This window comes from Dermochelys coriacea, chromosome 4 (genome assembly GCF_009764565.3).
Source record: "Dermochelys coriacea isolate rDerCor1 chromosome 4, rDerCor1.pri.v4, whole genome shotgun sequence".
Lineage (NCBI taxonomy): Eukaryota > Metazoa > Chordata > Testudines > Dermochelyidae > Dermochelys > Dermochelys coriacea.
The window spans coordinates 99,881,042-100,100,745 of record NC_050071.1 but is presented as its reverse complement, the minus strand read 5'-3'; the positions used below and the strand labels follow the sequence as shown (position 1 = coordinate 100,100,745).

The following is a 219,704-nucleotide window of genomic DNA, read 5'->3' as shown; positions in this document are numbered from 1 at the left end:
AAAGACCTAGAATACTGCAGGGAGTAATCCTGCATTATTTATCTAATGTGTTCATACTTTAAAAATACTTGCAGAACACAGACAGTACATTTTTAACTCCTATCCGTGCAATACTAAACACAGTTGCTATAGTCTTTCTGTACTGCTTTCTAAGGTTTTATTCATTGATCATATTTCTTAGATTTTCTTGCAGTAGTGTAAGTCATTTTCAGAGATGCCAAAGGAAACAAGACTTTTTTTTGTTGTTTTTCCTTGATATTTATTTATTTTTAACAATTAAAAAGCTGCTACTGCTCAACCGGTTTGTTAGGTAATAGCTAGAAACAGTAGAAAACTATGGCAATTTTGCCATTTGTGTTAAAATCTCAAGTTACTGTCTTTTTCTGTTATGTATAGTTTGATAAGAACATTTTGATCATTTCATTTACCCTGGTGGTAATTGTAAATGGCTGACTACTACTTTCCCTTGTTCTTCGCTGCTATTTATCAAAGGAAGGAACTTGGAAATCATTGGGGGACATAAAACTTAATTATAGCCTCTGGACCTGTCATTTTGATAACAGGATTAGTCTCTTAGAGAGGACTGTGAGCACATATCAAATGATAACCAGAGCAAAGTTTTCCAAGCATATAAGGGTAGGGGATGGGATGGAGAGAGAAGAAAAGAGTGGGGGATTGCTTTACTTCATCACTGTCACCACTGAAACAATTCCCCATCATGGATTTTCTCCTGCTATTTCCTTCACCTAGTACCTCATTTTCTTTGTGATATTGCAGTCTGTCCTCCCAATACAGTTCTGTTCAGATGCCAGTGTGTCCTTTCCTTCCACTCTTCCCCTCCCATGGACTTAGTAACTAAGGTACTTGACTCAGTGCCAGCTCGGATGCTGCAGCGAGGAAATGTCTTGAGCTGGATGGGGAAGGGGAAGTGACCCAATATTAAGCAGACATTCATAACTTGAGGTCCCTATGAATTTGAATCCTTTGTAAGGAACATTTTTCTATTCTTGGGTAACTAGCAGAGTTGAATATAAGGTTATGTTGTACCAGATTAGTGTAACTGCAGCCAGGGCTGAACCCTAGGAATCTCTTACTGTTTGGGTGTTTTAACATAGTGACTTTGTAAAAACTAAATTGTAGTTCTGTTTTTTTATGACTGAACATCTCTATATTCAGGGCCCTGTGCATTCATGACTGTGGAATTGCTATACAATCTACTCCTGCTGCAGATTTGTGCAGCACATTTACACTTGCAGTTTAAAAACATGTAGGCAATATGGCTACAAATAGTTTCCAAATGTAAATTGACGCCTTGTCATTTACTTCAGTCTGCAAGCAGACAGTTTAAAACAATAACTGTGAAGTCTGAACAGTCCCATTTATCTCAATAGCTGTTAATGCTGTAACTTAGTGACTACCTAAATGTCAGCTAAATTTCACTGCTGAACATTTTAGCAGCAACATCTAGTTAATGTGGTTTATCAGTTGCTTTTGGATATTGTTGTTGGTGAACAAGAAATTCCAGTCTTTTCTTGCCCTCACAAATTTTGAAGTAGCTTCTGACCTTATTCAGAGGCAAAGTTGCCTTTCCTATTGCCAATAGCTTCAACTCCCTCACGGGTGCCAAAAGGTCCACTTATACCCCATCTAGTTGCCAAAAACCCAAACTTCTATGTTCTCAATATGAGAAACTCATATATTGGGAAATTAAAACTTACGGACAATATTAAAAGGACACTACTGATATTATGCCACATTTAAGTAAAAGGCTCCATTTTCTGATTTACCTGAATTTGCCACAAGTTTCCAGTCCCAGAGTACTGCCTAAACTAGGGGCCTTATAGCAGAATATAGGTCCAGCTTGCCACAGAGTACATGGGGCCTTGACTATAATCAGTCAGGCAGTATTTATTTACGGGATTAGGTACTACAAATTTTGTTGAACGTAAGTTTGTTCTTGATTTTCATTGTATTTAGCTTTTTTCTTTCAAGTAAATTAGGATTGGGAACACTGATGTTTGCATTTGGTGTCTGAAAGGAGAAATTAATTAGCCAAAAAGACTTATCTTGAAATGGCAGATCTACATTCTGTGATGTGGATAATGGAAACACAAACTATGCAAAATTAACCTTCATAAAACAGCTGGAAGTCAGACCTGACAGGTGAGAGAGTACAGATCAAACAAAACATGATTTCAAGTAAGAGCTCTTGTTTACTGTGGTGGCTGTATACCATTAATATGAAGAGGTCAGCTTTCAGAGCCAGGGGCGGCTTAACTGTGTGCATGCCCATTGCTTGCTTCCTATGGAAGCAACAGAGCCTGGCTTATTGTTAGAGACAAGCCCAGGAAGGGCCAATGTTAACTAAAACTTACTTTCATTGCTAAAATATTTTAAACACGTGTTCAAGGGGGACAAATAGGACCAGGAGTACTCTTTTGAATAGCTAGGTAATTGTGATGTTGGAGTGGAAGTTAGAGAGGAAGGGCTTCTCTACACAGACATTTAGTTCTCAGCAAGCTGGAGTATAAACCTATTCCGTACTAACAGTTCCTTACTGTGCTTTGAGCTACTCCAGTTTCATAGTTCCAAGTACTGTAAGGAACTGTTAGTACAGGATAGCTTTATACCCCAGCTTGCTGAGAACTAAATGTTTGTGTAGAGAAACCCAAACACTCTTAGTGGATGTGATCATGGATGTGACAGCAATTGGCTAAGCAGAGGACAGCTAAAAATGTTCACTTTCCCATGCTTTTTACTACATCACAATAGTAAACATGAAGTAAAGCATGTAGATATTTGCACTGTTAATAGCCTAATTTTCCAAATGTTGCTTTGGTGACAGAAAAAGGTTTATCATTTGTCTGTCTTCAATTAGACTGCTGATCCATATTAAATATATTTCAGTAAAAACATATACTATGACCTTCCCACTTTTACTGTTACAGCTTCATTAGCTGATACATCATTAGACATGCAAGGTATGTGTTGCTTCTCATTTGGTTATTTCAACTATAATGCTCTGTAGGCAACCTCAGCAACTTTATTTTTCAGATTTGTTACCCATGGACCAATTGTTGCAAATAATTTGCACTGTACCGTGATGTTCCCTCTCCTTACTGTTACCTGCTTATGAGCAGTATAAAAAATAGCTAGCCAATTGCTTATGAGGCTGAACTATTCACTGAAAACATAAGTTGAAATACCTAACTCTCAGATGAGGAAATGTACTATGAAAGTGCTGTATTATCCGTTTTACAATTTGCAACAACTGCTCGTGCTGAAGGATGCTGCTATCATAGGAATGCTGATTTCAACTGTTGAAGAATCCCATTTGTGAGATACCTTTTCCATCTCAAATTTTGATTTTTTTTAAAAGTTAACAATAAAGAATACTGGAGGAGGTTTGTTACTGAGTATTTAATTTCCTGTAAAGGCTGAGTGGGAGTGGGCTGGAATGAAGCATCAGTGTTTTTGTCTTGAGAATAAAAACTACACAACACTTTTGTACACAAATGATTTTTTAAATAAATACACATTTTAAAAGATGTTGATTTTCACTGGGAATGCTTAACAATAAATGCATGTTTCCCTGAAAACAGTTTTCATCTGATTTCTGGTAACACTTCTTCCTCAATCTGAGATGGACTGGGAGGCAGTGCACCATGTAAAAAGGGGGAATGAAGTTCAAGGTAACTTTGATGTTGGACAAGAAATGCATAAGCCTTTTTTTAAGAAAGAAAAGTCAGTGTAATGAGGTGAAACCAAGATCAGAAAAAAGCATGTACGCTGCAGCTAGGACCTGATGAAGCCTAGAATACTATAGCTATAGTAACTAAGTTTTTGACTTTCCTGCAACCATTCCATTAAAAACAGTGATAGCTATATTGTTCCTCCAGAAAGATGTGCCAACTTGTCAAAAAAAAACTTTTCTAGGCTTCTTTCAATAGACTACAACTAATCCATGCTCTAGTTGCACATCATCTTATAGGTGGGTTGTTCAGTTTGGGTAAGCTGTATTCATTTCTTTATATGGAAAAATGTGACAGGCCATCCTCTACCTGTGACTGTTAGAGATGAATGGCTGGCTGCTTCATCTTTCAGCTGTATGAAAGATCTGATAGAGGTCGTGATATTCCTCTAACTTTCCAATAAAACTATTACCAGTTACATAAAACAGCCAGCCAGTCACCTTAAAATAAAATAGAGCTCTTCTCCTCCCACTAAGTCAGTTCTTCATCACTGGTATACAAAGGCTAACCTAGTACTTATGAACTCATGTATCTTGATTGTTCACATAGGTCCCCTCTACCTGTCAGCTGGCTGATCCTTTGTTTTTGTTAGCACCAACTCTGTCATAAAGGTTATGCTATAAGATAAACATGCAGAGATGGAATGGGTTTGGTCTTGTAAATTATTTCAAGATTCTGCAACAAGGGCTTGAGTTCCTGTAGTGCTGGATTGTTAAATAATATTCTAGGAGTCTAATTCAGGTATTTTGTGCAAACAAGGTGGCTATACTGTCATATTTGGGTGTCTGAACAGGGTAGTAAAGCTGGCATGAGAGGGTAGGGAAGAGTTTTGTTCCCTTTTGTGTGAAGTGTTTAATGTTCATGTGTTACATGAGTTTAGCCATGGCTTTTGCCGAATGTGCTCTGAAGCACACTTCCAGGGTCACTGCTAATGCAAGGATCTGAATTAAGTCACCTTTCATCTACTGGTTGTGACTATAGAGGATGATGGTACTGGAATGGTATAAGTCATGCAGAGAGAAGGATAAAGGGACACCATGACAGCTATTCAGCTCCTTCCCCCTTGAAGGAGCAAACAGAACCCAGCCCAGCCATGTTGGAGGAAGAACAAGTGTAACATCTTTAAAAGCACTTCAGAAATACATTTTCAAAAACAACATAGGCACTTAGTAGTCAGAAAGGCAATGGGACCTGGGAACTTGCAAAAGCATCTCGTTCTCATACAGCAACATCTCTCTCCCATCACTTCCAGGTAGACCAATTTCCATTTAGGACATCATTTCCAAGTCAATACTGGTCTAGGCATTATGTAAGGAAGCCCTTAGAAGTCTGAGTGAGTGCTTAGACCCAAAGTTTGCTGGAGATAGGAGAAGGAGATTCTTTCTGCCTGTCTTTTATTGTGCAGCATACTGGAAATTGGCTCTGTCAGAGCACATGGATGCTATAGTACATAAGAGCGGCCATACTGGGTCAGACCAAAGGTCCATCTAGCCCAGTATCCTGTCTTCTGACAGTGGCCAATGCCAGATGCCCAAGAGGGGATGAACAGGTAATCATCAAATAATCCATCCCCTCTCGCTCATGCCCAGCTTCTGGCAACGGAGGCTAGGGACACCATCCATGTCCATATACATATTCTGGTTGTTCCACACATGGAACATGGTCAACAACCTGCTATTGTCCTTTGTCTCTGCTGCTGATCTGCTCCACAGTAGCTGCTCTTTGGTCCTCAAGAAGGTTATATCCATCCCCAATGAGAATTGCAAGAATAAAGCTGTATTTAATTTACTGAAGTAGGCCACAGCTACACCCTCATTGTCCTAGCTAGAAAGGTTCTCAATACACTGCTGCTGCGTGAACATCAGTATGTTCAAATAAACTGGGTATGGAGGTTTATAGATGAGATCGTACACTAATATTATCCCCATAAGTTATACTTACTGCTTTTGAATGTAAACTGGAAAAGGTAGAAATGTTGAACTTTGTACCTATATAATAGTCATGGCAAAATGATGGCTCATTATAAAGTAGAAATGCAGAAAAAAAAAATCAAACACCTACTGGAGATGTTGATTAACTACAGAATATATCAAACAATAGAAAGGATAATGCCAAATATCATATAGAAACAAATGTCAAATTTTGAAAAGGATCGCATCCTATTATAAAAATTAGTGTGTCTAGTCTATCAAAGCACTACCAAAGATTACTAAGGGAAAATTACTCACCAATAATTTTATTTGCCAGAGTCCTCTCTTCTTCCAGCAGTATGGCTTCACCGACCAGAAGCAAAGAAGCAAATAAACGTTTACCAAGGCTAACATATAAACACTGATCTGTCCATTCAAATACAAAATAATAGATAAGAGAACAAATGTCAAGCCACAAGCCTGAAGTGGAGGATGAATGAGGACAGTGAGGCAATCATTACCAGTGAGTAATCTTCCATTATGATACATCCCTCTTCATCCATCCTTCCCAACAGCAGTAATTTCAGGTAGTGAATGGGGCATAAGCCAAACAAGATGGGCTTACCTTACATTGGCACTGGGAACACTTATTAGCCAAATAACATCAACAGATCAGGATGGATCCAACTGGTAATGCCATATTGAAAGTGTGAAAAGATAATGGGGGGGCTATCAAGTAAGTTTCTGTCTTCTGTGCCCAGAAGTTGGCCTGCCCCACAGAAAATGGCATCTAGCCATTTTGGAGGTAGTTGTTTGGCCTGATGTAGGCTAATGGGGCACCAATCTAAACTTCTGTGGTCATGGTGGTCTTTGTTGCACACTTTGAAGCAAACAAACTTAACTTTTTGAAAACTCCCAAATCTGCGAGAGAAAATTTCAGAACTCAACTGAATTCCTGTGCTGTAATTGAGAGTGAAAGAAACAGGTTTAAATAAATATGAAACTCCAATTGCATCACTAGAATAATACTCAAGGAGGCATCAACTAATCAACTTTGTCTTGAAAAAAATGAAAACCAAAACTCCCAGAGGTAAGGGGGATTAGCAGTTCCTGTACTCTACAAGCTATTGTACCTGCTTTTGGAAAAATTCTATCTTAAGATAAATTACTGTCTCATGCTAAGTGAGGCACCTAGAGGTGGGTAGGGTGGTTCCCAGATTCTAGACTACATTCTTGGGACAACGCCTTTGTCCCTGACTAAACCCAACCCCCTCCCCCTGCTTGGTGGAGAGGCAGAAGTTAACCCCTGGAATGGACACTGCCATCAAAAACAAAGCAACACCTTTATCAGAGTAGAGGCAAGACCTGAGTCAGTATGAGGGCTGATTCCAGGACAGCCCCAATGGCAGTTATACATACCATAGTACAGTGTACCTAGTGTCCAATATCTAAATATACAGATGAATGCTCCATGACCTGGGAGTTCAAACAATCCAACCTCTAGTGTCTCAGTCCTGGACAAAGGTACTTTCCATCTCCTTTGCCATAGTCTCCGATGAGAGTGATGATTCCTTGTTTAGATTGGCTCTGGTCTCCTTGGTGCCGGGTTAGTCTCAGCTTCCCAACTGTATGCTGTGGCTCCCATCCACACTGTTTGCTGTTTGCTTTTTCTATTCACGAAGTGATACTCCACACAGCCCCAACAGCTTTTTCCAGCTATCATCCCTCTGCCAACTGCCTGGCCAAAAGCCAAGCAAGTGGTCACGGTCCAAGTCTTTGTTTTGGAATGACATCCCTCCCCTCCAGCCTGCCATGAGTTGCTTGTCTTTGTTCTAGAGTGACAGTCCTTATCGCCACTTCAGAACATGGGGGAGGGGAGCTGGTGCTAGGAACCTAGGGGGAACATGCCCTCCCCACCTCTAGACAATCAGGGTTTTTCAGGAAAGCTCTAAACAGATCCTATCTAAGGTAGTTTGTCATTGCAGAAGCTCGAAGGAGGTTCTACTTGCTCTTGGAAACGAAGTATAGTTCCAACTTGAAGCATCTTTGCTTGGTGTTCAGGTCTCTGCAAAAGAAGGGAACAAAGAATTACTTGGACATTGGTTTCCAGTCCTATTTCTCTACTTTTGATTCATAACAATGTAGGGCTGGAAGGGACCTCTACCACTGCACTGAGGCAGGACAAAGTAAACCTAGACCATCCCAGACAGATGTTTGTCTAATCTGTTCTTAAAAACCTCCAATGATAGGAATGCTACAACCTCCCTTGGAAGCCTATTCTAGAAGTTAACTACCCTTATAGTTAGAAAGTTTTTCTAGTATCTAACCTAAATCTCCCTTGCTGCAGATTAAGCCCATTACTTCTTGTCAGACCTTCAGTGGACATGGAGAACAACTGATCACAGTCCTCTTTATAACAGCCCTTAACATATTTGAAGACTTATCAGGTCCTACCTAAGTCTTATTTTCTCAAGACTAAACATGCCCAGTTTGTTTTAACCTTTCCTCATAAGTCAGGTTTTCTAACCCTTTTATCATTTTTATTGCTTTCTTCTGGACTCCCCAATTTATTCACATCTTTCTTCACGTGTGGTGCACAAAATTAGACACAATATTCCAGAATTGCCAAGGCCCAATAAAGCAGGACAATTACCTCCCATATCTTACATGTGACACTCCTGCTAATACACCCCAGAATTGTACTAGCCTTTTTTGCAGCTGCATCACTCTGTTGATTCACGTTCAATTTGTGATCTGTTATAACTCCCATATCCTTTTAGCAGTACTACCACCTAGCCAGTTATTCCTGATTTTGTTGTTGGGCATTTGATTTTTCCTTCCTCCATGCAAAGTACTACACTTATGATAACTGAATATCATCTCGTCCCTTTCAGACCAATTCTCTAATTTAAGGTCATTTTGAATTCTAAACTTGTCCCCTCCAAAGTGCTTGCAACCTCTTGACTCCATTATTCAAGACATTAATGAAAATATTGAATAGTAGTGGACCCAGGCCCACTACATGTATCCACACCAGTTTGACAGCAAACCATTGATTACTCTTTGAATATGTTCTTTCAAGCAATTTGCATCCATTTTATAATAATTTAACTATAAAATCTAGACCGCATTTTCCATTTGCTTGTGGGACTGTGTCAAAAGCTTTACTAAAAATCAAGATATATTACGGTTACTGCTTCCTCCCATCCACTTGGCCAGTAATCCTGTCAAAGAAATAAATTAAGTTGGTTTGGCATGATTTGTTCTTGCAAGTCCATGCTGGCTATTACTTATTACCTTGTTAACCCTGTAGATTCTTACAAATAGATTGTTTAATAATTTGTTCCAGTATTTTTCCAGGTATTGAAGGTAGCCTGACTGGTCTATAATTCCCCAGTCCTCTTTCCCTTTCCCTTCCCCTCCCTGCCTGCTTTTAAAGATAGATACTATGTTTGCCCATCTCCAGTCCTCCATGAGTTCCTGAAGGTAACTATCAGTTCCAAGACTGCTTCAGCTAGTCCCATAAGTATCCTAAGATAAATTTCATCAGGCCCTGCCAACTTGATAAAACCAGTTTATCTGAATACTTTTAACCTCTTCTTTCCCTATTTTGGCTTGCATTCCTTCCCCCTTGTTGTTAACATTAGGGCTGTCAATAAATCACAGTTAACTCAAAAATTAATCGTGATTAATTGCATTGTTAAACAATAGAATACCAATTGAAATATGAAATTTTATTTTCTACATTTTCAAATATCTATTTCAATTACAACAATACAAAATGTACAGTGCTCACTTTAAATTATTTTTTAAAAATATTTGCACTGTAAAAATGATAAACAAAATTGTATTTTTCAATTCACCTCATACAAGTACTGTAGTGCAATCTGTTTATCATGAAAGTGCAACTTACAAATGTAGAATTATGTACAAAAAACCCCTGCATTCAAAAATGAAACAATGTAAAATTTTTGAGCCTACAAGTCCAATCAGTCCTATTTCTTGTTCAGTCAGTCGCTCAGATAAACAAGTTGGTTTACATTTGCAGAAGATAATGCTGCCTACTTCTTGTTTACAATGTCACCTGAAAGTGAGAACAGGCACTCGCATGGCACTGTTGTAGCCAGCGTCGCAAGATATTACATGCCAGGTGTGCTAAGGATTCAGATATCCCTTGATGCTTCAACCACCATTTCAGAGGACATGCATTCATGCTGATGACTGGTTCTGCTCGATAACTGTTGAGAGCAGTGTGGACCAAAACATGTTCATTTTCATCATCTGAGTCAGATGCCACCAGCAGAAGATTGATTTTCTTTTTTGGTGGTTTGGATTCTGTAGTTTCCGCATCAGAGTGTACTCTTTTAAGTCTTCTGAAAGCATGCTCCACACCTCATCCCTCTCAGATTTTGGAAGGCACTTCAGATTCTTAAATCTTAGGGCGAGTGTTGTAGCCATCTTTAGACATTTCACAATGGTATCTTCTTTGTATTTTATCAAATTTGCAGTGAAAGTGTTCTTAAAATGAACGTGTGCTGGGTCATCATCTGAGACTGCTGTAACATGAAATATATAACAGAATGCGGGTAAAACCAAGCAGGAGACGTACAATTCTCCCCCAAGGAGTTCAGTCACAAATTTAATTAATGAATTATTTTTTTTAACAAGCATCATCAGCATGGAAACATGTCCTTTGGAATGAAGGCTGAAACGTGAAGAGATATGAATCTTTAGCCCATATGGTACGTAAATATTCGTATGCTGTGTTGTAATTTAAATCAATATATTTGAAAATGTAGAAAACATCCAAAAATTTAAATAAATGGTATTCAATTATTATTTAATAGCATGATTAATCACAATTTTTAATCACTTGACAGCCCTAGTTAACATTAATTGTGTTGACTATCTGGTCACCATTAACCTTTTTAGTGATGGCTGAAGCAAAATAGGCATTGAATACCTCAGCCTTCTTGATGTCATCCATTTATTAGCTCTCTTCCCCGTTAAGTAGTGAACCTACACTTTCCTTTATCTTTCTCTTGCTCCCAATGTATTTAAAGGACCTCTAGTTATTGCCTTTTATGGCCCTTGATAGCTGTAACTCATTTTGTGCCTTAGCCTTTCTGACTTTGTCCCTATATGCTTGGCTAATCTTGTGTATTCCTCTTTAGCAATTCATCCAAGTTTCCACTTTTTGTAGGATTCTTTTTTGATTTTCAGGTTATTAAAGAGCTCCTGATTGAGACATATCAGCGTCTTATTTTTCTTCCTGGATCTCCTTCTCACTGGGCTTGTTTGCAGTTGTGCCTTTGTCTCCTTGAGAAATAGCAGAGCTGAAACACAGACTTGATGATAATTGACTGAGATACCTTTCTTGAATCAGACAAGAAGAAAAATAAGAACGAGCCTGAAGAAGCAAGAATGCACATGGGCCCTCTTTGAAATGGCAACGGAAAAAGTATCTCAGGTATGGGAATAGCAAAAAAAACCTGGCTGCATCCTGCTGTGACAGTCAGCAATCATCTTGGAGAAAACTCTGGTTATGTACTTGCCATTACAATGCTCAGTTTCCTCTGAGAGGCTGAAAGAAATTATTGCAGGACTTTGGCCTTCCTGGGGATACATCAGGCTACCATCTTCATCTTAAGGCAAAGCCAATTCACTGAAATGATAAAATAATTTGTAAGACTGTAGCAAATTTTAGAAGAGTGTCTTTGGCCTTGCAAACTGGCTTGCCATTGGGTCATCTTACAAATTATCAATTTCCTTGAAGTACTTAAAAACTCTGCTGTTCATGCTTGTATAGAATAAAGTTCTTAGGCAGTCTTCAACCAGGCTGTGGGACTGTAATCCTAACGAATAGACTAGACAACTCTGACATAATGCATGGATGGGCAAAATCCAAATCTACGCTGTTGGGCCCTGTGACTGAGATGGAGGACTCCCTTTCCATGGAAGACTTGAAGTAAGGAATAGGTTCCAGAAGCTACAAAGTCCAGACTGACTTGAATGAGGAGGCAGAAATAGGAATGAGAATAACATGTCTCACCATGAAGTGTCCTTGTGAGAAGTCCAAAATTGAAATCCATTAGAAATGCAGGGTACAGCTACAGCAAAGGGCAGACTCCCTCCTCAAGCAGAAGGGAGGGGGTAAAATGAGGTCCAAGGTTGGAATCCTCCCCTTCCTCCATCTTACTCAAGAGGCCAAACTAAAGCTGAGGAAAAAGACAAAGGAGAAAGCAGCTATCCCCAAGAAGTTAACTCCCCATGACCAAGAGACTGAGCACTGCTCATCCGTGTGTGTAACTGTTTGTGACAGGGAGTAAAGTGTTTTGTTTTATTAAGCATTTTGGTAACAAGTGGATAGGAAACATGGGGGACACCAGGACATAAAATGCAAATTAGAATAGTTTAAAATTTGCAGAAGAGCCAGAAAGACACACACACACGGCTTCTAAATGTATAGCAGGAAACTACGCAGGAGAAGCTGTGGAAAACAGTAGTCAGAAGCTGTGCAGTGAAGCAGAGACAAAGTACCTTCAGTGATAATACTGGTTTCCTTATTCAAATCAAATTCCTCGTTCATTGTTTTGAGGATAGGGACTCCATTCCCCAGATAGAATCCTTGCAATTAGAATCATGGCACAGCAGCACCAGAGATAACGTGCACCTGCAGAATTAGGTCATACAGAGTGCGAGAGGGGGTGGAGAGAGGAATTGTTCTAGAACCAGAGGGATGGTGGTGTAGCTCCCTGCAGAGCCTGTCTGAGAGCCCCTCACCTCAATAGATCCTTCTGGAATCTGATTTGAGTGTCACAGTATCAGGCTACACAACCACAAAGGAAAACCAAGCCCTGCTCTATGTACTTCACATCTTTTATTTTTTGGAAGCTCCGTGCTTCCCCAGCGTGGGTTTCTGTATAGTGAGCAGAATCTCTGTCCCTGCCTTGCAAGGGGTGTGTATTTCTCACCATCATGAAGGCTGCTGCCCTACCTCTCTCCCACTCCCTTAGCACACTCCTTCTGGTGCTGCATGATGTTGCTATGAACTGAATATGCTCTTGACCTACTGCAAACCAAAGACAAATTGGACATGGCAGCATGATCTTCAGAGAAAAAAGATAATTTGGAACAACCTCCTGTATTACTAGAGTAACTTCATCAGCCCACTAGCTGACTATAAAATCTTCCCACCAGGTAAAAAAGCTACTCGACCACCACATTTTCAAATGAGTTAGTGTTGCCAGTTGAAAATTTAAATTGATCTGTTTGTGCCGCATGACTGAGGATAACTTTTAAGGCTCCAGATGATTGAAAAGGAACAAACGAGGGAATGTTTCCTAGCCACCCACAAACCCTAAAGAATCAGCCAATTAGCAGATATCACACACTTGGGGTTTAGCCAGTTTCCTAAGACTTAATACATTAGCCAAATGTAAACACTTAGTTGACTTACCTTAGGATTCCTGAAAACCACCACTACCATACAAAGGGAAATTACTACTTGTGACTTTAACCACAGACACTGGCTCAAAACAACTTAACAATTTGCATTCTTAAGTTTGTTTGTTCAAACATTCAGTAGAGGGCATAGAGGGGAACATGCACATGACAAATTCAATGTTTAGAAAAACAAAACTTAAATCTATAAAGGGCTAAAATCCATACTGACACTGCCAAAAGAAATAAGACCTTTCAAACGTTCAGGAATCTGCACATGTACAAACAAAACAAAACAAAAAAACCAAATAAACCCCAAATCAGCTTTGCATTGTAACATCTGCTTTAGCCTTTGGTCAAGAAAGAGGAAAATTTATTTTCAAAAAGATTACGTGTGTGCGGGGGGGGGGGAATAAAATAGGGTTTATGATGGGCTTTGTCTTTCAATCTTCACTGTAGGTGTCACTACAGTGGTTTTCATCCAACTCAAGATACACAAAATATTTCAAACATCACAAGAACTGCAGCTGCACTGAGTAAAATATAGCAGCTACTTAGTGCACATCAACACTGTCCAGTCATCTAATGAGGTGAATTAGCAACAATCTGGCATAAAGTGAAAGTGGTTTTTGATGCCTGTGGCAAAAGGTGTGAGATGGAAGTGTACACATAGATACATTACATGGTTTCCTTTGGGACAGTGATACTCAGACCTCAGTGGTTCAGGAGCCAAATTAGCAATCAACATTACTCAAAAGAGCCATGGTACTGTGAATTCATTGTTTCATTCACACACACATTATTCTCACAGCAAAATGACTGACCAAATATTTTATCAACTACAATTGGTTAATAATATAGTAAAAGCATCTTATTGGTTAATAACAGACTAGTTAATTAAATCACACAGTGTTTTAATATCATGTGCTGCAAAGAGCCACAGGAGACACATTAAAGAGCCACTTGTGGTTCTCAAGAATCACTTGTTTAGAAGATGCAGCATATATTTGGGAATCTAATCTGGGAAATATTAGAGGTTTTATTGACTAAGAATAAGATAATAAAATAGATCTTTCATAGGCAAAAGCCAAGTCTACAGGTATATACAGACTTAAGCCTATGAATTCCCACAGAATTAGAGCCCTAAAGTCCCTCACCCCACACCGGCAAGGCTTTTGAAAGGTCAGTTTTAATTGCAGAAGATCTTGAGGGAAGCAGTGGAATGACATTAAAAAGCCTTCTGTACCCCATGGTCTCAACCATCCCCTTGGATGGAAAGAGCTATAGCTTTGTACAAAAAGTTACAAAATCAGTTATCAGGTATGCCTATCAAATTGCCCCTTCTATTCTGTTCAGTAGTATCAAGAGGATCTTGTGCTGAATATCCATTCCACACTGGGGAACCCTCTCCCCCCCCCCCGCACTGAGTCCATTCCATCAGTGAAAGAGTAGGAAGGGATGTTATTCCATGTATTTCTGACACCAAAGAAAGAAGGAGATTTAAGACCCTGTCTTGGTTTCAGAGATTTTCAGTCAGTACTTAGCCAACAAAAAAGGTCAAAGTGGGAGCAATTCTGCTTCTTTGGAAGGGAGGTGACTGGCTGTTTTTCTTCTGCATTCTGTAAAGTCTTGATTTCTGATTGGGTAACAGCATTATTTTTTGCTGTGTCCCTTTTTGTCCGTCATCTGCAGTTTAAAAAACCATTTATGATATCAACAGAGAATGTGAGTGAACTTGTTCTTCTATTTGGATAGTTGGCAGAGGAAAGAGTACAACTTGGAAAGGAGTGAAGGTTTTGCATAGCTACCAAGTTTCATGAAGCTCCATGTGACACTTTATGCAAGTTATTTAAATGAGCTAGTTTGCATATTTTCCATATTGCCAAATACCAATAAACTATCTTTTTAAAAATTGTGTGGATTAATGGTGTTGAAAGGTGTTGGTCTGAGAGCTGCAATGAATGAAGCCCTCTGTTTATCCACAGGACAGCAGCAGGGTAAAGAATGATTACTTACCCAAGAGTAACTGTGATTCTTAAATTTTTGTTGTCTACATGAATTCCAATCCAGGTGTGCATGGCCAGCAGTGTCTGCTGGGGCAATACCTGCATCCTAGATGTCTCCCCAAACCTCCATCTGAGGTCATAAATGTGGAACAGGCCCAACTGTCCCTCAGTTCCTTCGCAATACAGAGTCCCATTGGAGTAGGACTTGTAGCAGGGAAGAAGGCGGGGTCATGGAACCCATGTGGACAATACATCTTGAAGAACTAGTTATTGTAAGGTAACCATTCTTTCTTCTGTGAGTAACTGTCCACATGGATTCTGCTCTTTGTGACTAACAAGCAGTTGTCTGTCTGCTTGAAGGTGGCTACTAGGAGTCCTACTTAAACATGATTGCAGGACAGCTGTATTTCAGGAATAGGGACATTCTTCAAACAGGCAGCAGAGGCTGCTTGAGCTCTAGTGGCATGAACGCTAAAGTGACTACACAGAATTAACCTGGCAAACTTCTCCTTACACAGCTGTCAATCTCTCTGAGGACATTGTCTGACCTTTAACCCTTTCAGCAAAGGCCACAAACAGTATAAGTGCGTTCCTCCATTTTTGTACTGCTAAGGCAATTTAATAATGCTCTGACACACACTGAGTGTGTTTAAAATTTAGTTTCCCTCTGGGGTGAGTGAGGCTTGGGAAAAAAATGGTAGTTGAATGAATTGGTTCATATGGAACTCTGAAACAATTCTGGGTATTGGGATAAGACTTGTGCATAAGTGTCCTTATGAAACACTGTTTAAGGGGAACTTGCCATGAGGGATGTAACAGTTACTACAAAGGCAGTTTTCATTGATACGTGGTATAGGGAACAGGTTACATTGGGGCCTTCTTCCTCTCTCATTCAGGAGGTATTTACTCCTCGATCCTCCTGGCTTGTTCACATATAATTCTGATGTGACAGTTCAATGTTAACAGATTTTACCTCTGAACAGTGGATTAAATGTAGCATTGCTAGAACAATTGCCCTGAGCTCCAATCTGTTGCTGCTGTAGGGGAATTTTTGTGATGACCACAGGCCCCGTAAAGATGTACTAAAATCTCTTCATGATGATGTTACAAATAGGAGCTTATCAGGGATGACTCCCAGTTCCACCATGCCAGATTTTTTCCAACTTTTCTTGTTAGACAGCAGTAATGTCTCTAGATTCCTCTGTGGCAGTTCCCATTAACACATCAGGAATTTTTGTATAGGCTTGCGGGGGTATTTGCACAGCAATCAACTCCTGAGGGGCACCCATATAATGAATGAATAAACCATCAAGTCCTGACTCTGGTGAACTCTCTTGGGAGAGGAAGCCTGCCTTTGTAGATTATTTTTACTGCTCCCAGGTGTTATGGGGACTAAACAGGTATGAAACTGCTTGTTTTGTGACTTACTATGAAGCTGTGATTTGATAGTGCGCAGGCTAGTTCCTCATTGAACTTGCCTTCTCAGGATGTCATTCGGTATTAGAAACAGCCAAGTCTCCCTTGTCTTGTGGCATGCCATCAGTATCTTGGGTGGATTCTTGTGATGGTTGTGCTTGAGAAGCAGGCGAGACCAGGAGGGATACCTCTCACTTCTGCCATAAAAATGCTTTGGACCTTTATTGGTCATATCTTTGGGAGAAAATTTCCTCTCCTCAGCTATGAAAGTGTTTTTAATACAGGTTGCTGTGGTAGCATCATCCTTCAACATCAAGACAGACAGCTTTGTTCCTTTGAAAGGTATAAAACTTAACATATCACCTGTTGTGGTGACTGCTTTACAAAGCACTTAAAATCTCAGGACTGTCACCCAAAGACACATGGCAGAGGAAAACAACAGGGTCAAAAATCAAGACCTGATTATGGATGCCACAGGCCAATCACCTGGATTTACCATGCCATGTAAGCTACGGATCACAGCGAACTGCATTAGAACCTCACAGGTGTTGCAATTACTACATAAAAGGAAAATGAAGGGCAGCTAGATATGTGAATGTGGAGAAGACATCGAAACCATGGAACACGTAGTGAACTGCTGCCCTCTAAGATCCTTCTCCAGAAGGACAGCCTTGATTCATTTTATATCACTGGAAGCCACAGAGTGGACATCAACCTTTAATATTGCCTTTCAAGTTGCCATATGAAAAAAGAGGACAAATCCCACAAAAGGGTGTACCCTTCAATTCCTTGGTGGAAGTTGTGGTCAATAAGTACCACTTACGGAGTTTGACCTCCTCACTTCCTATAGGAATTCTAAAGAACTGATTCTACATGCGTTCGTGGGAAAAAACATTGAGTCTGCTGAGTGGGAAGTCAGACACAGGAATTTTCCAATCCCCTTAGAAAATGTGTGATATACACACTGGTGAACTACCACTCCCCTCCACCCGCCCCTTCCCCTAAAAAAGGTGAGTGAGAAGGAATGAGAAGTAATTTTCCTTTTGTACTTAAGCTTTTCAAAGATATCTGAATTTCCCTTTGTGGGAGGGAGAGGTCCCTTCGTCATCTATTTTTGAAACTTTTGACTTGGATATCCGCTCCCAATTTTCCAAGATTAGCCTCCTGTTGTCCAGGTTTGCATCATCCATACTGGATGGGGAGGGAGGCTGACAAATGCACTCCTTGAACTGGAGCTGAGGTATGACCTACTGTTGGTCAGCGAGACTAGAAAGAAAAAGACAGGATTCTAGCTTTCTCCTCTAAGGCAGTCATGAACCATTTGAACACAGAAGCAAGAGAAAGTAAGCTTTTTATTCTTTAGAGATATGGGGGTAAGTCAAAACTCCCCCAATTATGCTTTCATGTCATCGTTGTACTTTGAAGTAAAGAGCTGCCCTCTGTTTCTAGCTGTCTCTCTGTCAGTACCAGTGGTTGGAGCCCGAATAGAAAACAAATTGTTTTTGGGGCTCACTTTGCACAGAAGACAATCATCCTTCACCAGCGTGGGAAACAATACTAGGTTTGAAAGAGGAAGCTGTTGGAGCTTCAATGATTCTGCTATGAAAGTATTCCTAGCTGCAGCAAAGAAGTGGAAGACCAAGTCCCATCACATTTGGTCCCAGAGAATATAACATGGGATTTTTTACGTTTTAAAATAATTTTCTAAAGGCTTTTCAGGAAAAAAAATTGCTCATGTATCCCAAGGAAAACACACATAACAATGAAGCTACCCTCAATAAATCCTAGGCTATAACAGTTATCTTCAATAAATACTTGACAAAAGTTCAAGATTAGAGTAAATCAGGAACAAAACTGCAATTGCTTGATCAACAATCAAGTAAAACTTAGCTTACTGTCAGGTTTCAGAGTAGCAGCCGTGTTAGTCTGTATCCGCAAAAAGAACAGGAGTACTTGTGGCACCTTAGAGACTAACAAATTTATTAGAGCATAAGCTTTCGTGGGCTACAGCCCACTTCATCGGATGCATAGAATGGAACATATAGTAAGAAGATGTATATACACATACAGAGAAGTTGGAAGTTTCCATACAAACTGTAAGAGGCATCTAGTATCCTCACACCTTCTTGTCAACTGTCTAAATGGGCCATCTTGATTATCACTACAAAAGTTTTTTTCTCCTGCTGATAATAGCTCATCTTAACTAATTAGCCTCTTACAGTTTGTATGGAAACTTCCAACTTCTCTGTACGTGTATATATATCTTCTTACTATATGTTCCATTCTATGCATCCGATGAAGTGGGCTGTAGCCCACAAAAGCTTATGCTCTAATAAATTTGTTAGTCTCTAAGGTGCCACAAGTACTCCTGTTCTTTTAGCTTATTGTGTACAACAGTAAACTCAAAGTTAATTTAAAAAATGTTTTTGTAAACCTTTGACGTATTATTCCAGCACACTGAGTTTGCGAGTGGCTGTATACATTTACACTGAGCAAAAGAATAATCATCCAATTTCTAAAATCTCTAAACTTTTCAGACTAATCATTTTGAATTACACATTTATAAAAGTACATAAAGTTCTGATGACAAATAACTGTAAAAGGGACACTATCCGAGACTGTAGTTTATAACCAAAATATAGATTTTGTAATTTAAAAAAAAAGTGTCCAAAACCTACTAGTTATAGAAATATTTTAAATTGTAAACAAATGTCAGCCTAAAGAGTTTATTTGAACTTTAGAATGAGAACCAGGGTAAAATTGATTAATGTGTCAAAAGTAAACAGTATATATGCTGAAGGGTAGAACAGATTTCTAAAATTCTTTCAGTTTTAGAAATCTAAAGTCTGTTGATACAGGATAAATAAATGTTTAACTATTATATGACTTAACTTGACAATGTCCCTTTAATATAATATGTGTATAAAAATCCTTTAATGCCAGAGGTTTTCATATTGCTCTAGAAACCCTAAGATGTAGCTATTGCTCTGTGTGAACACAAACACAAAATTTTATCCATCAGTGAAGCACGGCCACTCTGGGACTAGAAAAAGATAATAGTTTAACAACATACAGCAACACTTTACCAATTTAGGACAGAAAGCATTCCTCAACCAGTGCATCAATAGCAAAGAATGTATTGTATACCTAGCTCTTAAACAGTGTTTTTTCATCAGTCAATCTCAAAACACTTTACAAAAGTAGTAACACTGTCCTCATTTTACAAATGGGGAAACAGAGGCACAGAGGTGTGAGGCGACTTGCTCAAGGTGACCCAGCAGGCCAAGGGCAGAACCAGGAATAGAGCCCAGTTCTCCTGAGTTGCAGTCCAGTGCTTATTGTCTAGGTAGGAAAAATGAATTTACAAAAAACAGATCAGTCTTTTCATATGCAAATTTTCCGCTTTGACTACATACTTGTCAGCACATAGTCTATTTGTTCAAATGCAATGTTCCTGTGTACAGATACACAATAATTAGATTTAGGGGGAATGAAAAAAGGACCACCATATGACACCTAGAAGCGTTTATTTTATGCAACAAACTTAAATATGATCATGTGTACATAAAAGTGTACACTGTATCTATGCTGAACGATGCCAGGAAACATAATATTGATGCAACAGTCTTCTAAAATAAACATTAAAAATGAGCCTGGACAGGAAGACAAAATGCAAAAACACACTTACTTCCAATCAGCACAATGCTTAAAATTGAGAGCAATCCTAAACATTTCCAACTTTCCTTACAAAGCTGCCAAAGTCCAACTATTTTTAAAAATTGACTTTTTTACATCAATAATAAAAATCTGGTGACAAACATTATAAAATCAAATGCTGGACTGTCTTTACTCCTTTAAAATTTTGAATATTCCAACAGAACTGCTGGAGTAAAAACACTTAAAAGTGATATATGTTTTTATAAAACAAACATCAATATGTACATTTATTGCAAATTATATTAAACTAAAATGGAGGAAAAATTTAAAAAATGAAATGTCTACTTGTAAATCAATAATAATTTTAAGTGATTATTTTCCCACTCTGATAAAAATCAAAAAGCAACATTTATAAAATTGCCACCACATGACTTTTCATAACAGGGAACTGAAATCTGTACATCTTATTTTTGCAGAAAAGTAGGCAGGCGGAAAGAATTATACATAAAACAGTCTCCAAAAGTAAAGCAAAGAAATATTTCTTGTGATTTTCCTCTACTCTTGTTTCCATTCAGTAGACTTCTACTTTTTCTTGTGAAACATGGGAATAACCTGGCTCTAGGATCACAAATTTTCAAGTTCAGTAAAAGAACCTCCTTTGACTTTCTTAAAAAAAAAAAAAAAAAAATGCAGCATGAAAATTAATGGAGTAAAATACTTTTAAACTCCAGATATGCAGAAACTGGAACCAAGTGTTAAGCAATTTGCTTAATTATTGACTTTTCATAAAAAAAAAGTCTCTGGGGAAATAAGTACAGATGCTTTTAGCCTCTTTCTCAAGAGTTTCTGCTTTACGTTTCCATTGAGAAGGATTAATTTCATGTAAAAGGGAAGCACAGTTTTCCTTCTGTTTTCAGAGCTGAAAGCTGTGTGTTTTGAAGTAATTTCCGTTCCTGTATAAGAAATTTCAGAATCTTAGTTTTTGCAGAAGCTTGGAGCTTGCCTTTATTTGGCCTTCATTTCCTCCCTTTTCGAGTAAGCTTTCTTTTTACCTTATGGGGAGAAAAGAAAATAAGAGTTAAATATTTGGGTAAAGAAAATGCAATTACTTCTGAACCATTAAAGCCAGCCTCACCAATGTGTACATTTAAGTTCCTACAATATGCTTGACTCTTCATTTGTGCTTTTAATCTTCCAGCGTTATATTGTATCTTTTTCTGAACTAGCTCAGCACTGGTTCAATAAGTCCGCATTTCCCTACTGTGTATTTTCATGTTTTAACCAAAAGTTGTGATACAGAAACCTGAATGAAGATAGATATATGCTTTAATTTCCATAACCGACTTGCATTTTCTCTTGTTGAATCAGACTGAATTAATACAGTAGAATGGGGAGAGTAACTTAAAACAACTGCTCTAAGAATTCAAGCTTACAAAAGACTATCACCGAACTCTTATCTAAAAGCAAGTAACCCAGCAAATACTTTCTGATATCCACAAATAATAGTTTAAAAAGCTAAGATTTTGTGATATGTCTCACTCTCAAAGGTGATTTTTATAGAAGGAAAATGGGATTCCTTGCTTCCCTACTGCACAAACTACAAGAAAATTATAAAATAGCCCTGTATGTCCCTGCTGCACCTTTAGGAAGCCTCCCTCTGCTAGCTCTGTATCCTCATTGTCTTCCTGGCTGCTCTCACAGGCTTTAAAATGATCCATATCATTTGATGAATATCCTGGACTTGAGTCTATCTCCAGCAGTGAATCTCCATCACTTCCCAGCACCTGGCTTCTGAAAAATGTTAACACTGTTTTGACATTCCTTTAGGAATCATTGAATTAATACATTGCATGGCTTGTTTAAGTATGTAAAAAATTAAATACCACAGAATTTCAAGGAAAAATGTAAAATACAGATTCTTTTTGACTGTATGCTAATATGACCCTTTGTGGTTTTGTGGCCATTATCTGTCACTTCAAGCAGGTGTCTCAGCCCTGGTCTATACTATGAGTTTAGGTTGAATTTAGTAGCAGTAGATTGATTTAACCCTGCACCTGTTCACATGAAGCTATTTTTGTTGACTTAAAGGGCTCTTAAAATTGATTTCTGTACTCCTCCACGACAAGGGGATTAGTGCTGAAATCGACATCGCTGGGTTGAATTTGGGGTAGTGTGGATGCAATTCAACAGTACTGGCCTCCAGGAGCCATCCCAGAGTGCTCCATTGTGACCACTCTGGACAGCACTTTCAACTCAGATGCACTAGCCAGGTACAGGAAAAGCACTAGGAACTTCTGAATTTCATTTCCTGTTTGGCCAGCACGGTGAGGTCATCAGCAGAGGTGACCATGCAGAGCTCATCAGCACAGGTGACCATGATGTCCCAGAATCGCAAAAGAGCTCCAGCATGGACAGAACGGGAGGTACTGGATCTGATTGCTGTATGGGGAGAGGAATCCGTGCTATCAGAACTCCATTCCAAAAGATGAAATGCCAAAATATTTGAAAAAAACTCCAAGGGCATGAAGGACAGAGGCTATAACAGGGACCTGCAGCAGCGCTGCGTGAAACTTAAGGAGCTCAGGCAAGCCTATCAAAAAAACCAAAGAAGCTAACAGCCGCTCTCGGTCAGACCCCCAGACATGCCGCTTCTATGATGAGCTACATGCTATTCTAGGTGGTGCCCCTTCCACTACTACCTGCAAGGGGGGAGTCTCACGCAACAGGGATGAGGATTTTGGGGACGAGGAAGACGAGGAGGATGAAACCATTCTCCCTGACAGCCAGGAACTGTTTATCACCCTGGAGCCAATACCCTCCCAATGCAAGCTCCTGGACCTTGAAGGCAGAGAAGGCACCTCTGGTGAGTGTACCTTTGTAAATCTAATACATGGTTTAAAAGCAAGCGTGTTTAATGATTAATTTGCCCTGAAGACTTGAGATACATTCGCGGCCAGTACAGCTACTGGAAAAGTCTGTTAACATGTCTGGAGAAATCTTCCAGGCACATCTCAATGAAGCTCTCCTGGAGGTACTCCCAAAGCCTTTGCAAAAGGTTTCTGTGGAGGGCAGCCTTATTCTGTTCTCCATGGTAGGACATTTTACCACGCCAGGCCAGTAGCGTGTAGTCTGGAATCACTGCCTAACAAAGCACGGCAGTGTATGGTCCGTGTTTGCTGGCATTCAAGCAACATCCGTTCTTTATCTCTCTGTGTTATCCTCAGGAGAGTGATATCATTCATGGTCACCTGGTTGAAATAGGGGAATTTTATTAAGGGGACATTCAGAGGTGGCTGTTCCTGCTGGGCTGTTTGCCTGAGGCTGAAAAGAAATCATCCCTGCTGTTAACCACATGGTGGGGGGAGGGGAGAAGCGATCATTCCAGAGAATTGGGGGAGGAGGGGGGCGACCTTGTACCGAAAGCACATGTGCTATGTAATGTTAACAGCTTGGTTCACTGTGAAAGAGTTTACCCATTGTTCTCTCAAATGTGTCTTTTTAAATACTACTCTCCCTTTTTTCCTCCCACAGCTGCAAATGTTTCAACGTTCCCCCTCTCATCTCTGTCCCAGAGGCTAGTGCAGATAAGAAGGCAAAAAAACCACACACTAGTGATGAAATGTTCTCTGAGCTCATGCAGTCCTCCTGCACTGAAAGAGCTCAGCAGAATGTGTTGAGGCAAGCAATGTCAGAGTCCAGGAAAGCACAAAATGAACATGAGGACAGGAGGGATGCGCAAGAGGAGAGGTGTCAGGATCAAGAGCAGAGGTGGTGGCAGCGTGATGAGAGGAGGCAGGATGCAATGCTGAGGCTACTGGAGGATCAAACTAATATGCTCCAGCATATGGTTGAGCTGCAGGAAAGGCAGCAGGAGCACAGACTGCCGCTGCAATCCCTGTGTAACCAACCGCCCTCCTCCGCAAGTTCCATAGCCTCCTCACCCAGATACCCAAGAACGTGGAGGGAGGGGGAGGAGGGGGCCCCTCTAGGCACCCAACAACTCCACCCCAGAGGACGGCCCAAGTAACAGAAGGCTGGCATTCAATAAGTTTTGAAGTGCAGTATGGCCTTGTCTTTCCCTCCTCTCCTGGCAGTTATTCCCCTATTTGTGTGACAAATTAATAAAGAATGCATGAATTTGAAACAACAATGACTTTATTGCCTCTGCAAGAAGTGATTGAAGGGGAGAGGTCAGTTGGCTTACAGGGAAGTAGAGTGAACCATGGGGGCGGGTTTTCATCAAGGAGAAACAAACAGAACCGTCACACTATAGCCTGGCTAGTCATGAAAGTGGTTTTCAAAGCTTCTCTGATGCACAGCATGCCCTGCTGTGCTCTTCTAACCGCCCTGGTGTCTGGCTGTGCATAATCAGCGGCCAGACGATTTGCCTCAACCTCCCATCCCGCCATAAATGTCTCCCCCTAACTCTCACAGATATTGTGGAGCACACAGCAAGCGGTAATAACAATGGGAATATTGGTTTCGCTGAGGTCTAACTGAGTCAGTAAACTGCGCCAGCGCGCTTTTAAACATCCAAATGCACACTCTACCACCATTCTGCACTTGCTCAGCCTATAGTTGAACAGCTCCTGACTACTGTCCAGAGTGTACAGGGTAAATTTGCCCACTCCAAATTGATTCCCGACTGACCGGTAGCTGTCTGGCGCTGCAAGCTTCCAGAGGGCTATCGCCACTTGCTTGTGAACCGTGAGGGCTGCTCTCATCTTGGTATTCCTGCGCTTCAGGGCAGGGGAAAGCAAGTCACAAAGTTCCATGAAAGTGCCCTTACGTATGCAAAAGTTTCGCAGCCACAGGGAATCATCCCAGACCTGCAACATGAGGTCCCACCATTCTGTGCTTGTTTCCTGGGCCCAGAATCGGCATTCCATGGCACGAGCCTGCCCTATTGCCACCAGGATGTCCAAATTGCTGGGGCCTGTACTTTGTACCACGTCCTCATCATTCTCGTCACTGCGCTGCCGTCCCCTCCTCGCCTGCTTTTGCAAGTTCTGTTTCCGAACATACTGCAGGATAATGCACTAGGTGTTTACAATGCTCATGATTGCTGCGGTGATCTGAGCGGGCTCCATGCTTGCCATGGTATGGCGTCTGCAGGAGAGCAGAGTTGCAACAGAAGCGGTGGCTGACGATGGATACTAGGAGAGTAGATATTTATAGAGAACAACGAGAGGACCTGCGAGGTGGATTCATGAGAGCAGAGTTGCAACGCAAGCGGGAGCCCATGACAGCCAACATGGAGAAATTCGCTATCGAGACAAGAGCAGGAGAGCAGAGTTGCAGCAAAAGCGGTGGTTCGATGACGACGGTTAGCAGTCCTACTACACCATCTGCTGAAAGCAGTATGGCGTCTGCATGGAAAAAAGGCGCAAAACGATTGTCTGCCGTTGCTTTCACGGAGGGAAGGGTGACTGATGACATGTACCCAAAACCACCCGCCACAATGTTTTTGCCCCATCAGGCATTGGGAGCTTAACCCAGAATTCCAGTGGGCGGTGGAGACTGCAGAAAAGCTACCCACAGTGCAGTGTTCCAAAAGTTGATGCTAGCCACAGTACTGTGAACTCACTCCACCGACTTAATGCGCTTAGTGGGGACATACACAATCGACTGTATGAAAGTGCTTCCTAAAATAAATCAACTTCTATAAATTCGACCTAATTTCGTAGTGTAGACATACCCTCTGTCTTGATGCGAGATGGGAAGGCTGGGGAAGATCTCATTCTGTCCCATACAGACTGAATTTAGTTGAAAATTAGAAACAACAGTCTCTGTGGGCAATCCCCTCACTTCCTAGGTTGATGCTGTCACAGACATGATTTTCTCTATTCTGATATGACATCTCATATCAATAATGATTACAATCATGCCCATGTGATTTTTGGACTGCTTTCAAGATGCAGCCTCTTCCTTATTAAAAATTAATTTCTTGCTGTATTTTTTCCACTTTTAAATTATTTTTAATCTATGATCTCTGCAAGCTCTTTAAAAAGAACTTGCTGTGTAAATTACTAACAGACCTACTCAAATACTTATTTCAGGTTAAGTTGAGGGTTTTTTGAGCACATAACTTACTTAGCAGGTTCTTACATTTAAAACATGTTTGGAAAACCATAGGCATCCAAGGTTGTGCTAAGCCAATTCTTCAAATTTTTTGAATGTTTAGTTCTGGTGTATGAAGTTGTGTTTCAAATGTAAAGACCATTCAGTGAATGAATAAATCAAAGCATGTGTACAGAGAATGAAAAAGGGCTGTACCAAAGTCAAATAGCTGCTTGGTGAATGCACAATTTCAATTTCTGTTATCCATTTGCTTTTTTATATTTTTAGACAAGTGATTGTTTCAAGAAAGGACATGGATTAAACAAGCAGCAAAACCCAAATGTTTTTAAAAAAACTGTTTCATTCATCAAAGATATAGTGCTTTTAACTTTGTTAGTCGATTGACCAGACCAGGGGTCCTGAGTTAGAGCACATGTATATTTGCATTAGTAAATGGAGTGAAAAATCCCAACTCCAACAAACTTAGCTCTTTGACATAGTGATGCAGATGATGCCAATGGAAGCACCACATTCAAGAAATAATACTGTACAAAAAGAGGATATGGTTTCTGGACTTATACTATATTCAGTGCTCTGAACCTTGTTCTCATAGCATATACATAGGTTTAATCTTGAGATACCCCAGGAAAAAAAATATTTCACAATGCAATGTGCTGAGCCATGATGCTGGGTATTAATAAATGTTTTGGTTAGAGTGCTTGACCATTTGTTGAATACATTACTTCTAAAGCTCAGGATATATCTTGGAGGTAGGAAAGATGCTATTTTTACCTTTGTAGATCAATTTGTCTCTGTGCTGGTGCTGCTTTTTTTGCTATGTCTTGCTGTTTTGGTGCTTTGGCATTACCTGCCTCTAAACTCCCTGAACTCTCTTGACTAACTGCTGCCCTTTTCCTTCCCCTGCCAGATGGTTTATTTGTTTCATCATTTTTTACTGTGGTGCCCTGAGATTCAGACTTTGGTGGACGCCCTCTCCTAGGTTTGGGAGGGGCTGGTGGTCCTGATTCATCTGCTTTCTTTTCTTCTGTTTTTTGATGAATATTTTCTGATCCAGCTGCTGCTGCTGTTCTTTTTTTTCCACGTTCAGTGCTAATGTTTCCTTGTGTAGCCTGATCAGAATGAATTTCCTAGAAAAGAAAAGAAAAATTCCTATTTAGCAAAAACAAGATCCCTAAAGGCCAAGCTGTAACTGTTATCTACTTCAGACAAAAGCATGAATTTCTGAAGCAGATATGCAACAAATCATACAAACACCCACCCAACATGTAAGGTTTGGTTCTAGTGAAAACACATACCAAAATGGAACTTTTTGGCATAGTTTGCTTGCAGTAAATTTAATACATGAAACTTATAATGTATGATACAGTGCACTTTCTTTGAGTCTCACAGTAATTTCTTTGTATTTTGAAAGTAACTAAGATCATGGCAGGACTATAACACACTCACTTCCCACCATGGTCCTACGAGGCATGCTCCTTCACAGTCTCTTTGCCCATCACTGGGAGATCTACTAGAGGGGCAGTAAGCAATGTCTCTGGTGAAAGAAAACTTTAGTGCAGCAAAAAGGGGGTTTACTTTAATAGATGGATTTCTGAGACCAACCTCCAGTAAAGCTGTGCTAGTAGTAGTAGTAATAAAATGAAACCCCTTCCCGAACACACTCCATGACCAAAAAAAAAAAAGGTTTTGGGGAAGTGAGGAGGATGGAAACTGGGGTATGGGGGGAATCTCCCATCCACACATTTTGCCACATTCATTAGGTACAGGGAGCAATGAGTGTGTGTATGTGGGGATAGAGGGTGTTTTTCCTCTTACATAGGGCAGGGCTGCACAATGGAACCAAGGGCAAAGGGGAGAGGTGGTGAGTGGCCATCTAATCAGTGGCCCCTGGAACAGTTGCCAGCACTTCTCCAGCAAATCTCACATGGAGGAGGAGAGAGGGGTATTCAAGGAGCATACCTAAGATGATGACTGTTAACATCATGGCTCTTCCTTGGCAACAGACCCAGTGAAATTATTTACATTATTTCCTGTGTACCTTGAAAACCTGTAATTATTCATATGGGTAAAAATACAAGTAGAGCTGAACCCGGTAGGTGGGGCCATTTTTTCATATGGCTTATGAATAGAACACACAAGTCTGAACTTCAGATTAGCAAAAATATTGTGATGGTTTTGCATCTCCTTATTTATGCAGTACAAGTACAATTACAGTACAATTCATTACTCAATACCAGAGACAAAAAGAAAAATTGCTCTGATGCCACCAGAATTTAAAATGGCACCTATAACATAAAATAACTTCACCGCCAAGTTCATAATTCTGCCACCATCTCTTTATTTTCCACTAAGTAATACAGAACATTATATAATGTTTTGGTGAATCTGTAACATATTAATATAGCATTTTGAGTTTGCCAAGGATTGTATACACTATTTAATCTACAAAAGTTGTAAACATGCTAGGTTAAAAAAAAGGTTCCTCATCAGGAATGTACCTTAGGTGCTTGTAAAATAACCATTATTAAAAGGCTGAACTATTGCTGTCTTAGGAAACAGACTTGGTCTATGGTTCAGCCAATCAGAAATCAGCCATTTAATTATTTTTAAATCAGACCAACCATCTGGCTGTTTGCTTGGCTGACATTGCTTCCATTTGATATTCATTTGGCATCATGAAATATCTGTTAGTCTTTACTTTGCTATAGAGCAGTGTTTTTTGACCTTTTTTCATTTGCAGATCCCTAAAAAATTTTGAACAGAGGTGCAGATCCCTTTGCAAATCTTAGTCTGCAGACCCCAGGTTGAAAACCAATGCTATAGAGTAATAAAACTCAAACTCAAATATTTCCAAGGGTTTTTCAGACACATTAAAACAGTGCTAATTCCCCTGCCTCTTTTTTAAAGGATGAAAAATTTAAAGGTTTTTGTTTAGCTATTTGATAAATGCCATATATAATTTTTTTAATGTGGCACCTGATCATCTCATGTAATTTAAAACACATCCATTAAAACCATTCACCATAAATTAGATGTGGTGTCTGAAACTAGGATTACTCTCGTTAGAAGTTACATTGTTATTTTAAAATGGCTAAACAAACTTCCTGGTAATTTTTTTTTCTATTTTTTCCTGTTTGTTTTTTTTTAAATAGTCTCATATGAGGCATTTTGTTAGTGCCTGGGAAGAATTTTAAATTTTCTATATTTTGGTCATAATCGTTATACATAAGTTGTTCTTGAAAGCTCCCTAAAAATTTCTAAGTAACTATAATTATATACAATTTATATCATATAGGGAAATAATTCAGCATGATTACAAATGATTCAAAATGTAGTATCAGAAAGAAAGGGTAGAGATTAAACAGATTCTATAAAATACATGTATGGAAAAAACATATACATCTCGGGAACTATTTTTCCCCTTAGGCAATATTTTATTCATAGTGACCATCAAAATAGTCACTATTTGTATAATTGTGTGTAATCCTAGTTAGTTTTCCTTAGCAGTCAAGAGCAACTTAACGAACAATGGGAGCACTGGGAATGGAATTCAGGTACTCTTGGCTATAAACCTACTCTTCCCTCCTCACACTTGTGTGTGGATACAGGCTTCCTAGTATATGTTTCTGTAAAATACATTTCTTACAGGTTAGGAAGCTAACTTTCAATTGGTGTAGATCACCTCAATTAAAAAAATAGACATGTGGACACAGGATCACAAGCGTCTTTAATAACTAAATTATCTTGAAGAAATAAGTTCTCATCAGGGCCAACAGCTTAGAATAAATTTGCTGTTCCCTTGAGCAAGACATCTTGGAATCACTATGAAGCAAATGAATAAGGGTTGAGATTTCCAAATCCAACTAGGTAATTTAGCTACACAACATCCTGTGATATCAATGGGAGCGGTGTACCTAAATACCCTATAGCTTTGAAAATCTCAACCAAAATCTCAAAAATTGGGAACATTTACTTTTTTGAACTGTCATATCTCCCATATGCCTTGTCCAATGTGTCACAAACTTTACAGAAAAATTCCACCCTGGCAAAAACTCACGATTGTGAAATTTCAGAAAGATTGTTTTCAGTTTGGAGAAGGTGCAGGTAGGATGTAATAAATCAAGGGTGGCCAACCTGTGGCTCTGGAGCCACATGCGGCTCTTCAGAAGTTAATATGTGGCTCCTTGTATAGGCACCGACACCGGAGCTGGAGCTACAGGCGCCAACTTTCCAGTGTGCCGGGGGGTGCTCAATGCTCAACACCTGGCTCTGCTACAGGCCCTGCCCCCTCCCCTGAACCTGCCATGTCCTCGCTCCTCCTCCTCCCCCCAGAGCCTCCTGCACACCATGAAACAGCTGATTGGGAGGTGTGGGAAGAGAGGGGGAGGCGCTGATTGGCGGGGCTGCTGGTGAGCAGGAGACAGAGAGCTAATGAGGGACTGCTGATGTATTATTGTGGCTCTTTACATTGGTAAATTCTGACTCCTTAGGCTCAGGTTGGCCACACCTGTCATAAATGATCTTACATGACAGCATCTTCAACCTTGTCTACATAACAATTAGCCTCTTTCCACAAAATGCACTTGAAATGCCTGCTTACAACTTTACCTAAATATTTACTTGAGACTGGATGAATATATATATTAAATCATAAAATTAGCACTATCCATTCCCTTCTCCATAATTACAAAAATGTAGTACTGACCTTAGATATTTTTTAAAAATTGTATTCTATGAGAGAGGTTTTTTCTTCTTTAAAAAAGCTCAAGGAAATAAAATATTAAAAAAATCAAAAGTTTAAATACTATTTTGATTGTGGCACAATCCAGTGGATACAAAGAAATGTAATGCTGGGAGGAATACTCTTTACTTAACTCTTGTGCTGTTGTGCATATTCCTCTCTCCCCTCAACAATCGTTAATTGGGTGTTATAGACTAAGCATCTTTTCAACACCCATGACACATCATTTCTAGTGATTTTATTAAACTGAGTGCAATCTCTGACCACATATTTAACAGACCAGGCAGGTCTATCAAATGTAAATAATCAAACTGGATATAACCTTAACTTAAAACAACATTAAAACTGAACAAACTGAAAAAAAGATGGGAAACGTGAAGGTTCCATTGTACTCCCTTTTACTCCCCCATTGGTATTTCATAAAATAGGATTAACTCTCTTAAGTAGTCCATACTGTTTGACAATACATGCCATCTATCCATTTGTCTGAAAAAATGGTGAGTTGTTCTGAAAATGAGCTGTCTTTTTATGGGCTGACAAAAGAAATGAGAATTATATTGAATGAGATGAGGCATCAATTCTTTCAGAGACCATCTAGGAAATTCTGGTATGTACTAAATGAATTTCTATGCCAGATTAGCTATAAAAATAGTGTTCACTTTTAAAAATATGAAATCTACCTTGTTTTTCACAGGTTCTGTCTTTGCTGGCGTGACTGAAATAATCCTCACTGGATTTTCATCATTTTCGCTGACCCCAGTTTCTGATATATCTGAACTCTGTTCCCTGTTAGAGGAATTAAAAACATGTATGCAACTATTTTTTTCTTCTTAAACAACGCAGACAGACAGAAGCGCAGACTAAAGTAGAAAAAAAATCACCTGCCTTCACTTTTATATTCCCCTTATCAGAATGTTTCCCATACAGGCAAGTATTAACTTTCATTCAACTGTGATATCACCAGTTTGGAAGATAACAAATCTATTAATCAGGACCAGGAACTTGCACACAGCTGTTCCAGGAGGGGAGATTTTTCACAAAACATACCATATTAAGACTATTCAGAGCCATTATTGTGTGTACCCCAGCACCATCCAAGCTTTGCCCCAGTTGAGGAACATATTCCAAACGGATATAGAAATGGTACTACCCTTCAATTTTATGAAACAACTGAACCTTTGGTTGTACTCAACTTTCTTTCTTTCAAGTTCATCAACTATGAGCAAGCTAAACTCAGCCTTAAAATTTCAAAGTGCAAGCTCTTTCTCTCTCTCTCTGCAGTAGATTTTTAAAAATCAATGGGAGTTAGGCACTTCAATACCTTTCAAAATTTGGCCCTAGGTACTTTAGAAAATAAAGCATTTTCCTGTCACATATTATAAGCAACATTTATTCCTATATTTTCATTTTAGCCTTCTATTAAACTACATATCAACTTAAATGTGCTTAATTAGCAAAACTCTGTTTTAACTGGGACACTACAGTCATTAAAAAGTGAAGAGAAATTATATTTATTGTTTATTAAGCAACATGACTAATCTTAATTCTTTCATATTAGAAACGTGGGCTGTAGAATCTAATTACACAATAATATTCTTGTTAGTGGTTTATTAATATATTTTCAGATGGAAAATATTAAAAACAAGTAGCTAGAGTGTTCAATCACATGGCATCAGAATACATTTGCAATCCATCTGGATCTAAACTGTCTTTATTATAGCTAATGCACACAGTGTACACAAGAAAGAAAATTCTCTTAATTTAGTGGGGTTGATAAGTGTTGTCTCGAGGTGCTCAGATTCCATGGTGATGTACATGGTACAAGATCAATTATATAGAGATGCACCTGTGGCTTAGTTGATTGAAAATAGGGCAGGGAGTTAGGAGAGTTAGATTCTATTCCTGTCTACGCCACTGACTTGCTGTATGATCCTGCACAGTTCACAACCTCTCAATGTGTCAATTATCCTGACTATTTTAAAAAAAAGGCTCACAAAGGTACCTATAAAGAACCCTGGGCTATAGGAATAAAAAAAATGCAAAGTATCATTTCCTGATTGTTCAAATTCAGCAAAGTACAATGGCATACAAACAAAACATTTATTTCCAAAAACACAAGAGTGTAGTGTTAAATGAATTAAATAGCTGCAAACAAACAAACACCATGTACCTTGATCTGTTTCCTGCAGGAGAGCTCAGCTCTGAGTTTACACTAATATTGCTTCCAGTCTCTGATCCTGTGCTTCTAATATAAGGTCTCCTTCCAGTTGCAGATAATGGTTTGTTTACTGCACCTAATACACCAGTTGGTTTTGGCTAAAATGCACAGAGATTTATTCAAGCTTTTATTAAAGGTATAGAAACAGGAATTTTAAAAAACACACTAAGATTTTTTTTTAAATATTGTTTATGGTACAGTGAGGATTAACTGCACAACTATTATACTAAATAACCCCTTCCACTCGCAGCAATAATTCCCATCTTAACTAGCAACATGAGATAAAGGGCATTTGTGGGAGGTCTTTCCTAACACAATGGCTGCTGTCAATTGCTATGTTCCATTCTGCTTGATTTTATAAAAAAATTATTATTCAGAGAACTTTGCATATCAGGCATGCAAATGGCCAATGACTGTTAATATCATACTGGGGGGCCCCAAAAAACTTATGAAGGTGGCAGCATTCTGCAACAACTACTCAAACAAAGCAGAAGAAACTTGCAATCTGTAGAAGACAAGTTGTGGGCAAATAAATACAAACTTTCCCAACAGAAGGGTAGGATTAGGTTCGCTGTCCAAGAAAATGTGAAATTTGAACACTCCTAATTCAGCATAAGGAAAGCTGATGTAAAATGCCAACTGCTCTACATCACGTCTTTTAGGGACTTCTGGTGCATGGTTGGTATTTTTGGTTTCGATGGACCGGATGGTAATCTATTTGTTCGGGGTGCCTAGACAGGAAAAGGAGGTGGTATTTTTCTCTGCACCATACACTCTGTGGGAAGCTAGGGCATTTTCTTTATAGCATGGTTGGTATAAAGCTGCTTCTCCAGTGGGTTTTCAGGTTTCCTTCTAGACCATGTTAAATAAAAATATTCTCTCCATACCGCTCTGGAGTTGGGGGTTAATTTAACAGGAAGCCAAGCAGGAAAATCATGTCACAGATGCTGAGCAGCCATCTGGCCAGCAGAACTGTGGCCTCTAGTAGCAGGGAGACAACTAAACTATTAGGAGGCAATCAGGGAAAAGTCAAAAGACAGGATGTTTATTTTTATATTGAGTGCATACATGGCCGGTGGCTGAGACAGGAGATAGGATATAATGCAGGGGTGGGCAAACTTTTCGGCCAGAGGGCCACATCGGGGTGCGAAACTGTATGGAGGGCCAGGTAGGGAAGGCTGTGCCTCCCCAAACAGCCTGGCCCCTGCCCCCTCCCACTTCCCACCCCCTGACTGCCCCCCTCAGAATCTCCCACCCATCCAGCCCCCCCCAGCTCCTTGTCCCCAGCCACCCCCTCCCGGGACCCCTGCCCCTAACCGCCCCCCAGGACTCCACCCTTTATCTAACCCCACCCCCCTCCGCATTCCGACTGCCCCCCACAGAACCTCTGCCCTATCCAACCGCCCCCTGTTCCCCGTCCCCTGACCACCCCTCCCTACCCCCCCCCCCCAGAACCTCCACCTCATCCAACCGCCCCCTGTCTACCCCCCGGGACCCCCTGCCTCTTATCCACCCCCCCGACCCCCTTACCATGCTGCTCAGAGCAGCATGTCTGGGAGCTGTGCCGCCCAGCCGGAACCAGACACACTGCCGCGCTGCATGAGTGCGCAGCCCCGCTGCCTAGGCAGGGGAGGAGGAGGAATAGCAGGGGAGGGGCCAGGGGCTAGCCTCCCAGGCCAGGAGCTCAGGGGCCGGGCAGGACAGTCCCGCGGGCCAGATGTGGCCCGCGGGCTGTAGTTTGCCGACCTCTGGTATAATGGCATGATAACATGCTAATATCCTGCATAAAAATAGCCTGTTACTGAGCACATGGACTGGGGGTAGTTACACTGCCCTGGAACAAGTAGCGCACTAAGTTTACTTGAAAGTTAGAGTTATGTGTTTTATCATAAAAATAATATACCATTTATGTACTGTCTGAAATTTGAACTGAAAGAAAGTGAAATAAATGTTTACTTAAACTTTAAAATGTTAGGGCACTGAATAAATGTTTATTTTTTCAGATGTCTGGTACAATAGTAATAGTTAAATAACTTAAGCAACAGAAAATAAACCAGGCCTGCTATTGTGTTTAGAGCTGCATTAGTGAGCAAAATATGTCCCCTATTTAGTAAGAGTTGCTAGCTACAACTGATTTTTCCAGAAGATTCAATTAGATGAATGACTACTATCAAAGAATCGAAGGGCTTAGTTTATACAGTGAAAATGTGTTTCAAATATTAACATTTCAGTAATCAAATTTGAAAACTATTTAAGCTATAAATGTAGGCAGTATTTCGTAACTCCATCATATACACAAATACTATAAAGCTACTGCTTCTGACTCTAAGCAAAATTTACAGTAAATTATATAGTACCATATAGTTACATGGAAGAGAGTATGTAAAGGAGCAAATGCAAATGAAGTGTCAAATGAGAAATGTGTGAACTATGCTGTTCTTAAGATCTTTACATTTTACAAGGTGACAAAATCAAAGCCTCCAAAACTAGTAAATGCCAGAATTAAGCATTTTCAACCTTGCTTCTGCACCCTTGTGTGTACAAATTATGAAGTATCCTGTAATTATATGATAAATTACTATTTTTCCCCCCCACAGATTTTTGTCAGTGCACAGGATGGACAATGCAAGGACAGCAAGCCCTGTCCCCTGCTCCCCTCTGAAAATAATGTCAAATTAAAGGCATTTGTTGAGCCTTCTAGTAAAAGCAATTTACAATTCTTGCACCTATGTTTAACTATTAATAATTAAAATAGCAAACAAACTTGGTAATACACTTTTTGAACTGCTGTACTGAGTCTTATAGTGATTTCTCTGAAAATGAAAAATTAGAATGCCTATTAATCGCTATATATCATGTGCAATCAAAGTCATTACAATTAATTAACATACAGTACCTTTCCTGTTAAAAGAAGAACCCTTGTCTCTTCTGTAATATAATTCCTGTCATTACAGAAGTCCTGCGTAAAAAAGGAAAGTAATTAGATCTGCATTTGTCTTCTCTATTTTAATGTTTTATTTTTATGTCAGTGTGAATGATTTATTTTGTCACGTAAGCTGTTATCATCAAACCGTCTTGAGGCCTTTCCAATTTTCAGAAACTATACTTAAGAGTTTATATAGCTTCCTAGTGACAAATTTAATCTAATAAAGCACAACAAAATTGAATTCAGAACTGCACAGTTTGTATTCAGCAGTCACGCACTTCAATTCCAGATTCACAATTTTTTCTATTAACTTGAAGGTAAGCAAAAGTGATTTATTTCCCTGTTGTGTATGTTGTGTCTAGCTCTATTATTTGTTTTGGAAGACCAAGGAGAAGTGGTTTTTATAAACTGAAAGTTGTAATCTTATTTCATTTTGATTTTTTAATATATAGGTATCAACCTAGTCAATCATAATGCAAATCAATCTGTCTACATGCTCACTTGGCCTGCATCACTGCAGTATTTGTTACTGCATAATGATGCAAATAAACTACCAAGTTACATCATTTAACCTTTGAAATATCAGCCTCTGGAAGGGTTCTCCGTTTATGATACTGGAAATTTTGAGATGTATTCTCTTGCACAACCAGAAATTAAAATCTATCCTGTAGAATTCATTTGGCTCTACTTTAGCAATTTATGTCCTGATTATGGTAGCGTGATACAGGGTTCTACTGGTGACAATCAGGTTGCCCAAGGAAATCTTAAATCCCAAGAGGCTAAAGATTCTATTAAAAGGATTTTTTTTTAAAAAAAGTAAATGCACTACGCCAAACAATTATCAGAATTAAATATATGTAGGATGTTTTAAAATTTAATCATCTATCTATCTGTTTTCTCTATACTTTTTTGCCAGCTTTGCATTCCACTTCTTTCTCTTTGTGTTTTGGCTTTTTCATTTCTCCCTCCCAGCAGGTGCACAACTCCTTAATGCAATGTCCTGTCAATATCAGTTAAAGCATCAGTATTTTAAATAACTATCACCTGGTAACAAACAACTTTAGCTGCATCTGCTCAAGATGGACAGATGGCTTAGCATACAATTTGTGCTATATAAGTGGATACTTCTTATAATAAATACAAGTTTTCTCCCAGCTCTGTATTTTAAATTACGATATAGCCTTGAAAGTTAAGTCACAAAGTTTTTGTATTACTCCTCCCAGAAAATGAACTAACAAAATTACCTTTTCAGGTTGTGTAAAAAATTTGGTGGGCAATACAGGGTCCTTTGGTGAATCTGCATTACATAAAGCACTCTTGCTGTTGATTACACACAGTGCTACATCACATACTGTATAGAGTTTCTGAGGGGAAAAAAAGGGAAACAGTGCTTTAGATATTATTTATAATTTTCATAAGAGTAGCAAGAATGTACTCTTAAAATGTATAATCAATGAGCAAAAATAATTCTGTATCAACTATTAAGAACATATTTTACACTTAAAGAATAACGGCATACTTCGCTCCTCATCACACCTTGCCCCCTCTGTAGTTCCCAGTTTATTTTCTATACAGTACTCCTGAATGAATAATGAAAAATACCTTAGACGTATAAAGCACATCTGATGGCTGTTGCTCACTCGAACACACCAACCAGTTTCTTACTCCAACAGTAGACATTCATAGTAGTTAAACATATTACATTATTTTCCCAAAGAGAAGAAACTGTCTAACATCTACATGCAACTAAAAGTTCAGGGCTGCAGTGAAAATTAACACTGAATAGAAGACAATATTTAACAAATGCAATTTATTCAACTTAGCTGCTAAAATCAACAGTTTTTTTTTAAAGCTGGAGATAAGTAACAAGTGTACATTGCTTACAACTAACGTTCTCTCTAGAGGACAACAAACATTTCTGGTTTTGTGCTTTCTAACATCTTATGTGTCTTGTTGTACATCTGATTGCAAAACCCTTCTGTTCTCAACCACCACTTTTCAAGTGAATCATATTTCTTACTTCATTGGCCTTAGGCTCATCAGGAGACTGAGCATCCCGGGTAAGCTTGATGTTTTCTGCCATCTTTTTCATGAAGGCATGGCTGTTGTTCTCATTCTTTGTCATTAAAACTTCAAGCATGAACCACAGGCACCTAATGAAACACAAGTAACTAAATACCATGTTTGATACTGTGATCTCCATGTGTGGAGCAGGAATAGCAACATCTTTAAAAACATTATTCTATTAGCTCTATCAGCTATAACAGCAGTCTTAAGAGACTGTGGTCAAATCTTGTCAAATATGTCAAATCTTGTATGTGTGTGTAGCACAGCGGTATATCAGTATAGTTTCAAGTAAACCTGACATTTTAAAATCTGTAAATTGCATGTATGTTTTAAATTGTGTGTGTGGTTCATGCTTGAATTTACAGGTCTTTTAACACCACCAATCCAGTTTAGAATATATATATATATATATATATGCATGCAATTTACAGGTCTTAATATGTCAAGTTAACTTGAAACTACACTGAAATATCTGTGCCACACAACTAACTAACTATTCTGGATTGATTTTAATGGGCTTAGGATCAAGCCCTGAACTCTATATTAAACAAGAATGAAAATTTAATTTTATGGTAATTGTTTGGGTGGAAAAGACTCAATCAAGGTCTGTATACAAATTACAACTCATTCACTTTCTCCTCTCTTAGTTCACTTCCATGAGCTAACCTCACAAAATAAAAAAATATCAGAGGAAATGAAGGGAAGAAAGAAGATAGAACACTGACACTTTCTCCTTGTTGTATATATCTTTTTATCATCATCATGAAAAAGAAAGGATATTTAACAGAGAAGTGATGTAACAAGCAAACCAGGGGTACTGGAACTAGCAGTGCTGGAGGTCTGGCAGCATCTTGGCTTGAAGTAGTAATAGCAAACAAATATATGGTTTCCATCATATTCAGGGTTTACAGTTCTATTCAATGTTTTTCAGCACTCTGACTCTAAAAATTGTTCCACCACTCCTAAAGAAGCTTCCCATAATGGAGACCGACACCAAGTCAGATGTCTCACATTTTGGTTGAATCCATCTGCCTGTTCCATTGTACCACAAACATAGGCAATATTCCACAGATGTGAGAGAGACACTCCCCCACAAAGTACCCTAGGGCAAAGTGCACTGATCTGATAGCCAAGAAGCCTTTCACAAGCCTTATTATTGAACAATACTTCTTACTCTTACACTAGAACGCAGGCAAGTATCAATGCCTCCCTCAGCAATTTAAAAATAAGTTAACTGAGGGGATGCACAAGGTAACATCTGGAAAGGATGAAAATAGAACCTAGGTTTATAATACGGTAGACCAAAGTCTCAGCCACACTGCCTTTCAGAATAAACAAGTCAAATTAGAGTGCTTGCCTATCTAGCTGGTAACCTCTGCATTAGCCACTATCCAACACTCCTCTCCCACAGCCATGACTAGAACCCAGTATTCCTGATCCCAGCGTTCTGTTGCTGTCTACCAAATAGTTGTGCAATCACTGACTAAATGTGTGTGGCATCCCCCTTTAGCACTTCGTCCACAAAAAAAAAATCAGGATTACTTCTGTAGCTCAAGTAGTAGAAGTCTGAAGGTCCATGGTTCAAATCTTGGTCATGACTCAGACAGGAGGGGAGAGAGTGCCATGCAAAGGCACTGGGATCCCACGGGTCCTGCAGGACCCGCTGACACAACAGCGGGAGTGGATTAAATGTACTTTGTTGCAGGAGAGCTTGGTGGGCAAAAAAAACCAGACTGCAAAAATCTGCAGGAAAACATAATCTTTAAAGGTTTTAATATTTAAATTTAAGTGAGGGATATAAAGAGATTTGATGTCTATTATAACAGGAATTAAAGTATATTTTACATGGTTTAGCAAGATTTGTTTTATTCTTTTAGTGGTAAAAATTTTGTCTGAATTCCATTTATAATATATTAATCAATTTTTTTGTAGCATGGGAGAATGTGTGTCTCTTGTGGGTTCTAAGGTTTTTGCAGGTGGGAGCAGCATAAAAATGCAAGAAAGGAGCAGGTGGGAGTGGAAGTGGGTATTGCAGGGCAGGACAGGAGCAGGATTAAAAAAATAGTCCCGTGCAGGGCTCTCTTATGGTTGCACATGATGGAATTTATTTTTTCTGTTTTCTTTTTTAAAAACTGATTTATTTATTTAATTCACACAGTGAGAAAACATCCTTAAAACCAGGTTTTATAGTCAACACACATAATTTGTCAATTATGGCACAAAAGGGCAACAAAACATAGGAGCTCGATGCTGTCATTTGTCACACACTGGTAGCTCTGAAAGTTGAGAGATCTGACCAAGAAAACTGGATGTAGTTGTAATAAGGCTCAATATTACTTCTCTGGGAAAGAAATATGAGGGAGACCAAGAAGGGCAACATTTGCTAGCTGCTGCTTTAATCCCATAAAACTGGGAAAGGAGGATTACTCTTGTAGAAAAACTAACACCGCGACTAGACAAACAGTCTGCCTGAATGTCAGATTTCCAAATTCTTAGGAACCCTGATCTTCCTGGTTGAGGATATAAATATTGAAAGCTGCAAAGTGCCAAACATGAAGAATGCTTCCTTCAGAAGTTCAAAGGAAGAGAAGTGAGTATCCCATAAGAACATTTAAATAATAAACTGCCACTCAATTGAGATAAAATATCTGTTATGTTTGGCAGATTCAACTAAATAGACATGCTAGCCTCTCTCTCTCATCCTTCTATTATTCACAAAGACTAAAATGGATGAATTGAAGGGTATGTGCTCTTTAGGAAAGACAGAAACAAAGGTAAAGGGGATGGAGTAGCATTGTATATCAATGATGAGGTAGAACGTAAAGAAATAAGAAGCGATGCAATGGATAAGACAGAGTCTGTCTGGGCAAAAATTACATTGGGGAAGAAAACTAGTAAAGCCTCTCCTACGATAGTGCTTGGGGTGTGCTATAGACCTCCGCGATCTAATTTGGATATGGATACAGCCCTTTTTAATGTCTTTAATAAAGTAAATACTAATGGAAACTGCGTGATCATGGGAGACTTTAACTTCCCAGATATAGACTGGAGGACCAGTGCTAGTAATAATAATAGGGCTCAGATTTTCCTAGATGCGATAGCTGATGGATTCCTTCATCAAGTAGTTGCTGAACCGACTAGAGGGGATGCCATTTTAGATTTAATTTTGGTGAGTAGCGAGGACCTCATAGAAGAAATGGTTGTAGGGGACAATCTTGGCTCAAGTGATCATGAGCTAATTCAGTTCAAACTAAATGGAAGGATTAACAAAAATAAATCTGCAACTAGGGTTTTTGATTTCAAAAGGGCTGACTTTCAAAAATTAAGGAAATTAGTTAGGGAAGTGGATTGGACTGAAGAACTTATGGATCTAAAGGTAGAGGAGGCCTGGGATTACTTTAAATCAAAACTGCAGAAGCTATCGGAAGCCTGTATCCCAAGAAAGGGGAAAAAATTCATAGGAAGGAGTTGTAGACCAAGCTGGATGAGCAAGCATCTTAGAGAGGTGATTAAGAAGAAGCAGAAAGCATACAGGGAGTGGAAGATGGGAGGCTACCTAATTGAGGTCAGAACATGTAGGGATCAAGTGAGACAGGCTAAAAGTCGAGTAGAGTTGGACCTTGCAAAGGGAATTAAAACCAATAGTAAAAGGTTCTATAGCCATATAAATAAGAAGAAAACTAAAAAGGAAGAAGTAGGGCCGCTTAACACTGAGGATGGAGTGGAGGTTAAAGATAATCTAGGCATGGCCCAATATCTAAACAAATACTTTGCCTCAGTCTTTAATAAGGCTAAAGAGGATCTTGGGGATAATGGTAGCATGACAAATGGGAAGGAGGATATAGAGGTAGATATTACCATATCAGAGGTAGAAGCGAAACTGAAACAGCTTAATGGGACTAAATCAGGGGGCCCAGATAATCTTCATCCAAGAATATTAAAGGAATTGGCACCTGAAATTGCAAGCCCATTAGCAAGAATTTTTAATGTATCTGTAAACTCAGGAATAGTACCGAATGATTGGAGAATTGCTAATATAGTTCCTATTTTAAGAAAGGAAAAAAAAGTGATCCGGGTAACTACAGGCCAGTTAGTTTGACATCTGTAGTATGCAAGGTCCTGGAAAAAATTTTGAAGGAGAAATTAGTTAAGGACATTGAAGTCAATGGTAAATGGGACAAAATACAACATGGTTTTACAAAAGGTAGATCGTGCCAAACCAACCTAATCTCCTTTTTTGAAAAAGTAACAGATTTTTTAGATAAAGGAAATGCAGTGGATCTAATTTACCTAGATTTCAGTAAGGCATTTGATACCGTGCCACATGGGGAATTATTAGTTAAATTGGAGAAGATGGGGATCAATATGAACATCAAAAGGTGGATAAGGAATTGGTTAAAGGGGAGACTGCAACGGGTCCTACTGAAAGGCGAACTGTCAGGTTGGAGGGAGGTTACCAGTGGAGTTCCTCAGGGATCGGTTTTGGGACCAATCTTATTTAATCTTTTTATTACTGACCTTGGCACAAAAAGTGGGAGTGTGCTAATAAAGTTTGCAGATGATACAAAGCTGGGAGGTATTGCCAATTCGGAGAAGGATCGGGATATTATACAGGAGGATCTGGATGACCTTGTAAACTGCAGTAATAGTAATAGGATGAAATTTAATAGTGAGAAGTGTAAGGTTATGCATTTAGGGATTAATAACAAGAATTTTAGCTATATAGTTGGGGATGCATCAATTAGAAGTAACGGAAGAGGAGAAGGACCTTGGAGTATTGGTTGATCATAGGATGACTATGAGCTGCCAATGTGATATGGCTGTGAAAAAAGCTAATGCGGTTTTGGGATGCATCAGGAGAGGCATTTCCAGTAGGGATAACGAGGTTTTAGTACCATTATACAAGGCACTGGTAAGACCTCACCTAGAATACTGTGTGCAGTTCTGGTCTCCCATGTTTAAAAAGGATGAATTCAAACTGGAGCAGGTACAGAGAAGGGCTACTAGGATGATCCGAGGAATGGAAAACTTGTCTTATGAAAGGAGACTTAAAGAGCTTGGCTTGTTTAGCCGAACTAAAAGAAGGTTGAGGGGAGATATGATTGCTCTCTATAAATATATCAGAGGGATAAATACAGGAGAGGGAGAGGAATTATTTAAGCTCAGCACCAATGTGGACACAAGAACAAATGGGTATAAACTGGCCACCAGGAAGTTTAGACTTGAAATCAGACGAAGGTTTTTAACCATCTTTGGAATAGCCTTCCAAGGGAAGCAGTGGGGGCAAAAGATCTATCTGGCTTTAAGATTCTACTCGATAAGTTTATGGAGGAGATGGTATGATGGGATAATGGGATTTTGGTAAGTAATTGATCTTTAAATATTCAGGGTAAATAGGCCAAATCCCCTGAGACGGGATATTAGATGGATGGGATCTGAGTTACTATAGAAAATTCTTTCCTGGGTATCTGGCTGGTGAATCTTGCCCATATGCTCAGGGTTTAGCTGATTGCCATATTTGGGGTCGGGAAGGAATTTTCCTCCAGGGCAGATTGGAGAGGCCCTGGAGGCTTTTCGCCTTCCTCTGTAGCATGGGGCATGGTTGACTTGAGGGAGGCTTCTCTGCTCCTTGAAGTCTTTGAACCATGATTTAAGGACTTCAATAGCTCAGACATGGGTGAGGTTTTTCATAGGAGTGGGTGGGTGAGATTCTGTGGCTGCGCTGTGCAGGAGGTCGGACTAGATGATCAGAATGGTCCCTTCTGACCTTAGTATCTATGAATCTATGAAGGCTGGATCCTTAAACTGGTCTTATCAAGTACCTCTGAAACCCAGTATTGTCAGTTAAAGATTCTCAAAAGAGTGCACAGCTATTAAGAACACACTTGATTTTGATTGCTCCCTGTATCATCAACTTCCGGTGTATGCAGGCCCTTGTCTACAACTTTGTAAATAGGTGATCATGCACAAGTAGTCAAACTTCAAACTAAGTCAAATATATAAAAACAAAATGTGATCTTCCTTGAAAAAACAGATTTTTAGCAGAATCTCAGGTCTGAAAATTATGGATATGTGGGTCAGAGTGGAATGAATGTGGTTTATCCCTGTGCTACCTTAATGCCTACAGATTCCTTGGAAAATGTGTGTTCAAAGGGAAAAGACATCTGTCTCAGATGTTGGAGTACCATATTACCTCACCCATCTTGCGTCTCTAATATCCTGCGACCAACATGGCTACACCATCATTGAATATCTTGGAGGAGCATCTTAGAGTCTGGTCTATCAGAATGTATGTCAACTCAATATAGTTGAATCTCTAGCTAATCACAGATTTTCTTTACACTGTTGTATTTAGGGCATTTGCAACCAGGTCAGAATCAATCAATTTGAAAAGAATGCCAGCCTGCTTCTGCAAGTTAGCAGGAATCTATGGGAATACCTTAGGATGGACTCTAAGCAGAGTTTCGTAGGAGTATTGTTGATTTTTATTTTTAGAGAAAAGGGGTTTTGGATTTATTTCAGGAGACTTTTCAGCAATATATTCCTGTCAGATGCCTGAATGGAACATTCCTTGCTCCATACAAGGAGAGGTTACTTACTATGTAAAGTAACTGGAGTTCTTAAACATGTTTGTCCCTATGGGTGCTCCACTTCAGGTGAGTGAGTGTCCCAGGGGCCTTTGATTGGAGACTTTTGATAGAAGTCTCTGTTCGGTCTATATATGCACCCAAGGGCATATAGGGCTGTGACAAGCGAATTGCCCTCATTTCCTTCTCTACCACAAAGAAGTGGGAAAGGAGAGCATGTAGCGATGGACCCAAAGGGACAAAAATATTGAAGAACTCCAGTTACTGTACCAGATGAGTAACCTCTCCTCCTCCTTTTAGTAATGTCCTTATGAATGCTCCACTTCAGGTGAGTTGTCAGCAGTTCTTTTAAAAAGAAATGGATGTTTTGGAACATGGTCTAAGACCAGTGGTAGTCAACAGGTGGATCGCAGGCCAAATCCAAACCATCAGATGCTTTTCAGTGGACCGCATGGGCTGAAGCTAAGTTGGGCTGGAGCCCTGCCTGTTCCACAGCACAGGGCCCCCCAGCAGTGGGCTGGCTGTGGGATGCAGTCGTGTCCCCAGGTGGCTGCTCATGCAGTTGCAACCGCATTGGGAGCAGTGCAGGGATGGAGAGGGGGCAAGAAGCGATGTCGGGGGGGGCATCTCCCCCCACCCGCAGGCAGCCTAATGTGTCTCCACTACGCCCTGGCTCTCCAATCAGGCAGCAATGAGGTATCACATGCTCATGCTGCAGCCCAATCAGAGGGCAGTGCTGTCTGGGCTCTAATTCAAATTCTTCTCTGCTTTCCTGGAGACAGAGGGGCTGGCTGGGTCATGGAGCTGCAACTTGTGGGCCCCGGGCCCTATTGGGGAACCTGGCTGGTAAGAGCCTGACAAGGTTCTGCAGAATCTGCTTGTGCCAGAGCAACAAGCACAGCATGCCCTGCCCCCTCCCCCAGGCCTCGTGCCCCCCAACCCAAGCGGTCCCCAGAGCCTCTCCCCTGGCCTTGTGTCCTCCCCACCCCTTTGGTCCTTTGGGGCCAATCCCCAGAGCCCTTTCCAGCTGCCCCCCAAACCAGCCTATTCCTCCCTCCCCACTCCGCCTCCAGCCACCCACTTCATAGAATATCACGGTTGGAAGGGTCCTCATGAGGTCATCTAGTCCAACCCCCTTCTCAAAGCAGGACCAATCCACAACTAAATCATCCCAGCCAGGGCTTTATCAAGCCTGACCTTAAAAACTTCAAAGGAAGGAGATTCCACCACCTCCCTAGGTAACGCATTCCAGTGCTTCACCACCCTCCTAGTGACTTCTAACACATCCCGGCTAATATTTCCTCTAATTTTTTCCATCCATGTGTGGAATAAATTTTGTTATGTGCACTGAGGTATGTACCTATGTGCACCACCAGTAGAAACAAAAAGCTTAGATTTAATATATATTTTTAAAAAGTTATCACAGGAATAATTACTCCAGCCAGGACAGGTTTGGTATTTTAGAACTCACTACTCAAAGAATTAAATTTAAGTGTAAGAGAAATAAACATTATGAAATGTATAGACCAGTCAAAACATTAAAACAACACTTTGAAAGAATAAAATTATAGAGAATATATGTGTATTGCAGGAAGTACCAACAACAATAATACAAGTATGTGTTGGGAGGTGAGTGTGAAAGAGAGTGTGTGTGTGAGTGAGAGACACTCTCAGAGTCTGTGTGTGTGTGTGTGTGTGTGTGTGTGTGTGTGTGTGTGTGTGTGTGTGTGTGTGTGTGTGTGTGTGTGTGTGACAGAGTATGTGTGTCAAGAGTGCTGGCTGCTGGGGAAAGCTGTGTGCAGTCTCTTTAAGACATTCATTAAAAGCTCTCCTGCTCTGTCCTGAGCCCTGTTGTCTCCCCTCTCCTGTTCTGTGGAGACAGGGTACATGGGCAGAGAAAGAGAGAGACTGACTGTGTGAGCTAGCTGCTGGGGAAAATCTCATAAACAGTGCACTATCTCTTTAAGAAAGGCACTCACACACTCACCATTCAGACCTCAGAAGCTCCAAGTCCTCCTGAGCCAGCCTGTCCCCTCTGCCCTGCTCTGCGGAGATCAGGGTATGGGAGCAGGGGGACACCCTGACATCTACTCCCTCCCCCGCCAGTGCCCACTACCCCCCTGCTCTGCACAGCCAGCAGGAGGGTCCTGGGAGCAGCTGCAGGAAAGGAGCAACATGGAGGGAGGGACACCTGACCACATGCTGCTGGCTATACTCACGGGCACTTAAATCTCTCCTGCCCAGCTGCCCAAGCACGCGAGGGAATATAGATCCCTGCCTTCTCCCATCTGCCCAGGGCTGCTAACTAGAGTATCCTTGGCCCCTCCCCCTACCTGGAGCCTTCTTCCTGCCACTCTGCTATCCCAGCCCCCAAAGGGGCATTGCACCGGTAGGTGGATCATAGTTCAATAGCTTCACTTCCTGGCTCCAAGCTCAAAAGTACTCTCACACACTCACACTGTGCTTTGGTGCCCAGCTCCTAGCCCATACCCACTCCTCTTCCCCCCCACCCCATCTCTGCTACCTGGATCAATTAGGGGCACAGAGAAATGTTTGGGAGTGGAGAGTAAGTGGTAACACCAGTTGGCTCAGGCCAGCTCTGCATGTCCTGTTTTCAATTTAGGGAAATAAGTTCACTCTACTCTCCAGGTAGGGAATTGGCGGGCAATTGGGGAGCTTGGGGGACAATCGAGGGGTTAGGGTCTGGACCTTGATTATACCTTGACCAAGAAATGTGGACCTTGACAAAAAATAATTACTACCCCGGTCTAAGACCATCAGCAGGACAGCAGTCCCAAAGGCAGCATCTGCCTGAGATGCCTGCACTAAGGCACAGTGCTTTGAGTAAGCATGGATGGAAGCACATGTGGCAACTTTGCAGACTTCTGCAACAGGTACATCTTTCAGTAGGGCCACAGAGGTCGACTGAGATCTGGTGGAACAGGATATACCTCTGAGACAATGCTGAACATCAGCAGCTTTGTAGCAGGAGAGAATACAACCTGAAATCCATTTGGAGAGTCTTTGGGTGGACATCAGAACCCCTTTATCTCTGTCTGCGAAAGAAACAGAATCTGGGCGAGGCCCTAAAATTCTGACCAACCCAAACGTCTCCTAACAATCTCCTAACATCCAAGATATGAAGAGCAGCTTCCTACCTAGACATGTAGGACTGGCAGTTGAAGTATCTGATTGATAGGAAAATCTGAGGTCAACTTTGGTAAAAATTGGGGATGTGGTCGGAGAGATACCTTTATCTTTAAAAAAAAACTGTGTAGGATCAGCCTTCAAAGCCCCTACCTCAAAGGTTCTTTAAGTGGAGATGAGAACCATCGTCAGGCATAATTGTAAAACCGTGCACCTGACCAACAGCTCAAAGGGAGGTGTCCTCAGAGAGTTGAGGCCAAGTTCAAATCCCATGCTGGGGTGGGTTCCCTGACAGGCAGAAAAAGGTTAGATAATCCTTTGATGAACCTAGAAGTTGTAGGATAAGCTAAGACCAAGAACCCTCCCACAGGGGGAATGGAACACCATGACAGCTGTAACCCTAACCATACCTGTCTTGGCCAAGTTGGTGTAATTAAAATGACTTTGGCTTTGTCCTGCTTGATATTGTTTAAGACTCTGTGGATGAGATGTGTCGGAGGATAGGTATACAACAGGAAGTGACAACCTAGATAACCTCTCAAACAACTTTTATGCTTCCTGTTGGCGGCGGTGGCAAGATGATTTACTTCTGGTAAGTCCCAGGTGAGAAATATCTGTTCAAGTATAGTTGTTGAGTTCCCTCTCATGATCCCGACAGAAGTGTCTGCTCAGATCAGGTGCTGTGGTGGTCTGGAGGCTGGGCAGGTATATAGCAGCGATGAGGATGCAGTAGACTACACACCACTGCCATAGCTTCATTGCTCCTGCACAAAGGGAAGAGGAAGTTGCTCCCCCATTCAATTTATTTAGTACATACTGGCCCTGTTTCTGTCATTATCCTGAAGGATTGTCCCCCGTTAATCACAGGAAGTAATGGCAGGCATATCTGATTGCTCTGAGCTCCAGGAAGTTGACATGGAGTATAGATTCCTGGGAAGTCCACCTATGCTGAATGGTATGTTCCATCCTAGAAGGGCTACAAGCCAAAACTATAATGATGATGGGGGGGTAGTTAGGGGTGTGTGTGAAAGGGATCCTAGCAGACTCTCTTCGTCAAGTCCTGAAACTGTCTGAAATCATCCACATGTGACAGGGTTGTGCAGGGGCATGAAATGCCCCATCAGGGGAGGATGAAAATATATTGGGAATGAGGATATGGAGGTACATATTACCAAATCCGAGGTAGAAGCGAAACTCAAACAGCTTAATGGGACTAAATCGGGGGGGCCCAGATAATCTTCATCCAAGAATATTAAAGGAATTGGCACCTGAAATTGCAAGCCCGTTAGCAAGAATTTTTAATGAATCTGTAAACTCAGGAGTTGTACTGTATGATTGGAGAATTGCTAATATAGTTCCTATTTTTAAGAAAGGAAAAAAAAGCAATCCGGGTAACTACAGGCCTGTTAGTTTGACATCTATAGTATGCAAGGTCCTGGAAAAAATTTTGAAGGAGAAAATAGTTAAGGACATTGAAGTCAATGGTAAATGGGACAAAATACAACATGGTTTTACAAAAGGTAGATCGTGCCAAACCAACCTAATCTCCTTTTTTGAAAAAGTAACAGATTTTTTTAGACAAAGGAAACACAGTGAATCTAATTTACCTAGATTTCAGTAAGGCATTTGATACCGTGCCACAGGGGGAATTATTAGTTAAATTGGAAAAGATGGGGATCAATATGAACATTGAAAGGTGGATAAGGAATTGGTTATAGGGGAGACTACAACAGGTCCTACTGAAAGGCGAACTGTCAGGTTGGAGGGAGGTTACCAGTGGAGTTCTTCAGGGATCAGTTTTGGGACCAATCTTATTTAATCTTTTTATTACTGACCTCGGCACAAAAAGTGGGAGTGTGCTAATAAAGTTTGCAGATGATACGAAGCTGGGAGGTATTGCCAATTCAGCGAAGGATCAGGATATTATACAGGAGGATCTGGATGACCTTGTAAACTGGAGTAATAGGGTGAAATTTAATAGTGAGAAGTGTAAGGTTATGCATTTAGGGTTTAATAACAAGAATTTCAGTTATAAGCTGGGGACGCATCAATTAGAAGTAATGAAAGAGGACGACGACCTTGGAGTATTGGTTGATCATAGGATGACTATGAGCTGCCAATGTGATATGGCTGTGAAAAAAGCTAATGCGGTTTTGGGATGCATCAGGAGAGGTATTTCCAGTAGGGATAAGGAGGTTTTAGTACAGTTATACAAGGCACTAGTGAGACCTCACCTGGAATACTGGTCTCCCATGTTGAAAAAGGATGAATTCAAACTGGAGCAGGTACAGAGAAGGGCTACTAGGATGATCTGAGGAATGGAAAACTTGTCTTATGAAAGGAGACTTAAGGAGCTTGGCTAGTTTAGCCGAACTAAAAGAAGGTTGAGGGGAGATATGATTGCTCTCTATAAATATATCAGAGGGATAAATACCGGAGAGGGAAAGGAATTATTTAAGCTCAGCACCAATGTGGACACAAGAACAAATAGGTATAAACTGGCCACCAGGAAGTTTAGACTTGAAATTAGACTAAGGTTTCTAACCATTAGAGGAGTAAAGTTTTGGAATAGCCTTCCAAGGGAAGCAGTGGGGGCAAAAGATCTATCCGGCTTTAAGATTCTACTTGGTAAGTTTATGGAGGAGATGGTATGATGGGTTAATGGGATTTTGGTAATTAATTGACCTTTAAATATTCAGGGTAGAAAGGCCTAATCCTCTGAGATGGGATATTAGATGGGTGGGATCTGAGTTACCCAGGAAAGACTTTTCTGTAGTATCTGGCTGGTGAATCTTGCCCATATGCTCAGGGTTTAGCTGATCGCCATATTTGGGGTCAGGAAGGAATTTTCCTCCAGGGCAGATTGGAAGAGGCACTTGAGGTTTTTCGCCTTTCTCTGTAGCATGGGGCACGGGTCACGGGTCACTTGAGGGAGGCTTCTCTGCTCCTTGAAGTCTTTAAACCATGATTTGAGGACTTCAATAGCTCAGACATAGATGAGGTTTTTCGTCGGAGTGGATGGGTGAGATTCTGTGGCCTGTGTTGTGCAGGAGATCGGACTAGATGATCAAAATGGTCCCTTCTGACTTTAGTATCTATGAATCTATATTTGAGAGAGAGCCTCCTCAGCTCTTTTCTTTTGTTCTTCAAATGATTCCTCCAGTGCTGTGGACTGATGTGGAGGGATGTAAGGGAACAAAGTGCTGTCTCTGGCCACTCAATCCACGAGCTAGGTGCCCTGGAAAACTGATGATAAGCAGCCCAAGGATCCCAATATGGCCACTGAGGGGGGCCATAAGGGAAGGGGGAAAGTATCAAAGCTCGGTCAGACCTGGATGGATATGGAGTGACTTGAGGCTGTCTGTGCATTGGGGTATCCCTTGAAGAAAAGCCTCCAGAGGAGTCAGGTCTGGGTTAATAATGACATGGACTTGGACTTGGACTGAATTTTCAGAGTCAGAGGAGCTATCATCTTCATGGTCGTAGGGAGTGCAAACACTGGTGGAGAGGAAGCAGGTTATCTGTCTATTCCAATAATTACCAGGAAGCCAGTTAGTACCAATGAGTGGTGTAGTACCAGGGATACATAAAACAGCAGTACCACGAGTCTTCCCACACTCAACAAGGAAGACTTGGGTTAATTGGAGAGGAACAAGTCCCTGGAGCATCTGAATCCCTGCAGTACTGAGGATGGTATAGGGTGCATCAGTACTAGCCAACTGGTCTATTTTGGTACCATATACAGTGAGGAGGAAGTAGAGGTAGTTGGTAGTGTCTTCCTTGCTGCAGAGTCCCTAGCACAGTGGTTCTCAGCCTATTTACCATTGTGAGCCATATATGTAGCTCTCTGTGTGTTATGTGGGCCACATCCACACAAAATATATATATACTACCTGTATGGGCCTGAGGATATCTCATGGGCCACAGCTCTGTGCTGATTGAGCCACAAGTGGCCCACGGGCCATAGGTTGAGAACCAATGCCCCAGCCCTTTGATCATGCTTAGGGGCTTTGGTACCAACCAATAGGTACCGTAAAACTAAGAAGTACTCAAGGATTTGGATGTGGGGAGACCCTCAATACTGAGAACACCTGAAACCTCAGCAGTACCCTTCTTGGGACGGGAGGTCTCTGTCGGAGGTCTTTACGGGTTATCTTTTTGAGGCGATTTGGAGCTCCTCTAAGTGGAAGATCTTGCATTCTCTCCCCAGGTCTCCTTCATGTAGGTCTGGCGGGTAACTGAGCTGTAGAGTTTGACAGGGCACTGTGGTCACTGGAAGACTGATGTACAGGGAGGGCATCCAGACCTAGATCTGACTTAGGTGGAAGGGAGAGCTCCATCATGAAGAGATGAAACTTTATCTCCCTATTCTTCCTAGACCTACTCTTGAACATTGAGCAGATCGTGCATATAGATGGAATGTGAGTATTCTCTAAGCAACGATACATTGAGAGTGGCTGTCACTTACTGGGAACGACTCCAATCAAGTGAGGCAACATTTACACCCTCAAGATTTAAGCAGGTCCCAAGGAAGAAAATGTACCTTTAGAGGGAAGGAGACAGCCTGGGTGGTGATGAGGAGGAGAAAAGAAGAGATTAGGAATTTCTGAAGGGAAAAACAAGACAACTAAAAAAATAAAACAAAACCTAGTTCGCTAACCTAATTAATTAACTAAAACTAAGAAAGAGTAAGCTAGCTAAAGAACCAGGCAATGCTAGACACGCTATTTCAGGCTGAAGTGGTTGAGAAGGAACTGAGGGTGATTTGTCTGTCACAGTCCTATATACACTCTGTACAGGTATATAGCTAGGATGCATGTGCAAACTGAATGGGCACTGGTACCAAAAGTGTCCAATCAAAGGCAAGTGGGGCACATTCCCACCTTATGTGGAGTACCCATAGGTACTCAAAGAAGAACAGAGTTTTTCTTTTTTTGGAATGGTCACTTTTTTGTTCAGACACTCTGTATGGGAAGAGAATTCACATAAGAGTGCTCCAAGAGGGAGTCCTAGAAAAGCTTTGTGCACTAAAAGTACTCCTCCAAGGGAGTATTAATTTAACAGCCAATAATTAAAACCTTCACTATTATTCAGGATCTGTGGCGAGAAAGTACATTCCAGAAAGTGGGAGTGCTTTCAGATGCTGCCAGAGACAGGTGAGTCTTGGGTAAAAAGCAGAGCTCATGGTAGGACAAACAGTCTTCAGCTGCCTCCGTTTTCTGCACAGAGGGGAGTCAGGCAACTCAGAAGTCAGGGTTAGACTGAGGCACCCTACAAATGTCTAGGTGAAAGATGCAAAAAAGACTGAAGAGGAAATGGGTGGATTGGACTATTTATACCAGACATTTATTGCTTTTTATTATTTCTATAGCACCACATAGTTATACCATGCTTTACAGTAGAAGGTCAGTGCCAAAAAGATAACAGGTGTTTGTCCTAAAGGTCTTAAAGTCTCAAGGCATAAATGAAAACACAAGGGAAAAGCAAAACATACCCACAGGGGAGTGGGGGTGGAGGGAGCAGCCATTACAGCTGGAATGCTTAATGGGATGAGTGTGTTTTGAAAAGTTCCTTGAAGAGAGACAGAGGAAGCATGGTGTATTTCAAGGATACAGGATATATTTCAAAAGAGGTAGAAAGGCTATTTCAGATATATGGGATGATGCAGAAGGTACAGAGTAGGAACCAGTGAAGATGATAAATGGGGTAATGATGTATAACAAATTATGCTAACAATACTAAGATGCAGTCAGCCTGCCTTACTTAAGTACAGCAAGAATCTCAGGGCAATGGGTGATCCTACCATAACATGCTAGTAAGTTACACATAGACACACACAACTGTGTAAGTTAAGGATGAAGCAGCATCATGATTCCAGAATCATCATTTTTCTCAAGTATCAGACACTTAGTAAAAATAATAATAATTTTGTATGTATAATTTAAAAAATTGGTATTTCAAAAATTATAAATGTTTTCATGCACATTACATAATAACTCTAATGGTGTCAACTTTTGGGGGAATACTACAAATACTTCCGGGAAACAGAACAAAAACTGAACTGAGAATCAGAACAAACAATGTCCTATTACAAAACATTCAGTTTCTACAAACCAGAGTTCTTAAGCAGCATAAAAAGTTATCTACAGTTTGTAACACTGTGCACTTAAGATGGCTGTCCTTGTATCATTTTCCACGGATTAGATGTGCCTGAGTGAGTGGATCTAAAATGATAAATTTGGGTTTTTTAAATTAAAACATTTATTAAATTATTATACTTGTGAAGAAACGTCTTTTGCCATTTCAGCTTTCAGAACACAGTGCAGAAAGATAGCTGTTGCTTTCATTCCAAGATCAGTTATTCACTTCTAAGAAAATAAATCTTAATGATAGTTCTTCATAATAAGAGTGATGGCTTCAGCTTCAAATTTTCAACACAGAAAAATTATTCTAGTCTCAACTATTCTGGACTGACTTGATACTTACTCTTTGATATCACGAAGTTGATCAACGTCCTGAGGTTTTGTGAAATCTGGATCGTGTGCCAGTAAATGAATCATATACGGTACCACATATTCAGGCAGCAGAGATAACAGTTTTTCTGTAATAATAAAATAAACACATAAGCAACTTAAATATACATGCAGAAAGAATAAGAACCCCAGAATATCAGTCAACTTATTTTTATATGAATATGCAATGCTAAGTTTTATACATCCACATATTAGCTTGCATGTTTTAATGCATCAAGAATACTATAAAGCTGTTTCATCTTATTACAAAAAGAAAACCCAAACAAGTCAGAACTTGATGGTTTTATTTTTGTAGAAGAAAAAAAACTGATTTGAACAGATAGCTTAATAACTAAAAAGGTAACAATTTGTATTCTAAAATATAATTATTGGTAGAGTACAGAAAAATACTTAATAAAGAGGAAAAGGGAACTGCTAGATAAAATAAGTTAATTACATTTGTTGCACTAACTCCGTAAGAACCAGAAAAAAAATCACTATGAAAACATACTTCTGTGCAAAATGCTAGACAAGATCATTTACTTAATTTTTTAAAAGCTTCTCATAAAGTTTAGTCTTCAAAGTTTACACTTTGAATACATTTTACCAAAGTACTCACCATTAGCCATAGGGTTCTGCTTAATATACTCTCTTCGTATACTGATATTTTTGAGCAAACACTGTCTGGCATGTGCTCTTCTCTCTTTCACAGGGTCTTTGGCACACAAGGCAAAGATTGCCATGTATTCCAATGGGAGCAATAACTTCACAAGCGCCTTGTGAAGCTTCTGAGCAAATATCTGCCTCACTTGATAACATTCATCCTGAAGTAGCAAAAACACAAAACAGTGCCACTATAAAAATCTTAGTCCCTTAAACATTACAGAAAGCTATCAAACTGGGTAGTAAGAGGACATACTTTAAAAAGATGAATAGACATAATGTGATATTTGAAGCGTTCAGAACTTTTTTTTTTTTTTTTTTAAAAGCTGCACTGCAGAAAGGGTACCATCAACAAGAGCTCTGTGGTGAGGACTGCAATATAGTCTTGTTAACAGTCACGTCATAATTCAAGAGCAGTTACTTACATTAATGACAAGTGCACAGAGCTGGAACTGCTCTGGGGTAATTATTTCATGGTAACAAGGTTCCTGTGCAAGCTTCATTATGGCACTACCAGCAGCCAGTCGGAGACGAGACATATCTGATTTACTATAAAACATAAAAGAAAAATCATATACTCAAATTTTTTGTGTATAATTTTTTCCTTCTTTTACAAGACCACTCAATTAAAAAATTGTGAATAAGAACCTTTGTAAACCAGCTGTCAGCAATATGGTTTTAGGTTCTTAATCTAAACTAACCTTGCTAGGAAGAAATCATATGAAGATGACTTTTCTCCTTAAATTATTATTTCAACTTGATAAGAAGTTCAAAGAATCAATTAGTTTAAGTTTCTTTAGTTTTCATGGCATCATCTGCTATACTGACTCCAAAAGGCTGATACTACAAGTTTCATTTTTAAATTATTTTTTCCACTGTGTAATATCTAGTATTTCAAGTTTATTGTTGATATTTTCCAGGGTTTATTTCTTTAGTTACTTGTTTCTGTAACTTGCCAGAAGGTTATATACTCATAAGTAAAATATTCCTTTTTTCATCCTAAAACAATATTAGTCGATTAAAGAGTTTAACAGTTCTTGCTCACACCTGCTGGCAACTTTCACTTCAATTTTTTTCTTCCCTTGAATAAGAGGAAGAAGCTCTCAACAGAAAGTGGAGACTTGTACTACCATAAAAGGAAAGGAGTTCCCAATAAAATTATCTGGTTAGTGGCAGACTGATTGATGGGCTCAGTAAAAAACAAAGAGGTTAGTCTGGACTGGTGGCTCAGAATCCCAGAACCAAATTATCAAATAAAAGTTTTCTATAACATACAACTTTTTCTCATCTAACATTAAATTCTACATTAAAAAGTTATATATGTCTAAGCATACAGTATTCCAAATGCTCAAATTGTATGTCTTTGGTTTGCACTTCAGTTCTGTAAAAGACTGGGGACTGCAATGATCCAGGGCAAACCTATGACTCTACAAGCTCCTGACAATGACTTAGGTCCTGATCTTGCAACAAAAAAAAAAAAAAGAAAAAGAAAAATCATGAAGGTGGATTCCAATCTACTGAAGTCAATGGGGATCTGTTAATGTGGATCTCCTGGCAAGATGGGACCTTCTGTAACAGAAACCTCTAGCAACAGTAAAAAGTACACATATGGCTATCCTCAAGGCTGGAGGAAAGGTACCACATTTGTAGTTTGTTACTTAGATTTCCAAATTTATGAATTTAAATGGTTTTATACAATCTAGACTTTTATATAGGATACATAATTATGATATCAGAGAGCCCCTCAAAATGACCATGTACACAGAAATGTGTATTTGGGCTTTGAAGTTAACTGAGGGGGTGGAACTAGCATTTTGTTGTTATCTGTCTGAATATATATTTCTGCAAGGCTGGCTTAATGGAGAAGTAATACATCATAATTAAGATAGAACCCATGCACCAACACCATTTCCTATCTCTGCTAATGACTAGCTGAGTAAACAAGGCACCAGACAACACATTTATAAAATGGGAATCCTTTCTCACAAGGATGTTATTAGGATTAATTAATATTTGCAAAGGTCTTTGAGATCTTTGGAAGAAAGGCTTTATAGAAGCGCAGAGTATTCTTCAATCAGTGTTTCTTCACAATCAAAAGGGCTAATTTTTTTAAAAACAAAATGAGAGCTTAGTTATTACAAAAACACAAAATTATAAAAAATATTCTGGAAGAATGGAATCTAATATTTTTGTTCCAGTAATTTCCTTCCCTTTCCTCCGTTTCCCCATTTATGGTCTATTTGTTTGGAGGTATGAAGTGATCCCATCCTTGGGAGCTTCAACAGAAGCTGCCAGGATCTTAAACATATTAAATCTGATCAATCTATCCTAAAAATGGAAAGATGTTCCCAGAGGTCTTTTACTCCTTTTTCTAAACAAGCATCAAGATGTCTACAGGATTTGGATTAGATTGCTATTAAATTTAGATTGGGGGTAGCAACACACATACTTTTTATATATATGCCATTCAGCAACTATAATTATACTCCCTGACCAGCTGTTTTACATTGCCTCATTATCCTGTTCTCTGCATGTGTTGTAAAATCCTGCAAAAAATCCTCCTTCAGCTATTGAAAAACCCTAAATTCATAATATTCACTGAAATTCTACAACAAAATAGATGAAAGAGTCTGAAAAAGAAAAGAACATAATTTGACCTGATTCTCTTCTGTTCTGTTAAGTCTCCTTCACTGACCAACATAGCTGATAATAACCGGAGTGTTGAATTTGCAGATTTAGACTGGTTGTTTTTCATACCCAAGAGCCAGCGTACCAAAAGTTTAATTGCTTGCACCTATTAAAGATGAACACACAAAAACAAATAGATCACTTTAATAGCAACTAAGGTAAGTAAAACACCAAAATCTATTGTAATCAATATAATCTGTGTAGGCTACTGCTCAATAAAATGCAGACTTTAAAATGTAAAAGAATTAAGTAGTAAACTTTTTATTCATCTGGAAAAGTGGATGCCCTGAGTCCCGGCACCCCCTGCGAGGCTGAAACCAGAGCAGTGGGGCTGAAGCCCAGAGCACCGGTGCTCCCTGTGGAGCTAAAGCCTGGAGCCCCGAGCCATGGGGCTCCCTGAGGGGTTGAAACCAGGAGTAGAGTCACGGTGAATCCCAAGCCCCAGCACTATCCCCAGGGCTAAAGCTTTGAGCCCTGGTGCATGTACCCTGAAGGGCTGAAGCCTGGAGCACCAAGCCCCCCCCTCACCCCTCCCAGCGGCTGAAGCCCCAAGCCCCACCTGATGGCTAAAGTTCAGATCCCCAAGGACCCCCCCATGGCTAAAGACCTGCACCCCATAGGGCTAAAGTCTTGAGGCCCCGGCACCTGGTGACTGAAGCCAGGAGCCCAGAATGTCTCTTCCCCCCCCTGCCCTGGGGCCTGGAGTTTTTATACTGTGTTGGGGGGGCTCAAAGAAAAAGGTTGAAAACTCCTGTTTTAAGGGACTATTCAAGGTGAAGTGGCTCATTGACACCACTGCAGTCACAGGACAAAAACGGGGGTTAGTGAGTTACAGATTCTTGTAATAATAAAGACACTTAAGATCATGATTTTTAGTGTCTAGCAAAGTCATGAATCTTAAATGAGCTTAAATTCATAACTCTGCTAGATATTAAAAATCATGGTTTTAATAAAGACACTGGATTTACGGCTTATTACAACCACCTATAACCCACTAACCCCCCTTAATGCCTTATGACTACAGAGGTGTTAATGGGCCACTTCACTTTGAATGGTCCCTTAGAACAGGGGTAGTCTATTTTTTTTTTGTCAAGGTCCCCAAAATTCTTGGTCAACGTATAATCAAGGCCAGAGCTCACCACCCCCAGCTTCCCTCCCCTATCCCCCCAGTTATCTTTCCTAGCTCCTGCCCACCCTGTGCTGAGAGTTAGGTGACCTTATTTCCTTAAACTGAAACCGGGATGCACGGAGCCACTTGGCATTGCTATTTGCCCCCTCCAAACGCTTGTCTTTGTCCCCATTTGAGCCAACTAGCAGAGATGGGACAGGGGGAAGAGGAATCAGATCTGGGCAGCAGTGTGTGCGTGTGTGTGCGTGTGCGCGTGCGCGCACTTTTGAGCTCAGAGCCAGGAGGTGAAGCTCTTGGGACTATGATCCAGCTAGTGGTGCGATGACCCTTTGGGGGCTGGGATAGCAGCATGGCAGGAAGGAGGCTCCAGGTAGCAGGAGGGACCAAGGAGACTCCAAATAACAGCCCTGGGGAGATGGGGGGAGGCTGGGATGTGGCAGCAATGGGTGACTGGAGGCGGACTGGGTAGGGAAAGAGGCCGGTTAGAGCGGGGAAGTGGGTGGATCGAGGGGCTGGAGAAGGCTCCGAGGACCACTAGGCCAGGGTGGGAGGTTCCAGGGACTGTGAGGAAGCAGCATTCCCCCTGGCAGCAGCACTCTCAATGTGTCCCTGCAGTGTAGGGAGGGAAGAAGCAGCAGGGCTGTCTAAGCTCTTCCTCCTCCTCCCAACATGAGGTTGTTTTGCCTTCCCTGCTGCTGAAGAGCACTGCTGCCAGGGGCAGGTGCTGCCTCCTCACTTCTGGGCATACCCTCCAGAGGCATCTGGAGAAATGGGGGGGAGGGGACGTGAGCACGCATCGCCTCTGCTCCCCCGGTCCAACGAAAAAAGTCTGGCAGTCTGGATTTGGACCACAGTCTACCTATTGACTATCCTTGCCTTAGAATATGTGCTAACTACTTATGCTAAACTATCTGTTTGACCTTGTATTTAGCTGTGACAATCACGGTACCTTTCCCAAACTTGAAGAAGAGCTCTGTGGAGCTTGAAAGCTTGCCTCTCTCTGACCAGCAAAAGTTGGTCCAATAAAAGATATGACCTCCCCCACCTTGTCTCTCTCAAATTTTAGTTTAGCAGAAATTAAGCTATTTCATAAGTTTTTAGGTTATTCTAAAAGACAAATGTAACCAAAATTAATTGGCAATATTTCTTTTAATATTCTCTATTGGTAGTGTTTAGAGATGTCAGTGATATGCTAACAAGTAACTAAAGTCTTATTTCAAATATTGTGCACATCTTGATACAAAAAAAAAAATTCACCTTTGCTAGAACTTCTGGGGAAACCTCTTCATCTGGGGACCACAATTTCCCATTTTTCTCACCTGTTGACTACAGATATTATACAAGTTTAAAGATGGATTCACAAACAAAAACGTAAAAAATTAAAACAAAGATTTTAAAGATTAGATTAACTCCCATATGTAAAAGATTATACCAACATATTAAACATTTAGGGTATACTGAAAAGAAAAACTCAGAGCACCAAGTGTAAGAGCCCAAGTCCACTGACTCGGGCTCCTGGGGCTTGAACTGCAGGGCTGAAAAAAGCAGTGTAGACGTTCCTGCTCAGGCTGGAGCCCAGACTCCAAGATCCTCCTCCCTTGCTTGGTTTCAGAGTCCGGGCTCCAGCCTGAGTGGAAATGTCTACATTACTATTTTTAGACCCACAGCCTGGACCCCATGACTCCGAGACTTGGTGTTGCATGTTGTTATTATTATTAATTTTTTTTGCAGTGTAGACATATTCTTAGTGAACACTAAGGGTTCACTGGCCTAATCACACAAACTTAACAGCTGTATAGCTTACAGAGATTCAAACATAAGCAAAGAAAAGGAAGGACTTAAATCTTACCCTATCATTCATGAGGAGATCTTTCACGATGAAATTTGCAACCACAGATTTCATTGGAGAAGCAAACTGGTCTGGAGCTAACATAGAAATATGGCCCAAAGAGACTAATGGAGTTATAAGTTGCTCTGGAACATCAGCATTCAAACTTCTACTAAGAGGCTGGGGGAAGAAAAATTTCCATTTAATTATATAAACTGTTGAGTGTGCATGCCTGAACAGCCTAATGAACTAACTTATTTCATTACTGGACTGCTGATTAACTGCATTTGCCTCCCAAATTACATCATTTCATGAAACCAAGAAAACTTTTTGTCTATGAAACATTTCACGCTGCAATATACAGGATGGTGAAAATAGCTATATTAATTACAGAATTATAGTGTGTGAAATTATACCAGTGATAAAAGATTAGCCTTTTTATTTTATTTTATTTTTTTTCTAACTAGGGACCTGAGGGCTTGTACACACAGGGGCACTCAGGAAAATTAATCTGAATCAACTCTAGATGTGAACTGAATGTGCAGTAGTTAAACTACTGTAAACCAATGTGGACACTCTCATTCAGAATTAAAATGTCCTTATTTCAATTTATCTTTGGTGAGTTAAATTAACCAAATTTCAATTCTGATTGAGTGTCCACATGGGTTTAACGCAGTTTAAATAGCCATTAGCTAATTCAGGTTAACTTTGCCAAGTGTCCCTGTATAGATAAGACCTGATTCTGCATTTCTTGCAACCCGATGGAAGTTCTGTGCATTACTAGGAATGTCAAATCAGTCACAGAATTTTTCATAGCATCCCAAGTGAAATGTCTCAGTATCATTCTTTTAGGCCCAAATTTTCAAATATTGGTACCAGAAGTTGTGTCTCTAATTAAGTAGCTTCATTTTCTAGAGGAGCTAAGATTTCAAAGTAATAAATAGGAGCTCAGCACTTCTGTAAATTAGTCCACTTGTTTAGATGTTAAAGTTCATATAGAATACACCTTGTTAGCATGCTGGACTACAGAAGACCTAAAATGGTTCCATTCTGTTCTAACCTATTCAGTAGAAGAATTTCTCAGACATTGAACATATTAGCTATTTTTAGGATGGGTGGCCTTGTGCAGTGGCTAAAGACCAAAAAATCAGATAACACAGCTACATGGAAATTTAATATTTTAAAATGAACCCAGTTACACTGTGAACAGAAGTAACTACCCTAACCACAATTAGGTGGAGAGCACTAGAAGGCAAAGCTAGAAAACAACTGTGAACAGAGCCTTCTATCAAAGCATAAGTGATGTGTATTTCCCTTTCATCATAATAGTTGCCAGAACACTGAGAAGGGATATTTTCTCTGTGTATGCTAGAAGTGTTACTCAGTGTCCAGACAGTGTCACTGGGGGTAGGAGAAGAGCATGTATTTGCACTCTTTCCTAAGTTTTACTGGAAACATAGCTTAAGCACAGAGTTCAAGCACTAAGGGTTCAATTCAGTCTCCCAGCTCCTGAATTATGCATGGATTCTACGGTAATCAAGATTAAGTTAGTTTTCTTAATTGCAACTTTAAAAGTGAAAGAGATCCAAATTATTTGAACAAAATTCAATAAACACATTATACCAAATTTGGCAAACATACCTCAAAGATCTGTGCAAGTTGCACTTCTTTATTTGAGAATATGGCATGTATACAGTGGACAGCCTGTTTTGCTTGGTGAGGAGTACCTCTCTTTGCTTTCTGATGCAAAATAGGAATTAATGTCCTGCAAAAATTAAACATATTTCCAAATAACATTTATAATGAACAAAAAAATAATTCCAGTAATATTTGTTGGTTGAACTCTTCACCAATGAAGGTCCCTGATCACAGAAAAAAAATCTTCAGCTTCAAGCTCTCTTTGAAAGCTGTTCAGGAAGGATAACAATGAGACAAATAGAAAAGGAGTACTTGTGGCACCTTAGAGACTAACAAATTTATTAGATCCGATGAAGTGAGCTGTAGCTCACGAAAGCTTATGCTCTAATAAATTTGTTAGTCTCAAGGTGCCACAAGTACTCCTTTTCTTTTTGTGAATACAGACTAACACGGCTGCTACTCTGAAATGAGACAAATGTAACTAAGCAAGTGACCCTCATCAAGAAATTGAATCATATGTTAAAAAAAGAAAGTCTATTGTAAAGCACAATATACTTCACCAATAAATAGATTATTCGCCATTTCCGTTTACAGAAGCAGAGGTAGCAAGAACAGATTGAAGCAGTGTTCACAAAGTTGGAACAATGAAGTCTCAGATTTGTTTTTTTCCCTTAAAGTAGAAAAACTGGAAAAATGCTAACGTATGTTAACAATGTGAGCAGAGTATTCCAAGCTGGTGATTTACAGATGTCTGCCTGAATAACTCCCTCTTAACTAGCTAAGTCTTCCATGGTAGGTTTAATTAAGTGAATAAGGAAACAAGATAGTGTGGGATTCAAAATAATTGTGAGCTTGCCAATATAAATGGGGATTACATGAGATTTCCAAGAAGGATGTATCAAATGGCCGTACTCTCTTGAAATTATCAGTGGTCTTACAAAAATCATGTTATTTAAATATTGATATAGCGACATAACTTCGTATTGTGCTTTACAGAAAATAGAGACCCTATCTCTGCCACAAAAAATTTACAATAGAAATCATATAATCTTTGGAAACAACAGTGAATAGATGAAAAAAGGGACAGACTAGTATTGCAACAAATGAAGTTTTGAAATACATGTTGATTAGAGGGTGATTGTGTACAGCTATATAAAAATAGTGGGCTCTGAGTAAAGATTTTAAGGCTGAGACTGAGGACAACATGCACTGTAAAAGGGAGGTCATTCCACATAAAAAGCAGCATGAAACAGGGCACAAAAATGAGTGGGAGAAGGAAACAAAGAACATCAAGGAGGGAAGAGTGGGCAGAGCATAAAGTACAATACAAGTAGTAAGGTTGAATCCAGAAAAGGGTCATGCAGTGCCTTGAAAATGACTCTTGCTATTGTGCCCCAAACCAATCTTCACAAGCAGGAGCTCTAGGAGAAACCCTAGGGACCCTGCCCAGCTCAGAAAAGACTCTGGGGTCAGAGCGCATGCTGTTTGCTGATGAGGTGGATTGAAAATGTGTGTGTATTGTGTGCGTCTGGCATGTGGCAAGGGTGACAGTGCTGTGGAGGAGAGTAAAGAGTCCTTTGCCTTTTTCTGTAGCCACATGAGAAATAGGATTCTACCCTCTCTGATGAGAGTGAGGGACTTGGCAGGGGGTAAATTAGCTCCACCTTATATGCGAGTCCAGAGATACAATTAAGTTGGAACTGACCCTTGTGTATCAATCACTCCATTGTACAATGAAGTCCTTTTGGGATCTGCTGAGGTTCCTCTCTATGGTGGCACTGGAGTGGTCAAGGCCAATAGTGCTTGGTAACTTTAACATCCACACAGACAATGAGTCATCTGAAAAACCCAGGATTTCATGGTCACCAAGGAGCTATCCCAAATGGTTATGGGCACAAATCGTAGTTAGGCACATACTTAGTTTGGTGTTTGGGATTCCAGTGGAGGTAGAGATTCTCAACGTTATCCCCATGTCACAGACTGACCACTGGCTCATTTGATTTCGAGTTGGGGCTCACCTCCCTTGTCTGGGCTAGGGACCTGTTTTGATAGTCTTCTCTCAGAAACTAGAGGGACCTGAGGAGTTCCAAAAGGGTCTGAGGGAGAACTCCTTTCCTCAGACAGACTACTACTGATGGACTGGTGAACTATTGTAATACTCCGTTCCTCAATCATCAATGAAGTGCCCTCTGGGACTCTTTTCCACAGTTTCTGCCTCCCAGCTCACCTTGAATTATAGAGGGCCTGCAACAACCAAAGCAAAAGAGGAGATAGCCACAATGTCGGTGGTGCAAATCTAGACTCAAATCTGACAAATTGCAACTCCTATCTCGTAATTGAGAGAGAGGCAAAGAAATGGTTCTTTGCTTCTACCATCATATCTGCAAAATCTTGTTTAGTTTGCTTGGTTAATCTGAGGAAATTTTTGCTCAGTTCATTAATCAAGTATCTCCAGTTGAGGGAATTTCTTCATGTCTGATAAAATTGCTCAAATTCAAGTCATAGCTATCTGTCTCAATGGGAGCACAACATGTTCTGGAGGTGTCAAACCCTAAGGCCAGGTCTATACTAGGAGCACTTTGTCAGTATAGCTATACTGGTATACTATACAGGCAAAACACTCCTCGCGTGGATGCAGCTTACACTGGCAAAACTGCTGGCGTACCTTATTTCAGCCCCGCCCCACTCTCTCCACTGCAGAATTTGGTGGCTAGATTGTGAGACTGTTTCCTTCCATAAGCACATGAAACCTATGCATTATGATCTCCACTGGCTGCCTACCGATTTCCCGATTGATTTAAGGTGTTGGTTTTGACTTACAGAGTCCTAAGCAGCTTGAAAACTGCTGAAGAAATTGCCTCTCTTTCCCCTCATGTCTCAAGGCAGTTATAGTTAGCAGAAGCACCTGAGACAGAACCCACGACTGACAGGTAGCAGGTGTTCTTTGTTGAAGAAATGTTTTTTTTTTTACCCACGAAAGCTTATGCTCAAATAAATTTGTTAGTCTTTAAGGTGCCACCGGGCTCCTCATTGTTTTTGTTAGAGCCCCATATCTTTGAAAGTGGTTTCCAACGTGGTCCATAATAGCCAGTTTTTAACCTTTGGGGGTAACTTTTCTCCATTTCTCAAAAAAATGAAGGAAAGCATGGGGTAGAAATAATGTTGGGGGATTAAATTAAATCTTTATGATATCTTTGTTGTTATTGGTATTTTAAAATGGGAGGTAGACTAGATCCTGCTTTTTAAGTGTATATTTTAAGGAGATTTTTTAATAATGTATTTATACTAAACCTACAACAAATACATAAAAATAAAGTGAGGACAAGGAGTTTAAATGTGAAAAGAGACAGGGAACCAGTGAAGGGATCAAGGTGGTGGGGTAAAAGGCATACACGTTCACAGCAACAGGAAAGGAAGATTATTTTAGTAGCAACATGGTGAATAGGTTAAAGGAGGGGACAGACTTTTAAGTGTTAAAGGCACTACCAGTATGTGAAGAAATACACTCACGATCTTATCTGCGGCAGGTCTGTTTCTATTTTGTGGCCTGTGTTTCTGAAAATCTGAATAGCTGCCTCAGCTACCTTATCATCTTCCATCCTGAGGCACTGCAGGAGAGACTCATATGTCTCTGCAGAGTGGAACGAGGTAGGATGTGTGAAAGACAAAACCTGTAGATACATAGCAAAACCAAAAAATGTTTTTTGCACATGCATAATGGATTACCAACAAACAAAATGATTTCCACTTTTGTTTCTTTATGAGAAATAACAATAGCATGTTTATGCCATTTCATATAAGGTGCTTCTTGTAACACATCTTAAGATGCATCTTAAAATACATTCACTAACATTTTGTTTTTCAGGGCTCCCCATCCATTACTTTTTCTAAAAAATTGGATTTTTAAATATTTGAACATATTTATTCAAAACATTATCGTATTCAGAACTTGTTTTATAGCTCAACCTACGTAAACAACACTTTCTCTCATTCTGAGAAATCTCAAAAGCTTAATTTCTCCAGAATCTTAGATAACTGGGTAGAAAAAGAATGACCAGGTTTGAGATATATGTATATAAAAATAAAATGTACAACTAAAAGACTTATGGTGCCCTGATGGCTGACCTACTTTACTTTTACAGTGTTCTGTCATGACAAAACATACCCTCATTTTCTAACTAAAACTTCTGGCCCTGTATGAGAGACTGGGTCTCAGAGTGAAACAGGACAAGTCCACCCTGGTATTTACACAAACTACAGAATTTATTGAAGAAAGGCTGGATGTGGTGTCACCTACAAGACAACAGTTTCTTAGCCATCAACAGGCTTTACAGCAGCCCTCCTATGTCCATGTGGCCTTGCCTGGCCCTGTTGGGTCATATGCCCCCAAGTAATCATGGGACCCCATTTACAAGGCTCCACCTCAGATACCTGCAAGTGTGGCTACAGTCTGTTTACGCTCTGGGTGGACACAGCCTCCACTGTCTAGTTTCAATTCCTCAAAGGCACAAATGAAGGCGGGAAGTTTACCATAGGTTCAAACAGGGGTTTCCTCAGAGCACTAAGTTCAGATCTCATGGTGGAGTAGGTTCCTTGACAGGAGGAAAAAGGTTGAATAGACCTTTAATAAACCTTGCAGTGGTCGAGTGAGTCAAGTTTGAAAACCTCTTGATGGAGGGATGAATGGCTGTTAGGGCAGCTAGATGAATCTTGATTGAGCTCATTGATAATCCTGCAGTTTTTAAATGTAGTGAGCAATCAAGAATGTGTGCGACAGGCAGGACTTGAGAGGAGGCATAGATCAATGGCTATGCCAAGCCTGGAAGTGTTTCCATCTCTGTTCTTAAGATTTGCTTGTCAAGGATTTCCTACTATTAAGCTGTCCTGTTCGTACCTCTGTGGAGCAATCTTTTTCTACACCAGAGAGCCAACTAGTAGCTAGGCCTTGAGGTGAAGTCCCCGGAGGCTAGGATGGGTGATGGATTCCAACTCCTGGGTAAGGATATCCACTGTCAGGGCAAGGCAAAAAGTAGGTTATCAAGACATGGGCCCCAGCTCTGGGAACAATGCCCATCTCAACCACTACAGTGTTATGAGGATGGCTACCTATATCTCCCGTTTCAATTTGTTTAGGACTTTAGGCAGTGAAGACATCCAGGATAATAAGCATGTAGCAATACATGAGGCCAAGGGAAGACTAGGGCCTCACCAGTTGAGTTGCAACCGTACTCTTCCCCTTGAAAAGAATTGTTTGCACTTTGTATTGTATGATGTTGCAACAAAATCTATCTCCAGATTACCCAAAGACAGACATATCCTTCAGAATTCCTCATTGTTCAGCTCCTGTAGGTGGAAATGTCTGCTGAGCGAGTCTGCCATTGTGTTCCGAAGTCCTTGAAATAAACCGCTCAGACCTGTATGGGGCATGGTATGTACCAGTTCTATAGTGTTGAAGATAAGAACTAGGATCTTGCTTCTCCTTGTTGATTGATATAATATATTGCTGCTCTGCTGTCCAGCATTATTCTGATTGGGTGGCCCCTGATGTGGGGTAGAAAGTGCTGATAAGCAGTGTAGCGAGGCGGTGTGGTTCCCTGCCGCCCCGGAGAGGGGTGAGCCCCTCCGGACGCCAAAGTGGGCAGAGCCAACGGAGCCTGCGCCTGCCCCCCAAGTTCAAGGCGCAGGATGGGAAATACAAAAGCCCACCCCAAAGCTCACTAGAGCCCCAGCCTCTGGAGAAGCCAGATGCCTGTGGCCTAGCTCCCAGTTGGAAGACTCCTGCAACTAGCGACCGACCCAAGGACTGGCCAGACCAGCTGAGGCCTGATGCCGACCAGACCCTGGAGAAGCTGTTAAGCCTGCCCATGGCAAGTTACTCAGAGGAGCTGCCAAGCCTACCGCTTGCTGGGTACCCTGAGGAGCCTATGGTGCTTGCTTCCTTGGAGGACACCATCCTGATGCAGGTACCTCTAGAGGGGGAGGTAGGAAGTAGCCCAGGGGCAGCCGACCATAGTCTAGCTGCAGCACACCCAGAGCCTATGTCAGTGTGTTGCGGCCAGGATCCCCACTGACAAAGTAGCAGGCCTTCTGCCGCTGCTAGAGCCTCAGGCTGGGACACAGTGGAGTGGGTGGGCCCCTTGCCACCCAACGTGGCCCTTTGGAGCCAGGACTGGGGCTTATTGAACTTAACTGTTTGCTCAGCTCCTGTCTGAGGGCCTGAGCCATTGCCTCTGTATGGCCCCGCCCTGACCCAGGGCCTGGGCCTTTCGAACTTACTTGTTTGCTTGGCCCCTGCCTGAAGACCTGAGCCATGGACTCTTTGCCACCCGCCCTAGCTCATGGCCTCAGCTTATTGCTTAATGGTTTGCTCCGTCCCAGGCCAGGGACCGGAGTGTGGGGCTCACTACTGCCCCCCAACTGGGTGTGCGTAGCCCTTGTTTTGCCTCTACCGCTGCCATGGTGCGAGACCCAGTGGCCAGATTAGTTCCCCGACAGAACCAGAAGGATGTAGCGAGGCGATGTGGCTCCCTGCCACCCCAGAATGGAACGAGCTCTGGCCGAACCCTTCTACAAGCAGAAAGAACCACTCTCAGCTCTAGTATGTTGATATGGAGGATCACCTCCTGAGGGGTCCATTTGCCTTGAGCTGTTGGTGACTTGGAAGTCACTGTAGAGTGGTCCTTTCTTAGCATACTTGAGCTTCTTTTGGGGAAGTTCAGCCAATCAGGTGGGCTGGTAGAGGACTGGGTGAGACCATTGCACTGACTGTGATCTACTGTATTTTCCTTTTGATGTAGGTGCATAGATGCAAAGACTGTAGTGTCGCCCAGGAGTCCTAAAGTGAATGAAGCTATCAGTCTGTAGCAACATTGAACAATTTGGGTCCCTCAAAAGGGAGGTCCCAAACAGTTTTATGCCTCCTCCTGGAGGCCAGAAGACTGCAGCCAAAAAGCTTGGCACATTACCACTGCCACAGCCATGAAACATGCAGCTGTACAGGCTGCATCAACTGAGGCCTGGAGAGATGCTTTGGCAATTGTCCAGCCATCTGTTATGAGAGCTTGAAATTGTTCCCTCTGGTCCTGTAGCAGATGAGAAAAAAAATGAGAACTTCAAATTGTTTGTAAAATAATATTTTGCCATCACAGCAATTGGTTACTATAAGTTACAAGGATGCCGAGTAGCACCTCTTACAGCTCAGGTGGTCTAGCTATTTCAGCTCCATGTCTGATGGCACTGAATGGGACCAATGTTGCCTGTTTTCCTCATTGACAGCTTTAACCACTGGGATTTAGGTGTTGGGTAGCAGAAAAAATACTCCAAGCAGAATAAAGTATTTTTTCCGTCAGTCCATTTACACATAGGTAGTATAGTGATTGAGGACTGATACAGGCTGATACCATATAGGCTGGGGCCAGTAATGCATCATTGACAAGCAAGGGCAATTTTGTCCTGAGGTGATATATGGAGGATGTCCAAAAAGGCATGTTGAGGTTCTGTATCAACTCTAACAGAATTTGCAAGGTCCTCTGCTATCTTTTTTGTAAGGTCTTGAAATTGTCAGTGTATGATGGTGGAGGAAGTATAACATCTGCATCTGGCAAGGAGGAGGATTTGCGGTAAGATGGTGTTTCTTCTTCCTCTGCTTGCTATTATTCCTCTGTAAGTTACCCCTGTGGAGCTGGGTCGATTGTGGCTATTGCTTTTGACACGTCCTCTTAAGATATGGAATCCTGTACAGCAGGTCGCCACAAGGGGCCCATGGGCTCCACGAAACTGAGATGGAAAGAGGAAAGGGGCAGTACCACAGGGTTGTCCTTACTAGATTTGCTGGGTGTATGTCCCGCAGGGGCTTCCTCAGGGTGCATTGCAAGGAGGCTGGAATAGTAAAGTAAGGGAACCTTGTATGGACATCTCAATCAGATGAGGTGTCATTCCCATATCCATCCAAGGGGTAAGCTGCGCAGTAACAGTGGTTGAGTGGGTACCGAAGGTCAAGTCTTGGTTAGATGGTATCAGAGGATATGTGGGAAGTTCCTCTTGGTACCCTCAATGGATTTGTGAGGAACCAGTGACAGTGTTGGTACCAGACAGTATATCAATTCTGGAAGGTAAGTCTGTACTGGTGAGAAGTATCTCTCAGTAACCCAGAGAAATGCGATTCAGGTTTTTCAAGGATCTGAAGATCCTTATAGCAAAGACGACTAGATGGTACCAGGGATTCCGAACACTGACCCTCAGGAATTAGTATGTTGGGTGGTACTGGAGACAGTGCTGGAAGTGCGATATATGTGCCCATCTCTGTTGGCAGAGGAAGGTGGTACCAATAATTATTTCAGTTTAACCTTAAAGTGCTTGTGCTTCGGAGGTATTGGGTCTGGTGCCGGCTTTGGTGCCTCCGTAGGTTAACAGACAGCTTCTTGGTACGGAGTATAGTTTCCCTAGCCGGTACCAGGGTCTCTGTACTGAGAGATGGGGACCTTCGCAATAACCTGTGTAGGGCAGTGATGTCTCCTGAGATCCAGACCAAAAGGGTGACTTTCCCCTTCTCTTATCCTGTTCCAGGGAATGGGATCTCTTCTTTATTGATGGTCTGGGAAGTTCTAAGGGGTCAGCAGCAGTGACAGTCCCCAAGGGCTCTATGAGTAACCAAATCCAATGCAGGGGCAAGGGAGGAGGGAGTAACTCAGACCCCAGAAATCTCAGAGAATGTTCCACATCAACAGGAGTTTTAGCCTGTCCTCCCTCAGATTTTTAGATCTACTTTTAAACCCTGTTTAAACATTTGGATCTTACATTTGGAGGGGATAGGAAGCTTGGGATCTTGGGTTTAACCTATAACTCGAGGCCCGAGAAAAATCAAAGGCCCAAATCAGCCAAATGGAAGAAGGGAATAAAGAAGAGGAAATTCAGATACCTACTGCAAAGCAATAAAAAAATATTGAGCAAGAGAGGTAGCTAGCTAACAGATGTTGTGACGTAACATCTTAAGCCACAGTTGACTGAGAAGGAACTGGAGTGGCAGTGAGTCTGCCACCCTCTTTCCCCACCCCACTCATACCAGAGCACAGGAATATCCAGGGTACAAGCACATATCTGTGGACATGGGTGACAAAAATCTCTGATCAAGAGTACATTGGGTGCACGTACATAGAAACAGAGAAGTGTAGCATTGGAAGGAACTTCAATAGTCATCTAGTCCAGTCCTCTGCACTGAAGTAATAACTAGACCATTCCTGACACGTGCTTGTCTAAATCTGTTTAAATACCTCCAATGACAGAGATTTCACAACCTCCCATGGCAATATGTTCCAGTGCTTAACTCTACTGAGAGTTAGGAAGTTTTTCCTGATGTCCAACCTAAACCTCCCTGGCTGCAATACAAGCCCTTCTTGTCCTGCGGTGGAGCAGCCAAAGGGACACTACTCGAAAAGAAACTCTCTGTTCTTGCCTTACACACCTTGGCACCAGCTTACTTCTCTAGTCTTACTTCAGCTATACACCATGTACCCCTCTCTCCACATAAGCTGCATGACTAATTTCCCCATTAGTGTCCATCTCCCTGGGATTCCTTCCAGATAGCTCCCATATGTGTTTGTCTGCCATACTACCACACTCTTCTTCAAGTCCTTCCTCAAAATTTTTTTCTTCCGAAAGACCTTTACCTCCTTAGTCCCCTTCTCAGAGGAATATTAACACCCGACAACTAAAAACCTTTATGTTATTAAGAAATAAACCAAAAGCATAACTGTACAGGTGCATGCTAAAATTCTCTGTTCAGTCACAGTGCTATTGTCACCTACCATTCCCCATCTTGTGTTAGACAATGTTAACAGACATTGTACAATCTAAATAGTAGTAATTATATAACAATATATGGTCAATATACAGCATGTTGGTTAATATTGTTAATTCTGTATTAAGAAATGTACCTACATGTGTAAAGACAACGTAATTGTAAAGTCTTATTGTAATGACCCAAAATATGAATAAATAAAATATTGGTTCCCCAAACCAGATGAATACAGTAAACTTTTCAGTGAAGGGTATGAGACAGGTTCTTACCTGCCTTACAAAGTGCCTACAACTCTGCTATATAAATAACTAATGTGTTATTACAAAATATTGTATGCCATAATGTTTTATAATAGTTGAAGTTGGAAAAAGTTGGTAAATATTGCTATCTTACTAAACACAATGCAAAATCCTTCCTCTCAAAATCACTTTTCAGGTCTAAAACTCTGAAATTCAAAAGACTCCTTCAAAAATGAAATGTTTGAGTTTAATGAGGAACAAAATTCTACATTACATCATCATAACTCATGAATGCTAAATATAGAGCCAATTTGTATAACTTACAGATCTTCTAACACACCATCAGAAAATTCAGCAGCAACCTTTTGAGTGTAGAATTGGGTTTGTGCTTATAAAGTAGTATTGATATTCAAAATTCCTTTTTCTTAAGCCTTTCCCTCCCCCCTTTAAAGGCATTTTTTGGAGGTTTAAGATCTTTTGGGGTGCTTGGCTCCCTAATGTAAGGGGGAAACCAGAATGTGCCTCTCTACTCAGTTCCTCTCTTCTGCTTTACTCCCCTCTGGCCATGCTTAGAGGGGAAATTTTGTTTTTTCTGCTCTCTGGATAATTTCTTCCCAGTGAGATCTTCCATCTGGCAAGCAGTCCCAGCAGCACAAAGGCTCCAGGAGAGACCAAGGAAACTGTAGTTCCAGCAAGAGGCTCCAGAAAGGCCCAGCTGCTGTTCCCAAGATTGTTTCCTCCAGCAGGATTTTCCATCGTTCTACTTAGGCACTGGTATCCTGTTCATCACCATTGTATAGGTATGCCGCCACTAGTTCCAGCAGCCCCTCCTGCCTAAGCTTCTATATGGAACTATGACGCCTGAGATCCTGGGGGAAGTCAGGTCTTACACAGGGGTCAAGAGGATGTACTGGGCCCATGTAGGTAACAAGAGGAATGGTAACCAGGAAGGATGCAGAAAGACTTGTCTGACTTGAGCTACTGTAGATATAGAGTCTGTTTGCATCAACTTGATCCATAGGGGCTCCTGGTCACAGCCATCAGCTGCAGCTCCTCTGCAGGTGGAAAATCTGAGGCCCCACTACAAGTGACGGGTACACTATTTACTACCTTAATGTGGGGTGCAATTGGAAGACTGTTCAGTGTCCCATAGACATTAGGGGATGGTCTCATGGATTAGACTAGAAAGTGCTGATGACAACACAGTGACTAATTCATTTAGCATCTCTAGAAGTCACTGGAGGGACGCAACTCTTTTTACTGACATGGGAAAATTCAGAGAGCAATCACATATAATCTTGATATTTAACAAATTTTGCTGCAATATTTAGCATTTGCATTATGAAGACTGAAAACAGCTTTTGGGGAGAAAAGTGTGGAAGGGGAAAAGTATGTAACAGAGGGGCAGGATTTTCTTGCTGCCTCTCCCTTTTAGCAGGCTGTTGCCAGTTGCTAACATACCAGATGTAGCTTATTAGATTCTGCTCTAAATATGAAGTAAATGTGAGCTTCCCTCTGTGGTGAGGAAGCTAAGGTCTGAAACAGACAGACCACATCTAGAAAAGAGATTATGTAATGGTGTTTTTGTATTACTCTTTTTCTTAATAAAACCAAATTCCAGGATGTGGTGACTTTTTGACAGTTTACAAAGTGGGTAATTTGTTGAAGCTCTTTGAGGCCTCCATTACCATACAGTGAAAGAAAACTAAACTACATTGCTGTAGAATACCTTGAGAAGTTCAGTCCTGCACGAATAGCAGTATCAGGACTTACACCCTCCTCTTCATCATCAGCTGTTCCCCTCTATTGATTTATTCATCAGCTTTACTAGTGCGCTAAAATAATAAATGTAAAATAAAGATATATTATTAAACTTGATTATTTGCATTAACAGTGACACCATAGATTATTATAAAAAGAATGTTCACATTAGCTTCATTTAGTTTTGGCAATGAACTACATTAGTCAGTTTTAAAATACTTTCACTTTCTGGTTCTCATGGACTAGTAAAAAGATGTTATGCTTATAGATTCCTGACATTGCTGGGGAATATTTAATTTAAAAGCCATTTCAGTTAAATCATAATAATATTAAAACACATATATAGTAGTTTGGTAAATGATCCCACCTCCCCTCAACACACCTTTTCCCCAAAGCCTTTATTTTGGTGACAAACTGAGCTGGCAGTATAAGGTAAGTCACAAAAGGAATCCCAAAATTCTCCTCCTCAAACCCACAAAGATAAAGTAGTTGATTCAATTATTAGATAGCATTCTGTGTCCAGTGTTAGCTATATGGAAGCTATATATGCCTGTTATCTTCAAATAAGGCCTCCAAATAGTCAAGTTACCAATTCCATCTTAAATATTCATGTTTCTACAATTTGCACCACTAAGCCTTGAAAAAAATAGCAGCAATTAAGTCAAGTTTTCTAGACTGATGGAAATGAAGACAACTACATAAACAATATTTTAAAAATGCAGATAGATACTTCTGTACCAGAGGTAAATTAATATGAAAGATAATCTTGGCATTAACATCCACTTTAAAGTCTGTAATGGGTCAATATGATCTCCCAGCCTACCTAATGGCTTCTGAGTCAATGTGCACTGGGGCAATTCTTTCCAAAAGAAATTTGACCATCTCCAGGAAAGGATTTGTTGGCTGCTTTGGATTTGCAAGCTTCCGGGCTATCTCCCGCTACAAAAAGAAAAAAAAGTGTTATATTACAAGCAAAATCATTACACTAATTTTAATTATTTCTTATGTGTTATACATTTTGCATTTGTAGAAATAATGCTGAACAAAAGTCAATTCTTCACAAACTAGCTTCAGAGTCCATATAATCATTGAAAAGGATGGGCTGTGGCTACCATGGACTTTTAATGGGAGTGATGAGAGTTAGGCATCTATGCACTTTCATAACGCCACGTAGGTTCCTACCTGCATCCATAGATGTCTAAATACCTTTATAAATCTGACCCAGCATCTTTTATGCAAATAACCAATGGCTTAAGCACTTCATCCAACTACCTAAGAAAAAACAGTTACTTACTGTGGCATTCTGTACCTCAAAGAAACACCCTGGAACCCCATATTCACCCGTCATATAATTATGATATATTTCATACAAAGCGTGCCAGATAAAATATCATACGAAAAGTCACAATCTTCTGAAACCCATCGTTGTGTCAAAATATGTATATCCTTTGTGTATATGAAATTAGGAGATTTTGTTTTATGATTGTTACTGAAATATATTGTAAGTTTGAGAGTCTTCCAGTGCTAGTTCTCCAGCGACAACAAAGGAGGTGATACATTCCCAGGAGGGCATTAAACAACCCTTAATCAGCAGGGGAGTTGTAAGCAAGGGATTTACAATGCTGTAAGAGAACTTCACAAGCCTTACACAATAGGAGATTGCTCAACTCCGTGTAGGGTGACCAGATATATGGATTTTATTGGGGCAGTCCAAAATTCAGGGCTTTTTATTATATAGGTGCCTATTACCTCCCACCCCCATCCCGATTTTTCACACTTCCTATCTGGACACCGTAACTCCCTAAAGCCCACCAGGACATGTTGGGGCTTATGTTTCCAGGCACATGAACTGAGGATATAAAATAGGGGACAGTGGCATCACGCTTTTGCCCTTCCCCTCCTCTACATAAGATGGGATGCTGGGAAGACAAAGACTTGGACTAAGAAGACTGGTCCCAACCTCAAAGGGGAAGTCTGTGTACTGAGAACTGTAACCTACCTGCAATATCCAGTGGGATGAGGAAAACTGCTTGATCCAAATATTGCCTAATCTAATAAGGTTTAAGATTTAGAGAGTGTGCTTACCTTTTATTGTCCTTGGTAACTATCTCTGACCTTTTGTGCCTACTACTTATAATCACTTAAAATTTATCTTTCTGTAGTTAATAACTCTGTTTTATAGTTTACCGAAAACAGTGTGTTTTGCTTGAAGTACTTCGGAAATCTCAGCTCAGTTTACAAAGGCTAGTGTGCATCGTTTCCACATCGAGGGGGGGCAGACTGGGCAACGAACTTACACTGGTCAGGCTTCTGACCAGTGTAATATACCAGGCAAGATGGTATATTCCAGAGGTGCAAGGCTGGGGGCTTGGGAGATTCGCTGGTGCCTTTCTCTGTGAAATTCACGAGTGGCTCAGGGAGCATTTACGTAATTTAGTTGGGTGTGGGGCTCCACGTGTTGTTGTGCTAAGTGATAACAGTGCCTGGAGGGGTTTCCTGCTTGTCACAAGCAAAACATTGTGAGAGACAGCCCAGGCTGGAGAGTTAAGGGAGCACAGACAAATGGAAGTGCAAGAAAACAGTGCATATATCCACACTGCAATTTAACACCAGAAGCTGTCCCATATTAGCTGACTTGGGCTCATGGAGCTCAGGCTGCATGGCTGTAAAATTGCAGTATAGATGTTTGGACTCAGGGACCCTCCTCCATCATTGTATCCCAGAGCTCAGGCTTCAGCCTGAGCCCAATAGTCGACATTGCAATTTTACAGCCCCAAGACCCAAACAAGCTGATCTAAGCCAGCTGCAGCTGTTTAACTGCAGTGTAGACATACCCAATAAGACAGTATTGCTCAGTATGACAAGCAGTGGTCTCAGCATACCTGTAGCCTAACTGCTGTAAACTTTTTTGTAAGCATCACAGCAAAGAAGAATTTTAAGGAGGAATTTGAAGGAAGATAATGAGTTAGTTTTGCAGATGCTAATGGAGAATTCCTCCTGTAAAGTGTAAGGGGCAGCATGGGAGAAAAAACAAAGGTGCTTGTTTGAACAGTTAATTAGTGGGACATGTAGACTGGCATTTTGGGCCAACTGGAAGAAGAAGTTGACATCTTGACAACGAATGAGAAGATAGGTAGGGCGAGCACAGGCCATGAAAGGCACTAAAAGTTAAGACGAACAACTTACATTTGATGTGATAGAGACGAGAAGCCAGTAGAGGGACGCAAGGAACCCACTTTGGAGGGGGTTCTTTAATTGGTGGGGTAAGTACTGAGTAACCTCTTTAAAAATCTGGATATAGTGGGGTCAGAGAAAACTTAACAGGATTGCATGGGGGGAGGAGAGTGGCATGCTGAAATTGATGCAAGATGGATTTCAATGGAACCGAACAAAATATAATCAAGGATTTTAGGCATAGGGGCCTCCAATGGGTCAAGATTGTGAATTTAAGAATTCTATCAAACTCTCTCTCCAACACTCTGGCACCAGCATCAACTTTATGCACATCAAAATCAGCTTTAACAATGGAACCTTACAGACAACTATAGACAAGAAGCTCATGGATCACCACACTTTCCTTCGCAGATCCAGTAACCACCCCAAATACACCAAGAAATCTGTTATCTACAGCCACACACTCATATACTACATAATATGCTCTTAGGAGAAAGTCTGGGATACAGATCTTAGCATACTCAAAACTGCCTTCTCCAAACAAGGACACTCCATTAGAGAAATAAATGGCATCATGGAACAAGCCATACAAATACCCCGAGACAACCTGCTTCAATAGAGGAAAAAATGAACTCTCCAGCCACATATCCCTGTAGTAAGAAGAGAGCTTAAGACAAAAGCCCTTGTATCAGAAGCTTGGTATGAGGCCTGAGACTTGAAGAAAAGTGATCAAAACTTTGCTGATATAAAAGCACAGTCATGTCGTGAGCAAGAGGCAGGCCCTGCTCACCGAATTTGGCAAGCACAGGGCTGATAATGCAAAAACACATATTCCTAAGAGATGTGAGGCACAAAGCACTCATGCAAGCTTTCAAGGTTCCTTCCCCACTCTGAACTGTAGGGTACAGATGTGGGAACATGCATGAAAACCCCCTAAGCTTATTTTTACCAGCTTACGTTAAAAATTCCCCAAGGTACAAACTATTTTACCTTTTGCCCTTGGACTTTATTGCTGCCACCACCAAGCGTCTAACAGGGAAAGAGCCCGCTTGGAAACGTCTTTCCCCCCAAAATCCTCCCAAACCCTACACCCCCTTTGTTGGGAAAGGCTTGATAAAAATCCTCACCAATTTGCATCAGTGAACACAGACCCAAACCCTTGGATCTTAAGAACAATGAAAAAACAATCAGGTTCTTAAAAGAAATTTAATTGAAGAAAAAGAATCACCTCTGTAAAACCAGGATGATAAATACCTTACAGAGTAATCATATTCAAACACAGAAAATCCTCTAGGCAAAACCTTAAGTTACAAAAAGACACAAAAACAGGAATCTACATTCCATTCAGCACAGCTTATTTTATCAGCCATTTAAACAAAACAGAATCTAACGCATATCTAGCTAGATTACTTACTAAGTTCAAAGACTCCATTCCTTTTCTGTTTCCGGCAAAAGCATCACACAGACAGAGAGAAACTTTGTTTCTCCCCCCCTTCAGCTTTGAAAGTATCTTGTCTCCTCATTGGTCATTTTGGTTAGTGCCAGCGAGGTTATCCTACCTTCTTAACCCTTTACAGGTGAAAGGGTTTTTCCTCTGGCCAGGAGGGATTTAAAGGTGTTTACCCTTCCTTTTATATTTATGACACAAGCACATTCCAGAAGGGTGGTACCATAGCACCTTGATAGCAGAACATTCCCAAAGATAACAGAAACATGCTGACCCTCTTAAGGATAAGGTCAGGATGACAACATGATGAAGGGAGATGTTTTGATCGAAACTACAAGTACAAGCCAATGGGTGGCACCCTAATACATCAGAGGGTGGCACCTTATACGTCAAGGGTGATATGTCACTTGTTTGTATTGGTGTATAAAGATGTCTCTCAGAGAGAGAGTCTTTGTCCAGCCAAGGGAGCAGTGGAAAGTCCCGCCACTGACTCAGCTGTGTCCATTGTCACGGGCATACACGGCTAGTGTAACTGTAGACATTGATCTGGGGAGCTGTGACTGTGCTTTGCTGATAATAAACCTGACCAAGTGCCTTCGCACCTTAAGAGGTTTTGTGGTCATTGGGCAGTTCACTTGAGATCTGCTGTGCCAGCTATCTGCACAGAGCTGGGACAGCATACAGGGAAAACACACACGCAGCCAAACATCTGACAACACTGCCTAGTTGTCATCTAGCACCCTTTCCTGGAACCCGGATGGGGTATAGTTAAACAATTACAACCCATACTCGATAGGGACCATGTCCTGAAAGAAATCTTTCCCAACCCCCCAAACTTGCCACGCTCATCATCAAAAGCAAACTCCCCACAGCCAGGATACACCAACTCAAAGTGGCAACAGACCCTGCCAGAACAACAGATGTAAAACCTGTAGACATATCTCCACTGCTATGATGATCAACACCCCACACAACACCCCCTTCAAGATCCAAGGGTCTTACATATACCTATCACAATGTTATTTCCCTTATTCAGTGCACTAAATACCCAAACAACAACTACATGGGAAAAACAACACTCCATATGCTCTCAAATGAACTCACACAGAAAAACAATACAAGACAAAAGCACACCACCACCTGTGGGTTAACACTTTTCACAAAACGATCACTCCATATCTGACCTCAGTCCTCCTCCTCCAAGATAATCTGCACAATATCTTCAAAAGACAAACCTGGGAGCTTAAATTGAGAACTATACTAGACACTAAAAATCATGGTTTTAATAAAGACCAATCTGTAACCCACTAAAACCCAGCCTATTTTGTCCTGTGGCTGCAGAGATTCTAATGGGCCACATTACCTTGAATGAATTCTTGGAATATGTATAAACTACTTATGATGAACATCTGTTTCACCTTGTATTTAGCTATGACACTCTGTATACTTTTCCCAGACCTGAAGAAGAGCTCTGTGTTGCTCGACAGCTTGGTCTCCATCACCAACAGAACACTGTCCAATGAAAGATACTGCCACACCCACCTTGTCTCTCTAATATCCTGGGACCAACACGGCTATAGCAACACTGCAGACAAATTTTAAAAGGGCAAATAGGATGACCTGGGTGATTATAGACCTGTCAGCCTAACTTTGATCCGAGGCAAAATAAAAAGAACATATGTTACAGAACTCTATTAATGAAGAATTAAAGGTGAGTAATATAATTCATGCCAATCAAAATGAGTTTAGTCAAATTATTTTTATTTTTTTATGACACGATTACGATTTGGTTGACAAACATAACAATACTAATTACTTAGACTTCTGTATGGCATTTGACTGCATGATATTTTGATTAGAAACCAGAACTATACAAAAATCAACATGACAAACATTAAATGACTTATTAAAAAATGATGTAGCTAAATTATAGGGCTCAAAATGTAACTAAACTAAACATCATCATCATCATCAAGCGCATATGCTTCAGTGGGGTCCCACAGGGATTGGTTCTTGGCCCTATCTATGCTAGTCAACATTTTAATCAATGACTTGGAAGAAAACAAAATACTGATAAATTTTGAAGATGGCACAAAGACTGGAGGAGTGGTAAATAATTAGGATGAGAAGTCACTGATACAGAGTGATCTGGATCGCTTGGTATGCTGGGTGCAAGCAAATAATATCCATTTTAATATGGCTAAATATATATGCATACAGCTAAGGAGGAGGATAAAGGCCATGCTTACAGGATGGGGGGAGGAGGGTTGCTCTCCATCCTGAAAAGCAGTGAATCTGAAAAAGGCTTGATCATGGTGGTAATCAGCTGAACATGTGCTCCCAGTGTGACATTTGTGGTCAGAAAGGCTACTCTGATCTTTGGATGTATAAAAAGGGAAATATCTAGTAGGAAGAGAGGTTACATTACCTCTGTATTTGGCACTGGTACAACCACTACTGTAATACAGCATCCAGTTCCAGTGTCTACAATTCAAGAAGGAAGCTGATAAATTGTAGAGGGTTCAGAGAACAGCTGTGAGAATGATTAAATAATTAGACAACATGCCTTATAATGAGACATTCAAGGAGCTCACTCTATTTAGCTTATCAAAGAAAGTACCTAATCGGATAACAATTTTATAATGAAGGTCTCCTCTTTACTCTGGCAGATAAAGGTATAACAAGGTCCAGTGGCTGGAAGTTGAAGCCTAGGAAGTCTGCTCAATTGCTGATGGCTCCTGGGAGAGCTGTTGGGGTTATCGCATGGTGTCAACTTGTCCATAACTTGATTGCCTCCTGGCATAGGTGTAATGAGCAGGCATCTCCTGGCTTGTTTACATAGTGCATCGCAGATGTGTCATCCATGAGAATATGCATGTGGGATTCTTTAAAATAGGAAGGAACGTTATGCAAGCTAATCTGATCACTCATAATTCTAGATCATTTATATGTAGTGTCATGTCCTTTTGAGACCACATTCCTTGTATCTGGAGGTGGTCTAGTTGTGCACCCCAATCCCTGTTCCTGATGCATTTGTGGTTAGTGTCTTTTGTAGGAAGAAATGTAGAGAAGGGCTTATGAACATTCTTGGGATCTGACCACTAGCTCAGAATGTGAGCTGGAACCACGATATGCACGTTCATTTGATGTCTCCTGTGATGATACATCAACCTTAGCCAGCTTGTAAAGGACGCAGGTGAAGCCTGGCAAGTGGTATCATGTATGTGCACACTGATAAGTGGCTTAGAAGTCTGAAGCGAGTTCTTACTGTGTGTGTAATGGGGTACTTGGACTCTTAGATGAAACAGGAGCCAGTTCTGCTGTTCCAGTCCAGGTGCACCCTAGTTTGGTGTAACGAATTTGGTGTAACCCTGGGAGTTATAAATGCAAGACAGATCAAAGGCAAGGGACAATTTAGAACCCAAGGCTGAGAGAGAGTTCAGAAGAAGAGCAGAGCTGGGTTAAGAGCTTCAAGAAGGGATGATCGAAGTTCTGAAGTGAATATTCCTGATTTGAAGAGAGAAACCCCTCTCCTGATCTGTGTAAATGGAGGGGAGAAGGGGTGTCCCGAGCAGGGGAAAGATGAGGAGAATCCTTCAATGGTGATGCTGGATCTTTGAGGTGGCACTAGTAATGTGAGGTCTGGGATGTGTACCAGTGCTCAGTGTAGTGCCATCAGGGCCAAGAATGGTGCCAGAGACATAGCAACCTCCTCCACCATCATGTTGGCTGGCACCATTAATGTTTTATTGATGGGACCAATGCTAATACCAATGCCAATCCTGGTGCTTGTCAGTAGCTAACAGTGTTAGATGTAGCCACTCAGTTTCTTTGTTACTAAGCTGGAAGCTGTGCCAGTGTCATTTGCCCCATCATAGGAGTGGGCTCAGTGCTCTGTTCCTGGGATGAAAGTGAAGGTTTAAGCTCCTTACGGAAAGAGATACAAGTATCAAGAACAATGTTTATCTTGGTGTTCTGATATCCCTTGTCTTGGTGAGGAGCAGCATCAGTTTTCAGTGCTGGTGTTGTAGGCAGTACCAAAATAGTTTTTGCTGGTCTCAAATCCTTGCCAAACAGTGCCACAGTTCCTTTGCTGGTACTGCCCTTAGGTGTTGCATGCTGGCTAACAGGGTTACCGGCTGATTGGAACTTAGAAGTGACTAGCTCCATTTTGGAGACTGACGCCCATTCTCTAGGGTCCGAAGTTCCTTTCACTGATTGCTCAAGAAGGTAAAACTTCTGCTAAGGGTCCCTGGATTTACTTGTTCTTGTAGCAAAAGTACAGGAAACCAAGCAGCAGTCCAGCACGTGAAGTTTTTATGATAGTCTGTCAGAGAAATGAGTTTGTTAGATGATGGACAGAGTTTGAAGCCTAAGGGTTTCAAATACACCATGTTAGATTGAGAGTGGCACAGAATGCTAGAGACAATTTAAGAAATTAAGTTTTTTTAAAATGTTATTAAAAATTAAAGGAAAGGGGAAATTTGTTAGGAAATTAACCTTAACTGCCTAATTAGAGGACGAAAATGCAAAAAGAAAAATTTCACTGATGGCTGTAAGAAGGAACTGAGGGTTGGTTATAGCCATTCTGCTTTTTATGCTCTCAGGTAGGGGAAGGGCACAAGGACATGCCTGGTGCATGGGAGGCCCAACAAACAATGCTATTCAAAGAGTCTGATTTTGCACACAAGCTGAATGACCACCTGGACTGAGATCCACATAGACATATACTCTCCTGATGGAATACTACCACAGCTGAGTCCAGTGGAGACACTTAAGTTTAATTCTCTTCTTGCAACAAGAGATAGGGGACAAAGAATAAGATGTTCTTTTGAGGGCCCTACGCTCTGGAACTTGATCCCCACCTTGTCTGAATTTGTTGATCTTCATATTTCACTGTAAAGTCCGAGGCTTTATGGGGGGGGGGGGGGGAGATGGTGTTTTTATGAGGGAATTGGTTTTTTTTGGTTGAGTAGGATTTTTTTTTTGCTGCAGTGGTATGGTGCTACTGGATGGTGTATTAACTTTTTGGGGCTGCTAGGTGATATTTCTGTGACTAAATTTAAATTACTGTTAGGATTGTAAGTTTAATTATTGTCAGGGAGCTTAGAACTTGTGAGCATATAGGCATTATCTTATACTTTAAATCAAAATAAATGAAATGTACACTTGAAACAGAAATGGCCAAAGTGTGGTCTACAGTTCACAATGTGGTTTAAAAGTTCCCCCATCTTTAATATATATGTATGGTGTACAGATACTACAGGTCTCAACATGTGACTGTTCTGAGCAATAGCGTTTCTATATTGAAAACAAACAGCTGTAGTTTGCTGCATTTTTTTTAAAAAAAATCAGCATAGGCCATCTGGCTCTAGACAAGTTGCCAACTTGGCTCTCAGGTGGACAAAATTTGGTGAGTTAAAATTTAAATATGGAAAACTTCCACCTGATCTACTTCTTGGTCATATGTACCTCGCTCCTTAAAATTATAAAAGGACTGTATCCAAGCTTCCTAAAAGTGTAAAAAAATTGCTGTTTCAGAGATGTCAAAGGAACCAGAGGGACTGAGGAAGCTTTCCTCTCTTGATACTCTGTCGTCCTTTATAACAACTAAGTCTTCAGACTGTCTGCAAGTATGTTGGGACTGAAGCGCATCCTGAAAGTTTTTTCTGTGAATGTTGGTATTGCCACTGACAACAAAAAAAAGAAGCCTTCCTTTTAAATAACAGTTGAGAGAAACTGTTTATATAGGGCATCACCTGTCTTTCTACTGAACAAATTAGGACCGCTGAGTGACAAATCCAACACTGCAAACCTCTCACAAGAGGTCCAGGCACATGTTCTTGACGACAAATGCTTGTGGTAAAAAATAATGGTCAAACCAGCAGACCCAAGAAATAGCTTCTGACATCTAATTTATACTCTGACAATTATTTTACATGAAATGACGACAAAGAGTAGACACATTTACAAAAACACAATTGAAGAATACACATACAATCTTCAAAGGAATGTTCTTGGAAGCAAAAAATATCTATAAGGTAGGTAACGTTTTATGTTATTCATAAAACGCTTCAGTAGAGTTGGAAGACAAAGTACAGGTGCTCTATATTCAATAAGACTTAAAAAAATTTCACAAAATGACTATTACAGAGATCATGTTTGACTGCCATCACCCAAAAAAGAAACAACATTAAGTGAATAAATGTATTCTTAGTAACTGAGTTAATTCTAAACCGAGAGCTCTCTATGCAGATTAGCTAAAAAGACATTTTATGCAATATGAAACTAAAGTGGTCACATAAAACTACATTAAGTTACTTTGAGAGGCCATCACCTCTGAATGGCTAGTTAAGACCAAATATGTTACATATAAAAGTTTATTTGTTCCATATCCTTACCACACAGACATCTGCCTGTTTACATGAACATGTAGGGCTGATTAACAACTCGAGCTGAGATCGAAGTTTCTCATCATCCCCAAGAACCTGATTGAATTTCTTCACAAAATCTTGTGCTTTTCCGGGATCTGGAAGGTTTTCTATATTAAATAAAATTGAAACATAAGATAAACCTACAACTTGTAACTCAGCACAATTTAGCTATTTCAATATCAATCATGCAATCTTCAGATACACTGTAATAACTATTTACAGAACAAATTAACACACTCACTTGCTATGGTCATCAGCTTTCCAAACATGGCACTACTATTTGCTTCCGACTGGGGGGGGGGAGGAAAAAAAGCATCAGTGATATTCCCTAATATGCTATATTACATACTTCATTTGATCTGTTACTACTTTTGTTGCAGCCCTATCCATTTTAATTTTTTGGAACAACAGACAAAAGAAAATACAATGGTATTAACAAGTGTTACACTAAAAAAAACCTGCAAAACTAATACATAGCATACATTCCGCCTTTTGTAATAAGACAGAACTGCAACAAACCACTGAAACATGATAAACCAAACATGAATTTTCATCTACAGTTTCAGGATACAGCCTATACGGAGAATTCAAGCTACTAAAATACCATTTGAACTCTGCTTTAACACGAACAAATCATCATTATTTTGATGTTACAGCATTTTTCATTTAAGAATCTTAAAACACTACAGTGAATTAAGCGAAAGTGAGAAACTAACAATAAAATGTTACAGTCTCTTTTTGACTCCTTTAGAAGTTGTTAGTTGGAAACAGAAACTCATGATAAATCCTGTAACTGTGAAACAGTTACTTACAGAAAGTGATTTTTAAAATATCTGTTTATTTCTACTTAATGAAATAAGTGAATGTGAATGTAAACCAAAACAGCAAAATAATCACATTAAGCAAAAAAATTAGCTTTATATAAATTAGCTCTAATGATAAAGCAATATGTTTTTAAAAACCGTACAGTGGGCTGCTTATGCAAGTCCAGTAATTCCCGTACATGACTCCTAAGCATATTCTGGCACTTCCACATCTCATTCAGTGCTCTGTAAAGGGGAGGGAAAAAGAGTGACAATCACATTCATTCAAATGCGGTAAGAACATGCTAGTTTTATTGAGCTAGTAAAGCATATGCTATTATTATTAGCTGAGCTTATATTTTTCACATGTACAACATTTGTAAGACACTAGAAAGGTGTTCTATCAAATGTTACACTAACTGGGGTTACAAGTTTCAAGCATAGTGGACTAGATTTTGTCTCATATATAACAATGTAATCCAGAACATCTCCACTGATTTCAGTGGAGCTGCTCAAGATTTATACTGGTGAAATTGAAACCAGAACCTGGTCCATTATCTTTGTCAGAGCTTTCAACTTCCATGAAGCCTTAAAAAAAAAGCCACCACACACCACGGAAACTTCTCAACCCCAAAAACAAACATAAACCCCCCCATCAAAAACTAAAATAGAATGAAGATTGAAAAAAATTTCTCATAAGAATCAAAGAGACTATTTTAGTTAAAAAATATTAAGATCTCTAACGTAGAAAATTTGAAGCTAAGGTTCCGAAGCCCAACCCTAGCTCTGTCCCTCTACCTGAATTAATCCTTTAACCAATGTCCTCCCAAACATTCTTCCCTTCTAGGACAAATCAGTCACTCTATACTACAAAACTTGTCTACAAAAGACAAACTCACATGAGACTCAATCCTCCACTATGCCACCCTCATACTAATATACCAATATCATACCATTTTGTATCAGTTACGACATACAAGCCAGAGACAACACCATCCCCCTACTGTTCATCCACCTATATCCAACCTGCTATGGACAAGATATTACAGAATGCTCCATTCTGTCACACACAAAAAAATGGAAATAATATTCTCACGGGCCACAAATTCATTTGCATTCTGTTCAATTTACACATTGAACAGACAGAAGTCTCATAATACTAACTACCAATACCGAAAACCTTATAACTCTTTTAAAAGCCATACGGCAGCCCTAAAATTGTTACTAAATTGACATTTTGAATTTTGTTCAACTATATCTTTCTTGCACATTACTTTCAATCTTGCAACCAGGTAACCAATCTTATTCAAAATAACTGAAGTCAGGGTTTGTTCTTCTTGATGTAAAAATCATTGAAAACATTAAAATTGGATCAAAATACCCACTAACATCAAGGCACCCTGTTTTATTGTAGTTATCCATCTGGAATCAGCATTTAAAAATATGTGTACTTGAAATACCTTGAAACTATAATTGCAAACAATATTGAGAATTCATTAGTTATTATTGTTTTGTTCATCTTTTGATAGCACAGTGGGGGATCTGGATGATAGATGCTGTACAAACACTATGGAGGACCTGCACAGAGAAGTGATACTGCACAGAGAAGTTTCCAATCTAAGAAACAATTACATAAATAAAAATCAGTTTAGTTAATTTCACCAGCTATTAATGTCTAAATCCAGAGGATTTAGAGTTCTCAAATTACTTGACTAACAAGATCAAGTCTTGTCATTACCAGTACTTTGACAATGAGCTAGCAAAAAAGACTGATCATTTTCTATCAAAAGGCATATGCTGGAAAATACTCAAAAGAAAGATATATTTTAAAAGCATCTAAGCAGCCTACTTTTCTACCTCTACTCACTTGACAGCATTTGGATCCAAGCTAGCATATAAATAGTACAAGCATTTCATTCTCTCTTCTGTTTCCAAATTGTGTGGGACAAGATACTGAGCAAAGATTTTCTCTACCAGTAACCTGCAGAAAAGAGAAAAAGTTTAAATAATTCTTTAATACCGTACATTTCCAAAGTCATCCATAATGTCAGATTAATTGTAAAACAGAGATCCTGACCTCTTGAGGTCACTTGTAGCCCTACATTTCTATGATTTTATGCTATACCGGCACTGGAACCTTCTCCTAATGGGTAGAAGAAGGTAATAACTATCTGCTTTCCACAGGTTTCCTTCCTGCTGCTATTGGAAAGGTGTGAAAGAAATGCCCAGATGAACTCTCCCCCATTCCTTCAGATGCCAAGAAAAATGGACCTTAATCACCCATGATATTCTCCTCTCTCCCTCTAGATTCTTCGAATAACTAGTCTCAGGATCTCTCCTTGTCGCTATTCTCATTTAAAGGGGAACAGAAAGAGTGTGCACACCCTTGAGTAAAAAACACAAAAGCAGAATACAATAAGAAGCTGAAGAAAAGGTAGAATTAGCAAAATGTCTCAAAAGGTAAGGATAGTATTAGAGAAACAGAAACAATGTATTTAAAACTGCTGATATTTATAATAAAAAAAACTGAGGACAAACACCACTGAAAAAGATGGAGGTAAACATACAGCAAGATATACTTAAGAAAAAAGAGTGAAGGGAAAACAAAGTGGGCAAAGTTAAATTTCTCAACTTCTTTTATAGAAACTTTGATTAAAGAACTTCACAATAAAGTAGTTGCAGTTTATATGATTATATGTAAATAAAATATAAAAACAGACTGCACAACAGATAAGCTTTAATCCCACAGTGATATAATTGCAGACCAAAAAACACATTAAAAGAACATTTTTAGGGTTGCAAAGTCAAGCTCAAAAACGTTAGGCAGTGACAAAATTAAGGCTGTCTGTGTAACCATTCTGCATGTGTGTGATGATACAAACATGATCACATACTATTTCCCAGCACCCTCTCCAGTTTTATTTAGTGCACAGGATGGATAGTGCTCAAGGACTGAGACGGCTGTTCAATAACTCTTTTTATCCCCATCATTCAGTGTGGCCCTGAGGGTTTTCACAGAAGAGGAACAAAGTCACAGAGAAAATGACCAAAATTTGCAGAAGACTACACTAATGAGACACATAGGGCCTGATTTTCAGAGGACATAGCATTTTAATAGTGCTCTGTAAGCTCAAAGCACTGTACACACATTAAGTTAACCCCTGCAACACTACGTTTGAGGGTCGTGGGTAAGTATTCTTACATTCATTTACAGATGGGGAAACTGAAACAAGACAGACAAAATCATTTACCATACCACAGAGCAAGTCAGCTAGGATTGGAACTCAGTGCTTTTGAACCCCAACAGTGGTTCATCCCACCAAATCACACTGTCATAATATTGGAGAGAATGAGCATTCACAGCTCTCATTGACTTCAGCTGTAGTTGTAAGCATCAAGCACCTCTACAAATCAAGCCCCAATTTTTTTCAAGTTGGGCACCCAGAAAATAAGTAGCATACAACTAGTGGGCACCTGGGAAAATGCTGGTCTAAATGATTTGCCCAGAATTACAAAAGGAATCTATGGCAGAAACAGAAACCTAATCTCCTCAGTGGCATTCAACTGCCTTAACTATGACAAAATTCTGTGACAGACTGATAATATCCTATATTATCCTGAATAAACCTTATGGAATTAAGATAAACTTTACTGAATGAAGTTTAAACTTACTGAATTAGAGTTAACGCTTTTGGAGCTCATTGTATTGCAAATGCAAATGTTTATGTACTATTGTGAGAGTTTACGGAATTAAGCAGAAAAACAAGATTAATGAAATCAGTGGAAAGATTTAGGAAGTTCAAAAGTCTTTTTGGAACAATACATATAAAGTGGATTTCTTTCAGAAACACACTGAGGTGAGGGGAATGCAAATTCTCTCCCTCCAAAGCCAACCTTCTGAAGATATACAAAGGGTCTCTCTCCCCAGGGTGTACTACCTACCTGCTTCTGGAAACTCCAGTTCAAAAACTCCTGGGCTGTATAAAAAGGGAACTGAATATGTTATGAGGGTGCTTGTTCTGAGATGAAGCCACAAGGATGGCCCTAGGATGAGGTATTAAAATACTGCGCTTGCCAGAGCCCATGTGAGAGTTAGGATGAACTCTGGTAAGCTTATTAGCACAGGTTCTTTTATGGTTTTTAATATGTTTTCTCCGTTATTCTTTACCTTAAGAATAAAGTAGACTTGCTTAGAAAGAACTGTGTAGTAACTTATATCTGTAGCAATTACACCGTTATCTGTCTCTGAAGAGAAGACAACAAGATATCTTTGGGCAACCTGTCTGCACTGGGAAGAACAAGTGAAGGTACAGGAACTGTCCAACCTGAGAATACCCTGATCAACAGGCAGAGAGATGCATTTCTCCACCCAAGAGAGGCAACTGCTGTGGAACTGAAAGCCAAGAGTGGGTACCCTTGCTGAATCAATGACAGGAAAATACAGGTGCAGTTGCCATAACATGACACACACTTTCTCTTCTTTCAGTCCTCTGCCTCATTCATTCCACAATTCTAATTTTTGCAACAAGTGAGGCAAGGGTTCTACAGACAACCACCTCATTCACTAGGCTAACACTGATTTATTCCCTGCACACTATCCATCTTGTGCACTGAAGGAGGCATGGGTCCTATTAAAAAAAAAAGTACCTCATGTAATTAAAGACTGTATTATTATGCATACCTATGAAAGCAGAATTAAGGTTGCACAGGGAATGATGGATTTTAGCACTCAGCCTTAGCAACCTTTACTGACAAAAAAACCCTCCACAACAAACAAAAACTGAGTACAGGAGAAGCAAAAGTAGAGTCTTTTTCTAATCAGCAGTCAGTCAGTTTAAGAAAGAAAAAGCTAGCCATCGTCTCAGATCTAGATCCAAGTCTATAATTTAGGGCTAGATACAAAAAAAACCTGAACATCCTAAACAGCTTAGTGCAAATAACACCATGTCTTTAATAGGGGGTGGGGTGGGAGTGTTGAATTAATTCCGAATCTATTTGAAACACTTACAGCACTAATGTTTAAAATGTGCCATGAGGACATCATTAGTATCTTCTAACAAATTCCTCAGGATAAGTCTACACTTTTGTTCTTCAAAATATTTCTTATAGCTTTATAATTAAATTTATGAAGGCTTAAATTGACTCACTTGTCATCAATGCTATTCTGATAATATATGTGCAAAAGTTTATCCTTTATCCAGCTCACTTTCTCTGCAGCATCTTTGCCAGCCTCAGCATGAAGACAATATTTCTTGTATAGCTGGGCAAGTCCCATCATAGCTTCTTTTCTTACTCGCCACTTAAGAGAAAAATACGTTTATTAAATATCTATCACAAACACACACAACATATGCTAAATGCAATGAAGTGAGAAAGACAAAGTTAACAGACAGATGCAGTAAACACTCTTAACTTTAATTCATGGAAGCAACCAGAACAGAACAGAACAATGTTTCATTTAGTTGGGTATTACTGTCTCCTACATAATGATCTACATTGGAAGCTTCAGAAGATCCAACTTTTCCTCTCTCTCCACCCCAAAGAAGTTCATGAAGCTGCAACTGTGAAATTTGTACTTTTGGAGAGAATTTCTTCCACATCTCAGCTAGTCCTGAAGTATGAGAATTCATAGTGCTTGTGACAGACTCACAATGTCCTGAATTTATTTTATTGAATTACATTAAACCTTACTGAACTAAGGTTCATACTTTGGTGGTATATTATATTCGAAATGCAAATGTTTATGTACTATTGTGAGATTGTATAGAAATTCTTTAACAGAAAGAAAAGATTAATGCAATCTCTGGAAGGTATCATGAAGTTCAAAGGTCTTTTTGGAAAAATAGGTGTGATGAGGATTTCCTAGTAAATACCTTGGGTTGAGAGGGATGCAAATTCTCCCCTCAGAAGACAACCTTTGAATATATGCCCAACGAGAGAGAGATTCATTGTGTACTAATTACCTGCATCTGGAAACTCCAGATCAAAGACCCTGAAAGGGCAAACTGAACAGGTTATGAGTATGATTGTCTTAGCTTAAGCTATGATAAACTGATAACCCCAAGGACTCCCCAGGGTCGGGGTTAAAGGACTTATCTTTTCAGAATCCATGTTAGGGCTGGAGTTAATTCTAGTAAGCCTATTACCATACATTTATACTGTTTTGTTGTTTTTAATGTTTTTTTCTTTAATACTTTTTACCTTAAGGATAAAGTAGGTCTGCTTAGAAAGAACTGTGCAGTAGTTATAACTGTTGATAATCACTCTCTGGAGAGAAAGAAAGCAGGTGTCCTTCAGGCAACATGACTATGCTGGGAAATACAGAGTACTGTGGAGTCTGGGAATACCCCAGTCAGAAGGGAGAGACACAGAGGTCTTCACGCAGGAAAGGCAATAGCCGAGGGGACATATTGGTGCAGTTCCCCTGAACTGTGATAGTGCTCATAATTTTTTAATCCTATCTAGTGTAATTGCATTCATGTAGTGTGTCTAATCTCATTCCAATTTTACTAAACTATTTGCCTCCATACTGTCCACTCTTTTTATAAAGCTCTTATGCCTCCCTCTCAGTATTTTTCATTAGTGGCAATGCTCAAAGGCCCCAATTATGATAGTGGTCCTACCCCAAAGAGGTTACGTAAAAAATGAATTCTGATTTCAATCCATCGTTGTATGGAAGTGTCTCAAATCCTATTTTGCTCTAACCACTTTCTATTTCTACCAATTCCTTTTTCAGACGGAATAACCAAAATTAACCCATTATTTATCCCAAGGACCTTGTTGAGTTGATGAGAGAACTTTCATCTTGCCAAATCATTGCAAACTAAAGTCCCCCATTCTAAAATTGACAGTGCATGGACAATTTGCTATATCCACATAGAACCCCACTGAAGTTAATGGGGCTTTCTACATGAACAGAGAAGTCTGCTCATACACCATCAATTGAAGAGTCAGGGGCTATACCATATAAAGAGGGAACAATCAGATCCATGTTTTGCCATATATTTCTTAAATCACAAAACAATTCACAATCAGTAACATTGGATGTAGGTAAAAGGCAAGACACTATGAATTTGCCACTAGGTGGCATGACATATCATGCAGATTTTAGAACAAAAAACTTTCAAGTACACATAAAATCAATATATAAGTTATAAAATATTTACATCTTTGTGGGTATTTGCCTACTTACCTAGCAACTAAAACAAACTAAGAAGAAAAAGTATTACAAAAATACTTATCTTTCAAAAAGTAGTAAAATGCTGTTTTCCACATTTAGATGTAGATGTTCCCATCTTGAGCTACGTGTTCATTAGATATCATACAGGAGACAGGAAAGACTGAGTTGTCATTGGGAAGAAAGAAGGAAGGTGAAGGAGAAGGATTAGGAGGAAAGGTTTTAGAAAAATTCAGCTTTGGACAGGTTATGCTTAAGATGGCAGTAGAACGTCCATCAAAAGGAGATATCAGAAGCAGCTTGAAATGTGAAATCGGTAGGCTTGGGAATCACTGGCACAAAGGTAGTAGTTGAAATCATGGGAACAAAGGGGGGCATTAACAGAGAGAACAAGGGAGGGTAGAATCCTGAGAGAATGCCATCAGATGAAGGAGAAATTCAGATATCACAGTGATGGGTGTGGAAAAGAATCTATAGCAAAAAGGGAAGATAAGGAGCTATTATATGAAAAACTGAAAGATCAGTCAGTAGGGTACTGATCACAGTCAAAGAAGCCGAGAGAGAAGAGAAACAAAAGTTGGAGAACGAGATCATCAGCATCAAAGGCAGCAGAATGATAAAGAAGGATAAGGATAGAAAAGCGCTCTTTTGATTTAGCTCAAAAGAGGTTTAAATACCTTGGTCAAAACCTTCCTGGGATACCTGGTACAATTAATCTCTTCTGTACCTGGGTGTGACAACAGTTTCATAACGTTCCGAAGAACCCTTTATTTGTCAGAAAGGCCCTTCTTCAGTTTTCTATTAAATCCAGGATAGAAAAATCACCGGCTTCCCCTTTTTCTCAATTCAAGGGGTCTCAAAAACAGAAGCCAGGAAGGTTGTCAGCTCCCAAAATGCTTTTGAATCCTCCTTCAGTGGTGAAGGAAAAGTTAAAACGGGAGATACTCAGGGAAGTGGTTAAAGAGAGAAGGGAGCTTGGAGTCTGTTCCTTTGGTTTCTCATCCCAAAGCTACTCATTAAAGTAGACTGACACAAGAGTCTCTTCCTGAGGAAGGGAAAAGTCCCTAGCTGGTCTAGGATGTTTGGGCAAATGGGAACTTGAGCCAACTTTCAAAGGCTGTCCCAAAACTTTCCTTCAATAAGCGCCTTCCTAGAGAATTGAGATGAGACGGCACCATTCAACTTGGAGTCCTAAGACAAAATGACATGTTTCAACAGAAGAGGAAAGCGTTTGAATCATTTCTGCAATGTCCTTTCTACAAGCAGGCTGGATCTTTAGAAAAAGAGCTCTCTTGGAGGACTCTCGTGGATCAGACATTTTCAGTTCCCCTCTCCTGGAAGCACTAAGACAACTTACACCAATGAACAGAACTAAGTCAGTAGTCTACAAAATCTTTGAATAGCTGAATAAAAAGAGTAGCCCAAAAAGAATCAGATGGAAACAAATGAATGGACGTGTGTCAAGAACAAGGGCTTGTCCAAGGGGAATATGAACTGTGGAAAGCAAGTATTGTCTTCACAAGAACTAGCAGGTACTTATGCAGAAGAATAATTAAATGAGGTTTAAAGCCTATATCCAGGACTCAAAAGATTACTAGATTCATAATGAGGAGGTAGTCACAAGCAGATATAGAAGAATAAGGCAAAAGCTTAAAAAAAAATTGAAGAATGCTGAGAGCTCACAAAAGTTATACAAGTCTCCCTACTCACTTTGAAAGACAACTAAAATACACAGGAGTGAAAGCCTTTTAAAAACACCATGTTATACTACTTTTTACCTCAAATAGTTGTGTGTGCTTTGTAGCCATTTCCAGTCAGCTGTCAATTTTTATTTTTCCCAGAATTTAAGTCCATTAAGCTCTTTTCAGAGATGAATCCCATAAAGAAACCCCATCTACAGCTGAAGTTAGTCTTCACTGAAAAGTTTCTGGGAGGGTGCCTGATTCCTTTAGGCCAATCACACTGTCAGACCTCTGGCTAGTGAGGAGCTGATGGTGAAATCCACAATATTCCTGGCAGAATAATGATCTCATTTCCCTGATATATAGCCCCTGCTCAGACACACCGCCTGCATTTGAACAGTCTGCCTTCTAGCGAGAATTAATTTAGCCACTGCATTCTAATTTAGTGGTCTCTAAAGTGGGGTGCGCAAGATGATCGACTGGGGGGGCGCAGCAGGAGGAGTGCTGCCGGAGCAAAAGGGCAGCGTGGCAGGAGGAGCACCGCTGGAGGGGAAAAAAAGGGGTGGGGGAGCAGGGGCAGCTGCGCAGTCAGTGGCCGGAAAGAAGCAGCACTTTCCCCTTCAAAGCCAGCCGGAGAGAAGCAGCACTTTGAAGGGGAAAGCGCCATTTCTCTCCAGCCGCTGGCTACGCGGCTGCCTCTGCTCCTCCCGAGTCCTCCAGCCCGTGCTCTCAGGGCCATATTCCGAAAGAGCCACAGGCCAGGGCCCTGGGGACCCCTTAGCCCCTACATTCCAGGTGGCCCTGTCTGCCCCCGGGGTGGGGGGGGAGCTCCCAGAATCGTGGCCATGGGGTGATGCTGTGCTGCGCAGAGCCACCTGCACACACACTGCACCAAACAGGAGCTGTCGCAGGTAAGCGCTCTGCACCTCCTGCCTGCCCCAGCCCTGAGCCTCCTCCCGCACCCCAACCCTGAGCGCCCTCCCACTCTCTAACTCCCTCCCACACCCCCCACCCTGAGCACCCCGCCACACCTAACTCCCTCCCAGACCCCGCACTCCAACCTGAGCGCCTGCTGTATCACAAAGTGTTAAACCAAGATTTTCAATTTCTTTTTTTAATTTCGTTTTTTAATTTCTACTTTTTGTGTATGTTTTATAATTTACACAATATATTAGTACAGTAGTACATGTATATAATTTATACATAAATAAATATATATATATTAGGGGTGCGTGCTCAAAATTTTTTTTTACTGATAAGGGTGCGCGATCAAAAAAGTTTGGAAGTCACTGTTTTAATTAACTGCACAAAACTGTAACCTATACCCTCAATGCATAGAAGATTCAGGTTGGACAGGAATCTACAGCGTGCCCTTGTTGCCAAGAAGGCTAACGACATTGTGGGCTCTATAAGTAGGGGCATTGCCTGCAGATCGAGGGAGGTGATTGTTCCCCTCTCTTTGACATTGGTGAGGCCTCATCTGGAGTAGTGTGTCCAATTTTGGGCCCCACACTACAAGAAGGATGTGGAAAAATTGGAAAGAGTCCAGTGGAGAGCAACAAAAATGATTAGGGGGCTGGAGCACATGACTTATGAGGAAAGGCTGAGGGAACTGGGATTGTTTAATCTGCAGAAGAGAAGAATGAGGGGGAATTTGATAGCTGCTTTCAACTACCTGAAAGGGGGTTCCAAAGAGGATGGATCTAGACTGTTCTGAGTGGTACCAGATGACAGAACAAGGAGTAATGGTCTCAAGTTGCAGTGGGGGAGGTTTAGGTTGGATATTAGGAAAAACTTTTTCACTAAGAGGGTGGTGAAGCACTGGGATGGGTTACCTAGGGAGGTGGTGGAATCTCCTTCCTTTGAAGTTTTTAAGGTCAGGCTGGGATGATTTAGTTGGGGATTGGTCCTGCTTTGAGCAGGGGGTTGGACTAGATGACCTCCTGAGGTCCCTTCCAACTCTGATATTCTATGGTTCTATGATTTAAAGGTGGAAATTATGGCAAATAAAATATTATACTTTACCCGTTTATCTAGTGTTCTTTCCCTTACAAAGCCAAGTAGCTGGTCATTGACTAAAGAAAGATCTCTCTTCCCAGCAGTTATAATTGTAACAATGACATCATGTCGAATCGCTTCTTCTGGGTCATGTGATCTAACCTTCAAGTACTCTGTTACAATTTTAAAAAAAATAAAACAAAATCAATTACAATGAAAAGTATACTCAAGTGCTTTTGTTGCAGATGCACAACAAATGACAGTTTATTAGAGAAATTAAAACAACTACACAAGCCTCAGTCAAAATGTACAACTATATCATCTACTGCACATGAAATTGTATATAATAATTCTCAGCCCAAGGTGTTTACAATATAAGTAATACACTAAAAATGTTGTAAATCAATAAAGATTTGTTTGAGTCAGAAGTGACAAAATTCCGAGTTAAGGCTGAAACTCGGATCACTGTTCCTCAATATTTTAGATTATGATGTTTGTAACACACTGTTCTATAATGCCCTGAGGGAGCATTATTTCACAGAAGCATGATCCATCACAACAGACTAAATTAAGGATTTTATTTTAGTCATAGTGCAATCTTGTCAATTTAAATAGCATCATTAATATCTAAATATAGAAATCATCATCAAAATCCTATCTTTGCCTTAATGCGTTAATTTAAAAAAATCTTGTAGAAAAATCCTTTACAGTGTAATTTGGGGGGGAGGTGGGGGGAGAGGATTTGCAACAACATTCTGCAACAGCTCCCTGAGAGTTACCAGTTCTTCAAAATACATATCAGAATCTTTAAAACGGTCTCTTTAAACAGACTATATTGATTTTATGACTTTATAGTTAGATACCTTTTAATAAGAATTTTTTTTGCCGTGTTCATTGTAATGATTACTTGAAAATTGTTACAGGGTCATTGTGTCATCTAGTATTTATGGACTACTTGAGTACATCAAATATAGACTCAACAGGCCACAACACAGCTCAAATTACGTAGTGTATGCGTGGAACTGGCCAATATCCAATAGAAACCCTAATGAGATCAAACTCATTTACAGTTACAACTTAAACCATATCTGAACCAGAGCGCTTCCAAGGGTGAAAAGTTAGTATTCTCTAAACTACTAGCCAACCTACTAATCCCTTTTTTAAAAATTCTAGAGAAACAGTGAATAGAAATTAAAAGATTTATTTCCTGCTTTAGCTGCAAATCACAATGCAAACTTAACCACGGAGTCACAACCGACATCTCTCTAATCAGACCACATATAAACTTGAACAATTTTATCTTAAGACCCCCACTTATATTCCTTTACCTAAAATACTTAGAATATATCTTTCCAAAGAATATTACTGAGGTCTGGTCTACACTTAAATCTTAGATCGACAGTGCTCAAGGCTATAGAAAATCCACATCTAAGTACCACAGTTATGCCGATCTAGTCCCTGGTGTAAATGAAGCTAAAGCAACAGAAGCATTCCTCCATCCAACCTAGCTACCATTGTTCAGGGAGGTGGAGTTCCTACAATGATGAAGTGCCTTGCATAACAACAGGTTTCAGAGTAGCAGCCGTGTTAGTCTGTATTCGCAAAAAAGAAAAGAAGTACTTGTGGCATCTTAGAGACTAATGAATTTTTTAGTCTTTAAGGTGCCACAAGTACTTCTTTTCTTTTTTATAATGATGAAAATACCCCTTTCACTGATGTAGTCTTTGTCTACACCACAGGATTATAGTGGTGCAGCTATGGCACTGTAGCTATGCTACTATAGTTCCCATAACAGATATAGCTAAGAAGAGACCTGCCGAAGAATGCAGATGTCTGAACAGCGAAACATAAGCCATGTCTACACTACCGGCTAAATCGGCACTGCTGTGATTGAAGCAGTAGAATTGATTTAGCAGGCCTGGTGAAGACATGCTAAGTCAATGGGCGAACACTCTCCCATCAACATATGTACTCCACCTCCCCAACTGGTAGAAGCTATGTCAATGGAAGAACGTCTCCCATTGACGTAGTGTGGTGTAGATACCACTGGAAGTCGTTCTAAATTATGTCGACTTCAGTTACATAACTTGCATAAATGAACTAGTGTTACTCAAATCGATTTACAGCGTTAGTGTAGACTAAGCCATAGTCTGGTGCATCAATACTAGCAAGTGAAGACAAGCAAAACTAATATTTTCCAGAGATTCCACAATACTGTGGGCACAAATTGAGTCTTAGCAATAATGCTTTATTCCACAATTCCAAAATACGTGAACCATTTTAAAAAAAGGAAAATACAGACTTATTTGCCTACTTTATAAAAATCTGCTCATTCACCTTCAGCAATTACTCAAACATCTGGTTTAAGGGGAAAAAAATCTACTGGTAAGTGTCCTGACTTTCAGTGTGCCAAGCATTCAGTTCCTACTGAAGTCAGTGGGATTTATTGGTGCTCATCACCACTGAAAATGAGACCAAGCATGCTGAGCACATACCATGTGATTATGGTATTAAAAAAAAAAAAAAGTGTGGGGCAAAGGGGACTGAAAAATGAAAATACGCCAAAGGATGTAATTGGTCTTTGTGTTATGTTCTTCCATCCCTGCTTTCCAATTTTCACAATTTAAAACTGGCTATAATTTTGGTCTGCAGGAGGAATTTAATCTTTAGATCATGGGTGGGATTTTATAGATCAATAGAAGCAGAGTTAGGAAAATGCTGAGTACTTCTGAAAATCCCATTCCATATGCTCAATGGTTAACCTGCTCTGTCAAGGGCCAAGATTTCATCAAAATTTGATATGATGAGGTTAAAACTAATTCTACATAGGATAATTTCAATTGGACCATCTTTGTTCTATGAGGCTGGCTTCAAAACATACCCAATGCAAAATGCCTACTTTTAAAAAACTCTCTCTCGCCTTCTACAGGAAAATCTAACTTAAACGAATGCGTTAGTACTCCCCATCCAGCACAGGCAAGTCCGGTCTTAACATATTTCAGAACCATATTGCTATGTACTTGAAACAATTGCCTCCCTCAGACAAAAATTATTTCAAACTTTGAATTATGCATCTTACCGGTGAGGTCTTTTGCTAAATCCGGATGGTTCATTAAACAATGACTGGCAAATTTCACACTTTCTAATCTCACAGGGACATGGATATCATTAAATCTAGAGGATGGAAAATGATGCATGTTAATTTTTGGATTATCTTTAAAAATTAATGTTACTCTTTACATGTCACTGTTACGTCAACTGCATAAAAATAATTTTAGAGTACAAAATACATAAAATAGAATTTGCCTTACTCTCCATTAGGTTTTCAAAAATGTAAAGCTCAAAATGCTTCTTGTGAAAAAAAAAAAAAAAGAGGGCAAAAAGTATCAGGATAGCAATAATACACTTAAATAGAGCCAAGATTACACCCTTGGAGTGTTGAAAATAAGAATCCTCTAATATAATGTTGCATTTGGATATTAGGAAATACTATTTCACTAGGAGGGTGGTGAGGCACTGGAATAGGTTACCTAGGGAGGTGGTAGAATCTCCATCCTTAGAAGTTTTTAAGGCCCGGCTTGACAAAGCCTTGGCTAGGATGATTTAGTTGGTGTTGGTCCTGCTTTGAGCAGGGGGTTGGACTAGATGACCTCCTGAGGTCTCTTCCAACCCTAATATTCTATGATTTTAAATTGATATTTACTTTTTTTTTTTTAAAGTATGTGGACATGCACGAACACAAAAAAAACCACCAACAAAAACATACACAAATGTCCAGGGAGAGTGAAGTATTGTATCGGAGGTATTTAATAAATACATTGAAAAGATGCTTTTAGGTATAACTTTATGCACCATCATAAACAAGGCTCTTATATTTTGGATCTTTGAACACACAATTCCTGGTCTTAAGGCAATCTCTTTGCAAATTAACTTTCAATTATTTCTGTTTTAAAACACTTAACATGGATCAAAGATTCCCTATTTTAAAACTCTATTTAATGGAAATCATAAAAACGTAAGAATGACCATACTGGGTCAGACCAATGGTCCATCTACCCCAATATCCTGTCTTCTAAAAGTATCCAGTGCCAGATGTTTCAAAGGGAATGAACAGAATAGGTGATCCATCCCCATTGTCCAGTCCTGGCATCTGGCAGTCAGAGGCTTAGGGACATTCAGAGCATGTGGCTGACCATCTTGGCTAATAGTCAATGATGGACCTATCCTCCAGGAACTGCTCTAATTCTTTTTTAAATCGAGGTATAGTTTTGGCCTTCACAACATCCCCGGCAATGAGTTCCACAGGTTTACTGAGCGTTGTGTGAAGAATTACTTCCTTTTGTTTGTTTTAAACTGCTGCCTATTAATTTCATTGGGTGACCCCTGTTTCTTGTGTTGTCACTTTCTCCACACCATTCATGATTTTATGTAGACCTCTATCATACTCCTTTTGTCATCTCTTTTCTAAGTCTTTTTAATCTCTCCTCATATGGAAGCTGTTTCATACCCCTTATTTTTGTTGCCCTTCACTGTACCTTTTCCAATTCTAATATATCTTTTCTGAGATGGGGCAACCAGAAGTGCATGGTGTATTCAAGGTGTGGATGGATTTACATAGTGTCATTATGATATTTACGGTCTTATCTAACCCTTTCCTAATGGTTTCTAATATTGTTAGCTTTTTTTGGCTGCCGTTGCACATTGAAAAAATGGTTACCCACCTTTTTGTAACTGTTATTCTTCAAGATATGTTGCTCATGTCCATTCTATTCTAGGTGTGCGTGCAGCCACATGCACAATCAGACTTTTGCTTTAGCGGTATCTGTAGGGACAGCTGTGGCGCCCACTAGAGTGCCATGCTCATGTGGCGATATATCAGGCGTTGCTAACCCTATGCCCTCTCAGTTCCTTCTTGCTGGCAACTCTGACAGAGGGGTAGTAGGGCAGGTAATGGAATGGACATGAACACCACATCTCAAAGAACAACAGTTACGAAAAGGTGGGTAACTGTTTTTTCTTCAAGTACTTCTTCACGTCAATTCCACTCTAGGTGACTAACGAGTAGTATCCCTGCAGGTGGGCTCAGAGTTCACGGTTGTGCGGCTTGCAGCACTGCTCTTCCGAAGCCAGCATAGTCTCAAGTTTGTTAGGTAAGGGCATAGTGAAACGTGAACATGTGAATGGACGGCCAGGTAGCAGCCTTGCAGATATCCTGAAAGGGCACTTGGACCAGGAAGGCCGACGAAGAGGCTTGAGCTCTAGCTGAGTGAGTGGTGACAATTGACAGCGGAATCATAGCAGAAATGGATGCAGGAGGTGATCCAAGACGAAATTCTCTGGATAGACACTGAACAACCCTTCATCCTATCTGCCACAGCGACGAACAACTGAGTCAATTTACAAAATTGACTGGTCCTCTTCATGTAGAAGGCCAGCAGTCTCCTGATGTCCAGGGTATGCAATCTATGCTCCTCCTCAGACTTATAAAGTTTTAGACAGGAGACTGGCAAGAATATGTCCTGGCTCTTGTGAAACCACCTTGGGGCAGGAAAGCAGGGCGTGGCCACAGCTGGACCATGTCCTTGAAGAACATGGTATACAGTGGTTCTGAGGTGAGTGCCCTAATCTCGGAAACCCCCCATGCAGAAGTTATTGCCACTTGGAACATCATCTTCCAGGAGAGCAGAAGAAGAGAACAGGATGCCAAGAGCTCAAAGGGGGCTTGCATGAGCTGCATGACCACCAGGTTAAGGTCCCATGGAAGGAAAGGATCCCAGGCTCGAGGGTAGTCGCTCCAGAATCTTCAGGAACCAGACCGTCATGCCATGCACGAAGACCTACCTTCCCTGGAACAGAGGGTAAAAGGCCGTTACAGCAGCCAAGTGGACCTTAACAGATGAAAGTGACAACCCTGAAATTTAAGATGCACAAGGCAGTCCAGGATCAGCTGCAGTGAGGCCTGTGCAAGCCTAATCCCCCGGGTCAAAGCCCAGCATATAAAACATTTCAATTTGGCCATATAAGTAGCCCTAGTGGAGGGCTTTCAGCTTCCCATACGGACCTGCTTGACTCAGGTTGTGCACTCCTGCTCCTCAGAACTCAGCCAGGGAGCAACCAAGCTGTCAGGTGCAGCAACACCAGGTTTGGGTGCAAGAGCCTGCTGTGATTCTGCAACAGGAGTTCCGGCCAGTGGAGCAGTGGCATCAGGGCCAATACCGACAGGTCCAGAAACATACTGAACTAGTGCTGGCAAGGCCAAGCTGGGGCGATGAGTACAACCTTGGCCCTGTCCTGCTTGACCTTCATAAGGACCCTGTGGGGCAACGGCACCAGCGGAAAAGCATACATCAGAGCCCCCGACTATGGAAGCAGAAAGGCATCTGACCAGGAGTACCTGTCAAGCCCCCAGAATGAGCAGAACTGGTGGCACTTTGTGTTCTGGCAAGTCACAAACAGATCCACCCGGGGAGACCCCCACTTTCGAAAAAACTTGTTGACCACCTCACGGTGGAGAGACCACTTGTAGTGAGACGAGAAGGTCCTGCTGAGGTGATCCACCAGAACATACCTGGCTCCAGGGAGGTGCACTGCCAAAAGATGAATGGCATGCTGCACACAGAAGTCCCAGAGTTGGAGGCTACTTGGCAAAGGGCTGAGGGCCTGGATCTGCCTTACTTGTTGACATAAAACATCGCAGTGGTGTTGTCTGTCAGGAAATGAACCACCTTGCCCTGCAACTGGGATCGAAAAGCCTGGCAGGCCTGGCAAATCACCCTGAGCTCCTTGACAATTAAATGGAGGGAGCAGTCGACCCCTGACCAGCAGCCTTGAGTACTGAGCTCTCCCAGGTGGGCTCCCCATCCAAGGTCTGAGGCATCAGACACCGGAGTCAGCGACAGGGACAGGGCCGTGAAGGGAATTCCCTGCAGGATCGGTACAGGATCCAGCCACCATGCCAGGGATACTCGGACAGAGTCAGGCACCTTGACTACCAGGTCCAGGTCATGTCTGTTGGGGATGCAGACCAATGCCAACCATCCCAGCAATGTGCGGAGGTGAAGCTGGGCGTGGCAGACCACATATGTGCAGGCCTCCACATGACCTAACAACTTTAGGCAGATACAGGCAGTGGTGAGCAGATGATCCCTCACACGGGAGATAACTTCCGACATGGCTCGGAAACGGGACTCCGGGAAGAACGCCCTTGCCCACATGGAGTCAAGAACCACCCCAATTAATTTTATCTGTTGCACAGATACAAGGGTTGACTTCTCCTTTACTAACAGGCTTAGATTGAGGCTGCTCTGCACATGATCCCACGATCTGCCCTTGATGAGCCAATCATCAAGATAAGGATAGACCTGGACTGCCTGGCATCTCAAGTAAGTGGCTATAGGGGCCAGGCATTTTGTAAAGACACTGGGGGCTGAGGACAGGCCAAAGGGGAGCACCATAAACTGGAAATGGTGCTGGCCCACCATGAAGCACAGGAACGCTTGTGTCCTGGGAAGACAGAGGTATGGAAACAAGCATCTTTTGGCATACCAGTCGCCAAGATCTAGGGAGGGAATGATGGAGGCCAGGGATACCTTGAGAAACTTTGACTTCTTGAGGTATTTGTTGAGTCATTGCAGGTCCAGAATGAGATGTAGGCCCTCTTTCATCTTCTGGATTAGGAAATAGCAAGAGTAGACCCCTTTTCCCCTCATTTCCTGAGGAAGCTTACGTCCTCAGCCAGTCACAACTGCAGTAGGTTGTCCACTTCCTGAATGAGAAGTTGCTCATGAGAATGGTCCCCAAAGAGGACAGGGAAGAGGTGGGGTGGGAGGGAAGGGTGGCCGTAAACTGGAGGATGTAGCCTGATGACACTACATCTAATACCCAATGGTATGAGGTGACCCTTGATCAGGCTTAACGGAAGAGGTAGAGGTGGTCCAGGAAAAAGCAGGACAGACCCAGGGAGGTGACAGATGCACCATTCCCAAGCGCGCACACAAAATGAGTGCTTCTGGTCCCCAGGGTGTTTTGTCGGGACAGGCTATGCCAGCGAGTGGGTGGATGAAGGGAGTCGGCAGTTAAACCCTGCATCCCTTCTCCTCGCAGACCCCTACCGAGGCTGCCAGTGCCTTGGTGGCGGGGGAGGCCGGAACAGCTGCTGTGCAGGCTGAGGAGTATGCATCCCCAATGAACGGAGTGTAGCTCAGATGTCCTTTAGCCATCCAATCTTGGGTCCATTTGGTCGGAAAACAGCCCAACTGTCAAATGGGAGGTCCTGAATGGAGGTCTGCACCTTCTGGGACAGGCCGGCAGTCTGGAGCCTCCAACTGCGCCACACGACCACTGCTGAGGCGACCCAGGCCATCTGGAGGGAGCACCGAGCTGCCGGGGTACCTTCTTCCACCAGAGACCCAAATTCCTAGGCCGCCTCCTGGGACGCAGTGTCCTTAAACTTAAGGAGAGACTTCCACAAGTTACAATAACAACACCCCAAGAGGGCCTGATGGTTCGCTACCCAAAACTGGAGACTGGCCGTGGAATAAATCTTGCATCCAAACAAGTCCAGTCTTTTGGCCTCTTTATTCTTGGGGATGGAACTGGCAGATCCTTGTTGATCCTTTTAAATGGCTGCCGATAAGATCGATGACCATGGGGGAGAGTGGGTGTGTAAGTATTCAAATCTCTTAGCCAGGACAAAATACTTCTTTTCCGCCCTCTTGGAAGTGTGCGGGAGGGAGATGGGGCAATATTCAGGACCCCTTTGTGCACCGGGAGTGTGACCCATGCTGGGGTGGACGTGGAGAGCACACTGAACAACGTGTTCACCAACTCTGCCATTTCCTCCGCTTTGATCCCTAAGTTAGTGGCCACCTGACAGAGCAGTGATACTCCTTGAAGTCATCCAGTGGACTAGCCTTGGAGGGCCCCGCCACTGCCTTGTCCAGAGAGGAGGAGGATGACTGGACCACTGGGGGAGGGCCTAGGGCATCATCACCTGCTGGGGAGGAAGGTCTCAGGGTGGGCACCGGTTCCTCCACCGTGTCCACCGGCACGTCCTGTATCAAGCCCGGTGCCACCAGTAGCAACCTTGCTTTGTTCAATGTGGCGATCGAGGACTGGCAGGATTGGGGCAACAGCATGACAGGCACACCCCAGGCGTTCCAATAGGGCCATCATGCTGGCCACTGGCCCTGCTGCCAGGTAGGCATCGCCACCGCGGATATACCCTCCGGAGCCCAGTCATGCTGCTGCCTAGGCGGGTGGGGGAGGGGGAGGCTAAACTCTCTCTCTGTGCTGGAGAAGTCCTCCTCCTCTGGTGACCAGGGTGGGGTCATCGAGAGCTGGGTCTGGAGGCTAACTGTTGTAGCAGGTGACTAGTGCTGGGAACGGTCCGACCAGTTTCAGGAGCAAAGACAACGATGCTGAGCTGGGGAGCATCCCTGAGGTCTTGGTGACATTGACCACTGGCACAGAAACGACTGGTGCTGACTGTGGGACAAGCAGTGTCTCTCTCTGGGTGAGTCCCGGTGCAAGGGTGGAGACCAGGAGCACAGTGTCTACGACCTGTAAAGGCAAACTGGTGACCTGGGCTAATACAGAGACCAAGGGCACGGAAACATAGGGCTCTGCTTTGGTTCCGGAGACCGATGGCGCTCACTTGTCTTGTGCAAGACCCTCATGGCAGGCTTACCCTCACAGAGAGCCTTAGCAGGTCCAGCACGCAGCACCAGTTGCGGCGGGAGCGCTTCCTGCTCTCCGGCCGCCGGGAATTGAGAGAGCGTCACCTGTGCCATCAGCCTGGGTCCACTACCACTCCCCAGAGTCGGTGGCGGGTCCCTGAGGGGGGGGTGGTACTCCCTGGGGCAGATCCCCCTTGCAGCTCTTGTGTGGGTGGGCAGCCCGAGCAGGGTGCTTTGCCCAATGCCCCTTGATCCGGCTTGCTCGGCGTCGGGTCCCTCTTTTTAGCCTTCTTCTTAGGTACCAGCGAAGGAGACCAGTGGCAGGACAAGCCCAGTGCTGGGGTGTACTGAACACCGAGGCTGAAGTATTGGGTGTTGTATCTGGCTGGGCTGGTTGCGAGGCCGGACATAGAGCAGTCTCCATGAGGAGGGCCCTCAAGTGAGTTTTGCGTTCTTTCTGTGTCCTGGGACGAAAGTTCTTACAGATGCAACACTTCTCTTATGTCAGATTCTCCCAGGCTCTTCAAAACAGCAAAAGTCTCCGACAACTGTGCACGCGGGCGTGCACATAACTAGAAGGAATCAACATGAGCAAGCACTCGAAGAAGAACAGATGTTTTCAGAGAACTATCCACAATACCACTCAAGAAAGACCTTGGAGTTAACAGCTAATTTAGACCCCATCATTTTATATGTATAGTTGGGATTATGTTTTCCAATATGCATTACTTTGCATTGATCAACACTGAATTTCATCTGCCATTTTGTTATCCAGTCACCCAGTTTTGTGAAATCCCTTTGTAACTTTTCACAATCTGCTTTGAACTTAACGATCTTCAGTCATTTTGTAATGTCTGCAAAATTTGCCACCTCATTATTTACCCCTCTTTCCAGATCATCTATGACTATATGTTGAACAGCACTGGTCCCAGTACTGCTCCCTGGAGGACAAGGCTATTTAGTCTCTCCATTCCGAAAACTGACCATTTATTCCTATCCTTTGTTTCCTGTCTTTTAACCAGTGACTGCTCCAAGAGACAACCCTCCCTGTTATCCCATGACAGTTTGGTATGTTTAAGAGCCTTTAGTTAGGTACTTTGTCAAAGGCTTTCTGAAAGTTCAAATACAATGCATATCAAATCTTCCTGCCCAAATAAAAAACAAATTAACTATAGATTTTGAAAACACAGGAAATGCTGGAAAAAAGTGTTTCTTAATAACAGCACTATTAGGAATACTTAGCAATTGTAAAAAATAAAAATTCTGAAGTTGGTCTGTATGTTTTCTCACCGTCCAAGAAAGCACTGCCAAAGAGGACGATTTTGTGTTGCGAGATCAGAATCTTTAGAGCCAAATAGTTTAGCTAGAAGTCGAACAACAGCCAAACGCTCTTCTCCATCATTACTCTAAAACCAAAAAGAAACAGATAAACCATTAAATCGTTAACTGTCCAAATACAGCTATAAAGGAAATTATGACTTCTCATATTTGTACTGGTTACAATGCAGAATTCCTCTCTACCCCCTCACCCCTCCATCCCCCAACAATGAGTTACTATGTTAAAATATTTATTTTAATTTAATTAAATAAAATTTCTCCAATTCTTAAATTTCATTTAACACAGTTAAAATTGGACACTAATCTGTTTTTCATTGTTAATATAACTTGGTTATTTTGTACTTTATGAAGGTTTTAATGATATAGATTATAGAAATGAATTACTGGTATAGGTTTATCGTATAGTGGAATCTAGACATCTCTGAATATGTCCTACCAAAGACTATTTATATAAGTGTGAGTAATATACTCAGAAAGATCACACTTCTGTAAGGTACTTCAGCATATGCCTAACTTTAAGAATGAGTAGTCCTAATTACTTCAAATGTACTGCCTTACATGGATAAAATTAGGTATGTGCTTAAGTACCTTCCTGAATCAGGGACAAAAAAACGGTAAACAGACTAACTGATAGAGAACTTTAAAAAAAATTCAACAAATCTGTAATTTTTTTTCCTAACAGTAGTGTATTACATTTTTAAGCATTTTTTTTAAACTGCACATTTAGACCTCTATTGCTCAATAGCAAAATTTAACAGATTACACAGCTCCACTAACACTCTAGAGAGTCTCATCCAGTCAGCTTCAGCCATACGGATGATAGCTATAAAGCAAGAAAGGTGGTTTTCAATTATATGAAATTGAAATTTGTTTTTCAAGCAAAAAATAAGATTGTATCTTTGTTCCATAATGATACTCAGATTTTCTTTAACTCTAGTCATGTAACATTAGGACCATCAGACAAAAATGACAGCAAACACTCTGTTACCTACTAAACCAACATACAAAATTCACTGAATGGATAGCTGTCCACTTCCAAACAAGTAATCTTTCATTTAGAAAGAAAAATACACATGCAGTAGTTTATGTACTACATAACTCCAGTAATTTTAAACGTCCTTTTTATAGTCAATGATGTAGTTTATTTTTATTTTAAAATGTATTTTAACAAATATAATGTGGAAAAGTTTGAGACATTTATTAAATTAAATGTTGACGTGAAAAAGATGATTATCATCAAAGCAGGAGATATTTAGGCTGCAATTTTCAAAGGGAAGTTAGGTACCAAAATCCTATTGAAAATCATTAGCAGCTCGGTGCTTATTCTCTGACAATCACAATTTAATATTTATTTCCAGTTGTATCCACAATGGGGGAAGGTGCTTTCCAAACACATAAAAGAAGGCACACCACCTGCCCTAAGGTGCTCATAATTTCAACACAGACAGATTTTATGTTGACAATTAAAAAACAGGATGAATAAGCTATTCCCCAGCTGCTACTCAGGATTTTCATGATAAGTCAGGTAACTTTCTAACTGGTTATAAGACTGATAAGTAACTTAGAAATACTTATCGTGCTACAAAAATTTTGTTAACATACCATATACTTTGTTTCAGTTTTCCCTACCCTTTGTCTACTTATCAGCCCACTTTCTCCACACTCTTTTCCTCCACATAGTAAAGTTAAATTGCAACCTCTTACTGACTACACTAAATGAAAAGTCCTTGCTCACAAAGAGCAAACTCTCTACCTATCCAGTTCCATGGAAAATTTTGCATACAGCTCTTGAAAAAGTCATCGTATGCTCAGTTAGATAAAACAAAAATAAATTAGTATTAACTAGCTAGACTATTACAGTTGAAAAGCAAGGTTACTTACCTTACAGTAATGATTTGTTTAAGATGTGCAGTCCCTAGCTGTATTCCATTCTGGGTACATATGAGTTCTATGTCCCTAAGGCAGGAAGATTCTTACTAGCAGTATCCTTTGGTCAGCACCCATGCTCTTCCTCTCCTCGTGCTCCGATCCAAAGGCAGAAGGGGTGGTGTGGATCAACCACCTCTCCAGTTCCTTCTCTAATGTGAATCAAGTCTATGATCCGAAGCAGAGGGGAAGAAGAGCAAGTAGTGGAATACAGATAGGAAACATGCATCTCTAACAACTCCAGTTACTACAAGGTAAGTAACTTTTCTTTCTTCTTCTAGTACTGGTCCCTATATGTATTCCACTCGGTGATTGACAAGCAATACTCAAGATGGAGGATGGATGACTGCAGGACCCAAAGAATGCGTCAACTGCAGAGTCTTGCACCAGGGCACTGTCTCGTGAAAGTCTGAATAGAACTCCGCATGGCTGCTTTACATATGTCAAGGAGAGGCACCTCCTGAAGCAAAGCTACCAAAGTGGCTTTTGCTGTGGCAGAGTGGCTTGCTCCTCCACTGTACAGAGTGTATCAAATAACCGGTAACAGAGCAAGATGCAGCCCAAAATCCACTCGGATACCTCTTGTCCTTTCATACATTCTGCCAGAACCACAAATAGCCTAGTGATCTCCTTAAGGGTTTTGTTTTCTGAAGACAGAAAGCCAACGCCCAATGCATGTCCAGAGAATGGAATATCTGCTTCTCATTGGTGGTCTGCGGCTCAGGAAAAAACACAAGCAAGCATACAGTCTAATTCATATAGAAGTCCAAGATAACACTGGTGATGAACTTACGGTGCAGTCTCCATGAAATGTTATCCATATGGAAAATGGTACTTTGTGCATAGGCCACAAGGGCCACAGGTTCGCCTAGCCTTCTAGCCGAAGTGATGGCCATCAAGAAGATAAATGAGAAAGTAAGCATGTTGCTAATGCTTCAAATGGTAGCTTAGCTAGAGCTGAAAGGAACAAGTTGAAATCCCATGTCAGAGCAGGTCTAGTTATTGGAGGGAAGGTTCTGAGCAAGCCTTTCAGGGAGCTAAGGGAAAGAACAGAGGTTTTCTAGGTGAATAGTCAGTTTAAAATAGTGGGAATGTCCATCTCCTCTGAAGATATTTGGTGACACTGAGCCCAAATAGAGAATCTTTACCACTCAGCTAAGTAATACCTTCTGGTGGATTCCTTCCTGCTGTTGTTAAGCACGACTTTAACAGCTATTGGATATTTCTGTTCTAAGTTTGACACCTATCGACTAAGCCATGAGATGAGTAGCTTCAGATTTGGATGCCTGATCTTGCCCTTGTCCTGTGTGAGGTGGTCTGAGAAAGAGTGGTGGACAGGATGAAAGACAGAGGAGGAGGGGGAACTAGAACTGTCTTGGCCACCTGAGAGTGATGAGGCTAATCACTATTTTGTCCTGCTAGGTTTTTCTGAGAATTTGAGGTCAGAATGAGAGTGGGAGAATGGCTTACATCAAATATCTCATCCCCTGGAGTCTGATTGTGTGCTCCCCTGGAGCAGTACATTGTGCATTTCTTGTTCTGTAATGCAAGCAGATTCAAAGATGGAGATATCTCCATTACAGGAATATGTCTTTCACTACTGAGTTGTAGATCTCCTGTTCATGTTCCATTGAGAATTATCCTATGATACTGTTCGCTAGGGTATTCTGTATTTCCAGAAGATGAACTGCTAATAAGGTAATCTGATGACAAATACACCAGTTCCACAGGTCACTATGCCAAGGGGCGTAGATCTTGCTCCCCCTTGCTTGTTTACATAAAATATATTTGACATATTGTCTGACAGCACCGGAATACATGGGTATGAATGAATAATATTGTATTGCTTGCAGGCCTTTCAGACTGCTCTCAGTTCCAGAAGATTTATGCATCCTGGACTTGCATGTTCCCCGAGCTGTGTGTTCATCCAGACGAGCACCCCAGCCTACAAGGGAAATATCCATAATTCACGTCTTCTCAGGAGGTGGTGGAGCAAAAGGAACTACACATACCTGTTCCCTGTCCTGCCACTAAGCCAGACAGTCTCATACTCTGGGAGGAAGCATAAATAATTTGTCCATACTGTGCCTGCTTGGCACATACAGCATTTTCTTGTGGACCGTGAAGTCAGAGCCTTCTCAAATGGTGTCATATAGACGCAAGAAGTTATGTGAACCTGGAGGATAAGGCATGACCGAACCCTTTTTTGGGGGCTCTTTCTGAACCAGTTGATCAGAATGTTCACAGATTGAAACCTGCCCACAGGGAGGTAAGTTTTGCCCATGATCACATCTACAGTATCTTTAATGAAGTCTAATAGTCTGTAGGTTCACGTACCTCCTAATGAGACTTTCCTATCAGAAGTCAATAATCTAGGTATGGACAGACAATAGAACTGTCATGTCAGAAGTGTGCTGCGATTACTGAAAGCACTTTTGTAAACATTCTAAGTGCTGCTGCCAGACCAAAGGGAAGCACTCTGCACGGATAGTGGCTTGCACCTATCATGGTGTAGGATCATACAAAGAGTTAAATTAGTCTGGCTAAAGAAAATATATGCTTTGCAGTTTATGTAAAATGTGTTTAGCAGTCACTGAAAGGCCTTGAAATATGGCACACTATACTGAAAACACTGGATTTGGAATGTGGCTTAATTGAAAAACTGGACCTGCAAGATAACTGATAAGATAAGAGAAAAAATCTTTGAGACGAGGCCCCAATTATATGGGTGGTTATAAATGGTTTTAGCAAAGAAAGGAATTCACAAAGTAGTGACTATAGCCATGTAGGGTCCAATAGATAAGATATAAAAGAGCAAGTTCTTAGATGGTTCACTGCTAGCGTCTGCTTATCCAAGCTGGAGCCAGCCAACGTGGATTTGAGCTCATAGGTCTAGTCCTGTTGTAAGTGTCTGATACTACTTATGACTGCACATTACTATAATAGGTATAATGATTGCTTAGGCATTCAAGGCAAGTTTGGAGCAGCTGTATAAATACCATTCAGCCTTTGAATTTAATAGAGGAATTTATGGTTAAATTGATGTTGTGGTGATACCCTGTATTAATAAGAATAAGAATAATTCCAACATATGAACCTCCAGTGGGAGAAGGTTATGACAGTCCTCCTTTCATATCAGAATTGCCTGATGAACAAAATGTGGGCTCCATCTCCAAAGGTGGTGCCGTTGGAATCATCGATGAGAAAATAGCTAGACTGGTAGAGGGAGTAGGAGACCAGCTTCTTTCATAACCTTTGTGGACTGACAGTGTCTGGATTTCCCCTGTAAAGACTGGTTCTGATAAGATGGGAGATTCCAGATCTGGCAGGATGGTGATGTCCTCCACAGTGCTACCATGTGGCGCCCTCTCTCTCTCGTTGATGCTGATGGTGTATGGGTCGGTCATCCGTCCTTCGCCAGTAATGGAGGTCGTATTGGTCTAGGCTCATGACTCTCTTTGCTCATTACCAATGGGCCTGCTTCTGCCAATTGTGCCGAAGTGGAAATGATCTCAGTCTTTGAAGCCTGTGGTGACCTCAATGGGCTTTCGAGCTTTCCAGCACTGGGTGCTGAGAGTCATCTGATCTCAAGGGTGGAGGGCAGTGGTTTTCAAATGAGGGGGTCCACCAACCCCAGGGGGTCTGCAGACTATGTCTAAGGGGTCCGCATTCTCCAGGTGGTGTTTCCTAACTCTAAACTCCCATGGTTGATAGGTTCAGGGCAGGAAGGAGCAACAGATACTGCATTTAGAGGACATACGAGCTATTTCAAGGCACTAGAGGTACCTTTCGTGGACATCACTAACCAGGGGCAGGAGACAATTCTTGAAGCCCAGAATCCTGGGCATAACTGGAGTCCCATACCCCATAGCAAAGTTTTTCATGCCACAATCCCCTTTGGGCTCACCTCTGTTAACGGAACCACCCAGGCTCAGAGGTGGCAGATTTGAAAATTAACAACACAAATAACCATTTTTATATCATCCCACTACTCCACACAAGACAATAACATGATCCTCAATTTATATTAAAAGTTATAAACAGCCACCTCCAAGGCACAGAAAAACTGGCCACTGGTCATGCTCTGCTACCCCCACCTGACCCTCCTCTTCCCTTCTCAGGTGCCTCCCACCCACCAACTGCATGCCCCCCAACCCATGAGCCCCTACACCCACTTCCTCCCAGGGGCCTTCTTGAAGGAGAGATAGCTCACTTGAAGTCACCTAGACACAGAAGTGCCTGTCCTCTGCCTGCCCCCTCCCCACCATGAGCCTCTATACCCATGACTCTCCAACTCCCAGGAGCCTCAGAGCTGGAGGAAGTTTCCTCAAGGTCTGTCCCACCCCTTATACTCTCTAATCAAAGCATGAGCACAGGTGTGGACCAACAGACAACATCAGCAAGAATCTTCTGGTCTGAGGTGCAATGAGCGTACGCATATCCACAGTGAAAGACACACAGGACCAAGACTCAAAAAAGAATCCCAAACACAAGTACTTATAACATTCACATCAATATCAAGTGAGTTCATCATTATTGTTATTACAGAAGAAAATAACGTGTGGGGTTTTTTTTTGGGGGTGGGGAGTGCGTTAAGACAGACCTTCAGGTTTTCCATTTTAACAAGTCTGTTCATAATTCTATCTATTCCCTTTATTTAATCAAATTAAAATAACAGCAAAGTGTAAAAGTGCTGGTGTTCAAGTTATCAACTGAAATAATGAAATAGTTCTTAAGTCTGTGGCTCCCAACTTCATACTCCTCATTTACTTGTATTAAATTCAAGAACTTCACTGTATCCTACCTTCAGTTTGAACTCAAGCTGTGGCATGACGGACAGCAATAAGTGAGGATCTATGGCAAAAAGCTCTTGTATCAGATCAAATACATGTTCTGACAAGTCACTTACTGAAGACTTTCCCAGTACCAGAACCTGGTTAAAAAACTAACAACACACACAACCACAAAACAAACAAACAAAAATTCTGTTATTCTTTGAAGACTTTTCTTGTTCATGCAAGTATTGAAGTTTTATGGTTTTTAAAAGTATTCTACTGATCATGTACCACACACACTAATTCTAACACAATGGGACCAATAACACACCCATTATTAAATCAATAGGAGTTTGCCTGCAGTGGTATGGTTTTGGGCCCAGAAAGTCCAAAAGTCAGTATTTTTATTATAATTCAATTTATCTGACTTTCATAATTAATTCATTCATGTGAATCTGGTACATTAAAAAGCAAATACCTATGATAAAACAAGCATAACATTCCATAATCTAATAAAACTAAATATCAATATGCAGCAAAATAATTGTTAACTTAAAATTCATGATCATCCCTCAAAATTTCATTTAAAAAGGTTAAGGAAACATCTGGTGTACTCAATTTTTTTTCTTCCTAATTTTCATTGCCAAGCATGCAAGGACTTTATCAACCTCTACTCATTCTTAAAGAATTGCATGGTGTTATAGTGTTGTCAACACTCATGATTTTATCATGGGTCTTGTGATATTTGGTGTTTTTCTTAAACCCCATCTCCTGGAGTCAGGTTATATAGGAATATTGTTTTTAAATTTCCAGCCCTCATGATTGCTTGGGGAGGGGAAAGAAACTTGAACCCTAAGTGCTCAAAAACTGAGAGGCAAATAAAAAGAACCCAAATTTTATTATTTTTTAAAAATATATTTTTTAAAATGTTTGGGGTTGGCAATACTGATTACATAACCTTATGATATATATATTAAATAGAATTAACTATTTTAGATTAAACTATAACTAATCAGAAAAAAAAAGATCTAAATGATTTCATTTCTCTGCCACAGGTTCTACTGTTCATCTGTAAAATGGGGCTAATGCTTACATACCTCACAGCGCTGCTACAGGATTAGTCAATATTTGTAAAAAACACCCAGAAGGGGGGAAACTAGGGTTGCCAGGCATCTGGTTTTCGACCAGAACACCCAGTCAAAAAGAGATCCTGGCAGCTCCAGTCAGCACTGTTGACCGGGCAGTTAAAAGTCCAGTCAGTGGCGTAGCGGGGCTAAGGAGGCTCCCCTGCCTACCCTGGTTCCACGTGGTTTCTGGAAGCAGCCGGCACGTCCCTGCAGCCCCTAGGTACAGGGAGCCCAGAGAGGCTCCACATGCTGTCCCCGCCCCAAGCACCAACTCCACAATTCCTGGCCAATGGGAGCTGCAGAGCCAGTGCTCGGGACAGGGGTAGTACGCAGAGCCTCCCTGGCAGCCCCCGCACCTAGGGATCACAGGGACATGCTGGCCACTTCAGGAGCTGCCCGAGGTAAATGCTGCCCAGAGCCCATGCCCCAACCTCCTGCCCCAGCCCTGAGCCCCCTCCTGCATCCCAACCCCATGCCCCAGCCCTGAGCCCCCTCCTGTACTCAAACTCCCTCCCAGAGCCTGTATCCCACACCCCATCCTGCACTCTGAACCCCTTGGCCCCAGCCTGGAGCCCGCTCCTGCACCCTAAGCCCCTCAGCCCCACCCCAGAGCCTGCAGTCCCAGACAGAGCCCTCACCCCCCCCCCACACTCCAACCCCATGCCCCAGCCCTGAGCCCCCTACCCCTCATCCCCAGCCCCAGAGCCCACACCCCCAGCTATAGCCCTCACTTCCTCCTGCCCCCCAATCCCCTGTCCCAGCCCAGTGAAAATGAGCGAGTGAGCCAAGGTGGGGGACAGCGAGTGACAGAGGGAGGGAGGGAATGGAGGGAGCAGGGGAGGGGCCTTGGGAAATGGGCGGGGCAAGGGTGTTCAGTTTTCTGCAAATCAGAAAGTCGGCAATCCTAGGGGAAATGCTGCAAGTGCTAATAGAGTATTACTACTAAGAATAAAAAAAAAAAGACTGCCTAAACTGTGTTACATTTTTTTCTAGACTTTTTTGAAGCATCAGTATCTTAACCACGTACAGCATATTACAATAAGTAAAGAAGTCACATAGTTTTATACATTTAAGCCTAAAACTAGGCAATAAATTAAAAAAAATTCAGATTTTCAAAAGGTATGGAGCATTCACAACTCCCTTGATTTAAACAGAAGTCTTGGGTGCTTGGTACATTTGAAAGTCAGGCCACTTATTTTTTACAATGTGGAGTTAGATGCTTAACTTTAGACCTACCTGGATAAAGTTAAGTGATTTCTTCACTTATTAGGCTTCTAAAAGCTTCAAACTCCTGACCTATTTCTTTAACATGGAAATTAATAGATACCAAATTTTTTTTTTAAACATTTACCTTAATTTGAAAATAAGGATAATATTTTGTGATTGTGTTACAAAACGTACTTCTTATAGTATTGACTACTTCAAACAAACAATTATTAGGTAACTGGACTTATATAGAGAGTATATTAACGCATATTAATGTTACATACATTGGCGATACATGGTTCAATAGTCTGGACAGTCCTTTTCAACAAGACTTTTGCAAGATCAAATGCTTGTTTATTAAGGTTCTGGAATAAAAAAAAGGAGAAAAATCAAATTTAAAAGGGATACAGTTTACTTTAAAAGGCATCTTAATTTTTTTTTCTTTTAAACAAAACCATGAACATGTTTTTAGAAAGGGATCTTATAAAACCAATGGTTTCAGAGTAGCAGCCGTGTTAGTCTGTATTCGCAAAAAGAAAAGGAGTACTTGTGGCACCTTAGAGACTAACAAATTTATTAGAGCATAAGCTTTCGTGAGCTACAGCTCACTTCATCGGATGCATTTGGTGGAAAAAACAGAGGAGAGATTTATATACACACACACAGAGAACATGAAACAATGGGTTTATCATACACACTGTAAGGAGAGCGATCACTTAAGATAAGCCATCACCAACAGCAGGGGGCGGAAGGAGGAAAACCTTTCATGGTGACAAGCAGGTAGGCTAATTCCAGCAGTTAACAAGAATATCAGAAAGAAAAGGAGTACTTGTGGCACCTTAGAGACTAACAAATTTATTAGAGCATAAGCTTTCGTGAGCTACAGCTCACTTCATCGGATGCATTTACAAGCTTATGCTCTAATAAATTTGTTAGTCTCTAAGGTGACACAAGTACTCCTTTTCTTTTTGAGAATACAGACTAACACGGCTGCTACTCTGAAACCTAAGAATATCAGAGGAACAGTGGGGGGTAGGGTGGGAGGGAGAAATACCATGGGGAAATAGTTTTACTCTGTGTAATGACTCATCCATTCCCAGTCTCTATTCAAGCCTAAGTTAATTGTATCCAGTTTGCAAATTAATTCCAATTCAGCAATCTCTCGTTGGAGTCTGTTTTTGAAGCTTTTTTGTTGAAGGATAGCCACTCTTAGGTCTGGTTTCAGAGTAGCAGCCGTGTTAGTCTGTATTCGCAAAAAGAAAAGGAGTACTTGTGGCACCTTAGAGACTAACAATTTATTAGAGCATAAGCTTTCGTGAGCTACAGCTCACTTCATCGGATGCATTTGGTGGAAAAAACAGAGGAGAGATTTATATACACACACACAGAGAACATGAAACAATGGGTTTATCATACACACTGTAAGGAGAGTGATCACTTAAGATAAGCCATCACCCACAGCAGGGGGGGGAAAGGAGGAAAACCTTCCATGGTGACAAGCAGGTAGGCTAATTCCAGCAGTTAACAAGAATATCAGAGGAACAGTGGGGGGTGGGGTGGGGGGGAGAAATACCATGGGGAAATAGTTTTACTTTGTGTAATGACTCGAATAAAGTAAAACTATTTCCCCATGGTATTTCTGTAGCCATCCAGATCATACCACTCGATCCATTGTCTACAGCCAAGCGCTACGATATAACCGCATTTGCTCCAACCCCTCAGACAGAGACAAACACCTACAAGATCTCTATCATGCATTCCTACAACTACAATACCACCTGCTGAAGTGAAGAAACAGATTGACAGAGCCAGAAGAGTACCCAGAAGTCACCTACTACAGGACAGGCCCAACAAAGAAAACAACAGAACGCCACTAGCCATCACCTTCAGCCCCCAACTAAAACCTCTCCAACGCATCATCAAGGATCTACAACCTATCCTGATGGACGAGCCATCGCTCTCTCAGATCTTGGGAGACAGACCAGTCCTTGCTTACAGACAGCCCCCCAATCTGAAGCAAATACTCACCAGCAACCACACACCACACAACAGAACCACTAACCCAGGAACCTATCCTTGCAACAAAGCCCGTTGCCAACTCTGTCCACATATCTATTCAGGGGATACCATCATAGGGCCTAATCACATCAGCCACACTATCAGAGGCTCGTTCACCTGCGCATCTACCAATGTGATATATGCCATCATGTGCCAGCAATGCCCCTCTGCCATGTACATTGGCCAAACTGGACAGTCTCTACGTAAAAGAATGAATGGACACAAATCAGACGTCAAGAATTATAACATTCAAAAATCAGTTGGAGAACACTTCAATCTCTCTGGTCACTCGATCACAGACCTAAGAGTGGCTATACTTCAACGAAAAAGCTTCAAAAACAGACTCCAACGAGAGATTGCTGAATTGGAATTAATTTGCAAACTGGATACAATTAACTTAGGCTGAATAGAGACTGGGAATGGATGAGTCATTACACAAAGTAAAACTATTTCCCCATGGTATTTCTCCCTCCCACCCTACCCCCCACTGTTCCTCTGATATTCTTGTTAACTGCTGGAATTAGCCTACCTGCTTGTCACCATGAAAGGTTTTCCTCCTTTCCCCCCCCTGCTGTTGGTGATGGCTTATCTTAAGTGATCACTCTCCTTACAGTGTGTATGATAAACCCATTGTTTCATGTTCTCTGTGTTTGTGTATATAAATCTCTCCTCTGTTTTTTCCACCAAATGCATCCGATGAAGTGAGCTGTAGCTCACGAAAGCTTATGCTCTAATAAATTTGTTAGTCTCTAAGGTGCCACAAGTACTCCTTTTCTTTTTATAAAACCAATCTTACTTATTCTCAAAACGACTGAAGGTCTATAATGTTAATTTAATTACACAGCTCCAGATTTAGAATATGCTAAAAACATTTCAGACACTTCAAAATAGAACTTAACCAGAAGCTAAACATCCCTCATTCCTCCACTAAGAACTCAACATACTTGTAATTGAGTGTAGTTGCCATGCTTAAAATTAATTTTTTTTTTCCATTTCATGTTCTTCCCACTTTGGTAACTAACAAACACCAAATTAGCCATATGGTGGAAAACTGTTCTAGCATAAAATCTTAAGGCTGTGTTTTGAGCACTTAATTTTCAAGTGCACACTTGTGGTAAAAGTGTGCCTCTTCACCCTTGTGAAGAGGATCAGCCTTGTGCAAGTTTTCCGCAGAGGGATAATTTTCAACCTTGTAAACCTGAAAGGATTTTTCTATGGGGCATTTTCCAAATTATTATAATTCTATACTCAAAATATTTTCAAACCTAGCAAAGGCACTATACCGCTCAGTTTCCATGATAAGATGGAATTTTCAAAGTTCACCTTTGAGCTGAGTTTAGGCATGAAAAATTTCAGGCCCAAAGGAGACTACCTTGCAAAATTTTAAAAAGCGAATAAAAGCTTTTAACCCACCTAGACCCCATACAAAGAGTTTTGTTAACTTAGATGTTAAAGGGATATTGTCTCTATAAGAATCATTAGTCTGAAAATTGTGACCTGTTACAAAAAACACATGTAACTGAAAGACTTAGCAAAACACTATTTTACCCCTATTCTTTTACATTTGTTTACTGAACATTTGACAGCACTTGTGTCTATTCAGTTTTACTGTTCCCCAATGAAGTCAGTCCCTCCCTAACTCAAGAAACCCTATAAAATCAACAGGAGAGATGAAACAACCTGTAAAATCTCTTCTTCACAGTGCTCCTTTACACCTCATGACTGCACAAGGGGCTACCATGTTGGCATCCCTTCAACTCTAAGAAAGGGGGGGAGGGGGGAGGAGACGCACTCCAATGCAAACCTTGCAATGTCTCATTATTTCATAGTTTAGTGATAATCTTAGCATCCCTAGAGATTATACACTAGAGAGAGGAAAAACAATATAAAATTTATTACTCAAAAAAAAAAAACTTACTTTATCAAAAAACAAATTTCTACTATATTGTTACATTACAAACTTAAAAATATATTGATCTGCTACACATTATACAGTTAAAACCATAGTGTGCTTTCTCCTATTTTCAGAGCAACTGAATGTATGTGGGCCTGGAGTACACCACCTTGATAGTCAGTGAATTAACATTAATGAGCAGCTTGATACGAGACCTCAAAAAAAAAAAAAAAAACCAAACTACTACTACTAACTACTTTGCACTCTTGACATGATTTATCACATTTATATTTATTAAGCCTACTTAACAGATTAAGGAAGAAAAAAGCTGGACGCAATGTAGGAATAACACTATATTTCATGCTCAGGTATAAATATATTTTTATCCCATTTTTCCTGCAGTAACTGTCCCATTTAAGTTATTTGCTTTGTAAGTATGTGAATACTAAAGTTTTGAAACAAAGAACTGATCTGCAAGTAGAATCTTATACCATGTGAACGAGCCTGTAACATATACCACAATGGGACATAACACAAAGAAATACAAAATTTCTGCTCTCCACCCATGAGCAGAACTTCCATTAAAATAATAATAAGCAGGCCCTATTCAGTACCCTTACTCTGCAGTAACAGAATTATTATTGTTCAGTTGCTTTGCATATATTTTGAAATATTATAAAATGTTCTGTGCAAGAGAACAAACTACACTTTTGCTAGTTTGCCTCTAATTTACATACCTATGGTCAGACAATTAATATAATCATGCGCAGAATTAGGGAATTCTCTGAAGGCAGAACATAATTACTGCAGTGAAGATCTAGATCAGACAGAAGAATTTTGCAGTATATTTTTAAACTACTGGATAAGCATCCCTTATCTTCACAAGGCCTTTGATAATGTTTCCTGTGAGGAAAGTTGCACTACTGCCTAAAATATGCAAACTTTCTGACACACAGAATGTATCTTGTAGCAACATTTATACAAGGTTTAGAAAATCTGCCATGTGACTCAGGAGTATCAAAAGCTAAAAGTATTGTAGAATTTTTTTTCACAGAATAAATCATGGACAAAAATAAAGTTGGTTTCCTTGCATTGCTCAATAGGTAGATCTATTGCCCATAGACAATTTTATAAATAAAAAGAAAACATTCAAATATCTTCTACAGAATATTAAATTAATGTGTGGCATGGATTCCAATTCTATTTTCCAATTTGTCTTAATGCCTTAAGCTTCCATTTCTTTTGACAACATGCAATAAGTATGCAGTTATGATTAATGCATAACCGTGTTTGTAGTCCCAGATTAGATTGAAATTACTTTTAAAATCATTAGGGGGAGAAAAATAAAAAATCTGATTTCACTACAGGACAGAGTTATAGTTGTTTAGGTGCCCTAACTGTACATTTCTATGTCTAAACATATTTTAATTTAAAATTTAAAATTAATTCTAAGTTTCCTGGATTAGTAATGCTTAATTTGGGAATAATTAAAACATTTCAGTAATTAATTTTATCCTACATTACTCACACTACTCTTAGCTTTAACTCCATACTAAGGTAATTTTTACCTGGGAATTTCCTGGCTTTCTAAAAATCAATAATTTCATACATGAACAGTAAACAAGAAACCCAACGGACTGCTATCATGTATTACTACTAATGATCTGAAGGTATATACTATCAACTTGAAATAAAATATTTTATCTTTTACGATCAGATTCACCAGTATACTCTGTCTAGCTTCTCAAGTAAGGTTTTGTACTGCTCTCTTGATGCAAACCAGCAGTGATCAGGCAAAGTGTACACTCCAATTTCCCCCTATCTCCTGCTTTCCATATCCTGTTCCCCACATCCCCCTGCACCCTTCTCCCAGTTCTCCTTCATGAGTCAATCTGGCACAAGGTGCTTTTTAAAAGTTATATATTTAGGATTGCCATTTTTGCTGTTATTTTTCATAACAAAGTTAATCCGTCAAGAGAGGATGGAAAACAAAGTCTTCTTCAGACAAACTTATAAAAGCATGCCCACTTTCAAAATAGCTAACTCTTATTGTTCTAAATAAGTCTGAGGCCACAAGCCATCATCTCATCATTCTCCACAAGGATGAGCCCACATGATGAGCACTTCTCATTATGCCTGCAGGAGTGAAGCCAAACTGCCCTCACAGAACATGGTAGCCCCTTGTGCAGTCATGAGGTGTAAAGGAGCACTGTGAAGAACAGATGAATGGCAGTGGCCATCTTTGGTAAGTTTACTCTAGAGCCACAGTCCCATTGAGAACAACAGATGGCAGCCATTTTAGAATAAGGTAATTTTTTCCGGATTTCTTTGAAGAGAATTTTTCTTCAATTTGTTGCTGAAGAACACACAAGCACTTATGAAGAACAGCAGCAAAAAATTACCAAATCTTAAAAAAGCCTTATCTAAGACACCTGTAGGAAAGTAGGCTAAGAGGGAAAGAACCCTCAGCCGGGAAAGGCTTATATAAAAGATTCTGAAGCATCAGAGGGAGGGCTACATGGACATTGAAAGACTGAAAAACTACTGAGCCCAGAGCAGGCTGGAAAGAACTACTGAACCCATGGAAGAAGGTTGGAAGTCCTGCTGTGAGTTAAATGTTCTGTTAATAAACCAATCTCCAGAAGGGAAGAGTTAATGGAAAATCATTCGCTGAGGAGAGTTTGATTGACAATGTAAACTAGGGCAAACAGCAGGTCCTGATGAGGTAAGCCCTGCTACCATCATTCATTTGCATAACAATCAAAATATGCCACATCTTTTCAATAAAATATTAAAACGTAAGTTTTAAAATGATAGTTCAGCAGCATACTAAACTAGCCTGCAAGAGACTTGTCTTAGTCTTGCTCTTCCAGTGAGCAACTCTTGGGGTAGCATGTAGACTAAGCCCTGGTCTACACTGGGGAGGGTGGGGAAATGGATCTAAGTTATGCCAACATCCTTAGATCGACTTACCGTGGTGTCTTCACCGCGGGGAGTCGACTGCTGCCACTTCCCCGTCGACTTCACCTCTCGTGGCGCTAGAGTACAGGAGTCGACGGGAGAGCGCTCGGGGGTTGACTTATCACGTCTAGACTAGACACGATAAATTGATCCCCGCTGGATTGATCGCTGCCCACCGATCCGGTGGGTAGTGAAGACATACCCTAAGTCAGTCAGTGGTGAAAACTTTACATATAGTTTAGCAATGACATTAACGGGTTCCCAAAAGGGAGTTTTCAATCGATTGCTGCAAGGCTGGAAAAATGACGGCTGTGATGGATGGTACAGAATGTCCAAAGACAGGGAAATGTAACATGACAAAGGAAAAAAACAAATACCATGGTTGTGCTGAAACACATTTTTATATATTGTCACTGTATTTTACTTTGCAGACCTTGTGTGCAGGAATGAGGTTAATGAGAATGGAGTCCAGAAGCTCTTGAGTTACTCCATCACCCTCCATGATGATAGAACTCATCAAATCCAGCATGTGCATTTGTACCTTCTGGTTGTGGCTATTGCTAAAAAGATAAAAAAGGTGATTTAAATTAAACTTCCAGACACCCAAGTGGTCAAGAAAATTCACGTCCTAGCAGTATTTTAAGGAATAAATGGATGAACAAGTAAGACTGTTCACCTTTCACTGACCCATATTTTCCACATTTACGACCTCTGAATATATTACTTCAATTGGTCTGCCTCAGTTATATAAATCTCAGGACACATACAAAATAAAAATAATCTGAATCTGAGCAGGGTATTATTATTTCTAGTGTCATCAAGCAATTTTTAGACAGAGCATACGTATAATGAAATATTATAGATACTGTTTTGCTATTTGCTGTCCACAAAATGTCCTTTTTGAAAACTAGTTCTATTATAATCTATGAGTATTTACATACTGAAAGAACAACTCAGTCTACACAGACAAAAGTTCAAAAACCAAGGATATTTTGATAATATATATTAAAATAATTCAACTTACTTGATGACTGAAAAGAGAGTCCTAAAAAGCTGAATAAAAATTTCATTGCAATCTTCCAACTCAAAGCAGATGTTGTAAGATTTAACCCATGCTAAATTCTATAAAAAAAAACAAACAAAATAATAAAACTCACAATAACAGAATTACAACCTTTAACTAAGTCACATAAGTCTAAATTTTGCTAGCTAAAATATAAAAGAAAAGTCACACTATACAACTTAAGACTGCAAGCTCTTTGGGACAGGGACTTTATGTTTGTATTAGTGCCTAGCACAATGGGACCCTATAATGCAAATAAAAACAACAAATCATGATGAAAACTAATTAAGGGACTCACCTGATTTCAGATATGCAAAAGCAGATTGATACAACTTGTAAATTCAGCTAGTATAGCCATGCTTGTGGGCTATCCATCTATGCTATCTTCTCTCTCATGGTATGAAGCAATTTTTAATTTAAACTTTACAAGATGGTTTCTACACAGAGTCATGGCCTGATGGTATGTACAAGGCATAACCATTTTAAAGTCATTTTTGTCTTGCAAATAGATTTTTAAATCAGCTTAGCCAAAATTTATATTCATTTCCTAATGACCAGCATAATCATATTTGCAGTTTAACCTATGTTTGAAAAAATTTCCTAACATGGGAAAAACTGTAGTACGAATGAAGCCTCGCAAATACCACACCTGAAAGAATGAGACCCTTGGTAATTTTTTATATAAAATCCTACGGACATGGCTAATCATGATCAAAAGTCAAAATTTTAAACAAAGTAATATTATCTTGTTCCTCAAACTATGGGCAACACTGTGCTCAGCACATAGTTAATAAGTCAAACTGAGCCATAACATAAGAGAAGCAATAATCAAACTTTTACCTGATTCATGATATCATAATTTCTACAGCATGTCAAAGAATTCCTAAACAGGCTGCCACATACAGGGAAAGTCTGATTACACTTCATAGGATTATGGGGAAGATATGGTCTATTAAAAGTTCCAATAATTATATTACCTCTAATAAGTAAAAGTATCGGTTAAATTGGGGGCTCTTAGTGTCCTCCAAGCCTTTTAACTGTCTTGTAATAAACAAGAATATGTCCTGTAAAACAAAAAGGGTAAAATAAAATGTAAAAACTTACATAATAATCCTCTGACATTGCTATTATGAGTTCATTCAAATTAATTTCATTGTATGTACTTAATTAATGTCTCTTTAATAAACCTAAATGTCAGTATATTCAAAAACTTGATAATATAATAAAGTGTGTGTTGGATCCTTTGATTGTATGTTCAACTGCAAGAGAATTAGATGGGGAAAAGGGCTTCTTTTAAAAGGATATTTTACCTTAAGTTTATCATGGGATGTATATGGCGCTTCTGGAGCATAGATTCGGAATATATCAGCCAAGCAACATGCTACAAGGAGACGCACATCTTTGTTGGGATTCCTGAGGAAGAATTCAGATGCAAGATGCAAAGCTAAAGGGAGATACTGCTGTTTCTCATCTTCTGAGTCCTGGTCCATGTCCATGAAGGTTTTTACTACCATCTAAGAATTAAAGAAAAGGAAAAAAAAAAAAGACTTAATCCACTTTCTACTTTCATTCATAATTACTAAATAATGCTTTCTAAAAGGATGCAATATCATCCACTGTTATTTCACTGCCTAATTATTAGCATTAACATAACTTCCTGGTTAGGACATGCTGCAGAATAGACGTATGACTTTTAAAGGTATGTTGAACTTGATACTGTTAAGTCAACTCTTAAATTAAAAGTCCTCACAAATATGGGCAAAAGCACAGAATAAATCTTAGGCTCAGAAAAAAATGTGTGGCCTAGGCAGAGGAGAGGCGTGGCTATGGTAGCTCTAAGCCACTTTTTCACTCTCCCAATCCTGCTCCAGTATAATTGAGGCAGCATTATTTTAAGTCATGCCAGTTGCCTGGGGTTGCCCTATAGGTTGAAGTGCTGTGGCTCCACTTCTGCCCCCATGCAAGGGTTAATAAAGAAGGCCCAAGAGGGCAACCTTACGTTTGACTTCTGCAACACCCATAGCAGAATCCTTCCCCAAGCAGATACAAGTCTTTGAGGGTTCCTTTATGCCACTCTGGTCTTTTTACTTAGTGTAAATAGGCCAGAGAGGGGGTGAGGGTCTCAGCTTTGTACCCAAGACTACTTACTCAACAGATCTGTAACTTGTGTGTATTCAGACTCGTATCTGTTTACGTAAGTGACAAAAATCAATGTGCATTGCTTTTTATTCCTGTTAGCACAACTAGCAGAAACTGAGCTAGACACCATTCACTCTTGTGCATTGTCAACAAAATTGTTTACTACATTCCAATTAATTATGCCTGTGCAATCCTACTGAATTCAATTGGGTTGTACAGTTTTAAATAAAGGCACAGTTTGGAGACAAAGATGTTGCAAAAGGCGTAACCTTTGAGGAAGGATGATCCAGTGGCTACGACGTTAGTCTAAAACACAGGTTCATTGCCACTCTGCCACAGATGTCCAGTGTGACCGTGGGCAAGTTACAGTTACTCTGTGCCTTAATTCACGATCTGTAAAATGGGGATAACAGTTTTTTCCCACTTCACAGTGGTATTGTGAGGATAAGCATATTAGAGTGTGAAGCACTCAGATACCATGGTAATAAAGGGCACATAAATATAACAGAGAAATAAAGATAGAAAGACAGAACCATAGATCTTGAGGATCTAATTTAGACTACGGGAACTTTATTACTAGTAATGCACAAGAAGGAAAGAACCCCACTTGACTTTCAAAGCCCAGACTGAGTTTACAGAGCTGACAATTAGAAATACATTTTTGTATTTAACTAAATGTAATTCTTTTGTCACTATGCCATTTTGAATGATAATGAAGTGGCTCCTCAGTTATTAAAATGTGCCATTGCTTTAAAAAGGTGATATGAAAATATTGCTGTTTCTTTTTCCTGGAATTGTGGAACCCAGCTTTAAGTGTAGCAGATAAAACAAATTAAAAAAAAAAAAATCAGTTTGGCTACCAAACCTCCCGGTATTATAATGATTAAGCCTCCTCTAATCTTCACAGAACTACCAGCTAACTTCCCCATCACCCAGCTCCCTACTGAAGGGCCTTTTGCAAGTTATCAAATCTAAAAGGGAACCTAAAATTAGTCAAAAAGAGCTTTATGGTTGGCTTCCATGAAAGCCCAAATTCTATTCATCACCTCCAGCTGATGAAAGCTTACGTCTCTTTGCCTGTTTCCATAAACATATCCGTAACTACCTTCAGAACCATCATTGAGAAGACAAGCAAAACTCCCAACAAAAAAACCCTCCTCACGTCCTATATTGACAGTATTTCCAGATCATTTATGAATATGTTAAATAGGACTGGTCCCAGTACAGACCCCTGGGGGACACCACTATTTACCTCTCTCCATTCTAAAAACTGACCATTTATTCCTACTCTTTGTTTCCTATCTTTTAACCAGTTATCACTCCATGAGAGGACCTTCCTTCTTATCCCATGACAACTTACTTTGCTTAAGAGCCTTTGGTGAGGGATTTTGTCAAAGGCTTTCTGAAAATCTAAGTACACTATATCCACTCGATATCCCTTGTCCACGTTTGACCCCCTTAAAGGATTTTAGTAGATTCCCTTTACAAAAACCATGTTGGACTTTTCCCTCAACAGATTATGTTTATCTATGTCTCTGACAATTTTGTTCTTTATGATAGTTTCAACCAGTTTGCCTAGTACTGAAGTCAGGCTTACCGGCCTGTCATTGCCGGAATCACCTCTGTAGCCCTTTTAAAAAATTGGCGTCACATTAGCTATTGTCCAGTGCCTGGATAGACAGATAGAAAACAGGTTGAACATTCTTAGTAAATGAACGCAATGTAGCAAAGAATCCTAAGAGACCAGATCCTCCAGCTGTCGGATGAAGATACATGGTAGGCTGAGAGGAGTGGAGAAGCAAACTTTTGCCTCTCTGTAACCATTAACTGCATTCTCCTCTTCAAGGAAGGCAGGGGATACACAAACACCCTTTTTTATTCTCAAACCCCTCCTAGCTCCCCCACCCAAAAAAAAAAAATCTACCCCATGCAGTGTTTTGACCCTAAAAAGGCAAAACACATCATGAAGTCCACTAGGGACTTCGCTATTGCTACTGATTTTACATGGAAGTTTCTCAGATACTATGGTTATAGCTTGCAGTATAAAACCTTCAGACAGATGGGGAAACAGTCAGACCCCCAAAATGTTGGAAGGGAATTTAGTCCATCAAGATGCCCTCTAAACTTCAGAAGCAGGAGAAAACCTATAGTTGGAATGCCAAGCTTGGACGTGAGAAGTTCACAATGTGTTCATTTGTCTCTGTCCAATACTCCTGGGGAAATTCTGCATACAACCCCCCCCCCCACAAAACAAAAAAAAACCCAAAAACAAAAAACCCCACCATTACTTACCTTCTCATACCTGTTCTTCGAGATGTGTTGTTCCTGTCCATTCCAATCAGGTGGATGCACACGCACATGCACGGTAGCCAGAAAATTTTCCCATAGCAGCATCCGTCGGGTCAGTCTGGGCCCTGGAGTCACGCCTTTATGACGCTCAACATAGACCCCTGCCAAACCGCTATTCCCTTAGTTCCTTCTTGCCGGCTACTCTGACAGAGGGGTAGAAGGTTGGGTACTGGAATAGACAATCATATCTCGAAGAACAGTTACTAGAAGGTAAGTAACTGTTTTTTCTTCGAGTGCTTGTTCATGTCTATTCCAATTAGGTGACTCTCAAGCCCAAGCTCAGGAGGTGGGGTCGGAGGCGTCCACTGATTTGAACACCGCTCTTCCAAAGGCCGCATTGTCTCTGGCCTGCTGGCTGATTGCATAGTGCAAGGTGCAAGTGTGAATGGAGGACCACGTTGCCGTTCTGCAGAATTCCTGGGTGGGAACCAGAACACCACCAAAGAGGCCTGAGCCCTGGTGGAGTGAGCAGTGATCAAAGAAGCAGGCACCTCTGGTTGTAGCACTGTCGGATGCAGTATGTGATCCACGATGAAATCTGTTGAGAATAGGAAAAGGATGACCTTTCATTCTGTCCGCCTCTGCCACAAATAACTGCACCAAGTTTCGGAAAGTTTTCGTTCTCTTGATGTAGAAGGCTAGTGCTCTGTGGACATCCAATGAATGAAGTCTTTGCTCCCTGCCGCTCAAGTGCAGTTTAGGATAGAATACCAGGAGAAAGATGTCCTGGTTGAGGCAAAACTGGGAGACAACCGACGGGAGGAAAGCTGGGTGAGGACTGAGCTGGACCTTGTTCTTATGGAACACAGTGTAAGGGGGCTCTGAAGTCAGGGCCTTGAGCTCAGACACCCTCCTGGCTGCGGTTATCACTACCAGAAATGCTACCTCGTATCAGAGATGGAGCAGGGAGCATGTTGCCAAAGGTTCAAAGGGCCGTCCCATGAGTCTGGAAAGGATCAGATTGAGGTCCCATGTCAGGACAGGCTGCCGGACGTGTGGGTATAGCCTGTCAAGTCCTTTAAGGAAATGGCTGACCATAGGGTTGGCAAAGACTGAGCAGCCCACTGCACCTGGATGAAAGGCAGAGATGGCATCCAAGTGAACCCTTATTGACAACATGAACAGCCCCTGCTGCTTGAGGTGGAGGAGATAATCTAATATAAGTGGCACAGAGGCGAGTGTCAGGGATGGATGATGTGCGCCAACCAGATTGAAAATCTCTTCCACTTAACAAGGTAGGTAGCCATGGTGGAGGGCTTTCTACTGCCCAGAGGACTTCTCTAATCGAGTCTGAGCAGGAGAGCTCCGCTGGGTTCAGCCATGGAGCTTCCATGCCGTGAGGTGCAGCGACTCTAGGTTCGGCTGTTGGAGACGGCCATGATCCTGAGTTAGTAAGTCCGGGAAGAGCGGCAAGGTGACTGAAGCTTCCACAGACGTTTGCAGGACCAGGCTGGTGCTATCAGAATCATCGAATCTTCTTCCCTCCGTATCTTAAGGAGCACCTTGTGAACAAGAGGGATGGGCAGGAACACATATAGGAGATGGCTTTCCCATAGGAGGAGGAAGAATGCAGCGAAGCCCGGGCTGTGATTCAGGAAGGAGCAGAACTGCTGACACTTCCTGTGTCATCATGTGGTGAACAGGTCTATCTGGGGAAAACCCCACTGATGGAAGATTGAGTTCACGACATTTGGGCAAAGGAACCACTCGTGGCTGTGGAACAACCTGTTGAGATTGTCTGCCAACTCGTTCTGTACTCCAGGGAGTTAAGATGCTTGCAGGTGTATCAAGTATTCTACACAGAAGTTCCACAGCATGAGGGCTTCCTGGCACAGGGGAGATGAGCATAAATCTCCCGTTTGTTGATATAAAACATCGCCATGGTGTTGTCTGTCATGACTGATACACATCTGCCTGCTAGGTGTGCTCGGAAAGTCTGGCATGCCAGGCGTACCTCTCAGCTCTCCGACATTGATGTGGAGAGCGAGAGCCACCTGAGACCAGAGGCCTTGTGTTCTGAGGTCTCCCAAATGTGCTCCCCCAGCCCAAGTCTGACGCGTCCATCGCTAGCGAGAGGGATGGCTGACAGCTGGTGAAAGGGACCCCTGCACATACTACCTGTGGGTTGAGCCACCACAGATGGGAGTTGAATACAGGGCGAGGCAGGGTTACAATCCTGTCCAAAGTGTCCGGGTCTGGCTGATACACTGATGCCAGCCATGACTGAAGAGGTCGAAGTCCGAGTCTGGCACACTGTACTACGTAGATACAAGCTGCCACGTGTCCTAGAAGTTTCAGGCAGTTCCATGGTGTGGTGGTGGGGAATTGTCTGAGACCTCGAATAATGTTGCCCAGGGCTCGAAATCTCGCTTCTGGAAGAATGCCCTGCCATGTGTCGAATCCAGTAATGACCCTATAAATTCTATTCTCTGAACTGGGGACAGCGTTGATTTCTCCTCGTTCAGTAGCAGGCCCGGTTCGGTCAGAAGAAGCTCTTATGAAGGCAACCTGCGTCTCTACTTGTGTCCTGGATCGGCCCTTGATCAGCCTGTTGTCGAGTTACGGGAACATTTGTACCTGTCGCCTGTGGAGGAACACGGCCACGACTGCCATGCACTTGTGGAATACACGAGGTGCCACTGACAGGCTGAAAGGAGCACTGGTAATGAACTGGTAGTGGGTGTTGTTCACCACAAACCTGAGGTATTTTCTATGGGACTGAATTATTGTTACGTGAAAGTACGCATCCTTCAAGTTGAGGGCGGCATACCAGTCTCCTGGATCCAATGAAGGGATGATGGAGGCCAAAGAGACCATGCGGAACTTGAGCTTCTTCATGAATTTGTTGAGTTCTCGCAGGTCTAGCGGCCTGACCCCTTGTCTTTCAGTATTAGGAAATACCGAGAATAGAAACCCCTTCCCTTCTGTTCTTGAAGAACCTCTTCCACTGCTCCCAGCGAAAGGAGTGCACCTCTTTTATAAGAAGTTGCTCATGAGGGACACGAAAGTGGGGTGGAAGGGCAGGACAGCACAGAATTGGATGGAGTATCCCCTCTATACCATGTGGAACACCCAGCAGTCCAAAGTGATATGGGACCATGCACGGTAGGAAGGGGACAGTCGGGAGGAAAAGGTAAGGCAGGGTAGATACAGTTTTTGTTCTGGTGTGCCATCCTCAACCGCACCTTCAAAAGGCTGGTTTGGTATGGGAAGGTGGTTTGGGTTGGCCAGAGCCCTTGCCTGAGGATGGGTGCGGATTTTTCCTGCCATTCCTGTCCCTCCTCTGTGAACTGTCCGATGATTCTGCTACTACAAGCGCAAAGGAGGTTGCAGTCTAAAATGCTTCTGCTGGTTAGCAGAAGTATGGAGGCCCAATGATTTAAGAGTGGCTCTCAAGTCTTTTGGCTACGCAGCCTTTGGTCTGTTTTCTTAGAAAAGAGAGCCGAACCCTTGAATGGGAGGTCCTGAATAGTCTGTTGGACCTCATATGGCAGGCCTGAGACCTGGAGCCCCTTCTCATGGCTATGCCGGTAGCCATCACACGGGTAGCCGCATCTGCTCAGTCCAGTGCGGCTCATAGCGAAGCTCACAAAATGAGCTTCTCCTCCTTCAACAGAGCCGAAAACTCAGTGCAGGAGTCCTGTGGCATCAGCTCTGCAAACTTCACCACTGCTCTGCATATGTTGTAGCAGTACCTGCTGACAATGGCCTGCTGACTAGAGATGTGGAGCTGTAATTAGCCTGTGGAATGGGCCTTTCTCCCATAAAGTCAAGTCGTTTTGCCTCCCAATTCTTTAGGGAGGGTTCCTAGAAGTCCTGGCGTTCAAGTTGGTTGGCAGCATGAACCATGAGAGAATTAGGTGGGGGATGGGCATACAAGCGCCTTTCGTTGCGCTTAGCCGTAGGGCAGTCTATGAGGCTAGGACAGTGGTTCTCAAAGCCAGTCCGCTTCTTGTTCAGGGAAAGCCCCTGGTAGGCCGGGCCGGTTTATTTACCTGCCACTTCCGCAGGTTTGGCCAATCGCGGCTCCCACTGGCCGCAGTTCGGCTTTCCAGGCCAATGAGGGCTGCGGGAAGGGTGGCCAGCACGTTCCTCGGCCCGCGCTGCTTTCTGCAGCACCCATTGGCCTGGAGCGGCGAACCGCGGCCAGTGGGAGCTGCGATTGGCCGAATCTGCAGATGCGGCAGGTAAACAAACCGGTCTGGCCCACTAGGGGCTTTCACTGAACAAGTGGCAGACTGGCTTTGAGAACCATGAGCTAGGGTCTGTCTCAAAGTTTTTGTGGTGTCAGAGATGGTCTTTGTAAGAGGCAGGGCAATATGTGCAGGTCCAGAGGGGGCAAGGATGTCTACCATTGGATCTACGCTGGAAATGCATACACCGACGCCAGTGCTGCAAGTGTCATCGGTGCAAAGGCCATCATTGACGCCGGAGCCATCATCGGTGTTGGAGATACCAGAGCTCAAACAACTGGGGTCAGTGCAGGCTATGCCAGTGCTGGAGGCGTCAGGATGGCGGCACCGGGTGGCAATGAGGCTACCCTCAATCCTGCCGATGCCAATGATGTTGGAGGGGGTACGAATGTGGCTGAAGCCACTGACGTCGCCCTGGAATGTGACCCTTGGCTCCGAACGTGGCTTTGATGAAAAGCCCAGGGAGTCCAAAAGGGCTATTGTGCAAAGGGCTGCCACTGCGTGGGCCATGGTGACAGGTAAGGGTTCCAATCCCATGTTGACGCAAACTGTCTGCTCCTACTCCTACAGGACCAATAGAAGTCCGATTCCGACTCTGAAGTGTCGGAAAAAGAGGACCACAGAGGAGTGGTATTTCTAGACGCCAACCGAGGGCTTCGGGACAGGCATGGTTGCAAGGTCTGTTCCAGTGGCGCACCAGGGTTGGAGATCAGCAGGACATCACGGCGGGCTTTCCCCTTGAAGGTGCATGGGGAGTGACCGGTGCGGGTGACCTGCCCTGTCTAGGAGGGATGGTGCCATGAGGTGGAGCAGTTCTTGGGCTTCCTTGAATGCCTCCAGAGTCGAAGGGAGGTGCTGCTCCCGGCTCAGTCTCAGCAAACAAGGAGGGTCCGAACTCAATCGCCCTTCCTCGCGGGCAGGAGTCAAAGTGACCGTCACCGACGGTGAAGTGGAAATAATGTAACTCAACTCGGGTCTTATAGTGGCTGGCTCCTTAGGCCTAGCAGTGGGAGAATGACCCCTCTCCGGCCTCTTCTTCTTCTGCAGCACCGGTGATTGAGAACGATCCTGCGTGTGGCATGAGAGTCACGAGTGGAGCTCGGAAGGTGCTGAGAGACCTTGTCATTACTCAGCACCAGAACTCGTGCCGATGGTGCCAGAGCGCTCTGTACTGAGAAAGAGGTACTTGGCACAGGGTCTGTCAACCCAGGGTCAGACTTGGGGTGGAGTACAACCTCCATTAACAGGACCTTCAGGCGCTGATCTCTGTCCCTTAATGTCCTGGGCCGAAAGGTCTTGCAGATGGCACAACGATCCTTCTGATGGCTCTCTCCCAAACACTTCAAACATGAAGTGTGAGGATCGCTTTGAGGCATATACTTGCCGCAGACTTTGAAGCCTGGAGACCCCAGCATCGAGAGAGCGTAGGAGGGAAAACATGCCGCACCCCCCTCCATCCAGGAAACTTAATCTAACACTAAGGGCTACTAACTATTTAATTAACACTTTACAAAGCTAATGAAAACTATGTATATAGACTACTAAATGCGCTTGCTGAGACAAGACCACAGGGAAGTTCCAGCTAACCCTCACTGGCGGTAAGAAGGAATTGAGAGGGTGGCGGGTTGGCAGGGCTCTATATTGAGCGCCATAAAGGTGTGACTCCAGGGGATACCCAGACCGTCCTGATGGATTCTGCTATGGGAAAATCTTCCGGCTACTGTGCACGTGCACACACCTGATTGGAATGGACATAAACAAGCACTCGAATAAAAATTCTGTAAAATCCCATATTTTATTTGTCAATAAATAAATGTGGAGGCTCCAGCGAGGCAGTGGGGAGCACAGGCCACTGGCTGCACAGAGGTGGGAGATCACCTATAAGCCCCCCACCCCCTTCCGAGACATAGACTTGGCTGTGAGGCTACACCAAACCCTGACACAGTCCAATGGCTGAGCCTGCCCCAAAAACACCCTGGGGCCCTGCCTTCCACACCAGGCATTGCAAGATAGCAAGCAAGAGCGACAGTCTCGCATGCATGCCCAGCCCTGTGCACCAATCTGGATGCTATCACGAAAGTATGGGTCCAGGTGCGAGGTGGATCTGGATGCACAGGGTATCAGGGGGGTTCCAGGCGCAGGGGGAAAGGGACTCTGCAGGGGGCTCCAGGTGCAGCTGGTTGGGGCTCAGTAGGGTGGAGGCCGAGGTGGTCCAGGTGCAGAAGTGGGTCCAGATTCGGGGGGGAGGGGCTCCGTGGAGCATTCAAGTGCAGAGGGGTGAGGCTCAGCGGGGGCGTCTGGATTCATGGGGGCGCGGTCAATGGGGAGCAACTCCCTGTACAGTGACCCCTTTTCCCACGTCTAAGGAGCAATGGGGACAGGAAGCAGGGGGGAAGGGTATGTGCGGGGGAGGGGGGGAAGAGAGGTTTCTGGGGGGCAGGTCTGACCCAGATCCTCCTAGCAGGGGATAAGGAAGTCCTATTATCCCCTGCCCCCAGCCCAGCCACGACCACCAGCTGGGGCATCCCCAGTTCCTCCCCCACTCCTCTGCAGTGATTTAGCTCTTCACCAGCTGCTCTGGGCGCCTAAAACAACGCACCCATGCTGCTGGGGAGGCCTGTGTGACCGCTCTGGCAGCTTGCCTTTGCTTCCCCCTCAGAAGTCATTCTTCTGCAAGGAAGTAAAGAAATTTGCTGGGGATATGAATTCCCCCAGGAGCAGTCCAAGCATCCTCCTCATAGCAATTAGACCTCTGACCTTAATAACATATACAAAATTCCTCAAAGATGTCTTCTTTATTAGGACACTCTTTATTACTAGAGCCCTGCAAATCTGCAGATATCCGCAGACCATGTTTGGGAATTGCGGATCAGATGAAGATAACAAAATTTTAATCCGCACTGAGCTCTATTTATTACCACCGGATTAAATGTACTTTTAAAACATTTTGCTTTAGGCCTGCATCCCAATCAGGTGTAACTGCTCAGAACAGGTTTCTTTGGGAAAGAAGCTCCGACTATCTATGTTTGACCTTGGTAATGCAAGGATAGTTTAGACTAGAGGTTCTCAACCCGCAGCCCAATCAGCACACATCTGCAGCCTATGTGACATCCTCAGGGCCATACAGATAGTATTGGATGTGGCCCACAATCGTAAATAGGTTGAGAACCATTGCGATAAATGTAAATCCCAGTATAATTTTACAGTATGTCAAGGTATTAAAAGTCCCCATCCCCAAAAATTTATAGTCTAAGGGATAGCTGCTATAGAGAAACTATATCAAAGGTATTTTTGCTTTTGTAGAAGAAATAACCCTGGAGTGCAGAGTTGCTGCAGAATCCCACTCTCCCAACCCACTATCGGCAACCAGACACACAAAGTGTATCTCAAGAAAACTAATGTGGACATCACAAGCTGAGAGGAGCAAGCCACTATCGACCACAATGGCACCACATCCTCCATCAGGCAGGGGCCTGCTTCGAGGAGAATTGCCTTGCCCTTGAAGCTGAAGACAGAGAAAGCTCCCAGCAGGCAGCTGGCCCGCTAGGAAATGCCTGTACCTACTGCGGGCAGATCTGAGGTTCCAGGATTGGACTGCTAAGTCATCTCAGGACCCATAGGTAAATCCATGGTAGAGATCATCCTCGAATCGAGGGATCGCCGATAAGTCTTCTGTAGACCACTGGCCCTACCAAATTCATTGTCCATTTTGGTTAATTTCAGGGTCAAGATTTTTAAAAAAAAACGATCAGTTTCACAGTTTCAGATGTTTATATCTGAAATTTCACTGTATTGCAACCGTGGGGGTCCTGACCCAAAAGGGGATTGGGGAGAGGGGTTGCAAGGCTATTGTAAGGGGGTTGTAGGATTGCTACCCTTATTTCTATGCTGCTGATGGTAGCGATGCTGCCTTCAGAGCTGGGCAGCCAGAGAGAAGTTACTGCTGGCTGGGTGCCCAGTTCTAAAACCAATGCCACTGTCAGCAGCAGCACAGAAGTTCTTGTCGAATGGAGTTCAGCATCAGTGGGCCAGCTGCAGAAAAGATTCTGACTCTTGCTCTCAACTCTCACTCTTGTCAAATGAAAGTTTCTTCTTTCTTGAGAATCACAGCAGTTGCAGACAGACAGTCTTGATCATGGTGAGTGAGGTAGCTTTAGAGAGAGGCTAGACTCAAGTCCACTGAAAACTATAACTATCAGAACCAAGATTTATATTTAAGTTTGAATTCAATGAGAGCCATTTCTGCGATGGGAGCATCCAGTTGTGCCCTCATTTTCCTGCCAGCCTAAATTTAAGTCTGTATCTCACCGTAGCGTAAGAAAGTCAGATGTTGACCACTCTCACTCTAGCAGGAGATGGCACAGAACCGGATCAGACCTGAAGTCCCTCTGACAGTGGCCAGCATGAGATTTAGAGCAAGTGCAAGAACTCTGCAATAAGCAGCTGTGGAATAAGAACATAAGAATAGCCATTTCAAGTCCGACCAATGCTCCATTATGCTGTCCTCTCTAACAGTGGCCAGTGCCAGATGCTTCAGAGGGAAAGAACAGTAAGATGGCAATTTTGAATGATCCAACCCATTGCCCAGTCCCAGTTTCTAGCAGTTGGAAGTTCACCGACACCCAGAACCGATCTCTTCCACCCCAATTAGGTCTCATCCTGCTCTCTAATAATTAGACGTTGGCATAGTTCCAAAGCGTAAGGTTTAATATACACTCCAAAATGTTTGTCGCCATTAGGTCAACTCCAGATATTCCTGATACGCATATGAATATTCAATCACCTTTTCAATTTTAAGTTCCCGGCTCCAATAATTTCCTATGGTGGCGAGTTCCACAATTTAATTACTCGTGTGAAAACTTATCTTCATCTGCTTTGACCTTTCCACCTTTTAATTTCATTAACTTCCCCTTGTTCCTGTGTTATGATACAATAAGAACAGAAGTTCCTGATCCACCTTCTCTATACCATCACTATTTTATACACTGTCAGTATGTCCCCCCCTTATTCATATCCTTTCTAAGCTAACCAATCCCTATCTTTTCAATCTCTCTCCACATGAGTTTTTCCCATATCCTTGTCTCTGAACCATCTCTACTTCTGTAATATCCTTTTTAAATGGGCCCCCAAGTATTATTACATAATATTCAGATGGGGTCACACCATTGATTTATATATAGGCAGCAAAATATACACTATATTATTTACCATATCATTCCTTATGCAACCTAACATTGTGTTTGTTTTATTGACTGTAGCTGCACTGAGCAGAGTTTCTCACTGAATTGCCTACAGTGGTGCGCGGGTCCCTTCCTTGAGTTGATACAGTTAATTTAGAACCTTGTAAAGTGTACAGGTTGTTTAAATTTTTTCCTCCACCATGTGTTAGTTTGCATTTATTGAAACTGACTTTAATTTGCCATTGTGTTGCCCAGTCATCCTAGCTTATTTAGCTCTCTCTAGAGTTCCTCACAGTCTTCTCTGGCCCTGACTAAACTAAATAACGCTGTCATCTGCAAGTTTTGCTGCCTCACAATTCACCATCCTTTCCAGATGATTAACAAATATATTAAACACCACAGTGACCTCCATGAATTCAGCCCTGTAAGCTGGGAGCTTGGCGGCCCCCCCCGCAGCCCCTGGCCGACGGGGGACCTGGGAGCTCTGAGACACCGAGGGCAGCGGGGCCCCTGGAGCTCCCAGCCCCCCCCAGGCGGTGGGGGTCCCCAGAGCTCGGAGTGGCCCCCACAGCTGCTCAACCCCGCAGTTGGGCTCCCCATTTTGTCAGGGATATTTTTAGTAAAAAAGTCAGGGACAGGTCACGGGCTTCCCTGAATTTTTCCTTATTGCCTGTGACCCATCTGTGACTTTTACTAAAAATATCTGTGACAAAAATCTTAGTCTTCACCATATATTGTTGAAATAATTTACGTTGTATATATTATATTTGTGTCAAACTAAGGAATTTCAGTCATCACTTAACATCCTAAAAGATGGTAGTTTTCTATGGTTTAGACCGGGACGGGAAAACCTTTTGGCCTGAGGGCCACATCAGGTTTCCGAAATTGTATGGAGGGCCTGTTAGGGGAAGCTGTGCCTCCCCAAAACAGCCAGGCGTGGCCCAGCCCCCCCCATCAGACCCCGCCTGCTTCTCGCCCCCCCGAGACCCCTGCCCCATCCCTCCCTCCCTGTGCCCTGCCCACCCCCCGGGACGCCTGCCCCATCCCTCCTCCCTCTCTGCCCACCCCCCCCCCCGAGACCCCTGCCCCATCCCTCCCTCCCTGTCCCCGACCACTCCCCCGAGACCCCTGCCCCATCCCTCCCTCCCTGTCCCCTGACCACTCCCCCGAGACCCCTGCCCCATCCCTCCCTCCCTGTCCCCTGACCGCCCCCCCCAAACCCCTTGCCCCATCCAACCCTCTCATTCCTGACCGCCCTCCTTTCTCTCTGACCGCCCCCGCAACTCCTGCCCGACTGCCTGCCGCTACCCTATCCAACCCCCCCTCCTTCCTGACTGCCCACCCATGACCCCTGCCCCCAATTCAACCCCCGTTCCCCACCCTCTGACTGCCCTGACCCCTATCCACACACCCGCCCCCGCCACGAGCACTACCCCAACTCCCCTGCCCTCTATCCAACCCCATCTTGCTCCCTGCCCCCTTATCGCGGTGCCTGGAGCACCGATGGCTGGTGGTGCTACAGCCGTGCCACTTGGAGCACGAGGACAGGCAGCTGTGCTGCCCGGCTGGAGCCAGCCACACCACCGCGCAGCACAGAGCACCGGTCAGGCCACAACTCTGCAGCTGCGCTACCCTGCAAGAGCTCACAGCCCTGTTGCCCAGAGCATTGCACCAGCGACACAGTGAACTGAGGCTGCAGGGGAGGGGGAACAGCAGGGGAGGGGCCAGCGTCTAGTTTAGGTTTAAACATACAGGTATTCATGAGTATGCAAATACTCATTATGTACATGCAACCACAGGAAAAACTGTATTAACAGTAAATGTACATACATACTTTTGACAAATCTGGCTCACATGTCAAATGTATGGAGAAAGATCTTGCAATAAAATGTTTATGTAGAAAAGTGCTTAATGAAAACAAAGGATTTCATTTAAAAGTCTTTTAAAGAAAATCTTAATCTTGCTCTGAAATAGTAGCATCACTACTTAATGATTTACATCTACAACCAGCTCAGTTTAGATCTGGTCACTCACTGCAGGCTGTTGTCAGATACTACATAGTACTGATGACAATATAGTGCATTGGATTCCTTGATCATGATCAAAAAGCATGCTAGAAAGAGATGGGGGAGGGGTCCATCTGATTAAGAGGAGGAAGCATCTCTGGATACCAACTCGCCAACCTAGTGAGAGGGCTTTAAACTAGGTTCAAAGGGACCAGTAATAAAGGCCTACAGACAGGTATAAAAGTAGGTGACCTTAACAGAGGGTTAAATGTTTGGGGAAGGGAGGAGGAATGGAAACTTGCAATAGGGTCTAGAAGCATCAACAGGAAAACATTGAGGAATCTGTTCTCCACATCTTAGATGTTTATTCCACATACTTCTTGCATTTGCATATAAATAAAAGAACTGGAATATTAATTATCATGACTGGAATACTGGTATATGTGGGTATAGACTGTTCAGAAGGAACGGAAGGGAAAAAAATGGAAGAGGTGTTGAATTATACATCAGAATATATACACATCTGTTCTGAGTGGGTGGTGGGTGAGATTCTGTGGCCTGCGTTGTGCAGGAGTCAGACTAGATGATCATAATGGTCCCTTCTGACCTTAGTATCTATGTATCTATGAGAGACACACCAGTTGAAGTCTCTGGATGAAGATAAAGGGAGAAAAACAGGGACAATGTCACTGTAGGCGTCTAATATAGACCACCAAATCAGGAGGAGGACATGGATAGGCATTTTTAGAACAAATAATAGATATATCCAAAACAAAAAACCTGGTAGTAATGGGAAACTTTAACTACCCAGATATCTGATAGAAAAGTACTGGCAAAATAAATGTCTAAATTCTTGGAATGTATTGGGGACAACTTCTTGTTTCAGAAGGTGGAGAAGTAACAGGAGACCAGCCATTTCAGACTTAGTTCTTACTAATAGGGTAGAACTGGTTGAGAATCTGAAGATGGAAGTCAATTTGGCTGAAAGTGATCATGAAATGTAGATTTCATGATTCTAGGAGTGAAAGCAGCAGAATAAAGACAACGGACTTCAAAAAAACAGAATGCACATACTCAGAGAACTGGAGGGAAGGTGCCATGGGAAGAAATTTAAGGGATAAATAAGTTCAGGAGAGCTGGCAGTTTTCTCAGAGAGACAATATCAAAGCACAACAGAAAACTATCCCAAGACAAAGAAAAGATAGAAAAAATAGAGTCCAATACAATCCCCCCAGGAGTTCTTTATGACATCCCTCCCCCCACCCTACCCTCCCCAAACAATCAAAAAAGAATCCTACAGAAAGTGCAAACATGGACAAATCCTAAGAATGAATTCAAAATAATCACAAGAATTTAGGAACAAAATCAGAAAGGTTAAGCATAAAATGAGTTCACCTAGAAAGGGACATAAAAGGCAATAAGAAGAGTCCTTTAAATGCATTAAAGAGAAAGATGAAGGAAAGAGTAGATTGTCTTCTTAGCATGGGAGGAGAGGTAACTGATGATATCAAAAAGGCCGAGGTGTTTAATACCTATTTTAATTCAGTCTTCACTAAAAAGGTTAATGGTGACCAGATACTCAGCACAATTAATGTTAACAAAGGGGAAGGAATGCAAAATAGTAGGGAAAGAACAGGCTAAATAATATTTAGATAGGTTAGATGTATTAAGTCAGCAAAGCTTGATGAAATCCACCCTAGGACACTTAAGGAACTAACTGAAGCAATCATGGAACTGTTAATTGTCGTCAAGAACTCATGGAGGATGGATGAGGTCTCAGACAACTGGAGAAGCATAATACCCATCTTTTAAAGGGGAACAAAGAGGACCAGGGGAATTATATGCTAGACAGCTTAACTTCATTACCTGGAAAGACACTGGAACAAATTATTAAGTGATCAATTTGTAAGCACCTAGAGGATATTAGTGTTGTAAGTAAAGCCAACATAGATTTGTCAAGAACAATCATGCCAAACCAACCTAATTTCCTTCTGTGATCGGACTACCGGCCTAGTGAATAGAAGGAAGCTACGGATGCAATATATCTTGAGTTTAGTAAGGCTTTGACACTGTCCCATATGACATTCTCATAAGCCAACCAGGGAAACGTGGTCTAGAATCTGAAACTACAATAAGGTAGGTGAATACACAACTGGTTGACTGTACTCAAAAGCAGTTATCATAGTTTGCTGTTAATTGGAGGACATATCTAGTGGGGTCCCACAGGAGACTGTCCTGGATCAAGTGCTATTCAATATATTCATTAATGATTTGGATAATGGAGTGGAGGCTTATAAAACATATGGATGCCCCCCAACTGGGACAGACTGCTAGCACCCTGAAAGACAGGATTTGAATTCTAAATGACCTTGACAAATTGGAGAACTGATCTGAATTCAACAGGATGAATTCAATAAAAGACAAATGTCAAGTACTACACTTAGGAAGGAAAAATCAGATGGACAAATAAAAATGGGGTAACTGCCTAGGTAGTAGTACTGCTGAAAAGGATCTGGGATTTATAATGGATCACAAATTGAATATGAAATCAACAATGTAATGCAGGTGCAAAAATGGCTATCATCATTCAGGAATGTATTAATAGGAGTGCTATATATCAGACACAGGAGGTAACTATCCTGCTCTACTTGGCACTGGTGAGGACTCAGCTGGAATACTGTGTCCAATTCTGGCCAGCATACTAAGAAATATATGGACAATTGGAGACAGTCCAGAAGAGCAACAAAAACAGCAAGAGGTTTAGAAAACCTGACCTATGAGGAAAGGTTTAAAAACTGGGCATGTTTAGTCTTGAAGAAAGAAGTCTGAGGGGGGCAGCTGACAACAGCCTTCAAATGTTAAGGGCAGTTATAAAGAGGATAGTGATCAATCATTCTTCCATGTTCACTGAAGGTAGAACAAGAATTAATAAGCTTCATCTGCAACAAGTCAGATGTAGGTTAGCTATTAGGAAACAACTTTCTAACGATAAAGATATTTAAATTGGAATAGGCTTCCAAGGGAGATTGTGGAATTCCTGTCATGGGAGGTTTTTAAAAACAGAATAGACAAACACTAGTCACGGATGGGCTAGATGTACTTGAGTCTGCATCAGCGCAAGGGTCTGGACTTTATGACTCTCGTTCCCTTCCTGCCCTACATTTCTATGACAACTCTAGTCCAGTCCCCATCCCCTTTTTATTGTATAGGTTGAACCTCTCTAGTCTGGCACCCTCAGGACCTGACCGGTGCTGAACCAGAGAATTTGGTGAACCACGGAAGGTCAATATTGTAGCGAGCAGGTCTCTTTTTATTTTTACCTCACCGAGGTGAATAACTGAGTAACGCTTGCAATGCCCCTAGCTAAGGCTTACTGGTGTTAGTGTTATCACAATTTTACTGTATTGGCACAAGGAAATAAGTATAAAAGCATAAAAACAAAATAAATCATGCCGGACCACGGATGTTGCTGGACCAGAGAGTGCTGGACTAAAGAGGTTCAACCTGTAGTACTATCTGTGCTGTGACAGACAGGTGGAATTAACTTATATTCAAGTACTTTAATATGGGAAAAAAACATAGCAATACACAGGTGTCTCTCCATATTTTGAGAATGGAAAAATCTTAAGGTCATTCTGCTTATACTGTCTTCAGGGCCCCCAATCATTGGAAGAATTTACTTTGGTCACAAAGTCTTCCCTAAGCAGCTTCCAATGGCATGAAGATCTCTGTCTACCGGGCAGGACAGGTGGAATGCACTAATCTTGCTCTGCTGGTTGTTTCACTGCAAAGGAAACATTCCTGGAATTTCTGCTTAACTGAGCAAGAACCATCACACTTGCATAACTGCTATGTCTTACAGAGGAAAAAGCCAAACAGACAGCTTTCTGAGGTGAGAGTTTTTAAAAAAAAAAAAAAAATCCCCTGATCTTCCTAGGTAAGTAAGAAGAAACAGCCGATATGTTGGATAGAAATATGGAGAGAGAGCGAAAAAAAGAGAGAGCGCGAGCGAGCGTGCAGTTATCTGTTCTTACCTGAAATTTTCTTTCTATTAACAGTATTCACATATCCTTTACTATGAGATGTCAATGTTTGCAACTTAGGGACAAACTAATTGGTTAGAGGCAGGAGGCATATGTGACAATGCACCCCATAATTCTTTATGGAAATACGCTTATGAATGTATATATGACATAACTGGAATATGTTTTACGCTACATATGCCATGTAACATATCTCTATAAAGCAGTGGCTCAAATTTTTTTTTACTGGTGACTCCTTTCACATAGCAAATCTCTGAGTCCGACCCCCCCTTATAAATGAAAAACACTTTTTTAATATATTTAAACACCATTAGAGACTAACAAATTTTTAGAGCATAAGCTTTCGTGAGCTACAGCTCACTTCATCGGATGCATTTGGTGGAAAAAACAGAGGAGAGATTTATATACACACACCAGAGAACATGAAACAATGGGTTTATCATAGACACTGTAGGAGAGTGATCACTTAAGATAAGCCATCACCAGCAGCGGGGGGGGGGGGGGGGGGGGGGGGGGGGGGGGGTGGGGGGGTGGGGGGGGGGGGGGGGGGGGGGGGGGGGGGGTGGGGGGGGGGGGGGGGGGGGGGGGGGTGGGGGGGGGGGGGGGGGGGGGGGGGGGGGTGGGGGGGGGGGGGGGGGGGGGGGGGGGGGGGGGGGGGGGGGGAAGGAGGAAAACCTTTCATGGTGACAAGCAGGTAGGCTAATTCCAGCAGTTAACAAGAATATCAGAGGAACAGTGGGGGTGGGTGGGAGGAGAAATACCATGGGGAAATAGTTTTACTTTGTGTAATGACTCATCCATTCCCAGTCTCTATTCAAGCCTAAGTTAATTGTATCCAGTTTGCAAATTAATTCCAATTCATCAGTCTCTCGTTGGAGTCTGTTTTTGATGCTTTTTTGTTGAAGTATAGCCACTCTTAGGTCTGTGATCGAGTGACCAGAGATTGAAGTGTTCTCCAACTGGTTTTTGAATGTTATAATTCTTGACGTCTGATTTGTGTCCATTCATTCTTTACGTAGAGACTGTCCAGTTTGGCCAATGTACATGCAGAGGGGCATTGCTGGCACTGATGGCATATTCACATTGGTAGATGCACAGGTGAACGCCCTCTGATGGTGTGGCTGATGTGATTAGGCCCTATGATGGTATCCCCTGAATAGATATGTGGACAGTTGGCAACGGGCTTTGTTGCAAGGATAGGTTCCTGGGTTAGTGGTTCTGTTGTGTGGTGTGTGGTTGCTGGTGAGTATTTGCTTCAGATTGGGGGCTGTCTGTAAGCAATTAACTTAGGCTTGAATAGAGACTGGGAATGGATGAGTCATTACACAAAGTAAAACTATTTCCCATGGTATTTCTCCCTCCCACCCCACCCCCCCTGTTCCTCTGATATTCTTGTTAACTGCTGGAATTAGCCTACCTGCTTGTCACCATGAAAGGTTTTCCTCCTTCCCCCCCCTGCTGCTGGTGATGGCTTATCTTAAGTGATCACTCTCCTTACAGTGTCTATGATAAACCCATTGTTTCATGTTCTCTGTGTGTGTGTATATAAATCTCTCCTCTGTTTTTTTCCACCAATGCATCCGATGAGTGAGCTGTAGCTCACGAAAGCTTATGCTCTAATAAATTTGTTAGTCTCTAAGGTGCCACAAGTACTCCTTTTCTTTTTGCGAATACAGACTAACACGGCTGCTACTCTGAAACCTTAAACACCATATAATGCTGGAGGCAAAGCGGGATTTAGGATGGAGGTTGACGGCTCGCGACGACCCCATTAATAACCTCGGACCCCCCTGAGGGGTCCCGACCCCTAGTTTGAGAACCCCTGCTGTAAAGGTTATGATCTACTGATATATTCATCCTATTTGTATGCATGTGTCGTTTTTCTACTCGAAGTTATGAATACCGGCTGTGTACTTGTTTGATTTTAGGTTTCAGAGTAGCAGCCGTGTTAGTCTGTATTCGCAAAAGAAAGAGTACTTGTGGCACCTTAGAACTAAACACATTTATTTGAGCATAGCTTTCGTGAACTACAGCTCGCTTCATCGGATGTATTTGGTGGAAAATATACAGTGGGGAGATTTACACACACACACACACACACACACACACACCCACACACACACACACATGGAACAATGGGTTTTATCATACACTGTAAGGAGAGTGATCACTTAAGATGAGCCATCACCAGCAGCGGGGGTGGGGGGGCTTTCATGGTGACAGCAAGGTAGGCTATTTCCGGCAGTTAACAAGAATATCTGAGGAACATTGGGCGGTGGGGTGGGGGGGAGAAACAACATGGGGAAATAGTTTTACTTTGTGTAATCACTCATCCATTCCCAGTCTCTATCAAGCCTAAGTTAATTGTATCCAGTTTGCAATTAATTCCAATTCAGCAGTCTCTCCTTGGAGTCTGTTTTTGAAGTTTTTTTTTGTTGAAGGAGCCACTCAGGTCGTAATCGAATGATCGGAGATATTGAAGTGTTTCTCCTATGTTATAATTCTTGACGTCTGATTTGTGTCCATTTATTCTTTTACGTAGAGACTGTCCAGTTTGGCCAATGTACATGGCAGAGGGGCATTGCTGGCACATGATGGCATATATCACATTGGTAGATGCGCAGGTGAACGAGCCTCTGATAGTGTGGCTGATGTGATTAGGCCCTATGATGGTGTCCCCTGAATAGATATGTGGACAGAGTTGGCAACGGGCTTTGTTGCAAGGATAGGTTCCTGGTTAGTGTGTTGTGTGGTGTGTGGTGTGCTGGTGAGTATTTGCTTCAGTTGGGGGCTGTCTGTAAGCAAGGACTGGCCTGTCTCCCAAATCTGTGAGAGTGATGGGTCGTCCTTCAGGATAGTTGTAGATCCTTGATGATGTGTTGGAGAGGTTTTAGTTGGGGGCTGAAGGTGATGGCTAGTGGCTTTCTGTTATTTTCTTTGTTGGGCCTGTCCTGTAGTAGGTGACTTCTGGGTACTCTTCTGGCTCTGTCAATCTGTTTCTTCACTTCAGCAGGTGTATTGTAGTTGTAGGAATGCATGATAGAGATCTTGTAGGTGTTTGTCTCTGTCTGAGGGGTTGGAGCAATGCGGTTATATCGTAGAGCTTGGCTGTAGACAATGGATCGTGTGGTGTGATCTGGATGATGCTTACAGACACCTTCCAACCTGAAGCAGATATCACCAGCAACCACACACACACACAACAGAACCACTAACCCAGGAACCTATCCTTGCAACAAAGCCCGTTGCCAACTCTGTCCACATATCTATTCAGGGGATACCATCATAGGGCCTAATCACATCAGCCACACTATCAGAGGCTCGTTCACATTGCACATCTACCAATGTGATATATGCCATCATGTGCCAGCAATGCCCCCTGCCATGTACATTGGCCAAACTGGACAGTCTCTACGTAAAAGAATGAATGGACACAAATCAGACGTCAAGAATTATAACATTCAAAAACCAGTTGGAGAACACTTCAATCTCTCGATCACTCGTTACAGACCTGAGAGTGGCTATCCTTCAACAAAAAAACTTCAGAAACAGACTCCAATGAGAGACTGCTGAATTGGAATTAATTTGCAAACTGGATACAATTAACTTAGGCTTGAATAGAGACTGGGAGTGGATGAGTCATTACATAAAGTAAAACTATTTCCCCATGTTATTTCTCCCCCCCCCCCCCCCCCACTGTTCCTCAGACATTCTTATTAACTGCTGGAAATGGCCCACCTGATTATCACTACAAAAGGTTTTCCTCCTCCTTTCCCCCCCCTGCTGCTGGTGATGGCTTATCTTAAGTGATTGCTCTCCTTACAGTGTGTATGATAAACCCATTGTTTCATGTTCTCTGTGTGTATATAATCTCCCCACTGTATTTTCCACTGAATGCATCCGATGAAGTGAGCTGTAGCTCACGAAAGCTTATGCTCAAATAAATGTGTTAGTCTCTAAGGTGCCACAAGTCCTCCTTTTCTTTTTGCGAATACAGACTAACACGGCTGCTACTCTGAAACCTGTGACTTCTTTGTCGGCTGGTTCCTTGAATCATTTGCCTCTTGACTAGATGGACGCTGCCAGAAACTGCATCACAAACTATTGATTCTGCTGGGGCACAGAGGGTACCATATGAAACATCTGGTATGAATATTGCTGTGGAACTGTTTCCTTAAAGATGCTCTGAAATAATACGACTTCCTGACCTTTACAGAATGAATTCTGACAAGCCATCTGCCTATGCTAAAAGAGGTGAAACATGTGGAGACTGTTCAAGTTCTGAACACTGCTAAGTAACCTTGTAATTTCTTTTCATTGAGGACTACAGCCTTGGTAAGCCGTCTCCTTCCACGGTGGCACTGTCTTCCACTAGGGATAAAAGGGTTACATATAACAGTGGCAGACCCACTGCATTATTCTTGCTCTAACAGAGCTAAGAAACATTTCTTGTCTCCATCCCAATTAAAATCTGGTTAATAAAGTAAAATAAATAATAGTACTTCCAGCTAATTTGGACTTTGCAGGAGCTTCCTATTCAACCCTCTAGGCCTGCTTCCCATCTTCTGCTTATCCAATCAAGCTGGTGCTCCATGAGAGTTACAATTATTGCTGTACCTCAGCAACACAGAGAGAGGAGTTTCCACAGAAATGTAGGTATCACAGAAGCCTGGCCATACAAAAAAATTAGGACTCAAATTAGCCAAACTGTCCTCTAAATTGCAAAGAAGTCAAAGACCCAATGTAAGTGATTTGTGGAATTTCTCGGGCAGAAGAAACATTTTTTATTTTAAAAGACAGACCTTAGAATGCTCATTTCAGAATAAATATTTTTCTACTAGAAGGGGTTATATAAAGCAGGATAAATTTAATTTAGGATAAAAAATATATATTACATTTACTGAACAACATTGAAGCACCTGCCAACACCAGTTGGATTTTCTTCATGAAAAACAGACAACACAGGGGCTTGAATGGTCTGATATGTTTAAAACACTATAGGCAACAGTTTTATATTTTGAGAAGTGCTCCATATAACAAGCATATTGGATTACAGAGTTAACTAGGCATCATTATACTACAACTGCTTATCCTTCCTATCTCCTGTAATTTTCTTTTTAATTGAGTCATTCAATTTTATTTTTCATTCCATTGTAAGTATTCCAGGAATTCAGCAACTTTGGAATGAGACTAAGTGTGGGAATTTTCAGTCCAAGAAGAACTGGACAACATTTCAACAGATCTTGTTTTGGGATTACATAACTGTGAATATTTTGCCTTAAGTTTCTTCTAAAGTCCATTTACACTTATTTTTTTTCCTGTTTCCTTTAAGTGCGTTGGACAGCTTGCTTTGAAGTTCAAACGTGATTATTAATATTTGTATAGTTGCCCAATAGTGTGCTACTAGCCTCACAGTACAGGTAAAATATCCATATGCCAAAAGGTTTTCAATATATTTTCTAACAAACAATGATGAATAAAGTGGGCAGTAATACAGTAATAATTAGAATGGGGGAAGAACAAAAATTACAAGCAGTAAATTATGCTGTTCCTCATTGAAATCATATTCATAGCATCCTGGAGAAGATTTTTTTTTTTTAAAAGCTTATAATAAATGTCTTAGCTGGCCTCATTTCTTGTGGATGTCACAATGGAAATGGCTATTAAGAGGTCTGAACTCAGGAAGAAGCTCAGAATGCATGTTTCATGCATGGGGGCTACTTGGGAAGTAGAGCGCAACAACGAGCATCACATCCGATGTCATGAGCAGAACATATGGGGACTGATAGAAACCACCAGAGAAGCTGTGGTAGGTAAGCAGGCAGAGGATGACACATGTAGAGTCTTAAAGACAGGATAAGACATTTAAACCTGATGCAGTGGAAAAGAGAGAGAGCCAGTAGAGAGATTAAGGAAAAGGGGGTAAAATGGTCAGTGCAATTGGCCAGAAGCGGATTTTAGTGATTCCATTTTCTATGCACTAGAGATTGGAGCTAAAATGGTGTTAAGAGGTAGTCAAAGTATTTAGCGCAGGGAAGGAGGAGGCCTGGACAAAATTTTTTGTTGTGGGGAGAGCAAAGACTGGATCATAGAATGTTGAAGCAGCAGCAAGAAAATCTGGACATACCTTAGTTGTGTGAGGCAAAGGAAAACACAGGAAGGAAGGATTAATCCCAGGTTGTGAAGTACTGGGGAACAGAGTGACGTTATACAGTTACATCTTGGGTCAAATGTGCAAAACACATCCGAGGCTACTTGGTTGGAAATGAGAAAGTTTGACTTCCTTAACCTATTTAGGAATGTCAACTTCAAAAATGTTCAGTTTTGAATCTCCTATTTTAAGTAGCCAAAGAGATTTGATAGACAGGTTGGGAAAGGTAATATCTTTTATTGGACCAACTTCAACTGGTGAGAGAGACAAGTTTTCAAGCCACACAGAGTTCTTCTTTGTAGACTCCCTCCTCAGGCCCCATGCTACCAGCACTCCCAGCTATCTTCACGACACCACTGACTTCCTGAGGAAACTATAACCCATCGGTGATCTTTCTAAAAACACCATCCTAGCCACTATGGATGTAGAAGCCCTCTACACCAACATTCCACAAAGACGGACAAGCCATCAGGAACAGTATCCCCTATAATGTTACAGCTAACCTGGTGGCTAAATTTTGTGACTTTGTCCTCACCCATAACTATTTCACATTTGGGGACAATGTATATCTTCAAATCAGCGGCACTGCGATGGGTACGCTCGCATGGCCCCACAGTATGCCAACATTTTTATGGCTGACTTAGAACAACGCTTCCTCAGCTCTCGTCCCCTAATGCCCCTACTATACTTGCGCTACATTGATGGCATCTTCATCATCTTGTCGCATGGAAAAGAAGCCCTTGAGGAATTCCACCAGGATTTCAACAATTCCCATCCCACCATCAACCTCAGCCTGGACCAGTCCACACAAGAGATCCACTTTCTGGACACTACGGTGCTAATAAGCGATGGTCACATAAACACCACCTATATCGGAAACCTACTGACCGCTATTCCTACCTACATGCCTCTAGCTTTCATCCAGATCACACCACACGATCCATTGTCTACAGCCAAGCTCTACGATATAACCGCATTTGCTCCAACCCCTGTAGTCACCTGCTACAGGACAGGCCCAACAAAGAAATAACAGAACGCCACTAGCCATCACCTTCAGCCCCCAACTAAAACCTCTACAACGCATCATCAAGGATCTACAACCTATCCTGAAGGATGACCTATCACTCTCACAGACCTTGGGAGACAGGCCAGTCCTTGCTTACAGACAGCCCCCCAATCTGAAGCAAATACTCACCAGCAACCATACACACCACACAACAGAACCACTAACCCAGGAACCTATCCTTGCCACAAAGCCCGTTGCCAACTCTGTCCACATATCTATTCAGGGGACACCATCGTAGGGCCTAATCACATCAGCCACACACATCAGCAGGCTCGTTCACCTGCGCATCTACCAATGTGATATATGCTATCATGTGCCAGCAATGCCTCTCTGCCATGTACATTGGTCAAACTGGACAGTCTCTATGTAAAAGAATAAATGGACACAAATCAGACGTCAAGAATTATAACATTCAAAAACCAGTTGGAGAACACTTCAATCTCTCCGGTCACACGATTACAGACCTGAGAGTGGCTATCCTTCAACAAAAAAGCTTCAAATCAGACTCCAACGAGAGACTGCTGAATTGGAATTAAATTGCAAACTGGATACAATTAACTTAGGCTTGAATAGAGACTGTGTGGATGGGTCATTACACAAAGTAAAAAACTATTTCCCCGTGTTATTTCTCCCCATCACCCCCCACTGTTCCTCAGACGTTCTTGTGAACTGCTGGAATTGGCCCACCTTGATTATCACCATAAAAGGTTTTCCTCCTCCCTCCCTCCCCCCCCCCCCCTTCCTGCTGGTAATAGCTCATCTTACGTGATCACTCTCCTTACAGTGTGTATGATAAAACCCACTGTTTCATGTTGTGTGTGTATATAAATCTCCCCACTATATTTTCCACTGAATGCATCTGATGAAGTGAGCTGTAGCTCACAAAAGCTTATGCTCTAATAAATGTGTTAGTCTCTCAGGTGCCACAAGTACTGCTTTTCTTTTTGCGAATACAGACTAACACGGCAGCTACTCTGAAACCTTCTTCAGGTCTGGAAAGGTATTCTCAGAGTGACAGAAGTTGGTCCAATAGAAGATATTAGCTAAGCCACCTTGTTTCTTTAATATCCTGGGACTGATACAGATACAACTACACTGCACACAAAGAAAAGATTTAGTCAGTCACTGATACTAGAAGACTGGCAGTCTTCAAAACCTGCACAAATTAAGTTTAGTTCTTAAACAGGGGTGTAAAATAGACAGCCATTGGGTCATTCTGTCCTCCAGAACACGCTCCGCTACCCCACAGCTGCCTACGCTTCAGCTCAAAGGGCCAGGAGCTCAAGTGAATACAGCCAGAGAGACAGCTTGTGCCTGACTGGGCACAAACTACTGAGTCTCTTCCCCATCCCCCTTTCCTCTCCTTAGCAGTGCCATTTTTACAGGTAATAGCACCACACAACCACTCAGTTTGGGGGGCTTCTTCATAGCCTCTCCCCTTCTTCCTTATTATTGTTGCCCTGAGCCTTGCAACATCCAGCTAAGGGGGAAGGCTACTTTCCAGCCTCTCCCTGCTGTCGCCAATACTCAGCTCTACAGGCTCAAGGAAAGGTTGCTTCTCTCTCCCTTCTATTTTACAACAGCTCCCAGAGAGAATCTTCACCCCAGCCTCCACGTTGGGGAAGAGGTGGTCCTAGAGGGGTAGTGGGTAAGTGCTTAAGGGGGAAAAAAATAACAGGAATACATTAATGTGCACTAGAGAACTTTTAGAGCACACCAGCAGGGTCTAAACAGGCCAGTTAGTTCACAATATGCTAGTGTGGACTAAAATTTACACCCTTCTGGTGCAAACCAAGCACCGTGCAGACAAGCCCCAATCATTTCCCTGTAGTCATACCACCATGAACAGTGATCCTGTCAGACCTCTAACCAATAAAGAAAACTGAACCTGGTCAGTAGCTGGAAAAGGAAAAAATAAGTCTGTGGAAAACACCCATGTTGTATAACAACAAGGATATGTACGACCACTTGTGTTTGGTGAATTCTCTAGTTAAGAGTGAGCGGATGTTTTCACTCTAATCTCCATTGTCAGTTGTTCTTAAACTTCCTGAAAGGACATCTTTTCAGCCTGAAATCAAGCATAGAAAACTGAATCCCAAAAGTGAACTGCATTGAAAAGTTTAGTTCAAACAGGTGCAGCAGATGAGTTTTACAAGGATATAAAAATATCTTTCTGATGTCAGAAAAGAGAAAAGAATTATACCATTTGATGTTTCAGAGTAGCAGCCGTGTTAGTCTGCATTCGCAAAAAGAAAAGGAGTACTTGTGGCACCTTAGAGACTAACAAATTTATTAGAGCATAAGCTTTCGTGAGCTACAGCTCACTGCATCCGATGTAGTGAGCTGTAGCTCACGAAAGCTTATGCTCTAATAAATTTGTTAGTCTCTAAGGTGCCACAAGTACTCCTTTTCTTTTCCATTTGATGTTGTATTAAATGATGAGAAACTTAATATTTGCAGCTATAAGAATGTCATTCTTCAATGCAATAAATCCAAGAATCTATTAAGATGAAGATATGAGCCTTACAGATCGATGCTAAGACCTCAATAGATATCTGATCAAAGGAGAAACAAAGCTCAAGAGACTGCATTTATTCAGCTGCACTGATCTCAGAACAGCAGTCAACGTGCAGACTAATCAATTTAAAATAAAGAAAAAACAAAAACAAATAAGAAAAAGGTTGAGAATTGAAAAGAGCGACAGGACAGAGAAATCATGAGAAGATGGCCATGAAAAAATGATCCACAGACATTTTAAAAAAGAGTATATCTGTCTATCTATCAAGGAAAGAACAACAAAGGCAGAGTTAATTGGACAGCTCAGGCATGAAAATATATTTGTGCAACCACCCTAATCTTTCACTGGCAAACATGGGGGCCTAAATCAATTTCCACAGAATTCCAGCTTTCATTTTTAAAGTTTATTAGCTCTCATGGCTACAAACATAACTTCCAAGCAGTGAACCAACTGTAAATCAGTGCAGTACTATCCTGAGCTTGCAAACAGCTAGCTCCAGTGACTTAACTACTGTTCATAGGTTACAGCTTTGTCAAGCTACAGCAGAAGGAAACTATTTGGAATTTCACTGCTATTCTATGTAGGTTCTTATACCATGCTCATTACTGTAATATCTGAGCACCTTCCAGTAGTCCATTAAGTGACCAACAGCTGTATGTCACAGCCCAGTTGTGGGTGGCCAAACCTAATAGAGCCAGAGTCTGCAGTCACAAGACAGGAGTCAGCCAGGTCAAGACACTAGAAGGTCAGTCAGGAGACAACTGGAGATCAGAACCATGAGTCAAAAGCCGGAGTTAGGCCAGGTCAAGATATCAAGAAGTCCGAGTCAGGAGACAAACTGGAAGTCAGAACCACAAATCACACCGGATCAGGATTCCATGAAATCAAGCCTGGGAAGCAGGAGTAAGAAGCACATGATCCAGAACAGGGTGAAGCCCAGTCGTTCGGGCAGCTTCCTGTTCCTGTTGCTGGCTTAAGTAAGGCTAGCATGTCAATCAGCTGCTCTGGAACTCTGTTAATAGGACTGCAGGGGTGGAGCCTCAAGTGTGCTATTCTTCTTGGGTCCCAGGTAAGCAAGTATGAGAAGGCTGACAGATGGAGGAGGGCTGAAGCATGGGTGCTCCCAGGTTTGAGACCTGTGAGTCATGACAGTCATCTGTTTGTTCACATCCTTTCCCCAGGCAGAGAAGTGTGAAGAGTAGTGTGTATGATTTTGGTAGAATTTATTTATTTTAATATATACATGTTATGTATGTATGTTACAGAAGGCAAGGTCAAAGAAATGAGCCTTGCACTGGGTTTGGAAGGCAGTAAGGTTTCTGATGGCCTTTAGTTCCTGCGGGAGTATAGTCTTAAACTGGTCCCAAGACCGTTCTCTCTCCTGTACAGACTAGCTTTACCCTCATGGTAGAAAGTTCCATCATGCAAGTGAAGCAAAATTGTAGAATGTCCTTGTCCCAGATCTTTAGGCAATCTTTTAGATATTCTGGCCACGCCATCAGTACCTTGAAGCTAAGGACTATGACCACAAATTTGACTCAATAGTCTACAGGAAGCCAGTACAGAAGATAGGTTTCACATGTCTCTAGTAGCTGGTGTTTGTGGAGACACATTGCAAGGTTCTGTACTAGTTGGAGTGTCCTAAGCAGTGATGGCTTCATGCTCAAGTATACTGCATTGCTGTTGTCCAGGCAAGAGGTGAAGGAGTGAATAACTTAGGCCAAGTCATCATCCACTAGGAAGGAGTCTCCTACCGAGAGAGAGAGAGAGAGAGAGAGAGAGAAAGAGAGAGAGAGAAGAAAGCACTATTTGCAGATGCTGCTATGCAAAAGTTTAGTGTCTGTGAGGAATCCAAAAGCACTCCTAAAACTATGCACTGAACTAACCAATTGTGGTTGTCTACCTTGAACTAAAGGACATTGCTCCACAAATGCAAATTCTTCAAATGCTTTCCTCTACCCACCATCATAACTTCTCTCTTGCTTGGGTTCAGGGTTAAGCTTTAACCAGCTATTCTTCATCCATGAGCTGATCTCATCTAACCACTGGGCCATCTTGGTGGTAGTGATATGGTCACACATGGTGAAGAATAGGTATAGCTGTGTGTCATCTGCATATTGCTGTCACTTGAATCCACACTATCTGACCAGTTCACCTAATAATAATATCAAGCTCTTATATAGTGCTTTCCTCAGTACATCTCCAAGTGCCTTACAAAGGAGGTCAGTATCATTAGATACAGCCATCTGTAAAATGGAGACTCTACCTAGCATCTGCACCAATATCTTAAATAGGACTAGAATGAGAACTGATCCTTGTGTGACTCTATAAGTTGGAGATCCAGCAGTAGATGTGGTTTTCCATCATTACTCACTGGGTGTATCCCTCCAGGAAGGGCTCACACCATTTTAGCACATTACCCTGGATTCTTGCCCCCCTCTCAGATGAGCCAACAGTATCTCATGGTGATAGTGTTGGATGCTACAGAGGTGCCCAGGAGGAGGAGAATGGATGCCTGCCTTTTATCCATTGACAGCTGATGATCATCCATCAGTGCCACTAAAGTGGTTTCTGTTCCATGTCCTGGCCTGAATCCAGATTGTGCCAGGTCTAGGATATTAATTTCAATTAGGCTAATTTCAAGTTCAAGTTCATCTTCCTCCAGCTTCTCTAGGAGATTGCTCAGGAATGGGAGGATTTACACTGGGTGGTACTTGGCTAGAACCAATGTATCCAGGATGGATTTCTTCAGTGTTGGTCAGACTATTCAGTGTTTGAAGGAAGCAGCTGGATATTTCAGTCATGAGTGGCACCAGTTGCTCATGACTCTCTTTCACAAGCTAGGAAGGACATGAGTCGGATTCACAGATATTGGGTCAAGGCTCCTTTAGGTTGTACAGAACTTCTTAATTAATGACTGAACTAAACACCAGGAATGCAGGCAGGTTGTTGGTGGGTACAGGCGAAGCTGATCCAAGCTGTTTGAAAACCCTTCTCCCAAAATGGTGGTGCGTGACCTTTTCAGCAAAGTATGATAATAGTTCTCTGCAGTACTTGGTACTCTGTTCTGATACAGGCTATAGACACTCAGGATTGAGGAAACTGTTTCCCACCCTGAACAGCAATTTGTGCCAGGATTTAGCAGATTCAGTGGAGGTTGAGAGGAAGGCTCTCTTGGCCTGTAATACACGCTCTGCACAGACTTGGAGAATTTGTTAAATTTCATCCTGTCTCAGCTTCTTTCCCCCATACTATCAGCACTCAAGTTTGCTCCCCACCCTTCATTTGGCACCTGGTGTCAGAAAACCAGGCAATCTGCATGGGTAATGGAGAGGAAGGGCCACTTGAAGGCCAGCATGTCAAGGATCAAGGCTAGCATAATGATGATTCACCAGATCCTCATTCCTCAACTTGTGACGTGCTTTGGAGCTTGATGAAATCCATGAATCTTCATGGTCAAATCAGGATCATGTTTTTTTCTTGCTGCTACCAATCAGAATCCTGTGGGCAGTGAAACTATCAAAGTTATGTTGATATCTCATTGCAACCTTCAAAAGTTATGAGCAGCAGCAAGAATTTCAATAATTAACCAGAGTGAATGACCAAAAAAAGGTAATGGAGGCTTAGAAAAGTGGTAGAACAGTGGAGACTGCTTCCGACTCCCGCCTCAAAAGAGCCTTGTGGTTGTCAGCCTTGTGGTTGTCAGGGAAAGAGAGAAAGACAGAAATCTTCCTTTCCCTTCCAACAGTTGGTGTGGTGTGAAGATTCAAACTTACCGGAAATCTACTAGCCCAAATCCGATATAGTAAAGGAGTCCCCAAACAGGTCCCAAGTCAGGAAACTGAGAAATCACAGTACCCCTTCCCAGAAGTTAGGGATGGTACTGGGTTGGTTTCTCACCAAATCATCACACCTGGACCTCAGAGATGGTCTTCTCACCCTTCCTATATACTTCTAGCTTGTAAGTATCTAGTAAATTTTAGTTTCTGCATAGTAATCTTCTGCCCCATTCCTCAAGTATTGTTAGTTTCACTTAATCTATTATTCTGAATTAAAAAAAAATTTTTTTTTTTTTGAGTGGAGCTAACATACTTTCTTGGGGGAATTTTAGGTTGCTCAGAAACTAATACCACCAAAAAAGAGCATAGACCAACCAATAAAACCAGACATAAAAACAAATGAAAGCATTTTAGAGCTAGGCTTTCTACATATCAAATAACCAACACATCTTCACTTAGTGATTGCTGAACAACATCCCTACCTCACCCCATTTTTTTAACATTTTACATATGGTCACATTGTTAAAAGGAAGAACAAACAAAATTCAAGTTCTACAGAAGCGGCTCATGAAATCTGAATACATAATCATAAAAGAGGCCTCTGGTTGGGTAAGGGCATCACTGCAAAGAATACATGAAATACATTTGAACATTTTCCATGGCAACCTGTTCTTATTATCCAGGACACTTAAAAATATGTACTTTACATATGCTCAGGTTTTTATGTGGCCATACAAAATAAATTATATATGCAATATTCTCATTTCAAAAATATTCATGGAGTAAGTAATTTTTCTTTTCATAGAGTAATTATGGAACATAACATGCAACATAACATGCAACAGTAAACTCAATTGTTTCTATCCCTACTACCAACCATGTGAAGTGTTACTAATATGGTTTTAAGATGACGCAAAGGAACTGTGCCTCTTGTATATTAATTTTATCAGCTCATGGCTGGAAAAAGCTATCAACGAAGCTCATCTATGGGGTAGTAAAGTTCTTCTGAATGTGTAATTATCTAGAAATATTATGGAGAGAGAGAAAGAGAGAGTGTATATGAATGAGTGTTTATGTATATCTATCTTAGGGCAGGTCTTCACTACCCGCTCTCCCCGTCGACACCGGATCTCCAGCTAGCGAGAGGCAGAAGCAGAGTCGATGGGGGGATGATAGCGGTTGACTCGCCGCTGTCCTCACGGCCAGGTAAGTTGACCTAAGATAAATAACTTCGGCTACTCTATTCACGTAGCTGAAGTTGCGCATCTTAGGTTGACACCCCCCACAGTGTAGACCAGGGCTTAGTGAGTCTTCATAAGACTTTGCTAATGGTAAAGAAATAAATGCACCTAGTTTGTCTGAGGAAAAAAAACAGGAATCAGAGCAGACACAGGGATAAATCTATTCATAGGGCACTCGTTTCTAGTTTAGATCATATGTAGCACAAGAGTGATTTGGACTGGAAAACAGGAAAAGATCTGTCTAGACATCAAAGGCTGCATCTCTCAAACTTCTAAACTATTCTCAGATATTAACAAGGAAGACACAAGGCCCTAATCTTTTGGCCTGTAGACAACAACTCCCTAAACCAACTTTTGTAGAAATTGGGAATGGAGGGAAAATAGTCTTCCTAGAGCCAAATCATGCATAAAATGTACGTAAAGTAAAAATGCACAAGCCAATTCTGTGTTCCAACTTAAATCAAACTAATTTTAACAACTGCTATATTTTTGACATATGCAGTATTTTTGTCGATTCCAGGATATTGTATGTCTAATACTGTTAATAGTAATTTATGGCTGCTTGTCAGTTAAGCCATTGGAAATGTCATTGTGGGTTGTATATATTCATTCTACTTCACCATTTTTCCAGCATCAACAGGACCCCTATACTTTAACTTGCACACAAATATAACTAATTCAAATTTATCTGACCAGAGAACACTTGTCTCTCTACCACTATATTCTCTTTCAAAGAAGAAAGGACAATTCATTGTTATACTATACTTAGATTCTCAGCTCTTTGGGGCTGAAACCATCATTTTGTAATGTATGTGTAAGCTGCTTAGTTTAAAGGGACCCCATCACAGCACCTATACACTACCACAACACAACAAACAAAAATAGAGTCGAGCAGCAGAGCATGCATCAGGATTTGACTCAGGATACTTTTTTAGCTAGTAGCTTAGTTAGTGATATCCCTTTCTCTTCCATTGCACCATTCCCCCCAAACATTTGTTTTCCATACTTCCTCTTTTCCATACTTCCCAATTTCTGTTTCTTTCAACTTCTCCTTCCAGACAGCTTCCAACTCCAGAAAGTAAATGCCTGTCAGTGGAACAGTGAATACTGTCTAAATAGTGATGTTTTCATAACAACATGCACAGCAGTAGCAAAGGTTGAGGCTTTGTCTATGGTTAGAATAAATATCAATATAGCCATGTCAGTCAGGAGTGTGAAAAAATAATCACACCACTGACCAATACTGCTATGCTGAAAAAATCCAATGGCAGATGTAGCTATGTTTCCAGAAGAGTACATCTGTTAACATAGCTAATGGCATTTGGGAGATGGTGTTCCTACACCTGCAAAAAACAACAAACCTCTGTCGGCACAGGCCGCACCTACACTAGGGACCTATGCTGGCATAGCTATGCCAACATAGGCTTTGTAGTGTACACATAGTCTTTGCACTCAGAGATTATTATAACTATACATTTTCCAGGTTTTGGTTTATTAAAGCACATTTCAACAACCACACACAAAAGGTATAATTCCCACAAGCCTTTCCTCCATTCAAAACCCTGGGGATGGAGCTCCAGGCATGAAGGCCTTATGATACTACCAATCTACTTCTGTTCAACATTCCCCTGCTTATACAGCCAAGGATCAAAGTAGCTCTCAGCCACCAGATTAACTAGGAGCTTGTGTTCAGTTTTTTTATCACCATAACTCCCAAGTCCCTTTTAATGGCACAACTTTCCAAAATACAGTCCACCATCCTGCAAACGTGAACTACATTCTCTTTGTTCCAAGATATATGACCTTGCATTTGGCTGTATTTAAACACATTATTCAAGTGATTCAGATCTCTGTAGAACTGACCTGTATATTTTACTACTCCACTAATTTTTTTGCACATTTTACCATCAGTTATTTATATTTTTTCCCCATTGATAAAAATGTTGAACAGCTCCAAGCCAAAAAATAGATTCCTGCAGGACCTCCCCTACAACCGCCCCTATTGGTTGATGGGGCTACGCCTGACTGGCAATTTGACCAGGTGTGCTAGGTCGTATCCCCCAGAGCGGCAGACACAGGTGCCACCACTGCTTAGTGAAGGCAAGGCAATCTCCCTCTCAAATCCCAGGCTCAGCAGTTTCAGTCCATGCGCTTCCCTGTTCCCTCTGTACTACCCCACTGCTGAAGGTCCCCTAGTTCTGGACTCTCCACTGGAGGGGCAAGAACATGCTGGGACCTCTCCTCCCCTCCCGCCTACCAGAGGGGCCGGGATCTCTCTCCCCTCCCAGAGGCAGCAGAACCAGGGTGGGAGGGGAGCACACTAGTGACCCAGCAGTGGAAACGTTGGGGAAGGCTGATGTACATTTCCATCCCACCCCATCTCTCAGAAATGAGTGTGGGACTCAACTGTTTCCACTCTCATGCACAAGTGCCAGGAGTAGGAGGGAGGGGGTAAGAACAGGACCTGGAAGAAGGGATAGAGAGGCCACCACAGCGCCTGAGATTGGGCCGGCTGTCAGGCAGCAGGTACGAAATACCCAGCACAAAACACTCAGCCCAAGGGAGGGGCATGACTTGGAGCATGTGCGCTGATGGGTGGGGGACAAGGCACCAGCTTCCAAGTGTGTGTGTGGGGGGAGAACACAGGGTATGCACACTCCTCCCCTATCCCCCACATCTTCTTAGTGCCCTGGACCTACCTGGGCCCTTGAGCTCACACTGGTTACTGGAGGAGTGCAAGTTACAGAATTTTCTAAAGTACTATGCTCTAACGCTCTGCATCTTTAGACTCTGCTGATGTCAACTAAAAAGTACCTAGTTTGCCAGCGTGGTCTACATAAGACAGTTAGAGCACAACACTTTAGAGTGTTCTACAGTCAGTCACCACAGCCTGTGGTTTGGGTGGTGAATTCAGTGCTCCAAACCCCACAAAAAACTAATTGCTTCCATTGCTTCTCTTCCGCTGAGACCCTGACAGTGCAGCCCACACATGAGCCACAGGTCAGTAAAAATATATGTAAAAATGTGTGCATCTACCTATTTTGGTAGGGCAGTACCAAAGTCCTCTATACATGAGCCACCACTGGCGGAAGGTGATGCTGCAGATGGTCACTGCCCCTTGGCTGAGCGAGGAGGAGGAGGAGGAAGAGGAGGGCCTATTGCCTCCCCTTACACATGTGCAAATCTAGACCCTGGGCGGGTTGCAAAAAACGTAGGAAACATACTGTTGGTGGATCATCTTACCAAAGCATTTCAGAACCACTGGAATAAAGTAAAGTGAACTTGACTACAAGAAAAACAGGTTTTTAATAACTCCAGGAACTATGTAACAAATTCATTTATGTTATATAATTCAGGCAACTATTAAAAACACATTACATAATTTATATTTCAGATGCCTTACAATGTTGCTAAGAAAGCACGTTGCTACACTGAAAAACATTGTGAAAAACTCTCTCTTTTTTGTTTTTTAAATGAGGGCATATATTCCTCTTTTAACAATTCAGATTGGGTCCTTTGAGCATTACTGCACCAGAAACAACAAAATGAGCGCTAGGGAATATGTGACCTCTCCAAACCAAACATTTTGAGGGGAAAAGGGTACCCTCCTGCAACAGCAACACTTAAGCTCTGTTTTAAACTATCAGGAGTAAGGAAATTACTAATTCATTTCATTACAATCCATTCCTAATTCATTTCATTTTGTCTAATTACTGCATCTTTTCAGGTATAATACATTTATCCTTTCCTAAAATTCATCAGTGCTGTATGACAGGCAAAGCAGGGGCTAGATTGTTGAACAACTTCTATTCAACTGTCTCATTTAAATGGATTCCAAAGGGTTTTAAAAAAAAATTATCCTTGCAACTGACTTATTAGAATTGACTCTTTCAGATCACAACACAGTATGAATGGCAAATTTATAATAATTCTATTCATCAAAATTTATTTTTGCTTTGTATATTTATTGTCAACAATTTAAATAGTTCCTCAAGAACCATTACTAGACTTTGATTAACTTTCAGTAGCAAGGCAAATTTGTGAACTATTGTCAAAGTGCTACTATATTTTGGACATTTAAATTCAGTCTGTGTGTATGCTCTCAATGCAAAGAATAAAACATATCAAGTCAAATGGAAATGGACACACTTACCCATAACTGGAGGTTCTTCGAAATGTGTGGTCCCTATCTGTATTCCACATGGGATATGCATGCGCACCATGTGCCTGAGTTAGGAATTTCTTGCAACTAGTGTCTGTTGGCCCTCTTATGCACCGTAACTCCCCTTGTGCTCCCAACCAAAGGCACAAAGGATAGTGCAGCCAGCAACTCTCCCATTTCCCATTCTTACTGCAATGTAACCAATCCACAGCAGAGGGCACAGATTGTGGGTAATGGAATACAAATCGAAACCTCTCATCTCAAAAGAGCCTCCAGTTACAGGTAAGTAACGCCCATTTCTTCTTCAAGTGATGATCCCCATGAGTATCTCACACTGTGGGAGATTAACAAGCAGTAGTCAAACAGATGGGTGCAAGGATGCAGAAGAGATAGCTGACTATAGTACTGCTGCCTCCACAGTTGTATCCACAGTTGACAACTGTGCTAGAGCATTATGTCTCGTGAATGTATGCAAAGAGCTCCAACTAATTACCCTACATATCAATAGTATGGGTACGTCTCCAAGATGCAGCTGAAGTTGCTTGTCCCCTGGTGCAATGAGCCTTTATCCCTTCCGGGGGGCAGAGGGTAATCCAGCTAGTTAGAAACAAAGGGTAATACAACCCAGATCCATTTTGATAGTCTCTGGCCCGATATAGAATGACCTCTTGAGCGCTCTGCTATGGAAACAAATAGTTCAGGTGTCTTTCTAACATCTTTTGTTCATTGCAGATAAAAGGCCAAAGCCCTCTGGATGTCCAGAGAATGCAGTCTTCTCTTCCAAGGCACACAATTTGGAAAAAACACAGGTAAGCGGATGACCTGATGCTCATGAAATTCAGAAAATACTTTGGATTTGAATCGGGGGGGGGGGGGGGCATAGCAAGGCCTTTTCTTTACAGAAGTTTGCATATGGCAAGCCCACAATAAGCGCTCCCAGTTCACTGCCTCTTCTGGCTGAAATATGGCTTCTAGCTATCAGACAGGACCACTTTAACGGAAAGATGGGTCATCAACACGTGGCCAGCAGCTAAGAGGCAGTTTTAATGAGAGGAAGATAGAACAAAAATTGAGTTCCCACTGAGGTATGAATTTCACCACTGTTGGAATCATAGAATATCAGGGTTGGAAGGGACCTCAGGAGGTCATCTAATCCTGCTCAAAGCAGGACCAATCCCCAACTAAATCATCCCAGCCAGGGCTTTGTCAAAATGACCTTAAAAATTCTAAGGAAGGAGATTCCACCACCTCCCTAGGTAACGCATTCCAGAGTTTCACTGCCCTCCTAGTGAAAAAGTTTTTCCTAATATCCTAAACCTCCCCCGCTGCAACTTGAGACCATTACTCCTTGTTCTGTCATCTGCTACTACTGAGAACAGTCTAGATCCATCCTCTTTCAGGTAGTTGAAAGCAGCTATCAAGTCCCCCCGCATTCTTCTCTTCCACAGACTAAAACACTCCCAGTTCCCTCAGCCTCTCCTCGTAAGTCATGTGTTCCAGTCCCCTAATCAATTTTGTTGCCCTCTGCTGGACGTTTTCCAATTTTTCCACATCCTTCTTTTAGTGTGGGGCCCAAAACTGGACACAGTACTCCAGATGAGGCCTCACCAATGTCGAATAGAGGGGAACGATTACGTCCCTCGATCTGTTGGCAATGCTTCTACTTATTCATCCCAAAATGCCATTGGCCTTCTTGGCAACAAGGGCACACTGTTGACTCATATCCAGCTTCTCGTCCACTGTAACCCCTAGGTCCTTTTCTGCGGAACTGCTGCCTAGCCATTCAGTCCCTAGTCTGTAGTGGTGCATGGGATTCTTCCGTCCTAAATGCAGGACTCTGCACTTGTCCTTGTTGAATCTCATCAGATTTCTTTTGGCCCAATCCTCTAATTTGTCTAGGTCCCTCTGTATCCTATCCCTACCCTCCAGTGTATCTACCTCTCCTCCCAGTTTAGTGTCATCTGCAAACTTGCTGAGGGTGCAATCCACACCATCCTCAGGATCTTTTATGAAGATATTGAACCGGGCCAGAGGACCAACCCTTGGGGGACTCCACTTGATACTGGCTGCCAACTAGACATGGAGCCATTGATCACTACCCATTGAGCCCGACAATCTAGCCAACTTTCTATCCACCTTATAGTCCATTCATCCAGCCCATACTACTTTAACTTACTGGCAAGAATACTGTGGAAGACCATGTCAAAAGCTTTGCTAAGTCAAGGAACAACATGTCCACTGCTTTCCCCTCATCCACAGAGCCAGTTATCTCATCATAGAAGGCAATTAGATTAGTCAGGCATGACTTCCCCTTGGTGAATCCATGCTGACTGTTCCTGATCACTTTCCTCCCTCTAAGTGCTTCAGAATTGATTCCTTGAGGACCTGCTCCATGATTTTTCCAGGGACTGAAGTGAGGCTGACTGGCCTGTAGTTCTCAGGATCCTCCTTCTTCCCTTTTTTAAAGATGGGCACTACATTTGCCTTTTTCCAGTCGTCTGGGACTTCCCCCGATCACCGTGAGTTTTCAAAGAAAATGGCTCTGCAATCACATCCGCCAACTCCTTTAGCACTCTCGGATGCAACGCATCCGGCCCCATGGACTTGTGCTCGTCCAGCTTTTCTAAATAGTCCCGAACCACTTCTTTCTCCACAGAGGGCTGGTCACCTCCTCCCCATGCTGCGCTGCCCAGTGCACTAGTCTGGGAGCTGACCTTGTTTGTGAAGACAGAGGCAAAAAAGCATTGAGTACATTAGCTTTTTCCACATCCTCCGTCACTAGGTTGCCTCCCTCATTCAGTAAAGGGCCCACATTTTCCTTGACTTTCTTCTTGTTGCTAACATACCTGAAGAAACTTTTCTTGTTACTCTTAATATCTCTTGCTAGCTGCAACTCCAGGTGTGATTTGGCCTTTCTGATTTCACTCCTGCATGCCTGAGCAATATTTTTATACTCTTCCCTGGTCATTTGTCCAATGTTCCACTTCTTGTAAGCTTCTTTTTTGTGTTTAAGATCAGCAAGGATTTCACTGTGAAGCCAAGCTGGTCGCCTGCCATATTTACTATTCTTTCTACACATCGGGATGGTTTGTTCCTGTAACCTCAATAAGGATTCTTTAAAATACAGCCAGCTCTCCTGGACTCCTTTCCCGCTCATGGCCAGGGGATCCTGCCCATCAGTTCCCGGAGGGAGTCAAAGTCTGCTTTTCTGAAATCCAGGATCCGTATTCTGCTGCTCTCCTTTCCTCCCTGTGTCAGGATCCTGACCTCGACCATCTCATAGTTACTGCCGCCCAGGTTCCCATCCACTTTTGCTTCCCCTACTAGTTTTTCCCGGTTTGTGAGCAGCAGGTCAAGAAGAGCTCTGCCCCTAGTAGGTTCCTCCAGCACTTGCACCAGAAAATTGTTCCCTACACTTTCCAAAAACTTCCTGGATTGTCTGTGCACTACTGTATTGTTCTCCCAGCAGATTATCAGGGTGATTTAAGTCTCCCATGAGAACCAGGGCCTGCGATCTAGTAACTTCTGTGAGTTGCCAGAAGAAAGCCTCGTCCACCTCATCCCCGCTGGTCTATAGCAGACTCCCATCACGACATCACCCTTGTTGCTCACACTTCTAAACTTAATCCAGAGACTCAGATTTTTCTGCAGTTTCATACTTGAGCTCTGAGCAGTCATACTGCTCCCTTACATACAATGCAACTCCCCCACCTTTTCTGCCCTGCCTGTCCTTCCTGAACAGTTTATCAGAGTAGCAGCCGTGTTAGTCTGTATTCGCAAAAAGAAAAGGAGTACCCATGGCACCTTAGAGACTAACAAATTTATTAGAGCATAAGCTTTCGTGAGCTACAGCTCACTTCATCGGATGCCGATGAAGTGAGCTGTAGCTCACGAAAGCTTATGCTCTAATAAATTTGTTAGTCTCTAAGGTGCCACGGGTACTCCTTTTCTTTTTGTGAACAGTTTATATCCATCTATGACAGTACTCCAGTCATGTGAGTTATCCCACCAAGTCTCTGTTATTCCAATCGCATCATAATTCCTTGACTGTGCCAGGATTTCCAGTTCTCCCTGCTTGTTTCCCAAGCTTCTTGCATTTGTGTATAGGCACTTGAGATAACTCACTGATCGTCCCTCTTTCTCAGTCTGAGGCAGTAGCCCTCCCCTCACGCACACTCCTGCTTCCTCCCGGTATCCCCTTCAATCTGACAATCCCCTTCAAAAATCTAGTTGTGACAGGATACATGAAGATCATAAGATTATCCACTGGAGGATGGAAAGCACAGATTGCTACTAAATGAACCCGCAGGGAACTGAATGCAAGACTCTTGAGGTTACTCACCTTGTGCAGTAACTGAGGTTTTTCGATATGGTTGTCCCTGTGGGTGCACCACTTTAGGTGACTTGGCGCCCTGTGCTTGTAATTGGAGATTTGTGGTATCAGTGACTGGCTAGGCCGCGCATGCGCCGTAAGCCATCTCATGCCACTCCAAGCGGTTACATAGCAGTGTGCAGCGAACCATGCCCCAGTTCCTCCTCTACCTCAGACAATCAGTGTGCAACTCCAAAGTAGAGGGGAGGAGAGAGGGTAGTGGAGCACCCACAGGGATAACCATCTCAAAGAACCTCAGTTACTACACAAGGTGAGTAACCGTCTCTTCTTCTTCTTCTTCAAGGAGTGTCCCTGTGGATGCTCCACTTTAGGTGATTATTGAATGGTGCCCCTCACTTGAGAGGAGGGGCTTTGGAGTTGATCTGTTGACGGTGGATAACAATTCAAGTCCAAACTGAGCATCTGCTGCTGATTATTGTTCTAAAGCATAGTGTTTAGTGAAAGTATGGGCTGATGCTCAGGTAAGCTGCTTTGCAAATGTCAGCGATAGGCCACAGATGTTGCTAACACTCTCGTGGTGTGTGTGTGAGAACACCTGGTGAGGGTTGCAGATTGTTGTTTTGGTAGCACAAACGGATACATCCAGATATCCATTTGGATAGTCTCTGTTTTGAGATGGTTTCGCCCCTCGAACATTCCGTTATGGAAACTAACAGTCTAGGTGATTTTCTGAATGTTTTTGTTCTTTCTGTGCAGAGAGCTAATGCTCTGCAAATGTCTAGCGTGTGAAATGAGGCCTCCCTCCTGTCAGCATGTGATTTCGGGGAAAAATACAGGTAAGTAAATGGGTTGATTTAAATGAAAAGAGAAAACGACCTTGGGTATGAACTTAGGGTGCAGTTGTAAGATTACTTTACCCTTAAAGAATATTGCATAAAGTGGGTGTGCCATTAAGGAACCTAATTCTCCCACACGTCTTGCGGACATGATGGCAAAGAGGAAAGCCACCTTCACTGATAAGTGCAACAAGGAGGAAGTTGCAAACGGTTCAAACAGTTTTCCCATGAGACCGCACAAAACAAAGCTGAGGTCCCACATAGGTGTAGGATTTCTTAGTGTGGGATAAGTGTTTTTTATGCCTTTAAGGAAGTGTTAAATCATCAGGTGAGCAAATATAGTGATTCTGTCCACCTTGTCATGGAAGGACGTGTTGGCAGCAAAATGTACTCTGATGGAGCTTGTGGATAGCTCCAATTTTTTAAGCCCCAGCATATAGTCGAGGATTCTTGGCTGACTGTGGAAAGATCGGTTTGTCCTAGCAGCAACTGCAGAATCATTTCCACTTATGGATATGTGTTTTTCTTGTGCTTAGTCTCTGACTGTTCAGTAGTATACATCTTTCACTTCCTCAGAACAGTCCTTCTCGACTCCCGTCAGCCATGGAGTAACCAGGCCTTGAGGTGGAGTACTGCGAAGTTGGGGTGACGAATGTGTCACACATTCTGTGATAGGTGAGGCACTAAGGGAAGGGTTTGAGGAAGTTTCACTGCCATCTGGCGCAGGTATGGGAACCACTTTTGTCTGGGCCATGTGGGTGCAATGCAAATGACCCTGGATTTGTCCTGCCTGATCTTGTGAATGACTCGGTTTAGGAGTGGAGTCGGGGGAAATGCATACATCAGTGGTGCCTCCCATTTTAGAGGAGAGAGTAGCCTAGGGAGTGGTATCCCAATCCTGTCTGGGAGCAATATTGTGGGCACTTGGCATTCTGAGCTGCTGCAAATAGATCTTTGGTAGGGAACTCCCACAATTTGAATATGGCTTTGAGAATTCCATCCTCCACCCTCTATTCTTCTTCTGGATCAAGAAGTAAGGAGAGCAGAATCCCTTCCCATGGTGCTGAGGTAGAACTTTTTCTATGGTTCCCTTTAGGAGCAGGGAGTTCACCTTCTGTTGTAAAATCTCCTTGTGAGAGTGGTCCCTAAAGAGGAACCGGGAAGTGGAAAAGTTGTCAGAAACTTAATTAGATACAGGTTATCCATGGAGGATAATACCCATTTGTCTGTAGTTAGGGCCCTCCAGTCTCTGACAAATTGGGGAATGTGGTCTCCAAACATCTGAATAGGGAAATGAGGCATGAATAAAGGGACATGGGTCTTGACAGTCCTGTCAAAAGAAATTCTTCGTCAAGGTTATAGTACGAAGTAGCAATAGATGTTACAAAGACTGGGTTCCTCAGTCTACACACCGTCTGTCTCTTCTGTGGTGGCTCCTGAGGACATTGATGATAAAAGGGCTGAGAAAGTGTCTTACCCTGTATCCCTGTCTATCTCTGGGGCAAGTATATAAATATATTCCTGGACTTCAGGAAAGCAGACTTTGACTCCCTCAGGGAACAGATGGCCAGGATCCCCTGGGGGACTAACATGAAAGGGAAGGGAGTCCAGGAGAGCTGGCTGTATTTCAAGGAATCCCTGTTGAGGTTACAGGGACAAACCATCCCGATGAGTCGAAAGAATAGTAAATATGGCAGGCGACCAGCTTGGCTTAATGGTGAAATCCTAGCGGATCTTAAACATAAAAAAGAAGCTTACAAGAAGTGGAAGGTTGGACATATGACCAGGGAAGAGTATAAAAATATTGCTCGGGCATGTAGGAAAGATATCAGGAGGGCCAAATCGCACCTGGAGCTGCAGCTAGCAAGAGATGTCAAGAGTAACAAGAAGGGTTTCTTCAGGTATGTTGGCAACAAGAAGAAAGCCAAGGAAAGTGTGGGCCCCTTACTGAATGAGGGAGGCAAGCTAGTGACAGAGGATGTGGAAAAAGCTAATGTACTCAATGCTTTTTTTGCCTCTGTTTTCACTAACAAGGTCAGCTCCCAGACTGCTGTGCTGGGCAACACAAAACGGGGAAGAGATGGCCAGCCCTCTGTAGAGATAGAGGTGGTTAGGGACTATTTAGAAAAGCTGGACGTGCACAAGTCCATGGGGCCGGACGAATTGCATCCGAGAGTGCTGAAGGAATTGGCGGCTGTGATTGCAGAGCCCTTGGCCATTATCTTTGAAAACTCGTGGCGAACGGGGGAAGTCCCGGATGACTGGAAAAAGGCTAATGTAGTGCCCATCTTTAAAAAAGGGAAGAAGGAGGATCCTGGGAACTACAGGCCGGTCAGCCTCACCTCAGTCCCTGGAAAAATCATGGAGCAGGTCCTCAAAGAATCAATCCTGAAGCACTTAGAGGAGAGGAAAGTGATCAGGAACAGTCAGCATGGATTCACCAAGGGAAGGTCATGCCTGACTAATCTAATCGCCTTTTATGATGAGATTACTGGTTCTGTGGATGAAGGGAAAGCAGTGGATGTATTGTTTCTTGACTTTAGCAAAGCTTTTGACACGGTCTCCCACAGCATTCTTGTCAGCAAGTTAAGGAAGTATGGGCTGGATGAATGCACTATAAGGTGGGTAGAAAGCTGGCTAGATTGTCGGGCTCAACGGGTAGTGATCAATGGCTCCATGTCTAGTTGGCAGCCGGTGTCAAGTGGAGTGCCCCAGGGGTCGGTCCTGGGGCCCGTTTTGTTCAATATCTTCATAAATGATCTGGAGGATGGTGTGGATTGCACTCTCAGCAAATTTGCGGATGATACTAAACTGGGAGGAGTGGTAGATACGCTGGAGGGGAGGGATAGGATACAGAAGGACCTAGACAAATTGGAGGATTGGACCAAAAGAAATCTAATGAGGTTCAATAAGGATAAATGCAGGGTCCTGCACTTAGGATGGAAGAATCCAATGCACCGCTACAGACTAGGGACCGAATGGCTCGGCAGCAGTTCTGCGGAAAAGGACCTAGGGGTGACAGTGGACGAGAAGCTGGATATGAGTCAGCAGTGTGCCCTTGTTGCCAAGAAGGCCAATGGCATTTTGGGATGTATAAGTAGGGCATAGCGAGCAGATCGAGGGACGTGATCGTTCCCCTCTATTCGACACTGGTGAGGCCTCATCTGGAGTACTGTGTCCAGTTTTGGGCCCCACACTACAGGAAGGATGTGGATAAATTGGAAAGAGTACAGCGAAGGGCAACAAAAATGATTAGGGGTCTAGAGCACATGACTTATGAGGAGAGGCTGAGGGAGCTGGGATTGTTTAGTCTGCAGAAGAGAAGAATGAGGGGGGATTTGATAGCTGCTTTCAACTACCTGAAAGGGGGTTTCAAAGAGGATGGCTCTAGACTGTTCTCAATGGTAGCAGATGACAGAACGAGGAGTAATGGTCTCAAGTTGCAATGGGGGAGGTTTAGATTGGATATTAGGAAAAACTTTTTCACTAAGAGGGTGGTGAAACACTGGAATGCGTTACCTAGGGAGGTGGTAGAATCTCCTTCCTTAGAGGTTTTTAAGGTCAGGCTTGACAAAGCCCTGGCTGGGATGATTTAACTGGGACTTGGTCCTGCTTTGAGCAGGGGGTTGGACTAGATGACCTTCTGGGGTCCCTTCCAACCCTGATATTCTATGATTCTATGAAATGCCAAGCAAGCAAAGGCGCTGTTCTCAAGGTCTTTGAGGGAGTGGAGAAACTCATCCATTTTCTCATGGTACAGGTTAATAGTATCAAAAGGCAGATTTTGGATGGTACTCTGCACTGCTCTAGGGAAATCTGGTGGTTGCAACCATAAGTCTCTCTCATGATAGCCTGTTAGAGGTAGTTGCTTTGGCAGTTATCTGCTGCAACCCGGAGTGAAATTTTCGCCAGCAATTTGCTCTCATCCACTAAGACCTGAGAGCAGTTCTATCCTCCCCAAACAGCTTGTCCTTAAACTCTAGAAATCTAGTATAATGATAAAGTCATATTTCACCAAAAGGGCCTGATAATTAGAGATCTTGAAGTGGAAGAGAAAATCTTTCTTCACAGATGGCCAAGTCTCATGTCCCTTATCAGAGGGAGCAGCTTTTGGGTGCTGTAGCTTGGACCACTCTGTAGCTGCCTGCAACACAGGAAGTTTGAGAGAAGGTGAGAGAACAATCCTCCCCCCCCACTTCTTGGCCCTCTTTAGGGGTGGGAGGACAAGAAGCAAGGGTGTGACAAACTGGCTTTGCTGGGTCTACAATGGTCTTCGTGATGGGGAGGGGCCCTCTACTAGGACCAGAGGACTGCGGAATGTCTAGTAAGCTGTGCTGAGGCTGCCGAATTTCCTCCAGCTGGGCCTGTAGCTCTGCCACTACCCTGTGCATGAGCTCCTGATACTGTTTAAAAAGACATCTGGAAGAGACAGAAAAGATGGAGTGACATACTCATCTGATGACAACGACATAATTGCTCCCAGAACCATTGAATTTGGCTCATCTTCCTCTTCCAAATACTCTGATGGGTCCGGTTGAATATGGCCAGTTGATGGCAAGTAGTACTCGTGCACCAATCCCAGGTGTCTGCAGTAGGGCTCTCATGGTCTCCAATACGGTCAATAAGATGGATCCACCGGTGGAGGGGGAACAATAGGGCAAGGGTACCACCTGTCCCAAATTGTGTCTGGTTGGAGACAAACCCTAACCTTCTACGGTTATAACTATATACAACGATGCAGTAAAAAGGAGCTGAGGACACCAAAGATTCCGACTCAAACCATGTGGCGATAAGAAGGAACTGGAGACGCATCAGTCCACACCACCCATCATGTCCTTGATTAAGATCATGAGGACAGCTACGGCACATGTGCAAGCCAATGAACACTGCCTGCAAGAAATTCCAGACTCCAGCGCATGGCACACATGCAAATCCCATGTGTGGAATACAAATAGGGCATGTCACTCAAAGAAGAGCTAATACAATCATAAGACAAAGTGCTATTAAAGCAATGGGGCTTTGCCCCATTGTGACATCTCCATAATAAATCTGATTGGTATGGGAGGGAGAGTCATGCTTTTGGGTGGGGTGGGGTGGGAAGGGGGCACACATTTAGAAACTTCTTTTCCTAGTCAAAAACAGAGAGGACAAATAGATACTTAGTTACCAATTATTCAATACTCAGACAAAGCACGTCTACCGAGGGGGGTGGAGAGGGTGAGCACACTGTCCATTTTTTAAAAAAATGTTAACTTCTGATATAGCTGGTCTGATAAATGTGTAACAAGAGATTTCACTCAATTTAATAAAATCTCTAGAAATGACATAATAGGTTTTGTACTGATACTCATATTTTATATGTTAAATAGAGAATTCTGATAAAGATATTCCTGTATAAATGTCTCTAAGTAAAAGAAAAGGAGTACTTGTGGCACCTTCGAGACTAACAAGTCATTTGTTAGTCTCTAAGGTGCCACAAGTACTCCTTTTCTTTTTGCAAATACAGACTAACACTGCTGCTACTCTGAAACCTCTAAGTAAAAGCTGACTGACTGTTGTAATCATTATTTTTTTCCTGATATTTACATGGCAAGGATTTGGAAACCTGTTAATACTTCCTAAATAAACAAAGAGTTAAAAAATTTAACATACAAAGACTTGAAAACAATCAGTTCATTAGCATTCTTTAAGTAATCTATTTTCCCAAAAGCCTCCCACTCATATAAGGAACAGAAGAAAGCCCAAACATAAAGCCTAGTCTGCATCCCCTCACTCATGTTGACAGAGTACTACTCAATACAAGTAAAGGTCGCAGAATCACATCCAAAATTAGCAAGCATTGCAAGGTAATTTTTGGATGGGTAATCTGCAAACAAATGAAAGTACAAACAGAGAGTGACCTCCATGTAACTGTACACTTCCTGCACTCACCAAGCCATCCTAGCATGCTCTGGACAGAATACTTTCTCCACATGAGCAAGTGGCAAGTCCAATTTTATACAATGCTGAGTGGCTCCCAGAAATACAACTTTAGTTTACTTTACCCCACAGATAAAATCTGCTCTACTGTTAACAGTAGCATCATGATCCTGAATCCTATACAAAAAAAGAATAAAACAACCACCAACTCCTCTGGGGAGCAACAGAAACAAAGAAAAGATTAAACATTTAACTGAAATGCTCAGTAATCACGTTTTGAGACATTTTAACTACTTGTAAGAGATTTTTAGTTAAACAGGAAGTTTATCTTATAGTTACACAAGGTAAAATTTAAAAATGCAAATATTTTCTCTCATCTTTCAGTTTAGTAATCTTAAGAGTTTACTTAGAACAGAAAGCAACAATATTTTAAAAATTGAGACGTTAAAGTAGTTCTTGTAATTATTAACATAATGTTGTGTGTAATAATTAGTAAACCAACCAATATCATATTGTTGTGAGTTTTTTTGGTTTGGCAGGTTTAAATAGATATCATTTTTATATAAAAATTTAAGCCACCTAGGTTTTAAAAATTCTTTCCAGAAGAACAGGGTTTATTTGATTAATGCCAACTGCAATTAAGTCCTAACACCCAACCCAAACTAAAAAAAAAAAGGAAAGTGGCCATTTTCATGTGCTATTACCAGCTTTAAAAAAAAAAAAAAATAGCCTCAATATTGTTCATCCAAATCCTTGTTTATAATATTCTCATAGATATTTCTCTCTATTTTTATTCTCTTTTCAAACCTCTTGACTATCAACTGATGCTGAAATTATTTACTAATTGGTTTACAAAAAGTATCAAATACTATTTCAAAACACCTTCATACATATTGAAAACGAATTTACAAACTTTCCCCCCTGCTTGAACAGCTTCATGAGTCATATTTTAAAAAGCCATATGCACACACGAGTCCCACGGGACAGACATCATACACATCTTACCCCCACATGCTACAGTATAACCCAAACACAATATAATAGGAGACTCCACTTAAAATAGCTGAAATCAGCGGTAATAGATACAGTTGGGAAAAACACGTCACGGACCATGAAGTTAGTCCTTCCCCATAAAATCTGATCTCCCCCTTGCTACTGGGTATGTGGATAATTAAGCATGTCCCCCATCACGTTGTGGAGGGACAGGACTTGTCCTTCCCATGCAGGGGGAGGGGGGAGGCAGGAGATAAGACCCACCTCCCAGTGCCTCTCCCTGCTGCAGGAAGCTCCAGTGCTGGGCAGCAGCCCTAGAGGTTCCTACAGCAGGAGGAGGCTTGTGGAAGTGGGTCTGATCTCTCCCTGCTTCTGGGAGTGGCCCAGCAGGGGAGCTCCTAGCTGCAAGCTCCCGCCAGGCTGGGGATATACAGGACAATTACTTCTCCTGCAGGGCTGCTGGGGGTGAGGGGGCAAATCAGACCCACATCCGGATACCTTTTGCGTTGGGATCCTCACAGTTACACCACTATGACATTTCAGATGTAAAAAACTGAAAACGTGAAAATGACCAATTTAAAAACCCTCTGGGTGTGAAATTGATCAAAATGGACCCTGAATTTGGTAGGGCCCTAGTAACAGAACACTAAACTATATTATACTGATTGGCCACTACGTGGCGCTGTGTGAGAATGCCTTATTTACATTAATCTTAGCCATACCTGGCCGAGCATTAAAGATCTTACTATGTACAAGATTACATGGTGTCGGAAGTACACTAGTGCCAGATGTGAACAAACAAATGGAACAAAGCAACAAAGGTTATAGGATTATCAACATGTCACACTCCTCAATGTCCCACAAAACTTCAGTTTTGACAAACCTTTACAATGGATGACTAGAACCAGTATTTTGCAAGATTCTGAATAGCAAAAAAGCTCCACCGAGAAACCAGAGATATTCAGTATCTTCTTTAATTTATGCTATGGGGAAGCAGGCAGAGCATATCTTTAAATCCTTTGACTGTACTGAAGACAGTCACAAATGACTATGAAAGGATTCTGGCTATGTTTGATACATACTTTACACCTCAGAGAAATGTGGTTTATGAAAGGCCATGTTTTTAATCAGAGAATTCAAGAACCAGGGGAAAATGTTTTATAAAAGCTCTGCATGAACTGCCTGAAAACTATGATTTTGGAACTGCCAAACATAAAAATGAGACAAGCTGGTGATTGGATTAACAGAAAAATCTTTCAACAGCAGCTACAATTAAAGTCGGACTTAAACCTGGACAGAGCTATACAAATATACAAAGCAGTTTGAACTAGTCAAACAGAAGAAAAGTCTGGAGCAACTTGACAAGCCTGAAACTAGCTTAGAATTTGTAAACAGACACTTGAGTGCTAAAGTCAGAGTCCTAAAACCCCTGAGACAATAAGAGATAACTCCCAGGCTAAGTTTCAGAGTAGCAGCCGTGTTAAGAGGGACAAATTCCAACCCACATGCACAAAATGTGGAAAAGTCGTATCCCAAGAGATGACTAATGTCCAGCCAGAGATACAGTACATGAACAAAATATGGACATTTTGCAGACATTTGGTTTGCTGCACCAAAACAGTCAGGGAGTTGACTCATATGAAGGACAAAGGCAATTGTTTCTGGGATCTACCACTTGTGATGACAAAAACCTGTCTGGAGTGTGAAACTGAATATTCATGGAAGACTATTTATTGACTTTCAAATTGACTCAGGAGCTGGATTGTCACTGTCATCTCAAAAGGTGAAGGTGACTTACAATCACCTTCAACTCCTCCTAGAGCTAAGGTCACCTGACACAGCTCTGACTAGCCCCCAAAGGTATTCTGAACTCCATGGGCCAGCTCATCACAGAAACAACTTGTAAAGACAAAAGCTAGGCATTCAGAGTGTATGTGATCAAAGGACCACAGACCAACAACCTTCTATCTGCAGTGTGACAATCATGATAGGCCTAGTGAGAAAGATGGAAGAACTCGATGGAATATTTGGTGATATTGGACATTTGAAAGGAGGTCCAGTATAAATAACTAAGACAATGCTGAGCCATACAGCATACATATACCTTGCAGGATTCCTATACCATTACTTCTTAGGGTATGGCTACACTTGCAGATGTAGAGCACTTTGAGTTAAACCAGCCTTCGTAGAGCGCAGTAGGGAAAGCACTGCAAACTGTCCACACTGACAGCTTCAAGTGCACTGGCATGGCCACATTTGCGGCACTTGCAGAGGCATTGGGAGTGATGCATTATGGGCAGTTATCCCAGCATGCAAGTGGCTGCAATGTGCTTTTCAAACGGGGGGGGGGGGAGAACTATGACAGGGAGTGTGTTGTGTGTATGTTGGGGGAAAGAGTGGGTTTTTGGGGGGCTGAGAGCATGTCCACATGCTGTCTTGTAAGTTCAGACAGCAGTAGACCCCCCCCATCCCCTCTCTCACACACACAGCATTCCACACTAATGGCTGCTTTGTCTCGGAGCAGATAAGCAGCCGGTTGTCAGAAATGGAGGTTTCAAAGGACATTTCCACATTCCTACAGCCGATTCCTAACAATGACAAGAGTGGCCACTTGACTTAAAAGGGATTATGGGATGTTTCCAGAGGCTAATCAGAGCGCAGTAAAGCAACACCTCATTCACACTGGCACCGCAGCACTCCAGCGAGGGTGCAGCAAACATTATTCCACTCGCCGAGGTGGAGTACCAGCAGCACTGTAGCTGCAGAGTCAGAGCGCTTTACTTGCCTTGCCAGTGTGGATGGGTAGTGAGCTAGTGAGCCTGGGGCTCCTTTATTGCACTGTAACTCACAAGTGTAGCCAAGCCCTTAAAGTGGAAACTGAGTTAAGAGAATGGAGTGGATTGGAATAATTAAAAAAAAAATCACTGAGCCAACAGCACAGCGTGCCCCAATCATGCCAGTTACAAATCAAAATATGCATCTGTATGGATCTTAAAAGACTTAATGAAACAACTGTAAGAGAAAAATATGGCCTCCCAACACTGGATGACTTCCTCCCCAAAGTGAAAGGAGCTACAATATTCTCCAAGCTGGATGCCTCAAGGGCGTATTGCAAATTCCTTTAACCAAAGAAAGTGCTAAACTGACCATATTTATCATATTCTTTCAAAGATTTTGCTTTTGAAAATTACTTTTTGGGTACCTGAAATTTTCAAAAAAGACAGAAGAACTGTTAATGAACACAAACGGAGTTGCAGTTTTTATAGATGTTTTGATACATGGGTCTTTGATGGAAGAACACAACAAAATCTTCAATGAAGTTCTAAGCCTAATCATTGATTCTGGACTAATCAGTCCTAGCCCTGAGAAAGTAAAACAAAATTAAAAAAATTGAATGCAGCAAATAATGTATCAGAACTGAGATATGGACTAGGCATAGTAAACTATCTTGGACAATACATACATGGCCTTTCTACAGTGACAAAACCACTGAATGAACTATTAAAATCCAACACATTTTGTATATAAGGATCAAATCAAGAAATTGCCTTAAAAAGGTTAAAAAAAATCCCAACAGCTCTAGTTCTCAAATACTCTGGTATGAACAAACTCTCATGGTCAGTGTGGACTCAAGCACCTATGGCCTACATGGTATACTGTTGTAACAACATGGCTCTGAGTCAGAGGTGAGTAAACTTTTTGGCCTTAGGGTCACATCTGGGTATAGAAATTGTATGGTGGGCCATGAATGCTCAAGAAATTGGGGGTTGGGGTCAGAAATGAGGAATTCAGAGTGAGAGGCGGCGGCTCTGGACTGGGGCAGGGGGAAGGTCCGGCTGAGGGTGTGGGCTCTGGGGAGTAGGAGGGTCTTCCAGGCTGGGACTGAAGGGTTTGGAAAGTGGAAGGGGAATCAGGGCTGGAGCGGTGGGTTGGGGGGGGGGGTTTGAGGGCTCCGACGGGGGGGTGCAGGCGATGAGAGGTTTGGAGTGCAGGTGAGTGCTCCAGGCTGCTACCAAGGGGTTCAGAGGGAGGGTCAGGACTAGGGCTGGGGCGCAGGCTCAAGGTGGCACTTATCGGAAGCAGCGGCATGTCCCCCCCTCCAGCTCTTACGTAGAGGTGCGGCCAGGCAGCTCTGCACACTGCCCCGTCTGCAGGCACTGCCCCCGCAGCTCCCACTGGCCACTGTTCTCGGCCAATGGAAGCTGTGGGGGTGGCGGCGCTTAGGTTGGGGGTGCGTGAGGAAGCCCCTAGCCCTGGCTGCCTCTACGCATAGGAACCGGAGGAGGGATGTACCTCTACTTCCGGGAGCTGCACAGAAAGCCCTGGACCCTGCTCGCGGGCTGGAGCGCAGAGCAGGGCAAGCCCCCGACCCCACTGCCCAGCAGGAGCTCAAGTTCCGGATTAAAAGGTCCGATGGCCCAGACATGGCCCGCAGGACATAGTTTGCCCACCCCTGCACTGAGTAGAGGCCCGCTGCATTTTGCTTTCGCACACTCACAGAAGCGAAAAATATGCACCAACTGGCAAGGAGTACCTGGCAAGCATATGGGCATTTGAAAAATTTTTAAGGTATCTGTATGGATTGGATTTGGTTACACAGATAGCAGGCCATAAAGCTCTTGTAACCCTTATCAACGGAAAAAAAACCTGAATCAGACACTGCTGGAATGCCAATGTCTATTGCTACGATTAATGCAATTTAACCCGATTGCTAAATATGTTCCTCAAAAAAATCTAGCCATAGCAGACACTGTCACAGAGTCCAGCACTCAACTACCTGTGAGCTCGAAGATGACAAAGGCATATGTGGATACATAAAGACTAGTGTCAGAAGAGAGACTACATCAGCTACAAAAGCAACCTCAACAGACACGCAACTTCAAGTAGTTTTAAGTTACTTGGGCCAGACAGCACTAATGTATCTAAAGGACAATAAGGAAGTAACAAGAGACTACTTTGTGGTATGTGGAAAATTAAGCAAGTCAAAACCAGTCATGATTAAAAAGGCAACTGCATTTAGAATCCAAACAAAATGAGAGGAGAAATCCTAAACCACATCCATGAAGGACACCAAGAATTAACTAAATGCCATGAACTGTCAGTCAGAATGGTGGCTGAGCATCAGCATGGACATAAACAATAACACTTCAGAACTAATAGACCAACACCCTCCCTACCAGACAGACCTTGGAAGAGACTATCTGCAGATTTATGTGATTCAGAGGACATCATTACCTCGTCATAATGGACTAATTTTTCCAGGCATACAGAAATAATGTACTCGAAAGACAGAATATGTTGCAATCAAGAAACTGAAGTGTATCTTTGCTAATTTTGGTATTCCAAACCACTACTCATAGACAATGGACCACAATTCACTGCAGCAGAATTTAAGTCATTCCAAACAAAATATGATTTTGATCATATTACTAGCATCCCACAGGCGAATGGAGAGGCTGAGAGAGCTGTACAGACAGCCAAGAAAATCCTACAGCACGAACATCCAGTCCCTGCTCTTTGGAGTTACAGATCAACAGCAGTTACTGGATATAGTCCAGCAAACTCCTAATGGGAGGACAACTCAGAACTACTGTTCCAACTCTGGAAAATACTTTATTTCCAAAATGGCCAGACATGAAGAGTAGCCCAGTCGTATAAAAAGGTAAAAAGATCCTATGAATACTTTTACCACAGACATCACTCAGAGAACTGCTGGGTCTAGAATGTGGTGATTGTGTCAAACTGGATGGAAAAAAAACTATGGATACCTCCAGTTTGTAAAGAAAAGGAATTCGGCACCAAGATCATGTGATTGAGAACAACAGAAAAGGAGTACTTGTGGCACCTTAGAGACTAACAAATTTATTAGAGCATAAGCTTTTGTGAGCTACAGCTCACTTCATCGGATGCATTTGGTGGAAAAACCAAATTTCCACCAAATGCATCCGATGAAGTGAGCTGTAGCTCACAAAAGCTTATGCTCTAATAAATTTGTTAGTCTCTAAGGTGCCACAAGTACTCCTTTTCTTTTTGCGAATACAGACTAACACGGCTGCTACTCTGAAACCTGAGAACAATAGGGAGAGTTTAAGAGAAAGCGTTGACATCTACAGTTTTTTCCACAAAGAACAATCAACCAAGCAAACTCTAGAGATGATGGGTACTTAACAAGGTGACTCAGATTCTAAACCGACCACAACCACTCATTGCAACTAATGGACAGCCAGATGACCAAGTTGTTACATGTTTGGGTTGTGTAATTAGAAAGCTAGTACAATCAAGTCACACTTAACAGACAGGTCTAAATTGAACTTCAAAGATAGTGTGATAGTGTATTTTGTAAATGGCAGGAATGTACAACTTAAAGGGGGAGATATATGGAATGCTAAACTGTATTATACTGTTCAGTCACTAAGTGGCACTGTGTGTAAAATACCTTATTTAAACTAACCTTTGCCATACCTGGAAGAGCATTAAAGGATCTTCAAGTGAACACATCTGGAGTGTATCTCTGAGAAGTAAGCTCTGCAGTCAGGCTATATCTAATACAGAAGCCTGACCTGCTAATAGCAGTCCTGCAACATACATGACATACAAGCAGTACATGACAACACTGAGCAGTTACTCAGTTTGAGTAAAAGGTCAATCTGAAAAATTTATAGAAGCAGACAGAATACAGTTAAAGTTAGGTGATGTGACAAAACACTATATAACTGACAATTGGTCCCTAGAGAATGACCATCAAGACAAAGATTGTTTAAAATATAACAAATGTCATGCTAAATTTTAATTGGTGTAACTTAAATTTGGCAATATAGCCACAAAAGTCAGCCCAACATTGCAGTTCTAAGAACTGTATTAGGTAAGCACACTCATGTCATCTGCCCCACGCAAATAAAACATGTATTTAAAACTTAGTGACACATTTAAGGACACAGAATTTTCAATCTTTTTGGCTACACAGCCACACATTTTGGACCAACACTATCTTTGTTTACTTGCAGCAGTAAATAAACATTAGACTTCTTTGCAACAGCCAATGACTAACATCAGCATAGCCTTAGGAATAATGTTCATTAGTTAACTGCAGCTGCAGAGCCAGCAATCATACATTGTTTTGAGTGACACTAACAATAAGCATGTGTTTTAAATTCTTAGGTAACAATGGTAATTAAGATAGTTACAGTCTGGAAGACTTTCAGATACTAAGAATGTTTACATAGGTTAGAGTCTGGACCAAAGTTTGATTTCTTTAAATACCAAGAAGGCTTCAGTACACATTGTGAACTAATGGTCTGTTAACTATTTTGTACCTACCGCTCATTTAAAAACTAGATTTTGCTTTCTGGCGGAAGAAGCGTACGTGGCATTAGGGGGATAAAACTACATGGAATGATTCAAGCTGGTGTTCTGAGGGAGGTTGTTAATGTTGTGGAGTTTCTGGAGGAAATCTGTTGGGTCATGGAGGAAGCTGGCCCTTTGCGTGGTAAGTGATTTGAGGATAGTTTCCATAAGCCCTGATAATTCCTATAGCAAGAGTGCCAGGGCCAAATATAATGGGTCTGTCTGGGTTCCCTAATTTGTGTATCTTCGGAAACATGTAGAAATTCCCTAGGTTAGGTTCATGTAGGATAAGGTTGTAAAGTTTCCCCCAAATACCCAGAGAGAACTTGCTAAACTATCTGTTCCACCTTGTATTTAGCTATGACACTCTGAGTACTTTTTTCAGACCTGAAGAAGAGCCCTGTGTAAACTCGAAAGATTGTCTCTTTCACCAAACAGAAGTTGGCCCAGTAAAAGATATTACCTCACCCACCTTCTCTCTCTAATATCCTGGGACCAATATGCTACACCACCACTGCATATCACAGGACTGTTGTGAGGATTAATGTTTATATAGCACTTTGAACATGTGAAGTTTTAAGTATATTATGTTTTCCAGATCTTTAATCCACCATGTGTTCTAACACTTGGAATTAAGTGTTTACATCATGGACTTGGGCCCAAATTTTTATTTTACAATACTTTGAATCTAACAGGATAAAGTCTTCCAGATTTGAAGGAGATTGGTCCTGTGATTAAGACTCAAGAGATCTGGGTTCAATACCTGCTCTGCCACAGATTTCCTATGTGATCCTTAACTTCTCCTAAATGTTGTTTTAGGCAGATTGCAGAGATTTCTGAAAGCAAACTGCACTTGCTTGCAGCTTAAAACTCCAAATATTCCTTTCACAGGCTAGACAACCCTCTAGCCTGGGTTCAGGCCTTCTCCTCTACATCAGTCTTTTTTCAGAGTAGCAGCCATGTTAGTGTGTATTCGCAAAAAGAAAAGGAGTACTTGTGGCACGTTAGAGCCTAACAAATTTATTAGAGCATAAGCTTTCGTGAGCTACAGCACACTTCAACGGATGCATTTGGTGGAAAAAACAAAGGGGAGATTGATATACACCAATCTCCCCTCTGTTTTTTCCACCAAATGCATCCGATGAAGTGAGCTGTAGCTCACGAAAGCTTATGCTCTAATACATTTGTTAGTCTCTAAGGTGCCACAAGTACTCCTTTTCTTTTATCAGTCTTTTTGTTTTTCAGGTGTTTCCAGCAGTCTTCTCTCTTTGACAGGGAGTCAGTGAAGAATTAATCATGATAAGGTCACTCCCCTGCCTTAAATAGTTTTTGCATATAGCAGGAATCCTTTGTCTCCCAGTTTGATTCCCACGCCCGGTCAGTGGAAACCACTAGTATTATCATGGAGTCCAGTACCAGGAGACTTGGTCACATGGCCCTGCAGGTAGTGGTCTCCAATCTTTTTACACCCAAGATCACTTTTTGAATTTAAGGGCAACCCAGGATCTACCCCGCCCCTACCATGAGGCCCCGCCCCACTCAAATCATCCCCCACCTCCATCGCTCACTCTCACCCACCCTCACTCACTTTCACCAGGCTGGGATAGGCAGTTGGGGTTCAGGAGGGGGTGCGGGCTCAGGCCAAGGGGTTCACAGTGTGGGAAGCTGAGCCTGGGGTAGGGGTGCAAGCTCTGGGAGGGAGTTTGGCTGCAGGAGGGGGCTCTGGGCTGGGGCAGTGTTGCGGTGCAAGCCTGGGTACAAGATGCTGGCTCTGGGAGGGGGGTTAGGGCTGGGGTGCGGCCTCCCACTGGGCAGCATTTACCTCTGGTAGCTCCCGATCAGCAGCATAGCATGGCTGCCGGTAAGATATGCTCCCTGCCTACACTGGCCCAACACTGCTCCTAGAAGGGGCCAACAAGCCCCTGCAGCCCTGGGAGGGGGGGAGGGCATTGGGCATGTGGTGCCGTGCACTCCCCCTCTCTGCAAGCACCACCCCCACAGCTGCCATTTGCCACAGCTCCCCATTCCTGACGAATGGGAGCTGCAGGGGCGGTGCTTGCAGAAAGGAGGAGCTCACAGCAGGAGACCCCCGCCCCCCAATCCCCAAGGCCACGCTGGCCTCTTCCAGGAACGGCATGGGGCCAGGGCAAACAGGGAACCTGCCTTAGCAGCAGCCCCGCTACACCACTGGAGATTGCGATCGACTGGGAGATCCTCTAGGACCACTGCTGTAGGGCTACTGCAGCCATGAGTCAGAAGCTGTTTGCAAAGTCCCCAGGAAGACTCCCCAGTGGGAGATTAGTAACTTGTAAAACCTATTGTTCTCCCTAATGACCCTTCCCATCTAAACTGGTCGCATTCCGTCTAGTGGGCGTTCCCCACTTGTAAACACAATTGTAATAGATGCATAGAAAATATTCCTAACTTTGGATACAAAAATTATATATGTATACAAGTAGGATAACCCTATTCAGTAAATCATAACCTTTCCAATGACAGGTTTCAGAGTAGCAGCCGTGTTAGTCTGTATTCGCAAAAAGAAAAGGAGTACGTGGCACCTTAGAGACTAACACATTTATTTGAGCATAAGCTTTCGTGAGCTACAGTCACTTCATCGGATGCATTTGGTGGAAAAAACAGAGGAGAGATTTATATACACACACAGAGAACATGAAACAATGGGTTTATCATACACACTGTAAGGAGAGTGATCACTTAAGATAAGCCATCACCCACAGCAGGGGGGGGAAAGGAGGAAAACCTTCCATGGTGACAAGCAGGTAGGCTAATTCCAGCAGTTAACAAGAATATCAGAGGAACAGTGGGGGGTGGGGTGGGGGGAGAAATACCATGGGGAAATAGTTTTACTTTGTGTAATGACTCATCCATTCCCAGTCTCTATTCAAGCCTAAGTTAATTGTATCCAGTTTGCAAATTAATTCCAATTCAGCAGTCTCTCGTTGGAGTCTGTTTTTGAAGCTTTTTTGTTGAAGTATAGCCACTCTTAGGTCTGTGATCGAGTGACCAGAGAGATTGAAGTGTTCTCCAACTGGTTTTTGAATGTTATAATTCTTGACGTCTGATTTGTGTCCATTCATTCTTTTACGTAGAGACTGTCCAGTTTGGCCAATGTACATGGCAGAGGGGCATTGCTGGCACATGATGGCATATATCACATTGGTAGATGCGCAGGTGAACGAGCCTCTGATAGTGTGGCTGATGTGATTAGGCCCTATGATGGTATCCCCTGAATAGATATGTGGACAGAGTTGGCAACGGGCTTTGTTGCAAGGATAGGTTCCTGGGTTAGTGGTTCTGTTGTGTGGTGTGGTTGCTGGTGAGTATTTGCTTCAGATTGGGGGGCTGTCTGTAAGCAAGGACTGGTCTGTCTCCCAAGATCTGAGAGAGCGATGGCTCGTCCTTCAGGATAGGTTGTAGATCCTTGATGATGTTGGAGAGGTTTTAGTTGGGGGCTGAAGGTGATGGCTAGTGGCGTTCTGTTGTTTTCTTTGTTGGGCCTGTCCTGTAGTAGGTGACTTCTGGGTACTCTTCTGGCTCTGTCAATCTGTTTCTTCACTTCAGCAGGTGGGTATTGTAGTTGTAGGAATGCATGATAGAGATCTTGTAGGTGTTTGTCTCTGTCTGAGGGGTTGGAGCAAATGCGGTTATATCGTAGCGCTTGGCTGTAGACAATGGATCGAGTGGTATGATCTGGATGAAAGCTAGAGGCATGTAGGTAGAATAGCGGTCATAGGTTTCCCGATATAGGGTGGTGTTTATGTCACATCGCTTATTAGCACCGTAGTGTCCAGGAAGTGGATCTCTTGTGTGGACTGGTCCAGGCTGAGGTTGATGGTGGGATGGAAATTGTTGAAATCATGGTGGAATTCCTCAAGAGCTTCTTTTCCATGGGTCCAGATGATGAAGATGTCATCAATGTAGCGCAAGTAGAGTAGGGGCATTAGGGACGAGAGCTGAGGAAGCGTTGTTCTAAGTCAGCCATAAAAATGTTGGCATACTGTGGGGCCAATGATAACCTTTCCAATGATATCTTACATGCCTTATCTTGTACAAAATACATCATGATTATGTCATACTCATATAAAAATATTACTATGAAGAATACAGGGCGTAATGCCACACTTAGATTCATAGATACTAAGGTCAGAAGGGACCATTCTGATCATCTAGTCCGACCTCCTGCACAACACAGGCCACAGAATCTCACCCACCCACTCCGACGAAAAATCTCACCTATGTCTGAGCCATTGAAGTCCTCAAATCGTGGTTTAAAGACTTCAAGGAGCAGAGAAGCCTCCCTCAAGTGACCCGTGCTCCATGCTACAGAGGAAGGCGAAAACCTCCAGGGCCTCTCCAATCTGCCCTGGAGGAAAATTCCTTCCTGACCCCAAATATGGCAATCAGCTAAACCCTAAGCATATGGGCAAGATTCACCAGCCAGATACTACAGAAAATTCTTTCCTGGGTAACTCAGATCCCATCCATCTAATATTCCATCTCAGGCGATTAGGCCTATTTACCCTGAATATTTGAAGATCAATTACCAAAATCACATTATCCCATCATATCATCTCCTCCATAAACTTATCGAGTAGAATCTTAAAGCCGGATAGATCTTTTGCCCCCAGTGCTTCCCTTGGAAGGCTATTCCAAAACTTCACTCCTCTGATGGTTAGAAACCTTCGTCTAATTTCAAGTCTAAACTTCCTGGTGGCCAGTTTATACCCATTTGTTCTTGTGTCCACATTGGTGCTGAGCTGAAATAATTCCTCTCCCTCTCTGGTATATTTATAGAGAGCAATCATATCTCCCCTTAACCTTCTTTTAGTTAGGCTAAACTAGCCAAGCTCCTTAAGTCTCCTTTCATAAGACAAGTTTTCCATTCCTCGGATCATCCTAGTAGCCCTTCTCTGTACCTGCTCCAGTTTGAATTCATCCTTTTTAAACATGGGAGAGCAGAACTGCACACAGTATTCTAGGTGAGGTCTCACCATGCCTTGTATAATGGTACTAAAACCTCCTTATCCCTACAGGAAATGCCTCTCCTGATGCATCCCAAAACCGCATTAGCTTTTTTCACAGTCATATCACATTGGCAGCTCAGTCATCCTATGATCAACCAATACTCCAAGGTCCTTCTCCTCTTCCGTTACTTCTAATTGATGCATCCCCAACTTATAACTAAAATTCTTGTTATTAATCCTTAAATGCATAACCTTACACTTCTCACTATTAAATTTCATCTTATTACTATTACTCCAGTTTACAAGGTCATCCAGATCCTCCTGTATAATATCCCGATCCTTCTCTGAATTGGCAATACCTCCCAGCTTCGTATCATCTGCAAACTTTATTAGCACACTCCCACTTTTGTGCCGAGGTCAGTAATAAAAAGATTGGTCCCAAAACTGATCCCTGAGGAACTCCAGCCTGACAGTTCACTTTTCAGTAGGACCTGTTGTAGTCTCCCCTTTAACCAATTCCTTATCCACCTTTTGATGTTCATATTGATCCCATCTTCTCTAATTTAACTAATAATTCCCCATGTGGCACGGTATCAAACGCCTTACTGAAATCTAGGTAAATTAGATCCACTGCATTTCCTTTATCTAATAAATCTGTTACTTTTTCAAAGAAGGAGATTAGGTTGGTTTGGCATGATCTACCTTTTGTAAAACCATGTTGTATTTTGTCCCATTTACCATTGACTTCAATGTCCTTAACTAATTTCTCCTTCAAAATTTTTTCCAGGACCTTGCATATTACAGATGTCAAACTAACTGGCCTGTAGTTACCTGGATCACTTTTTTTTTCCTTTCTTAAAAATAGGAACTATATTAGGTACATTCGGTACAACTCCTGAGTTTACAGATTCATTAAAAATTCTTGCTAATGGGCTTGCAATTTCAGGTGCCAATTCCTTTAATATTCTTGGATGAAGATTATCTGGGCCCCCCGATTTAGTCCCATTAAGATGTTTCAGTTTCGCTTCTACCTCAGATATGGTAATATCTACCTCCATATCCTCATTCCTATTTGTCATGCTACCATTATCCCTAAAATCCTCTTTAGCCTTATTAAAGACTGAGGCAAAGTATTTGCTTAGATGTTGGGCCTTGCCTAGGTTATCTTTAACCTCCACTCCATCCTCAGTGTTTAGCAGCCCCACTTCTTTCTTAGTTTTTTCTTATTAATATGGCTATAGAACATTTTACTATTGGTTTTAATTCCCTTGGCAAGGTCCAACTCTACTCGAATTTTAGCCTGTCTCACTTTATCCCTACATGTTCTGACCTCAATAAGGTAGCTTTCCTTGCTGATCCCTCCCATCTTCCACTCCCTGTATGCTTTCTGCTTCTTCTTAATCACCTAAGATGCTTGCTCATCCAGCTTGGTCTACAACTCCTGCCTATGAATTTTTTCCCCTTTCTTGGGATACAGGCTTCCGATAGTTCTGCAGCTTTGATTTAAAGTAATCCTAGGCCTCCTCTACCTTTAGATCCATAAATTCTTCAGTCCAATCCACTTCCCTAACTAATTTCCTTAATTTTTGAAAGTCAGCCCTTTTGAAATCAAAAACTCTAGTTGCAGATTTAATTTTGTTAATCCTTCCGTTCAGTTTGAACTGAATTAGCTCATGATCACTTGAACCAAGATTATCCCCTACAACCATTTCTTCTATGAGGTCCTCGCTACTCACCAAAATTAAATCTAAAATGGCATCCCCTCTAGTCGGTTCAGCAACTACTTGATGAAGGAATCCATCAGCTATCGCATCTAGGAAAATCTGAGCCCTATTATTATTACTAGCACTGGTCCTCCAGTCTATATCTGGGAAGTTAAAGTCTCCCATGATCATGCAGTTTCCATTAGTATTTACTTTATTAAAAACATTAAAAAGGGCTCTATCCATATCCAAGTTAGATCCCGAGCTCTATAACACACCCCAAGCACTATCGTAGGAGAGGCTCTACTAGTTATCTTCCCCAATGTAATTTTTGCCCAGATGGACTCTGTCTTATCCATTGCATCGCTTCTTATTTCTTTACATTCTACCTCATCATTGATATACAATGCTACTCCACCACTTTTACCTTGATTTCTGTCTTTCCTAAACAGCACATACCCTTCAATACCTGTAGTCCCGTCTTGACTACTATTCCACCATGTTTCTGTTATCCCTATAATATCTGGTTTCACTTCCTGCACCAGTAGTTCTAGTTCCTCCATTTTGTTACCTAGGCTCCTCGCATTGGTGTACAAACATCTTAATTTTTGCTGTTTGGCCTCGCTCACATTTTGTACCCTATTAGGCACAGTCATTCTACAGCCAGTATAACCTATTAGACTAGTATGCACACTGCCCTCGCTCCTTATATACATTCTCCTACCCATGGCTGTATCCTTTCTTACTTCATCGTCTTTCCTCTCAATGCTAAAATCTGGCTGGAGATTACCTGGACATCTCCCAACCATCTCCCCCAAATTCCTAGTTTAAAGCTCTCTTAATCAGTTGTGCCAGCCTCCATCCTAGAAGTCTATTTCCTTCCCTACTCAGATGAAGTCCATTCCGAGAGAACTGTCCTCTGTCCATGAATGCCTCCCAGTGGCCATACATCCCAAAGCCCTCCTTATAGCACCACTGCCTAAGCCATCTGTTGACAGTCATAATCTTGTCACACCTTTGTTGCCCTTCTCTAGGAACAGGCAGGATCCCACTAAAGATCACCTGAGCCTCGATTTCCTTAAGCGTCTTCCCCAGCCTAGCCTAGTCTCCCTTATTACTTTCCAGCGAGAATCTAGCCATATCATTTGTTCCCACATGAAGGATAATTAGGGGATCTTTCCCACTCCCTTTAGGATCCTTTTCAACCTCAGGTCTACATCCCGTATCTTAGCACCCGGAAGACAGCACACCCTTCTATTCTCTGGATCAGCTCTAGTTACAGGCCTGTCTATTCTTCTCAATAAAGAGTCCCCTATCACATAGACCTGACTTTTCCTGGTGACAGTGCTATTCTCCAGTCTCTCCCTTCCCTCTGGCTGCAAGTTCTTTCCATTCCTATTTTCCCTTATAATCCTCTTCAACCCATCCTGTATCCTCCTGGGGCTCATATTTGGTGTAGTCTCCCTTGACTCTTCTGCTTTTCCTATAGGACTAGCCTCTCTTCTCCTTGCCCTTCCACCTTCAGCGACCACCTGCTGAGCCCCTTCTTCGTTTTCCAACTCTGCAAACCTGTTCCTAGGCTCTATTTCTCCTTCACTAGCCCGTCTTTTCCTGTCTGGTTCTTTTAGTCACATGCTTCCACTGACCACTTTCCTCACCCAGTCTCCCCTCAAAATTCCCCAGCCCTGCTTCCATCTGTAAGTCTGAGCTTTTCCCTTCAGATACCTCATGTCTTTGCTCCATTATCTGCTCAAACCCCTTCCTAAACTCAACCAGACTTTCCACCTGCATCTCCAAACCTCGGATCTTTTCCTCCATCAGCGCTATCAGACTGCATTTCATGCAGAAAAAAAACTCTTACCAACTCCCCCCGGCCAGGATCATGTACATACCACAGCTTCCACATCCAGTCATCCTCATTGTGTCTTCCACTACAGGAGTCACTCCCACAGCTGCCTCCGTATCTGTCATCGCCTTCCCACCTAAATCCTGTTAATCTGGGAAACACAAGCCACACCAAAAAGACCACCCCCGCCACAGCAAAAGCAAACCCCAAACAAGCACCACAATACAAACTTCCACTCAAACTCCCCTGTTTACAGCTCTGTTTGCTAGCTCCTGTGCCGCTGCGCAGCTGTCTGTGCCGCTGCCTGACTGGCTGGCTACCTTTATAGGACCCCTAGTCAGAAAAGCCCCACCCCTAACCAGGGCTCAGCTTCTCTCCCAGCACAAAGCCCCTACAAGCCTCTACACACACAAAATACTAAAAATACAAAACTAAGTACAAATTATGGTTATGTCATACTCATATCATAAAAATATTACTATGAAGAATACAGGGCATAATGCCACACTTCTCTTCTCCCACCATTCATCTGTCTTGTCTTTTTAGATTGTAAACTCTTCTGGGCGGGGATTGTTTCTACCCTCTTATACAATGTGGATCTGATCTCAGCTGAAGCCTGTAAGCTAGTGGTCACCAACCGGTCGATCACGATCAACTGGTCTATCCAGAGGATCTCCCAGTCAATTGCAATTTCCGGTGGTGGACCGTGGCTGCCGCTAAGGCAAATTCCCTGCTTACCCCGGCCCCACACTTCTCCCGGAAATGGCCAGTGCAGTCCCGGGAGGAGAGGAGACAAGCGTGTCCCTCCACATTCTGCTCCTGCCTGCAAGCACCGTTCCTCTTTTCTGCAAGCACCACCCCCGCAGCTCCCAATTGGTCGGGAAAGCTGAGGGAGCGGTGCTTGCCGAGAGGGGCAGCACGCAGAGCCACGTGCCCCCACACTCTCCCAGAGGCCACAGAGGCGCCTTGGCCCTTTCCCAGGAAGCCTGCCTTAGCCTCGCTGCACCTGCCGCCAACCAGGCGCCACTGGAGGTAACTGCCCAGGGAGCCTCACCCCAACCCCCAGCTCCCTCCCAGAGCCAGCACCCCAAACTCCCCAGCACCCCAACTGCTTCCTAGACCCAGCACCCTGTACCTCTTCCTGCACCCGAACTCCCTCCCAGAGCCCACACCCTGCAGCCCAAACACTCTGCCCCAGCCCAGAGGCCCCCCCCCCCAAACTCCCTCCAAAACTTGCACCCTCATCCCCCTCAACCCCCTGCCCCAAGTTCAGCCCAGAGCCCCTCCAACACTGTGAACCTCTTGACCCCATCCCAGAGCCCACATCCCCTCCCAAACCCCTACTCTACCCCAGTGAAAATGAGTGAGGGTGGGTGGAGAGCAAGCGACGGGGGGGGGGGGGGGGAGATAATGGAGTGAGAGGGTAGGGCTTTGGGAAGGGGTGGGGTAGATCTTGGGTTGCCCTTAGATTCAAAAAGTGATCTTGGGCGTAAAAAGGTTGGAGACCACTGCTCTAGGCATTATCCCAATACAAAAAAAAATAATAAATGTTTAATTTTATACAAAGTAAAATACAAATTGGTATGTGCTAGTATAAAGGTTTCCTATGCACAGGTTTGGAACAAATGCATTAGGAACATAAGAACTGCAATTCTAGGCCATACCCTAGGTCCATCTAGTCCAAATGAATCATACAAAAGTTCAAGAACCCAAAAGTAGGCAGATGTGGGATATCTTCACCCCTAGATGCGCACATACACCACATTAGCTCAAATCCTAATCTCAAATAATTGGTGGTTGGCTTAAGCCCTGAAGCACAAGGTTTAATATCCCTTCCACAAAACTTGTTATAATTATGAAAACTATTGATATTCCATATAAAAGTCCTGTCCCTTTTAGAATCTTGTTAAGACCGTGGCCTTAATGATTTCCTGTGGCAGGAAGCGCCACAGTTCACACATTGTATGAAAAAATATCAGTTTTGAATTTCCTAAGTTTTAATTTTATCAAATATTCCCCTGTTCTTATGTTATGAGACAGACAACAGAAGTTTCCAATCTACCTTCCCTATACCATTCAACCAAGGGGGAAGAACCACTGAGCCCAAGCCACAAGTGATTTCTTGGGACAACGCATGAGAAAAAAGGAATAGGAGTGATGGTCAAAGATTAAAAATCAGAAGGGGACACTGAGCAGAGGACCTTCAAAAGTGCCCACTGCTCCTCTAAAGGTTTCTAAGAATTTAACCCAGGTTTCCCAAGCACCCTAATCATTGGACCATCTTTCCTCTCCCTTTGAAGGTGTGCAGTGAATAAGACAGGAAGAGAAACAATGGTCTCATGGTTAAGGCAGTTGAATGCTGTCCTGGAGAACTAGATTCTATCCCTGTGACACAATTCCTATGTAATGTTAGTCAAGTCACTTAAACTAAAAACTTTTCACAGATGGTCATTAATTGTGTGTTCCTTATTTTCTAGGTGCCCAACTTGAGACCCTGGGGACTGATTTCAGAAGTGCTGAGCACTCACAGCTGTAACTGAAGTCAATGGGAGCTGTACTTTGAACATATTAAATGATATACACAATGCTTAGTACTTTAAAAAAAAAAAAAAACAAAAAAACAGGTCCTAGGCATCTCAAATTGGGCACCCAAAATTAATTAGCACTTTTGACCTTAATCTCTCCGTGCTTCAGTTCCCCATCTGTAAACAGGGACAGTACATCTCCTCATTTCAGAAGGGGGATGTTATGAAGATTAATTCCTGTATGTTTGTGAAGCATTCCGATTCCATACCGAGGAGCACCATAGGAAAGTCCATGAGAAAATTAATAATTCTTTATTCAGAGTAGGCCTTGAATAGTGTCCATTAAATAATGCCTAAGGCAAAGTACTATAAGGGGTTATTGACTAGACTGACCGTAAACCTAAGCAAACTACACCAGGGCTGATGCACACATTCGATCATTGGGGACCCGCTTGTTTTAATAAACTTACCCTCTTATTACCAGGAAACTATCACAGTAATGCTGGAGATGTGAGTTTGCTATTAGTAGCTGCTGCACTTAGAATAAGAAAATTACTGTGGCCAAAAATGAAGTACTTTATTCCTTTATTTTCTAATGGACCAATAATATTTAGGTTAGTTGGAAGCCTACATAAGGAGAATGCTTTAGGATTAGTAAAGTCAGAGAGCTTGCAAAACAAACATACTTGCATTCTGTTTTGCTCTTGTTGTTTTAATAAAAAGAAAGCCAGACCATGATTTCTTATACACGACTAGTGGTCTCTGTCCTAGTTAATGAGAAAATTGATTGTTACAACCATAAAACTAACTGAAAGAATTAGACCGAATAAAATAAAAAATAGGAATTTGGCCCTAGGCTTGTGTACCCAACAACAGCTCAGGAACATCTGCAAACTCAGTTTGCCCTTGCAACTTTACTGCAACTATAAGTACAATTAGCAGAAGTTTCAGAAGTGCTAGCATAATTATCTATGGATCTCTGTAATAACGAGGCTACTCTTTTCCTGTAAGCCTCAAATCCTGCAAACACTTAAACAGTGCTTAATAATTTTATTAAGATGATGTTAAAATAAAAGAAATGGTACAGAGTTTAAGCACAGATGTTTCTGGTTATCAGGGAATAAGGTACAGATTATCAAGGGGTGCAAAGTTTGGTTTAGGAACAGGTGGCATAAAGAATACATAATCTGCAATATCCTCGATTGGGAGCAAAAGGTTAACAGGTCAAAGTACAGACATGGAGATATGGGGGTATGTTGTTCATATAATGGCTATGTTCAGGTGTAGGAAGTTATCCGATGAAGTGAGCTGTAGCTCACGGAAGCTTATGCTCAAATAAATGTTAGTCTCTAAGGTGCCACAAGTACTCCTTTTCTTTTGCGAATACAGACTAACACGGCTGCTACTCTGAAAAGTATAATGAATGAATACGATGAGGAGATGGATTTACCCTCATTTGAGGAGATTTAATGTTCAGTGAGTTTATGGTTCTAGTTCATATGGTCCAATGGAAAGTCTCTCGGTCCCTTCCTCATAGTTGATGCACGATGCCGTTCCGGCTCACACGTCCTGGAACTGTCAGTGGCCGGTGATATGTTCGATGTAGATATCCCTGGACCATCAGATGGTGTCCGAGACCATGAGACGCCACATGAGCCTTGCGTAGCGTCGACCGATCCCACAGGTCCACAGCACACTCTAAGTACCCATTCCATAAATTAACACACATCATATAAAATATATTATTATTAAAAGTAATTATTTCCAATAGCAGATTCCAAAAAGAGAAAACGGAACAAAGGTCCTGCTCCAAGGAGCTCACAATATAAAACTAGACAAGACAGGCAAACAGGTAAGGGGAAAGAAACTGCTCATCCTACATTGACACAAATATCTATCAGCTAATATGTGGATAAATAAAGTCTATCCAAACTCCTCCAGCCCTCAGCCCATGCCCTAACCAAACTCCTGGAGAAAAGCAACTTCCAAACATGCTGCAAATGCTAACTAATCCAGGTACTAATGGACCAGATCCTAGAGAAGGCAAGAGAAGAGAGCGATTTCCAAATCAAGGACCCATCACAGTAAACACTCTGCTAGCACCTGTCTCCCTTAAGTGAAGAAAAGTAGTATGTCTAATCAATTGATCACAAGGGAGAGGAAAAAAACCTCAAAATTCTAATCTCATCTCTGTCACACAGTTACATGGACCTGTTAGACATTTGGTACATTTCACCTACTTATATACACACAGTGCTGTTTACACTAATCACTGTATATAAAAACAAACACTGTAAAGTGCTATAAGTGCTTTCCCCCCAAGTCTTGTCACAAACGTAAACTTCCCAAACTTCATAATGAATGGTGCAAAACTGTCTCAGCTGGTCACATTTCATGCTCTCTTTTTACTAAAAAAATTCAACAGGTAAAAATGGTAAGGAGTGGTACAGAAGATGCATACAGCATGACAACCTCCGATAGTTTTGCACTGCTTATTATGTAAACATGTTATAATTTTGACTTAATAATGGCATTTTAAGTAAGTCTGTCATTAAGTTACAGTGAATAATATGATGGTAATTACATCAATTTATATGCAACTATATTAAAGTTTTTCCATATGACTGATGAATTTATATCAGAGATTTTTGTTTACATTGCCAAGAATAACCAAGTATGGACTTTGAAAAGACATTTAGCAATATTGGTCCTAAGTGGAGCACAGATCTGGTCCAAGAAGTAATACAGCTGAACTGCTTGGTAACAGCAACCATAACATAATTACATTCAACAACCTTGTAGGGGGAGAAATACCATAATAGCACTTAACTTCAAAAAGGGGAACTACAAAAAATGAAGAAGTTCGTTAAAAAGAAATTAAAAGGAACAGTTACAAAGGTAAAATGCCTGCAAGCTGCATGGAAACTATTTAAAAACATCATAATATAGACTCCAACTAAATGTATATCCAAAATAAAAAACAAATAGGAAGACCACCACAAAAATGCCACTATGGCTAAACAGCCAAGTAAAGAGGTGGTTAGAGGCAAAGAGGCATCCTTTAAAACTGGAAGTCAAATCCAACCAAAGAAAATAAAAACATGCATAAACTCTGGCAAGTCAAATGTAAAAGCATAATTAGGCAGCCAAAAAGATCTGAAGAGCAATGAGCAAGACATACAAACTAACAGCAAAGAATTTTTTTAAGCAAAACAGAAGCAGAAAGCCTGATGAACAATCAGTGGGATGCCACTGAATAATCACGGTGCTAAAGGAGCACTCAAGGAAGACAAAGCTGTTCCATAGAAGCTAAATGAATTTTTTGCACCGGTCTTCACTGCAAAGGATGTGAGAGAGATCCCCACACCTTAGCCATTCTTTTTATGTGACAAATCTGAGAAACTGTTCCAGATTGAGGTGTCAATAGAGAAGGTTTTGGAACAAAAGTGATAAATTAAGCAGTAATAAAGCATCCAAAAGTTCTGAAGGAACTCAAATATGAAATTACAGAACCACCAACTCTGGTATGCAACTTATTGCTTAAATCAGCCTCTGTATCAGACGACTGGCAAATAACTAATGTGATGCCAACTTTTTAAAAAAGCTCCAGACACGATCCTGGCAATTACACCCTGCTAAGCCTAACTTTAGTACCAGGCAAACTGTTTGAAATGATAGAACAGAACAGAATTATCAGACACTTCGATGAACATGATATGTTGGGGAAGAGTGAACATGGCTTTTATAAAGGGAAATCATGCCTCAGCAATCTATTAGAATTCTTTAAGGGTATCAACAAAAGAGTGAACAAGCTGATCTAACACACTTGGACTTTCAGACAGCCTTTGACAAGATCCGACACCAAAGGCCCTTAAGCAAAGTAAGCAGTCATGACATAAGAGGGAAGGTCTTCTCATAACTGGTTAAAAGATGAGAAACAAAAAGTAGGAATAAATAGAGAGAGATAAATAGTTGTGTCCCCCAGCCAGCTTTACTATAGGGTAACCAGATGGCCTGATTTTATAGGGACAGTCCCGATAGTTGGGGCTTTTTCTTATAAACAGGCACCTATTTTCCTCCACTCCAGGTCCCGATTTTTCACACTTGCTATCTGCTTACCCTACTTTACTGGGACAGGTTCTGTTCAACAAATTCATAAATTATCTGGAAAAGGGGGTGAACAGGGAGGTAGAAAAGTATGCAGATGATACAAAATCATTTAATATAGTTAAGTCCAAAGCTGACTGCGAGGAGTTACAAAGGAATCTCACAAAACTGAGTGACTAGACAACAAAATGGCAGATAAGTGCAAAGTAATGCATACTGGAAAAAATAATCGTAAATCTAAAAGTACAATATGATGGGATCTAAATTAGCTGTTACCGCTCAAGAAAAATCTTGGAGCCATAGTGGATACTTCTCTGAACATATCTGCTCAATGAGCAACAGCAGTCAAAGAGCCAACAGAATGGTAGGTACCATTAAAAGGGATAGATGATAAAACAGTAAATATCATAATGCTACTATATAAATCCATGGTATGCCCACACCTTGAATACTGCATGCAGTTCTGATCACCCCATCCCAAAACAGATGCATTAGAATTGGAAAAGAACAGAGACAGGCAACAAAAAGTACTAGGGATATGCAGCAGCTTCCATATTAGAAGAAATTAAAAAGACTGGGACTGACTGTTCAATTTAGAAAAATGACGACTAAGGAGAGATATGATAGAGGGCTACAATTGTGAAAGGTATGGAGAAAGTGAATAAGGAAGTGTCATATACCCCTTCACATAACACAAGAACCAGGGTTCACCCAATGAAATTAACAGGCAGCAGGTTTAAAACAAGCACACGTAAGTGCTTCTTCCTACAATGCCCAGTCAACCTATGAATTTATTACCAGGGGATGTTGTGAAAGCCAAAACTATAACTGGGCTCAAAAAAATTAGATAAATTCATGAAGGACAATCCATCAATGGCTATCAGCCAAGATAGTCAGGGATGCAACCCTATGCTCCAGGTGTCTCTAAACCGCTACCTGTGAGAAGCTGGGACTGGACAGAAGGGGATCACTTGATAATTGCACTGTTCTATTCATTCCCTCTGAACAATCTGGCACTGACCACTGCCAAAAGACAGGATGCTGGACTAGACGGACCACTGATCTGACCCAGTATGACCATTCTTATGTTCTTATTTAACTATGGACAATTTAAAAAGCTATTTTAATAAGTTAATCTACAACAGAGCCAAATGTGAATTTATAAAACTGCCGCCATGCTTAAGTTATCCCAAAGCACTTTACAAAGTAAAGAATTAAATATTGATCATGTAATGATAGTGTAGATAAACTGACATTTTTTTTGGGATAATTCACTTAACTTTGGAACCTGTTTTTAGAACAGAACGGGATGAAGATGGCAATCATATGACAACTTTTTAGTGTCTTTAACCAGTTAGAGGCATATCTGGTTTAAAACAGTTTGCATCCACATAGTACATGGCTAACATATGAATCTTAACTGTCCACCACCTGCTAGCTATCTAGTGTGGCACACTTTTTAGTTTAACCAATTAGGCACACAGTTCTGCAGTATGGACACACCTCCAACCATGACACTAGTCATTAAAACTAGTTCTCCAATAACCATGAAGTTAAGACATCCAAAATGAACTTTATCCATGTCACAAGGGTACGAATTTATGGGTCTACTCCAATACACATTGGAGTCAATGGAATTCATTAAGAGCCTGATTCTATTCCATATGCCTATGCTATCCATGAGGGCCTTCCTCGTTTCATCATCCAGAAGCTGCAAGCCATTTTAGAATTCTCATCGCTTGTTTTCAGGATATAGTGCTCACAACATTGTCCAGATTCAGAACACTGTAAGCAGCAGATCAGCCTCATTCACCACCCATAAAAAAAAAAAAAAAAAAAAAAAAAAAAAAAAAAAAAACACAAAGAGAATAAGCATGGAAAAAGAGGAGTGGGGGAAGAAAACTTAAAATAAAAAAACCAACAAACCAAAAAACAAATCCTTGCTCAGACTGCTGCTAATGACGCACAATGGGACAGGTTTCCAGAATGCCCCAAGCTGCAATAACACACATTATTACAAGTACTAAGTCTGGATGACAAAATACCGTTTTGATGGCAGAAAGCTGTGCAGACAGAAATCAAATTATGGATTTGTAACCAGTTAAGTTGACCTTGCCTTTCACCGGGTAGAGAATCAAAACTGTGTGGACAGGCCTAAAGATGGCCAAAACACAAAGTCATACTCTAATTTTTCCAAAGAGAGTCATGGCATCTTTAGTTTACACACAGGCAGCCACCAGAGACTGACAGAGACTTCAGCTTCAAGGTATACTGTCAGGTTAATTTATGCCTAAATTGTAAAGGTTCCTTTTTCAAAACCTACAAACAAACTTGTTTTTAATGGAGTTTTAAAAAGTTAATGTTTGTTTTTAAAAGAGCATGCTTTCTTACAGAGAAGGGAGAAAGACACTCTCTTCCATCCAAGGCCAGACAATTATGTCATATCAGACATAGACTTGGCCAGTGTTCTATACATTCATGACTTCCAGACTTAATACTGCAATTATTTAGAAATGGCACTTTACCTATAAATACTTTACCCATGTTCTCCACTCGCTTCACTAGCTCCCCATTCTCTATAGACTCCAGTTCAAGATCTCTGTCCTAACATTCAAAGCCCTTTGGAGATAGTTAGCCAGAACCAATCCGTAGACATTTCCTCTACAATCATGACCCCCATAATTATGTTGCACTGGAACAATGAAAAAGTTAACTTTTGGTAAGGTTCATGAGTGCAAGAGATAGAGCTTTCCCAAGAGATGGAACTCACTTATGCAAGAGAGGTTTCAGAGTAGCAGCCGTGTTAGTCTGTATTCGCAAAAAGAAAAGGAGTACTTGTGGCACCTTAGAGACTAACAAATTTATTTGAGCATAAGCTTTCGTGAGCTACAGCTCACTTCAAATGCATCCGATGAAGTGAGCTGTAGCTCACGAAAGCTTATGCTCAAATAAATGTTTAGTCTCTAAGGTGCCACAAGTACTCCTTTTCTTTATGCAAGAGATAATCACAGGCCTTGCCACTTCCAGAATTAAATGCAAAACTTATTTTTTAAATACACAGGAACATTTTTTCACATCAACTATAAAACTAATCAAGTTACTTCTTTTACAGGATTAAAGAATAATTTGTTAGTTCTATTTTTCAGTACTTGTGAGACACCCAGCTACCACAGTGATGGGAGCCATATAATCAGATTAGACAGCCAGAAACCTCCTAGTACTACATAGTATACCATCCTAAGCATGGACCCAAATCCTGGTTTAAGACTTGAATCTTCAACTTTCTGGCCCAAAGACTACAATACTATCAATTGAGTGACCCTGATATTTAATCAATACCTGACTTTATCCTCTATTTTCAGCATATATTTAATAATAGCCATGGCATGAAAGTTAACAAGGCAAATTAGTATGTTCTGCACTGGAAAAAAAATTGATTTAAAGCCATCTGTAAACCTCAGAGTCAACAAAACAAAAACAAAGCAAAAAAAGGAGAAAAATATACTTGTGACAATCCCTCTTACTTATGAAAGTGTAACAACTGTGTGACTTTATTTACACTATGGTCTTATCTACACATGAAATTATTCCAGAACAGCTATTTCACTCTAAATCCACATGCTACCTTAATCTGAATTAATCCTCAAGTGTAGACAAGCCCTGAATAGCCTGAACACAAAATGTTATAATCTTTATATAATTTAGCAGCAGTCTGTGCACAAAGAAGTCTAGTCATGAAACTCTAGAAATGCAGCATCTATGTTTGTATCATGTGCTATAAATTAATGACAAGTAACTTTATAATCAATAATAGCCAGCTTTCTAAACTACAATTACTTGTGTATAATATAATCAACTCCCATCATGCTGTGCTTGGACTATGACATATCTTTCAAACCCCTGGAACTCTCAATAATCGTCATACTTAAAAACAATTTTAGCTTCCTGTAATTAATATTTGCAATTTCACTTCTGACCCCTGGTGGGTAGTTTAATTTATTTCATGCCAATTTAAAATATTAAATTTACAAAACACACAAATTAGAACACTGATGATTCAACCCCTCATCACTTTAGGTGAATATATAAAAGCAGACATGGCAATAGGTACCAAACTGACAAAAGTAATCACAGGCCTTTGAAAAAGAAATACAAATTTTGCCAGGAGGATCTCGAAGTAAGTGGTATGCATCTCAACTACATCAAAAAATTCTGAAACTCCCAAAGCAGAGATGAAAATGTTTGTTTAGTTTGGGTAGTGCTTAAAGGGGCAAATGCTGAGAGGTGAGGAGAAGAGACACTTACCTTCAGCCGTTTGACCACCTCATCGTTAGTAATTTTGTCTGTGATCTCCTTTACTCCAGGAGGATAGTAGATGATCTTGCCATCGGCAGGAGGTTTTGGTTGGGTAGCAGGAAAGTCCATCCTGGTGCCACTGGTTATAAACTTTCCTTCTCCACAGTCCTCTACCGGCCTCTATCGGTCAGAAAACAAAAGTTCAGCGGAACGGAGACGACTTTCAGCCCTTTTTCCATTTCTAAACCTCAATTCACAGAAGGCCCCACTTAATATCAGGAGGGCAAAAATCCTGCACCCCCGGCCCTTGGGGAGGGCTTCACTGACGCCCCTCACAAAGCCATCTCTCCCCCCCAAACTCCTGCCTTTCCAGCCTCTTCCAGTGCCTCCTTTCAGTACGGGGCTTCTCCAGCCCAACATTATTAGTTTGCAGCCTCATATTTTACAATGAAATTTTAACCCAGATCAAAGGATGACCCAAGCTTAAAGCCCATTATAGCCCAAGGGGGATCGGGGTGGGCCAAATCCTGGCCCCAACGGGTCTCTAGGGCCGTCACAGAAGCCTCAGAGCTGGGATACGAGGCCTAAGCAGTTAGGCCTCAAAACTATCAGGAGGCAAAGAGACCAAGGGGGGGGGGGGAAGGAAGGAGGTGGCTGGGATCCCAAACAAAACCCCGCTGCCGGCCAGCCAGCCCCGCGCAGCTAAGTGCTGAGCCCCACACCTGGCCCCTAACTCCCCCCGGACAGGGGGGGCAGCCCCCCCCCCGGGAGAGGACCAGGCCACTCTCCACTTTACATTTGTTCCTTCAACTTCAGGTGCCCTCAGCCCCAGCCCCCCTCCCCGCCCCAGAGCCCCTCACCCAACTACCTCCGCGAAGCCTACAAAGAGCCCCCTCCCCCAGCGCTGCCGCGGGGCTGGGAGGAGGGAAGCGGGACCCGGAGCCGCCTTTACCTCATGCAGCTCCGGAAGGTGCAGCATTGAGTAGCCTCCGTGCCGGGTGGGTGCTGCTGCTGCTCCGCCACCGCCGGCTGGCTGGCGCCCGGGCTGCTCCCGCTGCCTCCTCGCTTCGCGGTGCGGCGGCGGCGGCGGCGGCTCCTGCCCGGGGAGAGGTGGGGGGAGGAGGCTGCTCGGCGGCGGCAGGAGCGGGGGTGAGAGGGGGCGGCTCAGGCGGAGCGTGCGCCGCGCCGCGGGGACACAGTGCCGCTCTCAGTCCGGCCGGGGAAGAACAGCCCGGGAGGAGGCTCCGCGCTACTCTTCTCCCCCGCCCCCCGGGGCCTGGCCCAGCAGCGCCGCCCAGCCGGGATCCCCCCGCCCCAGCCTGGCAGTAGAGCCCGCGCCCCGGCTCGTCTCCCTCGCGCCTTGTGCCCAGCTCGGCAGGGCGGCGGCGGGGCAGGCAGTACCGGGCACTGCCGCAGCAGCGCCGCCTCCCTTGGCGCCAAAACCAGCGGCGGTCCCGAGCCGGCTGGCGGCAGGGCTGGCCTATCCCGCCGGGTAAGGGGGTAGCCAGGGGCTGCTCACCACCGTGTCCCCGGCATAGCAGCTTGAGCACCGTCGTGGTGTCAGGGCCACAGGCACCAGCCCGCCTTCCCCTCGAGCCCTGGGACGAGGCCACACGCCGGGTGTGGCGGGGTCCTCTCCGCGTCTCCCTCGCGCCCGCTGGCTGGGCCGCTCTTAGGCGAGTGTGACAGGCGGGAGGGAGCCCCTTGCTCGGCCACTGCCCGCTCCGGCCGGCCGGAGCTGCCCCCCGAGGCTTACGAGGTAACCGCGCGGCGGGTCAGCCTGGCGAGCTGGGAACAGAAGAGGAAACCCGGGGGCATCCTGCCTAGGCGGAGCGCCCCCTCCGCGCGAGTCAGGAAAATCCCCTTGCCTTCTAGCTCGGCTCTGAGCTCCGAGGCTGGGCCGGGCCACTCGCTGCCAGCTTCGCCCGTGCGCAGGGGCTGCCTGGCTTCCTAAAGTGGGCCTAGCGCCTTCCCGCTGTCTCGTTCCCAAGATTCTAGCCGCTGCTCTGGTTATCAGCTTCCCTGGTGTGTTAACCCTTTGCGTGTCCCAGTTTGTCCTGTTCTCCTCGCAAGCTGCCCCAAAAAGAAGTGCACTCCAGTTAATTTTGCTGAGCTGCATTTTTCCTTTTGGTCTCAACTAGCTTGGAACATTCTTGTTTGCTTTTGACTGGAACTTCTGTAAGTTCTGATCAGTGCAATGATTTTTCCCCTGTTTTATTTATTTCCAGTGACGCCCCTTGCTTTCTAAGCAGAGAAGAAGCCAAACCCTGTCCAAGCAACTCCCAATCTAAGGATAGACAGGGAAGTAACAGAGATTGGATAGGAGAAGGGGAGCAACATCTACACCTGTATAAATAAAATGCATGTTTGTAGCTACATATTTGTCAAACATGATATTGTTCAGCCAGCAAGTTTCTCAGCTAACACCACAAATGAAGGGTTTCAGGAAGATCTTGAATATAGAGAGAGAATGAGAGCTTGTGAATGCGCTAGGAAGGCCCTTACATGCAAAATCATAGCTGTTTAATAGTCTTTCATCTATTGTTTCCTAGAAATTGAACACATTTGGTTAGGTCTATGACAGAATGGGATACGTCTTTGTCAAATTATAAAGTCATTCGGTACTAGGTACGGAACATGTCTAAACGATCCCAGTTCTCAGACTGCTGTCCTCCAGGCAAAGGGTTCTTGACATTTGTTGAAGGCCCATCATTAAGAAGCAGTCAACCCTCGCAATCCCCATGCAATAAAGGACTTTTTTATTCAGTGTCTCACATGTGGAGTGGGACAGGCAAGCAAAACTGGAGTGGGCTGGAGAGTCCCCGTGGAGTACAGGGCAGAGAAACAGAGGTCTACTAAGAACAGGCTGCTCTGTGCAGGCAGGGGTTAAACGGGAACAACCCTCACGCCATAGAAGGGCTATCAGAAACCCTCTGTCTAATCTGAATTGTCTGACAAATTTCTGAATTGGAAAAAGCAGTGAGATCAGACTACCTAAGGGGACAACCTAGACTTGTTTTCAAAGAGTAAAGTTATGTGATTAAGATATTTCTTTGCTAAGCCTCTGGGTCTTGCTTACCTGCCATGTTGGCTCTGAAGGGATTTAAACTAGAAGTCACAGGTGCCTGTGGTTAGAAGTTTTTTCCACAGTAACTGACCCAATCTTTACCAAGAACACTGATTTGACAGATCACGAGATAGTGAGAAGGGGTCAAAGTTAGGCAGAGTGTCCACAGCTTTTTTTGTTTTGTCATAAATTAAGAGGTGAACAAAAGGCAGTTATACAAGACAAACGCTAGCTGCCCTTCTCTTCTGCTGAAGAACAAGATGGAGCATTGCATGCTGGTACCTATGTAGTCTCTGAAGCTAAAAGATACAATAAAAGGTTGCATATCTGTATGAAGGAAAACAGTCAACTACTCTCTGCTTCATTTTATCAAAGTTTGGTTTAGCTTGACAAGTAGTTCAGCCCTCAGGTTGGGCACCCTTGACCTTAATGTAAGGCTCCCCAAATCCTACAGTAGGCTTTAGATGTGTAGTGAAATGAGAGCAGCAATTGGTAACCCAAGAATCATCAGATAGGGAGTAATATTGGAGAGAGAGATTTCTCTCAGGCTTTCAAGTTTGAGTGAAACACTGAAGGTACCAGATCTAGTACAGAAAAAGATAAGTAGAAAGTGGACTATCCGGCATACTGTCTGATAATGGTTATTGTTAACCATTAGGGGGGTTCAAAGTCTTTAACCACAGGACAGTTGAACATCTTCGAACCTCTCCTCAAAACGATAGGATGAGGCATACTTCTACATTATCTAAAATTCTGATGGGACTAGAACAGAGTGATTGAGGTTCTGATATCAGATTCAGTTAAAGGAGATGCTAACAACATCAGAGTATAAGCTACACACACGTATGTCTGCCATCCAATTGAGAGACAAACAAAGAACTTATTTTTTTATTTAAAAACCTGTTTCTGATACATAAAATTAAAATAGCTGAAAAATACATTTAGCATTAATTGGAGGAATATACCCATGGAATTTCAAATTGAAAACACAAAGTCTTCAGATGACTGATTTTGTGGGTGCCTCTGGATGTGAGAAGTCAGACCCTGTTGGAAGGTTTAATTGCAGTCACTGGTGTCTGGTTGTTGTGTTAGCCTACTTTCCCGCCAACCCTTCTATTTCAGCATATAGTGGAATCTGACGTAAACACAGCTTCTTTTACAGCAGCAATGAGGTGATATTACTTCTCAGCTTTTAATGGATTCCTCTCCCTTACTGTTAGGCCAATCCAGAGATCCTTACTCAGATTTTACCAGTCTTTACTTACAGAACTCCCATTAAAGTCCATAAAAGTTTTGCCAAAATATCTCAGGATTTTGGTTTAGTTTTATTCCTTTTTTAATTGGAAGAGTACTTTGTCCTTTATAAACAGAGTGAGACAAATTCCCTCTTCTTAAGATTTTATAAACTTAGGGTCTGATCCTTCAAGATGCTGAGCACCTTCTGCGAGGCCTCAAGTCCCATTTTCTCTTCAGTGGATCACGTCCACAGAGTGTAAACAAAGATGAGACAACAGTGCAGGTAAAGGGAGCAAGAAGATATTATTGGTGTGGGAAATACATTACAGAAGGATGGATTTCTGGAACGAGTTGGTTTTAAATTGGAATTAAGGAGAGAGTCAAGGTGATGAACATTAATTCGGGAATGTTTATAAGCAGGGAAGGCAGAATGAAACCAAGTTTTGGGCCCAGATCAAGAGACAACAGTCTGATGAGGCAGGGTTTGAACAGGAGTCCTGCTTCTCAGGAGAGCACCATAACCACTGAGATTTAGAATACTGGGCGTGGGGGGGTCTCAATCTCTCCAGCTGAAGTCCACTTTGTATGAATACTAAAATAGTTATTGGATCAGAAAAAGAGTGAATATCTTTAGAGACTTCTGGTTAGAACATTCACCTGGAGGAGGGAGACCCCAGTCCAATCCCCGGGTTCCAATGACTAGGGTTACATATTTGAATATTCAAAAAAAAAAAAAAAAAAAAGGGACACTCCACAGTTCGGGGGGGTATTTGCTCACATCCCCCCCTGGCCCTGCCCCAACTCCATCCCTTCCCTGCTCCCATTCCAACCCCTTCCCCAGAGTTCCTGCCCAACTCTGCCCCCTCCCTGTCCCATTGGACCCCTTCGCCACATCCCGTCCTCGCCTTCCTCCCCTGAGCATGGCCGCTTACCCCCTCCTCCTGCCTCCCCTCCTAGCCAGGTGAAACAACTGGTTTCATGGTGCAAGCGCTGTGAGCTAGGGGGAAAAGCGGGCACGTCTTTCGAGTGATCAACATTCACTTTCTTTCTCGAATGATCAGCTCTTCTTTAGGAAAAATATAATAAGAATAGGCAAATAATAGCAAAATCCTGGACTTTTTAAATATCTAAGAATTCCTCCTGGATGGCGATTTAAGAACCAAAAAGCTGGACAGTCCGGGAAAATACCAATGACTATTTACCAAAGTGGACAGCTTCAACAGGAGAGAGAGAAATCCCATCAGAATCTCATACCCAGTACTTGGGGGACTCTCCTGAGAGATAGAAGACTACTGTGCAATTTCGTTCCCTCCCCCATCAGACAGAAAGTGGAAATGAAATCAGTCTTCCACATCCTGAGAGTACTCTGACCTCTGGCTAAAAGTTAGGGAGGTAGTGGTACCACCACCTCCACCTCTTCAAACATTTCTTGCAAGAATGGCTTACGCACCTAACTCCAGGAGAAGAATTCCTGGATGTGGATCCCAAGCAGAGATAGGCACCTCCCTGCAGTATGGACTGAAGGCCTGCCCCTCTCACAGAGTTAGGCACAGAGGACACAACGCCCTTGACGCCTTCTCCCATTGGCTAACCCAGGCATTCCCTACCTAGGGTCCCGGCTTTCATCACGGATCCCATCCTAAGCCACCTCTCTCCCCATGTATAGGGAGCCTAGCACCTAACCCAAACCTAACATTTGTAGATGCCAGTGATTTTCAAAGTACTTAAAGAGTTAGATGTTGCAATACCCTAGTCTGTTTTGTGGATTCAGGCCTTGGACAGAATACTGATTTTGTGCCATATAATAAATACCTAGATTAGGGTGTTACTCATTTGGTGGAAGATGGCTGGACTCCATTTTTAATTAGGGGATGTGAGCTGGGTTATAATTCAGGACTACATGCTCTATCCACAGGAATTCACTTGGTTTTCAATTGGAGGTTGTGAACAAGATCAAGGGGTATAATATGGCCTTTCTGTAGTAAATAAAAACTTTGATGCTAAATGAATCAATATTAATTAGTGGAGAAAACATGCTTCCCTTTAGGACCACTGCTATTCTCTGCCCTTTATTTCTCTTCCTTTTCCATCCACTTGTCCTCAACTTCTTCTCCGTCTTGTGTGTCTGCTCTTCTCTTTGCCTTTCTTCCCCCATGGGCTTCATTTGTACTCTCTTATGCATACTGTTTGCTAAAATGATGAGAGAATGTAGAGCAGGACTTAGAAGTCAGTGACCCAAGGTCCTTTACTCTAATGTAAACCAGGAGTAACTCCATTGACATCTATAGAGATACAGCAGTGTAAAACCCGCATGAGATCTGAATCAGGGTCCCTGGCTACAAGTCTTTCCTCTGAGGGCCTCATCCAACCTGCATTTATTCACTGTGAGGGTGCATCTCACCCGTGCATGTCTAGAGAAAGGGGCGGTGGGGGGGGGTGAGAAATTAGGGACTGTAAGATGTTAGGGAAAGAATTTTTAGTAGGACTGTCAATCAGTTAACATGCAATTAACTCAAAAAAATTAATGCAATTAATCACACTGTTAAACATAGAATACCAATTGAATTTATTAAATATTTTCAGATGTTTTTTCTATATTTTCAAATATATGGATGTCTATTGCAACAGAATAATATAAGGTACAGTGCGCACTTTATTTTATTACAAATATTTGCGCTGTACTAATGATAAAAGAAATTGAAAAATACTATTTACCTCATTCAGTACTGTAGTGCAATCTCTTTATCGTGACAGTGTAACTTACAAAATAGATTTTTTTTTTGTTACATAACTGCACTCAAAACAAAACAACCTATATCTTAGAGCCTACAAGGGCCACTAAGTTCTACTTCTTGTTCAACCAATTGCTAAGACAAACACATTTGTTTACATTTATGGAGGGACTGCTGATGCTTCTTATTATGTCACCTGAAAGTGAGACCAGGCATTTGCATGGCACTTTGTAGCTGGTGTTGCAAGGTATTTATGTGCTAGATATGCTAACATTTGTATGCCCCTTCATGCTTTGGCCATCATTCCATAGAGCGTGCTTCTACGCTGATGATGCTCGTTTAATTAAATTTGTGACTAAACTCCTTAGGGGAGAATTGTATGTCTCTGTTCTCTCTTACCTGCATTCTGCCATATATTTCATGTTATAGCAGTCTGATGATGACCCAGCACGTTGTTTTAAGAACATGTCAGATTTGACAAAACGTAAGGAAAGTACAGTGTGAGATTTCTAAAAATAGCTACAGCACTCAACCCAAGGTTTAAGAATCTGAAGTGCCATCAAAATCTGAGCGGGACGAGGTGTGGAGCATGCTTTCAGAAGTCTTAAAAGACCAACACTCAGTTGCGGAAACCTACAGAACCCAAATCACCAAAAGAAATCAACCATCTGCTGGTGGCATCTGACTCAGATAATGAAATAACATAGAATATCAGGGTTGGAAGGGACCTCAGGAGATCATCTAGTCCAACCCCCTGCTCAAAGCAGGACCAATCCCCATTTTTGTCCCAAATCCCTAAATGGCCCCCCTCAAGGATTGAACTCACAACCCTGGATTAGCAAGTTAAATGCTCAAACCACTGAGCTATCCCTCCCCCCAAATGTGTTGGTCCACTCTGCCTTGGATCATTATTGAGAAGAACTTGTCATCAGCACGGGTGCATGTCCTCTGGATTGGTGGTTGAAGCATGAAGGGACATATGAATCTTTAGCACATCTGGCACATAAATATCTTGCATGCCAGCTACAACAATGCCATGCGAACACCTGTTTCCACTTTCAGGTGATATTGTAAACAAGAAGCAGGCAGCATTTATCTCCTACAAATTGTACCAAACTTGTCTGTCTGAGCGTTGGCTGAAGTAGGACTGAGTGGACTTGTAGGCTCTAAAGTTTTAAATTGGTTTTATTTTGAATGCATAATTCTACATTTGTAAGTTCAACTTCATGATAAAGAACTTGCATTACAGTACTTGTATTAGATGAATTGAAAATGCTATTTCTTTGTTTTTTTACAATGCAAATATATTTGTAATCAAAAATAAAGTGAGCATTGTACACTTTGTATTCTGTGTTGTAATTGAAATCAATATTTGAAAAATGTAGGAAACATCCAAAAATATTTAAATGGTATTCTATTAATAGTACAATCACACAATGTGTGTGATTAATCACAATTTTTAATTGCTTGATGGCCCTAATTTTTAGCATGTTTTGGTTGGTTTAGCATACAATTATATTAACCAATTAAAAAATAAATATCACATTAATTTAGAACATGTCTGCTTTCTCACAGTCAAATGGAAGCTGCAGTTTCTGGGTCAGTGAAGCCAGACCCATGGTGTAATTGAAGTCCAGTCTCATCTACATTCTGCTTTCATTGATAGCTTGAAGGATCCTATTTTTTGTAAGTAATTTCTTTTAATTGTATATGACTGTTTACATTAAGTGATTCTTTTGTTAGATATTAGAATAGCTTACACTACACTTTAATTTTCCTTTTAAAAGCATTTTTAATCTCACTATTTTTAACAAAAATAGAAGTGCTTTAGACTCCAATCCTGTAAACATTACACAGGTTTTATTTTAACCACTACATTAATTCCATTCAGTTCAATGAGATTATTTGTGTGAGTAAAGTTAAGCATTGCAGGACTGGGGGTTCTTAATCTCTGAGCAGGTTTTTCTTTCATACGAAGAGCTTTGCTCACTAGTCTTTGGGTAAGCATTAGGAACACTGATCATGTAGAATTTAATGAGCTGCAAAGCCACCAGGAATCTGTGGTGCCTGCCCTGCTGTGTGCCATAGAAAGAAATAATTCCACGATTACTTTTGGCATTCATGGAGCAGCAGTACATGGTGAATCATTGCTATTGATCTTGGGAAATAAGCACTGAATGGTCGGATTGCATTGTTATGCAGGTATGGAATGATGAGCAGTGGCTGCAGAACTTTGGATGCCAAAGCCACCTTCCTAGAAATGTATGTAGAGCTTGCCATGCCCTGCAGCACAAGGACACCAAAATGAACACTCCTCTCTCAGGGGGGAAGTGTGGGGTGATTGCTGTGTGGAAGCTGGCAACTCCAGACTGCTACCACTCAGTTGTGAGCCAGTTTTGAGTCAGGAAGTCCATTGAAGGGGTTGTGTTCATACAAGTGTGCAGGGCCATTAGTCACATCCTGCTAAGAAGGACTATGACTCTGGGAAGTGTGTGTGAAGTAGTGGATGGCTTTGCAGCAATGGGATTCCCTAACTGTGGTGGGGCGATAGATGGTTGCATATCCCAATTTTGACCCTGGACACCTCTTTCTCAGTCTCCCTTGGCAAGCACCCTAAACCATGGTGAGTTTGGCCTGGAGGGGTAGTGGGGAAGGTTCACGATAGGGCAAAAGTGTGTGTGTGTGGGTTTTTTTTTTTTTTTTAAAAGGGGGATCACTGCAAGCAACTAGGGACATTGTAATTCTGCCATCATTTTCTACAGGAGGCAGGGGAGGGGGGGGGGGGGAAGTCATTGGAGCTGATCTCACTTCTGAGGGTAAATAAGGATGAAGTGTTTATCTTCTGCCTGTGTGCAGCTTCAGGCAAGTAGCATAGGGACCCAGTCTGTGGGCCACTTTGGTCCCTGCACGAGTGATTGCTGTTTGGCACAGCAGCAAAGTTTCCTACAGTGGGGAAAGAAACAGAGCAGCTCTGCCAAGGAACCTTCAGCAGAGGATTGGAGGGTACCTCCAGGAAAGTTTCCTAGAGATCTCTCTGGAAGATTCCCATGAAATCTTGGTGTCAATTAACACTGTTCCACCCCACTGCATAGCTGCACAGGGGAATAGGAAGCAGATGCAAACACTGCTAGTCTTGTGCATTTCTGTCCCTTAACCCATTTCAGCATATTATGAAATAAAGGACAGCTCTACCTCATGTAACCAAGCTGTACCAAATCAAAATGAGCACTTACCAGAGCTTCCCTTTCCTGCATCATGCACAGCAGAGCCAGGGTGTTGGGACTGGTTTGAACCTACCTGGGTTAAGATATCTTGGCTTGCTATGCTACAGGATGACCCTGTTGCCTGTCCCACCTCATCCTCCAACTCACCTTTCTCATCCACCACTTTATCCTTCGGGTTGAGTCTGCTGGCTGCTCTCTTGGCAGTGGAGGTGGGGTCACTGCAGAGAATGGCATCCAGCTCCTTATAGCAGCGACAAGTCCTCAGCACAGCAGCAGAGCGATGGTTTCCCTCCCTTGTGTTCTGGCATGCCTGCCTCGGCTCCTTTATCTTTGCACAGTACTGATGCAAGTCCCATTTGTGGTCCTTCTCCAAGATGCCACCAGAAATCGGACCATAGGTACAAAGTTCCTATGGCTGGAGTAGAGCTGGAATTACATAGCCTCATCTCCCCACAGACCCAACAACTCCAGTTTGCTCCAAGTGGAAGAGCATTTGCTGCATGGAGTCGCAATGATCAGCTGGGAGATATGATGTGAGGGAGCCACACAGAGCAAACAGGAAGTGGAATTTCAAAAATTCCTTTAAAGCGGGAGGGGCAGATGCCTGTCTACCAGGCTGTATGGTAGCAGAGTTTAAACTGCTGACCAGAGAGTCAGGCTGGGTATTGAGAGACACCTCCTGGATGCCATTTACTGCAACAAAACCAAGCAGACACTACGCCAATTTTTGTCACAGAAAGCTCTATACCTCTCAGAGGTGGTTTTATTTTGTTGGCAGAAAGAGTATTTGTGTGTGTACACCTCCACTGTTTTGTTGATGAAACCTGACTTGACAAAACTGTAGTGCAGACAAGCCTGAAGTATCACTCTTGGATCCTTTTTTAGTAAGCATGCACAAGAGTAATTTGGAGATATAGTCCCAGGGCTAGCCTACACTAGAAGCACTACATTGGCACAGCTGCACCACTGTAGTGCATCTGGTGAAGGTGCTCTATACCAACAGGAGAGAGCTCTCTAGTGAGCATAATAAATTCACCTCCACTATGTCAGCAGAAGAATACTGGCACTGTGGCATAACTTACATTGTTCAGGGGTGTGAATAAGCCACCCCTCTAAGCAATAGAAGTTACACTAATGTAAGTGGTAGTAGCAGCATAGGCCTGACCCTAGTGAGAAGTCAGTCAGCAGAGGTGAACAAGTCATAACCACCCTATCAGGTTGGCCAGCAAAAGACCTCTCTTGGTAGAGCTAATGCTCTGCTTTATCTATAGCACCAAGTGGCAGAATGGGCAGAGTGAAGTTGCCTGGGAGGACCCAGGTAATTCTCCTGCCACACTGTTTTTGCAGTTGTTAGTCGCACTCACATAAGTAGAGAATCACAGGGAAGGTGGGGGAAAAAAAAAAAAAAAGAGACAAAATACACATTGCCATGACAAAAGTAAAGTCTCCAAAATATGTAAGCACAGTTAACTCATGCGACTAACTTAAAAAAAAAATTAACTGTGATTAATCGACAGGCCTAATAAATGCCAAACTATTCTGGAGCAAAGAGGCAGGCACTTAATAGAAAAGTTGAGTGGATCAGGTTTCTTTTGATCTGTAGAATAATATTTTGACTTTTCCATGGTATAGCTTGAAGAACAAATTTATCCCATATTATATGGCAAATAATAGCTTTTACCTCACATTTGAGCATCATTTGTGGATGTGTTAGTGCCAGAATCGTTCCCCATCATACAGGAGACTCTCAGTACAAACTAGAACTAAAGATTAAACAAAATGGAATATGTCTATCTTTTCAAGTTGAGAGCTACTCACATCATTGATTTTATATATTGTAGTGCAGTGGTCACCAACTGGTCAATCCTGGAGGATCTCCTGGTGAATCACAATCTCCGGCTGCGCAGTGGGGCTGCCACTAAGACAGACTCCCTGCCTGCACTGGCCCCATGCCACACCCAGAAGCGGCCTGGGTTTGGGGGAGGGGGGTCTCCTGCCCCACACTGCTCCTGCCTGTAAGGAGCATCTCCACAGCTCCCATTGGAAACTGCGGGGGACAGTGTTTTCAGAGAGGGGCAGCACATGGAGTCACATGCCAGCTGCCACCCCCACCCGGGTCGTGTTGACCCTTTCCAGGAATAGCATGGGCTGAGGTAGGCAGGGAGCCTACCTTAGCAGCCATGCTGCACCGCTGACTGGGAGCCACTGGAGGTAAATGCTCCCGGCCGGTGGCCACACTCCAACCCCAAGCTCCCTGAACTCCAGCCCTGGCTCCCCTCCCAGAGCCAGCACCCCAACCCCTGACCCAGCCCTGACTCCCCCTCCAAGAGCCTGCATCCCCCCTCCCCAACACTCTGCCCCAGTCTAGAATCCCCTCCTGCTCCCAAACTCTCTCCCAGAGCTTGTACCCCTTACTGCCCCAGGATCAGCCCAGAGTCCCCTCCCACACTGAACCCCTCAGCCCCAGCCCAGGGCTCAGCCCCACTCCCAAACCCCTATCCCAGCCCAGTGAAAGGGAGTGAGGGTGGGGGAGAGTATGTGTTGGAAAGAGCGGAGAATGGAGTGAGTGGGGTGGGACTTTGGGAAAGGGGCAGGGTAGATCCTGGGTTGCCCTTAAATTCAAAAAGTGATCTTGGGCATAAAAAGGTTGGAGACCACTGTTAGATTGAGTATAGAAGTAACAGGTTTGAGGTAGTTAAGAACCACTAGACGTCAGTATTTTGTTGATTGAAAGATTAAAACAAAACCAAAAAAGGTTTAGGGTCACATAAAATACTAAAATCGGCTACTGCACACAGTTATTCATATGCTTATGTTTAAATACTTAAAAATAACTTCACTGAGATTTGTATTTTCCGAATCAATCCTTACATTATCTCTATGACAGACCCAAAAATCAGAATTGGTAGATTCTTCCCCACCATTTCATTATGAAATAAGTTCACTATCTTTTTGCTCCTTCCGAGTTGTTTAGTTTCCATAAATTTAATGTCATTCTCTTCATAATTACTGCTCTTCTGTAGATCAAAGGTATAGCAAGCAGTAAGTTTATTTCTCTGCTCCTGGGGAATGACGACAGAGTTCAACAAAAAAGGCAATTCCAGAAAAAAATTCCACATATTTAAAGAATCCTTATGTATTCTACCCCATCCACTTGATACATGTTGTAGCAACCAGGCAAGGTACTAAAACTGCAACAGATAACAGCTCTAGTGTAGACAAGCCAATAGAGTAGGTCCTCATGAGCAAAAGGTCTTTCAATCATGTTTGCTCAAGTTACGTTATGCTTGAAATGCCTGGTTAAAATGCAGGCTGGGGGGTGGGATTGAGGGATTCAAAGTGTGGAAGAGGGCTCCAGATGAGCCTGGAGCAGAGGGTTGGGGTGCTGGAAGGGGTGTGGGCTCCAACTGGGAGGCACTTACCTTGTGCAGCTCAAGGTCAGCAGTGCAATGGGGCTAAGGCAGGCAGTTCCTGGCCAATGGGAGCTGTGGGGGTGGCGCCTGCAGGTACTAGGGCAGGAGGCAGTGCCTCCCTGGCAACCCATGTGCCTAGGGGCTGCAGGGACCTGGCGGCCACTTCCTGGGTCTAGGCGGTTACCACAGCTCCCTGCACCCCAACCCAGAGTCTCCTCCCACACCCGAACTCCATCCCAGAGCCTGCACCCTCCCCCCAACACCCTGCCCCAGCCCTGAGCCCCCTCCTATACCCCCAAACGCCTCATCCCATCCTAGCCCCATCCCAGAGCCTGCACCCCCAGCCATAGTCCTCACCCCTCCCACACCTCAACCCCCTGCCCCAGCCCAGTGAATGTGGAAGAGGGAGGGGGGGGAAAAGCAAGCAAGTGGGACTTCAGAGAAAGGGCAGGGGTTTGGTTTTGTGCCATTAGAAAGTTGACAGCCCTAGATTAATCTCAGTTAAAAGCTACTTGCTTACAAAAAAAAAAAATCAGACAAAAAATAGATTGACATGATTACTGAAAAATTGTGTACTCTCATTACCATATTATATGGTAAATCAATTTGAATATAAATATTGTATTTCAGGGTATAGTATAGAGCAATATAAACAAGTCATTGTCTGTATGACATTTTAGTTTGGACTGACTTCACTAGTGCTTTTTGTGTGGCCTGTTCTAAAACTAGACAAGTATCTAGATGAGTTGATGTACCCCCTGGAAGACCTCTGCATACAAGCAAGGGTACACACACCCCTGGTTGAGAACCACTGCTACAACACTGGCCGTTAATATAGCTTCATGTGTTTTATCCTGCAACTCAGTGAGGCTTTTCAGTTATGTTAAGCTAACATACTGAGTTGACAGGATTGAAAAAGCACACCTTTTTTGCCCATAAAGGGTGCATTCCACACTAGGGATAGGTTTCAGAGTAGCAGCCATGTTAGTCTATATTCGCAAAAAGAAAAGGAGTACTTGTGGCACCTTAGAGACTAACAAATTTATTAGAGCATAAGCTTTCGTGAGCTACAGCTCACTTCATCGGATGAGTTTCTTCCCCTGCCCCCCAATCTGTTGGCTAACAGTGTTACTAAGACTGATAAAAATTGAAGCATGGACAAGGAAGTTTGTACTTTACCAGGACATGCTAACACACGTAAAGATTAAAGGGAAGCACAGGGTTGAGCGTATGGGAAAATAGCTAGGATTTTCCCCATGTATTAGCTAACAGGTGGTTAAAAACAAAAAACCTTTTCCTTAGTGAAGACAAGTGCTCAAGACAGGGATTCACTCAATGTTACTTTTGAGTCAGCAAAGCCACAACCTGGTGCTAGTCACATTGTTGTTAGATAGATTTCAGAGTAGCAGCCGTGTTAGTCTGTATCCGCAACAGGAGTACTTGGGGCACCTTAGAGACTAACATTTATTCAAGCATAAGCTTTCGTGGGCTACAGCCCACTTCATTGGATGCATAGAATGGAACATACAAGATATATACACACACAGTTGGAAGTTACCATACAAACTGTCTGAGGCTAATTAAGATGAGCTATTGCAGGAGAAAAAAAAAGCTTTAGTGATAATCAGGATGGCCCATTTAGACAGTTGACAAGAAGGTGAAGATACTTAAGGAACTAGATTCAATGTGTATAATGACCCAGCCACTCAGTCCCTATTCAAACCCAAATTTTTATCTAGTTTGCATATTAATTCAAACTCAGCAGTTTCTCGTTGGAGTCTGTTTTTGAAGCTTTTCTGTTGCAAAATTGCTACCCTTAAATCTTTTACTGAGTGGCCAGAGAGGTTGAAGTGTTCTCCCACCAGTTTTTGAATGTTATGATTCCTGATGTCAGATTTGTGTCCATTTATTCTTTTGCATAGAGACTGTCCAGTTTGGTCAACGTACATGGCAGAGGGGCATTGCTGGCACATGATGGCTTATCACATTGGTAGATATGCAGGTGAATGAGCCCCTGATGGCATAGCTAATGTGATTAGGTCCTATGATGGTGTCCCTTGACTAGATGTGGACAGAGTTGGCAACGGGCTTTGTTGCAAGGATAGGTTCCTGGGTTAGTGTTTTTGTTGTGTGGTGGCTGGTGAGTATTTGCTTCAGGTTGAGGGGCTGTCTAAGTGAGGACTGGTCTGTCTCCTAAGATCTGTGAGAGTGAGGGATCATTTTTCAGGATAGGTTGTAAATCTTTGATGATGTGCTGGAGAGGTTTTAGTTGGGAGCTGAAGGTGACAGCTAGTAGCATCCTCTTATTTTCTTTGTTTAGCCTGTCCTGTAGTAGGTGACTTCTGGGAACTCTTCTGGCTCTGTCAATCTGTTTTTTCGCATCAGCAGGTGAGTATTGTAGTTTTAAGAATGCTTGATAGAGACCTTGTAGGTGTTTGTCTCTGTCTGACGGATTGGAGCAAATGCGGTTGTATCTTAGAGCTTGGCTGTAGACAATGAAGTGGGTGTGTCCTGGATGGAAGCTGGAGGCATGTAGGCAAATATAGCTTATGCTCTAATAAATTTGTTAGTCTCTAAGGTGCCACAGGTACTCCTGTTCTTGTTGTTGGATAGGTACTCTTTCAGATAAGGCATAAAACTAAGTTCTTCTGTGGTCATTAGATGGAACTTTTTGCAAGGAGGAGTGTAAATAGGAGTGTAAATTCCAGCTTGGATAATTTCATTATGCCTACCTACATTCCCCTGCAATTTCAATTGGATATTACACTTTTAATTCAACTATTGTGTGGTATTGTTGAATGCTGTTAAGCAGCTGCTGCATTTAATTTCAAAGGTAGCTACAGCAGAATATGTGAAGTGATCACTTCAGATATTGTGTATCCATTTATAAAGCATTTTTGGGTGGTATAAGTTATGGAAATGACAGAGGAGAAACTATCATTGGTTCCAAATCCTAAGCTGCTTCTATTTATTGTACTGATGCAAATGAAATGCAAATTGCCATAATACAAATATGCTGTCTTAAATCAATTTGCCTCCTAATATCACTATTTGGACAGTCTTAAAAACAGCTTACTGATTTTTATTACAAAAATAGTGGTGTCCACCACATAAAATCATGACAGATACAATGAAAAGAGATCAGCCAATGTGCATAAGCTATTTCTCATGTGCGAGGGAGAAACATTGAATTTGATTTGCTACTTTTATCCCCTCCTGATTCTTTCACTTCAACAGGTCAAGATGAACTCATCCTAAAGCTATGTTTTGTTATTTTGTTGGCATCTATGAAATGTGACATCAGATTACCAGAACCCACATAGCAGAGTACATTGAATACTTGAATCAGATTCATCACCAAAAAACAACAAAA

The 219,704-nt window shown here is 42.1% G+C and overlaps 1 protein-coding gene across 1 annotated transcript; it reads right to left on the bottom strand.

Moving 5' to 3' along the window:
* Nucleotides 1–20,037: 20,037 nt before the first annotated feature.
* On the bottom strand, nt 20,038–203,744 carry PDS5A (PDS5 cohesin associated factor A). The gene is given in 35 exon segments (XM_038399415.2): nt 20,038–21,236; nt 21,825–21,975; nt 27,037–27,392; nt 31,687–31,792; nt 33,177–33,322; nt 36,121–36,183; nt 37,395–37,514; nt 38,171–38,303; nt 54,438–54,552; nt 55,083–55,287; nt 55,552–55,675; nt 57,784–57,920; nt 60,201–60,269; nt 60,793–60,951; nt 62,413–62,536; nt 65,920–66,090; nt 74,183–74,244; nt 74,246–74,279; nt 75,029–75,144; nt 85,228–85,367; nt 85,502–85,550; nt 86,228–86,309; nt 87,931–88,044; nt 91,211–91,362; nt 96,948–97,093; nt 100,000–100,094; nt 107,888–108,003; nt 114,666–114,806; nt 117,254–117,334; nt 124,316–124,442; nt 124,907–125,004; nt 125,923–126,009; nt 126,256–126,459; nt 202,669–202,839; nt 203,612–203,744. Coding segments are annotated over 35 exon segments (4,257 nt in total). The 5' UTR covers nt 203,639–203,744; the 3' UTR covers nt 20,038–21,200.
* Between the last annotated feature and the right edge of the window lie 15,960 nt (nt 203,745–219,704).